We start from the raw sequence: 288,358 nt of genomic DNA on the forward strand, positions 1-288,358 counted from the left end.
GGGATCTTCTCGGACTAGGGCTCGAACCTGTATCCACTGCACTGGCAGGCAGATTCTTAAATACTGCACCACCAGGAAAGTCCTGCCATGCACTTTAATAGGGGAGAGAGCTGAAGCCCAGAGGGGCTAAGTAACCTGCCCAAGGTCACACAACAGTGGGATTTGAACTCACAGCCCATACTCTTCAACACCATGTTAGACTGCCTCTCGTCCACAGAGCTGAAAGCAAGGACATTGGAGTCAGGCAAAGCTGGCTTTAATAAGGGCTTCTTCACTTTCCAGCTGTGTGATCTTGGCCCCGTTACCTAACTTTTCAGGGCCATTTGCATTGTAATAAGCCCCAAAGCCTTAAACTTGGGGAACAACTCTCAGTTGGAGGAATTTTGTATCTCAACCTGCCAGTTGGCTGCCCTCCCCATGTCCCCAGCCCTCACCCCCAGCTGAGACTCTGATTTCATCTCCTGCTGCTCAGCCCCAGCCTTCCAGTTCTGAAAGAGGATGTCCTGAAACAGGCTGAGCTGTGCCAAATGGAGGCCAGGTCTTGGAATGCTTGGCCTCTTGGTCTAATCCATGCCCCAGAGCTCTAATGTGGGCCTCTGAGCTCCCATGTGGCTGTACCCACATTTCCCCTCGGGTGGTTCCTCTGTCCCGTTAATGGGGCCTCAGGCCGCGCCTCTTTACACAGATTCCCCCATGCCCTCTGGTTTATATGCTGGGCTGTGCTCTGACACCTCCTTCCAAGTCCCAGTTCTAGAAACCCATCTTGCACCCAGTCCTGGAGTATGGGTTGGTTCTTGCCTTGCACTTACCAGTCCCTCTCCCAGTTTGAGAAGAGCATGGCCGCTTAGGTGACCCTCAGAGCTGGGCTTCCGCCGCCACAGACAGGCCTCTCGGTTGACTGACACCTGACCACTCACTACACCTGCATTCCCCAAACTGCTCTATCCATAGGCAGACGAGCCAAGTAATTCTTTTTTTTTTTTTTGAGATATAATCTATATAACATAAAAGTCACCATGTTAATCATTTAAAGTTCACATGCTTGTACAATCACCACCACTATCTAATTCCAGAATATTTCAATCTTCCCATAAAGAAACTCCATACTTGTTACCAGTCATTCTCCATTTCCTCTCCCTCCAACCCCTGGCAATCACCAAACTATTGTGATACTTCCTGTCACCATGGATCTGCCTATTCTGGACATTTCATGTGAATGTAATCAGATCTATTTGTCCTTTTTTTGTCTCGCTTCTTTAACTTCTTTAATGGTCTAAAAGTTCATCCATGTTATAACATGAATCAACACCTCTTTTCTTGGGCTTCCTAGGTGGCGCAGTGGTTAAGAATCTGCCTGCCAATGCAGGGGACATGGGTTCAAACCCTGCTCCCGGAAAAAGATCCCACATACCACGGAACAACTAAGCCTGTGTGCCGCAACTATTGAGCCTGGGCTTTAGAGCCCATGAGCCACAACTGTTTTGCCCATGTGCTGCAACTACTTGAAGCCCATGCACCTAGAGCCCATGCTCTGCAACAAGAGAAGCCACGGCAATGAGGAGCCCACGCACCACAATGAAGAGTAGCCCCCACTCACCCCAACTAAAAGAAAGCCCGCACACAGCAAAAAAACCCAACACAGCCAATAAAATACATAAATAAATAAATAAATAAATAAATATATTTATTTATTTAAAAAAATACCTTTTTTCTCTTCGTGGCTAATATTCCATTGTGTGGATAAGACATGTTTGGTTTATCCATTCATCAGCTGATGAACATTTGGGTGGTTTCCGCTTTTTGGCAATCACGAATAATACTCCTATGAAAAAATGTGTACGAGTTTTTCTGTGAATATGTTTTCAGTTATTTTGGGTTCGTACCGAAGAGTAAAATTGCTAGATCATAGGATAACCCTATGTTCAACTTTTTGAGGAATTTCCAAACTGCTTGCTAAAGTGACTGCCCTATCTTATATTCAGCGATGTATGAGAGTTCTAATTTCTCCACATCCTTGTCAACACTTGTTAATGCCTTGCCTGGCAGTGGGTGTTCCTTGAACTGGGTGATTCTTAAACAAAATAGTTAAAAGTGTTTGACTTTGATGACAGATTCCTAAGTGTGGGTACGCTCTGCCAGGCAGGGCCCTGAGGCGGGTATATTTCTTGGGCAAGTTTTTTTTTTAATCTTCCTAACCTTCAGCTTTCTCATCTGTTAAATGGGAGTAACAATAGGATTGCTGAGTTAATTAAGTGAGACAGTGCACATCAAACCCTTAGCACGATGCCTGTACAGACAATACCTTGGCAAGTGATGGCTCTCGGTATGACCATCTTTCTTTACTTACACACCTAGACCTCCGGTCATTCGGTCATTGCATCAGTCACTTGGCCAGTTAACAAATACAGAGAGCCCACCACGTGCCAGGCACGATTTTAGGAACTAGGACTATGGTGTCAAAGAAGAAGAGACCTCATATGGAGCTAATAGTCTACAACAGCAAGAGCACTCATAAACATGCACATTTAAAAATAAGGATCATTCTAGGATCTAGAAGAGCCTTGATAAAATAAAATAGGGTGATGCATAGTGAGGAGGGTACGTCTGTTCAGCCAAGGCAAGGCTCTTAGAGGAGGAACATTGGAGAAAAGACCTGCCTGGAGGGATTTCCCCGGCGGTTCAGTGGTTAAGACTCCATGCTTCCACTGCAGGGGGCACCGTTCGATCCCTGGTCGGGGACATAAAATCCCACAAGCCACACAGTGTGGCCATGCAGAGGTCTGGGGAGGAGAGTGCACACAGAGGGAACCTCAGACAGAGAGTCCCTGCGACAGGAGTAGCTTGAGGGGCCTTGGGGCCAAAAGAAAAAGTGAGGGGGAGAGAGAAGGGAAGGGCAGTAGCTCCAGCAAGTCTGGGGTCACGGAGAAGAAGAGCCAGCAGGGGCCAAAGTGCCGCCGAGGCTCCGCGCTGGGACAGCAGCAAGGAAACGCCGCCAAGAAGGGAGTTGGTGAAACTGGGCCAGACCCCGGGTGTGATACTTGGCAGGAGTTCTGGGTACCAAATGTTCTCTGTAGTGGGCAGGAGTCAAAGAAATCTCACTGGAGAGCCCTGGCATGGCACGCCCCCTCCCCGAACACCACTGTCACTGGCTCTGGGGAAGTCCTGTCCTTGCTCCTATCCTTTATTCTGAGACAGAGCACCGATCACAGCCCTAGGAGAACGCTGTGTATTGTTACAGGTGCTCGCACGTTGAAAAACTGGGAGCAGGAAGCCTGGACCCTCTCTGCCTCTCAGGGAATATTCTCGGTGGCGCCGGTGGGATTGGACACCCGTCCTGTGACGCCGCAATGTCCCAACACAAGGACCCAGAAGGCATCGTAGAAAAGCCAATCACAGACCGTGAGCTGGCCTGAGGGCTGCAGTGACCTCCCTGTGTCAATGCAAATGGCCGGGGAGAACTCCAGGAGTGTTTGAAGAATGTGTGGTTAAGGACAGGATTTTAGACCGGGCACACATGGGTTTTGCTGGTGCTCTGGCCTCCACCACTTTCTAGCTGGCTATCAGCACGTTTCCTCAACAGTCTAAGCTTCCATTTCCCCATTCGTGAAATGAAGGTAAAACCTTTGTCAGAGGGGGTCATAGAGGCAGCAAGTACACTGCAAAAAAGAGCTGAGCGTGGAGCTTGCCACTTAGAAAGCCCTCAATAAATATTACTTATTTTTATTCCTCCTCCTGCTACTACTATTTTAAGAGTCTCCAGCTATGAAGGGTCACCATGCTTTGAAAAGGAAGTGCAGGGACTTCCCTGGCGGTCCAGTGGTTAAAACTCCATGTTCCCAATGCAGGGGGCACGGATTCAATCCCTGGTTGGGGAACTAAGATCCTGCATGCTGCAGGGCACAGCCATAAATAAATAAATAAATAAATAAATAAATAAATTTGTTTTTAAAAAAATAAAGTTACTTAGAACTTAAAAAGAAAAAGGAAAGGAAGCGCAGAGGTTGAAGGGTATCCCAAGAAGGGCAGTGATCAAAACAATACTAAGAATCTGAAGATCAGAAGAAAAGGTTGGCACAGGAGGGATGAGGGTAGAACCCGAATGAAACAGTGTTATTAAATAGCTTTTCAAGTATGAAAATCAAAGAGCTACAAGATGGAAAGGGGGACAAAACTAACACTTTCTTGGGATAACCTGCCATGTGCCAAATACTGGACTGAGGTCTTTACATTTATTATTGTATTTAAACCCATTACAGTCCTCTGAGATGATGATGATGGTGATGGTGATGAAGATGGTGATTCCCATTTTACAGGTAAGGAAACTGAGGCTGAGAGACCAAAGTCCAACATAAGTGATATGCTGCTGTTTCTCTGACTCCAATACTAATGATCTTTCCTCTATAACCTAAACCAGTAAAATTCCAGCAAAACATATGTCATTAATTACAGAGATCATGAACTCCACAGATCTAAGCATATTTCCCCAAATGTTACAGTTGCACAATGGTAGTTCTCATGGAGCAACTAATCCAGCCTAGGGAGACAGACATGTGAGCATCTAAGTAGAATATTGGAGTGATAAAGTCTCTTTATGTAACAAAAACAAACTTCCAGCAGAGCGCAGAGGAGGAAGGATTCTTTCTGCAAGGGCTGAGAAAGAGTCATCAAGGAAGAGGAGGAAAAAAGTCTGGAGCCTTTTACAGAAGCAAGAGTTTCAGATGAGGCTCTCTGGGGTTGTCAGGTGGAAAGGCATGGGGAGGTCATTCTTTGTAGCTGGGGCAAATGAAGCTCTGGTATGGAGGTGGGAAGACATGTGGCTTGTTCTGGAAAAGACTTAGACCATCTGGACAGGAGCATGGAACAGGGTTACCAGGGGCAGAGGAGCTGGAAAAGTAGGGTGACACCTGAAGGCAAGATGCCTTGCACGACAAGCTGTGGATTTTAGACTCTGTCCCATAGGCTTGTGACAAGGACTGCCATCTTTGCAGTTGTCCTGGTCTCCCCCTCCCTCACCCCTGCATCCAACTGGTGCCCAAGGAAGGCCTGTTGATTTCAGTCTGTAAGTAGCTCATGGGTCTCTCCTGGCCCTTCCTCCTCCATGCCCATGCCCTAAACAAGGTTCTCACGGTTCCCTACATGGACCATTGCCATGGCTTTTATTTATTTATTTATTTATTTATTTATTTATTTATTTATTTATTTATTCACTAGAGGAATCACTTTATTTCTAATAGATTAATTTAATCTTTCTAGAAGATCCTTTTGAGTTAAGGAATGATTGCTAAATAGAGTAGAAAAAGGAATGTTCTAGGTATGGGATATGGCTTGTGAGAAATCTTGAAGTTGGCAGAGGACAGGGTAAAACACCATCATTCCGTGCCTGGAATTGTGCTAAGTGCCCTGTGTTGGTTATTTAATTTTGCCGCGGCCTCCCTTTTGTCCTCTCTGCCTCCTGTTTAGTTACCCTTCCCCACCGCCTCCCACCCCCACCCCATCCATCCTCCACGAAGCTGACAAGATGTTCTTTTTTATCCATAAAGCTGATCCTGTCATCCCACCACTCAGCATTCCTCCGTAGCCTCTCAATCATTAACAAGACAATCTGTCCCACTTGCTTGGCTCCCAGAGTCGTTCATAATTGGGCTCCTGCTGATCTGTCCCACGTCACCTTCCAGAGCTGCCCCTCCAGAGCTGTGTGCTCTGGTAACACTCAGTTATTTATAGCTCTCGGAACATGTCACTATATTCTCCCGTGCTTTCAGATTTTGCACATTCCGTTCCATCGGCCTACATATGCCCCCCACTTGCCACACCTTGCCCCTGGCGGAGCCCACTCCGGAGCCACTAAGTGCTTCTTCCTCTGTGAGATCATCCCTCACTCCTCTGCACAGCCCGGGTGATCCTTTCCTTAACGTCTTTCTATACTTTGCACGACATACCACGAAAGTAATTATGCAATTATACTGAACTAAATGTCTGTGACTATTTACCCCTCCACTTGGCAATAAGCTCTCTCTAGAGGAAACCACTGTCTATTTTTTAAGACTACTTTTTTAGAGCAGTTTTAGGTTCACAGCAAAATTGAGGAGAAGGTATAACAATTTTCCATTTACCCCCTGCCCCACCCCCTACACGCAGAGCTGCCGCCCTTGTTAGCATCCTCCAGCAGAGCGGGACATTGGTTACAATCAATGCATCTACATTGTCACATCATTATCACTCAAAGCCCCTAGTTTACATTAGGGATCACTCTTGGTGTTTGTTGTACAACCTATGGGTTTGAACAAATGTATAATGACATACATCTACCAACACAGCATCATACAAAGTATTTTCACTGCCCTAACAATCCTCTGAGCTCTGCCTATTCATCCCTCCCCTGCCACTAATCCCTGGCAACCACTGATCTTTTTTATTCTCTCCATAGTTTGCCTTTTCCAGAATGTTATACAGTTCGAATCATACAGTATATGGTCTTTTCAGAAACATTGTTTTTTGATGATTATATCCAGTGCCTGTCACGTTATCTAGCACATAGTAGGTACAGACTATTTACAGAATTAATATTTGATTTAGTTGATGTGTTTAGGGAAGGGATATCTAGTGATCTGAGGCATGGTGTAAATAATTAGGCTCTAAGCTCCAAAAGAAGCTCTGCTCTGAGCTGTTTTGAAGCTAGTAGACTACAAAGTTTGTCTGCAGACCACGTGCCCAGGGCTAGCATGGTATTGTTTATATGATGAGGGCTCAATAAATATGAAATGAGGACATAGTCTCCTCCCTCAGGAAGTTAGCAGACCAAGGAATGTTTCTGCAACCACGCTATTCCTGTCCTGCTTCTTCAGTTGCCACCAGGAGGTCTTGACTCTGATCACTTATTCTTTCATTCATTTATTCAACAAAGCTATAGGTCAAGCTCTGCGTTATGCTTTTTAACTGGAAACTTCTGAAAGGGCAAGGCTGTGGTTGGATGTTTGGTGCTGTATTGCCGAGGCTGAGCATCCCACAGGAATAGACCTTCTCCCTCAAAGCATTCCATGTCCAGGACCTTGGGGCCCCAGAGAGTTTTTCCTGCCCCAGTCTGGCTGACGATTCTAGCTCATCAGGCTTTCTCCACATTCTGGAGTCCCGTTGTACTCCAGCCGGAACCAGACAGTTTGGCATTAATTGCTCTCTAATTGTTTCAAGTGTGCTATTTTTATTTACCCAGTACCCTGCACTCTCCTTGCAAATGAGCCTGGTGTTTTAGTTTCACATTGCCACTGTGCCCCTGATTGGTTCTTTTTGTGAGCTATAATATGAATTTGTCCTGAAACTCCTTTGCTACTTCTACCCCTGGCAATCCCAGTCCCCTCTCCCAGCACCTCCCACTGTTTCTTCTATTGGTGTCACCAACCTCTTTGTTCTTCTCTCCAAAAGCGCAAACCTTATTTCACTGACCGTGGAAGCCACCGAGGCTCTCTTTTTTTGCTAGCCTCCTTTTGCATAAGAGCTCTCTTAGCAAGAAATGTTCTCATCCATGGCCTCATGATCTATTTTTAACTCTCTATGCAACTTATTAAATACCTTTGGGATCTGTTCAGGTGAATGAAGCCTTCACTTTTGATTGAATTTCTATGTTTTCAGTTTTATTATCTCAAGATAAGTCAAAGGAAGGGAATCTTGGGGGAAAGAGAGAGCTGAGGCAAGGTCAAGTGGGAAGAGAGGCTTCCTTCAGGAAGGGTGAGCTGAGTGATTGCTGAGGGGAGGGGTTGGGAGGGGGAATCACCTTGGATCCCAGCTCCTTGTTATTTGGTTTCAGAAAAAAAAGACAATAAGGTGATAGTGACGGCTTGGAACTTTGCTTTGGAAGTGCTTCTTCGAGTTCAGAGAACTACAGAAGATTTTCTGAGAATTGCCAATATGGCTCAGCAGACCGTCTGAGCCTGCCTTGCTTGCCTCCAAAAGTAGACTGAATAATAGGATCTGATAGATCTGATGGGGCTGTAGGGCTGGCTTTGACCGACCTCTCTCCAGGTGAGATCTCTTGGACAGAATCTGGCTGAGTATAACCCACAGATGTGCAAGTCCACTCATTCTGTTGGGGAGAGGGGGTTGTGGTGATAATTATTTTTCAAATCAATTCAACAACTTTGTTTGTTGCCTGGACTGGTGGTAGCAGAATGTCAGGGTGAAGAGGCTGGGATGGGCTTCAAATTAACCTGAGTTTGAATCACAGCTGCATGTCCGGTAAGAATTTAGGCAGGTTACTTCAACTCTCTGAAGCTCAGTTTTTTCATAGGTAAGTGGGCATCATAAGACTCCCTTCACTGGGTTATACGAGGATTATTGAGACATACAAAGAATTTAATGCCCTGCTTGGTGCATGGAAAGGGCTCAGAGATTGGTAGCTTGTAATATTATTATCCCAAGGGCAACTATTTTCTTCTTCCTAACCACGAGCTCATCCTAGTGCTCACCCAAATCCTTGGGGAACCCTGGACAATGTCATCTAAATAGTAACCAATCTTGTGGAATTGGACTTTCCCTGTGTGTTCACTTGATTAGGGGAATTTTTCTTCCTTCTTTCCTTCCTTCTTTCCTTCCTTCCTTCCTTCCTTCCTTCCTTCCTTCCTTCCTTTCTTTTTTCTTTTTCTTTCTTTCTTTCTTTCTTTCTTTCTTTCTTTCTTTCTTTCTTTCTTTCTTTCTTTCTTTCTTTCTTTCTTTCTTTCTTTCTTTTTCCCTTCCTTCCTTCCTTCCGTCTGTCCGTCCTTCCTTCCTTCCTTCCTTTCCTTCTTTCTTTCTTTCTTTCTTTCTCTTTCTTTCTTTCTTTCTTTCTTTCTTTCTTTCTTTCTTTCTTTCTTTCTTTTTCTTCCTTTCTTTCCTTTCTTTCTTTCTTTCTTTCTTTCTTCTTTCTTTCTTTCTTTCTTTCTTTCTTTCTTTCTTTCTTTCTTCTTTCTTTCTTTCTTCCTTTCTCTCTTTCTTTCTTTCTTTCTTTCTTTCTTTCTTTCTTTCTTTCTTTCTTTCTTTCTTTCTTTCTTTCCTTGTCTCAGTGCCCAGCATGCAGGATCCTAGTTCCCCAACAAGGAATCAAACTAGCACCCCCTGCATGGAAAGCTCAGAGTCTTAACCATTGGACCGCCAGGGAAGTCCCTGATTAGGGGAATTTAGAAAGGACTCAGTGTGACCTGAGCCCTTTGCAGTGCTGCCTTGAATGGTGGGAATTCATCTGGCCTTTTCTGTGAATACAGTCCACCCCTATCCGACAACATATCCACGCCATAAACTATTTCCCCCTCCTTGCCAATCAGTATGGTGATCCAGGTCACTCATTGCCTGTCTGATGACAAACAAATGTATTATCTGTTTGGTGACAGCTAACGTAGTACAGATGTAAAGAGTAAGTGATCCGAAGATGGAAATCCCTGCATTCAAATGATGTCTCCATGTTTACCATTATATGGCCTTAGGCTAGTTAGTCAACATTGCTAAGAGAGCTTTGGTTTCCTCATCTGCAAATGGGGTAAAAACAAACAAACAAACAAACATGATTAAGAGACCAGGCATGAAGAACACTCAACACGGTTCCTGGCACGTAGTAATCTTTCAGTAGATGGTGGTGTTTGTTGTAAAGGGTGGAGGTAACTGATGACGTGGCTCCCTCATGGGGACACCTGCTGCTTTTGGCCCCTTCCTTGCAGGTGTCTGGTGCTTTTTTTCACACCCAGCACTTGAATCTCAGCTCATGCCAACCTAGACTTGAGCCCAAATGAGTCTGCAAACAACCTCATTGGAGCACTTCAGGTTACTGTGTCTTCATCAGCAAAGCTGGGCTCAGAAGTGCTCAAGAAGCTGGCAGAACTCCATCTGGCTGACTTGGCACCACAGGAGAACAACAGTGCCAAACGCTTCTTCCCTGCAAAGGCTGCAGACACTGCCTTTCAGGATGCAGAGCAGATACCACATACCCAGACAAGTTCCTAATTAACGATGCATAATCAGTGTCTTTCAGATGTGCATATGCTATTCCCTGCCCAGCTAATTAATTGCACTAAACCTTCCGTGGTAGGAGATGGAGCACGGCTTACCAGAAAAGCCTGTTAGAACCAGCCCAGGTTCAGAGCTCAGAAGATGCAGAGTTCTGATCCAAGTTACCCCGGAGCTGATGGAGTCCTAACACAGTCGCTCTCCCTCTCTGAACCTCTCTGTGAGTAGGGCCACAGAGACCTTCTTCCTCTTAAGGTTATTACAACAGAGGCTGTCATGACCATCTCTGGGAAAGTGCTCTGGCAGTTGTAGGGACCCACACAGATGCACGCGACAATTACTCCTGGCCTCGGCTGTGACGTTGTTTTCTAGGCAGGAAGGGTGGTTGGCCTTAGGCAGAATGGTGTGTGACTGTGCCTTCTAAGGTGTGGGCTTTACACACATCACCCGAACCCATGAGAAAAAGAAAGCTCCTCCAAGGAGTTCCCAAGGGGCTCACCGAGTTGTGGATGCCTGTGAATCCGGGTTGATCTGATTCAGAAACCCCAGGATTCACTCTCCTTCCTTTCCCAAGCAAAACAGAGTCCTCCGTGTAGAGCTTACCTCAGACAGCTCCACCCTTTCTTTTCTGTTTCCCTCTCCTGCCTCCCCTGCCCCTCTATCTCACCCCCTTCGCCCCTGTTAAACTACACTCTCCTCTGTCACTTCTTCTGAGGCCCCTCAGCTTCCCTTCTTCAGGGAGGTCCAGTTAACCTGGCAGAATATTCCTTGCCAGTTTGCCAACTTAATAGCTCCATTCTGCCCCCCCCCCCCCAGGTAATCTAGTAATTTTAATAGGAGCCTTCTGAAAAGAATATGATACTCTCAAACCACACCAGAGATTACCTGCTTGCCCCACCTCCACTGGGAGTTGCCCTGAGCAACTGTACTGATGGGAGCAAAGCCAGAAGGTACTTGATTCATCACAGAGATTAACACAGAACAGGGGTGCAAGGTGGGTGACAGTCAGCAGAGACTGGGAGATGACATGGGCAAAGACAAGGTCGCATAAGTTCTCATGTGTGGGAGCTAGAGAGATGGCTTGACTTGGACAGAACAGAGGGATCCGGGGAAAACAGAAGTCCCTTCACTTGGAAAGGATGCATTCTCTCCTTCCCCCTTGTGCTCTGTCCAAAGCCTTTCCGGCCACAGAGGTGGCCCTGTGGCAACAAGTCGCAGGTGGCTGCTAAGTGGTAACTTTTTATTTCCCACCAAGTTCCAGGCAGGGAAGGGGCAGCTGACAGAGTCTTATCTGAAAGTTTGGCCATGGAATCAATTGCACGAGGATGTTTATTCCGCATCATAACACTTAGGAGTCATCTTCCAAGACAATGTAATAGACAGTGCCTGGGAGGGACTTATTTCAGCCCATGAAGGATGCCCATCATCTAAGTGCCACTTCACTTTGCATTCCTCTCTCTCTCTCTCTCTCACACACACACACATACTCACTTGACGACAGAAGTTGGAAGCAGGTGGATAGTTAGACACCACAGAGAAAGATAAAGATCCAGAAAAAGAGACTTTCTGCTTTATAAATTTAGCAGGATGCCCTGTCTCCCATCTGTATGCTGTAGCTGTGGCTCAGCCCCTCTCCACCCTGTTCTCACTCACACCTGAGGTCTGCTGTGGGCCCGTCCAGAGATGGCTGCTCTGGGATGCTGAGTCAGGAAAATGTTCTGAATCATTGCCTGGATGCTCAAGCCCTTGCCCTTCCTGGGGTTGCCATTACCTTCAAAATTTCATTAAAACAGGGTCCCAAATCTCCATTCCCTCTGCAGCCAGAAAGCAAGCGTCCGTGTGGTATCACTGGAGATTCCCTGGGTCCCTGCATCCTGCCTGTGCGGCATTTGTCATCATTCCTGTCTCCCTTCTGAGCACTCTGTCACCTTTCCTTAGGGATTCACCCCAACTGGATACCCCAGGTCTCACCATCTCTTCACTCTCCAAAGGCTTCAACATCCAGGCGCTGTGTTGAGCAGACGTTTCTGAAGAGTTGGGGCAACAGAGAGAAGTAACACTAGAGGAAGCACAGTATATGCCGTAAGACTGAATATTAGCTATTCCACTTTTCATAGTTCCCTCAAACCATTTCTGCCACCAGAAGAGTTTTACTCGTGCCTTTTTTAAAGCCGTGCCACGCGGCATGGGGAATCTTAGTTCCCCAGCCAGGGATGGAACCCGTGCCCCCTGCAGTGGACGTGCAGAGTCCTAACCACTGGACCGCCAGGGAAGTCCCACCTGGTGCCTTTCGCCTTTGCTTGTCATCAACCTCTTGCAGTGCAGCTTGACCTTTCCCCCTTCAACCTCTCCCCCTTTCCTTCCTAGTTAGATTGCCCCACCCCCCACATTTTTATGCATTTCTGGGCAGAACAATTTAGCTGCCCCTTACCTCCTCTCAGCCATATCCTAAGGCCCAAGGGACACCTTTCCACAGCCCAAAGTGATGTAGCAAGGTGTTCTCCTAAACCTGCGCTGTCCAATATTTGAATTTAAATTCATTAAAATGAAATAAAATGTAAAATTCGGTTCTTCAGTTGCTCCAGACACATTTCAAGGGCTTAAGAGCCACATTTGGCTAGTGGCTACTGTGTCCGACAGTAGAGACAGCAGAAAGTTCTATTGGACGGCCCCCTAGCTAAACTGAGAGCAATTTCTCCTCTAAGAGATTGTGTCACTGGCTGTTCGACTATCCGTTTTTCCTGCCTACTTCATTGTTTACTGAGTCCTTTTTGCTGTGTAAGGCACTTTTCATGTGTTGTTTCATTTAATCCGCATGAGGGTTCTTTAAAGTGGGTAGTGTTTCTCTCGTTGCACACAGGAGCCCGAAGTTCACACAGCCAGTGCATGTGGTCCATATTCTTACCCCAAGCCACATGCTTAGGGCTAGAGATGGAAAGATGATATTGAGAAGGTAAATAGGGACCAGTCCGGGAGAGAAGAGAAGGAAAGGACTTTGTCAAGAGAAGGAAAGGGCTTTGTATGATATTTTTATTAAACCATAGGAAGAATTTTCTTACACTTAAGGGTTCAGTCCCAAGACAGATTTACTGAAAAGGAAACAAAGACTATTTTTGGAGGGAATGATTTTTACTTTGCTGTGGATTGCTTCTAGAGGCTGGGCAGGCAGAAACACATATGGAGGGAGAGATCAGAGCCCTCTTTTGAGAGAAACCAGCAGTGAAAAGAGATAGGTGGTGCAGTGAAAGGAGACCAAGGTGGTTAAACAGCTACTGATTCTCCCCCACACCAGCTGCTCCCAATCCCACCAGGCCAGAACCGCCCCCTTCTGCTTGGGACAACCCGTATTTCAGTAGGTTGAGCCTGGAACTGACCCAGTTCCATCGGCTCCCAAGGGAGGCCTGGGTTCAATTGTTGCGCCATCTGCTGGCTGTTTCTCATGCTGCAGCCTGCTATTGGGTTCCTTCTCAAACCTAACGCAAAGTTTGGTCCCTAGATCATCAACATCACCTGGCAATTGTTAGAAATACAAATTCAGACTCCACTCCAGACTTGAATCAAAAAGCAGGGTTGGAGCTTCCTAGGTGGTGCAGTGGTTAAGAATCCACCTGCCAATGCAGGGGACACGGGTTCGATCCCTGCTCCAGGAAGATCCCACATGCCATGGAGCAACTAAGCCCGTGTGCCACAACTATTGAGCCCATGTGCCGCAACTACTGAAGCTCACGCGCCTAGAGCCCGCGCTCTGCAACAACAGAAGCCACAGCAATGAGGAGCCCATGCACCACAACAAAGAGTATCCCCCACTCGCCGCAACTAGACAAAGCCTGCGTGCAGCAATGAAGACCCAACACAGCCAATAAATAAATAAACTAATTAAAAAAAAAGCAGGGTGGGTCCTAGCTGTTTGTGTATTAACAAGCCCCTCAGGTGATCCTGATTCATACTTAAGCTTGGGAGTCACTGATCTAGGAGGTCTAACTCCCCATTTATTCCTTCATCAACAGTCATTTTTTTTATTGAAGTATGGTTGATTTATAATGTTGTGTTAGTTTCTGGTGTACAGCAAAGTGTCAGTTTATATATATGGTTTTTCATATTCTTTTCCATTATGGATTTTTTAAAATAAATTTATTTATTTATTTATTATTTACTTATTTATTTTTATTGGCTGTGTTGGGTCTTCATTGCTCTGCACAGGCTTTCTGTAGTTGCGGAGAGCGGGGGCTACTCCGTTGTGATGCTCAGGCTTCTCATTGCAGTGGCATCTCTCGTTGTGGAGCACGGGCTCTGGGCACACGGGCTTCAGTAGTTGTGGCGGGGGGCTCAGCAGTTGTGGCTCTTGGGGTCTAGAGCACAGGCTCAGTAATTGTGGCATGTGGGCTTAGTTGCTCCACGGCATGTGGGATCTTCCCAGCCCAGGAATCAAACCCATGTGCCCTGCATTGGAGGCGGATTCTTAACCACTGCACCACCAGAGAAGCCCTCTATTACAGTTTATTAGGATGTTGAATATACTTCCCTGTGCGATACAGTAGGACCTTGTAGTTTATTTAATATATAGTAGCTTGTGTCTGCTCATCTCAAACTCCTAATTTATCCCTCCCCCACTCCCTTTCCCCCTTGGTAACCACGTTTGTTTTCTATATCTGTGGGTCAGTTTCTGTTTTGTAAATAATTTCATTTGTGTCCTATTTTAGGTTCCACGTATAAGTGATATCACATGGAATTTGTCTTTCTGTCAAGTCAATGATCATTAGTGAGCGTCTTCGAGATAAACATCACTCCCACGCACAGAAGGTAGAATTTCTTTCTGTAGCCTAACATCTCCATTCATTTGAGAAAAGTAGCATTAAGATTATCCTTATTTTACAGACAAGGACAGAGAGAGAGCAGGAGGCCCAGGACCACACACCTAGTAACTAGCAAGCTTGGGCCGCCTGCTCTTGTCTTTGCATGTCAAAGCTTGGGATTATTCACCAAACCATAGTTCAACAACTTTTCTAGGTTGGCTTGTGGTTTGTTTCGGGCTGGATGAGATGGGAGGGGAGAAACCTCCCCAAATCACACTCAACTGAAACTTGCAACACTCAGTAGAGGACCTTCATGTTAGAAGGTGACAAACTTTGCCTAATTATCACTCTGCTATAACCTCACACCTAGTGTTCCCTCTCCTCTTCTGTTGATGACGTGGGGCTTTATTGGGTGCGTTGTGTTGGGGAAGGAAGGGAAGATTTCGATGTGTGGCGTGGGTGCTGCCTAAGGGCACAGCTTAGGGACTCTCTGGGAGGCAGGAATTTAACTCCAACTCTCTGACTGGGGGTTGAGAGGGAAAGACAGGGACTAAACAGAAGCAGAAAAGTGTTGAAGGGAAGGCGGAAGAACAGAAGACCGACTTGGTCTCCTCTTTCACAATCTGGCAGCCTCTGAAGCAGCCCTTCCAGCACAAAGGCAGACGGCTCCTCAACGGCACATGGTGGAGAGGACCTGTTACGTGCAGGACACTGCACGTCAGCTCCCTGCCTTCAAGGGCTGTTTTGCAGGGAAGTAGAGACGCAGGGCTTAAAAAAGCGTAGACATTCTATGGTTGAAATTCCCTTGGCCATAAACATATTGTAACAAATACATTGCAATAATTTTGTCATGATAATTATAACTCTATGGAGCATTTAACTAACTGCTAGGCAGTGTTCCAGGCTGGAAATAGGACCAGGGAGGCCAAGCAAGTTACCACCACAGGGGCCCGCGGCAGTGGAAGCTCGGAGTCCTAACCACTGGACAACCAGGGAATTCTCCCACCACCTTGAAAAGTCCCAATTCTGGTCTTCAGCTTTTCAGACCTGGAAATTGGCTTTTATGAGTCCCCTCTCAGCTTATTTGGCTCATACCTCTAGACTCATAAGAAAATGTATTAACCAGAGTGGGCAGATGTTCATTTACAGTCCAGTCTATTACTGCTCAGTGATTGCTGGTGATACTCGTGAGTCACCCAGCACATCCTCTGTCCTAGTGAAAATCTGTAGGTGAAACCACCTTCAGTCACTTGGTAGGTGTGGAAGCAGAGTGAGGGGCATCGGACGAAGGTGTTGGGGCAGGTCAGAGGAATGTGTGGCCTGACACTTTCTTATCTTCGGCACTGAACACACACCTGAGATGGCTGACGACGTGGCCTGATGGCTCCCATAAAGGATTCAGGGCATCTTCAGTCCGCGTGCGGGGCTAGAGACAGACATCTGGCTGGCCGCCCTCCCTCTGCCTCCCTGCATGCTTTCAGCCAGGCTGCAATGCAGGTCATCTGGTTTCAGCTTTGATTGGCCTTGCCTTGCCCAGTCCCAGGATCATATGCACTACCATCTCTCAAGGCAGTTTCATCAGCAAATAGGTCAGTCTCAGCACTGCTGTGCGGATTTTTATTGTTTTAATTTATTTTTTAAATAAATAAATTTATTTATTTATTTATTTATTATTGGCCACGTCGGGTCTTTGTTGCTCTGTGGACTTTTCTCTAGTTGTGGCGAGCAGGGGCTACTCTTCCCTGAGGTGCGCTGGCTTCTTACTACAGTGGCTTGTCTTGCTGTGAGGCATGGGCTCTAGGTGCTTGGGCTTTATTAGTTGCGGCACGTGAGCTCAGTAGTTGTGGCTCATGGGCTCTAGAGCGCAGGCTCAGTGGTTGTGGTGCAAGGACTTAGTTGCTCTGTGGCGTGTCGGATCTTCCCAGACCAGGGATCAAACCCGTGTCCCCTGCATTGGCAGGCGGATTCTTAACCACTGTTGCCACCAGGGAAGTCCCTGTGTGGATTTTTAAGTTGCCCTGTCAGGGAGATGGCTTTCTCCTGACCACATCCCCCAGGGCCAAGGCTGCCCTCGGTGACGACCGGGCCATAAGACAGAGCAGGCATCTGCTCTCAAGCCCTCTTCTCAATCTCTCGTGTTCTCCCCCATTCTTACCTTCGCCTCACCCAGAGCCCAGGAGATAAGCAACTCAGCTCTCACAGGGAGAAGCTTTGAACCATTTCTTTACTTCTGTGTCTCCCAAGAGCTTCTCTCTTATTCATCTTTGTTCTAAGATGCTAGAAGAGTTTCTAATACTTGTTACAAATTAATAAATCAGTAACCGTCTCTTGGAGGAGTGGAATGACTTCTGGTCTGCGGATTAATACATTTGGAGTCTGAAATGGTTTCCACACGGTCACTAACTTAGTTTGGGAGATTTGACTGATCACTTGTTGGGTTTGTTCTCCATTTCCCCAGCTGTAAAGTAGGAGAATCATCCCTCTTCCCTTTCCACCTCAAGAGGACTTTAGGCAGGTGTCCATGGCCACTGCTGGGGGTTGGAATTCTGTCAAGCAAGTTGTAGATCACTGCCTCCCATCTTTTCTCCATTCTAAGAAAGATAATAAAGCATAGAAGCTCCTAGGCATTGAAAGATCTGTTTATCAGTTGTGGGAAAACATTCAGAAGTCTTTCTGAAGCCTTGAAAGTGTTACAGAAAATATGGCTAAAAGTAATTAAAGTGTGTGGGCCGAGCAACTGCGTGCAGGATGTCCTGCTTGAGCAGCGGAGGAGCTAAGCGTGTGGGCTTAGGAAAACCGGGTCAGCGAAAGTCAGAAAACTGCACGCCCACGCGGGGCACAGCCGTCAGGGGCCGGTGCTGGGCGTGGAGGCCATGGGGGCATAGGCTACCGAGGAGACAGAGGACTGACCCTCTCTGGGGGCGCTGCCCCTCCCTCACTTGCACACCTCACATCACCCTGCTCGGCCCCGGAGGATGGCTGGCTAGTCAGAGACGGGTAGGATTCCTCAGGGAAGGAACAACCTAAGACAGGCACAGTTGCAGAGGGGACAACAGAGGTGGGGCACAGAGCCTCACCCCTTCTGAGGGAGGTCTCCTGCCCCCATGGCTGCTTTGCTTCCCACGCCCAGCTCAGATCGGGACCCTGGAGGCAAACAGAGACCTGGCCAATAGCAGCTGCCCTCTCACCGCAGCAAGGATCTGTGCAAGCACACGCACTGATGTTTCTTCTGCTGTTCTTGCAAAAGACCACTGCCCCCAATCATGTGAGGCCCTTTGTGCAAAAAAGATATACAAAAAGAAATTTGGTTACTTCAAAGAAAACCTTGATTGTGGGACGGAGCTAGGAGTGTGAGAACCTCATGCTATCTTGCTTCCTGAATGAGGAGAGCTCAATAAAAGCAACGTGGGGTGAATCAGCGGGGCTCTTGATCCTAGAGGTCTTGAGTCCCCTGGTCCCATCTTTCTCTTAAATCTGTGTCTGTGTTTCTTTAAGCTTGCAGCACCCATCATTCACCGAGCTGGTCTCGGCAGTCAGTTCCACCGTGTCAGTGTTTCAAAACACAGGAAGAAGTATTTCGTCTCACCAAGCTCTCAGGAATAATAAGATAATGTCTGCAAAGTATTGTGATGGCGCCTAAAGCTTCTGTTGATCAATCTGCACCATTATTTTGGTTAGCAATTCATTGCGTGTGTATGGTTTTAATACTCAGAGAAGACTTTTCAAAATATAGGAATTAGAACTGGAAAACAGATATGAAATGAGATGGTTGTTTCTCTGCTAGAGTTTAGGGACTCCTGGCTCTGGGTCAGGGAAGCCGTGGTGCTCATGAGATTGTGGGCCCCTCCTTGACAGCCAAGTCAAACCTCGTGATGCCAGGCCCCCTGGACAAAGGGTCTGAGGACTCAGCCACAGCCCTTCTTCCTCAGTGGATGAGCCAGGCCCAGGGCGCTGTCTTCTAGGGGACACTGATTGGCCAACCCTGCATATGGCAGAAGAGATGGTGGCTCTGTCTGTGCTCTGCCTTCTGGCCAGCCATCCTTCATGCCAGGCATCTGGGCTCCTAAGAACTCTCAAAGTATAATGAGTTGTTCAGATTTTCTTTCAAAGAATAGGTATAACAGGCAAAAATCCATTTTGAAGCCTGGGGCTCTAGGGAGTAGCAGTAATAATGTAAGGACAATTTCTAATCACTAATCCTCCCCTCAAAATATTTCTTGATAATCTCTCTTGATAATCTCCGTTTCCACCTCTCTCTCCTACCTTTATTTTTCCTGCCTCCTCCATCTTCCTTGACTAAAATACCTAGTTGAAGTGTTTTTTACTTGTTAATAAATTTTTTGAAGAAAATTGTATACTCTCCTTAATTTTTTTTTACTTATTTTTAACTTTTCTATTGACGTATAATTGACTTACAATATTACATTAGTTTCAGGTGCACAACACAGTTTTGATATTTTTATACATTACAGAATGATCACCATGATAAGCCCACCTGGCACAATGCAGAGTTATTACAAGTTTATTGACTAAATTCTCTATGTGCACATTTCATTCCTGTGACTTATTTATTTTATAACTGGAAGTGTACCACTTAATCCCCTTCACCTATTTTTCCCATCCTTGCCCCCTCATCTCCTCTGGTGACTACGCGTTTGTTCTCTGTATCTATGAGTCTGCTTCTGTTTTGTTAATTTTAAAAGCAGGACAGTTGAGCGTTTTGCATCACCTAAAGGAAAAATGAGAGTGTAGATAGAAAAACGATCGCCAGCACTTGACTTGAATCTAAACTTTTCTTTTTGACTTTCAAACTTTTTCCTAATTTGGTGCCGCCCTGTGTAAGCAACTATATTTCCAGTCCTCCCAGCGTGGAGGCTGGGCTCTGGCCAGGAGAGTCTCCCTAAGGACCTTGACTTTCTGTCTGGGTGGCCTCCTGAAGGACAGTCATGGGTTCTAATACCAGCTGGGCCACTTGCCAGCTCTAGCAAATCTTTCAGTCTCTCTGGACTTCAGTTCTGTCATCAGGAGCTTAATGCCTGGCCAATCTAACTCCTAGTCAGAGGGAGGATACTATTATAAAATTAAGCAGTGGTTATGAGGAATGTTCAGGGTTATAGAAATTCTGTGTGAATGTCAGTGCTCGTTTCCTGACCTCCAGAATGAGTTTCCCCTTTTCCTTGGTCAACCAGGTCCAATTCATCTTTCAATGATCACTATCAGTCCCCACTCATATTTTTCTTTTCTTTTTATTAAGAAAATAATTAAACATATACAAAAGCAGAGAATAGCATAACCAATTCCCAGCTTCAATGATTGCAACATATAGACAATCTTGTTTCATTTACTCTACGGGTCCCCTGGATTATGTTGGGGAAAAAAAGTCAGACAGATAAAAGATAAGGATACTTTTTTTTTTTTCTGGCCACACCCGGAAGCATTCAGAACTTTCCCAACCAGGGATCAAACCCATGCCCCCTACAGTGAAAGCCCAGAGTTTTAACCCCTGGACCACCAGGAAAGTCCAAGGACTCTTTTTAAAAAAGATAAACAAATAGCTGCATAGCACAGGGAGATAATCTTAGTGCTTCCTGAGGACCTATAGGGGTGGGATAGGGAGGGTGGGAGGGAGGCGATATGGGGATATACATATACCTATAGCTGAGTCACTTTGTTGAACAGCAGAAACTAACGCAACATTGTAAAACAATTATACTCCAATAAAGATGTATTAAAAAATGAACAAATGTACACAATATCATAGCATGCATTTAAAAATGAAAAGTAGTTCCTTAACGTCATCAAATATCTGATCAGAAGTAAAAATTAGCACACACATTTATATTTACATATTGCAATAACAAGTCACGAATTTGTTGGTTTTCCAATGCATGTAAAAGTTATGCTCACTCTATATTGTAGTCTATTGTGTATGCAATGGCATTATGTCTAAAAACACAATGTACATGCCTTAATTTTAAAATTCTTTATTGCTAAAAAAATGTTAACCATCATTTGAAGCTTCAGCGAGCTGTATGCAATCTTTTAGCTGGTGGAGGGCCTTGCCTCGATGTTGATGTCTGTTGGCATGACTTCCTCACTAAACTTAACCACTTCCAGCTTCTGATTTAAAGTGAGAGACATGCAACTCTTCCTTTCACTTGAACACTTTGAGGCCATTAATTGGCTTATTTCAATATTGTTGTCTCAGGGAATAGGGAGGCCTGAGAAGGAGGCCAATGGGTGGAGCAGTCAGAATACACATGACATTTATCAATTAAGTTTTCTGTGTTAGGAACCTCCCTGGTGGTGCAGTGGTTAAGAATTCCCCTGCCAATTCAGGGGACACGGGTTCGATCCCCAGTCCTGGAAGATCCCACATGCTGTGGAGCAACTAAGCCCCTGGGCCACAACTACTGAGCTGGCTCACAACAACTACTGAAGCCCGTGTGCCTAGAGCCCATTCTCCGCAACAAGAGAAGCCACCGCACTGAGAAGCCCATGCACTGTGAAGAGTGGCCCCCGCTCTCCACAACTAGAGAAAGCCCGCGTGCAGCAATGAAGACCTAACACAGCCAAAAAAATAAATAAAATAAAATAAAAACTTGTTTTCTGTGTTACATGGGCATGGTTTGTGGCACCCCAAAACAATTATTATCAAAGATCACTCATCACAGACCACCATAACAAATGTAATAATAATGAAAAGTTTTGAAATATCATGAGAATTACCAAAATGAAACAGGCAGCGAGCAAATGCTGCTGGAAAAATGGTGCCAATAAACTTGCTCGACTCAGGGTTGCCACAAACCCTCCATTTCTAAAAAAGGCTATATCTGTAAAGTGCCATTGAGCAAAGCACAATAAAAAGGGTAGGACTGTACATTTGTATATTTAAACTTGGTTTGTTTCAATCAAGATTCAAGCAAGTTTCACTCATTGTTTTTGGCTGATATATCACTCTAGTCTCTTTTATCTATGACTCATCTATATGCTTATTGTTTGCCTTATAATTTATTTGTTGAAAAAGTGAGTATAAGAGTTCTTCAGGTGGTTAAGAATCTGCCTGCCAGTGCAGGCACACGGGTTCTATCCCTGGTCCAGGAAGATCCCACATATCACGGAGCAGCTAAGCCCACGAGCCACAACTACTGAAGCCCAGGTGCCTAGAGCCTATGCTCCGCAACAAGAGAAGCCACCACAATGAGAAGCCGGTGTACCTCAACGAAGAGTAGCCCTGCTCTCCACAACTAGAGAAAGCCTGCACGCAGCAATGAAGACCAAATGCAGCCAATAAACTAATTAATTAATTTAAAAAAAAGAGAGTTCTGCAGAATCTGCCACATTTTGGACTTGGTGGACTGCCTCCCTGTGCTGCTGTTTAATATCTTCCTCCTTCCTCTGTATTTTCTGTAAACAGGTCATTGCGTTCCTGACCATCCTGAGTTGGGTCCCAGCAAGAGTCCTCTTGCCTGGAGTCGTTCAAGTGAGACTGAGTTTGGCTCAGAAGCAAAGAAAAGCTTGATTCTTCGATCAGAGAATGAAGAGGTTGGCGCTCCTGCTCTAGGGCACACGCTGCCCCAGTAGGAGTTGGGCGGGGCTGCTTTATAAGGTCGACGGGGTGGGGCGGAGTTCTTGGGGGCGTGGTGGCAGCTGCGGGTTCTGGCTCCACATCGCAGTGCTGGGTGCAGCGTCTCTGCGCACAGCCCACTGCCACCATCTTGAGTGGAGTGCCACGCGCAGAGTCGCTGCTCGCGGCCCCCCCAGCTGAGGTGTGGATGCGGCCATTTCCCATGAGGAGCTCTGGTTTGAGGTGCCCGGTGTGAGCCAGGTGCACAGCACCCTGTGAGCAAGTGGAGCTAGACTAAGCGCAAAGAAAAGGGAAAGGTTAGACTTTATGTTATTACCCAGATTCTACTTTTACTTCTCGGGAATTGTGAATGGGCTTAGCCGGTGACAGTTGGATCCTGAGGCTAGGTCAGTTTGGAGTTTGATTTTTCGGTAAGAATATTTTGTGGTCCGGTTGAGTACTTCCTGTTGCATCACAACAGGAGGCATGGGACCTGCGGTGCTTCTGTTTTTATGATGTTAACTTTTGTCAGTGGATTCAGGGTGTGCCCGCTGCACCCGTGACATGGTGAAGCTCCCACCTGCTTCTCACCTACTGGTTTTAGCAGCCACTGGTGATTGTGGTGGTTTGTAATGTGTCAGCATGGCCCGGTGGGACTAGATTTCCAAGAATTCCCTTTTTCTGTGTGTTTCTGGTTAGGAGGGGCCACAGGGAGATAATTGGGAGAGGTGCAGCGTGGACGTTCACAGCAGCAGCCGTGTTGCAGCGCACACATGTGGCTTGGCTACAGGCGCCCCTCATCACCAGGAGACAGCAGCCAAGCTTGAACCTGCTCCACCAGCCCACCCAGCACTCTTTCAGCTTCTCCACCGCTTGGGCTAGTGTGTGTGTTGGCCCCACGACAAAGGCCTTGGCTTCTGCAGGACACCATGCCAGCAACGTCCGAGACAAGAACTGTCCTGGATCTCTGTCCATCTTCCTGGACTCCAGCTTGGTCCAGCTGTCCTGTAATTTACATCCATCTTCTCTTCCCAACTGCCCACCCTGTGGACTTTAATCTATAGCCCCAGATTGGATCCATTTTTCATCACGGATTGCAAAGGGGTGATATTCTAGCTGTAGCATTTCTTTTGCTGAAATTTTTAGCTGAAATTCCTGAGCTGCCATCTAAACAGGCAAAGCACAGTAAGTACTTGTTTCTTTCCCTTCAGTTTTCTTCTTTACCAGTTTTCACAGTAACTAGTTCTGGTTCCTCAGCATCTTCCAAAGGTGATAACTTAGTTTTATTTATTTACTTTTTTTTAGTATCATTTTGAGCTCATGGGTTTTAATACACTTGATGTGGCATTGTAGTTATTATTACTATAATTACTATAACTATAATTATTATTGCTCTTATATTCACATTATCCCGTCTTTGGCCAGTGGGAGATTATTGAAGTGGGCTCCCGGATTTTTCCCACACAGCCCCTGTGGTCTACCACAGCTTTGCCTTCCAGTTCAACAGTGTTCCAAGGCCCCCTTTGATATTTCCTGTCTCAGCCTTGAAATCAGCATTTATCCAAGGAGGCATGATTCCTCTTAGTTGGAAATTCTATCTGGAGAACACAGTCTGGGTGTAGAGATGTTCATTATTTTGGGATTACTCATGGCTTTTATACCTTTTCAGTAAACAGAGCAAAGATATTTTTTTTTTAAACATGTATCATAACTCATTGATTTTTCAAATCAAATTTAAGATTACAGGATTTTCTACTGAACTCATTTCAATTTTATATTTTTATCTCTCCTCTTCTGCTGAAAGGTTTGGATTCTAAATATATTAACAGGGAATTCCCTGGTGGTCCAGTGGTTAGGATTCTGGGCGTTCACTACTCGGGGCCCAGGTTTGATCCCTGGTTGGGGGACCAAGTTCCCACAAGCTGTGCAGCACAGCCAAAAAATAATAATAAAAAAAATAAAATCCTGAAAAGATACATATTAAATATATTAACATAATTACTTGCTATATCCTAGTATACACACACAAACAATAGTTTCAGAATGACACTAACAGTATATATACTAGTGAAGTATATATAGATAATATATACTCTGAAATATATATATATACTTGATAGTTTCAGAATAATAATACTAATATTGCAATTACTAAAAACAGCTAAAATTTTCTTTATAATCCTTTTCATCTTTTCGCTATATTCTTCTAGGATTGTGTGGTCAAATTGTTCTGTTTTAAAATAATTGAATTAATTCCTGTCTCTGTGTTTGAATCATCAACTTGATATATGTTTAGGTTCTTTTATTTTGCTCTCCATATTTAGGGATTGTATTTTCCTTTTTAAATTTTATTCAATTTACTTTTATAATTACAAAAGACGTTAATATGATGCCAAACTCAAATGTATAAAATTAGATACTGTGGTGATTTTAAATATGTACACAAACTCTTTAACACACACTTGCAAAGGTGGAGTCTAATTCCCCTCTCTTTGAGTGTAGGTTGGACTCAGTAGCTTGCTTCTGACAAATGAAATAAGATGCAAATAGCCGTATGTGACTTTTAAGACTAGGTCACAAAAGGTATTGTAGTTTCCTCTGCTCCTTTATTTTTTTTAAGCTCTTTATTGGAATATAATTGCTTTACACTGTTGTGCCAGTTTTTGCTGTACAACAAAGTGAATCAGCTGTATTAATACATATATCCCCATATCGCCTCCCTCCTGCAACTCCCTTCCACCCTCCCTATCCCAGACCTCTAAGTCATCACCCATCATTGAGTTGATCTCCCTGTGTTATGTAGCAGCTTCCCACTAGCTATCTATTTTATATTTGGTAGTGTATATATGTCAATGCTACTCTCTCACTTCGTCCCGGCTTCTCCTCCACCACCTCCCCCGCCATGTCCTCAAGTCTGTTCTCTACATCTGCATCATTATTCTTGCCCTGTCACTGGGTTCATCAGTACCATTTTTTTAGATTGCATATATGTGAGTTAGCATACAGTGTTTGTTTTTCTCTTTCTGGCTTACTTCACTCTATATGACAGACTCTAGGTCTATCTACCTCACTACAAATAACTCAATTTCATTTCTTTTTTATGGCTGAGTAATACTCCACGGTGTATATGTGCCACATCTTCTTTATCCATTCATCTGTTGATGGGCATTTAGGTTGCTTCCATGTCCTGGCTATTGTAAATAGTGCTGCAGTGAACATTGTGGTACATGTTTGTTTTTGGATTTGATTTTCTCTGGGTATATGCCCAGTAGTGGGATTGCTGGGTCATATGATAGTTCTATTTTTAGTTTTTTAAGGACCCTCCATACAGTTTTCCACAGTGGCTGTACCAACTTACATTCCCACCAACAGTGCAGAAGGGTTCCCTTTCTCTGCACCCTCTCCAGCATTTATTGTTTCCAGATTTTTTAAAAAGTTTTTTTAATGTTAATTTTTATAATTAATTAATTGGCTGCCTTGGTTCTTTGTTGCTGCAAACAGGCTTTCTCTAGTTGCGGTGAGCGGGGGCTACTCTTCATTGTGATGCTTGTGCTTCTCGTGGTGGCTTCTCTTGTTGCAGAGCATGGGCTCTAGGCTTGAGGGCTCCAGTACTTGTGGCACACGGGCTCAATAGTTGTGGCTCACAGGCTCTAGAGCACAGGCTCAATAATTGAGGAACACGGGCTTAGTTGCTCCGTGGCACATGGGATCTTCCTGAAGCAGGCCTCGAACCTGTGTTCCCTGCATTGCCAGGTGGATTCTTAATCACTGCACCACCTAGAAAGTCCTGTTTCTAGATTTTTTGATGATGGCCATTCTGACCGGTGTGAGGTGATACCTCATTGTGGCTTTGACTTGCATTTCTCTGATGATTAGTGATGTTGAGCATCTTTTCATGTGTTTGTTAGCCATCTGCATGTCTTCTTTGGAGAAATGTCTATTTAGGTCTTCCACCCATTTTTGGATTGGGTTGTTTGCTTATTTGGTATGAAGCTGCATGAGCTGTTTGTATATTTTGGAGATTAATCCTTTGTCAGTTGCTTCGTTGGCAAATATTTGCTCCCATTCTGAGGGTTGTCTTCTTGTCTTGTTTATGGTTTCTTTTGCTGTGCAAAAGCTTTTAAGTTTCATGAGGTCCCATTTGTTTATTCTGGATTTTAGTTCCATTATTCTAGGAGGTGGGTCAAAAAGGATCTTGCTTTGATGTATGTCGTAGAGTGTTCTGCCTATGTTTTCCTCTAAGAGCTTTACGGTGTCTGGCCTTACATTTAGGTCTTTAATCCATTTTGAGTTTATTTTTGTGTGTGGTGTTAGGAAGTGTTCTAATTTCATTCTTTTACATGTTGCTGTCCAATTTTCCCAGCACCACTTATTGAAGAGGCTGTCTTTTTTGTATATTCTTGCCTCCTTTGTCAAAGATAAGTTGACCATATGTACTTGGGTTTATCTCTGGGCGCTCTATTCTGTTCCATTGATCTATATTTCTGTTTGTGCCAATACCATACTGTCTTGATCACTGTAGCCTTGTAATATAGTTTGAAGTCAGGGAGCCTGATTCCACCAGCTCTGTCTTTCCTTCTCAAGTTTGCTTTCGCTATACAGGGTCTTTTGTGTTTCCATACAAATCATAAAATTTCTTGTTCTAGTTTTGTGAAAAATGCCATTGGTAATTTGATAGGGATTGTGTTGAACCTGTAAATTGCTTTGGGTAGTACAGTCATTTTCACAATGTTGATTCTTCCAATCCAAGAACATGGTATGTCCCTCCATCTGTTTGTATCATTCCTCTGCTCTTTTTGGATAATTTGTGCTGAAGGAAGCCAGCTGCTATATCATGAGGATGCTCAAGGAGCCCTGTGGAGAGAGGAGGTCCATGTGGTGAGAAACAGAGGCCTCCTGCCAGCAACCACATGAGGAAACCATTGTGCAGGTGGATTCTCTCACCTAGGCAAGCCTTCAGAGGACTGAAACTCAGGCCAGCTCATGAGATACCCTGAGCCAGAGACACCCAGCTAAGTCGCTCCTGGATTCCTGACTCTTCGAACTCATGTGAGATAATAAAAATTTATTGCTGTTTTAAGCTACTGCATTTGGGGGATAATCTGTTATGTAGCAATCAATCACTAATACAGGTACTTTAAGAGAAATCTAGTTTCCATTGCTGTCTCCTCCATCACCCTAAAGTTTAGCATTTTTTTTGCTTGCTAGTTTGTCCTTCTATTGCTTTTTATTTTAAATATAAGCAAATATGTATGTATTTGCATTATTCCCCCTTTCTTAGATAAAAGTTAGTATGTTACACACACTCCTCTGAATCTTGCAGTTTTCAGTGAACAATATCCACTGAAAGTCATTTCAAAGCTGAACATAGAAATAGTTTTCCTTCTTTCTTAGCAGTTGCTTGGTGTTCCATTCCATAGTTGATGCACAGGCTATTCAACCAGACCCCTACTGATGTTGTCTCTGTCTAGTCTTTAGCAGTGCAAATAGTGCATCTTTTATAGGACACATATATTTTTTTCATAGTTTTGCCAGTGTATCTTTGGAGTAAGTCCCTAAGACCACTCTTTCTGAAAAATTTTCCTATTACTTCAGCTCTTGTGGCTCTCTCTTGTTTTCCTGCCCCTACAGCAGAGTCTTTTCCATATAATTTAGTACTTAGTTGCCTTTATTTTGTATTATTCTGTCTCCCATGTTAGTTCTGTACTATGAGATGGTGCTTTTGGAGCCCACATAAGGCAGTTAGAGCTCTGACCTATGGCTGTCAGGAGATTGTGTTTAATGCTATGCTAAATTTGTGGGGATTACAGAAGATCTGACCTAGAAAGGTGGGAGAGGGGAGCCACAGGGATCAGAATGCACCAAAATGGGAAGTATTTTTTGGTAGGTGTGCTATACATGAAGCATCTCTGCTTGCCAAAGAGAGAAAAATATTCTCTCCCACCTCTATCATGATGATGAGGAAGATAATGAAAATTATCTTGAGGATTAGTCTTGAAGATTATTAAGATCTAAGGTATGAAATAATAAGGGCTCAGGTTACAGAGAGAATCCTTTTCTGGGCTAACCCACAATGCAGCAGCAGATAACTTACCAACCACAGTGGCGGGAAGTAAAGCCTTTGCAGAGGTAGATCATATTTGAAACGAATATAGAGAATTTAGGGAGCCAAGCTTAAGAACCTATAACTGGGACTTCCCTGATGGTCCACTTGGGACTCCTCACTTCCACTGTCAGGGGAGGGCAGGTGCGGTTTCCATCCCTGGTTGGGAAGTTTCGAATGCTGCATGGTGTGGCCAAAAACAAAACAAAACAAGAAAGAAAGAAAGAAAGAAAGAAAGAAAGAAAGAAAGAAAGAAAGGAAGAAAGAAAGAAAGGAAGAAAGAAACTATAACTAAACAGCCATTTTCTAAACCACAGTCATCCTGAATAGTGTCACAGTTTCAGGAAAGAGGTGCATACAGTGGCCAAGGACGATGGGATACCTGCCTATCAGCTAAATTAGACCAATCCTGGTGACCAATCACAGGTTCAGTGGCCTGGTCAGATCCCCTGCACATCCAGGATTAAGAATATACTAGTTACATCTTGAAAGAAAGAAACTACAGCTCCAACAAAATATTGGAATGGCACAAAACCACAGAGTAATATTGAGAGAACCTGGAAAAACAAGGCAACAAAGAGAACAAATCCAGCCAAATGTGGCTCCCTGGACCACACCGAGTCTCACCATTTCCTCAGAATAGAGGAACCAGAATTTGATTTCAGAGCCTCCTTGTCCAGTCTAGTATCTACAGTTGCATCTATTTATGCCCAAATTAGCTGTAAAGAAAACTGCATAGAATTCTCATCTCAAGGTGTTTTCATCCAGTCCTTAAATATATATATGTAGTCCTTATATATGTGTATATATAGTTATAGTTATATAGTATATAGTTATATATCTCTGTGAAAGTGGGATCTGTTTTAGACAAGGTTCTATTACTCACTGTGGGCAAAACCAAGTAGGCAGTACCCTTTACAGTGTTGCTGAGAGGTCGCCACATTGTTACAGAACGTCAGAAGAATACTGACAAACATATGGTAACAGCAGATTTTCAACAAACCTTGGATACACTGATCAAATCCTTAGATCCAAATGCGCCTCACAATTACGTTCTATCCTTGCCTTTCTCCCGTCTTCCTGTGAGTTAAATGTCGGTAAATGTCGGTGCACGTGAACCTTTATGCAATAGATGAGATTCTTAAAAGGTTGCATATGAATCTAATTTTTATTGTCACAAAATATTTTTATACACACAATATACAAGTCACTGAAGATGCAAATGCATATCTAGAATAGACAGAATTTCTGCACTCTTAGAAATTTATTATTTAGTCGGGGAGACTGAGTGCAAACACAGAGGAAAAGACCATCATCACTAAATGATTTTAGTAGCAAAGGAGTTTTAGGGTGCCGCCTGCTGGAAACACCATTCAGGGGCTGGACAGCCGCTGAGCGAGGAAGTGTTTGATGACAGATAAATGAAGAAGAGGGAGGAGGGTTTTTGGCAGGAGGGATTGTGCGGGCTAAATTGGGAAACTGGTAAGGTGCCATGTTATAACATTAGCTATGGTGGGAGCTCAGATGTGTATCCCGTCGGAACTGAGGATCTTTCGGCAGGTGGGGAAGAGGGTGAAGCATGGAGGAAGATCAATAGGCAGTGATGTGTAGGATGGAATGGATTCGGGGGGGGTGTTGGCGGCAGGCAAGCTGATTCAATGTCTGTAAATAGAATTGTATTTTTCACACTAAGATTAGGAACCCAAGGACAACTGATCATTTCAGAGAAGTCTCATCTTCATTTCTAATTAAACTTTAGCACTACTTCCGCCTCAGGTGTCCATCTGATGAAAGAAATGTTCACATGCTGAGGTACGGGGAAGTCATTCTGGCTTATACATAAGTTAACTTGAATTTTATGCTAACTAAATCAGCCCACTTATGGCCTCCCAAACACACATTGCACATCGGCTTTAATTATTAAAGAAAAGGGCACATTGACCAGAAGTAAAAAATGTCCATGTTAAAAATAAACATTAAATGCCTCCCTTTGGGGACGCCAATGCTGGTATTACTTTGTTGATAAGACTCCCTTCCCAGGTACCAAGGATACTGACTCACTGTGTACAAGCTGAGTTGGTTTTTTTGAAACCTTTAAGGAATGTATCCCTGACTTGTTCGATGTTCTTTATTCTGATGAGATACAAAGCTGTGCTGAAAACCATGCTTCTCTGGAGCAGCTCCTCAGAATTATCTGAGACTCAAACAAAACTCTTTTCTATTCCTGTTATAAATTGTTTAGTGATTATTTTCATCAATACATCTATATTTGACCTCAGTGTCTACATACAAATACTTCCACAGAGTTGGGCTTTCTATTCTAATTTACCCGTTAGAGAAGCAAGTAAATGTTTAAAAGATAACCAATGGCTGGCTAATTGGTCTTGAGGCCAAGTTCAGTCTTGCATACCGGGAGTGCTTTGAGTGGAGGCCTGTCTGTGTGCCCCTCCCATGTGCAGAGGATAGCCCATCCTTCATCCTAGGTTGTTTTTGTTTGTTTCAGGAATGTGGGAGGCATGGACACGCACATATATGAATTGGCACCATCTCATTTCATGACAGCAGCAATCCTGTGAGTTGTATTAGTCCCAATTTTCACGTAAGGAAAATGAGACCTGCTCAAAATTACAAACTAATATACACGGCGAAGCCAGCATACAAAGCCAGCAAACAAAACCAGCTTGGGCTGATTCTAAAGCTGAGGTTCTCTCCTTCACTCCATGCTATAACTCTTGGAGGGGGAGTTGTGGGGGAGTTGTGGAGGTAGGATGGGGGTGGTGGTGCAGTGTTTGAAGTGAAACGGAGTAATAAATACTTGTGACTTACTGTTAAGGGGAGAAATATAAAATAGTGCAGCCACGGCTCAGCTCGTCCCTGCCCTTAACCTGTAAAGATTGCCTGTTACTGGGTGATGAGGTTTTTCCTGCATAGGGCTATTTGTTGTAGAGAAACTTTTAAAGCTGTATCACTAAATTGCAGTTACTGCTCCTGCTATTAAGATTTTCTGGACTTCCTAGGTGGCGCAGTGGTTAAGAATCCGCCTGCCAATGTAGGCGACACAGGTTCAATTCCTGCCCCAGGAAGATCCCACATGCTGCTGAGCAACTAAGCCTGTGAGCCACAACTACTGAGCCCATGTGCCACAATTACTGAAGCCCACACACCTAGAGCCCATGCTCAACAAGAGAAGCCACGGCAATGAGGAGCCTGTGCACCACAACAAAGAGTAGCCCCCGTTCGCTGCAACTAGAGAAAGCCCGTGTGCAGCAATGAAGACCCAACACAGCCAATAAAATAAATAAGTAAATGAATAATAAATAAAAAAGATTTGCTGCCCTGGGACTTCTCAGGCAGTCCAGTGGTTAAGGCTCTACGCTTTCAATGCTGGGGGTGTGGGTTCAATCCCTGGTTGGGGAACAAAGATCCCACATGCTGCGTGGTGGCCAAAAATTAAAAAAATTAAAAAATTAAAAATAAAAAAAAGATTTTCTGCCCTGAATGCCCCCATACCACTGTACTCTTAATTCATCCTTCAAAATGAGTTAAGCTCATCATCACCTCTCCTCTGAATCCTCTCTTAGTGCTTTTCACGTGGTATCCCTTCTCATTCTTTCTGCAGCACCTGGGAAGGGATTCAGGATCATCAGTTCTAAAGAAAGAACGATCCCACTGCTAGCTGACCACACACCTACATGGAGTCCAGAGCCTCCTGCCAAAGATTTCCCAACTTTTCTCATCGGTTTACTTCTGGACCGACTGAGTCAGTGAGTTGTGGGTGAGCATCTGAATGTGCCTTCTTCTTGTCTCTGTTCTCTCTTCCTCCCCTGTCCCCCCCATTCTCCTCTACCTTGATGTCCCCGCTGGCCTCTCCTCCAGGGCCCTGACTTTATCCTGGAAACCAAAAGGGAGGAGGAGGATGCTGACTGCTCTGGGTCCTGCGTGAGATTCCTGTGCCTACTCGCAATGCGGCACCCTCTAGGATGGTCCTGCCCGGTTTCAGGCCCACAGTACATGTGTGTTGAATAATAGGCATAAAAAATTGCCAAGGCTGTCTGGATTCTCCAAGTGGAAAATACACTGCATTTGTACCTTTTTTTTGGTGTGGGGGAGGGGGAGGGGAGGTGGTTGCTGTTTGTAATACTTCTGCCCTCTTAGTGTTGTTGAACCCAAGTCCATGTGCCCAACGCACAGTGGGGGAGCCAGACAAATGAAAACATTGGAGTTTGGAGCAGAGAAAGGTTTATTGCAAGGAGAATGGGCCGCTCAGGGTCAAAAAGTCTAGACGCCCCGATGTTTTTCCGAGAAGAGTTTTTATAGGCAAAATTTAGGGAGAGGGCTGCAGGCTGTGTAACTTCCCTGTGATTGGTCGGTGGTGAGGTGAGGGTGGTGCTCCAGGAATCTCAGTCATCAGCCTTCTGGTTCCAACAAGTCTGGGGTCCGCGGCTTGCGCTCAGCCTGAAGTCACCATCCTCCACCTGGGTGGGGGGTTAGTTCCTGCACAAGGACTCAGAGACATGAATCAGATTGTTAGGCACATTCCCGGAGGAGAAACCAGGACCGTGCCGCATCCTGCACTGTTGCTTCTTTCTGCATTCCCTCACTCCCCTCACTAGCAACTGTTTGAATGTGCCTTTTGGAACTCAGGGAAGGTCTAGGAGGATGAAAGCCTTTTTCCTACAGACAAGAAACAGGGGACACAGAAATGCTCTTGTGCGGGGTTCGGGGGTGCCCACAGGGTCCTGCTCAGTTCCGTTAGCACGGCTTTGAGATGCTGGCGCAGCGAACATGTGTGGTTCTCCTTATACAACGGCATCCACTCCACCTTCATCCTTCAATAAGACATAGGTTTTTCTTCAGGGTACCAATCCTACTCCTCCTCTCTCAGCCCATTTGGTTTGGGTGGGCTTGTTTTTGAGCTTGTTTGTGCCCTAAGCAGCAGCAATGAGAATATTTTTTTAACATTTTATTTATTTAGTTAGTTACTTAGTTAGTTAGTTAGTTTTGGCTGCATCGGGTCTTCGTTGCTGTGTGCAGGCTTTCTCTAGTTGCTGCAAGCCGGGGCTTCGTTGCGGTGCACAGGCTTCTCATTAGGAGCAGTGAGAATATTGCATTCCCCTGACCACCTTGACCCCCTCCAGGTCAGTGAGTGTGACACGTGTGTCTGTGTGTGAACCGAAAAGCAGCAGTGCTCTCTACACTGTTGGATATAAACTAAGCTGGTTGGATATAAACCCAGGTTGGATATAAACTCAGAGTGGCCTGTGGCTGTCCTGCCACCCTATAGGAAGGACCTAATTGAGAATAAAGTTCAAAAAAAGGAAAACACAGCAAGCGATGGAGAGACTGGCGTCAACCGTGCCTGAAGCTAGGTACCCCCTTCATCTTTTGATTTTTTTGAGACAGTAAATTTCCTTTGTTACTTAAGGCAATTGACGTTGGGTTCTTATTGCCTGCAACAAAAAGTCCTTTTAATGCAGTTATTATTGCTAATGAAGCCCTTGTCTCTTCACTCAAACCCCCCTGCCCATGAGAGATGAAAAGGGGAGAAAATAAGGAGCTGATGGGAGAAGGAAACCCTGCCTCAATGTAATCATACTGTAACCACTTGTGTGCACGTCTGCACAAGCACCTGACAAGCGCCTGTCCCAAGAATCTAGCACAGTGTGTAAACCACAGTTAAAGCTCAAATCGCATTGGGTGGGTGGGATGAATTGAGAGATTGGGATTGACATGTATACACTAATACGTATGAAATAGATAACAAATAAGAACCTGCTGTATAGCACAGGGAACTCCACTGTACAGTTCACTGTACAGTAAAAACTAACACAATATTGTAAAACAAATATACCCCAATTTAAAAAAAAAAAGCTCAGAAAGTATTTATTGGTTAGATAAACTTGACCTATTCATAGTTTTTAAGCTTTGGAGTCAATTGGACCTGATTGCCTCATTTACTAACCATGTACTTTTGGCCCAGTTACCTCACGTTTCCCATCCTGATTTCCTAGTCTGTCAAATGAGCACATGCATAGCCCCACTTCACATGTTGTTGGATGGATGACATAAGGTCGTGTGTGCCGCATATCCCATGGCAAATATCCAGTGACATGCAACACCTTTATTATTATGAAACAAACAAAATAGAATGATGAGGGCCTAGACTTCCTCATATGTGTATTTCTATAAAAAGCTATTTTTTATAATGGCATTTTAATGTATTTTGGTTCATCATATGATTATTTATGTATAGCCATGTGATCTTAGTTAAGTTACTTAACTTGTCTGAGCCTAGTTTACTTCAATTGAGCATGTGTCTGCTACCAGGCATACTTGTTCTCGGGTTAAATAATGAAGGGCATATTACAATGCCTAGCTGAGATGTAATAGGTGGAGTAGCAGCCTCTAAACTGGCCCTTCATAATCTCCACCCTCTGGTATTCGTGCCTTGTTTGAATTCTCTCCCTTCACAAACCCTGCATAGAGTTCAGCAGATTCGTTCTCTGCTTCTGTTCCCTGATCTGCTCACTCTCATCTTCTAACTTTTGTTCTCTGTTCCCCCGGCTGGAGCCTGCCCCAACGCCTGCTTGGCCACGTTTTAGATAGCCCAGAGGCCCTTTTAATGCATGGCTTTCGTGAAGCCTTTTCTGGTCTCTCTACCTCTATGCTTGCTGTTGAAAGTCATCTTTTCTTCCCCTTGTACTTCATAGCAGATATTCCTATCTTTCTTATGCCATCTGTATTTTTACATTGTATCATATCAATTTTTATCATGTCTGATCTCCTACAATACTCAAATTGTAGATTTGAAAAGTTAATGTCCCATCCATCTTTGCAACCCTGTATGGTATGCTAGGGCATGATGGCTTGTAATAATGGTGCTCAGTAAACATTGGTTGAGATATTACTGTGAAAAAGTGTATGAATTAATAAATAGATGATCACAAAAATAATGAAATTTATGTTCCTATTTCCTTCTTCTTGAATAATGACATTTTCCACATTTTCAATATATCCCTGTTAAGTCATCTTTCCAGGATTCTAACATTCATTAGCAAATTCATGAGTAAGCTACCTTAAAGAAAATTCCAAATCAGCAAAAAGGAGCATGTCTATCCTATTAGCAGGATAGCATTATTATTACTATAATGTTAAGGCAGTTCACAATTTGTATTAATGATTTATCCATTCAGTCAGTCAGTTATTCAACAAGAAATGTGTTTATCACCTGAGAAGAGCACTATGGAGGAGGAAAAAAGAAGGATAATGTGTGATTCCTGCCCTTACAGCCCAGCTAGGAAAACCACAAACTAGTGAGAAGTTTACTAAGGCAAGGCGTTAGAGGACAGATCTCTGCAGAGACAGGAGTCAAGGAAGATTTTGAGAGGTAATGACCGAAACATTTCAACTGAATGTACAAAGGAATTAAACTCTGTTATGATTTGAAGGTTTAAAATTATTTCAGGCACTGCTCTGAACTCAGTGCTCAATTGAAGTTTTCTGGATTTGACGAAAGCCTTCTCTATCCTAGGAGGAGACCAAGAATAATTAAAATGTCAGTGGAACTGCTTTTCTTTTGGATTTCCATCAAATTAATATCTGTGGGTCTGTATTTTCCTTGCCAGCCTGTCCAGGTAAATCTGAGAAACCATTTGAAAACTATTCACCCTCTAATGCAAGCATTATTCAGGTGCCAAGCACACAGGTACTGTGGTGAGGAGGTTTATCCCTGGAAGAAAGCAAACCCTTACAATCCATCTCGGACACTGGGTTCGGCTGTGGAGTGCACCAGTTCCATCTCCTCCACTTCTCAGTCATCTGGAGGTTTCAGGGTACCAACCCCAAGCTGGAAAGAGACTTGAAAATCATGGTATGTGATATGCTACAACCTGGATGAACCTTAGGACATTGTGCTACATGAAATAAGCTGGTCACAAAAAGAAAAATACTGTATGATTCCAGTTATATGAAGTACCTAGAATAGTCAAATCCATAGAGACAAAAAGTAGAATGGTCGTTTCCAGGGTTGGGAGGAGGGAAGATTGGGGAATTCTTACTTAGTGGAGATAGAGCTTCTGTTTCACAAGATGAAAAAGTTCTGGAGATTGGTTGCCCAACACAGTGAATGTACTTACTATTGTACAGTTAAAAATAGATAAAATGGTAAATTTTATGTTATGTGTTTTTTACCACAATTTAAAAAATCATTTTAACACCTCCTCTGCCTTCAAACTGGACAAAACTTTAATGTGCCCCGAACAGATGGGAATTTTTTGTGTACATAAAGATTTTGAGAAAATATTCCACTGTCTACCTCCTGCAATCTTGCATGCAGTGCTCTGAGTCCTCACTATGAGGAGTTTCTTATTTAAATACACAAGAATAGCTTTTGGGCAGTGCAAGCCTTTTTCCAAACTTCGCAAAAAAAGAAAAAACAACACGAAAAACTAAATTTGCCAACTTTTGGCACATTAGAAGGCATATTTGCAAACTATTGAATGAAACCAGTATTTCTTTTCCCTCTTCCTTTTGCCAAGCAAAAACTGAAATGGGGCATTGACTACTGTGATCATACCAGGTCAAACAATCATTAAGAAACGGAGCTGAGAACTTACAATTCTTTGTTGTCAGGCATTTTTAAGTGCCTTTACATATATTAACTCATTTAGTCCTTATAACAACCCTGTGAGGTAAATACTCTTACCTGTTTCATAGATGGGGAAACTTTGTCACAGAAATGTCAATTACCCAATATGATACTCCACAAAGTGAGGAAGCCAGGACGTGATCTCAGGCAGCCCAGCTCTTATGACATTGCTCTAAAACACCAGCCAGCACAGCCCTTAGACCTAGTCAAGAAGGACCCCCGTTCTATGCCCTGTGCTGTAGAGCAGGGGGCTCCAAGCCCTGGGCCGTGGACTGGTATGGGTGGGTCCATGGCCTGTTAGGAACTGGGCCACACAGCAGGAGGTGAGCAGCGGGTGACCCAGTGAAGCTTGATCTGCTGCTCCCCATCACTCCCCATCGCTCGCATTACCGCCTGAAACATTGTCTTCCACAAAACTGGTCCATGGTGCCAAAATGTTGGGGACCACTGCTCTAGAGGACCCCCCCACCTCTGGGTGTACCTCTTCCCAAGAAGCCATGTCCACCTGAATCCTGTGCCAGGTAACCTCGTCCCAGGCTTCCCTTCCTAAGTAATCCCAAGCCTGCCTCCAGGGCCTGCACAGGCTTCTTTCTTGGGTCCATCCCTCTAAGGCACGGCTGCACCCCTGGTGTGTGCACTTTGAGAACCAAGAGGGCCCCAAAGGGTGACCATCTACAGGGAATATGGATGGAGCCCAGATGTGTGGGCTAAGGTATCCTCACAGAACCAGAAGTGGAAGAGGAGGGAGAAGACCCCACACGACGATGTTCTGCCCAGAACACCAAGGAGTCTGAGAATTCTGAATGTTGAACTGGGCCTTCCAGGTCATTATGAAAGTCTATTTGCTAAGGTAGAAGAAGAGAACCTATTTTATTCAACAGTTTGTTGGCTTGTTCAAAACTTCAGACATTCAGAGGCAAGCGAGCCTCCCTTTGTGGTCTTGCCTGGGGTCCACAGATGTTGGGGGTGAGCCTGCTCCCTGTTCATCTGCTTCTCAGTAGTAACAACCTGAAGAAGCAGGCCCTACGTGTCAGGCACTGCTGGGAGCACGTTACATATATTCTCCTTTCGTCCACATTACAACACTGTGAGACAGAAATCTCTGTTTCCACATGGCTGTTATGATGTGCAACGGTGAGATTTTCTTCACGTCCCTTATCCCACAATAATACTGTTTAATAATAATAATAATAATAGCAACGTTCCTTCTGTGATTCTAAAATCCTGTAAAAACACCAAATAAGGAGATTTGTAGTCATGTTTAGATGATTTTCAGATCTTCCCATTGCATTATTTTCCTATCTTGACAAAATGAACAACAACCAGAGCCAGTTTTAAGCCACCCTGATGGAAGATACAGAACCAAGCTGGACGGCTCCTTGAGATGATGGCAAAAAGTCACATCCCCTCCAGAGGGTCTAATTCTGGAACACCCAAGTGACACACAGTGTGCCTACAGGAGAGTTATTTCCAGAATGATCTCCTCTTAGTCTCAGATTGTCCTCGTGATTAAGAACACTCAGGGACACTTTGCTCATGTGACAGAAAAGGAAATGAACTCCAAGAGCCCTCAAGTGGCCTGCCTGGGAAACTTGAATCTGTCACCCACAAAACCCTGGCCTGGCTTTCAGGCAAGCTCTTATTCCCAAGTTACCGTGCTCATTTTATAAGAAAACCCTGGGCCATTACCAGCCTGAAGGTGGTAGATACTGATTTCGCCTATCGGGATGCCTTAACTCTTCCAAATATACTGAATTGAAATGCTGCTGTCCTTTTTCCACAGGCGTATATCAAAAAGGTAGTTGCCAGTATCCAAACCTATCACCATATTAATGTGGAGGAGAGCATCGCTAGGGAACTGGGAATCCAAAAGTGACTGCACATCTAGGATTTCCTTCCCACCAATGCGAACATGCTGTCTAGAGGCAACGAACCCAGCGGTGCTATGACACAGGGGACAAGATCTACCACACAGTGATTAGCACCATTGTTTTCTTCTGCCTGTAACTGTCACGAGGCATAATAACCTTACGTAACGAGAGGGATGTCTTCCCATACAAGTGACTCTCCAATTTCTCTCCAGTGCCCCAGGGGCGGTCATTATGGAGATGGAGCTGCCAGAATTCAGCACTCTTCCTCCTAATTGGCTTTTTTTAGATGCAACATAAACGGAGTGGGGATAGGTGGGTGGTACTTTTGCAGACCCATTATCGATAACCACTTGCCAAGGCTAGTCTGCTTTGTCCTCCCATTTAAAAATAGTAAGAGGAGGCGGAGGGGTTGGGGGAGGGTGGGCAAGGAATACTTGCTTTTTTTTTGAATGTTCCTGAAGGTTGAATCTGAGTTTTTGCCTCTCGTTTTCTCTTTCCAACCAAGCAAAAAGCTTAAAAGTGAAAAGACAGCCCACTGACTTTAGTCAAATATCTCTAATTTGAAAACGATGCAGGGGCTGGGAAGGGACATAAGATTAGAATAGATTATAACTGGAGCAAAATGATTTTTTGTTTTGTTTTTGGGCACATGGTTTCTCGTCACCAGACTGTGCTGAGGCTTTACCCGAAATATCAAGACTGCGTCTACCTGGTCCTTACTTGGTCCTTACCTGGTCCTATCGCATCCCATATTGTATTCTCATGCTTACGTTTTGCATAGTAATTTGGTTAGCATCTTGGGTCAGGTTCCCCAGGAAATACACTCTGAGAGGGTAATTTGAGTGCAAGAGGTTAATGCAGGTGTGATCTCAGAAACAACACCTGTAAGGGAATGAGAGAAGCAGTTGCACTAGGGGCCACAGGCAGCTCCAGAGCTGGGATGGCCCTTCCGAGTTCTCCTTAACTGGGTTGCAGGCTTGGGCTTCTGTACCTCCATATAGACTGGTCTGTGGATGTGGACTGCCTCCAGTTGGGGAAATAGTACCTCGGACTAGGCAGTTCCCTGCAGCCAAGAGCAATTCCCAGAGAAGGTTGGAGGTGCAAGCCAGAAACTGGCGCGGAATGAGTGTCTTGGCCCTGAAGGGGGTGTTACCGAGTCTAAGCTCACCCTGCTCACCACATGACATGCCAATGAATTGGGAGATGAGGTGTTGAGGCAAGGAATACAACTTTATCCAGAAAGCCAGCAGACTGAGAAGATGGCACCCTAGTGTCTCCAAAAAACCATCTTATCAGAGTTTGGATGACAGTTTCTTGTATAAAACAGAGAAGGGGAGGAGATGAGGAAGTAAAGTTAAAAGGCAGATTTGCAACTATCCCCTGGAATGGCCAGCCTCGGGGAGGGGATGTGTTAATTTCTTCTTTCTTGCAGCCATCTACAGGTGGACAGGGTCAGGATGTTTCCCTGAACAAAGGCACTTTGGTTTAACATTCAGGCAGAGGGTCAGGGCTCTCCCAGGCAGGCCATTATGTATAGACAGTATCCTTTTAGTGAACAAAAGCAAAGGGAAGCAAAGGTTAAGGTAAAAGAAACAGATCCAACATATACTCAGATTTGACTCTTCCCTGTTACAGGGAAATCTGGATAGCTTACCACATTACTCACCATGGTTGCTTTTTTTCTCCTCTTCATAATACAAGTTGCTGAAGGCAGGCATCTGGTATGTTTTTGCTCTATTTGTATCCCCAGTGCCTACAACCGTAGTTGGCACATAATAGGTGCTCAATGTATGGCTGTTGAAGTGACATTGAATGAGTTAACATTTTTGCTCTACATAATTCTTTATTGTTTTAAACATACAGGTGAGGGTAGTCGTGTAACACTTTTCTCCCCTCTGGAAATATTTAAACATTTTTCTAAGACCTAAGGACATTCTCCTATGCAACCATATTAAAATTATCATTTTTAAGAAATTTACATTGGGACCGAAGAGGAAAATTAGAAACTTGCACTCAGCTAAAAATAACTACATGCTCGTTCAGCTTTTGCAAAATATACCTGCTGCGATGAAAAGGGAAAAATAAAACAGGATGACCTAGCAATCAAATGTAACCATAGGATGTTTTGCTAAATATGGAATGTTCTGCACCTGCTCTTGTAAGCTTCTGTTTGGAAACTTCCGTACTCTGTAAACCAAGTGACCAGTCTACCAATGCTAACTGTAAACATGTGCACAGACCCCTATAAAAGTAAAGCTCACCCTGAGCTTGGGGCCCAGAACTTTGGAGCGTTAGCTCATCTGGGGCCACCAGCTTAATAAACCTCGGTTCTCCAACCCTCTGAGTGTGGTGCTTGGCTTCTCGACGGACCGATTTCTGCAACAGGACTTCCCTGGTAGTCCAGTGGATAAGACTGTGCTCCCAATGCAGGGGGTCCGGGTTTGATCCCTGGTCAAGGAACTAAGATCCCCCATGCATGCTGCAAATAAAGATTCCACGTGCTGCAACTAAGACCTGGTGCAGCCAAATAATAATAATAATAATAATAAAAATAAATAAATAAAATTTTTTAAAAAGAAATTTACATTGATGGAATGATATGATCCAAAATACAGTCTATAATCAAAGTTTTTCAATTGTCCTAATAAAATACTTTCAGCATTTTCTTCCTCCTTTTTAAGTCCAAAATCCAGTCTAGAATCACACATTTAGTGGTCATGTTTCTGGTATTTTTTAATCTAGAAATTTCCTCAGCTTCTTTCTGTCTTTCATGACATTGATGTTTTGAAGCACTTGGTCTAGTTGTTTTGTACAATGTCCCTCAGATTGGGTTTGTCTGATTATTTCCTCATTTACATTCAGGAGAAACATTTTTAACAGGAACATGTTATATGGGATGCTGTGTTCTCGTGCATGGCAGCGGGAGGCAGATGATGCTCTGTCTCATTATTGGCGATGTGAAGTTGAATCATTTGGTTAAGGCAGCATCTGCCAGACTTACCCAAATCAAAAATGCCCTTTTCTCTTTGTGCTTATAACCTGTGATGCGATTCTCCGAGACTACATGAGTATCCTGTTTCCCTCAAATTGTTCTCTCAATAATTTCAGCATCCGTTGATGATTCCTGCCTAAATCAAGTATTATTGTGATGGTTACAAAGTAGTGTAACACTTTTGTAAGTAAAATATCTCATGCTGGCAAACATTAATTGTGGGATCTCTGTAACTAGAAATTCTACATATTATAAAACCATCATAGTGATATATATCATAGGCTGCATCATTAGCAGTCCAACTCTGAACCGGAAATGCTTCACCAAACTGCAGAGTTTCCTTCCAAAGTTTTTACTGAATGAACTGGAGTTGAGAAATAGAAACCCATGTTATTCCCGAGGTCAAACCAGCATTAGGCTCTAATAAAAATGAGATCAAAGAATTCCACGTGTTAAGCCGTAGATGTGAGTGTGGAGAGGCTGGGAAGACATCCAAGATTTCTTGGACCATCCATTACCTAAGATAGATGAAAAAGCGCATTAGTAGAAATGTAGATGAGGAGACAAGTTTTCTCACCTCAATGTTTTCCTAATTTAAATTAATTTTTTCTGATTACAACAGTAATTGTGGTATAAAATTTCAAACAACAAAGAAATGAATGCTGTAGAAAGTAAAAAAAACCCTACTGAGCTGTCAACTAGTAACAGCATGGAGGTATATTCAGCCTGATTTTTTCCTTACGCTTTTCCTAATTATCTATCAATCCATGTATTTATCTATCTGTATACATGTATATATAAATATTCATGTTTACACATTTTTAAAGGGCTTGTATTACATATACTTGTATACTGGCTATGTAAAACCAATACACAATGTGGTATGTAAGTAAACATATAAAGATAAGTTGCCTTCTTAATTCAATATTTTTAATTTAATTATATTTTAATTAATTTTTTTGGATTTTAACTTAAAATTTTAACATTTTCATCAATCATTTGAAGCTTAAAATGTCACATTGAGACTTCCCTGGTGGCACAGTGGGTGGGACTCTGTGCTCCCAATGGAGGGGGCCCAGGTTCTGTCCCTGGTCGGGGAACTAGATCCCACATGCATGCCACAACTAAGCAGCCCGCCTGCTGCAACTAAGGAGCCCACCGTGCTGCAACTAAGGAGCTGGCGAGCCACAACTAAGACCCAGCACAAACAAATAAATAAATATTTTTTTAAAAAGTCACATTGTTCTACAAGGCTTGTAATGGAAACCAGCAGTGTCCTGCCTGACTTCCCTCCACTCCCCAGTTCCCACTTCCCAAAGCTAATCACTTTATCTTCTTTTAGCTCTTTGTGTCCATGTTTCTCGGTAACTTACTTGCACTATTGCTTTTTGATTTTCAGTTTTAGATATTTTCTATTGGCTTTCCACAGTGGAAATGAGCATTTGGTTATCTTACACTCTTCCCCTCCCTGCCACAAATACTTCCTTTCTCTTTTTTCTATAACTAAACAAAATATACTTACAATCTTGGTTAGATTACAGTATGATGTTCGTGTTGAAATGACCATGGAATTATTGCTCACATAGCTGTGCAGGGCACTATGCTTTCATTTATTGTATATTTTTTGTTTTACTCAGACTCAATAATGTTGTTTCTTCCTCTGCATAGTTTCTAACTACCTTGTACTAATTCATCCCCAATCTCTTAGCCGGCAGTATAAATCTCTTCTCATTCTATTCACTTCTGTCATGTAATGCATCAATTGCCTGGACCTCTTGGTGATGTACCTTCATGTCCCTCCATCCTGGTTGCTCTCTGGATCTGCTGCAGGGCCAGCATAATGGAATCTGAAATCTCCTTTCACCACAATCCTGCAAGCGCCCTTCTCCTCTCTTTGTTGTATCCCCTGTTTACTAGATTCCATGTCTGTCTCTTTCTTGGTTTATTCCCTTATTTTGATGGAGAACATCCTCTAGTAGCTTTCCAAGAGCGGCGCACGTGATAAAAAATTTTGGAGAACTAGAACTTGCACAACTTTTTCCAACCTCCATCTCCATAATATGACTAATAGTTTTCCTAAATATAGAATTATAATTGGAAATAAGTTTCCTTTTTTATTTTTAAAGCATTACCCTAGTGTCTTCTTACTCCTGATGTTACTATTGAGAATCCCAGTGCCAGTCTGATTTCTTATCCTTTGCATGTGACCTGTTTTTTCCATCAAGGAAATTTTGCAAAGTGTTTTAGAATTTCACTCTGTTGTACCTTGGTGTGTTCTTCTTTCACTGATTACACCAGACACTGTGGGCCCTCTCAGTATAGAAATTCATGGCCTGCATTTCTGGAGAATTTTCTTACTTATTCCTTTCTCTCAGTTTTTTTCTTTCTATAATGCCTGTTATTTGGATATGGTACTTCTAGAATGAATTTTATATTGTTTTCCCCATCTTTTCACTGCTGTTTCCTACCTTTTGATTTGTTTTTATTGTTATTCTACTTTTTTTTTTCTTTGTTAGTTTCTGATGCTCAGAAAAGTGGTTCAGTTACTGCTATTCTACTTGCTGAAGCTGTTCTTCAAGTTTATCTTTTAATCCTTCTGTTCAATTCTGCTATCATATTCCTAATTTCCAATAGCTTTTTTTTCTTTGGACACATTTCTCTTTAAGTCTCTGAGGTACATCTTTACTTGTTCCTTGAAAGATATAACTAGTTTTTTTCTTCTGTTCCTGTATTGTTTCTGTTTCCTCCAAGTTCTTTCTCTTCTTGTTTGTATCAATTAGCTATCAGCATCAAGGTGCCACATAACGGGTCAGCCCCAGACTCATTAGTTTATAGTAATAAGCATTTATTTCTCACTCATAAGTCCTCCTATGGCAGGCCTGTGGGTTGGCTGCTGTGTCTCTGCCATATACGCTTCTCACTCTTCTGGGACCAACCAGCTCTCTGGGAGTATGTCCTCCTATTGGCAGCAAAGCTCAAGAGCTCCCACTCCCACAGCATAAAATCTCATTTCACTCCTTTGCTTATGTCACATCCACAAACAGCTCATTGGTCCAAGCAAATCACATGACCAAATCCCCCACATTGGAACTGGGTTGTATGTTTGTCCACATTGGAAGGGAGAAATGGTAGATCTTCACTGAACAATGAACCAACCAACCTTTTACATCATTCTCCCACAGTTTGGATTGGTTTCTGCCTTTCGTGTTAGAAGCTTTCCTAAAATGTTTGGTGAGCCTTGCCAGGGCTGCTCATACTTAAAAGTGAAGCACAGAAAAGCCAATTGGGAAGATTTATGGAAATGGGCTGGACTTGTTGACTGCGTAGGGTACCCTGGGCTGGGCTGTTTCACCGGAGGACCACCACCAGTAATTATCAGTGGGTCTTGGGCCTTGAGCAGCTCAATTTCTGAGATGGGACTCTTCTAGTATCCCACCTTGAGGTATATAACACTGGCTTTCAGCAATCTGGGGATCAAGTGAAAGAAGGGGGCCAGGGAATCTCCCTGTGTTGGTAAATCCCTGTCCTCAGGATGATTCCCCTGCCTCTGCTATGCCTGACACCCCTGATTCCTGCTTCCTATATAGACTTTCAACAAATGCTCTGCTTTCTAGATCACCCTGGACACCCACCCTCAGAGGTACCACGTGCCACCCATCTCTGAACCATTCTAGAGCTCCATGGCATGAACGGACTTCTGGGCTTCTCCCACTGCAAATTTAACATTTAGCTTGACCTGGTGTATGAAATCGGCCATCACCTTTCCAGTTTCCAAAGTTTTGTTCTGTCATTTCCTTTCCTATTCTCTTTCATATTGTCATCGTGTGCATTTTCATACCCTCACTGTTACTTTAGTTCAGGACAGAGTAGTACTAGCATAAGTGTTTCATCTGCCATATTTTACCTGAAGTCTCCCAACCTATTATTTTTTAACTAACCTATGTATTTAGAATATCCTTCCACAGCACTGTGGAGATAATTTTTTTGCTTATTTTTACTATTGTTGTACATAATTCATTTAATCAATCACCTATTTATGGACATTTGTATGATTTCCAACCCTTTGCTATTATAATAATGCATGGTGAACATCTCTGTGAACATTGGTGATATTTTTGAACAATGAGTCTGAGTAGTGTAATTGCCATGTGTGGATTTCCAAGCTCGCTGCTTTCAGAAGTGTGCAGGGAGCAGCAGGTGCCTGGGCTCCTGCAGGTTCTGCCTGGACAGATCTGGTGTCCTGGGGGTTTGTCCAGCTGGTTCTCACTGTAACCTGATGTTGGGAAACAGCAGCCTTTATTCATGATGTAGGTGGAGCCCTTGGGTCATTTTTAGAGCAGAGTATTGATCCCAAGGTTGTGCTCAAAGCAGTCAGGGATGTACAGCTGAAGATGAGGCAGCGTCTGCACGGCAGGAGTTTAAAATCTTTTGTGCAGATAAGAAAAACAGTGGCACTGAAGAGGAACCAGCTGTACTTTCCTTTTCTCTGTAGTTGGGCACGAAGAGGGTGATCACAGGACAACGAATGACTGTCCTGACTGTCTCTGTAGGCACCTCTGAACATATGGAGTAAATAGAAGAGAGATAGTACCAACTACTGAAGCTCCGATGAAGCCACAACGACACGTGTCTCAAGTTGGTGACCACCCCCGGTTGTTGGAAGTGACTGCCAGTCCCTCCTTGCTGCACAGTGATACACACCTCACACAGCAGTAAATCTAGTTCACAAGCAGTCCTTTCCTGGCCTGTGCCCTCCCCCTGTCCACTTTGCAGCTGTCTGGCTGATCCCTGAACGCCTACCATTTGGGAAGCAAAGTAGGTAAGAGTAAACTCTTTAAATCTGTACTTCAAACAGTGGGGACAGGAAAGCAGCTAAACGTCCCAGCTAAGGCATTGAATAAGAATATCTTTCCTTTTTTTTTTTTTTTTTTTTTTTTGGTATTGTATTTACAGGAAAACCTTGGTTTGCAAGCATAATTTGTTCCGGAAACATGCTTGTAATCCAAAGCACTTGTATATCAAAGTGAATTTCTCCATAAGAAATAATGGAAACTGAGATGATTCATTCCACAACCCAAAAATATTCATATAAAAATGATTACAATACTGTAATATAATACAAAATAATAAAGAAAATATAAAATATAAAGAAAGATAAACAAATTAACCTGCACTTACCTTTTAAAACCTTCGTGGCTGGTGTGAGGGAGACAAGAGAGGAGGGTTATTGTGAAGGACAACTTTCAGTATCACTAACGGAATCACTGCTGTGTATTGGCTTAATGGAACCTTTTTCTTTTCATGCAACTTTAACAAGGAACCTATCCGATGACACTTACTTTTGCCTCCTTTTGAGGATTTCATGGAAATGTGACATTGCATTGTCGTTAAACACATTCATCGCTTGCACTGCTACAGCCTTATTTGAGGGGTGCTTTCCTACAAAATTTTGCACTGTTTCCCACGTTTTACACATGTCCCTAATCTCATTTGAAGTGAGGGATTCCTCTGTTTTTCTCCTCCTCCTCTGCAGACGAGATCGCCTCCATAACCTCTTGCTGTTGCTCGCGATGCAGATCCGTCAGTTCGTCGGTGGTCAGCTCCTGGCCGTGTTCCTCCACCAGCTCTTGACTGTCACCCTCATCACTTCCAGTCCCATGGTCTTCCCCAAGGACACAGTTTCATTGACAACTGGCAGCTCCTATTCATGAGCAAGCCCCTCTAACTAGTCCAAGAACGCGATCAGGCCACAGTTTCCTCCAAGCAGAAATGGAGAAATCCTGCAGCGAGAGAGAGAAGAACCATGGGCTCAGTTGTGATCATGTGACATTTGGTGTCACATACAACTTGTATTGCAAGACGTTGCTCGTTTATCAAGTTCAAATTTATTAGAAATGTTTGCTCGTCTTGCAGAACACTCGCAGAACAAGTTACTCGCAATCCAATGTTTTGCTGTATTTCACTCCCAGACTTGGTCACATGTCAAGTAGGGTTAAAATGCAAGGACAAAACAGAAAGAAAACCACAGAGACAACATAGAGAACCCAGCACCTAACATTGTCTTCACAATGTTTTGTTTGATTCCACTTGGGTCTGTTTAACTCCATCACAGAGAATGATGATATATCACTTGTGCATTTTTTTAAATATTGAGGTAATCTACTTATATTTAAAATAGAAATCACCCATAGAATAGGCATCATTTATTGAACATTTATGTGCATTATCTCATTTGGATGCTCTCGACACCTCGTGGTGGGTTTTTTTTTGTTTTTGTTTTCTTTTTTTGGGGGGGTGTTTTTATTACACCCATTTGTTACCCCCATGTTGTAGATAAGGAGCTGAAGCTAAGAGAAGTTAAAGACATTACCCAAGGTATCACAGGCTTGTAAGTCATGGGATCTGAGCCCAGCATCCTGACCCCTGGGCCCATGCTTTTTACTACAATACCTACTTTCACGTCTTCCAATTACCTTCGAGTCTTTATCCACATGCACGCACATATTCAGTTATACTAAAGCAGGCAAAGTGTTCTGTACTCTGCTCTTTCTACTCTCACTTACCACATCAAACATGTTTACATGTTTCTCTCATCAGTATAATTGCAATTTGCATTTTAACAGGCTCATGACATTTCACTGAATCGTCACAGTATCATTTACCAAACCACATTTCCTTCTGTAGGAGTTTTATGTTTTCCCTATTTCTGATTAACAGAGACAACACTGTAATGAACTTCTCTGGGCTCTCAGCTTTTGCTTTAAAAATATGTATTTCCTTAGGATAAATTCCCAGCAGTGGAATTTGCCACACATTATCATATTGCTTTCCAAAGTGTTGTACTAACTAACGGTACTACCAGGAGCGAATTAGTAGACCAGTTTCACTGTATCCTCCATAAAATTAGCCTAACGGAGCACTTTCAAACAGGAATATAAAATAAATGGAGTACTCTTATGATTATGGTTGCAACAAAAATGATTACCGGAAATCAAAATGTCCTCGGAGGCTTTACCCCTCACGTCTCTGTTTCCCTTCCCTGTGGCTGTAATATCCTCACCTGAAGTCACTAGTGAGGAGTTTGGCTCCATTACAGGACACCAGCGGTGCGGACACAAACTGGAAAAGGCAGTCCGTTATTCAGATACCAACAGCTGGCACTGAAAATGGTTCTTCTCCTGCCTTCCCAATTTCTATCTCCCTCTCATTTATGGGAACAAAGAAATTGGGGCTATTTTGGTCCCTACCTCCCCATTTCCACATCGGTTTCCATGGCAGTCCCCCTTCCAGTGTTGGCCCACCCTCTCCATCCCTGAAGCCACCAGGCTGATCCTGATCTTTGTTCTCACTGGTGTGGACACGGTGTTATAACAGGACTCCTTTCTTACCCGAATCCACCCTACATACAGCCCACCTCTAATCCTCCCGGGGCAAGCCTCTGATCAAGTCATTTCTCTGCCTCAAAGTCTGCACCAGCTTTCAGTTGCCTCAGGAGGGGTGCCAGCCTGGGGATCTAGTGCATCCAGAATGTGCAGCTTCCTCCTGCCCAGCCTGGCTTCCCTCCACCTCCTCCACTCAGTCCCCTGAATGCCTCGTCAGTCCTTGGAATGTAGTCTTGCAGGTCTAACTAGGTGCCTCAGCTGGGCAGCAGCTACCCACAAAGCTTGGGCACAGTCTTCCCACCTGCATTTATTTATGTTGACTGCTTTGAATTACTCTTAGGCTGGGGGCGGGGGGTGGGGGTGGGGGGGCGATCTAGCAAGGCCTCTTGTACATCTTGAAAGCCACCGATGAGTATTATGACACAGCTTTTAAGCAGCTTTTCTGCCTGAAACCTCGCCCTCCCTTTCTTGATCTCTACCCTCTACACAGCTGCTAGAGTGATCTATCTAATGGGGCTGGGTCACATCCCTCCCCCAGCTTCCCCCATCCCTGCAGGTGTCATCTCAGGCCCTTTGGGAGCTGGCCCCTCTCCATCCTTGAAGGCTCATCACTCCAGAGCTCCATCCTCCTTGCCCTGTCTCCGGTCCTCTGCCCCAGCCTTACACAACCCCTCAGAGATCTCCAAACAGAGGTGCTCTTGTGTACCTACCTCCAGGCCATCCACAGGCACTGGCCTCTGCCTGGAGTACCCTCTCATTCCTTCACCCTCCTGGCAGACTTCTATTCCATGGCTCAAGTCAAATGCCACCTCCTCTGGAAAGTCTTCTGAGACCATCACAGACAGAGTTAAGTATTAATGATTCCATGACACCATTGACTTATATTTATGTTCACATTATTGTTATACTGATTGGTTGGAACTCCTCTAGGGAAGGGATCATATTGGATTCACTTTGATGCTCCTAATGCCTGGTATTGTTTCTGGCATTGGTAGTTGCTTCTGGACAAAAGTATAGCCAGAACCCTGCCTCCTCTAAATGGAACTGGCCAAATCTCCATCCCAGTAATTTCATGGAAGAGCCCAACTTTGCAAACTGGAAATATCTAGCTTGGAACAGAAGTAGACTCTAACTCTTGTACGACCCTCTCCCCTGACCCCGTTAAGGAAAGGAATGGAAATCTTCTCCAGGAGCTTCTCGGTTCTGGATTGAAAAAAAAGAGGAGAGGAGGCAGAGGCTGCCCCAATCCCCTTGTTGTTCACCCACCAATATCACTGCAGCCATGCTTCTTCACCCTGCAGCCACATTTGGTTGCAGAAACAGCTAGTTCCAGTTTCCAGGGCTCTTCCACTCTCCCTGAACCAGCCTCATGGTGACCCCTCAGGCGTGCCTGCACCAGTCTGCTGCTTGGCCACCTGGGTCCCTCCTCGGGGCTCCTGAGGTGCCAGCAGCAGGTGAGCAGGAGCACAGCCCTCATGGGACAAGTTCACCCGCTGGGCTTCTGAGTTCCAATAGCCTCAGTCTCTTCTTGTTCCTCCAGCCTGAAGGGCGGCAGTTGCTTCCTGCAGTAGCTATGTCTGTATTACCTCATTATCCCCCTTTAACTTTCCCTGTCTGCCAATTCCTGTAACCAATTTCCCATATTAAATTATCTCTGTTAAAATAGCTGGTACAGTTTCTGTTTTCCCGTCTGACCTTGACTGGTACAGAGAAAACAGCTGCTGGGAAGCCGTCACTGAAGTCCAGCTCAATTACAACTTTAGAGTCACTTCTGACCAAGGTGAATTGTAATAATAATGATCACCATTTACTGGATATCTGTGCATGTCACACACCACGTGACAAGCTTTAAATGTGTTATGAGAGACTGAATATACAGGACAGTGGCCAGACCACATGTGACAGCAGAACTCTGACCCACAAGCTCTGCAGCAACCAGCACAGGAAGCCAAATCACAGCCTCTGCAGTGATGGACCCAGAATGACTAGGACTCGGTCATTGACTGCCAGCTTCCCTAACTTTTGCCTCTGCTTCCAACTCAGGACCAATCCAAAAAGGCCAAATATGCTCCCCAAACTAATCACACGAGATGCCCCCTGCCTCGATTTAGCCTGTCTCCAGCATCTCCATGGCAACAACCTCCAACCAGAGAACACAGGAAGCCTTCCCCTTTCTTCATTGTGAAGCTTGCCCACTCCCTGTCTGTTATGAGTCTCTGCAAACTCAGTGAAGGTGTCTGGCTCCCCTGCTGTAGCAAGCCCTGTTTTTTCTCCTTTAAGTGATCTTCATTTATTTCTGCGATTAGTTTTATTTCTTACTATCATCCAGCAAAACAAACATAATTATGTGCATTTTACAGATGGGAAAACTGACACTCACAGAGGCCAAATAATTTCCCCAAGTATATAACAATCAAGCGACAGATTCAGGATTCAAACCCAGGTAAATCTGATGCCCAATCCTGAACCGGCCCAATCTATCATGGTGTTGCCTCCTCCTGTGATTTTTGTCTTAACAAGCCTATCTCCCTGACCAGCCTGTGCCTTCCTCAAAGTTAGGAAGTATACCCTACAAACTTCGTATTCTCAGTGCTTACTCAAAGCATGACACGTGGTGATGTTCCTAAACGTTATTCAGGAATAGTGCAGAGAAAACGTCTCTAATTTTCTTCCCCAGGCATGTGGCTGAGAAACGCCTTAAGAGCAAAATGAGATCAGTTGGGTAAATGGTCTGGAATACACGGAACTCTCATTTCCTTCCTGGGCTGTGGTATAAACTGTGAACACCAATATGAAGAAGGTGCCACCACCTGTGCGTTGATGGGGCTTACAGCCAGGTATCAGTGGGACCAGGGATCTGAAAGAATGAAAGAAGCAGGGGCCAACGCATTCTTGTGCTTTACCTGCATGAGGTCAAAATGAACACAGCTGTCCACGTCCAAAGATCAGTCATCACAGTAACTTAGAATTTTGCAGTTCTGTAAGTAGGTGGCTGCCCCATTCACCCCTCTCCACACACAAGTATCTCTTGTACTGTTGTGAAAACACCTGTTTGAGGACCTGGAGAAGGCAGAACCCAAAAGCCCTACCCCACCACCCTGTATCCTGAAATGCCAGGAGGATCCACAGACACCTGGGACGGCCACCAGGTGGCACTAGTGCTGAGCTGATGCGGGCTCTGGGCTTCTCCCCACCCTGCCAGAGAGGCCACCACATTTAACAACAGAGGCCAGTAACAGGAGGTAAAATAAAAACTGGAGCTGGAATAGGGTTGTTCTTATAATCCCACAGCGAGCCTTTTATGTGATTGCGACTTTTATCATTAATAGGGCATTTGCTCTGCATCAGAGGCCTGAATTAGCAGTGGGTTAGGAACTGAAACCAGCCTAATGTTTAGACTACGAGAAGCAAGGTCGTGAGGGCTTTCAGAGAAGTGACCTGGGCACTCTCCCAGCAGGATTAATGTAAATGAAGCTTTTCTTTGGTTAGCTTCATTCTGTTGCCCTGGGCTTTCAAAATTACAGGTTTTCTGAAAATCACAATTTAATTACCTACTTGTACAAAAATAATCCTTAATAAGGTAGCAAGCAAACAAAAATAATGGCAACTTTTTCCCAGCTATTACCAGCTACTGAAGGCAGCCTGGTATAGACAAAAGAATGGGTCTTGGAATTGAATTGTGGTTCGAATCATAGCTTTGCCTCTTCCTAACTGCATATCTTTGGGTGAGTTCTTTAATCTCTTAGAGCTTGTTTCTCTATTTTTTTTAATTTATTTATTATTATTTATTTATTTACTTCTCTCTCTCTCTCTTTTTTTTTTTTTTTTTTTGGCTGCATTGAGTCTTTGTTGCTGCACGCGGGCTTTCTTTAGTTGTGGTCAGTGAGGGCTACTCTTCCTTGCGGTGCACAGGCTCCTCGTTGCGGTGGCTTCTCTTGTTGCAGAGCATGGGCTCTAGGTGCACTGGCTTTAGCAGTTGCAGCACATGGGCTGAATAGTTGTGGCTCACAGCCTCTAGAGTGCGGGCCCAATGGTTGTGGCACATGGGCTTAGTTGTTCCGCAGCATGTGGGATCTTCCTGCGGCAGGATCGAACCAGTGTCCCCTGCATTGGCAGGTGGGTTCTTAACCACTGTGCCACCTAGGAAGTCCCTTCCATGAAGTCTTGCCTGGGCCTCCACTTTGTACCAGCGTTATTCAGAGTGGTATCACATCTGCTTTATATCCAATTATCTCTAAATTCCCTTCAAAGAATGTCACTGCTCCTAGACTTTTGGCCGGAAGCCATGAAAGAATAGATCAGGGCTCACAGGGCAAGAGATGTATGTGTCTTGAAGAGGAAGTTGGAGAGAGGATACTGGAATCTAAGACCCCCCGTCATCACCATGACAACAGCAGGAACTCAGGCTCCACCCATTAGAAATCTACTGACTCTTGGAATGAAAGACAGTTCATTTAAGAGCTTAACATTTGTGCAATAACAGAGATTATCTGAGCCACTTGCTAGAAAGTGAAAATGAGGTCTCAGAGGAGCTTGGGTCTGAGGCACATTCTCAAAATATGCATTGCCCCATGAATATGAGTGAGAGGATAGAAGTAGACTGGGGAGAGGAGACCTGAAAGTACCAGAGGACAAAAGGACACAATGAGTAGAGGAAAGGAGGAGAGTGGGAGGTGGCCCATGGGACCAAGATTCCACCTGAGCCCAGCCATGAGGATGGTCATTTGTGCTCTCAAGGGTTCCACAAACCTGTCTTAAGCATCTAATAGTTGCCTCACCATAAGCTAGGCACTGGTGACACAAAAAATGAATAAAACCATCTTTGTCCTTAAAGTATTGTTTGGAGGAGAAGACAGATATGAGAATGTAGATGGAAGAGACGAGAAGCATCAATAGGGGATTTCCCACATTTGGGACCAGTACCACTACGTGCCGCTTTTCCTCCTTATTTAATCCTCATGACATCTTAGTGAAATAATTATTATATCCTTATTTTACAGAGAAGTAACTGACAGTGAGGGGTTATATTTGTTGCCCAAGTCACAGAGCTATTAAGTGGCGAGCTAGCATTGAAACGGAGCTCTTCATTTCCAAAGCCTTATGTACCCTGCACTGTATAATCCTCCGTCAATATATTCAAAATCCCCACTCAGCTTACTGACACCTGCCCGGAAGTCTCTGCCCACGCCTTGCTCTTCGTCTCCACCCTTGTGTTCCCAGGCGCAACCTCATGTATTGTCACCCGCATCCCTTTCCAGCCACAGGCGATGCAGATTTGTTGGTTGGAAAGAGAGCAAAGACATTCTCAAAGTTAAAAAAAAAAGTTTAGAATGAGGAAAAGATACTGAAGATAAACAATTTAATGTAAAGAATGAAGGTGGCTGAAGAGTAAACAGCCTTCTTCTCATGGGTGAGCCCTCTATTCTGAAAGAAAGTGGATCTGCCACCTGCCCAGTGTCTGAAACCTGAGCCACAGGCTGTCATGTGAACAGGAGCTCTCTGGAAGCCCTGCAGCTCTTCCTGCCTGCAAGAAACAAAGTCGAGAAAGAGACTGCAGCTGAGAGGGGGAGAATTGAATTCTGGGAGGATGAGAGAGACCGTGTGAGGACAACTTAGGATGTGGAAGATGGCAGAGTAAGGGAGAGAGGAGGTCTGAGCCAGGGAAGGGAGGGAGAAGGAAAGAGAAAAACAGAGGAAGGGAGGGAGGAAAGAGGAAGGGAAGGAGAAAGGCAAGGACAGAGGGAAAGAAGAGTATCATCTTAAAACCCAAAGCAAGAGATTGAGCGGTTACCTCCTACTTTTCTGTATGATCCAACTTTTTCTGAACGTTTATAAGGAGAAGGTGATGACACAGTGTCAGATTAATCTGCAAGTGAATTGTTTGGGGACAGTAGGACCCAATGCCCTTCCCAAAGAATCTACTCCCAATACCACAGGACAAATTATTTCTGCTTTGAGTTGTTTTTTTTTTAACTTTTAAGAAATCACGTGCTCTACTGTGCCATTCTGATCGTCAGTCTCTTAAAATACTTCCTAAAAATCTGTTTTCCAAATAACCAAGCTTGTGCAACATTCCCAGATAGACTTATTCCCAGACAAATTGGAGATCCCTCCCATGGGAGCTAAAGCAGGAGAGGGGCAATCTGTCCACTCAGGCGAGTGTCTGCTGTGAGCGGAACCTGCCTGGGTGGCAGAGGGGAATGTAAGGGAAGGGCAGGCCTGGCTTCCAGGAGCTTCCAGGACAGCTATGACACACAGCCATGACGTAGCAATCAAGTGGGCAGGGTGCCCTTCCCTGAAACTGGATGCACAGGGCAGATGAGCAGGTCTGGAGGAGATGCAGTAGATGACTAGTCCCATTTCCACTGAGTTGAGCTCAGGGGGCCACTGAATAAAATGGAGATGTCCACGGGGTGGGTGGAGAAATAGATCTGGAGCTCAGGAGAGAAATCGGGCTGGAGATGAAAACTGAAGCCACAGGACTGAATTGCCCATGGGATGAGAAAAGAAGGCAGCTTGGGAAACGGCTTATCTCTATTGGAATGAATGACTGAAGACATGAATATATATTGAACATATAAAGAGAAGTGGTGTGAGTTAAAGCTACGATAATAAGGGAAGTTGGCACCAGATTGCAACAGCCCAGGCATCAACGGAGCAGGGTTCCAGGCTCGCCTCTTCACTCTGGGTACTTTCTGAACAATTTCTAGCTTGTCAGTTTTCTGCCAAATACACAGCCCAGAAGTGAACGCCTCCCTCATTCTAGATGCTGACACTCCCATTAATGCAGCCCAGACTTATAATAAGCTTCCTGACTCTCACATCACAGTGCTGACTCATTTTGGATTTACTATCCGTATTAGTTTCCTAGGGCTGCTGTAACAAAATACCTCAACCTGGGCGGCTTAAAACAACAGGAATTTATTCCCTCTCTGTTCTGCAGTCTGGAAGTCCAAAATCAAGGTGTGGGCAAGAACCAGTAGTGGAGAGTCCTGCCCCTCCCCTTCAGCTCAGTGTGGTGGCCGTCAACCCTTGGCGTTCCTTGGCTTGCAGCTGCCTCACCCCAGCCTCTGCCTCTGTCATCATGACATTCTCCTTGTGCACCTGTGTCCAAAGTTCCCTTCTTGTAGGGACACCAGTCCTGTTGGATTAGGCCCCCCACCCCACCCCACCCCCGATGACCTCACCTTAACCTGACTACCTCTGCAAAGACTCTATTTCCAAATAGGGTCACACTCACAGGTATTGGGGGTTAGAACCTGAACATATCTTTTCGGGGGGACACAATTCAACCCCTAACACCACCAGATAAAAATGTCAAGTCTTATATCACACTTGCTGCTGCCTCCTTCCTGAGCCTCATCTAATTATTCAACTACCAGCCTCAACTTCCCTTGAGGGCAGAGAAAGTAGGACCCACGTAAAAAGGACACGGCTGAATGCCCTTCTGCAGCAGGTTTTACAACCTCAGAGTGAGGAACTGGAGGAAATGTGACTCATTCACACCCATTTCTAGGATTTCTACTTTCTTCCCTGCCTTTGCCCTGCCTCTCTCAGTCTCTGTCTCCATCTGTCTGTCTGTCCCTCTCTGCCTGCCTCTCCTCTCTTTCCCGTCACACGTGCTCACACACCCTCACCCACATCACCCTGCCTGAGTGATTACAAATACAAATGAGCACAAGGAAGTCAAACAGAGGAAACCCTGAGAAGCAGACAGACAACCATCAGCGTTTGAATTTCCAGTTCAAGGAAATCCCTGGAAACTGGTGATGAGAAAGTGCTTCTGCCTGATGCCTCCTGTCGTCGTGACCACACTGATCTTTCTCAGCCTTAGGAGAGTCGTAGAGCTAATAGGAGAAACAGGCCCCTAAAAGCTGAAAAAATCCTCTATTGGTTCCACCATATCAGAGTGATTATTTTCCAAAAGCCAGGCTTGTGCCTGGGCACAAGTAGTTGCTTAAGTCAAAATATTGCTCTATTCCTTGTCCTCCGTTTTGAAGAAATGAGGATGTCAGCAGGGTGAGTTGTTTGGTTGATGAGATATTTACAGTCATTTGGTCTATTAAATAAATCCACCTTGAACACTTCCCCCCCCCCCAATTATTCAGAGCACATGTTCTTTCTGTGACAAGTAGTAATATTTGCTATAAATACATTTTTAAAGTTAGTACTTAGTAAGATTCCTCCCCAAACAAAAAACCATAAACAACATCGAAAGGCAAATATCTCTGATTCCTCATTTCCTTCCTAAATCCAGTTCAGCCGCAAGTCCCATGAGCTGTTTGTCGGCAGTGTCTCCAGAGCTCATCCACGGGTCCCACCCTGACTGCTGGCCCTCGTGGCCCAGCCGACCCCACGTCTTCTGTGGACTGTTGCCAAGTCAACACCCATCTTCCCGCCCTGCCCCCTCTTGCTCCCTTGCAGATCACTTACCAAGGAGCAGCCGGAAGGACTTTTTAATGATGTAAATGAGATCAGTAAAGTCCTTCAGCCATTTCCACTCACATCTAGAAGGAGAATCAAGTTTACCTTGGCCTCCATACCTCTTCATTTCTCTTGTTTTCTCTGCTATGACCCCAATAACCTTCATTTCCATCCTCACGGGCAGCGACTACTCAGACGACTGGGTATGTGCACTTGCTGTTCCTTCTGCCCAGATTTTCCCAGGTCCTTCTCATTATTAGTTCCTAGATTAAATGTCACCTACTCAGAGCAGCCTTTCCCTACACCCCCCACTGAAGTAACAACCTCCCGCATCCCCTTGCTTTGTTTTCATCAAAGCACTCAACAGAATCTAAAACCGTGTATTTGCTTTCATGTTTCTCTTCCCGCCATGAAAGCAGAAACCCCAACTATCCTTTTGAAATTACTGAATCCCCCAAATCTAGAACAACATCTGACACTGTAAGTGCTGAATTTTGTTGGGTGAGTGAGTGAGTGAATGAATGAAAAAATATTTTAACTTTTATGGCAGACCTGGGGTTAGTAACTCTAATATGTAAGAGTCCTTATTAACCAGCAAGAAAAATATGAACAAGCCCACGGAAGGCTGCGGAAGCTCCCAGTCAGGACCTAAGAAAACATTCTCAGCTTAGCCGATAAAACTTAGATATTGCCTTTTCCTTTCTGTGCCCTTGAAAATGAAGAAGGATGTTAAGAAGCCTAAGGGAAAGGGGACTCGAGCCTCCAGACGAGGTTGACAATAAAGAAGAGGTCAAAAAAGGAGGACGAGGGGCTGTGTGACTTAGGTGGTGGTAAATGACCAGGCTGAACAAGGAGGTGGGTTTCTCCCTTTGTGATAACTACAGCTCACTCCCGTGAGGAAAGTCCAGGGCACAAATCAGCACTGCTTGCTCTCCGTCCTTGTCTAACCTCCCCTCCCCTCGTCTCTCTCTGTTTTCTTGTTCATGGAAGAAATGAGTAGAATTAAAGAGGAGCCAGGGAAGATAAAAGTGAGGAGGTAGGGGTATTGGGGAGGAGAGGTCTATGGAATGGTATACAGCACAATATGTATTTGGTAAGTGATAGAAATGTGGGTGTCATTTTTTGTTTTTCTAAAACAAATGTATAGCCAATATAATTTTTTAAATTTTAAGAATATTTCTAATTTAAAATATCAATTTTTAAATGTATATAAAAAGAAACTTCATCATGAGATGCAGCATATGTATTTGCAGAAACCCACCAGTTGTGTCAAATGTCACACATTCCTGGCAATGAGCACGTGATCCACACAGAATGACGTTGGTGCCATTCTGGTGATAACGTTTGTATCTCCCCAAATCAGCCTGAGGTCTATGAGAAGTCAAATGGCCACAGAAGCTCAGGACAGGTGAAAGGAGAAAGAATAGAAAGGCAAACCTTAGACCATTCACCAAAGACCCTAAGGAAGCAAGTTACAGTCTCCCGGCATCCTCCAGTGAGACCGACTGTCCACAAGGGGGCAGAGTCCAACCAATTGCAAGCTTGGCAGACAGTACCCCAACGGGAGACCGTCAGACTGAGATCTCTAGCCATCTCTAGTGTATGTGACTGTTTTGCTATCATTTTGACCCCAAAATACTGAAACATGGGAACTGATGCCTGTTTTCAGAAGTTGTTGCTCATTTAGTGTCAACTCTGATGACCTTCCCGCCCATCACACACAAAACTCAAATGAGGCCTTGTTTCAGAGCCGCAGGAAGGTGGCAAAATGACCTACACTAGAAAAAAAGTTCATCTGAATAGAGGGTGGTCTGCCTGTCCTGGCGACATCTCAACCTCAAATCCCTGTTCCCAAGGGAAGAGAGGTCCCCCACCTACCCCCACAAGACAAAGGAGCCCATCTGGAGGCACCAGAGCTGTAACTTTGAGGCCAGGATTCAAGACCACCTCAAGATCTCAATAGGACTCAAACTCTACTTACTCCTAAATCCTTGGTCCGCAAGACCTAGCTTGACAAAGAAAGAAAACAAATAATGTGACCAAACACTGAAGACCACATCTAAGTAATGTAGTTACTCTCCAATTCCACATGGCCTATTTCCTTTAGCTGTCTTTGTGAATAATGAAGACTAACACCCCAGCACCCCACCAGCCCCACACACTCACTCACATGCACACGTACCCACCTTTTCCCTGGTTTGAACCCACAAACACACCATGGTGGTTTTTATCTAGAATCAATGGTTCTCAAACGTCAGTGTGCATCAGAATTCCCTGGGAGGTTTTTACAACACAGATTGCTGATCCCCATCCTGGAGTTTCTGATTTAGTAGGACTGAGGTGGATGTTGCTGCTGTTGGGGGACCACACTTTGAGGACCACTGTTATCATTAACAGAGCACAGAGAGGTTTCTCCCCCCACCCCACCCCCGCCATCCTTCTCTCTCTTCTCTACATCATCCGGAAGAACTAGAACGCTCAGGAACAAATGCCTGCCAAATAAGGAAAAGAAACAAATGTTTACTGAGGTTACTATATGCTGGATACTTTATCTTCAGTATCTCATTTTATTTAATCTGCACAAATTCTTGGAAAGTAGGGATTATTATCCCCACGTTCAAATGAGAAAATAAAGACTCTAGAGGTATTTGATCCGTGTCAAGCCCCTACCAAGTATTAGAGCCCGGATGTAATCTGGCTCCAAAGATCGTGCCGAAGATGCTATTTCCCATATGAAAAGTGGATGATCCAGAGTGAACAAAAGTGTAAAAATATGCAGCTTGTGAACAAAAGAGAAAAAGCAGACAGTGTAAGAAAGCTTTGCAGTCACAATTAGTATCACCGGTGGATCTGAAGTTGCCCCAGTGCCCCTTGATATACTCAGCTCTTGGAAGAAAGGGCCAGACTAAGCAAAAGGCTTGCTGATATTTAGATGAAGTAGGTACCCCGGCCGCAACTGCCTCATAGAACAGAACACTATACTTTATTCAGAATAGAGACTAGTTTCTATTTTTGCATCCTGAGGAGAAGCGGTATTCATATAAAAGCGTGTGGTGGATGTTTGTTAAAAAGCTTTTTACAGATCAGAAATCCCCAAGCTGGAGGCTTGATGAATTTAAAAAGTGGAAAAACAAAATGTGATGAAATGCTTAACTGCCCAAGAAACTAACACCCCTCAGAGCTTTTAGGTTTCTGCCCCAAATGGAAGTGTTTGCTTCCTTAAGCATTCCCTTTCTGTTTTATTAAGTGTAAATATTTTGATTCTGAGACTTTTGATTGTGCATGTTTTCGGGGCCGGGGGTGGGGGGGTTGTTTCTATTCAAAGTAATACATTGTCAGGAAATATACTGTTTGCATAAAATAATCTTGATACCCAAAACAGACTTATAGTTGGTATGTCTTAGAGAGCAGCTAAACAGATTTGCATTAATAGCAATAATCAGTGTGAAAAAATCTGATGTCAACATTAATTTGATTTCAACCTAATTGTGTATTAGGTTACACACAGTTTAATTCAACGAACAGAACCCCTCTGCATACAAGGCATTATTTTCAAGAAACTTGCAATTAAATCAGTAGTATTATAAATATATTAATAATTCTGGTAACTGTTACATAGACTGAATGTTAATATCCCCTCAAAATTCACATGTTGAAATCCTGACTCCTCATTATGATGGTATTTGGAGGTGGGACATTTGGGAAGGAATTAGGTCATGAGGGTGGAGTCCTTATGAATGGGAGCAGTATCCTTACAAGAAGAAACACAAGGGGATTTCCCTGGTGGCGCAGTGGTTAAGAATCTGCCTGCCGATGCAGGGGACACGGGTTTGATCCCTCATCCAGGAAAATCCACATGCCGCAGAACAACTAAGCCCGTGCTCCACAACTACTAAGCCTGTACTCTAGAGCCTGCAAGCCACAACTACTGAAGCCTGCACACCTAGAGCCTGTGCTCCTGCAACAAAAAAAGCCACTGCAATGAGAGCAGCCTGCACACTGCAACGAAGAGTAGCCCCTGCTCACTGCATTTAGAGAAATCCTGCACACAGCAATGAAGACCCAATGCAGCAAAAAAGAAGAAATACAAGAGAAATGATTTTTCTCTCAGCCATGCGAGGATACAGTGAGAAGACAGCCATCTGCAAATCAGGAAGCGCGTCCCCACCAGACACAAGATCTGCTGGCACCTTGATCTTGGACTTCTCAGCCTTCAGAATTGTGAGAAATAAATGTTTGTTGTTTAAGGGCCCCAGTCCATGGTATCACATTATAACAGCTTGAACTAAGTAACCGTGATACAACCTGGAAGGAAGCAAGCACAAGAACTGCTTCTTTCTTCACAATTCTGCTCACATGTGTTTTTCCAGTCCCATCCCAGCTTAGTCTCTGCCAGCTGCCATGTAAGCCATTCCAGCTCTCCTATGGACTTGTTGCCCTGACTTTGGCTCACCCGACGCACTGCTACCAGTTTTACCTTCCTAAATTAAAGGCAATTTGATGCTCCAGGTCAAAGTCTTTCCATGGCTCTTAATTGCTTGTGAAGCCGAAGTGCTCCTGGCTGTCAAAGTTCCCCACGATTCAGCTGCAAACCCCATTCACTCCTGCAAAGCGCTTTCACTCCTCTCTGAGCCTGCAGCTCCATTCAAATTGATACATAAGCTCCGTTCCTACACACAGTGCCAAGCTTCCCACTCAAAACCCAATGACACTGATTGTACCACTCAGCTAGTATTTGCATAGGCTGCCTTGAGATAATGTTTGCTTCAGCGTGTGTGCCTCGTGACCTGTCACAACTCCTAAGAGTAGGAATTGTGGACCCTTTTTCTTCGTATCTTCAGTTTTCAGCACAGGCTGGCAGTACGCAGTAGGCCCTCACAAATCCACCCAACTTTGACTGGGGCTTTCATTAAAGATATCAAGCCTTGTTTACGTGATCCACATTTAAGTGCATCCAAGATAAACCTGCCTCTACCGAGTCATCTCAGAATCTCTTGGAGCGACATAAAATAGTAGTCGAGAGTTAAGACCCCTATAGACTTTTCAAGCAGATCCACCTGTTGTTTTTCGATAGGATAATGCCCTGCTCCTTTCAACGTCGGTGTTAACTGTCACACAACAGTATTGCAGCTGGGTAGGCACCCTTTCCATCTACTTGTATTTATTTCTTAGGTTAGGAAGGCGTGACCTTCTACAAGGGGGACCAAGCTAAGAATCACAGCAGCTTCTTGGCAGTAGAATGATCTGAAACGGCTCTGCCCAACTGGGTGAGAAAAGCTTTCTGATGACTCTGCTAGACTCTTCAGACTAATTAGCAGTTTTTCAATCCAGACTCAACCCACATGCACCTTCTGATTATAAGGCTTATTTCTCCCCCTTTGCCACTTGGTCTGTCATGCTGTTTGGGCCAAATGGTTACTTTTTTAAAACTTGAACAAAGGTAAAGGTTATTAATTTCCTCTGACCTATAAACATAGTTTGGGGTTATTGTTTAAAATTGACAACAATAAATTAAAATAGCAGAGTGCCTATAAATTGTAAAATTCTTCCCTATTCCTCTTCCTTACCACCTCCCCATTCAGCAAAATGGCTTATTAGCCATTCAGTTCTGTTCAGGAAAATGATTACATTTAATCGTTACTCTGAGAACAACAGCCCCACAGCACTGGCAAAGCCTATGGGCAGGTCTGACCAGCTCACGAACAATCGCTGTACATATAAATACGATATAGAAAATATAGTACTCATTTAAGAGCTGATGAGCCAGAGAAAACTTCAGCTGCTAATCAGTACTTTTGCCTCGAATTGATTCCAACTTGGCAAAATTAGAGAATCACTGTCGTGCCGGGGTTCTGGAATACAAAACAGTTGAATGATTCAGAGAGGAATTGCTCAGAATGCTGGCTCTGGAGAGTGGTGGAGGGGTCCTCATGGATTTTCAGTATTTTAAATTTAGTATTTCAGACATAGATTATTTTCGAATACAGGATTTTGGTATTTCAGGCTTTTCTTATTTTAGAAGTCTTGCTTTGACACAAGTATTTCTCAAATTGTTGGAGACAAAACCTCACTCGCATGAGCGTAATGAGTGGAGTCAGAGGCTCAGCCCTCTCCTGCCACCCACTGCTTCCGGTGCCTCTGCATGTGCGCTTTCCAAACTAGGACCTTGCAACATCTGCTAAAAAATCCTCAGTGCTGCCCTGTGCATCACTTAAAGCCCAAACCCTTATCCAGACATCTCAGCCTTCCAATAGGTGACCTACAGGGAACCTCACTCTCCCCCATCATGTCCCATCACTCCCTTGTGTTTCAATTAGACAGTCCAATCCCCTGCCCCACAGACTTGCTCTGACCACTTTTGACAGTCGCTGTAAAGCTAACAAGCAATTTCTGGTCACCTGTTGTGACCAGTAATGAAATGGTCACTATGTCGCTACACAGACATTTTCATACTTTGTCCGTTGAATCCCCATGACAGGGCCACGGGGTCTTTTTCAAATAAGGAATGAGATTCAGAAACTTGTGGTTTGATTGTAAGTATTGGATTATCTGTGACTCTAACACTTCTTCTCACTACAAATTGTCCTTCTCTTGGTGTAGCTTCTGACCTCAATTTCACCTCTACAAATTCTACGCATGCTCAAGGCCCAGAACTGATCTGCCTCCTCCTGAAAGCTTCTCCTTCCTCTTTAGAGACATCACCCTCCTTGGAATTCACAGCGCTTACTGATACTTTAGTCCTGAACACAGGGTCTTGAGTTTTGTGTGTATTTCATGCACATGTATTATTTCTCTAGCTAGGCTGAAAGCTCCTTAAAGAGTCACAAATTGCCAGTCATGTTTACTCAATGCAGTGCACAGAGTAGGTGCTGAATAATTATCTGCTAAGGAACATGACACTCCTGGATGTGTCTAATACCATTCTTGCTGCCGTCTGTCTCCTGTACTTGAACTAATTCAGGAAATCATCTAGCTAGCTTCAGGAAAAGCAGACAGATGCATAACAAACAAACGGAGTCTTTTGGAGAGGAGAAAGGGAGAGTGTCGAGGTTTGGATGTGTCTTAGAGGCTTAACCTATCTTTGACAATTATTATGAAGGACAAAAAGTAAAAAGAGATCCATGATTGTAATCAAACACTAAACAGAGATTTGGGCATGAGCAATGTGGCCATAAGATTGGTCAAGTCCTCCCAGAAAAGTGCCCATAAAAAATAACTGAGAACATCCATTTCATTTGCCTACAGAAACATATTTAGCACCTACCCTGTATACGACAGCACTGGGGCTACAAAGTGGTATTAGAATCTGCTTGGAAAGGATCTAGTATGTAATTGGCAAGACATACCTACAGAGAGAGCAAAAACATCAGGGTATAGGTACAAGCTATCAAATTAAGTACATTGAGGGCAGGTACTGGTGGAGCTCAGAGACAGGAGAGACTGTTGTGGATGTCACATCAGGAAGATCTCATGGAGAAGGTGGAACTAGAGTTATGAAGTAAGAGCAGGGCTTAGATGGGGGATGGGGAATGGAGGAAAAGCACATGAGCTTCAAGCAGTGGTGGAGACTCAAATCACCAGTGAAGGCACAGAAACGTATGAAGCGGCCAGGTCATATAACATCCATGCCAGGCTGCTTAAGTATGACCCCCATGTGACATCTATCTAATTATGTTGCCTTTTACACTGTTGCACTAAGGCAACACAAAACCCAAAAACAATCAAATGAATCAAATGTGTTGGTTACTAGTCTGTGAGAGCTGATCAAGTAGGAATCAAGTGGTGTGTGTCCACCTTGATGCTGGGGAGCATAGAGAAAAAAAGCCAGAACAAATTTAAAACATGGCCCTTGACCTCAAAAAGCTAAACACCTGCTTTGAAAGCAAGACAAACTCATATGGAAATGTTTAAATATACTTTATTTTTTTTTAATTTAGGTTTTTTTGGCCACACCACGTGGCTTGTGGAATCTTAGCTCAATGACCAGGGATCGAACCTGTGCCCCTGGCAGTGGAAGCTCGGAGTCCTAGCCAGCAGACCGCCAGGGAATCCCCTAAATGTACTTTAAAAGTCAGGATAATAAGTGCTAAATTAAAAATCTTCTGACTATATAACACAAAAGTATTTTAGAGACTAAAAATATTAGTATGGACATAGGTGGTTAGCAGAGGTAATGTTTCAGTAAATTCCCAGGGATGGCCCATCAAGATGCAAACTTTATTTTCCACTGGGTTTGCCCCAATTTCTCCTTTCACAACCAGCCTTCTTCCAGCCACTGAGAATCTCTTGCGAGTGTTTCAGAAGTGTTCAGTTTTAACCCGAAGCCTTTACAAAGGAGAACAATTTCAAGGCCAGGCAAGAGCCACCTGACTCAGCAGCTTGGGAGGTGGGAGAAGGCTGGTGACGCCATTCTCCTATCCGATTCCTTTTCTGCAGAGACCCACCAAGTGAGAGACATCGGGGCCAATTTGTGGGATATTAAAAGCCTAGACACAGTCACCCAGTGAGGGGCGTTGCAACTCCCAGACTGAGTCAGTGAATTATTCATGAGGCAGCTTCTAATTTTTTATGGCTACAAAATCCACAAACCCAGCCCATGACAGAAGCAGCTGTTTTAAGCTGCCATTTAAAAGTCTGTCTGAAATTGTACATGTCTTATTTTAACAGTTCCCAAAATGTTACAGCAACACCGAATTCAGCCCTTGAGCTTGCTGAAAACTCTGCCCACGCGGCTCTCTTCATTAGCCCTGTGATCTATAGGAATCCACCAGCCGCCAACATCCCCAGGATGAGTCAGGCGATGCAGGAACAGGATGCGCTGGGCTCCTTCCCCTGGGAGCACAGAGTATCCCTGGCGGCTAGTTGACTTTCTCAGCTTCAGTGACCTCTGGAGGAGGAAATAATCTCTTCCAGCGACTGAAGGGAATGCAGCACCAGCCAGAGAAGCAACATGAATTCAACTGTTGCAGAAAAAAACTGATCCCACTAGAAACCAAGCACAACACTCGGAGAGTTGGAGAACTCAGGTTTATTGAGACGGCGGACGAGCTAACGCTCCAAAATTCTGGGGCTCCGTTTCAGGGGAGTCTTCTCCTTATATAGGTTAAAACATACAGCTATAATTGGTACAAACTGATTGGCTACAAATTACTATAGGTCACAGGCAGTTACAGAGCACGGGAGTTGCCATGGGTTACACACATAGTAGGGGGTCCTAACAGGAACGTGTAGGAGCCGGACATTCCATTCCTATCAGGACTAAGGTCCCAATTTGCATTCTCATATTGGTTGCAGGTTGAAGTTAATGGTCACTTAACAAGTCTATGTGCAAAGGGTCTCAAACAAAGGCTTGGGGTGGGTGCCTGAGAGCGAGACAGTCTTCCCTTATCTGATCACTCTTAGTAATTCATTTTACTGCTTAACTGAGAGTGGCGAGCAGGCCTTTGCAAGATAGAGGAGAGTAAGCAATTACAAGTATGCAAGTTTCAATTTCCTCATCACAACCACCAGGAGCCGGTTGGCCCGTGACATATGTTGTTCACTTCGTGTGTGAGGAAGAGCATGGGAGTGCGGCATCTACATGTAAGTGAGGAATTAATTAATAAATGAAGTCACAGTTCTCTACAAACTATGTACCGGGTTGAAACGATGGAAGAGGCATCCGTAATAACAAAAGCTACCGTTACTGAGGACTGCTATGCCACTCTTCCAAGCACTAGTCCTGTATTATCTTATTTTGCCCTCCCAAGCCCCTGGAAGATGTGCTCTTTTGCCTCCACTGTACAGAGAAATAGATTAATTAGTTTGCTTGGCTTAATGTGATAAGAGGCAAAGGTAGGATTGGAACAGAGGTATTCTCACTCCATAATTCAACTCACACTCTACAGCAGGTTTACCAAACATTTAGGACACATACAGAGAAAGCAAACGGCTCGCTCATTCATGGTCCCTTGAGGGCAGGGCGCACAACATGGCTTGGATGGAGTAGGGGCCGGCCAGTGGCCGTGCCATGAAGGTGTCACAGTATGAAGAGAGCTATGAAAGATGTCAGCTGGGATTCCATGGGAGGACAGAAGAGGGGTTAGATAGTGCCCCCTGGAGAAGGCACTGCTTGACAAAATTTTGAAGCATACGTGTAAATTATAATTGGAGAAGAAACGTGCGGTAGATTGGTGGCAAAAATGTCCACAATTTTTCACACCTCCCTACATCCCTGCCCTTTGCAATTGACTTTGCAGCTCTTCTCATGAGAAAGTAGATCCTGTTTCCCATGCCTTGAATCTTGGAACTTGCTGTGGCCGATAGAGTACATCAGAAGTGATGTGCCGGTTCTGAGCCTTGACCTCAAGAGGCCTCATGTGTTTTCTCTCTCTCTCTCGAACTGCCACAGACACGTGAAAAGCCTGGGCTAGCCCCCTGGATGATGACGTACCACGTGGTCCAGTCACCCCTGTCAACAGTTCACCAACTATCAGACATAAGAGTGAACCCATCCTAAACCAGCCAGCTCCCAGCCAAACCAGTAGCTGACTGCAGAGACCCGGGCTCATTAAGGTCAGCCAGGCAAGGCCCAGATTGGCAGAACTGCCCTACTGACCTGCAGCCTCATGAACAAAAGTCAGACTTTATTGTGTTATGTCACTGAGGTTCTCTGGTTGGTTTTATGGGTTTTTAAAAATATTTATTTATTTATTCATTTATTTGGTTGGTGGCACCGGGTCTTAGTTGTGGCTCAAGGGCTCCTTAGCTGTGGCATGCGAACTCTTAGTTGCACCATGCATGTGGGATCTAGTTCCCTAACCAGTGATTGAACCCAGCCCCCCTGCATTGGGAGCATAAAGTCTTAACCACTGTGCCACCAGGGAAGTCCCTCTCTGGTTGTTTTTTACATAGCAGGGTTATCATGGTAGAGATAGGCTGGTCTTCTTTTATGAGACTAAAACCAGCGTGGTACAGACTGTGCTGTAACCCTACTACACTTTGCTTGTTTTAGAAAATAATGTAAGATTCAATTGGTCTAGGACAGGGTTTCTCAAACTTGGTGCTACTGAGATTGGGGCCCAACCATTCCTGTGGGGGACTGTTCTGTGCATCGAAATGTGTTTCACAGCATCCCTGGTCTCTACCCACTAGATGCCAGCAGCATCTCCAACTGTGACAACTAAAATGTCTCCAGACATTGCCAAATGTCCTCTAGGGGGAAAAATCACCAGTGCAGAGAAGTTACCAAATACCCAGGCAATCTTCCTTACAAGATGGTTCCAATGGTATATCAAGCTCAGACCCCATGTGAACACAAGCACCTTCTGTGGGATTAGAGCTATGATTGGAATGGCTAGAGGCAGGGGGAGCTTAATAGGGAGGCTTCTGTGAGCTGCTCCAGCTCAGGTGAAAGCTTGTTTTGGGCAGGGCAGGCACTGACTCAGCAGTGTGTGGCCCGTACAATAAAGTTCAAGACAAAAGCAGAATTAAAGTGTAGGACAAAAGGCAGGACTTATAAGCCACCACATAGATCAGACCACTTGTGTCCAAGGATTTCTTCCAGGTCCCCTCTGACTTAAAATCTTGTTCCTAGTGCATTGCTTCTCATTCTTAGACCATTGTGAAAAAGAGAAATTCATCACTGCATTCCCATTCGCACTCAGGTATTCTACATGAGGGTTCCTATGTCATCAGAGAGTTTCTTAATTTGGAGTTAAGGAAAATGGTTTGCATTTCTCTTATCCCAAAGCTAACGTTTAAATCAACATCTCTACTCATAATTGCACTTCCCAGGAGCTAATTCCACCTCCTGAGAGAATGCCAGATCCAGGCTTTTCTTAACATCTCAGCTTCATCAGCCCATTTACTGGTCCCAGAAGATGGAAGGCAGTGAAAGAAGAAGGCTAAGCATTTGCTGACTTCTACCTCACTGTTGGCCTGCACATTTCATGGATAAACATATTTCATTGATTAAACAGATGTGTTTGCAGGAGCCAGGGTGGGGGGGGGGTGTGTGGCTCAAGCAAATTGCTTACCTCTCTGGGCTTCTATTTTCCTATAATAAAAAATAATAGTAAACCTTTCTTGTTTTACAGGAAAAACTGGTAGAGTTAGCCACAAATGATATGTATTTCACAAATCCATGGAAACTAAAGAGAACGTCCGTTAAGAAAAAGAAGGGCAAATCAAAGTTGGAGCTATCTTGAATTCTAAATTCTTAGCATCTCACAAGCAACGCTGTCTTCCTGATTTATTTAGTTTCCCAGTGGAACTCTGCCCAGCCATACATTTTAGGAGTGCGTCGGAAAAAAAAAGGTGAAGTCATAGACTTCTTGGCATCTCAGTGCTGGCCGCAGCCAGACTTTATGAAAACGAACTGTTAATCTCTTTCTCTGTAACTCGATTGTTATTTTTCCTGTGGGGGTTTGTGGTGATGGCTCAGCTTTGTGAACACATGAGCAAGCTGTTGTGGAGAAGACAGTAGAGGGTTTGAGAGTTCAGGTAAGATTCCCTTAAGGTTGTTTCTAGGAACTTGCATAGAATCTAGGTGTTAGATATGACCCATTAACCATAGGTTTCAACCAGTATGAATGTTTTGAAGAACAAGAAATGCACAGATTGCCTCCACAGGCCAGTGGCAAAGGATGCTCCCACCTTCACCACCAGAGGCAGCTAAGCATTACCTGCAAGGCAGGGTGACCACCCCAAGGTGTGGCCTCACCCCACGGGTCCATGGAGGCCCAGCAGGCGCTGCCCTATGGGGGACACCCACATGACACCCAGCCAGGCCCACGTCCTTACAGGAGATCTGACATGAAGGTGAAGAGAAGAGGTAAAGCTCAGGCCCCTGCCCCCACGACACTCACAGCCCCAAAGCCTGCTTTCTTGCTCTGCAAACCTAACAAATCCACTGAGAGGAGAAATGGCAATTTCCACGAGTATTGTGCCTTGCAGCATTCACAGCACGTTTCCTTGAATTACCTTGTTTGAACCTCAAAGCCATGTAAGACACATAGGAGAGAGATCATAACCCAGATATTTTTTTTTTTTTTTTTTTTTTTTTTTATTTTATTTTTTTTTTATTATTTTATTTTATTTTTTTGGGGGGTACACCAGGTTCAATCAACTGTTTTTATACACATATCCCCATATTCCCTCCCTTCCTTGACGCCCCCCCCTCGATTCCCCCCCACCCTCCCTGCCCCAGTCCTCTAAGGCATCTTCCATCCTCGAGTTGGACTCCCTTTGTTATACAACAACTTCCCACTGACTATTTTACAGTTGGTAGTATATATATGTCTGTACTACTCTCCCGCTTCTTCTCAGTTTCCCCTTCACCCCCCACCCCCTCCCATACCTCGAGTTCTCCAGTCCATTCTCTGTATCTGCTTCCCTGTTCTTGTCACTGAGTTCATCAGTACCATTTTTAGATTCCGTATATGTGAGTTAGCATACAATATTTGTCTTTCTCTTTCTGACTTACTTCACTCTGTATGACAGATTGTAGTTCTATCCACCTCATTACATATAGCTCCATCTCATCCCTTTTTATAGCTGAGTAATATTCCATTGTATATATATGCCACATCTTCTGTATCCATTCATTTGTTGATGGGCATTTAGGTTGCTTCCATGTCCTGGCTATTGTAAAGAGTGCTGCAATAAACATTATGGTACAAGTTTCTTTTGGGATTATGGTTTTCTTTGGGTATATGCCCAGGAGTGGGATTACTGGATCATATGGTAGTTCTATTTGTAGTTTCTTAAGGAACCTCCAAATTGTTTTCCATAGTGGCTGTACCAACTTACAGTCCCACCAACAGTGCAGAAGAGTTCCCTTTTCTCCACACCCTCTCCAACATTTGTTGTTTCCAGACTTTGTGATGATGGCCATTCTGATTGGTGTGAGGTGATACCTCATTGTGGCTTTGACTTGCATTTCTCTGATGATGAGTGATGTTGAGCATCTTTTCATGTGTTTGTTGGCCATCTGTATGTCTTCTTTGGAGAAATGTCTATTTAGGTCTTCTGCCCATTTGTGGATTGGGTTATTTGCTTTTTTGGTATGAAGCTGCATGAGCTGCTTGTATATTTTGGAGGTTAATCCTTTGTCCGTTGTTTCATAGGCAATTATTTTTTCCCATTCTGAGGGTTGCCTTTTAGTCTTGTTTATGGTTTCTTTTGCTGTGCAAAAGCTTTTCAGTTTCATGAGGTCCCATTCGTTTATTCTTGATTTTATTTCCATGATTCTAGGAGGTGGGTCAAAAAGGATGTTGCTTTGATGTATGTCAAAGAGTGTTCTGCCTATGTTTTCCTCTAGGAGTTTGATAGTGTCTGGCCTTACATGTAGGTCTTTAATCCATTTGGAGTTTATTTTTGTGTATGGTGTTAGGAAGTGTTCGAATTTCATTCTTTTACATGTTGCTGTCCAATTTTCCCAGCACCACTTATTGAAGAGGCTGTCTTTTTTCCATTGTATACTCTTGCCTCCTTTGTCAAAGATAAGGTGCCCATATGTGTTTGGGCTTACTTCTGAGTTCTCTATTCTGTTCCATTGATCTTCCTTTCTATTTTTGTGCCAGTACCATACTGTCTTGATCACTATGGCCTTGTAGTATAGTTTGAAGTCAGGAAGCCTGATTCCACCCACTCCATTTTTCCTTCTCAAGATTGCTTTGGCTATTCGGGGTCTTTTGCGTTTCCATACAAATCGTAAGATTTCTTGCTCTAGTTCTGTGAAAAATGCCATTGGTAATCTGATCGGGATTGCATTAAATCTGTAAATTGCTTTGGGTAGTACAGTCATTTTCACAATGTTGATTCTTCCAATCCAGGAACATGGTATATCCCTCCATCTGTTTATGTCATCTTTGATTTCTTTCATCAATGTCTTAAAGTTTTCTGCATACAGATCTTTTGCCTCCTTAGGCAGGTTTATTCCTAGGTATTTTATTCTTTTGGTTGCAATGGTGAATGGGAGAGTTTCCTTAATTTCTCTTTCTGCTCTTCCGTTGTTAGTGTATAGGAATGCAAGAGATTTCTGTGCATTAATTTTGTATCCTGCTACTTTACTAAACTCATCAATTAGTGCTAGCAGTTTTCTGGTAGAGTCTTTAGGGTTTTCTATATATAGTATCATGTCATCTGCAAAGAGTGATAATTTTACTTCTTCTTTTCCTATTTGGATTCCTTTAATTTCTTTTTCTTCTCTGATTGCTGTGGCTAACACTTCCAAAACTATGTTGAATAACAGTGGTGAGAGTGGACACCCTTGTCTTGTTCCTGTTCTTAGAGGGAATTCTTCCAGTTTTTCTCCATTGAGAACAATGTTGGCTTTTGGTTTGTCATATATGGCTTTTATTATGTTGAGGTAATTTCCTTCTATGCCCATTTTCTGGAGAGCTTTTATCATAAATGGATGTTGAACTTTGTCAAAAGCTTTTTCTGCATCTATTGAAATGATCATATGGTTTTTATCCTTCAATTTGTTGATATGATGTATCACGTTGATTGATTTGCGTATATTGAAGAATCCTTGCATCCCAGGGATAAACCCCACTTGATCGTGGTGTATGATTTTTTTAATGTGCTGTTGCAGTCTGTTAGCTAGTATTTTGTTGAGGATTTTTGCATCTATATTCATCAGTGATATTGGTCTGTAGTTTTCTTTTTTTGTGACATCTTTGCCTGGTTTTGGTATCAGGGTGATGGTAGCCTCATAGAATGAGTTTGGGAGTGCTCCGCCTTCTGCAATATTTTGGAAGAGTTTGAGAAGGATAGGTGTTAACTCTTCTCGAAATGTTTGATAGAATTCGCCTGTGAATCCATCTGGTCCTGGGCTTTTGTGTGTTGGGAGATTTTTAATCACTGCCTCAATTTCTGTACTTGTGATTGGTCTGTTCATGGTTTCTATTTCTTCCTGGTTCAGTCTTGGAAGATTGTATTTTTCTAAGAATGTATCCATTTCTTCCAGGTTATCCAATTGATTGGCATATAGTTGCTTGTAGTAGTCTCTCATGATGTTTTGTATTTCTGAGGTGTCCGTTGTGACTTCTCCTTTTTCATTTCTAATTCTGTTGATTTGCATCTTCTCTCTTTTTTTCTTGATGAGTCTGGCTAATGGTTTATCAATTTTGTTAATCTTCTCAAAGAACCAGCTTTTAGTTTTATTTATTTTTCTTATGGTTTCTTTCCTTTCTTTTTCATTTATTTCTGCTCTGATCTTTACGATTTCTTTCCTTCTGCTCATTTTGGGGTTTCTTTGTTCTTCTTTCTCTAGTTGTTTGAGGTGTAAGGTTAGGTTGTTTATTCGATCATTTTCTTGTTTCTTAAGGTAGGACTGTATTGCTATAAACTTCCCTCTTAGAACTGCTTTTGCTGCGTCCCATAGGTTTTGGGTTGTTGTGTTTTCGTTGTCATTTGTTTCTAGATACTTTTTGATTTCCTCTTTGATTTCTGTAGTGATTCCTTGGTTGTTTAAGAGTGAATTGTTTAGCCTCCATGTGTTTCTATTTTTTGCAGTTTTTTTCCTGTAATTGATATCTAGTCTCATGGCGTTGTGGTCTGAGAAGATGCTTGATATGATTTCAATTTTCTTGAATTTGCTGAGGTTTGATTTGTGACCCAAGATGTGATCTATCCTGGAAAATGTTCCGTGTGCACTTGAGAAGAAAGTGTAGTCTGTCGTTTTTGGATGGAATGTCCTATAAATATCAATTAAGTCGAGATGGTCTAATGTGTCATTTAAAGCTTGTGTGTCTTTATTTATTTTCTGTTTGGATGATCTGTCCATTGATGTAAGTGGGGTGTTCAAGTCTCCCACTATAATTGTGTTACTGTCGATGTCCCCTTTTATAGCTGTTAGCATTTGCCTTATGTATTGAGGTGCTCCTATATTGGGGGCATAGATATTTACTATTGTGATATGTTCTTCTTGGATGGATCCCTTGATCATTATGTAGTGCCCTTCCTTGTCTCTTTTAATAGTCTTTACTTTCAAGTCTAATTTGTCTGATATGAGTATTGCTACTCCACCTTTCTTTTGACTTCCATTTGCATGGAATATCTTTTTCCATCCCTTCACTTTCAGTCTATATGTATCCCTTGGTCTGAAGTGGGTTTCTTGTAGGCAGCATATAGAAGGGTCTTGTTTTTGTATCCATTCAGCCAGTCTGTGTCTTTTGGTTGGAGCATTTAATCCATTTACATTTAAAGTGATTATTGACATGTGTGTTCCAATTACCATTTTCTTAATTGTTTTGGGTTTGTATTTGTAGGTGTTTTCCTTTTCTTGTGTTTCCTACTTAGAGAAGTTCCTTTAGCACTTGTTGTAAGGCTGGTTTGGTGGTGCTGAATTCTCTTAACTTTTGCTTGTCTGGAAAGCTTTTGATTTCTCCCTCAAATCTGAATGAGATTCTTGCTGGGTAAAGTATTCTTGGCTGTAGGTTTCTCTCTTTCAGGACTTTCAGTATATCCTGCCATTCCCTTCTGGCCTGCAGAGTTTCTGTAGAAAGGTCAGCTGTTATCCTGATGGGTTTTCCCTTATATGTTGTTTGTTGCTTTTCTCTTGCTGCTTTTAATATTTTTTCTTTGTGTTGAATTGTCGTTAGTTTGATTAATATGTGTCTTGGTGTATTTCTCCTTGGGTTTATTCTGTATGGGACTCTCTGTGCTTCTTGGACTTGGTTCATTATTTCCTTTCCCATGTTGGGGAAGTTTTCCACTAGAACCTCTTCAAATATTTTCACAGACCCTTTCTTGTTTTCTTCTTCTTCTGGGATGCCTATAATTCGAATGTTGGTACGTTTAAGGTTATCACTGAGGTCTCTGAGGCTGTCTTCTAGTCTTTTTATTTTTTTATCTTTTTCCTGCTCTGTGGCGTTTATTTCTTCCATTCTATCTTCCAACTCACTTATTCGTTCTTCTGCCTCAGTCATTCTGCTGGTTATAGCATCTAGAGTATTTTTAATTTCAGTTATTTTGTTATCCATTGCTGTTTGTTTTTCTGAGTTCTTATGAACTGTTTCTTGTACTTTCTCTAATTTGTTATCGAGATTTTGTATCATTTTTACTATCATTACTCTAAATTCCTTTTCAGGCATTTTTCCTATTTCCTCCTCATTTATTTGGTCTTGTGGGTTTTTTTCCTGCTCCTTTGCCTGCATGGTGTTTCTTTGTTTCCTCATGGTTGTCCAAGCTTTTGGGGTTGCTTGTCCTGGTGATAGAGGTGTTTATAGAAGACTGTCCAAGCCTCAGAGTAATGTCCAAGTATTGGATTAGACGAATATTCAGTCGGCTATGTCAGGTTCTCCGCAGCCCTTTCTGGTGTCCGAGGCCGTCTGCTGGTGTTCAGCTGGTTCTCTGTGGGAATGACTGCGTCCTTCCGTGCATTCCCAATGCATCTGTGGAGAGGGATGCACTCCACGTCTCTCTACTTCGCCGCCATCTTTTTCTCTCCCAACCCAGATATTTTTAAATGAAGAAACTGAGGACATTGAAGAGCCGGCCCATGATCACGACGGAATGAGGGTTGGACCTGATTTTTCTGACTCCAGACCCTGAGCTCTGCCACCCATCTGCTTCTCCAGGCAGATCTGGAACATTCAAAACCTTGGCCTCTGGGTGATGTTTTGCTGACCCCAACCGCTTGTACATCAGCTCCCCCCCCCCCCGCGCCCCCCCCCACCCACTTTTATTCTCAAACCAACCCTAAGGAATTTAGCATCCGGGGCTGCGATCTTCTCAAAAACCGGATGCAAACAGGTGAGGCGACGTGTTCCTTTTGTGAGTAACGACTTTGTTACTGACCCTCCCAAGCTGGGCCCCCAAAAGGCTCCTCCAGCCCCGTGTGGTCCGAGTCAATAGAGTGAGACCCAGTTCGGCTCAGAAGCAAAGGAAAGCTCTACTCTCTGATCAGAGAATGGCGAGGTGCCAGCTTGGGCTCTAGAGCACAGGCTTCCAGGACAGGTGATGCTTTATAGGGTGCCGGCGGGCAGCAGGGAGGGGGCGGGGTTCTTGCGGGCTTGGGCAGCTCTGCGGCTCACGTTCAGGATGGGGGTGCAGGGCGCAGCGTCTGTGCGCGCAGCCTGCCGCCGCCGCCGCCGCCGTCTAGAGTGCGGTGTTTGGCGAGGCGCTTCTGCACACGGCCTGCCGAGCTGAGGTGCCACCTTCTCCCTTTCCCACGAGGAACTCTGGTCTGAAGTGCCGGGCGCGGGGCCTGTGCCCGCAGCCCCCTGTGAGCAAGTGAACTAGACTGAGCACAAAAGAAAAGAAAAAGGTCAGACTCTACTTTATTACCCAGCTTCTATTTTTACTTCCCAGGAATTGTGAATGGACTTTGCCAGGGACAACATGAAACCTTAGGTGCTTTCAGTCTCATCTCTTTGCCTGGGTATTGATGAACATATGGAAAATAATACTGGTAACAGTTAAGACGTACTGACTGACCAAAGGTGGTAAAAGATACTAAGAACAGTCCACAAACCCTAACTGGTTAGAACCGGTGGCTACATGGGTCAGAGGTGCCGGTGGGGGCTGGGCTCTGCCAAGGGCGCCAGTGGGAGTGGACGTCGGCCTGCGTCCCCTCCCCCAGCCGCAGCCCCGTCCCTCCCCCAACACACACAGAGACACACACACACACACACACACACACAGGGCATGTTCACGCAAGAAGGGGCACCTGTTATAATCCTGCACATCCATTCCCCACCCCTGCCCCCGGGGCCCCTGAAAGGTAGCTCTGGCAGAGCAGCCTCCTCCCCTTTCACACCAGGTGCCCTATGGCCAGCATCTGCTGGTGCTATACCTGTGCAGGAATCAGGAATCAGGACCCCGGGAGTAGAGGACATCGTCGTGGTCATCTTACAGTGAGGTCGGCAAAGCGTAAAGAGGTTAAGTGATTTGACCAAAGCCTCACGGCTGGAGCCACTCGCCCAGTCCCATGAGGATGACCACGTGCCGTCCCCAGGATGCTCGTCCACCTCTCTCGCACCTACAGCGTGTCAGGACCAGGCCCATACAGGCAAGGAGCCACTGCAAGTGAGCTTCAGGAACTTAATTCAGGGTGACAACCTCAAGATACTCCTCAGAAAAAACTATTTAAATGCATTATGCTTGCAGATCTGAGCCAAGATCCTCAGGCAAAAATTTTTCATAGATGATTGGAGTTCACACTTTAATATTCCTGTTCCCCCAAGAAAACTAGAGAAACCAAACCCGTACGATTTGACAATGCAATAAGGAGGTTCGGTTTATGAAGATTTTATTTAACAAAAACAAACAAACAAACAAAAAACCTGGACAGAATAAAGACTACTTCTTGATTCTGAAGCCTTGGTAAGGCCAGGAATGCCTGACTCTTCCGCCAGACCCTCTGGTCCCCTTCCTCCCCATCTCCATAATTAAATATTCCTCCTCCTCAGCTGTTGTCACAGTAACAGCTTGAGTCACGTGGCTGTCAATTTACAATCGGCTTATGGAGCTGCTTGTAATTCTCACTCCAAGGCATAGTGACAGCTCATTTAGAATCAATCAAACATTTATTAATAGAAAACCAAGGGGCACAATCTCTTGATAGAAATTCTCTGGTCTCTTGGCAAGGGCAAGAACAGGGGGTAAATAACTCACAGGTGGGGGTTGGGGAGGCCATATTGTGTCTGGGAAAGAGTCCACTCTTGGAAGTCAGACAGAGGGAGGGTCAAAGCCTGACTCTGTGGCTTTTTAGCTGTGTGTTGCAGGCAAGTAATAAAACCCAGCTGGGTCTCCGTTTCTTTCAAGAGGTTGTTGTAAAGCTTAAAGATAATGAAAATAAAGGGCCTGACTCCTAGGAAGGACTTAATAGCCAGCATAAATGAGAGAGTTATAAAAATGGAAAATGGAGTGAAACAGAAAATCATGATTTAAAGCTGACGACTAAAGAAGTGGGATGATTTAACCCAGCAGCTACTTTCAAGCAGAAGTACTCTTTTTTTTTTTTGGTAACTAATTTTTTTTCTTTAAGAACTTTTATTGAGATACAATTGGCCTACAATAAACTGCATATATTTGAAGTGTACAATTTGATATATTTTTCTTATTAGTAGTGTATATATGGCAATCCCAATCTCCCAGTTCATCCCACCTCTACCTCTCCCCACCCCCCCACACCTTTCACACTTGGTGCCCATATATTTGTTCTCTACATCTGTGTCTCTATTTCTGCCTTGCAAACTGATTGATTTGTACCATTTTTCTATATTCCACATATATGTGTTAATAAAAGCAGAAGTACTTTTAAGTACAAGAGGATGAGTGGTACCAGGAGAAAACAGAAAGGCAGAATTGTAGAGCTCTGTAAGGAGGAAGTCATGACTGTGAGCTTTGTTTTTTGTTTGTTTTGTTTGTGTTTTGTTTTGTTACCAGAAAACGTAACTAAGGGAATGTCTTGCAATATCATCTCTGTTCTTTGGTCCAGTGCATGATCTCATCTTTATGGAGTAGGTGATCCTGCTAGAAGCCCAATAAACAGTAACCTGTATGGTACCTAGTACATACCAAGTCCTTTTTGAATAAAAGAATGAATGAATGAGAAGTAAATTATTTAACAGAACTAATGACCCCATAAGAACACTTGGGCTTTATCAAAGAGGAAGAAACTGAGGCTAACACCCAGTTTCTTTCCTCTGTGTCCTACTTTCTTACATCTAAATGTGTTAAATATTCTTCCTGGCAAAGGCATTTGGAAAAAACAAAAACAAAAAATACAGGAAACAAAAAACCCCAGAAATGTCCAGATGGATCTGACATGGGTGACAATCCCCAGAAGTGAAAAAGCTCCAAGATTGATGAATAGACCTCCTCCCTCCAAACTGAGCCAGTGGAGTCTCATCCAACATTTTCCGTTTCAATCGTTTACAGCCAAAAAATGAAACTGACTATAGTCTTCTAGCCTCCTGTCTTCGCTCTGTCAGCTCAGGCGCCTTGGGCAGTGCTGGGTATGGCCACTGCGAGCAGAACTTTGTCCTGGATCTGCCCCACTTTTTTTTCTTTCTTATCTCTTCTCTCCAACACCTTCTTCCTTTTTCTCCCTTTTCCCCCCTCTTTCCTTGTGCCTTCATTTTCCTTTTCTTTCTCAGCTTTCTTTTTTTTTTATTTTATTTATTTCTTCATTTATTTATTTTATTGGCTGTGTTGGGTCTTTTTTGCTGTGCACGGGCTTTCTTTTAGTTGCGGTGAGTGGGGGCTACTCTTTGTTGTGGTGCGTGGGCTTCTCATCGCCATGGCCTCTCCTGTTGTGGAGCACAGGCTCTAGGCATGTGAGCTTCAGCAGTTGCAACACACGGACTCAATAGTTGTGGCTCACGGGCTCTAAAGTGCAGGCTCAGTAGTTGTGGCCCACGGGGCTCAGTCGCTCTGTGGCATGTGGGATCTTCCTGGAGCAGGGCTCGAACCCATGTCCCCTGCATTGGCAGGTGGATTCTCAACCACTGCACCACCTAGGAAGCCCCTCATCTTTCTTTACCTGTGCTCAGGAATTGCAATTCAACATCAGTGTTACTCAGGGCTAAAGAACATGTTGGTTTTTTCGCTGAAATTAAGTTGTCTTGTCGCCCTGGGTCCCTGAAGACTCTGAGTGTAGGTCCAGGTTAAAGATCTTGACATGACTAATCCATTTAAACCACACAGCAGTGAGAGCCAGAAATCCTTCCATGAATTTCCCTTCTCCCGAAAATGTATCCTAAGTCATCTTGTCATACCCCATCTAACGCAAGATGACTTCAATCTCTCTCTTCCAAGACTTTTATTAGATATTAGTGTTACCGAGTGTATCAGCCATCGCAGCTGCATAGAATGATTTCAGTGACGCCTGCTTCTAAGTCCACCTTTGAAATTTGTACCCATCTTTTCTCTGAGTTGTGCAATAGCTACTCTTAACTTCTTCTGCTAGCCCCATAGAAAGGTAGCTTCTTGAATCAATCACGCCTCTGCTTCAAACCTCCAAAGGCTCCCCATTTTCCACAGGATAAAGTCCAAATGCTCTGTCACTTGGAACCATAAAAGACCTACCCCAATTTCCCTTTTCAGTAGCATCTTTGTCCATCAAACCATATTCCTTTCTACTGCCTCAACGCTTCCCTTTTCCCTTTCTCTATCTTGACCTATCAAACTGGGGACCCTCTTTCTAGGTCTTACTTAAATACTCCTCCCTAGGAATCCTGGCCTGATTGCTCCAACATGAAATAACTGCATCTTCTCTGCTATCCAAAACTCTGATGTGCTTACCTTATGCTGCCTGTGTTACAAACAGCAGCTACCACGTGCTGGACACCCGCCTCGGGCTCAGGACTGCTCCAGAGAGCTCACACAAATGATCTTCACTCCGCATGACAATCATATTTGACAGAAGAAGTAACAGAGACCGTGCCCAAAGTCACACAATTGGGAATTGAAACCAGGTATATTGGACTCCAGGCCTTTTTCTATTATATCAAGCTATCCCCACAAGAGATAAGGCCTGGGCACTCTTATTCACACTCATTCATTCAGAAGCACTTTTGTGTGTAGATCAGGCCCAGACATGATGCTGAGAGCCTAGGTTGGGACCAGACAAGTGATCCAGGGCTTAGGTAAGGACCAAAGCAGCAAGTATGAATTACTGTTTTTAGCAACACCTACATATCTCATCTGTGAGATTTTAAGCTTTTTGAATATATGTGTGTAAGCCACAATTCATTTTTTCCTGTATGAGTAAATGTTTTTCTCTTTAAAGAAATGGACTTAAGTTTATGTAGATACTCCTTGTGCTTTCAGACGCTATCTTCTTTGAGACCATCTAATTCTTATCTTCTTAATACAGAAGCCTGGAACTTCCCTGGTGTCTGGTAGCAAAGACTCTACACTCCCAATGCAGGGGGCCTGGGTTCAATCCCTGGTCAGGGAACTAGGTCCCACAAGCTTCAACTAAGAGTTTGTTTGCATGCCGCAACTAAAAGATCCCACATGCCGCAACAAAGATCTTGCATGTGGCAACAAAGATCCTGCATGCTGCAACTAAGACCCAGCACAGCCAAATAAATTTTTTTTTTTTTTTTTTAATACAGAAGTCTAGTTCTGGAGAGGGTAAGCTATCTGCCTAGAGTTGCATAACGAAATAGTGGCAGGGCCAGGATGAGAAGGCAGGTCTTGGCCACTGGCTGGGCTATTTTCCACTTGCTCACTGTAGAGGTAAAGACCTGAGTCCCTTTGCTACCGCTCAAGCAGTTTATGTACTTTTTCTCCCTGAGTTAGTTGTCAGCATTTGATTCTGGATTGTTTCCAGGCTGGAGCCTTCAAGTCCAGGTCAGCAAAAGCCTGTGAATTGCAGTGAGAAATTTCAACTCTGACACTTGCCAGTTCCTATCGAGCTCCGGGTGAGAAATGTCCCTGGTCTCGTCCATTTTTAACATCACAGTCAGCCTAGCGGAAGAGATCACCTCCAGGTAAAGTCATTCAAAATAAAAGGTTTGTCATTTTAGTGCCATTCAACTGAGGCAGGTCACAGGGCCACTTTTGCTCACCTCACCCGACTTCCCAGGGGGTGGGGCTTGGGACAAAGACCAGTTTTCCCTGCACCTCTTCCCTTCCCTCCCTGGGGTGGTCAGACAGAGGCCCATGACGACAAAGCTGTTGACAGAGTTTATGAGTGCTCAACCTGTAAGCACACTAGACTTGCAATTCTAGTCTGACTTTGAACCACTCAACCTCTCATGGCCCCCCTTTCCTCATCTTTTCTTTTTTTTTTTTGCTTATAAGATGGCCTTTTTATACCACATAAATTTTTTATGTATTCTCATTTTTAATAAGAAAGGAGGGCAAAGAGAATCAATACATTCTTCAATTTACCATTATTCATATAAATAGTAAATTGCAAATTTCCACTGTTTAAAATTCCTTTTTCTTTTCCCCAAAGATGTGTCATAGCTTTTATTGCTTCTCAGGCAAATATTCATGTGAGTCTGACTAAACACATCTAAGTATTCTTCTTTTTTATTTTTTATTTATTTTTTTATAGTAGGTTCTTGTTGATTATTTTAAATATAGCAGTATGTACATGTCAACCCCAGACTCCCAATCCATCCCTCCCTGCTTAAATTCTTTTGTAAAAAATGTTATTGGAGTATAGCTGATTTACAATGTTGTGTTAGTTTCAGGTGTAGAGCAAAGTGGTTCAGTTATACATATGCATGTATTCGTTCTTTTTCAGATTCTCTTACCATATAGGTTGTTACAGAGTATTGAGTAGAGTTCCCTGTGCTACACAGTGGGTGCTTGTTGGTTATCTGTTTTATATACAGTAGTGTATGTGTTAATCCCAAGTTCCTAATTTATCACTCCCATGTTTCCCCTTTGGGAACCATAAGTTTGTTTTCAAAATCTGCAAGTCTGTTTCTGTTATTCTGAACAAATATGTTCATTTGTATTATTTTTTTAAAAATTAGATTCCACATACAGGTGACATCATATGATATTTGTCTTTCTCTGATTTACTTCACTTAGTATGATACTCTCCAGGTCCATCCATGTTGCTGCAAATGGCATTATTTCATTCTTTTTCATGGCTGAGTAATATTCCATTGTGACTGTATACCACATCTTCTTTATCTATTCCTCTGTCGCTGAACATTTAGGTTGCTTCCATGTCTTGGCTATTGTAAATAGTGCTGCAATGGACATTGGGGTGCATGTATCTTTTTGAATCATGGTTTTCTCTGGATATGTGCCCAGGAGTGGGATTGCTGTATCATATGGTAATTCTATTTTTAGTTTTTTAAGGAACCTCTATAGTATTCTCCATAGTGGTTGCACCAATTTACATTCCCACCAACAGTGTAAGAGGGTTAATAGTACTACATCATAATTTGACTTTTGAGGACTAACTGAAATAATCATGAAAGCACTTTGTAAACGATAAATCACAAAGTGCCAAATCTTCAGGTTATGTTAGGCAAATGCCTGAATTCCTTCAGGATACCAAATGCTGGTGATGTGGCGTGTTTAATATCCAGAAATGGAGAAAATAGACTTCTTTGCAAATATCTGTATAAATATATCTCATAGCACCCAGGAAACATGTCATTCTTAGAGGGATCTGCTTTTCTTCACCCTCCCAAAGAACAGAGTGAGAGGAAATTGTTGTCAGTCAATAAACATCACATGCTCATTTGTTTATTCCGTCAAAGGACATTTACTAAGCACTGAGACAGAGCAGGCAATACACTGAGCTAAGTGCTAGGAATACAGAGATTAATATCAACGTGCATGTATAAACATTTAGAAAAAAGTCTGGAAGGATGTCCGCCAAAGCTTCCTTCCTGCTGTCCTTCCTTAAGTAAAATTAACTTCACGAAACTCTCAGTCCTGAGTCAAGGCAACTCAGGGCTAGTTCTGGCTCCGTGGTGTCTGTGCTGCTGTCCTCAGGCACCTCCCCTTGCAAAGCCAAGACAAACACAAAAATGTGACATTGACCAGCAGAAGCAGCATGGCTCTGTCTTCCTGGAGGACCCTTTTTATCTCTGAGGAAACTTTTCCAAAGTGATTGAAGATTTCCCTTCATTTCTCCTTTGTCTGAATCGGGTCACATGTCCATCCTAAATCACTGGTAAAGGGAACAGTATCACTTGTTTAGACCAGTGGTTCTCAAAGTATGCTCCAGGGTCCCTTAAGGGACCCTGATCCTTATCAGAGGGGTCTATGAGGTCAAAACTATGTTCATAATAAGGCTAAGATTTTTTTTTCTCTTTTTCATTCTCATTCTCTCACAAGTGTACAGAAAGTACAAAAGGTTTATAGATATGAAACTACCACTTTTTTTAAAATTTTTTTAATTTTTTTTTATTTTGTATTTTTTATTATTTTTTGGGGGGTACACCAAGTTCAATCATCTGTTTTTATACACATATCCCCGTATTCCCTCCCTCCCTTGACTCCCCCCCTCGAGTCCCCCCCACCCTCCCCGCCCCAGTCCTCTAAGGCATCTTCCATCCTCGAGTTGGACTCCCTTTGTTATACAACAACTTCCCACTGACTATCTGTTTTACAGTTGGTAGTATATATATGTCTGTGCTACTCTCTCGCTTCGTCTCAGTTTCCCCCTCACCCCCCCGCCCCCTCCCATACCTCGAGTTCTCCAGTCCATTCTCTGTATCTGCGTCCTTGTTCTTGTCACTGAGTTCATCAGTACCATTTTTAGATTTCGTATATGTGAGTTAGCATACAATATTTGTCCTTCTCTTTCTGACTTACTTCACTATGTATGACAGATTGTAGTTCTATCCACCTCATTACATATAGCTCCATCTCATCCCTTTTTATAGCTGAGTAATATTCCATTGTGTATATATGCCACATCTTCTTTATCCATTCATTTGTTGATGGGCATTTAGGTTGCTTCCATGTCCTGGCTATTGTAAATAGTGCTGCAATAAACATTATGGTACAAGTTTCTTTTGGGATTATGGTTTTCTTTGGGTATATGCCCAGTAGTGGGATTACTGGATCATATGGTGAAACTACCACTTTTTGAGGGTTTTTTTCTATTCTTTTTTTTTTAATTGAGGTATAGTTGATGTACAGTATATTTCATGTGTACAACATAGTGATTCACAATTCTGAAAGGTTATACTCCATTTATAGTTATTACAAAATGTTGGCTATATTCCCTGTGCTGTACAGTATATCCTTATAGCTTATTTTATACATGGTAGTTTGTACCTCTTAATCCCCTACCCCTATCTTGCTCTTAATCCCCTACCCCTATCTTGCTCCTCCCTCCTTCCCCCTCCCCATTGGTAACCACTATTTTGTTTTCTATATCCCACTTTTTGAGTTTTGATGTATGACCAAATCAGAATATCAACAATTATGTAAAAGGAGGATTAGGGGCTTCCCTGGCAGTCCAGTGGTTAAGACTTTGCCTTCTAATGTGGAGGGTGCGGGTTCAATCCCTTGTTGGGGAGCTAAGATCCCGCATGCCTTGTGGGCACAAAAACAAAAACATAAAACGGAAGCAATATTGTAACAAATTCAATAAAGACTTTAAAAATGGTCCACATCAAAAAAAAAAATCTTTAAAAAGAGGATTAAAATACTTGTCCCTTTTCTAACCACCTATCTGTGAGACCACATTTTCTTCATATATTTCTTAACCAAAACAACATATCACAACAGATTGAATGCAGAAGCAGATATGAAAGTTCAGGTGTCTATTAAACCAGACATTGAAAAGATTTTCAAAAATGTAAAACAATGCCACATTTCTCATCAAATTTTTTTGTTTTGAAAGTATATTATTTTTCATTAAAAAATGTTATATGCAACAATTTTATTATTTTTTAAATGAATTAGTAAATATTTAAAAATTTGTTTTAACATCTAATACAGCAAAATTAACAGATATAACCTTCACAAACCAAAGCTCTTTGGATTTTCAATAATCTTTAAGGACTTCCTTGATGGCACAGTGGCTAAGAATCCATCTGCCAATGCAGGAGACACAGGTTCGATCCCTGGTATGGGAAGATCCCACATGCTGCAGAGCAACTAAACCCATGCACCACAACTACTGAAGCCCGCACACCCTAGAGTCCACACACCACAACTACTGAGCCTGTGTGCTGCAACTACTGAAGCCCATGCACCTAGAGCCCATGCTCTGGAACAAGATAGAAGCCACTGCACTGAGAACCCTGAGCACCACAACAAAGAGTAGTCCCTGCTAGCCGCAACGAGAGAAAGCCTGTGTGCAGAAACAAAGACCCAACACAGCCAAAATAATAATAATAATAATAATAATAATAATAATAAATAATAATAAATAATAATAATCTTTAAGAGTGTAAAGGGGTCCTGAGACCAAAAAGTTTAAACAATACTAGATATGTCATTGGTCAGGTGTGGGGTGAGGTAGATACCAAACTTTGCCAGAAAAAAGCTGTTGTTGAAGAACCCAGAAATGCATACTGCCACTGTTTCTAAATTCTGTAGTTATTGGTTATTATTTTTTAGTTTCTTTATATATTGTATGAACTTTTAAATGAAAACATACTGCTTTTATGAGCAGAAGAAAAATCAAGACAATTTTTACTTTGAAGTAAATACACAAAAACAAGGATGAATAAGATCCCTAGTTACAGAAGCAGAGAAGTAAACCACCAAGGATGAGCCAACTTCTTCCAAAACGCTTGGATGTGAAGAGAAGGGGAGGGAGTGGTAAGCTTGGGTGTGGAGGATGGGAGGAATTCTTTTAAATAAGAGAAACAAAGGCAGAATAAACCCATGCTGAGGGAAGGATCCAGTGGAGGAGGGACTGTAGAAGGTAGAAGAGGTGGAGACAACGCATGAAACAATGTCCCTGAGGAAGGGGCTGCCCAGGAGCAGAGGTGGAGGAGGAGGAAAGGATCCCACCTCCTGAGATGGGGGAAGAGAACCAGACAGTGGAGGGAGGGAGTTCTGATCCTGTGTCTTTGTGAAGATACCCATGGCAGAAGTGGAGAGGTTAAGAAGCACGGAAGGTATAACCTGGAAGGGGAGCGAGCAGCCAGATAAGCAAGTGCCAACTCAAAGTTCAGTAGGCTCCAGGCACCACTTACTCTTCATTCTGCTTGTAATGCCTGACTGCTTGCTATGCCATGCTGCTGATGTAGACAGAATCAGTTCAATCTTTTCCACACTTGACTTTCAAGGTACATGGAGTTTTGAGCTATTTAGACAATATTAACTCAAAAAAGGAAAAAGAGTAATAATCAATGCTGAGTTCTTCCAGTCTCTCTGAAGCAATATAAAATTTAATCATTTCTTTGAAGGAAACATAAATATGATTGATAATTTAATCCAGGGTTCAGCAAACTAAGGCAGCAGGACAAATCCTGCTCATCACCTATTTTTGTTGAGCCTGAGAGTTAAGAATGATTTTTTGTATGTTCAAATAGTTGGGAAAAATCAAATGAATATTTTGTGACATGGGAAAGTCACATGAAATTCAAATTTTAGTGTCCATAAATCAAGTCTCATTGGAATACAGACAATTCAATAGGAACATGCAGATATAATTAAAAGTAAGCTAATTACAGTTTATAGAATTTTTATTAATATAGACACCCGGGAGGGCTTCTAAGAGAAAGTGCTTTTCATGTGTGGAAGAAGATACGGGCCACAGCTTGGCAGGAAATAGGAAGGTCAAGCCAGGCAAATGTGTTTGCTGAATGTTCCCTCTGTGCCAGGGCTGCTGGGCACCGTGGGCAGAGAGCTTCCCTAGGAGTGGTGTGGCTGGCGTGGCTGGTGGGGCACAGGGGGCGGCATCTTCAGCTGAGGCTGTGCCTCCTCTGTTTACCCCATTATCTGAGTTATGAAGCACTGCAGAGGGAATACAAGCGAAACGTAGGGTCCTGGACCTTGCCTGCAGGATACCGCGATCTGCCTGGAAAATGAGATTTACTCGATGCAAAAAGTTAGTGAAAACTCACAGACTACAGTGTTTGGTACTGATTGTGTGTGCAATGGAATAGACTGGGTTACGTATTGAGAATGCCTGAACTAAATAAAAGGTCTCTCAAATGCTCTTCCCGAAAGGTCTCCCAAAATGACTGAGGGAAACTTTTGAAGGGACATCTTATTTTTTGTCCCTGCTTATCATTGTTCAGACATCACAGCTACTTTGAGACCCAACCCTTCTTTCCAAATGTTTTTTCTCTATCTTTGCCTCCTTTCTCTCTCCACTCCTACCTTCCAATCTACCCTTCCTGTCTCTTTCCCACTTCCTTCTTTTCTTGCTCTTTTCTGGTCATTTCTCTCTCCTCTTATCTTGATGAAAGAAGAAAAACATAACAATGAAATACAAAATGTTCATTTGCAACAAGAGATTATTACTAAATGAAAAGACAATTCCCACCCCCTTTAAGAAACAAATTTAATAATCTCTAATCTCTGTTTTCAATCCTACTGTTTATACAGGTGTAATTTTACAGAGTTGCTATCACAAAGTCTATATCAAAGCAATTTTTGCTGAAGGCAGAAATTAGAGACATACGTGCATGCTTCCTAGTTTTAATGGTCCACTGATCACTTAACCCAGAGTTATGCTGCAATAAATTCAGACACTTTTATTGCAGTAGGATGCCAGTGACCTCTATAAAGAAAAAAAATACAAGGAAAAAAATCATCCACTCTCCAATAAACAATGCCAGAGGGTAGGAATGCTCTCAGGAGTCCTTTATCTTCCCCACACAAAACCAACATGCCAAACTGACAGAGTCCCCATAGCTGGATAAAGACCCTCACTCTCCCTTCCCCTTCATCCAACAGTATGCTAGAAAATAACCCTGTTCATTTCAAGGCATGGACTGCTTAATATATCTATAAGCTTTCATTTTATATAAGTGCCAATTTGGGAATCTGTGATTAGCCGCCTGCAAAATCACAATCCAATTTTGATATTCTTTAGAGAAAAGTTATGTGCTTAGCCAGCCAAGCTTTTCATTGGATGCCGACTGCTGGAGCTACAAGTTTAAGAAACAACCAAACAAAAATCAACTCCTGAATGAACGAGTAGGCCCTTTCACTTGAATCTTGAATGAAGAGTCAGTCTGGGCCTGAGGATTTCCTTATTTATAATAATTTTCATCATAACTCTGTGGTACAGGTAACATAATTATACCATTTTACAGAGGGGGAAACTGAGGCTTAGTTGCATGTCAGAATTATGCAAGTGGTTCGTGGTAAGATCAGATTCCAGCTGAAGCAGTCTGATTCCTGCCTGGGCAGGCTAACTCTTGAGTTTGTATCCTGAACCCTCACATCATGTTGCTTACTTAGATCTTGTTGGAGAGCCATCTCCTCTGTGAAACCCCCTTGCCCACCTGCCTCCCTGCCCTTCCTGTCTCCTCCCAGAGCATCCGCAAACTTTTGCAGAACCCTCATCACAGCTCTTATTTGTACTGTGGCTCCTCAAGATCAGGAGATATGCCATTTTGATATTTGTAATCCCAACATGTAGCTCAAGGTATTTTCTCAGTAGATGTTTGTAGGCTGCAGTGGATGGTTTACCAAACACATCCTGTTACCATGAATGGTCTTAGAGAGCAAGTTATATGTTCTTTAGGATGCCAATTTGTATTCTCAAAACTCACCTTTTTTTTTTTTAATCTTTATTGGAGTATAATTGCTTTACAGTATTGTTTCAGTTTCTGCTGTACAACAAAGTGAAAGAGCCACATGTATACATATATCCCTATATCCCCTCCCTCTTGAGCCTTGCTCCCAACCTCCCTAGCTCACCCCTTTAAGTCTTCACAAAGCATCAAGCTGGTCTCCTGTGCTCTGTAGTAGCTTCTCACTAGCCATCTATTTTACATTATGTCCATGCTACTCTCTTACTATGTTCCAGCTTCCCCTCTCCCCCATGTCCTCAAGAGATGCAGACGTAGAGAATGGACCTGAGGTCACCTTTCTTTTAGTCATTCCTTCTTCCCTGCTTTTTGTTAGACCTTGGAACTCTTTTCCCTGATTGCAACACTATCACAATTATCCCTTCCTCCTTCATCCAACACATGACGTGTGTTTTTTTTTTTAAAGAGTTTTTCGATGTGGATCATATTTAGTCTTTATTGAACTTATTACAATATTGCTTCTGTTTTATATTTTGGTTTTTTGGCCAGGAGGCATGTGGAATATTAGCTCCCCGCCAGGTATCGAACCCACATCCCCTGCGTAGGAAGGCAAAGTCTTAACCACTGGACAGCCAGGGAAGTCCCAACATGTATTTATTTTTGACTTTCGTTTAATGTGTTTCTCTTGGGAGATGGTGAGCTCTTTTCTTTATTATTCATATTTATTTGTTAGAGGCTACAAATTGTAAGACAGAATAAATTTTTAGTAAATCTTGGAAGAGGATCTTAAATCTGGTAGGTGCTTAATAAATTAACAAATATAATTGTCCTGGCACAACTTTCAATGTAGCACCACATGCAGTTCAACATTCTCTTAAGATTTGTTCATTCATTCATTATTCATGGAGTAAATGAATAAATGACTGTTACATACAAAGTCACATGTTCTAGACTGAGAATACAAAGATGAAACTGATAGGAATTTAGTTTTCAGGAAGCGTATGTCTACGAAAAGAAAGAAGGAATGTTCCACCAAAAAGAGACAGAATGTGCTATGACCATTCCCAGCCAAACAGTTTAGAGAAGTCTTCACAGAGAAAAAGGACTTTGCACGAGGACTTAAGGATCCGTAATATTTAGAAATTTGGCAAAGAAAGAGACAGATGGGCATTCCAGATGGAGTAAAGAATTTGAGCAAAAGCAAAAAAGTGGGAAAGCCTGGGGCATGTACTTGGAACAGAGAGAAGTTCACTTGCTGGGGCACGGAGTGGGGAGAGAGGAAGGGTAAGATACAGAGATGGAAATGTTTGTGAACGCCAGGTGATGAAGCAATCCAAAAGAGGCTCAGGACATCAAGCCCCTATAAGACTTCCCCTAATTGGCATAGCTCAAGGGTGCCATCTCTGTACCAACCAATGAAGGCCTCACAGGACCCCTGGCAACACAGGATTGGCTGGTATGTATTTTCTAACACCAGTCACCTCCTGGCAGGTACTTCTATCTTGTAGCAGATTTTCACTTCTGGAAATATCATCCACATCATAATTATATTTACAAGTGGCTTTTGCACTTATGTAACCTGGAGCACACAAGGATTCCATTCACACACTATTAAGAGCTTCCAAAACACCTTGGGAGGAGACTGTCCCCAGATTCTCCTTCCCACCACCAAATCCTTCCTGTCACTCACCTCCGTTACAAGATAGGAATGCAGCCCAAGGCAGGTTGAACAGCACACAGCAGATTCAAGGTATCCGTGGACTCGACCTCCTGCGCTGCAGTTGGAGACAATATTCCCGATACAGGAAGGTGATGCCACGGGAAGGATGTGTGCAGGTAGGAAAGCATCGTTGTGGCCGTTGAAATTCTCATCGCCCAGAGCCTGTTGTGCGCGGCACAGCGCTGGCTGCTATGCACAAGAAATATTCTCTGTGAGCGTGAGCAAATTTCTTTGCCTCCCTTGGCTTCAGGGTCTTGATCTGTAATATGGTAGTGATGCAGGGGAGAGGTTGCCATCACCCACCTTGCAAGAATATTGTGAAGATCTGCAAGGCAATATATAGAAAAGACTTAAGATTTGCTAATATATAAAGGGTGCTCAATAAATAGTAACTAAGGATGTACTGCTTAAACTTTTAGAGGTGTTTATGGTGCATTTATGTGCACAATAAATATACGTGTGCATTTTTATGTACATATGTCTACACACATACATACAGATGCACAGTGATCTTTCATACTATCCTAATGAGATAGGGAGGGAAATTTCCCAAAGAAATGAATCCCATAGACAGGAGAGGCATTTGTCTGAGGTTACACAATGAGTGGATGGCTTGGGTCAGAACCCAAGCCTCCCTTTCCCTAGGACCAGGCTCTTTCCAGCACGGCATGGTGCCCAAATGTACTTCAAGACCACCTGTGTATAATTGTACTAGTAAATGAGACTCAGGAAAGGAGCTGAAATTATTCTGTGACCAGAGAAAGCAGGGGAAGGAAACTGAAGACTCTTCCTCAAGTTGACAAAGTTTTTCCGCACCTTCTACATAGAGGCCATTTCATAAGCTATCAGTCATCTTCCTCTTCTCTCTTCTGGGCTTTCTTTAAATTCTTGATAAGGTTCCTCCAGAGACAGGAGCCCCATATTAATTTCACTCTTTCAGTAGAGACCTGAGCTGAGGGCAGAGGCTCTGTGTGTTCATCACGGCTGCGGTGCATGTAATTTTATCTTTGTCTCCCCAGAGCCCTGCACCTCATGGGCTCTGTATTCTCAGGACACCTTGAAGACCTGTTGTGAGTCTAGTTTTAAGTATCAAGGTCCACAGATCGGTCATACTGGGATTGGCTGGGGCACAGAGCTGGGCAACAAGGTCAGAGGATGGGGCAGCAGGCAGGCAAGGAGGAAATGGGTCAAACCGGTCTGACCCAGCGGAGCGGCCAGGAAAGCAAAGAGGCCCGGGCTGAGGGCGTGGCTGAGAAGCAGTAAGAGCAGGGGCGCCCATGCTCCAGGCCAGAGACACTGCTGAACTCTGGCTGCTCCAGCTGGCTTTCTTCCTTCTTCCTTCATATTCTAACGTTTTGGTCCAGAAGAATATATACTGAAAGGCGTGGCTTGGATGTCTCAGAGCACTGAGGCAAATAAACCCAGAAAAAAGGGAGAGCCAGAAATCTTTGGTTAGATCATTTGATCGGGATTGTGCTGCCATAAGAAGCGGGAGGGTGCCAGGTGGACTAGTTGGCATGGGTTTCTTTGCGGCAGTCAGTTGATGAAAACAGGGTCCCGCCTCAGTGTGACGTAGCACCATGGTTCAAGAAACCGTAAAGAACCAGAACTCCATAACCAGGAGCTAACAAGATTCAAGCTGAAGAAAATGAGGTCACAGGCTTAAGGGAGTTTTGCTCGAACTTTTAAACTCAGATTTGTTTTCTCTTAGCTAGACTTACAACAAAGAGTAGGAGGTAAGAGAAAGTGATGGACTGAGGCCTTGAGACCTTGTATCTAACTTTGCTCCCTGATGCTGCAGTGTGAACCCCAGATTCTAAAAGCATCATTGAGAAAAGAATAGGAAGGGAAAGCACTTTTATGTTTCCTCATTTTCATACCCAGCAAAGAAGCAGGCAGAATGCAGGCCCCAGAGCCCCAACAAGTAACCCCACCTCCACCTCCAGGGCGAGAAAAAGTCAGGGGCTCAAATGAAAGTGTTATCTTGCTGGCAAAAGAAGTGTGAAAAACTGCTGTGCCCTTTTCTAGCAACCCCAATAAGCGCACGTATTTTCATTTTGAGGTATTAAACATTGCCAGAGAGAGGGCTTCCTGTGGGTATTCAGGTCAAATGCTAGGATTTCTTTAAACTCTTTAGAATTCCAGCCAAATTCCAAAGACTCTAATTGAGATCCTAAAAGTGGAACCTTAATAGAGTAATCACTAATGTTGTGGGTTTTTTAAAAGCCATCTGATCTTAGAGCTGCAGTACCTCTTCCTGTCCCCCCCTAAAATGACCCCTGTGGGAAATGTCCATTCGTTGTGCAGCCGCCCACCCCTCCCCACTCCTTCCACCCCCATTTGTGGTTAAATCCAGGCTGGCTACCTGATGGGGAGGATTCCCTTCCTTGCTTGGTCACTCCCCCGAGAATTATTTCTGGTTTTAAGACAAAGGAAAAGTCATCTCTTCCGAGCCTTTTTTACCGAGGCAGTTCTCCGCAGGCCATTGGGAAGCCCTATACTTGGCACTAAAGGACAACTTTCAAAGAAGCCAGACTAAACAGAGAGTAGAATGGTGGTTGCCAGGAGCGGAAGGGTAGCAGGCTTGGGGAGATGTTGGTCAAAGGGAACAAATGAGATATTTGTAAGATGAGGTTGATAAGATAAGCTATGAGATACGGTCTGGGGATCTAATGCACAGCACGGTGATTGTAATCAACATCATTGTGTTATATATTTAAAAGCTGTTCAGAGAGTAGCTCTTAAATGTTATCACCACACATACCTACTCAGATCTTAATTACCTGAGGGGATAGAGGTGTTAACTAACCTTATTGTGGTCATCATTTTGCAATATACCTAATCATCACATTGTACATCTTAAATGTACATTGTTATAAGTCAATAATACCTCAGTAAAGCTGGACACAAACACAAACAAACAAAATGAAGACAAGAATTGAAACAAAGTTAAGTGAATGATGATAATTCCTGGGGTTTCTTCCTCAGGGTGGTCAGTGTAGAGAAATCACTTACATTGTAATTAAAATACGCGAAGCAAAATGGTCCAAGGGGAACCCCTGGATTCTAGGAAAATATGTTATTAATCACAGGGGCATTTTACCGGGGAAGTGGCTGAGCCTGAAGCGTGACAGGAGGTGTGCACGTGTATGTGCCCAACAGCCTAGTGGGGGCGTGGGAGGGTGGCAGGGCACAGGCAGGATGTTCAATCTTTTAACTATCATTTTTTAAAAAGTCTCTGAGAATGAACCAGTCTGTCAAGAAAGAGAAATGAGATCAACTGTCTCTGCTTCTCCCCTAGCACCAACTGTCACTAAACCCTAAGAAGCCCCAGCTCCCAAGAAGGCACAGGAGCTTTCACTCAGATACCAGCTAGCTACCTTAGGAGCTTGGGGTGAGGAGTTAGAGTTAAGGGAATTCAGTAGGTAGGCTCATACACAGTTATACACAGAAATCAGTAACTTCAGTCTATACAAATAGCAACCACAAGCTATGATAAAAGAAAAGAACTATTTTATAACAATTAAAAAAAAAATAAGATATCAATACCTGGGAATAAACTTAACAATATGCAAGATGCATAAAATATCAAAGTGCTGAAACTAAACTGACTGGGAAACTTGACTAAGTGAAAAGGCTTAGCATACTTTTTGGCAGTCAGAGCATTATTAAAAGGTCAGTTCTCTCTTATGTATCTATAAATTTTACGCACTCTCAATGAAATACCAAGTCAAACTGTTTCTAACTTGATATGGAAAAGTAAATATTCAAGAATGTCCTCAAAATGTTTTAAATGAAATGTAATGGGAGTGCAAGCCTTAACAGAAACTAAATATATTCTAAAGTTACATTAGTGTAAGTTGTGCAATACTCATGCAATGAATGACAGATCATGAAATAGAAGAGAAAATTTTTTTAAAAACCACAAATAGACCAGTTTGCAAGGCAGACATAGAGACACAGATGTAGAGAACAGACGTATGGACACCAAGTGGGGAAAGTGGCGGGAGGTGGGGGTGGGGTGTTGGGGGGAAATAAATTGGGAGATTGGGATTGCCATATATACATTACTAATAAGAAAAAAAATATCAAATTGTACACTTTAAATATATGCAGTTTATTGTATGTCAATTGTATCTCAATAAAAGTTCTTAAAGAAAAAAAACCACAAATACATACAGCAAATTAGTATATAATCAAGCTGGGATTCCAATGCCCACTGATGTTTATGTAGTAGAGAAAGAGACTATTGAATAGCTGACTTAGGGGTGATATGATAACCATTTGGGGAAGATATTAAGCTGAGACCATACTTCATACCTAACACCAGAATAAACTCCAAATGAATCAGAGATTTATAGGTGAAACGTGGAACTGTAAACTTACCAAAAGAAACATGGGAGAGATTATTCTTTTATAATCCCAATTGGGGAAGACCTTTCTGACTATGGTACAACACTAGAAGCCATAGAAGAAAATATTGACAAATTCAATAACATCAAATAAAAAGTCCATGCATTAAAAATCACCATAAACAAAATTAAAAAAAAAAAAAAGATAACCTAGGGAAAACATTTGTAGCTTACATCTTTAACTAACAAACCAATAAAAAATTGACAGAAGATAGGAACACATAGTTCCCCCAAAAGGTATACACATTATTCTGAAATATATGAAAAAATGCTTCACCTCATTATTAATAAAAGAAATACAAGTAAAAACTACGAGATACTGTCTCCTCTATCAAGTTTCAAAATATTCACAGCCCTGCTTTCATGTTGGCAAGCACTCTCATATAACACTGGCAGGAGTGTAAATTGACACAAATCTCCATAAGGAGAGTAATTCCTCAAAAACTTCAAAAATTATAAAGGCACATGTCCTTTGACCAACCAGTTTCACTTCTGGGAATTTATCCTACATAGTCATACAAAATATATATATGTACATAGTTATTCAATATATCATTGCCCATTATATCAAATGATTGGAAACAATCTAAATATCTATTAATAAGAGAATGTGCAAATAATTATGGTAGATTTATCCAGTTGAATAGTATGTAACCATAAACAACAGTGGCATGCCCTTAAAGCAAGTTGCAGGACAGTGCAGAATATTCTACCATTTATTAAAAAATAAAAGGATAAATAAACATGCTTGATAGTATATGTAGAGAATTACACTGGAAGTTATACAAGTTGACTTTGGGGAGGAAAACTGGGTGTCTGGGATAGTGGTGGGAGGGAAAATCTTCAAGATATACCCTTTTAACTTTTTGAATTTTAACCAAGGAGATGAATTGTGTATTTTTAAAAATCAGCAAATACAATTTTAGGAGAATGTACTGGATACAAAGAAGGACAAGACAAACAAAAATTAACAGACGTGCCTATAATGCAAAGACATCAGTGCACAAACAGATCTAGTGTGTGTTCTCAGCCAGCAAGCTGGAAAGCAGAGTGACTTTGGTGGCATATGATGGAAAGAACTTAGAATATGGACTTGTCAAAGTATAACTTCTAAAAACATGATTCTCCTACAAAATAGGGTTATGATGATGACTAAATATCATGTGCATGTGTCAGTTGTATACACTAAGTCCTGTACAAAACCATACAAGTATTTAGTATCAGGATAGGATTGTGGCAACCCAACCTGGTACTTCCTTTAAGTTCTGTTTTGAGAGTCAGCTCTCTTAATTTAGTCAGGGAAAGCTTTCTGGAAAAAATGACCTTGAACAGCGTTACAAGGGGAGGAAGAGATGTGATGTGGCTGTCAGGAGGTGGGAGGTTGTCCCAGACATAAGTGACAGTTTGGACAAAGGCTTGGAGAAAGGAAAGGGTGAGCCCATCCCAGGAGACCACAGAACTGTCAGCCTCACAGGCTGACGGGATATGAGAGCCGACAGTCTGATGGGCAGACACCGCAACATCATAATAGCTCACCTATCCCAAGAAACATCAGGGTGGTGCCTGTCAAAATTTCCCCCAAACACCTCTAAAAACAGAAGAAAGAAAATAACTCTCCAAACAGGCCACTACAATTGAGACACTTCTTTAAAATTCTTGTGTTTTCTTCATAAATTCATGAAAATTTTACACTCCATTCCATTCCCAAGATTACGTTAATATTAAGAATAATAGTCCCCCTCCCCCCGCCAAGAAAAAAAAAACTTTGCTAAAACTGAATTCCACCAAGATGTTCCATATTTATCCTGTGGTTCACACAACCCAAGAAGTTTAATTATCCTGGTCTGAAAAGCACTATGCTATTAGTGCCTTACTATGATACTGGTTATGACATCTCAGTGATAAAACGCTACCACACAGAAGAGTCCACACTTGGCTGAGGTCCCCTTGGTACTTAGGAACCAGAACTTGGAAAGGGGCCAAAAAGAGGGCATGCCCTAGGCAGAAATTCCACTCTGCAGCCATGCTTCCTTCCAGCCTTCTCTGCAGCCCCCTCCTCTTTGCAAAGACTCCCACCACTCATGAGCCCCCAGCCTGACCCCTTCTTGACTCTCAGAGGACTAACTCGTTTAGGGAGATTTATGACTACTTGGATTGGTCCAAAGTTCCTCATTCGTTTGCCCCCTTGAGTTTTTCTGCTCCATCACTGGGTGTGGAAGTGGAGCCCTAGAGGGGGCAAGGCAGGGAAGAGCAGTGCTGTAGACTCAGAACAGAGATTTATTTCCATCCGAGGGAAGAGCAGTCTGAAATCTGTGACTTGGAAACCACCCAGACACAACAGCTCCTACCTACTGCATGGAGCCCTTTGAACCACACACATAGTTCTGCTCCCTGGAGCCTCACCCCCTGGGGCAGAATTATTATTTGTTGATGATTAGGACCAGACTGCTGAATGCAGAAAGGACTCTACTAAACTCAGACTGCAGCCCTTCTAACTGGCTCGTGGATTGTGTGTTTCCCTTTGTTAGAGGCTGCATATTTTGCTCAGAGACTTGGTGACAAAATTAATGAGTGCTTCTTTGTGTCTCAAAGAGGAATTAGGGGTTAGGTGATGATTCTTCCTTGATCCCTTCTTCCCTCAGAGCTTGTTTTTATTACCGGCAAAGGGGCTGGTGAATTGCAAAATAGGAGATCAGAAGAGCACGTAAAATATCTTTCCCCATTCATTTCAAAACAGTGGCGGCTGGGGAGGGAATGCCGGATGTAGATGAAATAGGTGAAAGATTAGCTGCTGTGGTTGATTGTGAAGTGGGTGTGTCAGGAACGTGGGGGTTCTTTACACTGTCCCCTCTACTTTTTTTTAGGTCAGAAATTTTCCATGATAGATTTTTAAGAAATCCCTGCCCTTGTGGAGCTTATATTGTCCTTTTCACTCCTGGTTCCATCCTTTGGTGGCTGGTCCACGAGCACAGATGTCACTATCACTTCTCTGCAGAGGGCTCTCTGGCAGGGCTCTGCCTTCACCTCTCTGCAGAACTCTTACCAATCTGAGGAGCAGCCTCTCCAAGTAGCTTTTTTCTCCCCAACTGGGGGAAGGGAGGAGGAGGGGAGGGGCAGGGAAAGGGAAGACCAGGACCCCTAGTTTCTCACCTACAGGATTAGCCCTCCAGTGAGCAACTAAGACCAATTCTAGCAGAGATGAGAGCTACTATTCCTCATCAAACTAATGCCTGAGAACCAGACTCCAAAGTAAAACTTAAAAATATAGACTTCCAGGCCCTACGCCCATCACCTTATGGTTGTGGAGGTAGGAATATGTCATTTTAAAAGCTCCCCTGTGACTCAGCTGCATCGCCTATTGTGGGAACCACTGCACCAGGCCAGCACTTAGCATCAGGTTGGTGGGGTTGCCAGTGTGACCTAGAAGATGTTAGCCCTAAAAGTTTGATTCAATCTGCCGTTCCACTGTGGACCCCTCTATTGCCTTACCGTTTGCCCTGATGGTGCCTAGAGATCTCAGTACCCCCTTAACCACCCTGTTTGCTCATTTGTCTTTTAGCAGTCTTGTCCCAGCGGGCAGCTCTGGTTCTGCTTGGCAGCCCTTTCCTGATGTAGGTAACTAATAATCCAAATTCAAGCTAGAACACTAGTGACCATCTCACCAGGTATCCTGCAAATTCCTCAAACTCAATGTAAATGAATTCACTGGGTTCTCCTTTCTCAACCAGCTCCCTCTCCTGGCTTCTGTGTTTCTTTCTAGCCTTAGAATCTTAATTCTTCTTGTCTCCCTGGCTTAAAATGCACATTATGACTGACTTCTCTCCATCTCTCCCCATCCTCCATGCTCTTTCTAATCAGCTACAAATTTCATTAGTCTACTCAAAAATTTACATTCATTACCCTTCCTTGAAGGCACATGGCCTCTGTCCCAGCTCAGCCCTCTTTACCTCTCACCTGGAACACTGAATGCCTTACAGGTGAACTTCACCTCTAGTTGGTCCCAATGCCTTCCCTCGCCTCCACCACTTGCTTTCCCACTTCCTTCCTTTAAGGTATTCACAAGAAAATCTGACCACTCTTCATAAAGACTGTGCTGCTCTCCAGATCAAAAACCTTCAACAGCTTCCTTTGCCTACTGAATAAAGCCTAGACATTTTTTCAGTGATTTGGCACAACTCCACCCTTATCCACCCACATGTTTCTTATGCTCTCGTGAAATGTTACCACTCCTGGAGCCTTCAAAATTGCTCCCATTCCTACCCTCTGAGCCTCTGCCCTTACCATTTCCTCCATCTGGACTCCCCACCCACTTCTTACTCATGTATTGAAATGTTACCCATCCTTCAAGGCCTGAACTCAAAAGTCACCTTCTCCATGAAGACTTCCATGATTGCCAGCAAGATGGGACGTTGTGCTGCTGATTCCCAAGGCGAGTACAATTTCCCAGGACATTTTTCATGCACTTTTCTTACTGAGTTTATTTGATTATTGCCATAGCTTGCTTACAAGACCATGCATTTCTTTAGGGTATGTTTCTTCACTCTTTTTGTATCCTCCCCTGCATCTAACCTAATGCTTTGCATGAAAAAGCTGCTCAAAAACTCTAAGTATTGACAGGTAATACATGAAGTAATTAATAATAGATTACATTGGAGCAAAGGAGGCTGATATTCAGGTAGTACACTCATTATTACACATGCAGTATTAAATGTTGGAATATTTCCATTCTGGCTGATGAGTTTAAGCTCTGGGTCCCTACTCGTTCCCCCTCCGCCCCCCCGCCCTCCCCGCAACTGCCCTGGGTATCTTCCTCGAAGATTCTCTGAATCCCCTGTATGACTCAGCAACTAAAGAGGGGACACAGCACAGCAGAAAGTCTCCAGAGTTAGTTGGTGCCTCCACAGTGATTTTGAATATCACCCAGGGGGTGGAACAGCAGCAAACCAAACAGGGTTAATGAAATGGACTTTTACGGATACTGTTCTCATGTGGGTACAGAAAGAACTAGAAATACAGAATGGTTTCTGCACACCTTAGACTAGTAATGTTCTATAGTGGACAGAGAGCATATTAATGTTTGTGTGATGACTAGTGAAGCGTGGGTGGGTATTACTATTAGTAATAACAACAACCAGATTTAACAAAACACTTTTACTAACCTTATTTAATTTCACCGGAACTTTTAGAAGCAACTGGTAGTACCTCATTTTACAAGTGGACAGATAGTCCCAGAGGACCAGATAGATAGCAGCGTACCCAGGTTCCTGCAGTGAGAATACATGCTGTCTGAGGGCATGGAGCGTCTCCATTATTTTATGCTGCTTCAGCATCAGGCAGCAATGATGCTGTGCCCTTGATAGAGACAGAGGAAGGAAGGAAGGAAGGAAGGAAGGAAGGAAGGAAGGAAGGAAGGAAGGAAGGAAGGAAGGAAGGAAGGGAAAGAAAGAGAGAGAAAGAAAAAGAAAGAGAAAGAGAGAAAGGAAGGAAGGAAGGAAGAAAAGGGAAGGAGGGAGGGGAGGAAGGAAGAGGGGGAGAAAGGGAGAAAGAAGGAGAGAGAAAGGAAGGAAGAGAGGAAGGGGAGAGAGATGAAGGAGGGAGGGAGAGAAGAAGGAAAGAAGAAAGAAAGTGAGAGAAACAAACTGAGAAGCAGGAACATTTTGGGGCCTTGCCAGGTCTTTTGACCCCACACCACACCATATTAAGCATATTAAAATATACTCAAGCTCTAACTCTTTTAACTATAAAAATTTTGCAATATTTTTTATAATTTTGAAATTTGGCCTAGCAATGATTTCTTGGCAATCACTGCACGTAATTAGGAATTCTGCCAGCGATGAAGAACTAGCCAGCAAGTTGTTTTCAAATAGGTAAAACTCTTTTGATAATGACTGTAACAGTGAAAGAAAATGGCATCATAACATCTTTGTAGGTATAGTGAGGTACCTAACAATTTCATTTTCATGCTTTTCTTTCTGTGTTGTGAAGCTGACTACACTTTTCAGATCTTCAGCATTTTTAGGTCTCCAGCACTAGCCTTGGACTAAACAGCCCTGACTGAATAGGTCAGCAGAGCTCCACTGTGAACTTAATGGGGACACTTGAAGTGCCACCACTGAGGTGCCACCCGCCACCCCCCAAGGCATATTTATACATCTTCACAGGCTGCAGACCTTTACTTCCATGGTGGAGTTCAATCCATCTCTCAGGGGCCTCTTCCGGAAACTCCCTCCCCACTTTGGAGCTGCCAGCGCCAAGGTGGGAAGCCGTGCAGCCAAAGGCCTCCCCGCCTCGCCCATCCCTGAGCCCAGAGAGAGAGGAGAGGCACAAGTGGTTAGCAGTGAACACTGTTTACTCGAGCCAACCTGAGCACATTCCCAGCCCAGGCTGCAGTCAAAGATGACGCTAAACAGTCCTCCTTTACTTTGAGGGTTGCTATGACGGCCAGGAATTTGCACACCAAACCAGACCTAAGGAAGAATTCTGTCCTTGGCCCAAAAAGTTAGTGGTTCCACGTGGTTCTGTTTTTGGTTCCTGCTGTCCCCTTTGACACCTAGCAGATGGAAGGATCTCTAAATTGGGGATTTGGAAATGTCCTAACGGAAAGGCTATTTCCAAGCTGGCGGAAGCTGTGTTAGAAGGAATTTAGGTGTAATTGAAGAAATTTCTTGGCAAGAAAAGTTGGAAAATATTACAGTAGGTCCCAGAGAAAACCTCGTTATTCTCTCGAAAAATCTTTTGTATTTGTTTAGTGTTCTGTGGTTTGCTAAGCACATTCACATAAATTATCTCATTGGATATTCACATCTGCCCAGTAAAGAGGTCAAAGTCGATATTATTATATTCAACCAAATACAAGAATATTGAGGCTCAGTAAGAACAAGGGTCAAACAGCTAACAAGAAGCAGAATTGAGATTTGAATCTAAACTTTCCGATTGGAGATTTAGCTCTTTGAATTACACCACAATGATCTCCAAGAGATAAACTAGGTAACATTCGATCTGGACACCTTAGGAAGAGATTTTTTTTTTTAAGTAAGTGATGTTGTAGATGAATGATTTTTTTTTTAATTCTGGTAAAATACAAACAACATGAAATTTATCAACTTAGCCATTTTGAAGTGTGCGGTCCAGTGACATTAAGCACATTCACATTGTTGTGTAACCACCACCACCATCCATCTCCAGAACTCTCTTACTCTTGTAAAACTGAAACTCTATATCCATCAAACACCAATTTCTCATTCCTGCCCCTCCAGAAATCACATTCTACTTTTTGTCTCTGTGACTTTGACTATTATACATACTTCATATAAGTGTAGTCATACAGTATTTACTCTTCTGTGACTGGTTTATGTCACTTAGCATAATGTCCTCAAGGTTTATCTATGTTGTATAGCCTGTGTCAGAATTTCCTTCCATTTTAAGGCCAAATAATATTCCATGGATGTATATGTCTCATTTTGTTTATTTATCCAGTTGCTGATGGACGTTAGGGTTATTTCTACCTTGTGGCTGTTGTAAATGATGCTGCTATAAACATGGGTATACAGATAGCTCTTTGAGTCCCTGCCTTCAATTCCTTCAAGTATATACCCAGGAATGGAATTGCTGGGTTGTATGGCAATTCTATGTTTAATTTTTTGAGGAGTCATCATACTGTTTTCCACAGCAGCTGTACCATTTTACATTCCCACCAACAGTGCACAAGGGTCTTCACCTCTCCACATCCTACCAACACTTGCAAAATTGTCTGGTTTTTTTTATATTTGCATCCTAATGAGTAGATGGATAATTTTTTAAGGACTTTTATTGGCCTACAATAAACTGCATATATTTAAAGTGTACAATTTGATATTTTTTTCTTATTAGTAATGTATATATGGCAACCCCAATCTCCAAATTCATCCCACCCCAACCCCTCCCCTACATTCCCCTCTCCGAGTCCATATGTTTGTTTTCTACATCTGTGTCTCTATTTCTGTCTTGCAAACTGGTTAATCTGTACCATTTTTCTAGATTCCGCATATATGCATTAATATACGATATTTGTTTTTCTCTTTCTGACTTACTTCACTCTGTATGACAGTCTCTAGGTCCATCCATGTCTCTACGAATGTCCCAATTTCATTCCTTTTTACAGCTGAGTAATATTCCATTGTATATAAGTACCACTTCTTTATCCATTCATCTGTTGATGGATAGATGGATGATTTTTAAACATGTGGTTGTCCAGGACAGCTTATTCAGAGGAGTTAAAGAATGGTCCTAGTGAAACTAGCCTTGCTTCCACTTGACGGGCCAGCCCCAAGCCCATCTGGGAACCTCACAGAAGCATTCATTCCACTGGATACCAGGGAAAGCACTTGAATAACTTGAGCAAATCCATGATTTTCTCTTTCCGGTGATGAACTGAAATACTAATCCTCCTCATAGGGATTTCATAGTGAAGACCTATGAGTGAGAATTTGTTATATGATGTGCATTGGACAATAACTAGAGGCTGTGTGTGTGCTCACATAGGCAAGTGTGTGCACCTACATGGATGAAGCTCAAGGTGCAGAGTTCCAAGAAGAATTAGATGGCCAATGGGCAAGTTCTCTTCCCAAACAACTATAGAATCTTAGGACGGCAGTTCATGTCTGTGAGCTTCTATCTTTTTTCTTTATCCAACTCTTGCCCATGTCAGAGGGTTGAGTTAGATTGTATCTTTAAAGGACTTTGGAGGAAATGCTCTATATGTACAATACGTGATTATATCTGATCATGTCCAGAGTTACAATTCCCTCACCTGGCAAGAACTGTTGGATTTCCTATAATTTGGTTCAGGATAGCAGGGAAGCTCAGGGCTGGTGAGATTGGGACTGGGAACTATTTCTCAATCTCCCATCCTTGGGTGTTCAAGCCCTACCCACCTCAAATGCCACCTCCTCCCTGAAGCAGCCCCTGATCACTGTGTTAGGAAGAAATATTTTAAATTCAATAGCCTTTCACCTATGCCTTTCTTAGGCCAATGGCTGTGCTTTATCTTAGGTTTATGGTTACTTAAGAGTATATTACATATCCCCCTTTAAACTGGATGCCCCTTAGGGGGAAAATGCCATTCTGATTTGCACATCATATAAAGCCAATGTTTACCAAAAGCTCCCCAGCAAACTTCTCTTATGCCTGACTCATTGGCTAGACCTCTGTCACCTGGCCTTCTCTGAGGCAAGGGAGGCTAGGTGCTTTTATTTTTCCGCCTCTGTGGTGGAGTTGTGCAGGGAATGGGCTGGGCAGCCAGTGGACAGGGTCTGCCAGTGCTTGACACATCCTTGGGAAGTTGGAGGGGAGGGCCCCACCCTGAGTCCTGTGCCGGGCCTGTTTCTTCTGTGTGCGGTGCTATGTCTACTATGGGTACACACTAAACACTCCTGGATTCATCAATTCTCTACTGCAGCTGAGAAACAGGGGAAACAGAGAAGAATGACCAGCTCAAATCAGGTCATGCCAATTCCTACAAATTACACTCCCAATAATACTTCCCTCATGTTCATAAAGAACTTAAAATTTTACAACATTCTAGCATCCCTATTTTCTTCAGGTGAAAAACTGAGACTCAGGGAGGTTAAATAATTTGTTCACGATAACCAGTAACTGACAGTGCCAGCAAGGGCTCAGTCCTGATCTCCTGATCACACCTCGTGCTCTGTCCACCATTCTCCACTGCCTCTTAGACAGCAGTTTCAGGCCATAACTATCCTATACCTCACCCCGCCTCCTGGGAACAGTATAGTCGGGGAGATGCAAGACATCACAAGACAGTGGTCTGAGTTTGTGTCACTCAATCGTGCATGTGTTGTTGTCAGGAAGGTGGGGGATGGTTCTCGTCCCCTGCCGGCTCCACAGCCTGGCCACTGCAGACACCAGTCTTCTCACTGAGCAGCTGCAAACAGCTGCTGACAGCTCCTAGCATCTCAGCCTACAAAAATATGAGTTCCCCATAGGACACCCTTGGCATGTTCAGGCTTTGGATAAAATTGTCCTCAGTTTTATTGGATGGATTTGACAGCCTCATCCATTACTAGAAAAAAAAAAATCCCAGCTCTTTCTGGGGCCCTGTCATACCTGTTTCTGCCAGCAGACACTATGGAGTTTTCTGTGCTCGTTCCTGACCTTTTAGGAAGAGGCAGAGCCACTCTCTGTGATAATGGTCCACACTGCTGGAAAGAGAACGGGCTGGTCTCTAGGCACCTGGTCTCAAGCTTGGCTCTGCCTCTAGCTTGAGTGCGACCCCGAGATAGACCTTCACTGGCTGGATCTCAGTTGACAAAGTGAGGAAGTTCGACCAAAAGGAACTCTTAAGACCCATCCAGCTTGACCGCGGAGACAGCAGCTGCACAGAGGTGGAACTAATGGGGGCTCATGGCTGGAACACTTCTGTTAGGGCTGAATGAATGGAAAGCCCAGGAGAGCTCATGCAGCTGGGGACAGCAATTGGCCGATCCGCAGCTGGGGACAGCAATTGGCCGATCCCCAGCTGGGAAGATAGGAACGATTTCTATCTTCCGGTTTGGTCGTTTGTGTTCTCTGCCATGTGCTGATGTGTTACAGAGGAAAACATGCTGCTGGATTCTCAGGAAAATCACTTAGGTCTGTCAGGCTGCAGAATGAAGCTAGGCATGGTTGGTGATCAGAGTAGGCCCACAGGAGACGTGGCAAGAGCACTGAACTAGGCATCAGACCAGGGCTCTGATCACTTCTGTGCCACCAGCTGGCTCGGTGGCTTTAGGCAAGTCGTTGCTCCTCTCTGAGCTTGAGTTCTTTCCATTGAAATAAGCATGTTAGATCAGATGCCTCTGATAGTCTTTTCAATCAAATGATCTGAAATTTAGAGCTTCATCTTATTCCTCTCTCACAGGCTTCCTTAGGACAGCTTGTCTTGTGGGTAATTCTGAGTATTACTAACCAAAGAAAAACCTTCTGATTTTCATCTTAACTTAAAAGTGGGGACTGAGAAAGAGAGACAGCACAGAAATACTTTCTCTACTCCTTTTGCTGTGTGTTTCTAAGGAAGTTACTAGATGTCAATAAACCCTTAGAGGAAGGAGATGCTATCTCTCCCCTTCTTTGAGAGGTAAAAGCAGCCCCTGCAGACCTGGTTACAAGGTATCCTGGAAGTGTGCATTGTTGCACTAAATAAGGGGGAACAGAGAGAGCTGTGGTGTGCCCTGTAGTAGGTGCTTTCTCTATATAGTTTCACGTAATCGTCTCAAAAACCATATGAGAACTTTTATAGATCACCCGAAGTAATGGAGGCTGAGGGAGGTTAAGAAACTTGTCCAAGTTAGACACAGTAAGGAGAGCCTTGGGAATTCAAAATCAGCCTGTCTTCCTCCAAAGCCTGAACTGCGTCTCTGAGGACATCACTTTAGCAGAAATTGAAAGTAGGATGTGGGGAAGATCTGGGAAACCCCGGATCTAGCTGACCTCAGGGAAGAAGGTGGCATGTAAAGCGAAGACTCTGACTGTAACTTCTTAGGCTCAGCAGCTACATAAACCTTCTCTGTTTTTCATCTTGCCTCTTGACTCTCCCACTGCTACCCCAAAACCCCACTGGGGTCACAGGACAGGCCTATGCATCCTGGGCCCCGGCAGGCATTTGGAAATGACAAATATCCTACAGGAAACCCGAGCCCCACCAAATCCCTGCCTCCTCAGCTGACCACACAGATCAAAGCTGGGGACTGTCATCTCGCAGTGTGGGATAGAGCAGGGCCTGCGGTTCTCACCTCTCCCCCAACCCTACCACGCCGTCGGTGGGCAGAACAGCTGCTTCCTCTACCTCGGTGAGAACCTCTCATTCCTTAGCCTCCATTAGCACACAGGGCTCCTTAGACACAGCCTCAGTAAGGATTGTCCAGTCAAGACCCCAACAGCCAGCCAGGGCCTCTTGCAGAGAACAAGTACAGTGAATAGCCAAGGCAAGAAGTGATGTCCTTGTGGGATAGGAAAAAATATGTGAAGTTAACCTTGTTTTAATAGAAAAAGGAAATGAGACAGAAGCTGGCTCTTTTTATACTGCAGGGAATGTACAAAGGTGAGTCAAAAATTATCTGCACTCCAGTTATATTAAAACTTGTGTTGACCGCACTGTCTTATCAGCACTTTCCATTCAAGGCTACTGTCTCCCCAGTCACTGCTGTGCAGGTGTGAACGTGTTACATCAGTTCATTTGTGACTGCAGTGTGAGCACAAATGGATGCCCCACTTGTGATTTGCACGAAAGAAGAGCAGCATGCTGTGATTCGTTTTATGTGGTCTGAGGGTGTACCTGATGCTGTTATTTATCAAAGACTTTGTGTGCAGTGTGGAGACAGTGTTTTGTTGTGAAGAAGTGTGTATGAATGGATACAGATGCTTATTGAAGAGCTGAAGCCTAAACTTCAGATTAAACGCAGGGGACTGCTATGCAAGGGCATTGTGATCTTGCATGGCAATGCATGTCCCCACACTTCTGCCCACACTGTCAACACTCTGCCAAAACTTCATTTTGAGATGTTAAAGCATCCTCCCTATAGTCCTGATCTTGCTCCATCAGACTTTCACCTGTTTGGTCCCCTGAAAGCAGCCCTACAAGGACGAAGGTTCACTTCTGATGAAGAAGTGAAGACAGCAATGCATTCATGGCTCACAGCTCAGCCTAAAACATTTTTTAGTGAGGGAATATGGAAGCTTGTTGACAGATGGACAAAGTGTATTGAAAGCAAGGAGATTGTGTCAAAAAATGATGTATTTGTCTTTTCTAAAAGTTATTTAGAATAAATTCTACAGCCAGAGTGCGGATAATTTTTGACTCACTCTCGTAATTCTATGAACTCGACTTAAGTTTTAGTTGCAGTGAATATTTACTGAGTCTCCTATATGTTACACACTGTGGTAGGCACCTTCAGAATCTCATTTCTTCCTCATAACAGCATGAGGAAAAGAGGAAAAGGCTCCATGACATCAAATGACCCATTCAAAGCCACTCAGAACCTAAACTGTCTGCCTCACAGCCCACAACTCCTTCCATTATCCCACAGCTCCCTTGTCCTAAATGCCCTCAGGAATGTGTCTTCCTCTGAGAGAACAGGACACAGGCGGATGCTGAATGCAAAGGGATGAGATGACGGGGGCCATGGTTCCCAGGTGTCCTGTGGGATGAGACAACAGCACAGATCACCTTCCCTTCCTGTTCAGGGCAGCTTCCTTTCCTACGCTGGGTACAGGATCCTGGCGTCAGCTCCATAGCACGCTGCACTGTCCCTTTCAGAGTATTTCTCACTCTGCTTTGTAATTGCTTGTTTTTTGTCCATTTTCCTTAACCCACCATACGCGTCTGGATGGCGAGGACAGCTTTTCTTTGTTCACCATTGACTTCCCAGTGCTTGGTACTTAGTGGGTACTTAACCAAGATTTACTGAATTCTTGATTCAAATTAAAAATAAAAAAGTGGATGGATGGATGGATGTGGTTTATCATCCTCTCTGAGTTACGTGTTTCAAATTAAATTGCTCTTTCCGTCCCTGACAAGTTAACTTACTTGACTTCCTGGTAAGTATCACTGTCAAGAGACAGTGAGGGCTTTCAATTTTCTAACTTTAAATCCTGGCTCAATTATTTACTAACCATGGAATGATATGCAATTTATTTACTCTCTCTGAACCTTAGTGTCCTCATTGTAATATGGTATAGTAAGGCTTATTGATGACACAAAATCTCTGGAATATACTAGAAGGTCTATAAATTGTAGCTTTAATCTTAGTATATATAACAATATATTAGATCACTTATCTTTGGTGCCTCTTTTCTTACACTCCCTCTCCCACCCGCAGTGACTACTGGATATTTAACCTGGCTTATTTTTCTCCCAACTATCTTCTATGTTTGTTTCATCACCCTCACCTCATCTCGCCATTTTAACGCAGTAGGTTCTAACCAGTTTCTCTGCTTCAGGTTCTTCTTCAAACACTTCACGCATACCCTGTTGTGGCCCTAGAATTCCTATAGAGAAGAGGTTTAAGGTGGCTCTCTGGCTCTGCACAGAGTGAGGAGGATCAGGGACTTGTCTCAAAGCTGCATGTGCATATCACTTTACAAAATGAGAAAATGTAATTGTTTATATTAAAGCAGGGTGGGTAGGGAGCTTGATGGTTAAGAAAGGGTACTAAAGCTCTCCATCCTTGGCCAGCCCTTGGGGTCACCTCTGGGCACTGCCAATTTATATCTCTTAAAATATGGTTCTCATCAAGATCCTTTTTGCTAAAATATTTTCAGCGAGTCTGGAGAAGGTGCAGAACAAGTTCCAGAATCCTTTGCCCCACATTCAGGACTCTTCACGATTTTGCTGCAGGCTAACTGTTCCAAGGCATGTTGCACCAACACACCAACACCAGTTTTTCATTTAATGGATCTCATTCCATTCAGGGCCCCCTGCATACACCACAGCTACTCCTAACTCCATGTCTTTGTCCAGGAGTGCCCCCACCCCAGTGGCCCTCCCCAGGTCCTTTCGCCTGGTGAAACTCTCTCCATCCCCCAAAGCCTGGCTCAAGAAGTGTTCTCCCGAAGAACATTCACAGCCACCCCAGCCTGCTGTGCTCCCTCCCTTCCTGGAATTCCCAGTGTTTCTTATTGTCAGGATAATTTATTCTAGCACTTAACTACATAACTTTCGTGTTTGTTGTGGAAACATTTCGCATGTTGATGTTTTCTCTCTCACTGGACTGAGAGGTCCATTTAGGGTAAGGACTGCCACGTACCTCTTTGGATCCCCACGGCACCCAGCCCAATCAGTGTAGGACACGGTGTAGGTAGGCAATGCGTTTCTGAGTTAGGGAACCATCCCCAGGGGCACTCTGCTCTTCTGGTTCACAGATGCCCGGCAACAGAAAAGAGGCTTCAGATTCAGGGGCAGTCCTCCCTAGAGACCTGAGGACTCTCCCCAGGGAGTCTATGCCCAATATATACTGGCTATAAGACTTTAGACCTGGGGAAACCGAGTGTTTCCCAAACCGAGTGCTGACCCGATCTCAGCCAAAATCATCAGAAACTGGCATTTCCTATGCTGGTGACTAACGACTTGGAGGTGAAGGCATCTTGTTATCTTCAGCCTGAGCCATGTGGATTTAAACACGCCTGACGACACCCCATACATCTGTCTTCATGTGCACACTAGCCCTCACGAAATACGTGGTGTCACCAGGTTCAAGGAAAAGGCCACCAGTGAGGGAGGAGTAGAGATGGGACTTTAAAACTTTTACAAAAATATCTATTTTAGAAAGAAATAAAAAGTAGAAGCCTGGGTGAAGTGTATCCAAGAATTCTTTGTACTATTTTTGCAGCCTTTCTGTAAGTCTGAAAATATATCAAAATATTAGATAAAATTTTAAGACAGCAGTGACAAAAAGTCTCCTTTATACACTTTCCCTCCTACCTTCCTCAGCCTTTAAGAGAATTAACGTTTTCAACACATTCATATGTGAATTATAGTTATGAATGTTTCTATTTCTTCTATTAGACAAGAAGTATAAAATGGAAAAAAGTAGTCAGAAACTTTTTAAATACTTTATTTTCAATATAAATAATAATACATTAGAATATTAATATTGGAATGGAAGAGTTTTATATTTTGTGATCTGGGGCAAGATATTTAACCTCTCTAGTTTATGGTTTGCTCGCCTTTAAAATGGGATAAAAATGCCTATCCCTAAGCATTATTATAAGAATTAATAAAAAGATAAATATTAAATAATTAATACTCACCCTGCTCCATAGTTGGTGCCCAGATATACTTGTTCCAAATGTTTAAGAAATGTCAATAACGAAGTTCTACTCACGTTGTGTCCTCAACACCTAAAAAGCATCTGGCTCAGAGTAAATGCATAATAAATAGTTATTGAAGAATGGGGCAGGGGAGGAGAGGGGGAAAAACGCCGGAATTCTACTCAAGCAACTCTCTCAGCTGATCCCAAAGCCCCAAGAGCAGCCCTTGCTTTGCCATCCCTTCTGAAAGACCTGATGAGAGTGCCATAACCTCTCCAGGCCTGTGCTTTCCTCACTTATGAAATGGGGTTGGTTTCATTACAACCGGAAAAGACTAGCTAATTAGAGAGGACTATACAGCTCCTGGCATCTAAGGCCCCTGGAGAGAGGACTGGAAAAAGGGGGGTGAAAGTGTGATGGAGCAGCCGGCCCCGCCGCTGGAGGCTGGCCCCAGCTCCCCTCGCGGGTGTGGGTGAGGTCGTGCCTCCTTATGGCTGAAGGAGCAGCCCCGGCTCCAGCGACCAGAGAGGCCAGGGACCAGAGAGTGAAGGTCCAGGCTTTCTCAGAGCCTCAGGACCACTGAGACCTGAGCGTGGCCCTCACTGCCCTCTCCTTTTCTAGTCCTGTCCTGCCGCCGCCGAGCAGCTGGGTCCTGGAGGGCAGAGCCCCAAGGCACCGATCCCAGAGCGCGCGGGTGGCCCCCCGCGAGCCTCCTTGGCGGGGTCCCTCGCACGGAGGAGGGAATCTGTGCCCTCTGCCTTCTTTTCTGAAAGGAGGTGATGCCTATTTTGCCCAGGGCCACGTGCAGGGCGGTCAGCTCCAGGGCTTCCTAATGGACCCCTTTCCACCGATTTCCGAACCCCATACCCCCCCACCCCGGGCGGCGGGGGAGGGGGGGCCGCGTGTCTCGCTTAGCTCAGCCGGATCCGAGGGTGGGCTGCTGTGATTACCGCCGAGAGAGAAAGAACGAGGGCGAAAGGCCGAGGGCAAGCCTGTGGAGCCCAAACAGGCAGTGAAGTCAGGAGCGCCCACCAGACCCGCTGCCTGACAGACCCGACTGTCACTTTCAGGCTGAGCTGTCTGCACGGTGGGTCTGGAGTTGCATCCCGACTAAACGTGGCAGGGAGGGCGGAGGAGAGGAGAATAGAGGAGTGTGGAAGGAAGGGAGAGGAGGGAGGAGGTGAGAGAGGAGAGGCAAGGAGAATGCAAACGCGAGACAAACGGAGAAAGGAGCTGTTAGAGGAGAAAGCGCAGATTTGTGCGGAAGCAGAGTGTGTGTGAACGAGAAAAGGATGCGAGAGAGAAGTGGAGAGAAGGACGAAGTGAGGACGGAGACCGAGCAGCCTGACAAGGCCTCATCCTCGCTCTTGGCCCAAGTGTCCCCGGTTTTCTCCTACAGAGCCGATCCCATACCGAGCGCCGGGAGCGACCCCCGGCCTCCGCGCGGCCGCATCCCCTCTCCTCCCTTCGGCCTCCGGCGGAGCCCCGTGGGCCCGACCCCCGCGGCTGCACTGCCGGCGCCCCGCGCGCCCGGAGCGCTGGGAGGGAGGGAGCAGCGAGCGAGCGAGGGAGGGAGGGGCTGCCGGTGGGAGGCAACCATGTGGTTCCAGCTCACACTATTTTTTTTCCCCTCTCTCTTTCTTCACTCCTTTTTCTTTCCAAACAGGGAAAAGTGTTCCACGAAGCGATAGCGTCTTTCCGCCTCGCCTTTTCCTCGCTGACCAGGGTCCCCGCTCCCGTTCCGGTGCAAGCTGGTGGGACGAGCGCTGGAAGCCCTTCTGCGCGGGGCGCGGGGACCCCGGAGCCGGGCACGGGGCGCGGAGCGTAGGGACGCTCCCGCCCCGGCACATGGCTGCAGCCGCCCGGTGCGCACCCCGAGGCGCCGCGCCCAGCTCGTCCGAGGTCCGTCGGCTGCGCCCGGCAGCCCCGGAGCCAGGCAGCGGCTGAGCGGGGAGGAGCCCGCGCCCGGGGATCGGGATGACCCTCCTTGTCCTGCTCGGGCTAGGTGAGTGCCTAGAGGTCGGGAGGGCGGGTGGCCCCGGGCACACAGTGTCCCGCACCTGGGCCGCGACGTGGGCTCCGAACGGTTGTCCTCGCGGCGCCCGCAGTGAGCCGGACGCCTCTGTGCCTGCCTCCTGGCCACGGAGGAGCACATCTGGCAGCGGCGGGCCGCCCAGTCGGCCATCGAAAACGTCTGGCACATCTGGGCCCTGGAGCAAACTTGGGGGTGGGGGTGTTTCCTGGTGGAGTTTGGCCGAGAACGGCTCGGTGTGGAGGGTCCTTTTTTGGGGGTGGTGTTTGGTTTCAGGAGTATCTGGGGAAACTGGAGAATTGGGGGAGGGAAGGTTTATTCAGGAATTTTTGTGCCAGGTTCCTGAGGGTGGGGGGAGCTTTTTCGTTCCAAACAGGCGCCTGGAGGGCGCAGATTGGAAACAGATGTGTTGGAGGGTAAGCAAAAGGGGGTGGGGGAAGAGAGCGGGGGAGGAAAGCAGGAGAGGGGACAGGGCAGAGCACCAGGAGGACCAGGAGGGTGCGGAGAGCCTGGGAGGGAAGAAGAGGGGAAAGGAGAGGGCTGGGAGGGAGAGAGAAAAGAGGAGGAGGGGTGTGAGGCAGAACAGCAAGGCTGGAGACTGAACCCGACCCAGAGAAAAATGGAGCGGACAGAGAACAGAGGGAAACAGGCTCTGGGGCCAAGAGAAATGCTGTCCTGAGTGTCCCTTCTGGGTGTCACCCAGGCAGGACTCCTGAGGCCTCAGAGGCCCTAAGGCACAGGCTCACCAGGCTGGAAGCCGGCAGGTTTACAGGACAGGGCAGGACAGTACCCATCAAGGATGTGTGGGCAAGAGCTGACAGGAGGGAGATGCTCCAGGAGAGGGAAAGGCCATCTGAGGAGCTGAAGAAAAGTCATGATAGGCACCAGGGAAGCGTGGGCTACAGCCAGAGCCAGGACCAAAAGTGAGCCAGAGTCCAGAAAACCGAAGAGCCAGCGGGCATGGTGGCGTGAGCGCTGCCCTGGAGACCAGGCCAGGGGAGAACTGGTCCTGGTTTTGAACTGACTAGCTGGGTGACCTTGGACCACTCACCCACTGCCCTGGCCTTCAGTTCCCTTAGCTCCAAAACAAGCAAGCTAGATGGTTCTTAAGTTCCTCTGGCTCTGACAGTGTTAAAAACCAGGAGTTTGTCAAGGGCCTAATGTTTAGAAAACCCCCCAAACAAAAGTGAAGAGGTGCTAAAAAGTCCCTTTGAATTAGATGTCTAGAGCTCTCTGTCTCTCTTTCTGAAACTTTACAAACCAACTAGGCCCCATGCATGCCTGCCTAGGACAGCTTCAGGCCAGCAATAACCCATCTCCCAGGTTAAAAGAATCCCAGAATAAAAGAGGTGGATTAACCTAAACTATTGCTCAAGTAGGACAGGTGAGGAGCCACGATTCTCTAAGCTCTTTTAAATACCAGCCAAGTATTGCAGTACCGCTCCTGAGCACAGCTGGCATATCTGGATGGCACCTTTACTGGCCTCTACCCCTGAGCCACCAGTCACCCGATGTCAGTAGGCTCAGACATCAGAGCAGCCTTATTGAAAGCGGCTGGAACTCACTGAGTACTTATTATGCTGAACGAGTTACAGCGGCTATCTTGTTAACTCATTTATTCTTCACACCAACCTATTGGCCACCCACTATTATTACCCCGATTTTACAGATGAAGAAAACAAGATGTAAAGAGGTCACGTAACTTGTTCAAAACTGTAAGCTCCTGGTTAGCAGAGATGGGATTTGAATGCAGGTTGTTTCCTTACTAAACTGCCGTGTATAGAGCCTCCTGCACCACAGAAGGACTCTTAAAGATGTTCTCTGCAGTGGGATCCAGTTCCGTCCTATTCATGGAGCAGATGTCAGCGTGATCCTGCCCCATAGGAAGAGCCTGGGGAAGGGAAACAAAACTACGAGTGTTTGAGCACCTGCTCTACACCAGCGCTATTTGGGCACAGTTTCTGGTGGAAAGTGACTTTGGCCCACGTGGTCAGTTGTAATCAGCTGGCTTTGATGATGGTCAATCTCAGTTCGTGAGAAAGAGGAACTGACTGAAACATGGATCAAAAGATGTCATTGATTCCCTGGCCATTTTTTATCGCGTGCCTACTATGTGTAATCATTCCTCTGGTGAGAATATCATCTGTTGGGTTGATGTCTTTCTGATAGAAGTTGTCTCTCGTGATATCTGTTTTTTTGGGGGGAGGGGGCCGTTCTGTCTTTATAAAATTGTTACAAACGAAAGGCCATGCTGAAGAGAAAAAGTGGACCACGGACTTAGAATTCTAAGTAACTGGTGCTCATCTGCTGTTCACCTAATAGTAGAATGTTCCCCTACTATTAAGCTTTGCCACATCGATGCCTTTGTCAGATGTACTCAGACTCATGACATTCCAGCTCTCTATTGGATAAACTGTTCAAGTAAGAAGTCACAGAGGAGATGAGTTGAAGGGTCAGCACAAGGGACAGGGCAGGAGACCTGAGATGAGGTCGAAGAGCCAGAGACCGGCATCTTAGGGGCGCAACACTGAAGGAGCTGACATCCCTGCATGAGTCAGCAGCCCCTGGGGACCACTCCTGTGGGCTGGATTAGCCTTATTTGCAAAGTCGTTTTGAGCCCGGGATGCCTGGGTGGGCACTCTTTAGCAAAGCCAGAAAGAAAGCCCTCAGAGTTGCCCGAATCCTAAAATCATCTCTGGTCCCTGAAAGGAACAGTTCCAGGGTGGCTTCTGGCCACTGCTAGCATGATATCTGGCTTCTTTTCTTCTAGAGAAAGCAGAGTACTGAAGGGGAGTTGGGAGGGCTATGAGTTCATAATCTGAACAAGGATGGACCAGTTGACTCTTGCTTTCTGGACCCACCAGTGAGTGAAATCAAATGTCCCGCCTCTCTGATGTGAATGAACAAGGAATGCTCTGAGCCCCACAGAGGAGAAAGAAGGGGGACTTCATGGGCTCCCCAGCCCCTCCTCTGACTACCACCTCTCCCCTTCCCCTGATGCTCAGGTCTCATTATCCCACCTGAACTTCTTCCTGGACTTCTGTAATAGCTACCATGTGGTCTCCTGCCTGAGCTCTCTCTTCTCTGTCCTACACACAGCTACCCAAGTAACCTCGTGAAATAGCTGGTATAAGGCAAAGAAGTTGGATAAGGAGTCTGGCAAGCTCTCTAGGTTCTTGTTTTGACTCCCTTGACTGTAGAATGAGGGTGGAGGGATTTTGAATCTACATTTTCTCTGATTCCATGATCTTGCTCTGCTCTTCCATAAACTTTTAGTAGTCTCCATTGCCTATAATGTCAAGTACAAACACTTCATTCTCATATTAAAGATTTTACACAATATCATTCACAACTCGCCCCTCTCATTCCCCAACAACTCTCCAAGAAACCTGGATTACTTCCTGTATTCAAATTATGCCCCATGCTTCTTTCTGGTTCTAAGCTTTTGTTTATGATAATCCCTCCACCAAAAATGGCCTCTTACTCTCCACCTCTACAGACTGTTGACCCTCCAGATCAAAAACCTGATCACCCTTCAAGTCTCACCTCAAATGCCACTTTCTCTGTACACTTGTCCATGATTTCACCAACAGAGTATACTTTCTTTCCTTCCTTTGGATCCCAATCGCCTTTCTATTATGCTACTTTATATTATAGTTATCTGAATGCTTATCTAACTCTGCAGTTAGGGGTAAGGTCCATGCCTCACTCATCTGGGTACCACTTTCAGTACCTTGCAGAAACTAAAAGCTTGTGAACTGTTAAAATAATTGGATTTTTGAAACATTGCGAGCATTTAAGGTCAAGAGAGGTGAAAGATTTGGAGTATTATTACTCTTTGACTGTGGAATAATATAATTGGGAGGAGCCCAGTTTTAACTGTTTGCTTTTGTGCTTCCTTGTCAATGAATGAAAATACGAGTGCTGTTTTTTAAAAATTAGAAAATTACGTAGAACATTATATGGACAAAGGCCAGATAATACATTTGTTATACAAAGTTATCTTGGTCTATGTAGTATGTTAGTACCAGATTAACAATAGACTTCATGGAAACTTTTGCCAGGACGAGGAAGGAGCTTTGTTTCCGAGAAAAAGAGTTTGAGGAGTGCTTGAATGGCTTGGTCCACTGCCTGTGGTTTAATGATGGGTCTCAGTAGCATTCCATGTCCTTCCCTCGTCTTCCCACATTAGTGGTGATGGTCATAATAAAGATACATTCCCGGTAGGCTCATATCTTGTCTCATCCAATTTTTGCCTTGTGCTCAAATGGGCAAAGTACACATGAGTGTATTTCATAAATGTACCTAATGATGATGAACTAGACAGACATTTTTAAAAGACACAATCAAAGATTATCAGACATGGGGAAAAGCTAAGACTTATCTAAATCAGTGGTTCTTAAAATTTTGAATCCCAGACCCCTCTGAGAATCCAATGAAAACCCTGAATCCACCACTTAGAAAAAGACATGCACACATCAAATTTTCCTAAAACTTCTAGGGGTTCATTGACCTCCTGATACTGTTTCTTGGAACTCAACTAAATCCTTGATCTAAAGCTACCCCTTCTTTTATGCTGAAGAAAGAACCAAAGTTCAGAGAGATTTGGCTAAAGTTAAACAGGTAGCTTAGTAGAAGGGCCAAGACAAGACCCCCTAACTCCATAATCTGTCCTATCACACATCCTCAAAGTAGAAAATCTCTCTCCCTCCTTTTCAGCTCATGTAGTTAAGCTCCAGGATCACAGTTGCTCTTCAGATGCTTTAGTTAAATGAGCTAAGTGCTGAATAATTGCCATTGATTTTTTTTTTAAAGATTTATTAATTTATTTATTTATGGCTGCATTGGATCTTTCTTGCTGTGCGTGGGCTTTCTCTAGTTGTGGCCAGCAGGGGCTACTCTTTGTTGCGGTGTGTGGGCTTCTCATTGCAGTGGATTTTCTTGTTGCAGAGCACGAGCTCTAGGTACACGGTAGTTGTGGGGCATGAGTTTGGTGTGGTAGGTGCATGGGTTCTAGGCGCTCAGTAGTTGTGGTACATGAGCTCAGTAGTTGTGGCTCACAGGCTTTAGAGTGCAGGCTCAGTAGTTGTGGCACATGGGCTTAGCTGCTCTGCGGCATGTGGAATCTTCCTGGACCAGGGATCAAACCCATGTCCCCTGCATTGGCAGGCACATTCTTAACCACTGCACCACCAGGGAAGTCCTGCCATTGGTTTTTATGTTGAGAAATTGCCTGAAAAATAGGCCCGATGTCATAACATTTCAATTTAGACATTACAACTGGAAATCCTGGAAACTTCTGCAGTGCCTTGTGTAATGTCTGGTGTATTCAGGAAAAAGGGATCATACCCCAAATCCTAAAGATGTAGGTGTGCCTACACAGAACAGAACGGGAAATCAATAGCTCCAGCTCCTTTATAATTTTGTTGGGTTATTCTGGGCAAGTCATTACCACTCTGAGCCTCAATTTCTTTCTCTGTGAAATGAGATTACTAGACTCAGGTTATCTTTAAGTTTCCTTATACCACTATCATTCTCTGTTTTTTTTATAATTCTGAGAATTTTCCAGCTGGTCCAGATGTGGCTGTGATCAGACCCCATGGGTGTTACCATGCTTGTCTGATTTTTTTCAGGCACTGTCCACTCATGGCAGTTGGTCGCATATGATTATGAATCCAGAAGGGCTAGCTGCCTAATGTGAAGTGAGCCATAAGGACTCTATCCTGGGTCTGAACTGTGGCGCTGTTAGCCAGGCAGCGTCATTCAGGGTCAGGGTAGATGGCCAGAGACCTCTGCCCTGGAAGTTTAGAAACTGAAATACTCACCAAGAGGACCTCATCCTGAGCAGAATTACATACAAAACAACCCCAAGCATGGACACCCAGGGTAAACGTCTGAGTAAGGGGTATAGTGTATGAAACTATTTGCAGGCATTATTTCCTTCAGTTTTGAAAATAAAGGCATAATTTGCATGTAATGAAGTGCACCCACTAAGTGTGTAGCTTAATGGTGTCCCTGCATGGATTTGAACTGGAGATTGGGTTTTGAAGTATGAATTGTATATTATTAGCTCACTCGTGGTACCTAAGAGAGGTATTAGAATATTTTGCTAACATTTGTACAAAGTTTCACAGTTTACAAAGTATTATCATACCTTTACAGATAAATAAATGGAGGCCTAGAGCAATAAAGTGAGTTTCTTGAGATTACCCTCTTAGTAACTAGCTGAGCTGAGACACCGACCGGCATTTTGGATTCCAAAAACGATCTGCTGTCCAATGATCGGTGGGCACATAGTTACTCTGAAATCAAGGCGTCTGTGTTACCAAGAAGAGAGAGTCAGGCTGAAGCAAGGCCTCGTTTACAGGATTCCAAACGATAAATCCCACAGTGGAAAGTTCAGTTAGGGCGTTTATCACCCCCCCACCTCCCACTCCATTCAAATGGTTAAGAAATGGTTTGTTTGGGTTAATGTCTATTGTTTATAACCCAGAATTACCACATATGTCGTACATGGGTTACTAGTGCCTTCTAATGAATCAGAAGACTCTCGTTGTTCTCAAGGTTATTGTGGAGACCTCGCCTTGCTCTGGGGTCGGGTCCACGGAGCTCCTTATTAGTCCTGAGGCTACAGGTGGTAAGTGTATTGGCTATGGCTCGCCCTGTGTGTTGCCTTTTGTAGTTAAAGTCCTCTTTTCAGCAGTTTTGACTTCTTCCCAAAGAAGAATGCAGACTGTACAAAAAAATATTCTGGTTATCTGAGCTTCTTAACCGTCTAGATTCTGGGAAAATAAGTTTATTTCCTTTGGCACCATATAGACCAGAATGGGGAAGAATGCTGAAATCAAACAACCTTTATTTTGTTAGTGACAGTGGCTGGATCACGGCGTGTGGAGCCTCAGGCAGAGTCTGCTGGTGATAAGACTGAAGGCTGCTTTGTCTCTGCCAGAGGCAGGGGAGAAAGCCGCTTCCTTTGTGCCCACACTAGGAAGGAAACATGGGCAGCGGTATTCCTAGGTCAGTGTGGAATATGGGAGGTTTTTCTGAAGCAAGGCAGCAAGGGAGTCTGGAGAGTTCAGGTCACAAAAGGCAACAGGGGAGAAGAAAGAGGAGCAGGAGGAAGAGGAACGCATAGAAATAGCAAGAGCAGAGGATGCAGAAGCTAAAAGTGCAGGCCTCTGGCATTTACAGAGCAGCTCCCCTGAGTTCTTTCTATTTCACAGAGGGTGGCGGCAGCTTTCGGGAGCTTCCGGGGGCTCTCACATGTGCTGCATAACATCTTTGACTTCATTCATGCACCCTCACTCACAAAACAATTGGAGAAGGGGGGCCCCTTCTGTAGCTCAGGTCCTGTGCTAGGCTCTCAGACGCCACTGATATGAAACGCAGTTTCCACTGTCTAAGAACTCAGCCCGATGGGGCGACACAATCATAAACGAGGAATTGCAGATATGTGGAAGTGCTGTCATTGAGGAAAGTACCAGGGTTTCTAGGAGTCCCAGGGAGGAAGCAACTCAGTCCTGTGCCCTCTTACGGAGATGGGCTGCGTCTTGCCACGTGGGACCTCAGGATGGCGGCTGATGTTCCCCTGTCACTCACAGCGCTTGCACATTAGTGGGGCTGGTGAGTTGGTGGGCCACCTCCATCGTCATCAGAAGGGACGGATTCAGTGGTGTATGTCCTTGGCATTCAGCCAAGTGCTTCCTGGAGGGATTGGACCTCCCAACGTCCTCGCCTATTGAAAGTTATGGGTCATTCTCCATCACAACCTGCCAGTTACATAGCTACCTCTGGTTCCTCATCCCTCGTGGGATGTTAAAAAAAAGAAAAAAGAAAAGAAAAGAAAAAGGGGAAGAAATACATCAGTGAATTTGGATCTCCTAATTAAGAATGGTGGTCTGTTCACCTGAGGTTTTAATAGCATTTGTCCACATGAGAAGCAAATAGGATCAAGCCGAGAAGGAATTTTTTGTGCCAGAAGAAATCCATTGTATCGGACGGACTCATCGCCTGACGTAGCCTTACTTCTTTTCTTGTTGGGAGGGCTGGGGATGAGGGGGTGTCAAATCCCTGAGAGGAGAAGTGCTTTGCGACTTCGTTGTTTAAATTTAGGCTTGGGTTTGTGGGGGTCATTCCGACTCGGAGCAATAAGCCTTCCAACCCAGCCTCTGTCACTTCTCATTACTTCCAGTGACAGTTCCAATTATTTCCAATCACTCTTCAAGGGGAGAGTGGGGGAAGGCACATGGGCGGCCTTGTAGACCAGCAGGGTAGCCACTTCTGCAAGAGCCCAGCCCCGGGGTCCTGGCTGGGCCACTTTATAACTGTGTGACCTTGGGCCCTTCACCTTCCTGACCTTGGTTTACTCACCAGTCATCACAGCTAATAACAAGGCATAGGTTTGCTGTGAGAATTAAGTGAGGCAATGCATACAAAGAATTTTAGCATCCTGCTGGGTACATAATAAGCTGAAAAATGGCTGTCGTGATTCCCATGACTGTCCTTGCTGGGAGAGGCTCAGTCCAGGGGTATTTGGACGGTCTGCCTGAAGTTAGCCAATACTAGGCTGTACCCGCTGATACCCGTAGGGCCAGCCTTCAGGGCACCGGCCACCACTGCCCCTCCTTCCTGCAGATGAGTTCCCAGATGTCCTTCGGGGAATGTCACCCTGCTCCAGGATCCTAAGAGGTGCATAGACCCTGTCTGTGCCCCAGCTGTCTGCAGCTTCTCTGGGAGAGTAAGTTTTTGTGTCATTCAGCCCCAGGCAAGAGGCGCCCTTCCGTAAGCTGCCCTGCATGTTGTCTGCAGGCTGCTGAAGCTGAATCACAGGGGGCCCGGCCTTCTGCTCCCCACTGTGCCCTCCCAACCACATTCTTCCCAAGACCTGTGCCCAAGGCTTGGGCTGTCCCGCCTGGGCCAACATGGGCTGGTTCACTTCTGCTTTCACTGTCACATACTGTTTTATTGAGCACCTACCATGTAGCAGGCTTTGTGCTAGGGACTTTCATACCAGAAATTTCTGGTATCTTTACAACAGTGAAGCTGGTATTATTGTCATGCCTGTTTTGGGTCAGAAAAGTAAGACTGAAGAGGTCAGGTATTCTGTCATAGGTTGTACAGCTGTATAGACTGGAGTTGAATTTGCCTTCTGTTTTGGCAATGATCTGGGGAAGACAGGAGTAGGGAGACAGACAGATGACATACCTATGGGGACACACAGACGGGAGGCCACTTGGGGACCAAGACCCACCTGGTCTTCGAGGATCTGGCCTAAGAAGGATCTGCAAGGCCCTGCATCCTCCGCTTTTGCCCAGACCAAAATTAGATCCAGTGAGCCCAACACCCACATTCAAGACATGTTGAATTGTATTTCCTGTTTAAATGTGGGAGGAAAGGAAAACCTCAAGGTGGGAAGAAAAATGCCTGTTTTTTTCCACTGACCTGAACAGCGAAGAGTGTGATTTCCCTCCCCGTTCAAGAGGGCTAAACGGGGTGTCCCAGATTTCCACAGACCTAGAATTCCCACTTAGACTGGATTCCTGCGCCAGGCGGGTAGAGGCTGGGTTTCCAGCAGAGGCCTGGTCTCCATCTGCTTTCCTCAGCTAGAGGTCCATCCCCTACTCCCTCCAGCCAATAGCAAAGTACAGGCTCCTGCCTTGTGGCCTGTCCACCCTCAAAGGAGGAGAGCTGGAAACGGGGCCACCTCTCCGCAGCCACCGTCTCTGCTCCACTGCCTCTCCCTCCCTGTTCCCGGCGTCCTGCAGCTTACCAAGCCCTGAGGAATCCAGGTGACCGTCCTCATATGCCTGCCACCTGAGCCTGACCTTCCCCTCGCTCTTCCCCCGTCTCTCTCTGGACCCAGTATGGCTGCTCTCGTATCTGGCACTTAACAAGACAGAGACAGAGACAGAGTCAGAGAGAGAGAAACAAGAGAGTGAGATAGAGAGAAAGAGATAGAAAAAACAGAAGCAGAAAGACAGAGAGACAAAGACAGAGAAAGAAACAGACACAGAGACAGAGAGAGAGAAATTAAGAAAAAGACAGAGAGGAACAGAGACTGAGACAGACAGACAGACAGACACACACATATGCAGAGCAGGCAAGTGTGAACTCTGTAAAGTGCATCTTTCCTGCGTCACCTGGCGTCCAAGGTCCTCTTCCTCTTCCTCCCCTTTTCTCCTCTGTCTTGGATTACCCTGCACATCACTAACTCCACCAGGGTATCTGAGTCAGGGCAAAGAGAGGAAACGCAAGTCAAAGATGACAGAAAGTGTTGATAGGATCTAAGAATATTATTTCCAGGCTTAGTGCTTATGTGTATGTTAGCCCATTTAATCTTCATGACAGCTCGGTGAGACAGGTATTGTCAGCCTGCATTTAATCGAAAAGGATCAGAGAGGTTAAGACATTTTCCTGGTGTTACACAGCTAATTAGTAGCAGAATCAAAAGGAGAAGCCAGGTCTTCTGGTACCCAAACCAAGGTATATCCCCCTTCTCCACTGGACCATGAGCCCACCTATGCATGGCAGCAACACCCCACGGCGCTCAGCAGGGCCCCTCACTGGCTCCCACCCTCTGGTGTCTCATTGCCAACTCATGGAGGGGCAATGAATGAGCTTTGTTGCCAGATACAGTTGCTCTCTACTCTGGGAAGGCTTGAGATTTGTCTAATAGATACAATGACCAACCATCCTGATTTGCCCAGGACTGGGGGTTTTCTCAGGACATGGAACACAGGATTTTCAGTGCTAAAACCAGGGCAGTCCGAGAAAACCATTTGGTTGGTCACCCAAGTAGTAGACTATGTCACCACTCCAAGGGTGACCCTCAGATGAGCAGCAGGGGTAGCACAGGGAGCTTGCTAGAAATGCAGCATGTCAGGTCCCACCCAGACCCACTGAGCCAGAATCTGCAAGATCCCTGCAGAACGTAAGAAACATCTGAGAAGCTCCAGAGCAGGACCTCGGGCACGTTGGGCAGGAATTGGGGAAATGGAAGACATGCACCTGGGTTCCCTGACCTGGGACCGTCACCTGCTGTAACCTCAGGTGCTGTCAATTGACACTCAAGACTTAGGCTTATAGGCTGAGGGGAAAGGAGTTAAAGGCTCCTGATTTGACCCGATGGGGGCGAGAGGCTGAAGGGTGTCTTGGTGCTATGTTGGCGTGATTCGTGGTTGAGCTTTTCTGTCTGTCCTTGAATGATGATGTTATGCAGGCTTGGAAGTTTCCTGGATTCTTCTTCCCTTTTCCTGAGAGGAGGCTGGAGCAGGCTGTGGCCAACAGCAAATTACCCAGGGTGTGCATGGGGCCAGCAGTGGCCTGTGCTCCTGGGGCCTGGGCACACGGGAGTGAGAACACAGAAGGCAAAGTGTCTAATAGAGCCATGCTTGCCGAAGAGCAGACTCCGAGTTAGTTATTGAAGGTATACGAGGCTGTTCAAGCCGTGCTCCACACCTACAGGCTTTCCTGTGTGATGCTGGCTCCTTGTCACGGGAACCTAACCGAGCTTTGCGAGCAAGCTGGCAGTGGTTACCCGGTCCTTCCTTCCCCATGGCGAACACTTCGCTGGGATATTAGTAGAAGTCAGCATTGAACCCGTACTCTAGTGAGGAGGTACTCCTCTAGGCCTTGACTTATCTCAGAGTAAACCCGGATCAAAGCAGGTGTTCTGTCCTTTGAGTGATGGTGGTGGTGTGTCATCTTCTGTTAGTCTCTTTGCTCTCAAACCTGACTGTGAAATATCACAGGTACCAGACATTTGTAAGTCTCGGTGGCAGAGCAGCCTGAAACTAAAAGAAGCATAACCCACATTTGTCAACTCACTCTCTGTTCCAAGTCACATGCCCAGTAGGGACTCTGAAATAAGGGCAGCCCAGGGCAGGGGATGACAGGCAGGCCTGGAGATGGGTGTGTTCATCGGTTCAGTTAGAGCTGTTTCAGACAAAGCTGAGGTCTGCTGTGATTTCCATGCCACCCTGACACCGAGACATCAAACCATCACTTTTCTCATAATAGGGAGAGATGTCTCTGACCTAGGTTGGTTTTGTAACAATTTTGTCTGTGCGTGTTGTTTTTCCTGGGGTCTCCAAGGGCTTGGCTGTGGGTGGATTATCAGAAGATTCAGATTTCCATTATGAAGCAACTCCTGTGTGCTGGGTACTTGCTCATCCAAGTCTGGTCGGGGACCAGTCTGACAGAAGAAGAAGGAAATGGTGAACGATGTGGGACAGAACGTCATTAAAGGCCAAAATGTTTGGTACAGACAGGAAGTGAAATGTGGGTTTTGGAAAAGGAGAGTCATTGAGGTATAAGATCTTACTTCTTACTTCAGCTAACAGTGGAGCAAGCATATGTGTCATGTGAGGTGAAGACATTGCATCAGGGGAGGGGAGACAGGAGCCTGGAGACACAGCTGGGGCCATAGAGGGGGCCGGAGGACACGTGGGGACGGTTGTGAAATAGTTATTGAGCCTCGCTCTGGAAATAATACACATTCACAGTTTTCATGCTAGTTTGGGGACCTACGGTGTTGAGAAGGGCCTTGGGCAACTCTGTCTCTGGGTCTCAGTTGTCACCCTGTACCAAGAGAGATCAGAGGGGAGAAGTTCTAGGTCCTTCCCGCTCTGCAGCAGGAGGGCTCTGCAGGACTCCTTAGTGGGAGGCTTCAGACCACAGTGATCCATTGCCGTCTTTCCCATGGAGGCAGTGTGAGCTGATGCTTCACCTGTGCCCCCACGGGTCTCCCTGCTGCCCCCCACTCCTTGGTTCTGCCCCCACCGCTTTCCCTGGTGCTAGAACAGACCCACACACAATCTGACCTGCCCAAGCCTCTGCCCCTGAAGATGTGCTCCAGTCCCAGGGCCTTTGCGCGTCTGTCCCTCGCCTGGAGCACTCTTTCCCTAGTCTTTGCAAGGCTGGCTCTTGCCTTACAGGTTTCAGTGCAAATATTGCCTCTGTGAGAACCCTTCCCCAGCTCCACCCAGCCTCCCCTCTAACCGGAGCCTCAGCCTGGTCACCTCACATTACCCTGCTTTATTTTCTCCCTCACATTTTTCACAATATGAAGTCGTCTTTTTTCACCTCTGCTCATGCACTTGTCTCTTGTCTGTTTCTGCAAGAGTCTGGACTCCGTATCACTGACTTCTGTATCCCTGCAGAGCTTGACGCAGAGATAGATGCTGAGTAAAGAGATGATGGATAAACCTGTCTGTCTGCTTTTTTCTCTATGGTGTGCATAGCAACCGAGACATTTTATAAATGAAAAATGTCATTTACTGAACCCTTACTATTACAAAGCTCTTTGTATACATTATTTCATTTAACCCTCATAACAACTCTACCATGTAGATACTATTAGGATCCCCTTTTGCAGAGGAGGGTGTGGATCATTACAGAGGTGAAGTCCTTGCCGAAGGTTACATAGCTAGTGATCCATGATGTCTGACTTTGAACCCAGGCAGTCTGAGGGCAGAGCTGGTGCCATAAGTTCCTGTGCTATTCAGGTCACCTAAGCCGGTGCTTATGAATCAGCGGGGGATCTTGTTAAAATGCAAGATCTGATTTAGTAGATCTGCGGTGGGGCCTGAGATTCCTTGTTCCCAACAAGGTTCCAGCCAGGGCTACTGGTCCATGGAAAATACCTCTCAGGAAGGAAGGGAGTGACGGAGAGAGAGAAACTGAGGCTTGCAAAGGTCCGTGGCTTTCCTTAGGCCATGTGGCTAGTTCCTGGCCAGCCTGATGTCCTGGCTTCTAGCCCAAAGCTCTTTCAAACAGCTCAGCAACCCCAAGAATTTTAAAGCATGCACACATCTTCAAAGACTATTTGCAAGAACATAGCCACCTGAATGAGAGATTACACAGGAGGCCCATGATGGTGGCCTGTGCCCCCTGCTGATCACGACCAGGGTACCTGGTTGCTGCTGGCCTTATTCTTGTCCCTGAGGCAGAGGGCGTGGGAGGGGATAAGCGGAGATCACACACCTTGGTGGCTGCATGTGTGTACTCGGAGGAGGTCTGGAAATTCTGGGGAACCACTCTTGTCTCTCAAAACAAGAACGGTCATGCCCAAGATGGAAAGTGCCATTATCTCGGGGTTACCAAGCTCCCTCTGGCTGCTCTAAGCTTTGCCGTGTATCAGTAGCATGTATTACAGGGGGCATCAGCTCATTCGAGCCGCCCCCACCCTTCCCCAGCCTTCCCTGTCCCTGTCTTCCTGACACAGAAGACTCAGCTGCTGGACACTTTTTCACGTCCATCTGTTTCCCCTCCCACCCGGCAGGAGTCCCTTCAGGAAGGTGCTCATCCATCCTCCAGTGGAACACACCGCAGGGTACTCAGGACCTGCAGAGCCCGGTCCGCTCCTGGACAGCTCTTGCCCGGGAGGGACTTTCCGCTCTGAGCTTTTCCCGGAAACTGCCACCTACCAAGGCTACAGATTAGGAACTGCCATAATTGCCTTACAAGTAAAGGGCCCTCCAATTTGTAAAGTGATGTTTTGAAAACATTTATCTGTGATGGGTCCTGTGCTAGATGTTTTCATATACACGTCACCTCAGGTAATACTACAGGCACACCCTGAGTGTGTAGTGATCCATTGTCATTTTACACGTGGACACTGAGTCTCAGAGGGAGGGGTTAAGCGGCTTGCCTCAAGACAGACGGACGATGTCGTTTCCACTGCATCATAGCTGCCCATCCTCCTTATAAATAGTCAAAGAACATTCTTTCATGTTTGTCTTCTCTCCTGCTCTTCCCTTGTACAAGCTAAACACTCCTGTTTCCTTTCACCTTTTTCCCCAGTTATCACAACCATCATTAACTGAAGCCATGCTGTGAGCCAGGCACCCAGTATGTAGCCTGAATTCATCTCCTGAAGAACCCGAACACCTCTCCATTCTATAGATAAGCAAAATGCTGAAACTCAGAGAAGTAATTTGTCCAATGCCACTTAATTAGTAAGTGACAGAGGCAGGGATTGGAGCCTGGGCCTTGTAGACTGTGAAAATGAGAAAACTGCTGGGCGAAGGGGTGGAATGAGGACAGTGGAAAGTGGGTGAGAGATGATGCAAACTTGGACATTCTTCCATCGTAACTATCTTCATTGTGTTGGCAGGCGTGGCCTCCCTTACAGAAGAACCTTGTACTAAATAGGCCCTTCCGGGGAGCCAAATCTGTGCAGGGTGGAGGACCTTGAGTTAATGAGGACTTTGTTATTGAGAAGGTTATTTCACACCAATTCTAAGTACTTAAAACAGTTTTATTGAGATGTAATTGACATACAATAAACTGCATGTGTTTCAGGTATATAATTTGTTAGGTTTGGCATATATATACAGCCATGAAACCATCAACACAATCAAGACATTTCAAATATATGTCAAAAATCCAGAAGGATGGCATCGCTAGTGAAAAATTTGGGGAGTTCTGATCTTCATGGGGAGTCAAGTATAATGACCCAGGAAGGATGCAAGCCGTCTCCAATCCCTGGAAAGACTTGGGGAAGGTTTAGACCCAAGATCAGCTGTAGTTCAGATCTGTAGGATCCTCCAGCCTCCCTTTGCTTCTAGATGTTCGTACTACTTTGCAGTTTTCTGACTTATTTTGACCTTGAGGGCAGAGCCTACATCTCCAGTCCTGTTTGGCTTCTCCAGATTCCCATGAACCTTTCAAGAATAAGTTAACTATCAAGTTCTCGGGGTTGAAAACTTAAGTAAATGGAACCCAATGGAGCTGGTCCTCCAGCTCAGGGGCCTGTCTTTTCAGGGTTCTGGATTCAGTTAAGGGTGAGGTGACCCATCCAAGTCTCCAAGAGGATACCCAGGAAATAGGAGGCACCGGGTCTTTGTCTATTTCCTATCTCCCCGCTGCCCTTCTTACCTTACCCTTGCCTCCAGAAACCCTGTCCCCAAATGCACACTGCATTAAAGGGAGCAAAGACACCCTAAACCATGAGGATTTCCAGGGAATGACTCTGAATGCAAAGACAGAGGCTTGCTCCAGGATAGCTCAATGGCCTAAACACCTCTTCACTCTAAGAGCTTCCTCATTCCCCTCAGTTGAAGTAATCTCTGTCTGCTCTAAACTCCCAAAACTATCCATTATGTCACCAGTCACCTTCTGTCCTTTGAAACATAATTTTTCACTTTCTGGACTATATGTTTTCTCAGGCATGATCCTGGTTTGATCTGCTTTGCATCCCCTGCAGTGCCTAACACGTAGTACACCTGGCACTTGTTGAACAAATGAATGAACGACCCACCTTGTCCTAAACCGCAGGGAAGAGCTGTGTCATTCTGCTTATGCAGGACTCAGAGCTGAGCCTAGCATTACCCCGGTGTCTCACACCAGATGTCACACAGGGAGTATCAGTATATTACACCCAAAATGTGATTCTCACTCCGGTGATGTAAATAGAGCCAGAAAGATACATACACCATCTTTGCACACACTATTAATTCTCAGCAAAGGTGAGGCTTAGCTTGACAGGCTTGGCTTACAGAAAGAAATGGGCTGCTGTTACTGGTGAGGCTGCCATCGCTGGTGAGGCTGGCTCCCGGGGAGACATGGCTCCCACCTCCAGTGCTCCCAGCTGGTGCTGATGAGCCAGAGCAAAACAGGTAGTTGAAGTGGGAGAGAGTAGTTCTGAGCAGGGGCGGCGGCGGGGGGTATCAGCAACTAGGGTCCCGTTTGGAAAGAAGTTCGCATAGGCCTGGTACCTGTGGGACCCAGTCCAACTCCCTGTCCAGAGATAGCTGTTCCTTGTGGACAAATGGGGAGAGGCCCAAGGGATTAGGTGCCTTAGGTCTCTAGGAAAAGAATCCACTCACGGATTAGACAAAATTTGACTTGAAGTATAGGCACGCCTGTATTACTCTTTCTCAGACTTTTACATTTCAGGGACCAGTGAAAGTTCAAAAATAAATTTGGATGTGAAATCAAGGGCCCACTTTTTAAATATTGCTGACTACTGACGCTAAACAAAAATGTAAACTACCATCCTATTACAATTATTCTAAAACGAAATGGCATTTCAACAACAACAATAGAAACAAAAAGACAGTTGACAGCCATACACAGACAGCTCTCTATCTCAGCTAACATTTACTGAGTGTTAACAGTATGCTATGCACCAATCTAAATATTTTACTTTTATCTCATCTTACGCCATACATATTATATCATCTACAGTTTTCCTTCCCTATGAAGCCATGAAAATTTCATCATGGACCAAAGGCTCCAGTTTATACCCCAGAGTTAGGGAATCACCACCTGAAAGAACTTTTAGAGGTAACTCACAACCCTAGGAGTCAAACTCCTGTGAACCTTAAAGTTTCTTCCTAATGCAGAGGCCAGGACATAATCCTTCAGGGTAAGCTCTTTATGCAGGATCCAGATGACAAAGATCTTCCTCTGAAGCTTTCTTTGAGATGTAGGACCCAGCAAGTTCTGTTCCCATTTGCAACGGAAACTTGCAAGCGTGCAGCTTTTATCGACAAATGCAATGACCCAAGTAAATTACAATCCAGCCAAAGATAAAATGCTTCCAACTACATTTTTGGGTCATGAGAGATGAAGGAAAAGCTACCACTTTTGCAAGATAGAGCCTTTTTCCCCTTTCCCTGCCTGTACTTTGAAAAGCTTAATATCCTGCTATCATGTTTCACAATGAATACAAACCAGATGGCTTAAGCCAAGGGAAAAAATGCTGGGTTGAGTAACAGGGTACGAATTAAATAACCCTTAAACAAACCATGTTGGAAAAAATTCCTAAGTGTTTCCTAATTTCTGGATTAAAGGAAATTCATGGAGTCCTGAAATAGAAAGAGAATATAAAGGACCTTAGGATGCTACCTCTAGACAGAGAGCCTTCTTCAGAAGATGGGCAGGCCAGCAAGGTCATCCATTGCTAAGTCTCCCCGGAGACCAGACACATCTTCAAAAGGAGGAAGCAAGTGGGAGGCACTGTTATTTATTTTTCCAGCGCTTAACAAATCAGCTCAAGGAGACCCAATGTCAGGCCTAGATGTGAAATACGACATTTCAGGAAATAGTGCTTTAATATCCAGATGGAAAGGAAGGCAGATTCAGGATAGAATATGGTTTAAGTCCAGACGATCTTTGCTTGTGTCATCCCTTCTCATTAACCATCTTGCTTCCTGAATAGGAAAGAAGGACACAGTTGGAACTTCCTGTTATAGATAGAATAAAACAAAAAATTTTCAAACTACTTCTTATTCCCAAAGAACTAGATTTGGAGGGAAACCATAATGTAGTAGAAAGAGCATTTAAGTAAGTGTAAGAAGAACTTAATCTGAAGGGCGAGTCCTAGCTTCTATGTCATGGAAGTTTAGACTCATAGGGATGGAATTTTTTAAATCGGGTGGGGAGTGGGGAGCCTAGTGATGGCTCCATCTTCTATCAGCTCTGTGACCTTAGGTAAGCCACTTACCCCTGAGCCTCAGTTTCTTTATCTGCAAAATGAGGACACTCATTTCCATTTTGCAAAGGAGGAAGGTAAGGATCTTAGAGATTCAGAAACTTGGCCAAAATCATAACCCAGTAGATATCTTATTGCAAAGCCTGTGCTTTTTTTCCTAACCACACCAAGATGAGATCATAGGCACTGAAATGTGTGAAATGAGCCAGGCACTGTGCAATCATCCCTGGTGGCTATTAGGCACAGTCTTCTATCTGGCATGTACAAACAGACATGTCAGCCCACTTCTGCATGTGTCTATGAAGACATTCATGTTAGACTGTGCTTTACAAATAGAAGCAAGTTTGTGCTCTGACCAGCATGAGAATACTTTAAGAATAAATGGAGGACTTCCTAGGTGGCACAGTGGTTAAGAATCCACTTGACAATGCAGAGAACACGGGTTCAAGCTGTGGTTCAGGAAGATCCCACATACGAAGGAGCAACTAAGCCTGTGTGCTGCAACTATTGAGGCTGTGCGCCACAACTACTGAAGCCCTCATTCCTAGAGCCCATTCTCCACAACAAGAGAAGCCACCGCAATGAGGAGCTTGCGTACCACAATGAAGAGTAGCTCCCACTCGCCACAGCTAGAGAAAGCCCATGCAGCAATGAAGACCCAATGCAGCCAATAAATCAATAAATTTATTTTTAAAAGAAAGAATAAATGGACAAACTCAAAATGGGTTAAAGACCTAAATGTAAGTCCAGACACTATAAAACGCCTAGGGGAAAACATAGGAAGAACACTCTTGGACATAAATCACAGCAAGATCTTTTTTGACCCACCTTCTAAAGTAATGGAAATAAAAACAAAAATAAATAAGTGGGACGTAATGAAACTTGAAAGCTTTTGTACAGCAAAGGAAACTATAAGCAAGACAAAAAGACAACCCTCAGAATGGGAGAAAATATTTGCAAACAAATCAACAAAGGATTAATCTCCAAAATATATAAACAGTCCATGTAGCTCAATATCAAAAAAACACACAACCCAGTCAAAAAATGGGCAGAAGACCTAAATAGGCATTTCTCCAAAGAAGACATACAGGTGGCCAAGAGGCACATAAAAAGCTGCTCAACATCACTAATTATTAGAGAAATGGAAATCAAAACTACAACCAGGTATCACCTCACACCGGTTAGAATGGGCATCATCAGAAAATCTACAAACAATAAATACTGGAGAGGGTGTGGAGAAAAGGGAACGCTCTTGCATTGTTGGTGGGAATGTAAATGGATACAACCACTATGGAGATTCTTGAAAAAACTAAAAATAGAATTACCATATGACCCAGCAATCCCACTACTGGGCATATACCCAGAAAAAAACATAATTAAAAAAAGCACATTCACCCCAATATTCATTGCAGCACTATTTACAATAGCCAGGTCATGGAAGCAACCTAAATGTCCATCAACAGATGAATGGATAAAGAAGATGTGGTACATATATACAATGGAATATTACTCAGCTGTAAAAAGGAACGAAATTGGGACATTTGTAGAGACATGGATGGATTTAGAGACTGTCGTACAGAGTGAAGTGAGTCAGAAAGAGAAAAACAAATATTGTATATTAACACATATATGTGGAGTATAGAAAAATGGTACAAATCAACTGGTTTGCAAGGCAGAAATAGAGACACAGATGTAGAGAACAAACATGGACACCAAGTGGGGAAAGCGGGGAGGGTTTGGGGGGAATGAATTGGGAGATTGGGACACCAAATAGTACACTCTAAATATATGCAGTTTATTGTATGTCAACTGTATCTCAATAAAAGTTCTTAAAAAAATAAAATAAAATAGAATCAATGCATAAAAACTTTAAAATATGAATAATAAATGATAAAATAAGAAGTTTTTAAAATGCGTTATCAAAAAAAAAAAAAAAGAATAAATGGACAAACCCAGGGACTTTCCCAGAAATCCAGGCTTTGTGGTGGCTCCAACCATAGGAAAAGCAGTCCTGGGTCACGTACAGTTGCTTGTGCTCTAATGCCAGTTCTGATCTTCCCAGTATGAGTGACACTTTCCTCACTCTGGGATGAGCCTGGTCCAACCATCTTGCCCCAGAAATGAGTTCTTTCTAAGAGGTTAAAGCAAACCATACCTGTTTCAAACGATCATTCTTCTGGGGACATCTGGGAAAAGAGTGTTAACTTTGGGGAAATGATAAAGAGGGAGTGAATGCCTGGTCTGCACCCAGGGGTGCAATGCTCATGTATAACAGTGGGGTGCTGATAGCACAAACCATTTTAAAGAGCAGCTTAAAGGAATTTTAAAGCCATTCATAGCCGGGGACCAATACTTCCATTGAACCTATGCTAAAGAGAGAAACAGATGTACAAAAATTTACGTAGTAAAATGTTTTTATGTATTAAAATGTTTACTGCAGTTGAAACACCAGCACAAACTAAATGTCCCAGAATAGGAAAGTAACTAAGTAAATTACCATTCATGAATCCTTATAATTGAATATAATGCTGTTAGAATAGGTCACAAAGAACTTTCAAGACTTGAATAAATACTCATGATATACATATAAAAAAAAGACTACAGAACTATGTACATAGTAAAACCTCTACTATGTGTGTATGTGTATATATATATATACACACACATATACATATATATGCATAGAAAAAAAGACTGGAAGGAAATTTTACAGGTGATTGTTATTTTCTGTGTTATTTTTGTTCCTGTTTTCCAATTTTAGTGTAAGTCATGTATAACTTCTACTTTTTTAAAATTGCTGAAATGTCTAAGTGCCCCTTGTCCTTAAATAGCTTTCTCTTTTGCTTGAATAAGTACAGCAATCTCCCAACTGATCCCCCACCTCCTGTCCCACTCACTTCACAGCCCAGCCTATACTGTTTCCAGGGTTGTCTTCTCTGACTCCAAGCTGATCAGTTTAAAACCCTTGGTCTAACACAGGCTCTGGCTACCGGTTGTCTTTAGACTAGAAGATAAGGTTCAAACTCAATTTGTATGATTTGCTGTTCAACCACACAGGCCAGACTCTCAGATCTTCGGGCCTCATGCATGCTCTTCCCTCTGCTTAGAACACCTTTTTCCCTCCTTCTCCACCTGGGGAAGTCTTACTTGCCTTGAAGGCCAAATCAGTCCCAAGCAGAGCTGGTTGCTGTTGGCTCTGCTCCCAAAGACTTTGCCTATAGCTCAGTTTTAGTGAATATAATTTATCATAATAAATGTATTTTAATATCTATTGCTGCCCCTTTAACTTCCTCCCCATGTAAGACCATATGATTGTGAGGATGAAGTTTGAGATTCATCCCTCTTGGTACGCCCAGTGCCTGGCACAGAGTACTTGTCCAGTGATGGATAGGTAAGGAAAATGGTGACTGAGCTGGACCAGAGGAGGCAGCAGGGAGTTCTAGAGCCAAGGAGATCATCTGTGTAACATGGTGGTGAACTGACCTTCAGTCCATTGCAGGCAAGCAGATTTAAGTCAGCCAAGAAAGTTACAGTTTGCCATTGCTGGAGTGGATGAATGTTTGGGGTAGGGGGATGCCTTCAGAAGAGCGTAGAAACCTCCCTGTGTAAGAGGGGTTGGGTGCTGTCCTTCTTGGAGACTGCAAGGTGGACAAGGAGACCTCAGCCTGACCCAGGCTTCAGCAAATTGTCTGAGAAAGCAGGGTGGGAGTCTTCTCCCTCTACCCCAGGCCGCTAGGATTCCGCTCTATGCCCCGGGCAGGTTTCCGTGTCAGCTGCGCTTCCAAACCCAGATCTGCAATTTGAACCTAAAGGCCCACAGACAAAGACTGTGCTGAGAGTGACGCCAGCTGCTCACAAAGCCCAGCAGGGCTCTTGGCTCCACAACACTCATTAGCATTTTAAGTTCACATAAATATATATGAGGCCTGTGGATTCCCCTGGGAGTCCCGGAGGCCCTCTCAGCCAAAGTAAAATCTCTCCCTCTTTGCACCTCCTCCTGGGCCTTCTGAGCCCAGCTGCCTCCATGGAGCCCAGTGTCATATGGCTATTCCCTGGCAGGGGCCCAACAGCTCATTTTCGGGGTGCAAAAATAGATATTTGGTCCTTTGGGAGACCAGCTCTGTTCTGCCCCACCCCTCAAGTGGTGGTCCAAGGTCTCTGAAGACCAGGGGTTTCCCTACCCTGCCTCTCACAGCCCTGGTCCTGGACACTAGAAGGCAAAGCGAGCCCACAGCATGGATGCAGCATAGCCACATGGGAAGCCCGGACTGGACGCTGCAAAACGCAGGGCTGGAGGAATAAGGACACTCAGGGCTTGTTGTCCTTACATGGCCCCCAGTCTAATGGAATATGCAAGACAGAGAAAGAAAATGAAAAAGTAGAAACCTGAGACATAATACCAACCACAGAGAGATGTAAATGAGAAGATAATCAGCAGTGTGTGAAGCCTGTAAATTCCCTGGAGGGGGCGGGGCAGGAAGGAAGTCTGGCTTCATCCAGCCTCAGAGCTTCTTGGAGGAGGTGAGTTTTGACAGGAAAAGGATGGAGTTGGGAAGGGTCCTGACTACTGGGCAGGGACAGCTGATCGACTGCCTTTCCCCTTCCCAGGGGTGCTGTGGGGCAATCAGAATGGCAGGGAGACAGCAGCTCCAGAAGTTCACAGACTTCCAAGAACAGCCCTGTCTCATTCCAAAGTAACAGCCCAACTACCTCAATTGTTTCCAAGTCTGGAAGGAAAGAAGGGCTTGCAGAGAAAAGCTATGACACAAAGCCAGTGGCATCCTGATGTATATGGGGATAGCCTGGTGTGAGTGGCTGTCGCTTGGTGCTTTCTGGCCCAGCTTCAGGGTATGGTGCCACAGCTCTGCCCTGGCCAGACATACAACTCTCCCTCTGCAGCTTGCTCTGCAGAAAAAGCACATGTATCCCTTAGAGGACCAGAGGAGGGCAGTGGATGAAGTGGAAGGAGGGAATTTTGGTGGCAGGCTTCCAACTTCTGACAGCATCTTCAGCTCAGATTCTTTGGACGAGGTTTCTCCAGTCCCACTTCCTTTGCTGACCTGACATCTGCCTCAGTGAGGCTAAGAACAGGTATCCTGCTTTCTGAAGGATCCTTCATCCTAGGTGTCTGTCCGTCTTTCTTCCTTGTGCCCAAGAGAACCCAGGCTCTGCATCTGCCTCTCATGAACTGCGATCAGCCTCCCCATCCGAAGCAGCCTTTCTTGGACAGGAAAGGAGGTAGATTTCTCAACTAGAGAGGAGCTCCCCTGGCCCTGAGATCTTCCACCTGAAGTCACAGCAGGTTATACTGGAAGTATCCTTAGAGGTCATTAATTTCAATTCGTAACTCAAGCCCAGAGGGAGGAGGTGACTTCTTCAGAGCTGGGCTGTAATCCGTGGTCATCTCCTTGTCACCACGGTGAGAGGTGGCACAGAACAGAGGCTATCGCACCCTGTCTGGCTTTACACCCCATCTTTCTGACTTGAATGCGATGAAACCTGGAATAAGTTTTTGAATGTCTCTGAGGGTCTGTTTGCTCAGCTGTCAAAAAGCAAAAGAGAAAAAAAGAAAAAAGATGGTAATGAATAACAATCCGTCTTTGTCGATTATTGATAATGAGTTCTCACTTACTCAGTCCTTACTATGGACCACATGCTGTGCTAGCACCGGATGGGCATCACCTCAGCAAGTCCGGTGCCGCGCCTGGGAGACAGTCACATTCCCTGTAATTGTTACCACATGCAGACCCCAGCCATCGGCGCTGGTCATGGATGTGCCTCACCTTTGATTCTGAGATGATGGAATTCCTGTGGTTCCCAGTTTCTACAGTTTAGAGGACCTAAAAGCAGGAGAGCAGTTCACGTTCAGTCTGAGCCCTGACTTGTTGACCTGCCCTCCAGCACTGGGGAAAGGTCCCCAGCATTCTAGTCCAGACACAGCTTGCTCTCATCTTGTTTAAACAAGGCCAAGGAGGCAGGCAGGAGGCCCGTGGTTGGGGAGGAAGAAACAAGGGCTGTTTGGGATTCCATGTAGACTCTGGGCTATTGAAGCTGTCAGGCTGATGCACAAGCTCTGTCAGGCTTGTAGCTCTTGGCATTCTGGCTGCTCCCCCCTGATGACCATTTATAGTCAATCCCTCTGAAGCCAGTGTAGCCCTGGGGTTGGGCAAAAGTGATGAAGCTAGAGGAGAGGCACCTGGCCATGGGGAGGCCAGGGGTCGCTACATACACCTCCCTGCCTTCACACACTACACATTTCCCAGAACCTGGCCTCAACCACTCACCCTTCAGGCCTGAGATGTAAGAGGAAGCCAGTGCCCAAGGGAGGTCGGAGGGTGGAAGGGATCGAAGGATGGAAGGATCGTAGCCACACCAGTTTTAATGTAGGACAAGCCCATAAGGTTTTGTGGTAGGGAATTCAGCCCCTATGCCCCTTGAATGTTTCTTTGATTTTCCCCTGAAATATAATTCAAGACCCTTTTATGCATGTTGGAAGTAGCACACCTTTAACAGAGCTCAGGAAAGGGAAAGATGGCTTGACAGCGTCCACAGTCCCGTCTAGTTGGTGACCTGTGATTTCTATTACCGTGATTTCCATAGCATCTGTTATTGGAGAGGGCACTAGATTACGTGGGTCCTAGGTAGACCCTGTGCTCTCTTGGTGCCTATGATGATGAAAGATTAAGAGGTGGGTTTAGAAACAGTCCTGCAGAGTCAGGGTTGCGTAAAAAGGACACGGTCCTCAAAGCCAGCTGGGTGAATTGTTAGCAAGATGGGAAACCCCAAGTAATGGTGATAAAAGGAGAAGGCTTGCTGGCTGCTAAAGCCACAGGAAAACAGTACTTCAAGATGGTCACCATGGGGCTGCGTGCATGTGTAGGAATGCAGAATGGTAATAATGTCCTTGTTAACCGTGACAGGGATGTTGGGGGCGGGGGTGGGTGGTGGCTGTGAAGGATGGGCAGAGGCAGGGGATGGACAGGAGCTTTGATATTATTGTCCTAAGTACCAGAGACTGGATTAGGAGCTTTATATACATGAATTTACTTTTTAATGTTCATAACCTTGAGAGATCAGTTTCAATATTATTTTACAAATGAAGAAAATAAGGCTCACAGAGGCCAGGTAAATTGCTCAAGGTTTCAGACTCAGTCTATGGCGGAGCTGGGAGTGAAAGTTTTTTCTACTCTGTCAGGCCTTTTTAGCAGCTGAAGGATAGTTCCTTGTTCAGGACACCCCCATAGGGTTGTAGTGCTCAAGAGTCAGATGCTCAGGAGGCCAGATGACAGACCAGAAGTTGCTGAAGTGGATATGAGGATCCTTCCACCAGGCTGAAGGATCTGAGACACTGTCTGCAGTCTGAAGAGGTGTCTGTTTTTATCAGAACAGTCTGTCCCCTGCACAATGTGGAATGACACGGTCACAGTCTCATTTTTCCGGTTCGTTTTCTAGAACTTTGAAAAGATCATTGACCTTTCTGTGATGATATCCTTTCTTCCTTGGCTAAATGAAAACATTCTTGGTTATATTACAACAGTCTTTGGTTAGTTTCAAATCCGAGGATACTGAGGTCCTGTTTTTATTGACTTTAGGAGTTTGTTATCACGTTTTAAAAACTTTTTAGTGCAGACTACAAATTCATTCATTCATCAAAATTTATTGAGTACTTTCTGTATGCCTGACACTGGTTCAGTACTGAGAACAGGAGAATGACTAAGTTTGTCTCTTCCTATACAAGGCAGATGCATTACCAAGTGCAATGTAATATGTGCCAAAACACCACGATGTTTATAGCATCGTAGGAATAGCTACTCCCACTCAAGTGATTTTTCATTCATTAAAAAAAAAAAACACAAAAAAAACAGGGACTTCCCTGGCTGTCCAGTGGCTAAGACTCTGTGCTTCTACTGCAAGGGACACAGGTCCGATCCCCAGTCAGGGAACTAAGATCCTGCATGCGGCAAGGTGCGGCCAAAAAAATAATGAAATTTAAAAAAAAATTTTTAATTAAAGAAAACCCCCCCAAAACCCCAATAAGTTCACTGTAAGGCACTATGTTAAGCACCGAGAAAAATAAGAAGAGTCGAATGGGGGAACAGATGAATAAACAGATAAATTATAAGGTATGAAGGGGGTAAAAACTCTACGACAGTTGAGGGCAACGTTGGCAGGCATATTCCTGTTGATTTGTGTAGCGGTCAATGACTAGGTACCTTCCCTGGACCAGGACAAGCTGTCACTCCGCGGCGATGTTTGTTGCTGTCACTGTCATCACTATCGTAGTTGCTGTTGTAAGCAAACATTTGGTAACTTAAAGTGGATCTTTTCCTACAAAATTTATAAAGTCTGAGCAATACTATTATTTCTCCATTTTATGAAGAAAATTTTACAAAATATGACTTAAGTGGCTCCACCGTACAATGCTTTGGAGTAAAGATACACAAATTAAGCAGGTACTCTGGCTCCCGACGTATCCCTCCAGCTATGGGCCCTGGAACCCACAGGCTGGTCAGAGGTCTGGTCCTCTCAGCCTCAAACGCAAACTTATTCTGACTCTACCGCAACCCCTTATGGTCCAGTCCTCAAAACATCTGGCAATATCTTCGAATCTTCTCCTCTCCCCACTCCCTTGCATTTAGGAAGTTGCCGGGTCCTCATAACCCATTCTTCTCTCTCTCTTCTTTTTTAAACAACTAATACCATCTTCTGCTAATACAGCCTCCATTCTAATGGACAGCACATAGCCAGACCTTTTGCCAATTACTTCTCAACCTGGTAGTCACAGGAAGGTGTTTTGTTTTTTTTTAATTTTTATTGGAGTATAGTTGATTTACAATGTTGTGTTGGTTTCAGGTGTACAGCAAAGTGAATCATTTATACATATACATATATCCACTCTTTTTTAGATTCTTTTCCCATATGGGTCAATACAGGGTATTGAGTAGAGTTTCCTGTGCTATACAGTAGGTCCTTATTAGTTATCTATTTTAGGTATAGTAGTGTGTATAGGTTAATCCCAATCTCCCAATTTATCCTTCCCTCCCTTACCCCCTGGTAACCGTAAGTTTGTTTTCTACATCTGTAACTCTATTTCTGTTTTGTAGATAAGTTCATTTGTACCCTTTTTTTAGATTCCATATATAAGCGATATATGATATTTGTATTTCTCTGTCTGACTTACTTTACTCAGTATGACAATTTCTAGGTCCATCCATGTTGCTGCAAATGGCATTGTTTCTTTCTTTTTTATATCTGAGCAGTATTCCATTGTATATATGTACCACATCTTCTTTATCCATTCCTCTGTTGATGGACATTTAGGTTGCTTCCATGTCCTGGCTATTGTAAATAGTGCTGCTATGAACATTGAGGTGTATGTATCTTTTTGAATTAGAGTTTTCATCTTTTCCAGATAAATGCCCAAGAGTGGGATTTCTGGGTAGCTCTACACTAACAACAACAAATTAGAAAGAGAAATCAAGGAAACAATCCCATTTACCATCACATCAAAAAGAATAAAATACTTAGGAATAAACCTACCTAAGGAGACAAAACACCCATTCTTCGCTAACGTTGCTGTGCATACAGATTACCTGGGGCTCTTGTTAAAGTGCAGACTCTTATTTTAAAAATGCAGATTCTGACTCAGAAGGGGTCATGTGGGGGGGGGGCCCTAAAGTCCTGCCTTTCTAGCAAGCTCCTCCCATGATGTTGGTGCTTCAGGTCCCTGGACCACACTTTGAGTAGCGAGCTGTCCTTTATAACTCCAAAGCCTGTCTTTCAACGACCTTCCCTTCTCTTGCTCCAGCCACCCCCAGCTCAGGTCGTCCTCCCTCCTCTAGATTAGACCCAGCCTCCTCAGTGTTTTCCCCACTTACACACTCTACTTCCACCCCATTCTACGTGTTTCTGCAAAACTCATCTTCCCAAGATACTACTGCAACCCCAGGTTGCTCCTCTACAAAAACGGCTCCTGTGACTCCCCACTAACTAGCAAACGAAACACAGATTTCTCCAGCTGCAGTTAAGACCCTCTTGTATTTCTCTTCAGTGTGAGAAATCTCACAATTCCCACTGATTTATCCTACTCTTTCTCTTCCTCCTTCTGATGCCCCTTCCTGCTTCTAACTGTGGCCTTAATCTCAGCACCCAAACCCTCTCCCTCCTTCAAGGCATGGGCACCCACTTCCCCAGCTGGAAATGATCTCAAAAGTGCCATAGCTCTTGGCTCAAATATGGTTATTTATGTGCACTTTCATCTTCCCTGGTGGGGCCCTTCCTCTCTCTCAACAAACCCCAGAGCACCTCTCACAGGGCCTTGCTCCCAGCCAGCACTCACTTCATTCATCCCAGGTGCCTGAAAGATCTGTTTCCCAGTTCTTTTAATGGGACTCTGCTCCATCTGCATTATTTATGCTCCTGTGTTAGATGTGTTTTAACGTTGTAAACCACCTTAAATCCTTTTTGGAAATTGGTGAGCTAGAAATCATAAATAATCAGCTTCAAGAGTAGACAGTCAGGAAATGTTTGTTAAATGAATAAATCAGTACTTTCTTCAGAGCTGAGTAAAGAGTAGGTTGCTGTTCCCTTTCCCCACTCCTTCCTGCCTCTGGCCCTTTTGCTCATCTGTCCCTTTAAAAGATCCTCCTGCATCTTTTTGGAATCCCGTTCAACTTTAAGGTACAGGGTGAGCTCCAGCTCCTCCAGGAACTACCCCCTTCCCCAAGATGGAGCTGTTCTGTAGCCTTCAGCAGCATTCAGCCTAATACTGTGCACTGAACTGAGAGCTCCTTCATGTCAGGGGCCATGCTCTCAGCATCCCTTCATCTCTTATATTACCAGCCCAGTGGTTCCCTACCCTGGCCGCGCATCAGTATCTCTGTGCAGCTTTAAAAATATTCAGGAGCCCAGACCCTCACATCCCACACCAGGCCTATTGAATCAGATGTTTCTCAGATTTGAGTATGTGTGTCAAAGCACTGGGAGGGCTTGTTAAAACACAGATTGCTGGGCTCCACCTCAGAGACTGTGGAAATGGACCAAGAATCTGCATTTGTAACAGATGCAGATGACGTTGATGGTGCTCTGAAAATGACTCTTGGACCACTGCTCTGGGGGTGAGGCCCAGCCATTCTGTATCTGAAGAAAAGAAACCACAGAACTTGTTATGGGCTGAGGGCTGAGCGTCACTGGTTTAGCTCGTGGCAGGGACTTTGTAAATATTTAGCGGATTAAATTCTTTGCTCCATCTAACTTAGTCCTACCTCCCTGAATAGATTATAAGTAATTTGCAGTCAGAGAACAAGTCTTCAACTACTTCTCTTGCAAATTCAATCAGGCAGAGCCCAGGGCTGGGCACTGAGTTTGTACTTCGAATATACCTTTGAGTGAATAGCAGCCTTTCCTGTTTCTTTTCCTGTGAAGTCACAGGAAAGCCAAGAAAACCTCACGTTACCTATTTCAGCTAATCAATAGGAGGAGGGCAAGTTCCTTGTCAACTTCTTTGACGCATTCATGCCTGAGGGGTTTACAGGGGAGGAGGTGTCTAAACAAGAGAATTACAGCAGGCCCAGGAATTCTATGCATCCGAGGAAATCAGTACATCAAAAACCTGTCTCTAACCCAAACCATCCCAAATAATCCAGCACAATTCAGCCCCCGTTCCCAAGGTTCTGGTATTGTATGTCTGCTGTGCTCTGATTTTCCCTTAAAATAAAGTGTTCACATGAGCCAGCATTCAGGAAATCATTAAAACACGTAGAGAAGCCACTCAGGAAAACATGCTTCCTTTTTTTAAAATTAATTAATTTATTTATTTTTGGCTGTGTTGGATCTTCATTGCTGTGCCTGGGCTTCTCAGTGGGGTGGCTTCTCTTGTTGAGGAGCACAGGCTCTATGCGCATGGGCTTCAGTAGTTGTGGCACACAGCCTCAGTAGTTGTGGCATATGGGCTTAGATGCTCCGCGGCATGTGGGATCTTCCCTGGCAGGGCTCTAACCCATGTTCTCTGCATGGGCAGGTGGATTCTTAACCACTGCGCCATCCCTATGAAAACTTGCTTCTAAGGACTGTCCTTCCCAAAATGTCAGTATTTATTTACCTTCTCAGGAAAAGAATTAAGTTCATGAGGGTATAGCTGGATTATTGAAGTAAAGTTGTATCACCAGGGTCTGTTTTGTGGTTCTCAGAACACTTAATACCTTGTTATAAAATCATCATATCACCATTGTTACTGGTCTTAATAACAAACAAACGTGTGTAAATTTAAGGAAAAAATGGATGAATTTCCCATTTTTTCCCTTTGGGGCTAGAATTTGAAAATAACTTTTTAGAACAACAATTATTAATCAATTGAGAGTATTTTCAGAGAATTATGGAAACACCTGCTCCTCCTTGCAGACTCAGGGCATCTCAGCCCTCCTCTGGGGTCCCCACACCACACCTTCCCCCCACATGCCCCTAGAACAGCCCGGCCTCTCACCACCATGATGCGCTTACCTCACTGCCTTGTCACATCCGCTGACCAGCTGATAAGCGTGAGACACATCTCAAGATTGAAGCAGTAGAGAAGCTAATGTAAACTAAAACCGATGCAGCCCACAAAGTTTCAGCATCTGTTTCAGCATCCAGCACACTCCATGTTATCATTCAGATGTGACACAGTTGCCTGCAGCGTGGGGTCCAGATGAGACACCAGGGTCACCAATTACCCGTCTCACCACTGGGTCTCTGTTTCTTCCTTCTCCTCCCTCTCCTGCCCAGGCTCACCCGATGGGGGGCCATACAGCTCTGTCTGCACAATGGCCCATGGGGAATCTGGTAGGGGCACTTTCTGGAAGGTTCATAGCCCGAAATTTATCTTCTCATTGAAAGTAGTGGTTAAATAGTTCCCAGGAGAGACTGGGTTTCTGCTGGGCTTTCCAGACAGTTTTAATCATTTTTTTAAATATTTATTTATGTATTTATTTAGGCTGCACCGGGTCCTAGTCACGGTACGTGGGATCTTTAGTTGCAGCATGTGGACATCTCAGTTGAGGCATGTGAACTCTTAGTTGTGGCATGCGGGATCTAGTTCCCTGACCAGGGATCGAACCCGGGCCCCCTGCACTAGGAGCATGGAGTCCTATCCACTGGACCACTGGGGAAGTCCTTAATCATTTTTTAAAATAACACACACCCATCCATATTTAAGCACATTCATTTTTTTAATGCTTTGTCAGATCTGTGATCCTTCCACATTTTCCAAATGTGCTAGAACCAGGCCTACTTCATGAACTTCTTGAGGGAACGACTGTCTTTTATATTTGAATCCCCAGTGACTAGTATAATTCCTGGCACATAAAGGAGCTCAGAGAATTAGACACAGAATAGCAACAGTCATAGCTAACATTCACTGAGCATTTTCTCAGTGATGTACACTGTGAAGTCCTTTTCATGTGATGACCTTATTGTGATCCTCACAACCACCTGGTGGGCTGTGGGTTACTAGCCCCACACATGGTAGATGGAAACAGCATGGAGTTCAGAGAGGGGGAGTAACTTGCCCGAGTTCAACAGCCAGGAAGTGGTAAGGCCAATTTTGAATCCTGGTCTGCCTAGTTCCAAAGCCCCTGTGTTTGACATTGCGCAACATGAGGACTAGAGTTGAACTAACCCTGATTGTAGGGACTGAAAGATTCGAGTACTCTACTGGCTTTGTGATTTATTGCAAAACTAAAATCATGTACCCAACAGCATAACGTGTATGAGAAAATAACGAGCAGTGCCTTTTAAAAGGGGAGACGGTGAGGCCCAGCTAGGTGACCGGGTCCATCCAAAGCAGGCAGGCTGAGGCGGCACTGTCCCTGGAGTCCTCGAGGCTGATTTCCAGCAGAGGAGACCGGCACTCCCAGCTCCTACAATGTCTGAATTCTCCACCATTGTTCTGGCTCTTAAATAGTCTTCTCCAGGAGAGAGGCATTCATCGAGACTGCAGCGTTCCATTATGTAGGCAGGCTGAGCGTTAGCTAGCTAGCTCATTAAAAGGGACGGCTCTCTCTGATTGATGGGGCGGCAGGCTATAATTGGAAGGGCACTTTGAGGCTGAGAAGCAGTACGTGACTTGCCTAAGATTCCAGGGCAGATCTTTGGTGGCCGATCGATATTAGAGCCCTGGTCGCCTCACCCTGCCATCCAGGGCACTTTCCCTTGCTCCATCTTCCTACCTGACAAAGGCTTGCTGGGTATCAGAGTTCTAGCAAAGCAGCAGAGGGTACTTTCAGGTGGGCTGAGTGACCTATGTGTGGAAACCTGCCAGAGCAGACCTGGGGGGTTTGTGTAGAAAGGACCACGTACAAAGGACCAGGAAAAAAAATCATCTAACAAGGACATGGTTTCAGGGAGGGAAGTGGTGCCAAGCTGAGTCAGGCCAAGATCCCCCTCAGAAGAAGCAGTGGCTTGGCTCTCTTCTCCCAACACGGATAGAACAGCCCGCACTAAAATCCAAAGGCCAGAGCTCCAGGCTCTGCTCCGTCATTTACACGCACATCACGTACACTTGGGCAAGTGACTCAGCTGCCGGGCCTTCATTTCTTCTCTATGGGGAAGCAGCTTTCCCTGGGTGATTTCTAAGATATTCTAGCTCTGACATTCTAGGATTCTCCTGAACTGGGATTATTTACGGTGAGGCCTGATGTCCTAAACCTTCTCAGAATATTCCACCACTGGGACCACCTCTCCCAGTTGCTCTGAATTTTATTTTGGAATAAGGAGCCAGCTGATTAATTTTTTCAGAGCTCCCAGGTATTTAATATCCGTGATTCCATCATTCTTCTGGAATTAACTATCCCTTGTGTTTCTGCTCCTAAAACCGTTAAACAATTTCATCATACGCTTCATCATTCAATAGAAGTATTAACCGAAATAATTTATTAGTAAAATAAAAGACAGAGGCCAGGAAAGAAAGCGTCCAAGCAGTGATATTTGGGGAGATTTTCCCTGGAGCCGTAAGCACAGCTGCTGGGATGCTTAGCAGATATTTCTGGGAGGAAGGAAGCATTTGGGAGATGTTGTCTGTGGGATGGTGCACAACTGGGCATCTCTCCCCCACATCTCTCCACTGTTTTGCATAGCTACAGAAGGAAGTATTGTCTCAGACTTTACCTGTGGGATGAAGCATAGCTGGGCTCTGTCCCACAGGTGAAGTCTCACGAATGATGCTTCCTTCCTTCAGCTATGCAAAATAGCTGCCTTGCCACAAACAACCCTCTCCCTCACTTCTTGCATCAGTTATCTATTGCTACGTACAAAAGTATCCCCCCTCCAATTAAGTGGCTTAAGACAACAAATGTTTATTATTTCATAGTTTCTGTGGGTTCGGAATGCAGAAGAGGCTTAGCCAGGTGGTTCTGGCTTGGGATCTGGAGTTTGCAGTCAAGCTGGGGCTACAAGTCATCTGAAGGTTTGGTTGAGACCGAAGGATCTGCTTCTCCGGTATTAGTCTGCTCAGGCTCATGTGATAACAAAGTGCCACAGATGGTTGATTAAGAAACAGATATTTATTTTTTCACAGTTCTGGAGGCTGGAAGTTCATGGTCAAGGTGCCAGCAAATTGGTTTCTTCTGAGGGCTCTCTTCCTGACCTGCAGATGGCACCTCCTGACTCTGACCTCAGGGCCTTTCTTTGGTACATGGGTAGAGGGGGGGAGGGGAGAGAGAGGGAGGGAGGGAGGAGGGGAGAGAGAGAGAGATGGAGGGAGAGGCGGAGAGATAGATACGGTGAGAGTACTCTCTGCTGCCTCTTCTTATAAGGACACTAATCGTATCAGATCAAGGCCCCACCTGTATGACCTCACAACCTTAACTACTTCCTTAGAGGTTTCATCTCCAAATACAGCCACACTGCGGGGTTAGGGCTTCAGTATATGAATTTGGAGGACACAAACATTCAGTCCACAATAGCTTCCAGGATGGCATAGTTACATGATGCTGGTTGTAGGCAGGAGGCCTCAGTTCCTCCCCATGTGGCTTTTCCATGAGCTGCTTTATCATCCTCATGCCGTGCCTGGTGTCACTGGGAGAACGTGATCCAAGAAAGCAAGGCAGACGCCCCAGTGTGTTTATGACCTAGTCTTGGAAGTTACACACCATCATTTCCGCAAAATCCCTAAGGTTACAAAGATTGGTTCTATTCAGTATAAGAATGGACTATATAGAGACCTGAATGCCAGGAGGCAAAAGTCACGGGGGGCCATCTTGGCGGCCGGCTGCCTCGTCTCTGGATGAAAAGACGTGATGGTATTGAAAAAAGGATATATGTTTTTAAAACCAGCAGACCTGGAGCCAACGTCAAACCCCAGTTCTATCCTTGGGAGCTATGCAAACGCTAAACTTCTCGGAGCCATCATAGGCTAATGATACCCTTCTCATAGGATGTTGTGTTACACGAGAGAATAGATTTGCTGAGTCACACATAGTGGTCATCCAGTAAGTACGCTTTCCCTCCCCAACCCTCTGTATTCTCTCACCACCTTGCTATGCCCACTTCCAGTGCTTGCCCGGACTTCACATACTTTTCCTGTACGATGACAATACAGTCAAGAATTCTAGATTGCCACAGTTAGAAGGACTTCTGTATCATCTAGTCTAATAATCCCCAACCTTTTTAACTACCAAGGTTCTATTGTTTTTTCCCCAATAAGACCCATCGTTTGAAATACTTTTGATCCCCAAATTACTTTAACTGCATATTTCATTTCCCATTAAATTCATCAAAGGCATATATAACTGCCCATCAGAACGTCCGATCAGGGAGAGACCATCCGTATTTCCACACTGAGTTGTGATAATGTCAGAAAAGCAAAGCAATTATTATCTTGGAGGCCCAGAGAGATGAAAGGTCATTTACTTTAGTCAACGATAGAACTAGCACTCACACGTGGACCTCCTAATTCCAAACCAATGATCATCCCCTAATTCTAAATTGTCACCTTATTTATTTGATGTGTTATGATATAGTTCATGAAATCTGACATGAAAGAGATTTATGGTGTCTTTCAGTCTAACATTATAAAAATCCAGGATAAAAAAACCTTCTCGAGGCTCGGGTTGCATGAATAGCACAAATGGGCAAGACCTCCAAACCCACGAATGTGGGCCCACCAATACCCCAGAACAGGCCATTGCCTGTGTGGCTTCCATGGAGGGTGGTCCTACTAGCCAAGATGCCCGTAAATTCTCAGGCTGTTTAATCAGAGCTTTCAAATAGGGAGCTAGTGTTGTGTCTTCAAGTTTGCTGTTGTCCTCCAATCACAAAGAGAAACTAGCTTCTCACTGACAAATAGAAGTCAAGTCAGGATGGGGCAATGATGTCATCCCTGACACTTCCTGCGTGGAAGCGGTGGGGGAGGGCACGGTTCCACATGCCCTCTGCTTGCTGTGGAGAATGAGAGCTGAGAAGTGGGAGGGCTCCGTATTTATCTAGGGTGGGCTTGCGACCCACTACCACGCCACGTGGCTTTCGGGATCTTAATTCCCCCACCAGGGATTGAACCCGGGTCCTCAGCAGTAGAAGCGCAGAGTTCTAACCCTTGGACCACCAGGGAATTCCTGAGACCCACTTTTTGACCAGAAGGTCAGTATATGACAACTGTTTAATTCCAGTACCTTCACTGAAAGGGAGAAGAAAAGAACCAAAGGAAGAAAAGCCAAAGAATTACAGAGGAATTTTCTCAGCCTAGAGGTGGAAAGAATAATGCCTGTGAGCAAGTTAAGTGGGCCAGTTGTTTAAAAACAAATACTTCATAAATGTCATTATGCTCATATGCACACATATATTATTTTGTATATGTATTACATATAAACACATATGTGCACTCCCCTTTTAGTTCATAGTAAAGTTCCTTTTGAATGTTCCTGCCTGCCTCTGCTTTACTAGCAGGCATAAGAAGAGAGGATGTTCTATTGGGCCAACATTTTAAGTGGAAGAAGTAAATCTCTGGGGAGAGATGTGGTCGTGGCAATAGGACTCAAAGGAGAAAAGCTGGCAGGAGAAAAAAAGGAACTTCAGAGAAAAAGATCAGATAAAAGTTTTTAGTTGTGCCTTCCTCCATAAAGAGAAAACAGCTGAAGCTCTTATTTGCTCAAACCCTGGAGGCTGCTCTGTGCCTGGGGAGTGGAGAAGAGTTCAGTGTTCCAGACTATGGGCAAGCTTGAATGTCAGCGCTTCCTGCAACACAAGCCCTGAAACCTTGGGAGCCCCATCAACAGCGGTCCAGGGAGATGCTTTAATGTCAATTACAGTCAATGTCATTGCTCTGTACTCTCTCAGCCAGATGCGTTTCAAGGCAAGAGATTTCGTTTCCTAGAGAAAACCTTTAGAAAAAAGAATAAATGTCCTCAATCAACTTCCTTTGAGGGCAGTCTCTATCAACCCAGTGTCTGAAATACTTTTTGCAACATGCTTCCCCTTCTGGCATTTCTTACACAACCTCTGTGCTCCAAGTCCTTTACTGGGCCCTACTGAGTACGTACAATAGAAGAGGTGGCCCCGAGCTTTCAGAATGTACAATCTGATTGGGGGCATATATGATATACAACATGGAAAGATACAGAGGGAAAGATGGAGGCAAAGGAAAAAATGACAAGGTATTTGGCAAATACTTCCCTAATTTGAGCTTTGGAGAAGATCAAAAGTGGCTGCCCTTCAGGGGCTCCTTCATGGGAGTATTAGTGTACTAGCGCTGTCATAACAAAATACCACATACTGGGTGATGGAAACAGCAAGAGCTGATTTTCTCACAGTTCTGGAAAGCAGGAAGTCCAAGATTAAGATGTCAGCATGGTTGGTGTCTTCGGAAGCTTCTCTCCTTAGCTTATAGATGGCTGTCTTCTCCCTGTGTCCTCACATGGTCTCCCTCTGTACCTGTTTAGGTCCTCACGTCCTCTTCTTGTAAAGACTCCAGTCCTATTGAATTAAGGCCCATCCTAATGACCTCATATTTACTCAGTTACCTCTGTAAAGACCCTCTCTCCAAATACCTTCGCATTGTGAGGTGCTGAGGGTTAGGACCTCAACAAATGAATTGGGTGGGACAGAATTCAGTCCATAACAAGGGATGTTTAGGTTAGAGGAGGAAACAATTCGCACCATGTGAAAAGTTATGTAAATCTATCAATTAGGCGGTTGTGCTGCCTGCCAGGTGTGTGCTACTACAGGAACTCAGGAGATGGAGAAATTGCCATGAGCCTGAGTGGTTTGCAGAAGGCTTTATTTTTATTTTTTTAACTTTTTATTTTATATTGGAGTATAGGTGATTAACAATGTTGTGTTAGTTTCAGATGTACAGTAAAGTGATTCAGGTATACATATACATGTATCTATTCTCTTCCAAATTATTTTCCCATTTAGGTTGTTACATAATATTGAGCAGAGTTCCCTGTGCTATACAGTAAGTCCTTGTTGGTTATTTTATTTTTTTTAATAAATTTATTTATTTATTTTTTATTAGCTGCATTGGGTCTTAGTTGCTGCACACAGGCTTTTTCTAGTTGAGGCAAGCAGGGGCTACTCTTTGTTGTGGTGTGTGGGCTTTTCATTGTGGTGGCTTCTCCTGTTGCAGAGCATGGGCTCTAGGCACACGGGCTTCAGTAGTTGTGGCACTCAGGCTCAGTAGTTGTGGCTCATGAGCTCTAGAGCACAGGTTCACTAATTGTGGTGCACGGGCTTAGTTGCTCCATAGCATGTGGGATCTTCCCAGACCAGGGATCAAACCCATGTCCCCTGCACTGGCAGGCAGATTCTTAACCACTGAACCACCAGGGAAGTCCTGGTTATCTATTTTAAGCATAGCAGTGTGTACATGTCAAATCCAAACTTCCTAACTATCCCTCCCCCCAACTCATCCCCCCAGTAACCATAAGTCTGTTCTCTAAGTCTGTGAGTCTGCTTCTGTTTTGTAAATAAGTTCATTTGTATCATTTTTTTTTAGATTCCTCATATAAGTGATATCATACAATATTTAACTTCACTCAGTATGACAATCTCTAGGTCCATCCATGTTGATGCAAATGGCATGATTTCATTCTTTTTAATGGATGAGTAATAATCCACTGTGTATATGCATATATATACGTGTGTGTGTGTATATATATATGTGTGTGTGTGTGTATATATATATATGTGTGTGTGTGTATATATATATCTCACATCTTTTTATCTGTTTTTATCCATTCACCTGTTGTTGGGACTGAGCTAGCTAGAGAGGAAAATAAGGCTTGGATGAGAGTAGAGGAAGGGAATCGGGTGGAGGAGAGGGCATTCCAGGTGGGAGGAATAGCATGGGAAATGGTCCAGGTGGGTCTTTAAGAAGATGTGCTCAGAGATGTTGACTACACCAATCTTGCAAGATTGGAGCATCCATTTTGTAGGAAAGGAGAGGAGAGGAGAAGCGCTTGAGGACGTAAATGTAAGCTGAGGGCTTACGTTTACATGAGTAAACGTGTAGAGGGCTGGGCTGCAGAGAGACTGTTTCCCACTGAGGGCTTTTAAACTGGTAGTAAAATGAGAACAATAATGACATATGTGAGCAGCCTCTTACAATTATTAAGATTTTTCGTAAACATCCCATTTCCCTGCCGCATATATTTAACGAAATCAGCAGGGCATCATTATAACCATCCTATAAATGAGGAGATTGAGGTGGTGAGAGTTTAAATTGCTTGACCAGCAGATGTAAGGGCTGTGATCAAAACTGTGCCATAGGCAAATTAACCTGACAGACTGTGAAGAAGGCTTCGGAGAGCGAAGAGGCAGGGGGCAGAGAGCTGTTAGAAATCAGGACAGGAGTGAAGTGATGAAAGCCTGAATTAGGGGAGTGGTACCAGAAGTGGGATAATTTAAACAGACACACTATGTTGGTTCTGATTAATAAACACGCTAAGAACGAAGATGCTACGAGATTAGCAAAAATGCCCTTGGGAAGGGTAACACATTTGGTTCTCATCAGGCTTCTGTACCTCAGCATGAATTAATTGATCAGATTCCTCCCTGACTTTGGTAAGTAGGAGCAGGGAGAACCTAAGTGCAGCTATATTCCTGTGTGTCTCTTATAAGCACTTAGTATATTGCACTGTAATTATATTCATATATCAGCTCCCTCACCAGACCATGAGTTCCTCTAGGAAAGTAACAGTGTTTTATTCATCTTTGCATGCATACTCAATACCTAGTAAAACGCTTCTGTAGTTAGAAGCTCAATAAACACTTTTGAATGAATGAATGAGAGTGAGCAGGTGGGGATACCAACACAGAGGAGGGAAGAGCATGAAAAGCAGAAGCAACGGACCTTGAGGACCAGTGTTAGTGACATCACAGGTGTCCCCAGGACAGCCTCCTCTGCAGTCAGGTAATAGATCTAACAAACATCTCTGTAAGGCCGAGAAACTTCAAGAAAGTGGCTTTGGGGACTTCCCTGGTGGTCCAGTGGTTAAGACTCTGAGTTTACACTGCAGGGGGCATGGGTTCGATCCCTGGTTGGGGAACTAAGATCTGGCATGCCACATTTCGTAGCCAAAAAAAAAAAAAGTGGCTTTGCCCACCAGATCACTGCAGGCAGCAGCCTTTTTTACATATGGACTTTTATTGTACAGAGTTGCTGGAAACATGGCCCCAATGATGTGAAATAACTTATTTCAAAGAACAGATTTATAGGCAGAAACCAGTGGTGTCCTCTCTGTGGCCTCAGCCTGTCAGTGCTCCAGGGTCCTTCCTCACAAGCTCCTGGGTGACCTGCTGTCCTCCTCTCTGCTGCCACCCCCTCTGCATGTCAGTGGGGCCCCCCAAAACACTGCTGAATGAACAAGTCCACGTGTGAAAGAAAGATGGTGAGAGGTATAAACCTTCAGTTAAATAATAAATAAGCCACAGTGTAAGGAATAGGGTCAATAATGTTGTAATAGCTTTGTGTTGGGACAGACAGTTACTAGACATATTGTGGTGATCATTTCATAAGGTATGCAAATATCAAATCACTATGTAGCACACCTGACGCTGATAATATTGTATGTCAACTATATTTCAGTTAAAAAAAAAAGGGAGGGAAGAAAAGTGGTGCAATAAGAGGGAAGGACTCAAATACATCAGCGTGACTTTTCTCCTCGGTATCTGTGGAGAGGTCCAGGTGTGCTGGAATCACGTGACCTTCCTTCTTATATTCCTCTGGGGTATAACTATAATCTAAATCAGTTTGTTTTAATACACAGGTCTTGTGAAAACAAAAAGACGGGTACCAGGCAGTTCCTGCCTTCCAGGAATTTATTCTCTCCATGGGAAGAGAATGGAATGGAATATAACCCTTGCCTTGCAAAGCAGTGAGCCAACACTCTGAGGGTACAGCCATGATGGGGTGCAAGCAGCCCTCAATGTGCTCTCCTAACAAGGGACCGAAGCTTCAAGAAGAAGCCAAGAAATGAGGCTGACACTCTGGACCTCAGATTTTAAGTTATTCTAGGGAATACAACAGGCATAATAAGACGGCATAGGAGAAGTCTTGCTATTTAAAAAAAAATTTTTTAGTAAGGGCCAGAACCTGGGTTATGCACCCAGCTGGCTCTCTTCCCACTATAAATATCAGGAGATCTGGATGGAACTTTTAGGCGATAAGAGCAGAAGCTTAGAGGATTTGCCATTCAGACTTGGCATTCTTCAATGCAGCATGGTTTCATCTCTTAGAAGGTCTGAAGTCTGGAAGTAAAGGGCTTCACTGTCCAAGGAAATGATCGTAGGCATCGATACCCTTCCCGTCTGCTAAGTTAAATCAAGAGATAATCTATGGCTGTCGTGTGATTGATGGAAACTAGAAGAGAAACAAACTCATTTTCTGAACATGTAAACTTAGGATGTTCCTTTTATGGGTCAAATTTTCTCCCTGTTCTCTTGCTACAAGTAGGCACATCCTTGCATGCTAAGCTTTAAGTTGCCAGAACTTCAGATCACTGATGCTCTTTTGCTTTCTATTCAGATCCATCCAAACACTCTTGGACAGAGTTCTCGCAAATCTGCAACAGCATGACATAGTGAAAACAACATAAGCTTTGAGGTCAGATAGACCTGGGTCAGATGCCAGCTTTTAAAGCTACTTAGAAGCTCTATAACCCTAGACATAACAGCTATACTTATGTAGCTCTTAAAACGTGTCAGATACTATTCTATGTATCCTTTGGATATTAACTTAAAATCTCACCACTAACTCGTGAAGTTGTATACTATTATTATCTCAGTTTTATAGATGGGGATACTGAGGTATGGAAGGATGAAGTACCTTGCCTCTTGGCACAGAACCAAAATTTGAATTTACACAGTCTGGTTCCAGACATAGTGTCCCTAGCCATTGTTTCCCTACAAGGCAAGTTACATTATCTTTTTAATTTTTTTTATTGAAGTATAGTTAATATACAATGATTCAGGTGTACAACAAAGTGATTCAGTTTTATATGTATAAACTGATTCAGATTCTTTTTCATTATAGGTTATCACACGATATTGAATATAGTCCCCTGTGCTCTACAGTAGGTCTTGTTTATTTTATACATAGTGGTATGTATCTGTTAATCCCAGATTCTCTATTTATCCCTCCCCCTTCCCCTTTGGTAACAGTAAGTTTGTTTTCTATGTCTGTGTGTCTGTTTCTGTTTCATAGATAAGTTCATTTGTGTCATGTTTTAGATTCCACATATAAGTGATATCATAAGATATTTGCCTTTCTCTGTCTGATTTACTTCACTTAGTATGATAATCTCTAAGCCCATCCATGTTGCTGTAAATGGCATTATTTCATTCTTTTTCATGGCTGAGTAATATTCCATTGTATCTATGTATCACATCTTCTTTATCCATTCATCTGTCAATGGACACTTAGGTTGCTTCCATGTCTTGGCTATTGTAAATAGTGCTGCAATGAACATTGAGGTGCATGTATCTTTTTGAATTAGAGTTTTTGTCTTTTCCAGATATATGCCCAGGTACATTATCTTCATTTATTTCTTCAGCAGCTGTTTCCTGAGCACCATCTCTGTCCAGCTCTGCAGAAGGTGCTAAAGATGCAGTGAGGAAGGATACAGCCCTGACCTTCTAGGCACTGACAGTCTAGAGGGGGAGATGTCATAACTCAGAGGCCTGGGTCAGTAATGTTTAGATAGTCCTAGAGGAACACAGAGGAGGGGCGTTCAAGAGAGCAGAATGTGATCCCTAAGTCTCAAGGAGCCAGTGGAAGGTAGACCATGAGGACACAGGCAGGATAGAAGGGTAGGGAAGGGAGCTCTAGGTGGAGGAAGCAGTGACAAAGGTGTAACAAAGACTGAGGTATAACAGTTCTCATGCGGAATAGGAAACAGTTCAGTGTGGCTGGATCATCACATGGGGGTGGGCCAGTCACAAGGGAAGAGGTTGGAGAGCAAAGTCAGACCTCCAAGGGTCAACATACTGAATTTGAAGTTGAACCTGAAAAAAAAAAGTGGCATTTTAGAAAACAATAATGAATGAATTGGAAAGTATAAAACTGCAAGCAAGGAGTTTATTTTGGAGGTAACTCAGTGAAGATCCTGGGCAGCTGCAGTACAGCAGGACAGTAAGGAAGCAGAGAGGTCAGAGTCAAAAGCATCAGTAGGCAGAATCCACAGGTTGAGGGTGGGATGAATGTCAAGCAAAGGAGGAGAGAGGGGTCAGCGTGACTCCCAGTTCTGGCTCAGGAAGTAGGGGCTCATTCAGTCAGATAAGGAAAACAGGAGGCACAGTGCTGAGTTTGGGGCCCTCCCTCTGAGTTTGGGACCCTCCCTCTGAGTTCAAGGAGCCTGTGAGACATGCAAGGAGAGCTCATTTCATTACATCTGCAGACCCTGAGGAAGAAGTCTGGATGGTAGGGCTGGATAGGAAGTTAAGTCATCAGCATTGAAGTGCGTGGAAGCCCCAGGTGACAGAAGACCAGGGGAGTGCACAGGGAGAGACAAAAGAGAGCTGAAGGAGGGGCCTGGGACAGTGCCAGCATTCACGGGATGTCCCCATGAGGAAGACCCGATGACAGGACCAGGAAGGAGGAAACCCAGAGAAGGGGTGTCACACAAGCTAAGGGCAGAGTTCTAGAAATGAGGACATGTCACCCACAAGGGGTGGGACTACTTGTTCTTGTCTACACATCACCTACCCACCAATACTGTGACCTGAGAACAGGGTCGGGCCTGATTCATCTGTTTTCCCAAAATAGCAAGCACTTAATACAAGAGGAGTAAGGAAGTGAGAAGAGCCAGCCCTTACTGTGTACACACGTGCCAGGCATTAAACACTTTGTGTCGGTAGTCTGATGGAATCCTCACGTCCATGCTGTTAGGTACGTGCTCTTCTCTCTCCCTCTCTCTCTCTCTCCCCACTCTCTCTCTCTCTTTATGGGATATTATTCAGCCTTAAAAAGGAAGGAAATTCTGCAATATGAGCCTACATGGACAAACCTTGAGGACATTATACTAAGGGAAATAAGCCAGTCACAGAAGGACAAACACTGCATGATTCCACTTACATGAGTTATCTCACATGGTCGAATTCATAGACTCCAAGAGTGGGATGGTGGTTGCCAGGGACGGAGGGTGGGCGGATGGCATTGCTAATCAACAGGCATCATTTCAGTCGTACAAGATGAGTCAGTCCTAGAGACCTGCTGCACAACATCGCACCCACTATTGAGGACTTCATTGTGTGCTTTATTTTATTTATTTGAAGTATAGTTGATGTACAACATTGTGTTCATTTCTGGTGTACAGCAAAATGATTCAGTTATATGTCTACATACACATATATATAACTGAATATATATGTAACTGAACATATATACATATATGTATTCTTTTTCATATTCTTTTCCATTATGGTTTGTTACAAGATATCAAATATAGTTCCCTGCGCTATACAGTAAGACCTTGTTTTTTAACATTTTAAAATTTAGGAGGGTAGATCTCATGTTGTGTTCTTACCACAATAAAAAGAAGTGCATTACCTTCCTATCTGCGTTTATAGGTGAGGAAAGTGAAGCACAGAGAAGTTAAGAAACATGTTCAAAGTCACACAGCTATTAAGCAGTGGGGCTTGATTTCAAGTCCAGGCAGTGTAACTCCAGCATCCCTGCTTTTAACCACTATGTGATGCTGCCTATCGACAAAAGCTGAACCCATTACCCCTCCCAGGAAAAAAAAAAAAAAACTTTAAACTTTTAAGAATGACTAGAATGATAAGCCTCACTATTAGAACTGAGAGGAAATAACGCTGGGGAGTTTGCCTGAGAGACTCCCCTAGGCGTGGTGAGTGTGCATTTAACGGGTGGGAGAAACCAAGGCAACTGGGAGCTCCCTGGGCTTGGCCCAGAACGAGGCTTGCTGGGGCCGTGAATCGTCTCCCCCTGGGAGGGCTGTAGGTGTGAGCTGACAGGCAGGAGGGGATATGAAACGTGACAGGGGTGATGCAGTAGGTGCTCCTTCTCAGTGCCTTCATCAGGCTCACTAGGGCTGAAAGTGAAAGCGCTGTATCGTCCTGCGTTGTCCAGTCAGGAGCACAGCTCACTCGGCACGTTCACACCACTAGTGGAGCCCAAGCCACTCCCAGAGCAGCGTGTGGGGTGCAAGGGAAAGGGCGTCCTCTAACTTGGGATTCCGGTGGCCCAGACCTAAGAGAGCCCTTACCTTGGGCAGCAGCTCTCCACCAGCCAGTTTAGATCAGAGCGCAAAGTTAACCTTTAACGTTACTCCAGAGCAATGCTGTCCAGTAGAAAATACAGAAATAAAACACAAGCCTGGGACTTCCCTGGTGGTGCAGTGGTTAAGACTACATGCTCCCAATGCAGGGGGCCCGGGTTCAATCTCTGGTCAAGGAACTAGATCCCACATGCATGCCACAACTAAGGAACCAGTGAGGCACAACTAAGGAGCACCTGCTGCAACTAAGACCTGGTGCAACCAAATAAAATAAATAAACAAAAAAACCCCGCAAGCCGCTTGTAATTTAACATTTTCTAGTAGTCACGTCAAAAAAAGCAATGAGAAACAGCTGTAATTAATTTTAATAATATATTTTCTTTAGCCCTAAATATATAGAATATGATTATTTCTGCTTGTAAGCAATATAAAAAATTACTAGCAAGATATATTTTACACCCTTTTTACTGCACTGTCTTCAAAATCCAGTGTGTATTTTATACAAAGGTACATCTCAATTCCAATTAGCCACATTTCAAGTGCCTGGTGTGGTTTGGTGAATTGGCACAGCTCTAGAGCCTTGTAAGTGTGAGGGGCTGGGACAGTGGGGATGGTCAGGGTCCCTCCAGGTTCCAGTTGGGCAGTGGAATGGGGACAGACCCCACACAGCTAGAGAGATGGGGTAGAGGGGAAACCACCAGCTGGTAACCTGAGGGCTATGTGCAATCAGCCCATAAATCTGCAAGGTGGAGGACTGCCTTCACTGAAAAGAAATTATTCTGTTGCTCTGCACAACTTTTTTTCTGTCACAGTGCTCACCTTGGTTTCCATTTTAATGTCATCATGTGCAAATAGTTACTGCGAGTACAGTGTGCCTGAAACTGTGCTAGATATTGGATCCAATAAAGCCTCATGCACATACGATGCCCAGTAGATTACAGAGCCCTTCACACAGAAACCAAAGGGAGAGGTATATTGATTATCTATTGCTATGTAACAAATTATTGGATTGGCCAAAAAGTTTGTTTGGGTTTTTCCATAACATCTTGCAGAAAAACCCATACAAACTTTTTGGCCAACCCAATAGCACAAACTCAGGTGCTTACAACAACACACATTTATTATCTTATAATTTCTACAGGTCAGGAGTCCAGACACAGCTTAGCTGGGGCCTCTGCTTAGTCTCTCAAGGCTGCAGTCAAGGTGTCAGCGAGGGCCAGGTTCTCATTTGAAGGCTCAACTGGGGTAGGATGTATGTACCCGTTCACATAGTTGTTGGCAGCATTCAGTTTCTTGGTGGTTGCAGGACTGAGTTTCCATTTTTTACTGGCTATGGATCAGAGACCACTCCCAGGTCCCTGTCATGGGGCCCTCTCCATAGGCAGCTTACAGCATGGCAGCTTGTTCTTCAAGGCCAGCAGGAGTGCTTCTAACTCCAGTCTGCTAGGAGGGAGTTCTTTGTAATTTAACATAATCATGAGTGACAGCCCATCATCACCTTGGCCATGTTTATTGGTTAGAAGCAAGTCACAGGTCTCACACTCAAGGGCCGGTGATTACACAAAAACATGAACATCAGGAGGTGGGGGCATGCGGGCAACCTTCAGGTCTGTCTACTACAGTGGTATTATCCCCATTTCACAGAGGTGGGCAGTGAGGGTTGAGGAGAATGACTGGGTTGTAGGGAACTAAGGTCCATGTGTTCTGGTTCCATGGCCACTATTCCGTCTAGCACATAGGGGCAGTGAGACATGGGTCCTGCCCTTATGTTACCAGAAGGGGAACCTCTTCCAGGGCCCATGAGTGGGCTCTTGTCTAACACTCAGAAATGAATTGTCCGAGGAGATACACATACTGACAAAGCAAAAGACTTTATTGGTAAGGGGGGCCTGGGTGGAGAACAGCAGGGTAAGGGAAACTAGGAGAACTGCTCTGCCATGTGGCTCTCAGTCTCAGGTTTTCTGGTAATGGGGTTAGCTTTCTGGGTTGTGTCTGGCCAGTCATCTTGCTTGTGTCCATATTTGGTCTGATTCCTGGTGGCATGCACATCTCTCAGTCAAGATTGTTTCCAGCATGAGCATTTCTGGGAGGTTGGCTGGGCATATTATGGGCTACCATCTCCTTCCTCCTTTTGGCCCCTTCTGAATTCTTCTGGCTGGCAGAAGCTTGTCAGTCCTGTGTTCTTTATCAGGACCTCCTGTTATAACTCGTACAAGCAGTTATTATCCTCCTTGGCCAGGGTGGGCAGTTTCAGTTAGTGTTTCCCTAACAATTCCCCCCAAGAGACTTCATGCTCAAGATAATTCCTGGGAATTGGGGCAGAGGTCTCTTTCTTCTGCAACTACTTCCTGCTGAGAATGGGCACTGTCCTGCCTAGTAGTGTAGAAGTCTCTCTCTACCTGACCTAAGTCAAGGTATTTCATAACCAAAACCAACTTCCATCCTTGTAGTAACAATTTAGTCTGAATCTGTTGGGGCCTGTTGGAGATAAACTTTGTGAGCAGTTAAAACAGATGGGGCTAAACAGGAAGCCTAATAGGATGGTCACCACTGGGCCCAGAAAAGGAAGGCAAAATTTGGGATAAAGGCTGCAGGGTGTGTGATTTCTTCTGATTGGTTGATGGTGAGGTAACAGGGCAGTGCTCCAGGAATCCTGTGCTCACCCTGAAGTTACCATCCTCCATCTGGGTGGGGGCCCCAGTTCTGCAAAAGAACTCAAAGATACTGTTACGCATAGTCCTTGAGGAAGAACTAGGACCCTGCCCCAAGGCTGCACCACCACTTCTTCACTACTCATTCCTGTTTCTGCATTCCCTCCCTTCCCCAATTAGCAACTATTTGAATCTGCCTTTTGGAATTCAGGGAAGGTCAAGGAGGCTGAATGAAGCCTATTTCCTACAAACAAGAAACAGAAGACACAGCAAGGAACCCCACAGGGTCCTGCTCATTTTCAATCCCCCCCCTTTTCTTTGAGACTCCTTTAATCTTTCAGGGAACGGGGCCACGGCTGCTCTGGCCACTTCCTGCTGTAATGGAACATAGTCCTGCCTCAATTTGGGGAACAGATACAGAACTGGAAATATTCTTGAGTTCCAAGTCTCAGATCCGAGTCTTGTATAATTAAGATCTTAATCCCTCAGTCTGCCATTTTGGTGCAACAGACCCAATTAGAAGTAGTTGGAGGAGTGACAACTGGAATTTTAATAGAAAACATAGATCTCATTCCCTGAGGAATTCAGGAGGATAAGCCTGAAACCCAGCTTGGACTTCACACCTTGGGGAGACTTGTAGCCAAGTGGCCAGTTATCTAATTTTATCTAAGTAGGTTTTAACTTCTGGTGTGGTATTAACATAAACATAAAAGGAGCTATTGGCCACTACACGTCTCCTTTTTCCTGCTAATATCTGAACTAAAGCAATTTCATTGACTAAAAATTTGATAGTTACAGGAGGATACCTTGAAACCATAAGGTTGCAGCTACAAGCTGCCATATGATACTGCCTTGAGAAGGACTGGTGGCATCAAGTCTGATGCAGCTCAGAGAATTCAAGTTCTCAGCAATACAAGGGCTTGTCTGAAATCATGTCCATAATGCCTTCTAGTATTACCTTGGATGTCTGAACCACAGCTACCCCATTTTGACTTTCAATTGTATTTCTCTCCTTAATGGTCAAAGCAAATGTTACCATTAATGATTTTAGTGCTTTTCTAGGTATGAGAAGATGCAAGAATTTGGGCTGATAAAAATGTTCTCCTGAAAGTATCTAACTATCTGAAGGCCTGTTCTGTCAGTTTTTCCCAGAGCACAGAGTGCCTCATTCCTGATCTCTATCTACGCTGAACTCCTTTCAGGGAGTGTCAAAGGTCAGCGACTGCAGTGCTTGTGACTTAATCCTTGCAGAGGCAGATGGCAAGTGCCAATTTTTAGTTGGCAGGGCCCCCTCATGGTCATAAATTTGACTATGGTTTGGGAGGCATTTCACAACCATTTCGTCCCATGGTGCTAGGGATGCTCATCCCTAGGTCAGGGGAAAATTTTGTTGATAGGCCACTCAATGTGCTATTACTGGAACAGGCCCTATTAGCAGTAGCCATAAGTGTCTGGACTACCTGTCTTACTAGTCTATTATGGTCCAGGAAAAAATCCCTCTTGTTGCTTCTTCCCATATCTAGAGTTACACTACTACAATCATTGATTTTGTAGAAAACTATATATCTGGTCAACTGTTTCAATTCACCTAGTCATCATATCATCAAAGGCTCAGTCACGTATTTGGTAATGCAAGAAACAACAGTTTGGTAAAAACAGGCAATATACAAATAATATATCTAGCAGTATTTGTAAGGTCATAAATAAGAATTGAAGTCAAGAACTTCTATTAGGTGCAGCCCAGTATATCCGCAAGTCATCTGACAGTCTTGTTTTGTATCAATCCTTCTCTTTAAGGAAAAATATATATTGGCATTGTCCATAAGGCACCCAGCCCAATTTCCTAGTATTATTGGACTGGTTATCCTTAGTATGGTTTAATTGTTCCCAACATAAGGGAGCCTTTAAACTTAAGTGACCATAGCCTGGTGTTAACCACATAAATCCATCCCATAATTGTGGGAGGTTATATTCTTTGGCTGAAATTTTGCTTGTTGAGTTTCTCCTCTGCTTGAGCATTGTTTTAAGGTGATTTTGAGGTAAGCAGTCCTCTCTATTGGCCAGTCCAGTGCAGGGGCCCTTTCTAAATGGAAATATTAATCCAAGAGTCAATTCCCTTCAGTTTCCCCATGCATGGGCTAGTTAAGAGTACCTTATAAGGGTCCTTCCATCTACATTGGAGATAGTCCTTTAAATTGTGTCTTTTCTAGTATACATAATCTGCTGTTTGCAGATCATGGGACATCTGATCTTCATCCAAAGACAGATTACCGAGATAAGCTTCAGAAACAAGCTTAGAGTGTCCTTTTAATAATTCAATTAAATTTTACAATAATATAACATCCAGGGGCTATCTGGAAAGTGAGTCTTAGGCAGTAAATACAGACCTCAATTACAAAACTAAAATTTAATATTTACTGAAACATAACTTTTTTTTTCTCTAAAATTACCATCATTTCTGTCTAATATAGCAAAATTAAGACTGATTTATTTACAAAGTAAGTTTGGTTTCAACAAAATTGACCTGATGATTTATATAATTGATCATATAGGGTTTTTTTTTTCCTAATTGGCTTTGCTGCAACTTTTTATAAAAGTTCAGTCTGAGAATGAACTTTTTAAAAGGCCTCCAAAGGCCAGGATAGCCACTTCAAGGGCCTGTCACTGATTTTGCCTTACAAATTTAGGTGAATTCCTCTCTTTTTGAGGTCCCCCAAATACCTTGAGATTCCTGCACTAGTTGGGAGGTGGCCTTCCTAATTTATCTAATAAAGCTGCTGGGAACCTAAGAGTTGCCAGTCTCTGGAGGGATCAGGTAGTGAGAAAAGAGAAATGTTTCAATTCTGCTTACAAAGGCGTAATTTACCACATTGCTGTAAGTCATAATTAGCTTGAAGAGAAGGGTTTCTTTATATCTGGAAAACACAGATTAAAAGCTAGTAATGTTTCAAGTTGCCTTTTCACTGTACTGTTGTTTCCTTTGCCATGTAGAAGTTTTTAGTTTGATATATTCCCACTTCTCTATTTTTGCTTGCTCTTTTGGTGTCATAGCCGTGAAAGCATGAAATAATGTGTTTTTATTTTGTGATGTAAATTATCATGTATCTAAAAAAAAGAGCTAGTAATGTTTCAGACAGAAACCATGAAAATTATTACCACATTTATCAGTTTACTCAATCTTATATAACTAATCCTTTTTGTTAACAGTTTCATGAAATCAGAGTTTCCATTAGACTGTTAAAATTTCTTACCTAGTTTGGTAGTATGATCTAAAAGTTATCAGAAACCTGTCCTTGTCAAAAAGTCCTTTCTATGAATCTTCTTAAAGATGAAGTAATTTTGCCAAGCATCTGTTTCACTATGTATGAATGGCAAAAAGACTGAAAAAGGTAAGGTTAAATATCTGATTACAATGTTTTTGACAAAGAAACTTAACCAAGTTGCTGTGATATATATCATTTTAAGATAACAACTAAATTATAACATTATACCAAGACATATCCAATTTCAAAAACTTTATGTAATTTCTAGAATGTCTATGTTAATAACATTTATCCATGCAATATATTCTAAGAAGGCTTATCACTCATGTGATAATGCTCTCCATGTAATTTAACATACCAGTTAAATATTTCTCTGAGATGCCTCAGGGGCCTTCTAAAGCATCTCAAAGTTAGCTGGAGGTCAAAAGAACTTTAATTAAAATTTGATATTTGGGATGTTTGTCAAAAGGTTTCAAAACACTTGGTCAAATAAAATCGTACATCACTGTGAGATAATACTTATTCCTTAACCAAAGTTACAAGAGATCTCAAAAGCAAATACAGATCACTTAAAGGCACAGAAACTCACACAAGATGTTATCAAAAGCAACATTCTCAGGAAACTTTGTTCTCTTAACTGAGAGAGAGGAATCAAATCCAGTCTTGCACCAGCTTACTTTTAAAATTCATCTAAGTAATTATGAACTGTCTTTTACATTAGCATTCTATAGATTGGTGAACATAAATACCAGTGAGAATTTCTAAGAAGATTTGCTTTCTTATAGTGAACATCTCAGGGTGGCACCAAATATATTTATTGATAGTCCTAGTAATTGATATATCAGTATCTTATTTTATTTGGGAATGACCTAGCTATTCAATAAATTTCCATTACTTAACTTAGATTTAGATCTCTAAATTTCAAGTTGACAAATATCTGGAGAAATTATTTATTTATTTATTTATTTACTTATTTATTTATTTATTGGCTGCATTGGGTCTTCGTTGCTGCCCCCGGGCTCTCTCTAGTTGTGATGAGTTGGGGCTACTCTTCATTGCAGTGCACGGGCTTCTCATTGTGGTGGCTTCTCTTGTGGAGCACAGGCTCTAGGCGTGTGGGCTTCAGTAGTTGTGGCACATGGGCTCTAGAGCGCAGGCTCAGTAGTTGTGGCACACGGGCTCAGTTGCTCTGTGGCATGTGGGATCTTCCCGGACCAGGGATTGAACCCAAGTCCCCTGCATTGCAGGTGGCTTCTTAACCACTCTACCACCAGAGAAGTCCTGGAGAGATTATTCTTAAGTAGACATTCCTAAAATATAATTATTCCTAAAAAGTTCATCCAAAAGCTCTTATTTGCATTTAATTTACTTATAAAAATTTTATCATACCAAGTTACATTTCTTGCTGACAAATTTGCAACAGATGTAACAAAATTTTATTTTACTTCTCTTAAGCCTAGGTACAATAAAGGTATTATACTTAATGTTGATGACTCTAAAAACATGTTTGTATTAATCAAATCAACAAAGTATTGAATAACTTTAGTACCAGATATTAATTTAACATAGAATATTTCCCACTTCACATGAACTTGAAATTCATTCTGGTCAGCCACCTTTTGTATTTTGGGGAATTTATATAATCACTTAATTTCCTTTAAGTCAATTAAGTAGAGCTCATTTACAAATTAATTTTGATAATAGCATCCAAAGGTAAGGATATATATATATATGTGATGCACACATAGACATATAGACAGACACAACCAGAGATCTCATAGCTTCATTTTCTAAACTCAGTCATGAATTAGGTATTAAAATATAAAACTCACTAGTTTATAAGTAACAGATGGAATAAGTTAAATTTAAAAAGGGTTCTTTCCCCATTTTTTTCCCCTCAGTCTCAAAAACTAGAGGTGATCTAGATAAGACAAGTGGTCCTAAGAGCCCAGGTCTCAAGGCGTAGGGCAAGAAAAGCAAGTTCTCCTAGCAGGACTTGTTCCCTCAGGATCAGAATTCTGAAAAGACGTTTTATCAAGCTTTTTTTCTTTTTTCTCTGACTGTATATGCAAAAAAGAACCAGTTTTGAAATTTTCAAGAGTTTCATCTAAACCAATTTTCTCTGGAGTCCTAAAGAATATTCTGGCCACACAGTGTTATAATCAGATACCATCTTGTGCTTAGTCATAGGCTCATAGCTGAAATCTGTTTTATAGTTAGAACTCACATAAAAGGGGTCCACACTATAACAGAACCCAAATTTCCCATTTCGCAAGGCAGAACGGCAATCACAAATCACAACACAGAGCACAAAGTACAAAACACAAAGGCATGGCTGTCCTAATCAGACACTCCCTTAAATACAAGATTGCAGTCTCTCAGCAAACCTCCCACAGAGACACAGAACTTCATATCCAAGTACTGACAAACAGTAAATGGAAATATCCCGGGTCTTCAAAGGGAGGAAAGGGGGCCAGGCTGAAGGAAGAGGGAGAAGGAAGAGGGACAAAAGGGGAGGCCTTACAGATATCTCCTGTCACCTGCAGACGCCCAGGCATTAAGGGACTTTTCCCTGAGCTTCCAGAAAGGGAGGACGGGAACTCAGCCCTACTACAAACCAGAAACCAGATACCAGAAATCAGATACCAGATCTGCCCACCGGAGGTGATCAGGCCCCAGCCCTCAGATAACTGAGGCCCTTCAGCCAGACTCCTGTGTCCAGGACCAGGACAGAAGGAAGGATGGTGGGATGGGGAGGGGAGTCAAAAAGAGGAAAAGGAGAGAGGGAGGGAGGGGAGAAGAGGTCAACAAAGTCTCTTGTTTCTTACCCCATTCGGGTATTCTGGCCAGTCATTCACATCAGGAGGAGACCAGGGACAAAAGCCTCCTGGTAGTGGCCACTGGGCCTGGTCGGTTGGTGGCTGAGCTGGTCCCCAAGTACCCTGAGAAGTCGGGAGGTCAGTCATAGACAAGGGATTCCACCAGAGTTACCAGTTGTTACCAGAAGGGGGACCCCTTCCAGGGCCCAAGAGTGGGCTCTTGCCTAACATTTGGAAATGAATTGTCCAAGGAGACACATGCATAGACAAACTTTATTGGGAAGGAGCGCCTGGGCAGGGAGCAGCAGAGTAAGGGAACCCAGGAGAAATGCTCTGCCACGTGGCTCTCAGTCTCAGGGTTTATGGTGATGGGGTTAGCTTTCCAGATTGTCTCTGGCCAATCATCTTGCTTGTGCCCATATTTGGTCCAATTCCTGGCCACGTGCGCATCTCTCAGTCAAGATGGCTTCCAGCATGAGGGTTTCTGGGAGGCTGGCAGGACATATTATGGGCTGGCATCTCCTCCCTCCCTTTGGTCCCTCCCGAATTCTTCCGGCTGGCAGTAGCTTGTCAGTTTTGTGTTCTTTATCGGGACCACCTGCCATGAGATAACTCATGCAAGTGGTTGCTGTATTATCCTGCTTGGCCATGGCAGGCAGTTTCAGTCAACGGTTCCCTAACACTTAGGCAGCCTGCAAAATAAATGGGAATAGGAGCTAGAAATAAGACCACCTAGAACTCAGCCATGTGCCCACACAGGGAATAGTTTGTCAGAAGCCTCTGTTGGGTTCTCGACATGCCCCTCCCTGGATCTATGGAGAGCCCAAAGATGAAATATGAGACTTCAACCTGGAAAGAAGAAATTTAGAATATTCATGAAATTAATAACTTTTTTTTTTTTATTGGCCGCACCACGGGGCATACAGGATCTTAGTTCCCCAACCAGGAATCGAACCTGTGCCCCCTGCAGTGGAAGCACGGAACCCTAACCACTGGACCGCCAGGGAATTCCCAAATTAATAACTTTTATGAGTTACTTGAGGGAAAGGAGGAGGATTAAAGAGAATGGGTCGAGGGAGGCCTTGAAGTTCTCTCTCTTTTTTTTTTAATAATGAAACTATAGTTATGTATTAGAACGTTTGAAGTTTTAAAATTTAAAAAGGTTATTGTGTATCTTATACGATTTTGATAAATATGCCTCACTACCCCCTCCAACACCATCAAAAAAAAAAAAAAATCCACCCCTCCTTGCTTTTTATGCGAGGGACTCAGAGATCTCCCATAGGTAGAGAAATCTAGAAGAGGGCTCTAGGCAGAGGCCCCCACCCTGGGGGTTTCTAGACGGGGGATGGGGGTGGAATTACATTACATTCATGACATTTTTTTGTTTTTAAAAAGGAAAAAGCAACTTACTGCTCTTTCTGCCAGGATATTGGGGATCTAGGGCCCTTAGAGCATCTGACTGTGGAAACAGAGGGAAGAAGGCCGCAGGCTCCCTGGGGTCTGGGCCGGGTGTGCAAAAACCTGCAGCCCATGCTGCTCCAATTACCGAGCAGAAGGCCGGCCGCTCCAGCTCCGAGCCCCCATCCGACTTCCTTGTTTCCGAGGAGCTGGGGCCTGCGAGGGTGACCGCCCTTGCCCTCAGAGACTGCTTGGGGCTCGGCCTTCCCCCTCATGTGAAATTGCGGAAATCACAGGGCAGCTCCAGGCGACAGGCTGCAGGCTCGGGCAGCTGCCTGGGGAGCCGGGCTGCTGGGCTGGGGCCGCTCGAGCTCTCTGGGGACCACTAACCCTGAGACCTCTTGGCCGGCACCGTCCAAAGCAAACAGCCAGCAGATGTGCCCCGTGCAGCCTCTGGCGAAACTGTTTATTCTTAGGAGACAGCCATCTCCCCTCTGGGACCCTGCTCCGCCAGCCTTCCTCCTCTCTCACTCCCTGCCCCCTTCCTCCCTCTGAGACACTGTACTCTGAATTTGATTCCAGTTGTTGAACTTTAAAGCAAAGGTCTGCAAGGAAAATTCAGCATTCCTCCCACGTGGGAAGTTAAGGAGGTTCTCTAGTAAAGAAGAATTGCTGGAAATTTCTCTGGGGCTCAGGGAACTGAGCACCTGAGGTTTACTTACCCAATTTGGAATGAGGACAAACCCCGTCAGCCTGTGTTGGCAGCCCGTCACACCTAAAACCAGAGGCCGTTAGCCATCCCATAAGTAAGATTCCACTATGGTACGTTATTCATTGACATTACACTTCGGGCCTACGTTTCAGATGTATTGCTTAAAGGTAATAAGCTGGGTTCCAGCCACGAACTGTGACACTGGAAATGAAAACCCATGGGCAACCATCTTGCTTCAAACAATTCAATACCCAGCCCGCATTCCTGAAAAATATCTGACAGACACCTCATTCCGGTTGGTTGGTTTGTTTGTTTCACTGTTCTTCCCTCTTGGGACATTAACTTTCAGTCCTTAGCCTTGACCTTACATGCATATCGTTTACAGATATTATAAGTCAGGATTGCCATTTTCATAGACGTACTTTACTCTTGAGGATGTCAGTACAAACATTACAAGGATGTTTGACAAGTTTCTCAGGTATTCAGTTGTCCTCAAGGCGAATAAGGAGAAAGGAAAAGTTTCACAAGGTCCAAAGCTGTTTGTTTCCTGCTGCTCCTGGATTTCCTGCACCAGCCTCCGCGAACCAGGCCCTCCCCTCGCAGTGCGTTTGTCCCACAGGTAAACAGAGTTCTTATGCTGAAGTATAAATTTGAGCACGAAACACCCGTGCTCAAAAACTCTTGTGACTTCCCATTACCCACGCATCAAGGATAAACTCTTATCTTCTTAGTATGTCAGGCGAACCTCCTGGTCTGGCCCTATGCTACTTTTCCAGCTCATTTCCAGCCATTAGGTCCTGTCATCTCGACACCAAAGTTCCTGGAAATTTCTCGTCTTACCCTGAACGTATTTCCAGGTCATCCTAACAACTCTGGAATTCTTTAGTCCACAGTTATAACCAGAGCGCACAGAGAAATAGGAAACGTTGGAGAAGCTGTTATTTAGGAAATAGGCTTCTCCACAGAGACCCTCCAAATAGCTTTCCCTATTCCACAAATAAGTGGGATCGTGAAGCATATGTCTTTGACAGTTCCCCAGAGGAACCCTGCCTTTGCTGAGTCCCTTAGTAAGAGCTGCTGCCCACTCACCAGCCATGTGCCCTGGAGTCAGACTGAATCAGACCAGGGGAAGATATAAATCATATTTTTCTGCAATTTGCTCAAAAAAAGGTGCTGTTCGTGCTAACAGAGACCCTGCCTCAGTACCTTGGGTCAATTTTGCTCCTTCCTTAGAGGTTTCTTACATGTGTGTCCTCCCTCTCCATAGAATGACTACTTTCTTTCCACTTTTGTACTCCTTATAACAGCTAAGACATATAAAACAAGTGTTCCTTTTTTTAATCCTTACAAAAGCCCTGTGGAAAAGATTTACAGATAATTTACAGATAATAAAACCAGGTCTAAGTTTAAGGATCTTAAGGCCACATAGTATTGGCCAATAAAAGGCAGAATCAGGATTCAATCTGACCCAAAGCCCATTCAGGTGACCGCTTTCCACACTGTTTTTCAAATTACTATTTTAGGGATTTCCTAGGTGGCGAAGTGGTTAAGAATCCGCCTGCCAATGCAGTGGACACGGGTTCAATCCCTGCCCCAGGAAGATCCCACATGCCACGGAGCAACTAAACCCATGTGCCACAACTATTGAGCCCATGTGCCGCAACTACTGAAGCCCATGCGCCTAGAGCCTGTGCTCTGCAACAAGAGAAGCCACCACAAGGAGGAGCCCACGCACCACAACGAAGAGTTGCTCCCATTCGCCGCAACTAGAGAAAGCCCATGTGCAGCAACGAAGACCCAACACAGCCAATAAAAAAATAAATAAATATTTAAAAAAATTTAAAATATAAAATAAAATTACTATTTTAAGACTTTGGAGGAACATGTTTTTGGAAACATACTGTATAGCACAGGGAACTCTACCTAATGCACTGTGGTGACCTAAATGGGAGGGAAGTCCACAAGGGAGGGGCTATCTGTATGTGTGTGGCTGATTCACACTTTGTTGTGCAGTGGAGGCTAACACAACATTGTAAAGCAAACATACTCCAATAAAAATTAATTAAAAAATAAAATTAAATAAAGTAAAATGACTACTTTAAGACTTTGGAGGAAGTAAGTTGGGGGCTTGTTTTGTTGTTACTGTCCTTTGTTTTGTTTTGCCCCTAATCTTAAACACATACAATTAAACTAAGAGGGGTTAAAAATTCCCTCCAAGACTCAAAATATTCTTTTTTTTTAATAAATAGATTCCTTTTATTTTTTTATATATATTTATTTTTATTTATTTATTGGCTGTGTTAGGTCTTTGTTGCTGCATGCAAACTTTCTCTAGTTGCGGAGAACAAGGGCTACTCTTCGTTGTGGTACATGGGCTTCTCCTTGTGGTGGCTTCTCTTGCTGTGGAGCTCTAGGCGAGTGGGCTTCAGTAGTCGTGGTTCACAGGCTCTAGAGCACAGGCTCAGCAGTTGTGGCGCACGGGCTTAGTTGCTCTGTGGCATGTGGGATCCTCCCAGACCAGGGATCAAACCCGTGTCCCCTGCACTGGCAGGCAGATTTTTAACCACTGCACCAACAGGGAAGTCCCTCAAAATATTCTTTTCCGTATTTACTTTCTAACCTCTGTGGCTACCAGGAAATATTTCTTAATGCAACTGATGGGGCAGGTGAAATTCCTATTCCTTTATATTTGAGGAGGAGAACAAAGAACACAAACTAAATGATCAAACTATTTGGAGGGAAGGAGAAACAATCTTGTACATCCATCCTACTTTGGAATGATGTATTAATACATTAGTTTTGAAATCCACCTGAGGAAGAATAACCAAGATTTTTTTTTTATTTTTTTTATTTTTTATTATTTTATTATTTTTTTTTTGGGGGGGGGTACACCAGGTGAATAACCAAGATTTTGCAGATCCTTAGGCACACTTTTTCTGCTCTGTGCAAAGATCGTATGCACGTGTACCATGATGTGTTTAGAAGAAACTTTCAACCAAGTTTTAGATTTGTGTATACTTTCTGCCTCCTGAAAGACTTTTTTTTTTCTGCAACCATTTTCAACAGCTCAACGCTCATCATTCAAAATGATTGCTTACATGGTGCAGGACATATGAATAATGCCAGTCCCCGTGGGTGCTGGCTAGGGAAGGTGGGCTCCTTTCTGTCCAGGTGAGACCACTTAGGGGACTTCAGCCTGTATAAAAAGGATGGTGATGACATTGTTCTCCCTCCTGACGTGCTTCGACACCATCCAGCCCATCCATTTCCTTTCTTAATTCACATTGTTCGAATTGCGAAGAATTTTTTTCTTTCTTTTTATCTTTGCCAAACCTTTCCAGAGGGCAGGGCAAAGTTCCAGAGCCTTGATGCCCTTGGGACCACTTCCCAGCACCTCTCAGGTGGTGCTAAGAAGCCCTGGGGGCTGTGAGTAGGAAGATGTGAACTGTTCTTTGTCACAAGAGGGTCAGTTTGAGGTCTCCTGAGGCACTTACAACACCTTCATTCCTCTGTCCAGGTGCCAGAGCTTTAAATCTCTGAGAGATGAACATCAGCATTCTCTACCCTCACCCCTAATTTTCTTTACTTCCTCTTCTCTTTACTACATTTCCTTTCTCACCATCTGCATTCCTATGAAGGGAGGAGTCTACTCAATCCTGCTTTAAGATGCTCTTTTCTGAGCGTGGGCTGTGTCTTCTATGTGGCTTAGTGGTTTTGAATGCTAAACAAAGCAGGAGACGAAATGCAATCCTTGGCTCTCTAAATTATATTTATTCCTCTAGTATTTTGGGCCTGGAGCTTCCAAGAAGGAATAATGTGTGTTTTGTTGAAAAAGCAGGGGTGGGAGGATTTGATGTGAAAGTAACACACAGTGCCCCAGGAGTCAGAAGGCCTGGGTTCTAGTCCTAAATTTGCCATTAACCTGTATCCGTGTGACCTGACACTCAGTTGCCTAATTGGTAAAGTGGCTAAATGAGAAGTAGTACTGTACAGCCACTATGAAAAACAGTATGGAGGTTCCTTAAAAAACTAAAAATAGCACTACCATATGACCCAGGATTCCACTACTAGGCATATACCCTGAGAAAACCATAATCCCAAAAGAAACATGTACCACAATGTTCATTGCAGCACTATTTACAACAGCCAGGGCATGGAAGCAACCTAAATGCCCATCAGCAGATGAATGGATAAAGAAGATGTGGCACATATATACAATGGAATATTACTCAGCCATAAGAAGGAATGAAATTGAGTTATTTGTAGTGAGGTGGATGGACCTAGGGTCTGTCATACAGAGTGAAGTAAATCAGAAAGAGAAAAACAAATACCATATGCTAACACATATATATGGAATCTAAAAAAAATGGTACTGATGAACCCAGTGGTAGGTCAGGAATAGAGATGCAGACATAGAGAATGGACTTGAGGACACAGGGTGGTGGGGGCAAAGGGAAAACTGGGACAAAGTGAGAGAGTAGCACTGACATATATACACTACCAAATGTAAAATGGATAGCTAGTGGGAAGCTGCTGCATAACACAGGGAGATCAACTCAAAGATGGGTGATGACAGAGGGGTGGGATAGGGAGGATGGGAGGGACTTGCTGGAGTGAGGGGATACAGTGATATATGTATAAATACAGCTGATTCACTTTGGTGTACAGCAAAAACTGGCACAACAGTGTAAAGCAATTATATTCCAATAAAGAGCTTAAAAAAAGAAGAAAAAAACGAAAAAACAAAACAAAAAGTAGTACCGACCACAAACTCCAAACGACAGACCTATAGTTCAGATGCTGGCTGTGTCATTTACTAGTTGTAATTAGGCAATTATTATTTCTCCAAGCCTCAGTTTCATCATCTGTAAAATGGGAATAAAAACTGAAACTATTTTATAGAGTGGTTTTAAGGATTAAATAAGATAATGTTCATAGGGTTCTTAGCAAGTGCTCAATAAAATCAGCTACTAGCATAGAATTTTCACAAGGTTCCTCTCATCCCTACATTTTAGGGCTCAATTTGCAAAAATGTCATTGATGATTAAATTCTTAAGTAATGTTCACTTTTTAACTTGTACTATTTTGGTTTTGCTTTTTATTTTTTAAGAAGTTCCCTTTTTCCTGGTCAGCCAAGAATTTTTTTTAATCATAAGTGGGTGTTGAACTTATTAAATTCTTTTTCTTCATCTACTGAAGTGATATTTCTTTTCTCCTTTTCTATAAATATGGGTGATTGCTATAATTGATTTTTTTAATGTTAAATCAATCTTACATTCTGAGGATAAAACCCACTTGGTCTGATGCATTATTTTTGTATTTATTGCATGATCTGATTTTGTTAAGAGCTGAATGCATCTATGTTCATGAGGGATATTGGCCTGATTTTCTTTTGCGTCTGTATAACATCTTTATCTGGTTTGCAGGACCATAGTAATACTGATAACGTGATAACATGTGTTGGGAAGTGTTCCCTCCTTCTCTGTTTTCTGAAAGAAATTTATGTAGAATTACTATCACTCCTCCTCTCCAGGAAGGTTTAACTCTGATTTTTATTTTTTATTTACTTTTAAATTTATTTTTATTTATTGGCTGCATTGGGTCTTCATTGTTGCATGCAGGCTTTCTGTAGTTGCGGAGAGCGGGGGCTACTCCTCATTTCAGCACGCAGGCTTCTTATTGCAGTGGCTTCTCTTGTTGCAGAGCACAGGTTTTAGGTGTGGGGGCTTCAGTGGTTGTGGCACATGGGCTCAGTAGTTGTAGCTCGTGGGCTCTAGAGCACAGGCTCAGTAGTTGTGGCGCAGGGGCTTAGTTGCTCCGCAACACGTGGGATCTTCCCAGACCAGGGCTCGAACTCGTGTCCCCTGCATTGGCAGGCGGATTCTTAACCACTACACCACCAGATAAGCCCCTAGCTCTCGTTTTCAAATGTGAGACTGTTCCTCTCAATTCTCCCCTTCCCTACCCAAGTCTTATTTACCAAAATGGAAGTGAAGTCATTATCTCAAGAGGTAGAACAGTCTAAAAGTACAGTTAAAAAGGGCTTAAACAAGTTAAGGAAAATTTTAAAAAGAAGATTACCACTGTAATCCAAACAATATAACTGTGTGGAATATTAAGAACTCAAAGTATATTTCAGGATGGAATTACATATGTTCATAGCTTCCTTTAAAACATGTTTTTACTTTTACAGATTTTATTTAATTATATTCAATTGATCACATTTAATATAACTTAATATTTATGATTAAGTATTTTTCTTTTATTCCTGTGAGTCTTTATCACACAATTATAAGCTTCATGAGGGAAGAGACTAATTCTGTTTTCCTTACTATTATCTTCATAAACCTGGCTCAATTGTAGAAAGCTGGCAAGTATTTAATTAATGAATGGATAGATGATGAAATAAGTTAATTAATGCTTTCCCAGAGAATTTGCATGTCCCTCTGAAAAATTAATGAGTTCAGCTCCCTTTCATTGAAGGTCTATTTGGTGACAAGCATTGTATAACTACAAAAATGAGTGCAAAACCGCCCCTGCCTGGGAAGCTTACTGTCTAGTGGCAGAAAAGGTGAGCAAATATACAGGCACACCAAAATGGAAAGACTCTAACAGATGGCTACTGAGCACTATAGGAAGGAGGGTAGAGAAAGCCACGTGGCTCAAGCAGAGCCACCTACCTGGGCTGTTTCCATGAGAGAGGGAGAGAGATTTTGCAGGCAGGGAAGGTGAGGCAATGGAGTGTGAGCACATTCTTGGGGGTGGTGGACAGGAGTGTGTCTCGTCATGTTCAGACCCCACCCCAGCCCCGAGCCTGGTGGGTGTTCAGTATGTGTTCATATGTAATCAGTGTGTTTAGGAACTAGTCACTCCTACCATAGGAGGAGGTGGAGGAAGTAAGGAGTGTAAGTGCCTGGCAAACGGACCCTGGGCCAGATCCTGGAGCACCTTGAACTTCACAAAGGAGTTTCCGCCTGATCCTGTAGACCAGGCCAAGGCCTTGGGAGGTTATCACGTGGGGACGTGCTGTGCAAACGTTTCCACCAAAGTGCTTCTGAGGGCAGAGGAGCGTGCGTGTGTACCTCTGGGGACTTGGGAACACAGCCCAGAACAATCTGCTGTAAGTAAAGACATTTCTTTAAAGTCTTACTTCAGCTTAAAAATGCATATGCATTTAATCTTCTATTCCAAGTATTTTTTTTTTAAATACAGGGCCTTATTTTCAATTACTTGCCATTTAGTAAAATGACACTCCAAGAAGATACGGATCCTGGGATTATGTATAATTCTATGTGACCCTGTCACACTGCCCATGAGCCCCAAGGAGAGGAGCATATCTTTTTGAGAAGCAAAAAATAATGGAAATATCCATTTTGTCCACTGCTGCAGCCCCAGAACCTCAAACAGTGTCTTAGCAGGTGCTCAGAAAGTGTTTATTGAATGAACGATTGATGGGCATGAAATGACATGATATGAGCAGATATTCTAAAAGGTGATATGGGCAGATGCCTGTTAGATTATTTCAGAGGCACAACCCAGAAAAGTGGGGACTGGACACCTCAGGCTTCCGTTGCCATATAAGCCTGTGTGCTGAGTGAAATAGTGAATATACCTAAATTCCTTTGTAATCTCACTTTGACACTACAGCCCACCAAAAGCCTGGCGATTTAATAGGGGTTGAGGCGGGTAGAGCAGGCAAAATTAAGTCTCCATCTGCTTCTGGATTAATCTCAAAGAATGATAAACCAAGTCATGTGGGAAAAGTGTAGATAAAAACCAAGACTATTGTTAAACTAAAAACACCCAAAAGAAAAATTAGAGCTGTTCTCTGAGGGCCACTTTAAATAGTATTTTTCTAGAAGCATCCATCTCCCGAATCTGACTTCAAATGACTCGTGCCCTTCTCTCTGCTCATGTCTTTCCCTTGCAACCCAAGCTTGAGTGATCAGGTCACTTCCCCCAAACATCCAGCACTACTCCCAACTCTCTGCCTGGCAAAGTTCCACCTCTACCTGTCACCCATCCTACCTACTGAAATGCTGTGACCCTTCAGACCTCGGGGATTACTTCCTTCACGGATTGTCATCATCCCTTGTCTTAGCATCTCCTCTGAGCTCCTGAGACTTTACAGGATTTGCCCACTTTCATTTTGGAGTGTTTGTCTGCTTGTTTGGCGGGGGGTGTGTGGCCCCGTTGCATGGCTTGTGATTGAACCTGGGCCTTCAGCCCTGAGAGTGTGGAGTCCTAACCACTGGCCTACCAGCAAATTCCCAGGGTTTACCCATTTTGTCTGTCTCATGGTATTCACACCACTTACAACCATAGTGGATGCTCTGTGGGGGCGGGAATCAGGAATCTTGGGTTAATCCTACTCTCGTATCTCTCACGGAATCCCTGTGCACACAGGAACATAAAATACATGCTCATACTGTTGGTTCCCTGGTTGATACAGGAGCTAGCAGTCAAGGAAATCTGCTTGCATGTCCCAGGCAGCTCCTCGCAGGGCTTGCCACCAATTTCTCCTGAACAAAAATCTTCAGATCTCTGCTAGAGTTCTGTAGAGTTCACGCCCCCAGAAAGGTCACAGCTGGAGGCCAGTGTGATATGCCCAGAAAAGCTGATTCCGCGACTAAGAACCACAGGGGCTTTTAAAGACCACAGAGAAAATGAAAGCTTTAAACAAATATTTTTCCTAGGAAGGCCTCAGTCTCTTGTAGGGTTCCTAAGCTGCAAACGCAGCAAAGGGGTGAGGGTGGAGGAAGGAGGGTGCTGGGCAGAACAGGGCTTCATTTATGTTGGGCAGGATGGCTTTGTCCCCAGGGTTTCTGTACTGCTTCAATGTGTTCTGAAAACCTTGATTCATTTTTCCCCAATCTGATCCAAAATAGCTGAAATACAATGTGCCTGGTGAACAGGAAGGAGGAAAGAAGGAAGGCAGGGAGGGAGGGATGGAGGAAGGAAGGAAGGAGGGAGGGAAGGAAAGAAGGAAGGAAGAAAACAAGGAGATATTAAAAAAAAATCTCACACACTTTTTCTCTGTGGGTTTCACAGGTCAAAATTAGCAAAATGATGACAATTTCCTCACTCCAGATAAGACTTGCTTTCACATTGTTCTGGTACCCTGCTCTCAGGCAAGGTCCTCTGGAGAAGACAGAAACGTCCTTTCTCCTTTTCTATCAGGCTGATCAAAGGAGATTGCAACAGAAATGCTTTCCAGCAGGGGTGTGACCACCCTGTTGCCAGCATGAGTGGCCTGAAGACAAGGACACGCAGCTCTGTTCCCGAAGGACTGTCCTATGGGGCAAAGGGTTAGACGGCAGTGCCACAGTTGAGGGACACACCCTGCGAAGATGACTATCTGTTGAACAGGAGAAGTGGGTGGATAAAAAGCCACAGGTGTTATCAAGTTATGAGTTCTCAAACATGGAGCAGAGAAAATGTGTAGGGCACCGAAGACAATGCCTGCATCCCACCCCCAGTCAATTACTGGGTTGAACACAGGCGTTTTTCTTTATTTCCTCCCCAAATCCCATTAAGATGAAAGTAAAGCAATAAAACAGCTGTAAATCCACCAAGGACGAGAGAATAGGGGAGGAAACTGAAGGGAAAGAGAAATGTCGACAAACATTTGGATGAAGGGAAGCAGATGAGGAGAGAACTGACTCACCAGGTCCCAGGGGCTGAAATCTGCTGCTTGTGGAGGGCAGCCGGCTCATGGAAAGGCTTAGGAGCTGAAGTTCCGCAGGTCCAGCAAAAAGATGAGCTTAGGCATGTTCTTAAAGCTGGGGGATCAGGTGACAATCTGTTTTAAAAGATCTAAGTTTCTCCTGCGCCCTCCGCAGAGAGGCCCCAACTCCTCCCGGACCCCACAGCACAAGGGAGTTTGGAGAACCAGACTCAGAGACATCAGACACGGCAAAGAGCAAAGGGCCAAACTGTAAACACAGGGATTCCCAGCCTCGGGGTCTGGAGGCCTTTTCTCTGAGGCTGTTGGATTTACATTCTGAACAGGACTCCCCTGAGCCCCTGGCCACCCAGCTCAGCGATCACTGGCAGACACTACCCATCTCCCACTGACAGATGAGTGACTGGAGAATTCTTCTCTGGAGAAAGAGAACAGCTTCAGAGAAAAAGCCTCCGGATGCTGACATTTGGGAATCCCACAATGAAAAAGCCTACAGAGAAATATGCGGTGCAGAAAGCCCTGTTCACTCACAGCACTCCTGAAAAGCTTTTTGGTAACTCTCTCTCCAACATGACACATTTGAGAAAAGTAAGAGGAAAACAAACAGAAACAGAGACTATGCAAGGAATCCTATGATCAATATCCTAAGGGACATAAGGGAAGAAACTGTAGAATGTTATGCAAAAGGAACAGGTTAATAATAATAACAGCAGTATTTATTGAACACTTACTATGTACCACACATGTATTTAAATTAACTTGATCCTCATTACATGCTTTAATCCTCACTTTTTAAAGGTTTTTCTATCATTTCCTTTTATTTTTTAGTATTTATTTATTTTTATTTTTGGCTGCATTGGGTCTTCGTTGCTGCACACAGGCTTTCTCTAGTTGCAGTGAGCAGGCGCTACTCTTCATTGTGGTGCAAGGGCTCTGGGCAAGCGGGCTTCCGTAGTTGCAGCACACGGGCTCAGTAGTTGTGGTGCACAGGCTTAGTTGCTCCATGGCACATGGGATCTTCCCAGACCAGAGATGGAACCCATGTACCATGCATTGGCAGGTGGATTCTTAACCACTGCGCCACCAGGGACGTCCCAATCCTCATTTTTTTATTAAAATTTTTTTTTATTTTTGTACAATTTTAAGGTTATTTTCCATTTACAGTTATTACAAAATAAGGGCTATATTCCCCATATTCCCCATGTTGTGCTATATATCCTTGAGTCTCTCTTATATCCAATAGTTTGTACCTCCCACTCCCCCACCTCTCGAGTGTCCTCCCCACCCCCCCACCCCCGCACTGGTAACCACTAGTTTGTTCTCTGTATCTGTGAGTCTGCTCCTTTTATGTTAGGTTCACTAGTTTGTTGTATTTTTTTAGATTCCACATATAAGCGATGTCATATAGTATTTATCTATCTGTCTGATTTATTTCACTTAGCATAATGCACTCCAAGTCTCTCCATGTTGCGGCAAGTGGCAAAATTTCATTCTTTTTTATGGTTTTTTTCTTATAGTTAGGGAATAGTATTCCATTGTGTATATATATATATAGTGTGTATATATAATATATATATAAATATATACACACCATATCTTCTTTTTAAAAAAATTTTATTGGAGTATAGTTGATTTACAATGTAGTATTAGTTTCAGATGCACGGCAAAGTGAATCAGTTATACATATATGTATATCCACTCTTTTTTAGATTCTTTTCCCATGTAGGCCATTACTGAGTATTGAGTAGAGCCTCCTGTGCTATACAGTAGGTTCTCATTAGTTATCTATTTTATATGTAGTAGTGTGTATATGTCAGTAATCCTAACTTAATGCCCATGAGTTGGGTACAATTATTTCCCCCATTTTATAGAGGAGAAAATTGAGGCACAGAGAGGCTAAGGAATTTGTCAAGTTCATATAACCGGAAATGAGTGTACTAATGTATCTGAATCACTGATCTTAACCTTGAAGAGATCCTTTGAGAAAAACTCTTGAACAACTCAAACAACATGAGGAAAAGATAAGAAAATGAGAGGGTCAACCCAGGAGGTCCAACATCTAACACATATGGAAAGTGTTAGAGGAAGAAGAGGAAGAAGCCAAAACGCAAGGAATTATTTTTCAATAGTATAATAACATTTCCTGACATTTAAATGAAATGAGCTTTCAGATTACCAAGAAAAAATGAATGGGGGGGAAAAGACCTACAGCCCAAAAACCATCTTACCAAAATTTTACAACTCCAGGGATGAAGATAAGATCCTAATAACTTCCAGAGGGGGGAAAAATAGGTCACTTATGAAAGATCGGAATTAAAACTGGCACCAGATTTCTTAATAGTAACTCTGAAAGCTAGAAGTCAATGGAGCAATGCCTTCTGGAATTTGAGTGAAAACTGTATCCAACCTAACTTTCCACAGCAGCCAAGCCAGGAGTCAAATGTGAGACAGTGAAGGCACAGGAACCGGTAACAAGTGTTACCTGGAGGAGGGAAACTGAGGGCCAGGTGTGGGGGAGAGACTTACCTTTCGCTGTGGACCATTCTGTCCTGTTTGAATGTTTTACCATATGCTTATATCACATTATTCCAAAATGTTTAGAATCAAAAAATCACTTTTTAAGTGATGCCAATAATTACTTAAATTTGGGAACCACCAAAAGCCCTGGGGTGATTTCTGGTTCTCCACTCCTCTCCCGTAAGCACGAAGTAGGCAGGGAGAAAGGGAGGTCAGCCGGAACCTGTTTGATGCACTGGTGAAAATCCAAAGATCCCCTGGAAGACAGTCCTCTGGTGCGCCAAAGCCAAGAGTCATCATTAGGTCATCTGAATAAATACATGAGTGAATGAAAGGATAAGTGAACATGAAGCAGCCACTTGAGTCATGTGGGTGTGGGTGAGTGACAGGAAGGAAGGAGAGTTGGGCGAGATTATGTGGCATTCTAAATCCTCCCTTGCTGAGACCTGACATTGTCTGCAGGCACGCATGCTGGGTGTAGGGAGCCAGACTGCAATGCTAGGTCTCCTCCTGCCACCTTGACATGAGAAGCTGAAGTCTGGTTTAGCCGATGTAGCCCTTTAGCCAACTCCTGACCCACAGAAGCTATGCAACATGTTTGTTATTTTGAGCTGCTAAGTTTTGGAATGATTTGTTATGCAGGAATAGGTAATTAGTAAAAAGTATAAGATACATACCTAAAATGCACAATCATATGTGTACGGTTTGAAGAATTTCACAAACCAAGACTCCCAAGTAACAAGCACCCGAATTGAGAAATAGAACCTAATCAGCCCCTTAGATGCCTCCCATGTCCCCATCAATTCATTCCTCCTTCCTCCAAGGGTAACCACCATCTGGGCTTCTAACAATATAGATGAATTTTTGCTGTTTCTGTACCTTATGTAACAGAAGCATATAGTATGTACTCTTTTGTGTCTACCTTCTTTTGGTCAGCAATACATTCCTCATGTCTAATTTTTAAAGGCCTGTTCTAGAATGCCATTGTTTAATCACAGTATTTAATCTATTCCAAATACTAGTAAAGAAGAGTGTGAGTGGATATATATGTAAAAGAGGGAGCGTAATAAAGATTGAGAAGCGTCTCTCTATATGACTAAGAGTAGAAAAGAAGACGATGAGAAGGTTTATAGGAATTCGCAAGAATCCCAGCATAACTCTAGATCAATAAAATGTTTCTTAAATATATATATGCTGAGAAGCAGTATAATATACTGTTCAGGGTATGGGTGTTAGCAATAAAATGCCTGGATTAGAATCATGGCTCTACTAGTTACTAACTGTGTGATTGGGCAAATTACCTTTGTCTATAGAATGAGAATAATACTAATGCTTACCTCACAGGATTGTTGAGAAGATTAAAAATGGAAACAAATATAAATCGAGCAGCATAATGTTTTGCACATAATAAGCACCTCAAAAATTGTTAGCTATTATTGATAAATGTTTCTATAGGGAGTTTTTTTTTAAATATATGGGGTGACAAATTTGTACTATCACTTTGTTTCTTGGCTCTTCTGTCTGTCCCTAGAGTGGGTGACGGAGGGGGAAACAGATGAAGCTCAAACTGGACATCTTCTCTTTGTCATTAGCTTTAATGGGAAGGTGAAGGAGGAAGGATAAAGTTCAAGGCTGAAATGAGACTTTAACTTATCGGTGGATTTTAATTATCAACATAATCTCAAGTTTCCATTGCTGTGAATCCCTAAAAATTGACTACTGCTCTCTCAATAGCCAGTCTGTGTCTATTTTTAATGTCCTGCCTCTGGTCGAATCTCTGCTGCAGGTAATAAAAGATTTAGATTTAGAAAGCGACTTAGCATTTGGAATGAGATAGAGGCTATAAATAGGCATGTCAATGAAATAGGTTGGTTCTTGGAGTCTCAGCATCCAAGGCATATATTCTTGTCTCCTCTGCATACTGACATGGGCAGGTTTGTAGGAGTCTCTAAATAGGTGTGTGTGTGTGTGTGTGTGTGTGTGTGTGTGTGTGTGTTCCTGCATACGTGAACATGAATACATACATGGAACATATATGATCATACTACTGAGAACATAATTCTGAGGGATAAGTGGTGTATTTTTGAGTAGCAGAGTGATCTTTGTAGACTAGATTAGTAGCCTTCCTCTGACAATTATTACTGGAAACATCAGAATAAACCATTACTCCCAGGTGGCCAACCCCCAGGCGAGTAGGACAGTGGTAGAGCTTACATGCTGATCATGTGATATTACAGACCAGTCTGTGAGACCGAGCATCCACAGTGATGTTCTAATCTGCCGAACACTGAGGTCAGCTTGGCAACTCATTTCCTAGGTGGTCAGGCCACCATTCCCAGTCTTTGGAATGTCATCACCTATGAATGAGAGCTGCTAAAAGTCCAACCTATTCTTCAGGCCCAGGTTAGATACTTCCTTTTCTATGAAGCCTTCCCTGATCGCCTTGGTGATCTTCCTCTTCGAAATTCCTAAAGCACGTTCTGACCCTCACATTCATATTGATCACACACTGCCCTGAACTGGATTTGTTAGGTGTCTGTTTTGTTTCTCTATTATTGGGATGTTTTCATAGACAAAAGACAATGTCATGCATCTTTGTAGCCTGGCACCACCTAGGGTGGTAACAGGAGTGCCGTTCATATTCATATTCGTTGAACAACTGTGTACTCCTGGTCAGCCCACTCTGGGTGCCAACAATTTTAACAATGTTCCTGTTAGTTTGTGGTACCCAGAATCTGAAGCATCGTGGATAAGGCGTTTAAGGAAATGCTATAGAAATCAGCATTCCCAAATATCTTGATATACAATAATATACAATTTGATACTAACAGACCTGTAAAGATCTGTAAGAGTTTTGCTGTGATTTCAGATTCTCGGTGATAGTAAGAGATTGTGAACAATTTGACATGTCTTAGCAGATTAATTTTAAATATGAAATTGACCTGAAGGCACGATAATGACCAAGATGACCTTGTGGGCCTTCCGAAGCTTGAGATTCTAGATTACAGAGAACCAGAGCATTCCAGAGTTTTGTTTTGTTTTGTTTTATAAATTTATTTATTTATTTATTTATTGGCTGCATTGGATCTTCATTCCTACTCACAGGCTTTCTTTAGTTGAGGTGAACAGGGGCTAGTCTTCCAGTTGTGGTGCTCTGGCTCCTCATTGTGGTGGCTTCTCTTGTTGTGGAGCACGGGCTGTAGGTGCGGGGGTTTCAGTATTTGTGGCACATGGGCTCAATAGTTGTGGCACATGGGCTTAGTTGCTCCGCAGCATGTGGGAGCTTCCCAGACCAGGGATCAAACCCCAGGGATCGAACCCATGTCCCCTGCATTGGCAGGCAGATTCTTAACCACTGTGTCACCAGGGAAGCGCCAGAGTTTTGTAATTCAGTAAATTACCAGCCTAAAACAAAGGTTAAACATCAAGATTTAAAGGACTCTGAAGGTTCTTCTGCTGCCCCCTCCCCTCTAAGCCACCTGGGACAGATTTTTGTTCCTTCCCTCTTTGCCTTTCCTTATTGACTCTCTGAAGATGATACTTCACAGTACCTGAGTACTTGATTTGTTTCATAAGACGTTCTGCAATGAAAATAAGTGTTTTTGGTCTTAGACAAAGTAAATACCTATTTCAGTTGGAAAAAGTTAAAAGTGACCTTAAGTTATTAAAAAAGTATATGTTTCTATTTCTTTAATGAGGTTTTTCTCAAATGCCTGGCCATATTTTCTAAGATTTCCATTTTTTCCATGGCCCTTGGAAACTAAATGTTTGAAATTTAGCATAAAACCACAAATGGCAACAAAGTGCTTATCAAGCTTAAATCCAAGTTTGTCTATAATTCTTTGTCAATTTTAATCTTTTTTACTATTATAATAATATAAGGTGAGGCACGGCTAATCCTCTCTAAGTAAATTCTGCCCCCTTGTGGATTAAAATATCCACAGCTAAAAAAGAAATGCTATAGTTGCATGGGGCCAGTTCCTCTTAGTTCTATCAAGGATCCCTTCAGTGATCTTTAAAAGTAATGTTGCAACGGAATAAAACTAGACTATTTGTATAAATCGTGTAAGAGCTGCTTGATGCTGACAAAATACACTGACAGATAATAGTATACATCTGTATCTTACACTTTGTATACTAGGACAGTGCCTTGACTATACCAAGTGCTGGAGAAATAGTTCACAGAATGTTAGGAAGGACATGAAACATTGAGCTTAACATCCACATACAAGGATCCCTTTCACAGCCCCTGACATACCCCTACTTCAGTGACTCCAGGAATGGAAAATTCACTAAATGATGCAACACCTTCTCTAATCAGGCGGGGACTAAACTGTTAGAAAGTCTATCAACATATTAAGCCCAAATGTGGATAAACACAGATCTTGCTGTACAGCACAGGGAACTATATTCAGTATCCTGTGATAAACCATAATGGAAAAGAACATGAAAAAGAATATATATATGTATAACTGAGTCACTTTGCTGTACAGCAGTAATTAACACAACATTGTAATTCAAGTATAATTCACTTAAAAAGAAAAAACCATAATGGACTTCCCTGGTGGCACAGTAGTTAAGAATCCGCCTGCCAGTACAGGGAACATGGGTTTGATCCCTGCTCCAGGAAGATCCCACAGGCCGCAGAGCAACAACTAAGCCCGTGTGCCACAACTACTGAGCCTGTGCTGTAGAGCCCACAAGCCACGACTACTGAGCCCGCATGCTGCAACTACTGAAGCCCACACGCCTAGAGCCCATGCTGTGCAACAAGAGAAGCCACCGCGCTGAGAAGCCCGCACAGCACAACAAAGAGTAGCTCCTGCGCACCACAACGAAGAGTAATCCCCATTCACCACAATTAGGGAAAGCCCACTCACAGCAGCGATGACCAAACACAGCCCAAAAAAATAACAAATAATAAATAAAGTTCTCTTTAAAAAAATATATTAAGCCCAAATGGAATAAATCCTTTGTAAGAGAATCATACCATTTCAGAACTGGAAAGAGGTGTTGGAGATCTCCCAGTTTATCCTTTTATGGTTGAATCTATTACACCATCTGGACCTAATTCTACTCTCTGGAACAACACCCAATAAGCCTATTACTTGTTTTGTAGTCTTTTAAATGTTGGAAGGGAACTACCATGTTGCCCCCTAAGTCTTCCATCCTGCTAACTTTTCACCAATAATTGTGTCAACTCTTCCTCATATGACATGTTTTTTAGATCTCATCGTCTCCCAGTTACAACCCTGGATGCCAACTTTTTTGTCAATGTCCCTCTCACGTGCAGCATCTAGAACTGAAAACAGATGTTCTGCATGTGCTCATTTGTCTAGGCTAGAGGACAATGAAGCAGTTATTCCTCACGTTTGGGACATTAAACCTCTTTTAATGCAGCCCAAACTCCATGGGCTTTTTCAGCAGTTACATCATACTACTGGTCGGTATAAATCTTGTAGCCCCCCCCCCGGGTCCTCTGGGTCTTTCCCACCCTGTACTTGTGCCTAGCTATAACTTCTAACAATTGTCTCTATTAAATTTCATCTTGCCTTTGGCTCAGAATCCCAGCTAGCAAGATAATTATATACCTTAAATGTGTCCTCTCAGATTAGCTCTGTGCCATCCATATTTAATAAACACGACCTCTGTGTTTCCAACCAATTTTAAGGCAAAGGCAATGACCTCTGGTGTAGGAAAGAGATTAGAATAAACACTGGAGGTGGGCCCATGTCCCCACAGTGCCACCCATCAGCCGTATGGCCTCAGCTGTGTGGTCCTCCCTTCTCTCTCTGCTGAAACAAAGGTGATAACATGAGCTCACCATGTGCTCAGAGGGCTCATGTGAGATAATGCATTTGAATAGGCTGAGTTCATTGTTAATTGCTAAATAAATGTAAAGTATTATTAATCATTAGCTTTCAAATGGCTTGAGAAGGGAGGAGAAACTGTTATCCACTTTTGTATTTCCTTTATACGTGATAGGTGAAGAACTCTGTACAATTTTTAATGTGAATAAATACACACAAAGTACATATTGAGACAGCTTTGCACAGAAGGGAAGGGAGGTGAGTTGATAATTTTTAATCACCCTGTTTAGTCTGGAAACTTCTTCAACTATCTTCTATCAGCATAAGACTCTCTATTTTCCCCTCTCCTCTCTTCCTACATGTAGCCCCACTCCCTCCCTTCCTCCTCCTCCTCCTCTTTATATTCTTTCTCCTTCACTGCATCTTCCTCCCTCCTGCCTTCCCCCTTCCTTCCCCTCCTCTAAAACTAACTCCCAGGCTGGGAAGTGGGAGGAAGCTCTATACAGCCTCCCCAACCACACCCCCACTGAAGCCCAAGGCTGCCCCCTTGGTCCTGGCACCCACACCATTAATTTTAGGATTACAAGAACAAATACTCATCTTCTGGGGGAAAAAGATACCAAGGCACGACAATGATGCCCAGATGTCTGAAATTCCACTGATAACCACAGCTGCATTCCTTCAGCTCCAGGCTTTCTCTAAATATCAAATATACATTTGTCTCTGAGAGGACATTGAAATGAATCAGTCGTTTAGCAGCTCAGAGTGAATGTGGTTTTCATTTTCCGAAGACCTCATAAAGGCACCTGGCTGGAGAGGTGCTGGGGTTGGGTTGTGTATGGGGCTGGAAAGGCAAAATAGGGAGAAGGGAAACTTCCCGGGTTCACGGCAAGGGCGGCTGAGGGGCTGAAAGAAGAGGACAGGGGCTGCCTCTGCTCAAGCTGCTCCCCCACCAGGACCGTTCTCTGCCCTCCCTCGGGTCTATGCAGGAAAAGCCTGTCTGTCTCCAGAACTAGCTTAATCCCACTTACTCCTCGGAGTCTGCCTTAACCACTCTTGTCAGAAATGACTGATCTTCCATACAGTACGATTAATTTTCCTAGGTGTGGTCATGATGTTGAAACATAGCAGCAAAAATATGAAGCAAAATATATATGTATATACACATACACATATATATACATATATATGGAGAGAAAGTGCAAATATGGCCAAAAATTAAGTTATCTAGCAAAATTACTTTCAAACTCTTCACAGTTCTGCTTCACCTTCTCAGCATGTTTTTCTGGTTTTCCTTGTCTTTCAAAGCATGGCGTGTACAATTACTAGTAATAATAATGACCATTTGTTGAGTATGTACTCTATACCATGTGCCAGTGTCAGACACTTTACATACATCATATATAATCCTTTCAATCACCTTTCATGGTTGATGTTTTCATACTCATTTTACAGAGAAGAAAAAAGAGCAGTCAGGGAATGAATTGGTCTTAAAGCCAGTTAAGTCCACACTACATCTATCTGACTCCAAACTCATGCTCTTTCTATTATACCTTGAACTGCATACAGTGTTACAGAAACAGCCTGGAAGTTACATGCCTGCACACACACACACACACATACACACACACCCCTGCAGAATTTTATATTCGTCTAGAAATCAGGAGGTCTTTGACTGAGTCTCTTCTCTCTAAGCCTTGATTTCTTTTTTTTTTTCTACTTTGGGTCTTCATTGCTGCACGCGAACTTTCTCTAGTTGTGGTGAGCAGGGGCTACCCTTTGTTGTGATGCGCAGGCCTCTCAATGTGGTGGCTTCTCTTGTTGCCGAGCACGGGCCCTAGAGTGTTCAGGCTTCAGTAGTTGTGGTAGTGGGCTCAGTAGTTGTGGCGCACGGGCTTAGTTGCTCCAAGGCATGTGGGATCTTCTCTGACCAGGGATCAAACCCGTGTCCCCTGCATTGGCACCAGGGAAGTCCCCGCCTTGATTTCTTGATCTATAAAATAGGAGAAGTTTAAGATTTCCAAAATCCTTTTTATTTTTCTCAATGACATTCGATGATTTTGATTTTCCTGAGGCTTTCTTGAATATTCCATGGAACACAAACACAAGAAAATTCTCCTCCCATTCAGGTAAGTGAACAGGTCCATTGAAAAGAGTGTAATCACCGAGTAGAAGGGGGTGCTTGCACCCCTCCATTGCCCATTAGCTGGTGCCTTGCTGTCCATTAAACAGTGGGAATGGCACAGCTGCTGCACGAGACATCAGACAGTAACTGCTACAGCTCTCTAACTGTGTGACTTGCAAACTGCATATCTACGCAGCTTGGCAAACAACAACTCAGTTCTGAAAAAGAACCCACAGGACTTCCCTGGTGGCACAGAGGTTAAGAATCTGCCTGCCAATGCAGGGGCACAAGTTTGAGCCCTGGTCTGGGAAGATCCCACATGCCGTGGAGCAACTAAGCCTGTGTGCCACAACTACTGAGCCTGTGCTCTAGAGCCTACCAGCCACAACTACTGAGCCCATGTGCCGCAACTACTGAAGCCTGCTCACCTAGAGCCTGTGCTCTGCAACAAGAGAAGCCACCACAATGAGAAGCCCGAGCACCACAGCGAAGAGTAGCCCCCACTCACCGCAACTAGAGAAAGCCCACACGCAGCAACAAAGACCCAACGCAGTCAATAAATAAATAAATTAATTAATTAAAAAAATTATCTTTAAAAAAATGAAATAAAAATAAAATAAATAAAAAAGAACCCACAAAGCACTGTGGCCTCTCCTAGGGGCCCTGGGGAACGTGGGGTGCTGTGTTGATGAGGGCAGCACTAGAGGATCCATTCTTTGCATGCAGACCCCGGGCAACTTGTCCCCTGCAGGCATTTGGTAAGTAGTTGAGAAGTAGAAATTTCTCTGTTCGGGAAGTAAGAGAGAAATTGATGTTTTATATGCAGCATCCTAGTTTCTATTAAAACTTGCCCCTGGCCATTTGCGTTTTTGCTTCCATGAAAGTAAGATGGGCCACCCGTGGCCCTAGAGGAGCCATCTGAGAAAATTCAGCCAGGGTTCTCACTCCTGCCCCATCTGCTCAAACCCATACAGTCTGATCTGGAAATAGGGCCTCAATATGTGAGGCAAACAGTGTTTCCATCAGGGCTCAAAGACTATAGGTTTCACCTACTTGGACTCAGTGAGCTTCCTTGAAAGGGTCATCCAAGGCATCTACCTGACCACCAAAACAATGCCAGTTCTTCATACATAACATTTTTAGAAAGACTTCAACTATGAGGGTTTTAATGTGAATGGAATCGTCAATTGGTTAGAGAAATCGCCTTTTAAAAACTGACTCATCTCAATGGATTCATCTTCAAAATATGTGGCTTATTTTCCCTCAGTTATATACATGTATTCGTGTTGGAAAAAAAAAAAGTTACCCCTGCCCCTTTCTCTTTGAAGGAGGTCTTGAAGGTTCAAGAGAATCTTTAATAACTGTAAATGCCCTTTAGAGAATAAAATCTTAAACTAATCTTAATGACTGTAGGCAGCAGTCACGTAAGAAAAAGCTCCTTTCTGTACGAGAGAACATTTTAGGGGGAGAACCCTAAGTGCCATCACCAGGTGCTTTACCTCGGTGTCTTGTCTAACTCCCATTTCGCAGATGAGAAACACTAAGGCTCAGAGAGGGTAATTCTCCCAAGCTCCAGGAGTCCTTTGTAAAGTGCCTGACTTACTCACAAAGGCTTCAGCTTAGGGAGCATCCTCAGTGTCCACTCTGCGCTTGCATACAGAGGCAGTCCTCACCACTGCCGCCTGCCAGCAGCTCTCCCCGCCATCAAACGCCACAAGTCCCAGACACCTAGTGGAGATGATTCCCTTACTTGCAGTTCTGCCACCAGTCAGCTTGGTGACTTGACACTTCAGTTCTCCAGGCTGCAGTTAAATTTTGATGATCCCTAAGGTCTTTCTCAATAAAGATGAACCTTTCAGTGCCCAGAGACCCCAAGGCTGGCCCTGCCCCGGGTGTTTGGATTGCCCCTTCCTGCTCACTGGCCAGGAGGCAGATACATGCTCAGCAGCCCCCACGAGCTTAGCTTGAGCCTGGGAGTTGTAAGCAGAGTCCAGGCCCCTGTCCGTGTAGACTACAGAACAGGAGTGTGGGTTAAAAAGCACGGAAGGGCCTGAGAAATCTGCGGAGGTCTTGGGGAACTGAGGTTTGGGGAAGACTAGAGGCGCATGCACCCTGATCTTGAGGCTCCCTGCCTTGGTAAAGCCATTGGTATTCACTGAGTGGCCTGTCCCTGCGCTGCTGTGTCTAATTCTGGGTGTGGTATAAATAGAACTTGGCGCTCTGGCAAAGCACACCGCCCACCACTATGTTCCTTTCCTTTTGAGACATCAACCAGACGTGAGCCTTTGATTCCCTCTAGTGGCTCAAATCAGCAACTTGCATAGCTGATTCTTTGAATTTATTCAATGTATAGAGTGCCTACTGTATGCACCAAATTGGTGCTGAGTTCCCCAGCTTTGCCGGGGTACTTAATTTGGACATTGTTGTGTCCAGTAGAAAGTGATCAGGGATGGAAGGCAGAGCTTAGTGCAGTGCAAACCGGCTCTGTTTTATGGGGACTGAGGGACAATGGGTTTTATACGGGTTATTTCTGCCACTAAATGAGTCATAGTGTTGCAGGAAAGGGGGACCCCTTCCAGGGCCCGAGAGTGGGCTCTTGTCTAACACTTGGAAAGGAATTATCTGAGGAGACACACGTGCTGACAAAGCAGGAGACTTTATTGGGAAGGGGTGTCTGGACGGAGACCAGCAGGGTAAGGGAACCCAGGAGAACTGCTCTGCCACGTGGCTCACAGTCTCAGCTTTTACAGTAATAGGGTTAGTTTCTGGGTTGTCTCTGGCCAATCATTCTGACTCAGAGTCCTTCCTGGTGGCGAGTGCATCCCTCAGCCAAGATGGATTCCAGCAAGAAGGATTCTGGGAGGTTGGGAGCACATGTGGACCGGCGTGTCCTCTCTCCTTCTGACCTTTCCTGAATTCTTCTGGTTGGTGGTAGCTTGTTAGTTGCACGTTTCTTACCAGGACCTGTTGTTTTAAGACAACCCATGCAAGTGGCTATTATTGTGCCTGGCCATGGTGGGCCAAGGTTTTGGTCAGTGGTTCCCCTAAGAGTAGGATCTTGGGCCGACTCCTTCATCCTCAGACCTCAGTTTGCTCGTGGGTAAAATCAGTGCTTGCGTTAGATTCACATCCATCCAACACATGTTCTTTGAGCACCTGCAATGTGTGAGACCCAGGCTGAGTGTTCTAGGCATGCAGGGTTGAACAGAACTTGATCTCAAGGAGCGTAGAGGCTGACGGGAAAAGCAGACCTTCAGAAACCACATGAAACAAGGGGCACGTGCAGCATACCATGGCTGTCAGCGTGAGCTCTGCAGTGAGACAGATCTGGGTGGAGCCCTGCGCTGCCACTTCCTCGCTGTGTGCTATTGGGCAAGTTGCTGACACCCTCTTTACCTTGCCTCAGTAGACTTGGTTAATGACCCTTTCTTCATGGTGTGGATGCCCAGTGTAGAGCCACACCATGGGAAGTGCTCACTACACGGTGGCTACGCCCACCGCAGTGTCAGTTCTAAACAGAAATAACAGAGACCTTGTTGAGAATGTCAAGAAGGACATTCTCATTGAGGGACTTGTCCTGTTGGTTCTCATGCTAGGCAGGTTTCTCTAGTCTCCTTTCTCGGCCATGGAGCTTCGGAATTGACCTGCTGCTTCTCTTGCAGTCTACCTCCGAGGGCCCCAACCCTGCATTTCAGCCCATCAGCCCCCCATGAATGAGAACCACAGTCTTCCCTGCTCCCTTCTTCCTTGTTTCATTTCCCTGAAGGCAAGAAGACAGGCCCTTCTCCTTCCCACAGACTTGCTGCTAATCAATTTTGGGAAATGAATGGAAATTAGAGAGGTAGTTTATATGCTTCTGTTGGTCACAACCCTTGGTCTTTAGTGCTTAAAACACTTCTAAAGTGGCAGAGTGAGTTCTCTGCCAGAGAGAGAGCTTCATACAAGCCCTGACACTTGGGACTGTTCCATTTTAGACGTTGTGTGATTCTTGTCTAGTGTTAATGGCTTGAAAGAGATCATTTTTCACACTGAGCTTCTTTATTACTATTTAAGGAGATAAAGGAGGATCAGAGCTAAAGCACACCTTAAATACCAGATACATCATACCTAGAATCAGGTGAGGTTTCATCATATCAATTTATCAGTCATCAATACTGTAAATTTAATAGTCAGGTACTAAAGAGATGAATAGGAAGGAGGGAAGGTGAACTTGAAATCTAAAGTTGCTGACATGATGGAATTCCCTGGTGGTCCAGGAGTTAGGACTCTGTCCTTCCACTGCTGGGGGCCCGAGTTCAGTCCCTGTTCAGGGAACTGAGATTCCGCAAGCTGTGCAGTCAAAAGAATAAAGTTGCTGACGTGATACCATTTCTGGAAAAAGATGAAAGTTAAAGAAAGCAGGGGCTTCCTAGGTGGCGCAGTGGTTGGGAATCCGCCTGCCAATGCAGGGTACACGGGTTCAATCCCTGCCCCAGGAAGATCCCACATGCCGCGGAGCCACTAAGCCCGTGAGCCACAACTATTGAGCCTGCGCTTTAGAGCCCATGAGCCACAACTATTGAGCCCATGTGCTGCAACCACTGAGACCCACTCGCCTAGAGCCCGTGCTCCGCAACGAGAAGCCACGGCAATGAGGAGCCCGCGCACCACAACGAAGAGTAGCCCTCACTCACCACAACTAAAAAGAAAGCCTGCGCACAGCAAAGAAGACCCAACACAACCAATAAAATAAATTAATTAATTAATAAAAATAAAAAAAAGCAAAAGTGGACCTGAATTCCTATTAGCCAAAGGAATATTGGAGGGATGAAGGGACAGGATCCAAATGTGGTAACTTGGAGTTTTTGCTTTGGATGGAAAGTGCTACTTCATATTTTGAAGCCATGTGATATGAAACTACAGAGAATGAGGATGGAAGTTGTGGGGGTAAAAGACTGTGTGTCCCTAAGGGAAGCAGGAACTACCCATAAGAGCCCATTTGTTCTTAGAGGTATTGCTGCACTTACTCAGAGTTCTGTGAGGGCAGCCTGACTTTAAGAAGGATCTAAGGAGTGAACCAGTATCGGGAGCCTATTCTGGGAGGAGGCCAACTCTGCCTTCCCTTTTAGTTTCCATCCCTTTGGAAACCTTTGCTAGTAGGGGAGAGAAAGATCAAAAGACAAAGCTGCTGTTGACCTGAGTGATTTCACTGTTCCTAAAAACCCAGTAAGGTAGGAAAGGTGGGCGTTAGTAGGAGTATAATTTGGGGGGTTAAGGAAGATATGATGAATTCAGTTGATGGAGGAGCCAGCATGAGTCCCGAGACTTCTAGTATAATACTTCTGGGCCAGGATTCTGCCAGCACCTTGACACGCCCCTCGCCCACAGAAACATCCGATAATTATTAGCTGTAATACTTGCTTCCTGAACATTGCCATCCAGTTTCTGTGTGCCTAATCAGAGGTTTTCCTCTTCCCAGTTTGCTACTATGTTGGAACCTTGGGGACTCACACTGAGATCAAGAGAGTGGCAGAGGAAAAGGTCACTTTGCCCTGTCACCATCAACTGGGGCTCCCAGAAAAAGACACCCTGGATATCGAATGGCTGCTCACGGATCATGAAGGGAACCAAAAAGTGGTGAGTGTGCGTGCAGCTAGAGCCCTGCCTTCTCTCCTCCCATCCTCCCTGGCCTTTCCTTAGTCCCCCGTCTTTCTTGCTGTGTCAGAAAGGGCTAGAACTGCTTTTTCAACTGGCTTAGAGTTGAAAGACTCTACATACAAAACTATACACAAGAAAAGGTACTGGGTTGTGAGGATGAGAGATTCTATGTTCCTTGGGCAAGCAAGAACTACAAGAAAGCCATCCATCATTTGCCCAAGGAGGGAAACCGCACTAGTAGCATCTTTCCTGTGAAGGGACTGGGATGCAGTAGCTTGACTGCCTTGTCTAGTGAGCCAGACTGTGCCTGTCCTAGGAAGGCTGCTCTTCTTCCTCCTCTGAAACCATCACTACCTGCTGATGCTTAAACTTTGCACAGTCATGACTTCTGAACTCTAAGGTTGTGTAATGGGATGAGCAACATATGATACAGAGGAACAAGTACAGGACATGAATGGAAATGTTTAACACATGTATAATATTTTTTAAGAACTTTTATTGAGATACAGTTAACATACAATAAACTGCATATATTTAGAGTGTACTATTTGGTGTCCCAATCTCCCAATTCATTCCCCTCCAACCCTCCCCGCTTTCCCCACTTGGTGTCCATATGTTTGTTCTCTACATCTGTGTCTCTATTTCTGCCTTGCAAACCGGTTGATTTGTACCATTTTTTTAGAGTCCACATATATGTGTTAATATACGATATTTGTTTTTCACTTTCTGACTCACTTCACTCTGTATGACAGTCTCTAGGTCCACCCATGTCTCTACAAATGTCCCAGTTTCATTGCTTTTTACAGCTGAGTAATATTCCATTGTATATATGTACCACATCTTTTCATCTATTCAACTGTTGATGGACATTTAGGTTGCTTCCTTGTCCTGGCTATTGTAAATAGTGCTGCAATGAACACTGGAGTGCATGTGTCTTTTTTTTTTTTTTTTTTTTTTTTTTTTTTTTTTTTTTTTTTCCCGCCCCCCCGCATGTGTCTTTTTGAATTATGCTGTTCTCTGGGTATATGCCCAGCAGTGGGATTGCTGGGTTATATGGTAGTTGTATTTTTAGTCTTGCAAGGAACCTCCATACTGTTCTCCATAGTAACACATGTATAATTGGTTAGCAAAAGAACTGATACTGATTCTAGAGCTGGAAAATAAAGGAGCTGGCCCTGGGTCTGCAGTGCTCAAGTTCAGTAGGGCCACCAATGTGTCCATTGGTTTCTGTAAGCTTCTGGCAGTGTGAACAGAAGTTATCGCACTCTGCTCCTGAAGACCCCCTGGGCTGGCCTTCATTAGAGAATGAGAACTAGGTAAACTATTGTCACCATCCTTTCTGTCTTGGCTATACTCAGCCACTGTACCTTGCCTCCTCCTAGGTTTTCTAGCATAACTATTCTCAGTGCCTTTACCCATTGACTCATTTTTTAAAATCTTTTTGTTGAAAGTCTTGTGATTAAAAAAACAAACAAACAAAATAACCCTCCAAACTATAACTTAGGGAAGCTGACTCTAGACTTTCCTTGTTTTTCAGAACTTTACTTCTTTTCCTATTAAAAAGTGAAAATTTTTCCTTTCCTCTTCTCTGTCTATACCACTAATTTCATAAGGATGTTTATTCAGGGAGAAGCTAAGGTTTTCGCTGAAAATAAACTTCAGGATCACAGTTGGAGTTTAACTTGCTCACAGAGCTGCCTACATCACCTTGTTATTTTGATACTGCTTGCCATTTTGTTCTCATAGTACAACATCCCAAGACTCACTCTGTTCTCTTAAGAGCAAGGTCACCTTAACCTGAGCATATTTATTCCAACAATTTCATAATCAATCCCAGATATGATACTACCAGTTCTGAAGGAAGTGAATAAGAGCCCATGTTCCTTTAATAAAAATGCAAGAATGATGCCACTCATCTAACTTTCACCCAAGTGGTTTCATTTAAACTAAGGAAAAAAAGTTGCTTGGATATGTAGCCAGGTGAATATAAGGGTTGATTAAAGAAGGCCACTGATATGGCTTCTGTTATCACTCTGATAAGCAAGCACAGTCCCCTACTTATCTTCAGTGAATGCGCTAAAGTAAGGATTGCCATTTATTCAGTCATTCAGATGGCAAGAATTTATTTTGCACTTACTGTATGCCACAGTAGGCGCTGGGGTACAATAGTGAAGAAGAAATCAGTGTCCCTGTCTTCTTGGAGCTTAAAGTGAAATGACATTCAATAATTTAAAAAAAAATTGGGGGTGGGGTGGGGCAGAACTTCCCTGGTGGTGCAGTGGTTAAGAATCCACATGCCAATGCAGGGGACACAGGTTCAATCCCTGGGCGGGGAAGATCCCATATGCCACAGAGCAACTAAGCCTATGTGCCACAACTACTGAGCCTGTGCTTTAGAGCCTGTGAGCCACAACTACTGAGCTCATGTGCCACAACTACAGAAGCCTGTGTGCTATAGGGCCCATGCTCCACAACAACGAGAAGCCACCCCAACGAGAAGCCTGTGCACTGCAACAAAGAGTAGCCCCTGCTCTCTGCAACTAGAGAAAAGCCCACGCTCACAGGAACAAAGACCCAATGCAGCCAAAAATAAATACATAAATAAATAAATTGACAGGTCAAAAAACAATAATACTAATTTAAAAAAAAATTTTAAGTACAGAGCAATAAATAGCTCCGTGCCAGGCACAAATCTGTTTAGCACATATTATCTCATTTAACTTAATCTTCATAACCAGGATTACTGGTGCCATTTTCCAGGTAAGGAACTGAGGCACACGCACATACAAAATGAGAAAACTGCTTCAGGTCACCCAGTTTTGAAATCGGGCACTCTGACGTTGGTACCTGGGCTAATAACCATTAGCTATGTTACCTTCAGAAGTAATTTGACATGAGAAAATGCGCTGCTATATAGGAAATAAGGAGAATATGGGGAGAAAATTATTCCAGACAGAATTAATTATGCGAAGACCCTGAGGCTGGAAAAAACTTAGCACTACTGGAAGTTCTGAAAGATCAAAAATCAATGTAGTTAACTGGGCATATACACAGAGAATACCATCATTCAAAGACACATGCACTCCAATGTTCACTGCAGCACAATTTACGATAGCCAGAACAAGGAAGCAACCTAAATGTCCATCAACAGATGAATGGATAAAAAAGATGTGGTACTTACATACAATGGAATATTACTCAGCTGTAAAAAGCAATGAAACTGGGACATTTGTAGAGACATGGGTGGACCTAGAGACTGTCATACAGAGTGAAGTGAGTCAGAAAGAGAAAAATAAATATCATGTATTAACACATTTATGCAGAATATAGAAAAATGGTACAGATCAACCAGTTTGCAAGGCAGAAACAGAGACACAGATGTAGAGAACAAACATATGGACACCAAGTGGGGAAAGCGGGGAGGGTTGGGGGGGGAATGAATTGGGAGATTGGGATTGCCATATATACATTACTATTAAGAAAAAAAATACCAAATAGTACACTCTAAATATATGCAGTTTATTGTATGTTAACTGTATCTCAATAAGTTCTTCAAAAAAAATCATTGTAGTTAAATTTAGTAAATATTGGATTCCCACTATACACACACTCTCTCTCTTGAAGGAGCTACTTGAAGAGATACATATCATGATAGAGACAAGCAGAGTGTTCTAGAGGAAAACAAAGGAGGAGCCTCTGGCTGAGAGCCCTTGGAGGAGGAGAGAGGTCAGGGGGTGCTCCTGGTGGCGTGTAAGTGTGAGCCTGTGGGGTTGCAGGACCAGAAATTGAAAGGCCTTGTCTGCCACACCAGGGAGCTGAGAATTTTTCCTATAATGTCTTGGCTTTCTTGAAGGATTTTAAGAGTAAAAAGGGCATATTTGCATTTTAGAGCAAGCACTCTGGCCCCAAGAGGCACACTGATTTTAGGGGGACTCGAGTAGAAGCAAGATCAGTTGAACAGTTTCTGGCTACAAGGGCTTAAACTACAGTCATGGGTAGTTGGGATACCAAGCTGTAGGTAGGGATACCAAGCTGTGGGTAAAGTTACCAAAACTGGTTAATTGCCAGGGGATTGGGAGTGAGAGTGAGGGGGACCAAGGAAGAAAATACAGGAAGTGTCAGACATGGTGCTTATTTTTCCTTTTTTTGGCCTCGTTTCACAGCATGTGACCCAACCAGGAATCAAACCCATGTCCCCTGCAGTAGAAGCTTGGGGTCCTAACCACTGGACCACCAGGGAATTCCTGGATGTGGTGCTTAAAGTAGGCTAACCAATGACCCAGATCTCAAGGTTACCTTTGCGTTTCATTCTGAGCAGAAACATTTTCATCCCTCTTGTCTAGGATGCTCAGATGTGCAGGCAACATACAGGGGTGGGTAGGCAGCCTCTGGAATATTTGAATTTTAGCCTAGACAGCATGGCCACTAGAATTCTGGAGCTTTCCTCCTGGTTCTAGGATGGAAACATGGTAGAATTTCCAAAGAGTGCTCACCTCCCCCAAGGTCTGTCAGGAACTCACAACAGAAACCTTTTCCTTCTATTTTTCAGATTGAGAAACAGGATTAGCAATACTCCAATACCCATGCCAACCCTCTTGGTCACTTTTTCACCCTTTCCCCTTTCTCTTTGGCTTTAAGCAAGAAAAATCCTGATCTAAAACAGAGAGAGGAGCCTACATCCATCTCCTTCAAGGCAGTTTCACAACTGCTATGTAGGGCCTAGCACAGCAGAACAACCACCAGAAAGTTGAGCTGCTCCATCTGTTCCATTGGAGTCCTAACAAACTGTCCTGCTTTCTTCCCCTAAAAATGCATCCAGAGCAGGTGCACCAGGAATAAGACAAACAGCCCCACAACAGCTGAGATTCATATATTTAATTTGTTTGTTTGCAGAAGGATTAAGTGTATATTCACTGTTCCCCCATCACACCCCTACTGATCCATGGCTTAGTCTCAGCACTACATTCCCTAGAATTAAAAACAAAATAAAACAGAGAGACACACAAGCACCTGAGTTTCAACGTATGCCTGGAAAAAAAAAAGAGCCAAATTGTAAAGCTGTAACTGAGCCCCAACCCATGTCAAAAGTGTTGTGACATTCTCATGTTCAATAAGGATTATTTCATTATATTAAGATGATTTGGGGGGGAATTCCCTAGCGGTCTAATGGTTAGGACTCTGTGCTTTTACCACTGATGGCTTGGTTGGGTTTGACCCCTGGTCGGGGAACTAAGATCCCACAAGCGGAGCAGCCCAAAAAAAAAAAAAAAAGATTCTTTTGGAGTTTTATAATCTCTCCTTTCCGAAGATATTAAATACTTACCTATAGTTATCTCTTTTTCTTCATTTAATATTACGACAGGGTTTGGGGTAAAGGGAGGGAAAAACAACACACCAGGAAAGCCTGTATATACAGAAGGTGACCCCCAAGCTTGATCTTGAGACCTGTGTAGGTGTTGTTTAGGTAAAAATAAAAGGAGAGGCATTTCAGAAGGAGAGGGCTATGTGATCCCAGACAAAGATACATCAGAGGTAAAGTCGATGATGGGTGATGACTTAGAGGGCCAGGATAGGGAGGGTGGGAAGGAGTCATGGAAGGGTGGGGATATGTGTATAAATACAGCTGATTCACTTTGATGTACCTCAAAAATTGGCACAGCAGTGTAAAGCAATTATATTCCAATAAAGAGCTTTAAAAAAAAAAAGACACATCAGAGGACATTGTTCAGAATCAAGGGACTTGAGTTTGGGGACTAGGCTATTCAGAGATGTGAGGGCAGGGACCAAAGCTGAGGTGTGGTCCAGGCTGCACTGGCCTTGCGGGCCATATTCAGAGGGTCAAAACTGTAGACCACAGCGTGCACAGGTGATGGGAAACAATGCACACTTTTAGGCAGGGGAGCTTCACTGTAAAAATGAATGGAATGAATGGGCTGAACAATTTGGCAATCTTAGGGGCTTCCTTGAACCCAGCATCTGCCTAATAAAAGTGATAATGAGCACTTACAATCTCATCCCACAAAAGTCCTGTGAAGTAGCTTGTCCCCATGTGACAGTTGAGGACCTTCAGGTTTAGAAAAGTTCATTAGCTGAGCCCAGGTACACAGCTGTAAATAGAGGAGCTCCCATTTGAATATAGCCAGCTCTCTCCATCACTGTCCCTGGCATAGCATTTTTCAATATTAGGACTCAGTAGTGGATCTTAAGCGACCAGACGTTTTGGTTTAACATGGACTAGAAAGGATTTCTCTGGTGATCCAGTGGTTAAGACTCCATGCTCCCAAAGCAGGGGGCACGGATTCGATCCCTGGTTGGGGAACTAAGATCCCACATGTGGCGCGGCCTAAAGAAAAAAAGAAAGAAATTATCAGAGTACACTGCACATATACTGTTTCATGAAACTTATGTTTCAGTTATATATGTGTATGCTCTATGCGTGCTGGGTCAGGAAGAAAAATGAATTTCTTAGTGTGAGCCTGTTCAAAAAGTTTGAAGGCATCTGTGGTAGTGAACTTCTAACAGTCCAAAGCAGTCAGATTCAACTCTGGACCACACCTCCTAAAGCTCTCCAAAGTCGAAAGTACCTTTTAAGACAAAGATATCTCCTGATATTAGTCCAAATACTAAAATGAACAAGGAAGAAATCCCCCAGACCACAAAGGGTCACCAACCTCCCACAGCCCACAAAACCCAAAAGTCCCTAAAAATCACCCAGTTCTGTACTGATTCCTAGGTTTAGAATCTCTTTGTTCTTCTTAAGAAGCACATAAGTGATATGCACCTACATAAATGTATGCAAATATGAAAAAGTCAGAAAGAAAATAACATTAATTGAGTGCCTATTAAGTGTTCCATGCTTACTTGTTCTAGCTCCAAACATCAGCGCCCCCACTCTCCCTCACAGAGAGGAGATGAGCTCTAAAGCTTCCAGGTTTTTCCTGTTGCTAATGTATTTCATCCTCTCCCCATTGTCCTACCGGTTTGGCATTCCTATGGCAGCTCCTCTGCCCCGAAAGAAAGCTATTCTTCTCCTGGAGTGCAACAGGATGTGGGGCCAAGAACGCCCTGCAAACGTTTGAAACAAACAAGTACCATATCAGGAGAAGCAGGATGCAGTCCTAGCTCTTCCTGGTCTGAGTCTAAGGCACAGGACTTTAAGTTAAACACTAGGAATTCTAAGGAATTATTTGCAAAATAAGATGCTTTGTACATTTTTCTGGGTCAGAGTTTATAGGTTTTATCTGATTGGGAGAAAAACAAAAAGCAGTACAGTGGAACTAAGAAATTATTCAGAGATGGTGCTGACCACATCCTGTCATATGAGGCTGGTTGCTTTTCAAGGGATAAGAATAGGATAGAAATCTCTCCCTGGCCCTAAGAACTCCTCCCTGAGATGCCCAGCCTTAGTGGGAAACGCAGTTATTAATTAGAGACTACAGGAGGGCCCAAAAGGATTACCACATTCTAGCAGATTCAACTGCAGGGCCCCAGTTTCAGATTAAGATATATGTACCTGGGGGACATCACTGGTGGCACAGTGGCTAAGAATCTGCCTGCCAATGCAGGGGACATGATTTCGATCCCTGGTCCAGGGAGATCCCACACATCTCGGAGCAACTAAGCCAGTGCGCCACAACTACTGAGTCTGCACTCTAGAGCCCAAGAGCCACAACTATTGAGCCCACGTGCCACAACTACTGAAGCCCGTGTGCCTAGAGTTCGTGCTCCGCAACAAGAGAAGCCACCGCAATGAGAAGCCTGCGCACCGCAATGAAGAGTATCTCCCGCTTGCCACAGCTAGAGAAAGCCTGCACACAGCAACAAAGACCCAACACACCCTAAATAAATAAATAAATAAATAAATAAATAAATAAATAAAAAGATATATGTATCCAGGAATTCCCTTGTGGTCCAGTGGTTAGGATTCCATGTTTCCATTGCAGGGTGCATGAGTTCAGTCTCTGGTCGGGGAACTAAGATCCCACAAACCGTGCAGTGCAACGTGACAGGGAGGGCAATTAAGAGTCGGTAGGGTGTGTAACACTGAAACTTTTTCAGGCAGGGTTGTCCTTTGTCCTTGAAGCAACACAAGAATGGCCTTAAATCTAAGCAGTTTATTGGAGAGCCTACTTCCTTAATCTCCTTCATCTTGTCTTAAACTTTCACTGTATCATGCTGCCTTTTTTTTCTTGAATACAAGGGGTTAATATTTGTTAAGTGTTTAGAACAGTGCCAAGTAGGAAGTAAATACCACATACATGTTTGTTAAATAAAAACAAAAATCCCTGACTCAGTGTATTGTATTGTGTTGGTGGATTTTCATGTCTACATCTGACTCACATGCTTGGGAATTCCCTTGTGGTCCAGTGGTTAGGACTCCACACTTTCATTCCCAAGGGCGCCGGTTTGATCCCTGATGGGGGAACTAAGATTCTGCAGGCTGCACGGTATGGCCAAAATAAAAAATACAAATAATTCACATGCTTGATCCTAGAGCCAAGCACTGTGCTGGCAGAGGAGCTGCTAAATGGTCATCAAGGGAAGGAACTGTGCCCTTTCTCAAACGTCGTCTCTTTAATTCTTACTATAAGCCTGGGAAGTTGGTAGGGTAAGGATTGTTATAGTAGTTTTCTTTTAATACATGAAGAAAATTAGACCTTACTTCATCTCCAGAAAATCTGTACTCTAAACCTTTTGGACTTTCAGGGACTACCCTGGTGCGCAGTGGTTAAGAATCTGCCTGCCAACACAGGGGAACATGGGTTCAATCCCTGGGCCGGGAAGATCCCACATGCCACAGAGCAACTAATGTGCCACAACTACTGAAGCCCACTCTGCTAGAGCCACAACTACTGAAGCCCACTCTCCTAGAGCCCATGCTCTGCAACAAGAGAAGCCACCACAACGAGAAGCCTGTGCACCGCAACAAAGCCAACTAGAGAAAGCCCGCACAGTAAGAAAGACCCAATGCAGCCAATAAATAAATAAAGTAATTAAAAAAATAAAATAGGGCTTCCTAGGCGGCGCAGTGGTTAAGAATCCACCTGCCAATGCAGGGGACACAGGTTCGATCCCTGCTCCAGGAAGATCCCACATGCCACGGAACAACTAAGCCCGTGTGCCAAAAAATAAATAAATAAAATAAAACAAAATGAAATAAACCTTTGGGACTTTCAAAGGTGAAGGCCTTGCCCAAGATGGATTTCAGAGTTCTGATCTGAACCCTAAGCCCGTGTGCCAAAAAATAAATAAATAAAATAAAATAAAATAAACCTTTGGGACTTTCAAAGGTGAAGGCCTTGCCCAAGATGGATTTCAGAGTTCTGATCTGAACCCTAGAGTTAAAGCCCTCTGCCCCTCCCCCATAGCTTGCAGTCTCTATTGAAAAAAAATGCAGACATTCAAGATAAACGTTTGCCTGGGAGAAAATACTGGAAATTTGATGGAAATCATGCCCTTCCTGTACTTTCCAGAATACTCCTTAGCTTGAAGACAGTGTTCAGGAGGCACTTCCCTGGGTGTAAGTTTGGGGGGATGGAATTTTTCTGGCTGGGGTAGGGAGAGAGCCTCTATTGGTATAACGAGGAGAATTAGCTCTCCTGTAGGCTGTTTCCCTGCCCTCTCCTGGTCTGTGGTCTCACTGAGAGTTCACCAGTGACTTAGCGAGTCTCTTGGAAGACAGGGTGGGAGGAAGAGGAGTTGTCATCAGAGGTGAGGCAGAACTTGAATATTAAGCTAGAGATCCAAGATGACACTCATTCATTTTACTCTGAGGTTGGTGGTATTTTACTGGCGTTCTCGGTCCTTGTGTTTCCATATGCACTATGTGAATAGCCTCATTCTCCCTCTGTGTTCCTGGTCTCTTGTTCATGCTTTCCGCGATCTTACCCAGTTTCCTGGCTTTAAATACCAATCACATGCTTACAATTCCCAAGTGCCTATTTCCAGTCCAGGCCTCACCCTGGAGCAGAAGACACGTATGCAGCTGCTTATGCCACATCTCCTTTGGGTGGCTAGCAGGTATTTCAAATGGAGTAAGTCCAAACCTAAACTCCTGACCCCACCCCACTCCACACACTCGGACCCAAACCTGCTCTGTGCCGTCTTCCCCATCTTGGTCGCAGGCAGTTCTCTCCTTGTGTGGGCTCATGCCAAGAACCTGGGAGTAGTCCTTGACTCCTCTCTCTTGTCGATGAAAAATTAATCAGTCAATCTAAGAAAGAACTGGAAAATTTTATTCGAGCCCAATTTGAGGATTATAACCCGGGAAGAACAACTCGGAAAGCTCTGCGTACTGGCCTGCCCATTAGAAATCAAGATGCAGTTTATGTAAGTTTTTTGAGACAGAGGGCTGTACACTAAAGGACATTATTGACAGTTTACATATTTCAGATTTAAGCACCATCATGGTGGGTCATGTGACCCTTTACAAGATCAAGACGGAATATTATCTCTAAGGCATTGTCTCGTTGATGCTGGGAGGATGCTGGGAGAAGGTTGCTCTTTACGGTTAAGCAGGTGTTCCTGCTGATGGGGAACGTTTGGTCAATGCATAACGCGGATACACAATGCACAGCCCGGGGAGAGGGGAGGCCAAAAGGCAAAGAAGAATTTTTATGTTTAAATTTTTTTTGTCTTGCCATAGAAATGAATTTCATTTCACACTCTCATGCCACAAACATTTCAATAAGGCAGTCAGTCAGTCTACTGGGAAATCTAGTAGGTTCTATGTCAAAATTCATTCAGAATCTGATGACTTCTTTCACTTCTATTGCTTCCCTTCCAGGCAGCGTATCTCTTGCCTGGATCTTCACTACAATAGCCTCCGGACTGGTTTTCCTATGTCCACTCTTGGCCTCCTACAACCTGTTCTCAAAACAATAATCAATCAGCCTTGACACTCTTGTGCTCAAAGCCCTCTAATGGCCCTTCATTTCCCTCAGAGTGAAAGCCATCATTACAGTGGCCCACGAGGCCTTATGTGATGTGGCCCCAGCTACCCGGCCTCCCTGCTGTTCCTCAAACATGCCAGGTGCCCTCCCACCTTAGGGCCTTTGCACTGGCTCTTTCCTCTACCTAGAACTCTCTTCTCCTAATAGCTCCCAGGCTAGGTCTGCGTCTCCTTCAAGTGTGTGCTCCAATTTCCCCTTCCAGTGAGGTCTACCTTGATGACCTTATTTAAACTGCAGTGTCTCCCTGGCCCACAATCCCCCTCCCCTGCTCTATTATTTTCATAGTATTTCACACTGTCAAATCTGCCATATAATGTTCTTCTATGTCTGTCTCCCATCACTAGAATACATGTGTCTTAAGGGCTGGATTTTCACACGTTGTGTTCCCTGATATCTTCCAAGTGCCTGAAACAGGTGCTGGCACATAGTGGAGGCTCAAAATTGTTGAATAAATGAGTGTCATCTTGGATCACTGAAGCTTAAGATTCAAGTCCAGCCTTTGGTCACATGTCCAGCTTCACCTATGGACGACTCTCCCTCCTACCCTTTCTTCTCTCTCCTAAATATTCTCTAACTGGCCGTGGTTGCCAATTTGCTCTATTTTATTTTTTTGGCTGCGCTGTGTGGCTTGCAGGATCTTAGTTCCCTGATCAGGGATCGAACCCGTCCCCACTGCAGGGGAAGCAAGGAGTCCTAACCCCTGGACCACCAGGGAATTTCCCCAATTTGCTTTAAAATGCCTTTGAAGAGTTGACCTCAGCCTTAGGGAGTCTGTCCCAGAGAAGCTGCTCCACTTTCCCCTCCACCCTCATCCCAGTAAGAAGGAAACACTCCCACAGTGCTGTTCCCAGTAGCCTTTCAGGTTCTCTAATGTAGTGACTCAGGGAGTTGAATCTGGAGACCACACCCTAAGGCAGGCGGCTGTAAGGGAGTGGGGAGCATGCGGGAAACAAGCCTTCACAGGATCGAATTCCCTTCATTGACATACCAAAGTGGCTTTCTCCCTGCCTGAGCCTGAAAACTTGCCCCTTCTCTGCAATACACCATAGGGAGGTGCCTCCTGAACAGCAGCTTTATGCTTAGAGTCCAAGTTTAATGGATATAAATTAGGGTCTAATTTTCCTCATGTATTAACTTCTGCAGAAATAGAAATTACTATGTGGAATGCTGCTGGTGATGCCAAGTTTCCCATCCATAGGATGCAAACGGTTCCTGTTCATAGAGATACAAATGAATTTTGTCCAAAGGAAGATGTAAATCTCTTTAATCCTCTGAACCTGCTGTAACAGCTTTCTGGTTCCATCATGAATTAATGACAAGTAAAATCTTTGATAGGTGCTTATTTTCTATGTATATGAGAGTCGTAATCTTACCTTTTTTTTTTTTTAAAGTTGTCCTTTAAAACTGTAGGGGAGGAAGAAAAATATCTTTTCCCCTCTACCCTTCTACGTGTTCAGGCTGGAGCACTGTCAGTTAGATTGACAAAAGACAGTTAACAAGAGAAGAGCAAACAGTTTATTAACCCATGCACTGTGTAAGTAACACCTGGGAGTATCCAGAGATGAGCAACTCAAAGAGTTGGTTAGAATTGGAGCTCTATGTACCTACTTTAGTAGAGGAAGAGAGGGGTACAAAGGGCACTTATGGAAAAGCAAATGACTTTTTGGAAAGATAAATGGGCCCTTAGAAGAATAGATGGGAGATATGCTAGCTTGTGACAATGCCTGTCTGGGTGTGATGCCTATCTCTGGTCTCCCAAAAGAGAAGATTAGAGTTGCCCTGGGAAAGGGGATTCATGGACACAAATAATTTTTTTTTTCAGATTTATGGTATTTATTTTTTTAATTAATTAATTAATTAATTTGGTTGCGCCGGGTCTTAGTTGCAATAGGTGGGCTCCTTGGTTGCAGCATGCAAACTCCTGGTTGTGGCATGCACATGGGATCTAGTTCCCTGACTAGAGAATGAACCCAGGCCCTCTTCACTGGGAATGCAGAGTCTTAATCACTGCGACACCAGGGAAGTCCCTGTATTTTTTTTATTATTAATTTTATTTTTTATTAATTTTTATTGGAGTATAGTTGCTTTACAATGTTGTGTTAGTTTCTGCTGTACAGCAACGTGAATCAGTTATATGTATACATATATCCTCTCTTTTTTTGATTTCCTTCCCATTTAGGTCACCACAGAGCAATGAGTAGAGTTCCCTGTGCTATACAGTAGGTTCTCATTAGTTACCTATTTTATACATAGTGGTGTATATGTGTGAATCCAATTCATCCCACTCCCCCCACCTTGGTATCCATACGTTATGGATACTTAAATTCTTTGGGGAGGCTCTGCTTTTAGGCAGATAAGGGATTTCAGAAGCAAAAGTGACTTCAGCTGAAATTAAACCTTGTGCATATGCACAGTGAGGTATTGGGAGGTGGCATGTTCTGGTTCCCAACAACACATAAAATTCATTTCTTTGTATTGCTCTCATCTCTAGAACAGTGCCAAGTGTAGAGTATATTTTCAATTAGTGTTTATTTTTAAATTTTTATTTATATTTATTTTTTTGGCCTCACGACATGTGGCATCTTAGTTCCCCGACCAGGGATTGAACCCGTGCCCCCTGCATTGGAAGTACAGAGTCTTAACCACTGGACCACCAGGGACGTCCCCAATTAGTGTTTCTTAAATAAACGACTGCGGGGTTGCAAAATTGCCTAGCCAAACACAGTCAACGGCAACAGACATACATAAAATCAGAGCGGCCAGAAGGACCTCCCGGACAATGCCCAGAATTATATAAAGGGGATCCAGCAACCTGTTTGCCAAACATCCTGTCTTTCACACGTTCTTCTCACATAAAAATGGTGTTGGGACTTCCCTGGTGGCGCACTGGTTAAGAATCTGCCTGCCGGGACTTCCTAGGTGGCGCAGTGGGTAAGAATCTGCCTGCCAATGCAGGGGACATGGGTTCAATCCCTGCCCCAGGAAGATACCACATGCCGCGGAGCAACTAAGCCCGTGCGCCACAACTATTGAGCCTGCGCTCTAGAGCCTGTGAGCCACAACTATTGACCCCATGTGCTGCAACTACTGAAGCCCACGCGCCTAGAGCCCGTGCTCTACAAGAGAAGCCACGGCAATGAGAAGCCTGCGCAGCACAATGAAGAGTAGCCCCCGCTTGCCACAACTAGAGAAAGCCCATGTGCAGCAACGAAGACCCAACACAGCCAATAAAATAAATAAATAAATACATACATAAATAAATTTATAAAAAAAAAAGAATCTGCCTGCCAATGCAGGCAACACAGTTTCAAGCCCTGGTCTGGGAAGATCCCACATGTCTCAGAGCAACTAAGCCCGTGCGCCACAACTACTGAGCCCATGAACCACAATGAAGAGTAGCCCCTGCTCGCCACAATTAGAGAATGCCCACGCGCAGCAATGAAGATTCAACACAGCCAAAAAATAATAATTTTTTTTAAAAAAATGGTATCAAGACATGCTATGGATGACAGTATTCTTAGTCTGAGTGTCATATCCGGGAGGGTTTCATAAGGAGTTAACGCTGATTTGGGGTTTAAAAGAAAATAGGGATTCTTTATGTGGAGAGATGGAGAAAAGGGAGTTTCTAAGTGGAAAAATGCAGTGGGCAAAGGCATGTGAGCACAAAGAATATGAAAGCAAGGGAAATAATGTACTGTGAGTGCACCCAGGAAAGTGAGGGGGACTAAATGGGAAGCGAGGTTGAGAAGGTAATGCAGAGGTCATTTTGATGACCCTGGACTCAATCTGGTCATCATTCAGAGGCAGCGGGGAGCCATGAGAGGTTTTTGATCTGGAAAAGAGCCAGTGTGAGTTTTACATTTTATTAACCTTAACTTACATTATTATGTAGGGTAGATTGTAGAGGACAGACATCCATAGTGGCCAGGCAACTGGAAATATAAAACTGGAGCTCAAAAATGTGTTGGTGATAAAGATAAGGATGTCAGAATTATCACAGTAGTGGTGTTGGTTGAAGTGAAGGGGCAAAATCGAATACTGAAAACATTTTAAGTGTATTATCGATTACAGTTTTGCCTTAATTTTCTCTTACTTGCTTCTCCCTCGTCTTTTCCCCCACAAAACTGTGAGGCCCTCAGGGTAGTAATTGTGTCATATTCCTGCTTGTTTTCCAGTGCTGACAAAGTACCCGGCAGCTGCACTCAATAAATATTTGTTAAAGAAAAAGAATATGCAGAGAAAGGATAAAACACTTTCTTCAGAGAGGTAGTAAGGGCAAAATGGATGATACTGAAAAGTTTTGACATAAGAGTGAGAGAACTTACAGCCATTTTATTGGATGGCTTCAAATCTTTTCAGGAAAGCATTTCCTGAGCTGCAGAGCGTCATGTGATTGACAGTAGGGTTAAGGGCTTAGAGGGAAACAATTCAGAACAGCTGCAGCCAGAAATGTGCTTGGGGGACTCCTATATGCTTGCTGCCTTTTTTTTTAGTGCTGTTCTGTGTGTCTGGAATGCTCCCTCCAGCAATCTTCTCCCTGCTTCTCTCATCTCTTTAGTCTACTCATCTTTCAAAGCCTAACTCAAATGCCACCAACTTTTCTGGGACATTCTCTCTTGATACAATTTCAAGTTAATCATTCCTTTTTCTATGTTTATACTTCTCTCCTTGTTAATCCCACTAGATTATAAATTACTTGAAGATAAGAAGAGGGTTTTACTTCATCTGAATAGCCTCCTCCTGACCTGATGGGGAGCAGTCATTCCATAAATGTTTGCTGATGTTTAAATCAAGTAAGTTTAGGAATATGATTGCTAAGTGGCAGGGAAGGCAAAATTGAAATTCTATGGCTTGAAGTCTTGGTAGATGAGATCAGCATGGTTTTTGTGATTAGCAGGAGATAATGGACTAAGAGAACCAGGAAAAGGTTAAAGAACTAGAGGTCGTGATGCAGGCAGATGAAAACTCAGTAAAAATCATGATTTTTTTTTTCCTGTTGGGGAAATCTAAACTTTGGTCTCCCTCTACTAGGGGAAACAAAGACATGAAGCTCATGTGTATTTTATGGAAGGAAAGGACACAATTTTTTCCCACCTAACTTACTAATCCACAGTGAAGCCAAAAAAAGAAGGAAAGCCAACAATGAATCCCTTAGTATCAGACCTGGATTTTAACCATTAACTTCTACCCCTTAACTTCAGCTGGACTCTAAGCTTTTGTAAAAACAAAACACATTTTTTCGTTTCACATTTTCTCCTTCATTTGCAAACTTTCTGGAAGAGCAGTTTCTGAGCAGCGAAATGAATGCAGGTGGGAAAAGGAGAGGTAACTGTGGCAACCAAAACAATGAACTGCGTGCCTTTAGATGGCCACATTCAAATCCTGGTTCTGCTACCTGCTTGTGAAACAGGGATAGATGACACCTATTTGGAAAAACTGTGTGAGAAATAAACTAGATGTAAAAGCACTTAGCACAAGGAGTGTATGTACTTTGACCAAATCATGCACAAGTGGTAGGAAATGCAAAAGTGAGAAGGTATGCAGGGGAAAGATAAGTCTCCTCCCCTCCTTAGCCCCATTCTCTCAGTTCCCCTCAGAGTCAACTTAGGACCATTCTGTGCATTTCCTTCTTTCCTGGACTCAGCTGTGAGAACTGAGTCTATAACTCAAATTTAAAATTCCTTGTAACACAGGGAACTATACTCAATATTTTGTAATAACCTACAAGGGAAGAGAATCTGAAGAAGATTATATAGATGTGTATATATGTATATAATATATGTGTGTATATATAAATCACTGAATTGCTATGCTGTACACCTGAAACTAACATGATATTATAAATCAACTAAATAAAAAATACACATATATAAATTTTTAAAATAAAAATAAAATTCCTTACCTATAAAATGGAAACGTTCTGAGCATTTAATGAAACAATTACTACTTCATAGTTAAAATGCTACACAAATATGAGGTGTTCTTATCCTTAGAAAAGGAAGGCCTAGACAAACACAGTGAATTTAACATTTAGAACAGAGATCTCTTGGACTCTTAGAATCAATCCCATGCTTGACTGCCTTGTTTCATTTCCTTTCCTCATCTTTTTTTTTTTTTTTTTGGCCTCACTGCACCGCCACATGCGGGATCTTAGTTCCCTGATGAACTCATGCCCCCTGCAGTGTAAGCACAGAGCCCCAACCACTGGACCACCAGGGAATTCCCATCCTTCCCCCATCTTGACCTCAGCAGGAGGGCAAGGCTGAAAGCCACACAGCTTGACTCTGCCTCCATCTGTCCCACAGGTGATCACTTACTCCAGCCGCCATGTTTACAATAACCTGACTGAAGAACAGAAGGGCCGAGTGGCCTTTGCTTCCAATTTCCTGGCAGGCGATGCTTCCCTGCAGATTGAGCCTCTGAAGCCCAGTGATGAGGGCCGGTACACCTGCAAGGTGAAGAATTCAGGGCGCTATGTGTGGAGCCATGTCATCTTAAAAGTCTTAGGTAAGACAGAGTGCCCTGGTAAATGCCTACATCTTATTAATAAGGTCTTGGTGAGGGATAGGCCTCCTGTTCCATACTTTGTATTATACAGATGTTACCTAGTCCAGTTCCCTGGGAAGAAGTGTGTATGTTTTGTATTTTAGCCATAATGAAGGAAAAAATATAATCACAATTTTTCATGGTAGCCCATTACAAAATTTAAATATCCTTTAATGTTTAACTAGTATTCTCATATTTAACAAATCTCTCAGATCTGATTTAATTCCATTTCTCTGTTTTGCAACAGCAAGAGCTACTAAGTTCTTAAATACTTCCAAGATAATGAACTTCTGTCCCTGTTTCATTATTCAGTTAAATCACACTCAACTTTCCTAAAATTTCCAATTATAAAATTTTTTCTTCTTTGAGAAGTGATGCAGGAGTTTCTGAGACAGTCTCTAAAAATTACAACAGCACCAATGGAAATAGCTGGAATTGGGTGTATATGTGTGCAGGAGATGGAAGTGGGTATATTTTGAGGGGATGATGTAAAGCTTGGAGATAATAAAGGCTATTGAATCCACACTCAAAAGTTGACCATATGGGTGGAAAAACCAGTCAACAGGATGTAGTTCTTCCACTGAATCAGGTATTCCGGGATCTTTGTATTTTTTTTTTTTTTTTTTTTTTTTTGCCAGTGAGACCATCCAAGCCCAGGTGTGAATTGGAAGGACAGCTAACAGAAGGAAGTGACCTGACTTTGCAGTGTGAGTCATCCTCTGGCACAAAGCCCATTGAGTATTACTGGCAGCGAGTCCGAGAGAAGGAGGGAGAGGATGAACATCTGCCTCCCAAGTCTAGGATTGGTGAGTTGTCTTTCTACTGGTCTACTGAGATAGCAGGAAGTACTCTCTCCAGGAATTCTAAATCTGGTTTTGTCAGCAACTCACAAGGTGACTTTGAATACACTGCTGGACCTCTATCAACTTCCATTTTTCATCCCTAACTGGGGACCAAAAAAAAATCTGTCTTTTCTTCCCTCAAATGGCAAAAATAAAAGTGGTAAGGAGATTAGAAATAAATGCATTCTATAAACCCATTATATCTAATTACTGTGTCTAGTATCCCTTAAATGTTTAGAATCTTTTGTAACTTTTGAGGATGCACTGCAGTTTAAAGAATGTTTGCCTTTCTTCCCACATTCCAAACAGGGACTGATTCTATCACTCATCCTTACCGAACGGTATTATATTGATAGAATCTTAGGTCAGTGACACAATAAAGTAAATGATAAAGATAGACCTTGCCACTAGGGGATTACAGTCATCTTTCTGCTTGTGCAGACTACAACCACCCTGGACGTGTCCTGCTGCAGAATCTCACCATGTCCTCCTCTGGGCTCTACCAGTGCACAGCAGGCAATGAGGCTGGGAAGGAGAGCTGTGTGGTGAGAGTGACCGTTCAGTGTAAGTACTCAAAGGGTTGGTTTGGTTTTGTCTTTGCACTGTGGTTCAGTGTAAAACATTTTTAATCAAAAGTAAGGCCAAATCTTTATCTCCAGAAGGACATGGCTATTACTGACATAAATTCAGTAGTTCCCAAGTAGTTCAGTAGTTCAAGGGTTGTATCTAACTCTATATTTACAAGTATGTGTGAATTTTCCAGCCCCCTAAAGAAATTTATTACATCCAGGAGGGGACCAAATGGAGGTTTCCTTTATAGATGTAAATTTCCCTTAAAAAGGGTAACTTCTACTGTTTTCAGAGCTTCTCCTGTGTCTGCTGTTTCTCAAAAATAATCCGCTAAAAATAATCCTAATGTCAACGAGGCATATTTTGGGGTGGCATATTCTGCTCCCCTTCAATATCAAGAGGGACAGTCATACACCAACAGAGGGTATATGGGGAACTCAGGAAGATAGATATAAAGATCTGGAAATACTCATCTTGTCCAGAGCTTATGTTTTTTAAGTCCATGTATTGCTTAGCTTATGTTTGGTTTTATTTTTGCTTTTGTTTCTGAGAAAACAGATGTACAGAGCATCGGCATGATTGCAGGAGCGGTGACAGGCATGGTGGCTGGAGCCCTGCTGATCTTACTCTTGGTGTGGCTGCTAATCCGACGGAAAGACAAACAGAGATACGAGGAAGAAGAGAGACCGAATGAAATTCGGTAAACCTCCCGCAAAATCCCCTTCCTCACCGAGGCTGCTTTTCTAGGGCCAGCTCCATAATGATCAGCCAACAAAAATGTCCCATTCCCTCTTTTTTTTTTTAAAGAAACCTAGCGTCTTTTTTTTTTTATTGGCTGTGTTGGGTCCTCGTAGCTGCACACAGGCTTTCCCTAGCTGCGGCGAGCGGGGGCCGCTCTTCCTTGTGGTGCTCAGGCTTCTCATTGCGGTGGCCTCTCTTGTTGCAGAGCATGCGCTCTAGGCACGTGAGCTTCAGTAGCTGCGGCACATGGGCTCAATAGTTGTGGCTCACAGGCTCTAGAGCGCAGGCTCAATAGTTTTGGCACACGGGCTTAGTTGCTCCACGGCACACGGTATCCCCCGGGGCAGGGATCGAACCCGTGTGCCCTGCATTGGCAGGACGACTCACCCACTGCGCCACCTAGGAAGTCCCCCATTTCCTCTTAACCTTAAATCTGTTAAAAGGATTATTCTGGTAGGTAAGGAGTTCCAGCCTAGGAGCAGGAGGACAGGTTTACCTTGACTTTCTTGTGAAACTATCCGCAACAGAGACTTAATAGATAAATTTTACATTACTTCTGATTGCCTCCCACTTATAAAGGACATATAATAAAGAATGGGCCTAGCTTACGGGCCATGAAAGGGTTTCCGCAGACAAACTCCAAGTCAAGGGAATTGCTGTCTAAACATGTGGTGAGTGTGCAATCCCCTAGAGTAACTGGGTTGACCTCCCGGCCAAGGTGCCGTACACTCACCCAAGCCTACCGCGAGGGCTCAGGACGCAGGGGAGTCTCTTTCTCTACGCGGTAACTCGAGGTTTCCAGCTTGAGTTGTTGGCCTGGCAACCTCAGAAAGCAGCAGCCACAGCGGAAGCTTTCACAATCCTATGGTCCTAAAATCTATTTTTGCTGTTTTTCCTCTTCAGAGAAGATGCTGAAGCCCCGAAAGCGCGCCTCGTGAAACCCAGCTCCTCTTCCTCAGGCTCTCGGAGCTCCCGCTCGGGTTCCTCCTCCACGCGCTCCACGGCCAACAGCGGCTCGCGCAGCCAGCGGACGCCGTCCACGGAAGCGGTGCCCCGGCCGGGGCTGGCCAACCACGCCTACGGCCCATTGGGGCCAGAGGCGAGACGTTCTGAACCAAAGAAAGTACACCACGCTACCCTGACCAAAGCAGAAAGCACTCCTAGCACGATCCCCAGCCAGAGCAGAGCCTTCCAAACTGTCTGAGTTCGAGTGGACTTGACTCTCAGGCTTTCCCAGGAGTCAGGACTCTTGTCGTCATTGATGCTCAGTCACCAGCCATACAACCCCCTCAAACCAAACAAGAGGTCATTTAAGTAGCAGCGACCACTGCACAGAAGAGATTGACACCAAAGAAGGAAAAGGATGTAAGCTGATCATCTCCAAAAAGGCACCTCACTGTGCCTTTAGACCCGAGTGGGGGGAAGGTGGGGCCCCAAATCTGCACATCTGGGGACCAGGACCTGTGCTGAGAAAGGCCGGGGATAGGGGAAGTGAACACACACAGAATTTCTCACTTGGGCTGTTTTGTATCAACACTTTGACTCACCACTGTCAAGGAATGAGGTGTTGTTCATAAATTTTCTATGCATTTCTGCAAACCTTCTGGATTATTATGATTATTCAGAGTCAAGCAGAACCCACAGCCTTATGTCACATCTATCTGCACCCTGAGAAACTCCAAGAAAGGAAACAAGTCTCTTCTATCTTGACCTGACTTCATTTACCAGAAAGTTTGTATATTAATTTCAAGAGGAGTTGAAATACTGGGAAATGGAGAATGATTTTTTCCCACTCTATTTACTAATCTTCCTACTTATATTGAACTAAAAATGGAGTCCAAAATTTATAACAAGGTACTGTGAAAAAACTTCCATTTTGATGTTCAGAGGACCACTGACAAATATCAGAAATATATGCTGGAATAATTGTGGATTTTCCCTCAAATCGGATGTCTCTAAGGACTTCCCTGCTGGATATCTCTGGAGCAAGAAAAAAATCACTAGGTGTCATTTAACAATCTCCTTGCAAAGAAGTCTTCTAGAGAAAGATCTTTTCAGGACAAACCATTACAATCTCTTCTTTCTGCAAACATACAAAATCAGAATTTCAAGACTGACTAGACTAGAAAGGGTTATTAGATCAGTTTTCTTCTAATATATCAAGGAGTGGCATGGGAAGTTCAGTACTGCATCAAAGTTGGAGCTTCCTCCATTTCTTTCATTTTGGGAGAAAGATGTGAACCTGGGACTTTTGTTGATTCTAGGCCTTAAATTATCAAAAAGATCAGGGATTGCCAGTGTTTCCTGATGGCACTGCATGGACATCATACCATTCCCTCCTGAGGGGTTGAGACAGAGAGGAAGTCAGTATTTTCCCAGTTTAGCCTCTAAGGAAGCCTAGCTCTGGCCTGGAAGAAGAGGAAATTAACATTTAGGGAAGAGATGGTGAGGATAACTAGTGGGTGGAAGGAGGGATCTGGGTTAGTACCTGTTCAATACTGTTGGCATCTTGGAAAGAATCAGCAGAAATGATTCACCAGGATAGCTGTCAGAAGAACTGACTCATGGGAAAAGAAAGGTGTCTGAGAAATAAAATGAAAGCAGCCTCCAATACAACTTGCCTTTTTAAGTTTTGACTGCTCTGCTAGTCAAATTCACCCTATGGCCAAGAATGCTAATCCTGAAATAGCCCCTGAAAGACTCTAAAGCAAGTGTCAATAGATCACCATTAGCAGAGCAAAATATTTCTTATTAGTAAAAGGGCAGGGAATTCCCTGGCAGGCCAGTGGTTAGGACTTCCCGCTTTCACTGATGAGGGAGTGGGTTCAAGCCCGGGGAACTAAGGTCCTGCAAATGTAAATACATGAATAAATAAAGTATCTAAAAAAAGGGGGGTGGGGGGAACAGCCAGCTACAGAAAAGAAAAAGTAGTGCTGAATGTGGTGATGAAAACCCTGTTTCTAAAATGGGAATCAGGTGCTTAAAGGGAAAAGGTCGATCTGGGATTTTGTCCCATTTCTCCATTTTTCATTTTTACATCTAATTCTCACACAGTATAAATGCATTTCCTTCCCAAGTCCTTTAAGAAACAGGGTTTTATCCTTGAGTGAAAGTTTTATCTTGAGTTTTATCTTCCTCTAAAAAAGCATTAGGGGGAATTCCCTGGCGGTCCAGTGATTAGGACTCTGTGCTTTCACTGCTGAAGGCATAGGTTCAATCCCTGGTCAAGGAACTAAAATCCCACAAAGCCACGCAGCAACCCCCCCCCCCAAAAAAAAAAGTCGGGAAATAGGAGACATTGAGGAAGTAACATAAAGAATGTTTGCCATTAGTTTAAGAGCGCTAGCACATTTCGAATGCTTCTTCTACTAACACTGCCTCATTGTAAGATATAAACTCCTCACTCCACCTTCTTATTCTTCTGGTAGTATAGTGTCCAGGCAACATATCACATCTGCTGTGTAATTCTGAGAATTCTTATTTCTAGAGTATCTGAGCCAAATAGGTACACTATGGCGGCTGCAGCTGTACCATCACTAGAAATTTTCTCTTATTATGTACTATTTTTGAACCTAAGGTTTCCTGCCTGTGCCTCTGCAACCAGGAATCGGTCCCCTTTGCACGAACAGGTTTAGATTATTTAAACAGGTTAGTTATTAGAAGACTAAAATACCAGTTGAATATCCATATTATTTTGGAAATCCATTCATAGTGACTATCTACAAAAATGTCACAAAACAAATTATTACCTGAAATCTGAGAAATTCTAGGAATTGAAGATTCTGAGAGAAAAGGTGCTGAAGTCTTAGTAGTGATAGTGTGCTTCTCTTTCAGTCAGGCTTTTGGATTCAGATATGACAGGCTCCGGGTTTAAAATAAAGTTTGAGCTACTATTGGTTTCAAACCATATTCCATTAACCTTGCAAATGAAATAAATTTCTTTAATATAAAACAAAAAAGGATAAAATAGATGACAGAAGAAAAAGTGTTTGTAGGAAGAAGATACAGACGGAATGATGTGGATGTCTAGAGAACAACCATTTCAATAAAATATACACACTAAACTTAAAAATTGTAAAATAATGAAGTGATGCCTTTGTTGTTACACTGTATAAAAACAATTTCAAAATTGCTGTTGCAAAGACATATAATTTTGCTTCATTTCTGGTGTTAAGCTGTTTATATTTCAATTTTAACTTCCAAGTTGCCTTGTAAATGGTACTGTCTGAACACAAAAACCAAGTATTTATTACAGATGCATCTGTGTCAGCAATTTAAAAATAAATAAGTAAAGGTGATACTGTAGGAAAGGCTGAAGCTCATATAACCTGCATTGGAAATTTATTTATTAGCTTGCTGCCAACTGAAGATCAGAACTCAGACTGAATGTGATCTATTATTTATTGATTTCAGTCACAAATATATCAAGCACTTTTTTCTCACAAGGCAAGATACTAAGTAATCCTGGACATACCAAGTGACAATAGTTTATGACAGAGTTTCTGACCTTAGGGACTTTATCAAAATAACCAATAATATTTACTAAGCAAGTATTTTTATATCAAGGTGAAGTCTCAATAAAAAAGTACACTAAGGGGTGCAAATAAATCTGAAAAATAAACACTATGAGATTCAAATAAATCTGAAAAAACCTCACGGAATTAAATGAGGTGATATATGTAAAGCACCTGGAACACTGCTTGGCCTGTGTGTGACAAGCACGCAAAAAATGTCAACCCTCTTCCCTAGTCAGAAACCCTAGGCCTCAGACGCGCACTGCAGCCCCAGGCACCCAAACTTTAACATTAGATACTGAGTGGATTTGAAACCCTGTGCATTTAAAGAGGTGGAGACAGGACATTTATCATAAACTGAACTTTGAACATATAAACTCTGACTCATTCTAGTCAATAGGAAGATAGTTCAAATCCTAGAGCACGTTTTGAAAGTGACGAGAAAGGAAGGTTACCTGTTCAGCTATTAGGTGGGATACCCCAAACCCATGGATTTGGGCCCCTGTTCTATTTTCCACTGGTTCAAATGTTGTAGGTAGTTCAGAGTTTAGTTTTAAAAGCTGCAAAGTGTAGAGTGTACTTCAGAGATTGTACTCGATAAGTTGGGTGGGGAGCGGAAGTCTGAAGATGCTGAAGAAAATTCAAAGCAGCCTCCCTCAGCAGGCATCTTTCTCTTTCTGCAGTTCGAGTTACATGTGTTTTCAGGAAGGAAATTAGTAATAAAAAAAAGACCAAAGAATCTGGAATCAGCAGTTAGGTTCTACTGTAGCTCAGCCAGATGTTTAACTTCCCACAAATAACATCTCTGAACCTTACTTCTCTCCAAACCCAGGAGTGAATGATCTCTCAGAGAACCGTTTTGGTGATTAAATGACATAACAAATGAAAGCACTTTGTAGCCTGTGAAAGCATCATATAAAACGAACTCCTTGGGAAGTCAGGATAAGTTAGGAATATACCTCCATGGACTCAAGCCCACATTTCCACCCAGAAGACAAATACAGAAAGAAAATCCTTTGATTCTAATATTCGTATGCGTCTCTAGCCTTTACCAACCTTGACAAGGACAAGGTATCCTTCTTCTGTCAGCCTTTCTCGAAGTCTGGAGACCTTTCTAATTCCAACCGCGCCACTAAAAGTTCTACTAGGTAGTCTTAAAAAAAACCCTTTCACCTATTTGTGCCCACTCATCTACTAAACAGCAATATTACCTGCCCAGCCTGTTTGAAAGAGCACACTAGAAGGCATCTAAGGTGCTAAGAAAGGCTGAAAACGACGAGGCCCCAAACACCACATCATGCACCACAATTTGAAATTCTAGGTACACTGTTTTCTTCCCTCTACTCGTTCAGTAATATTTTCAAGGCGTTTCTGCCTGGTCCCTCGCTTAGTTTTCGACAAAAGTCAAGGCAGGAAAGATATTACCTCATATATTACTGAAAATAAGAGGCTCAGGAAGTCTAAATCAAGGACACAGGGCTACCGGAACCCAGGTTCCTAACGCCTGGTTCACTTACAAGGAATAGAGCTCCCTAGCTTTTCTTTTTTTAAAACAAAAAACCGAGAAGTGCGGGGGCCCGGGCGGGTGGAAGAGGGACCGAGTCCAGAAGCCGAGTCTATTTTCGGTGGAAGCTGGGGGCGGGGGGAGGCATCTGGGCTCCAAGAAGCCAGCTTGGCCATCTATTTCGCTGAGGGTCCAGACACAGCATCGGATCCTGGGGATTGAGAAGTTGGGCTCCTCACACTCTGCGTCGGGGTCAGCCGGCCTCCAGCTGCCATAAGAGACTGAGGGTCCCCGGGGCCTGCCCGGCTAACCTGTCGCACTTCGTGCAGAAGGGAGACCCCGGGGTGGCCGGCCGGTCCCGTCCATCCCCATATCTGGGTGCCCCTGGGCCGGTTACACTCGAAGCGCCCTAGGGTCGGAACCTTCGGCCCCGTCCCTGAGGCCAGCCCTAGACCAGAGCCAGGGTGGCTCTGTGGGTGTGTGGGATCCCGGACGGCCTAGAAGACCATCTATCTCCAAGGCCAGAGTGGGAGTCGGAGAAGAGAATGGTGGGGGAGGGGCGCAACAACCTTCGCGGCCATTTTGTCCTCACCCCACTTCCGTCCCCTCTCCCGGGCTGCCGGCGCCGGACCCTCCCGGCACGCCCTGCGCTCTCGCTCCCGGGGTTTCGCGCGAGCCACATGACGGCTCGCGCTGCTGTCATTGGTTGATTCCAAGTGGGCCCGCCCCTCTTCCTCCCCCTCTTTCCGTCCCTCCCGCCCTCGCTTTCTGGGGGCGCATGCGCAGAGGCAGACGCGCCCATCCTCCCTGCGCCCGGGGTGACTGAGGACTCCCGCGCGCGGGCTCCGTCGGCCCCACCCTCCCTATCCCCCGGGTCTTTCGGAGAGCGGGGGCGATAATGAAAGTTCCAGAACGCTGCGGTGAGTGCGTCATCGCGAGGCGGGGCGGGTTGGGGCGGGAGAGGGCAGGCCCGAGCGGTAGAGCCGGGCTCGTCATTGGGGTTTGAGGAGGTGGCCCTGCGCCCATTGGCCGAGGAAGGCATGATGGGCACCGGCAGGGGCGGGCCCCTTCTGGAAGGTTCGGAGGCAGGGTATAAGAGACGGGGCGGCGGGCGGAAACCGGTCTCATTGAACGCGGCGGCACCTTACCGGGTTTCTGTTTTCTCCATTAGAGCTGGGCCTCCGCTCTAGGTAAGTAAGTTCTCCATCCTTCAAGCTTGCTGAGGCTCCCAGGGAGCGTGCAGCCCAGCGCAGGCTGCATGGCTTACGCAGCGGCCCGGGGTTTTATGACAGTGTCAGGCAGGGTGCGTGCGACTATTTTTTTTGCCGGGCTGGGGGAGCTTTGTTCCCGTGGGGAGGCAGCGGCTTTAGAGTGCAGTCAGGAAGGAGGAGCGGGACGCGGAGCGGTGGCCGCATCTGTGTGCGGGGAGCGGAGCCAGCGCCTAGGAGCCGGCCGCTCCCTCTTTCAAGAATCTTTTAAAAGAGGAAGTCGTAATTGGCACCCGCCCAAGGTGGGGGGAGGGGGCTTCAGAGCACGAGCTGGCCGTGCTGGTTAAGCCACGGGTTGTGGGGGGAGGGCTAAGGTTCAGCTTGGGGTATGGGACCACGTGCTCAACTATGGCGCAGACCCTCCTGGCAGGTGCTTCTTTCAGTCTGCGGCGGGCTCTGCGGTTGGCACAGCATTCTTACTGCAGTACTCCGTACCTGCTCTGACTCCTACCGCGTGGTTATTTCCGATAAGGGCAGAGATTCTGGGGCGAGGTGCTATGTATAATTTGCAGGTTAATCATACCTGATAGCGTTGCTTTGGTAAATGTTCTCTACGTGGTTAATCCGCTTTTCAAACCACGGGCTTTTTTTCCCTCCATCCAGCAACCATGTCTAAGGGACCTGCAGTTGGCATTGATCTTGGCACCACCTATTCTTGTGTGGGTGTCTTCCAGCACGGAAAGGTTGAAATAATTGCCAATGATCAGGGGAACCGGACCACGCCAAGCTATGTCGCCTTTACTGATACCGAACGACTGATCGGTGATGCTGCAAAGAACCAAGTTGCAATGAATCCCACCAACACGGTTTTTGGTAAGCCATTAAATTTTTACAGTATGAACTTAAAGTGACTTAAGCAGTGTGTAACTTAAGACGCTGTCTCAGAAGTTTGTTACACGTGAGGCGGCCATGAAAGTCCTAAGAATAGGAAAAAAGTTATCCGTGGGAAACTTAAGTGATTACCCTTTTAAGGCTAAAGATTTGAGGCACTTTGGCCGTTCAGAATTTGAATCCATTTAATACTGTGAATTTGGGCTCATGGGCATTTGGTCCTGGAATGGTGGGCTAAGTTCTTAGTGGTAAAGTGTAGTGTAAAATTCAAGGCAATGTTTGTATTTGGTACCTTTTACAGATGCCAAACGCCTCATTGGACGAAGATTTGATGATGCTGTTGTGCAGTCTGATATGAAGCATTGGCCCTTCATGGTGGTGAATGATGCAGGCAGGCCTAAAGTTCAAGTAGAATACAAGGGAGAGACAAAAAGTTTCTATCCAGAGGAAGTGTCATCCATGGTTTTGACAAAAATGAAGGAAATCGCAGAAGCCTACCTTGGGAAGGTGAGTAGTGCCCAGTATTGCAGGGAGAGGGTATAGGTGGAGATAACCAGATTTCCCGATAATGTGGGGTTCTGGTTGACCCAAGAGTGCACAGTAGATAAAAGCTATCAAAACGGGTGGTAAAACCAGAACGTTGAGGGTGTTTTTGCATGTCCAAGTGGATGGTATAATAGTTTTAATCTCTTTTTCTAGACTGTTACCAACGCTGTTGTTACAGTACCCGCTTACTTTAATGACTCTCAGCGTCAGGCTACCAAAGATGCTGGAACTATTGCTGGTCTCAATGTGCTTAGAATCATTAATGAGCCAACTGCTGCTGCTATTGCCTATGGCTTAGACAAAAAGGTACGTACAAAGTTTTATGTGTAAGTGAGTCTTAATTGATTTGAGTCGTCATAAATAAAGATAACAATAGCTGTTTGTGTTTTAATTGCAGGTTGGGGCAGAAAGAAATGTGCTGATCTTTGATTTAGGTGGTGGCACTTTTGATGTGTCAATCCTCACTATTGAGGATGGAATCTTTGAGGTCAAATCTACAGCTGGAGATACCCACTTAGGTGGAGAAGACTTTGACAACCGAATGGTCAACCATTTTATTGCAGAGTTCAAGCGCAAGCACAAGAAGGACATCAGTGAGAACAAGAGGGCTGTTCGTCGACTCCGTACTGCTTGTGAGCGTGCTAAGCGCACACTCTCTTCCAGCACCCAGGCCAGTATTGAGATTGATTCCCTCTATGAAGGAATTGACTTCTATACCTCCATTACCCGTGCCCGATTTGAAGAATTGAATGCTGACCTGTTCCGTGGCACCTTGGACCCTGTGGAGAAAGCCCTTCGGGATGCCAAGCTAGACAAGTCTCAGATCCATGATATTGTCCTGGTGGGTGGCTCAACCCGCATCCCCAAGATTCAGAAACTTCTACAGGACTTCTTCAATGGGAAAGAACTGAATAAGAGCATCAACCCTGATGAGGCTGTTGCTTATGGTGCAGGTAATCTATTTAAACAGTTTAATAGGTAACCTGTTAGGAGGCCTCAGCTAACTGATTTTCGCTGTGATGAATGATTTTTAAACATTCGTAGTTTCCACCAAAAGCTTTAGCTAATGATGGCACAACTTCCTTGGATGTCTGAGCGATTGAGAATTGTTAGTCATGTAATGAGTTGTACTGGGTTTTTTTTAACAATTTTTTTTTAATTTAGCTGTCCAGGCAGCCATTTTATCTGGAGACAAATCTGAAAATGTTCAAGACTTGCTGTTGTTGGATGTCACTCCTCTCTCCCTTGGAATTGAAACTGCTGGTGGTGTCATGACTGTCCTCATCAAGCGCAACACCACCATTCCTACCAAGCAGACGCAAACATTTACCACCTACTCTGACAACCAGCCCGGTGTGCTCATTCAGGTACATTTCTCTGTCTTTGGCCTGGCTTACATGAGGCCCTGTAAAACTGGGAAAGACTTGTTCCGCTGTGATGATGGATTCCAAAACCATTCGTAGTTTCCACCAGAAATCCTGTGTTGGCCAGTTCCTTCCTTGGATGTCTGAGCGATCAGTCTTGCCTAATCAAGCTTATACAAGTCTAAAGTAGCACGGAACCTTTGATCTTCCCTCCCCTCGTTTTTGTATGTCATTGTAATTTTGAATTTTTGTTGTTTATTTCCTACCAAGGTTTATGAAGGTGAGCGTGCCATGACCAAGGATAACAACCTCCTTGGCAAGTTTGAACTCACAGGCATTCCTCCTGCCCCCCGTGGTGTTCCTCAGATTGAAGTCACCTTTGATATTGATGCCAACGGCATCCTCAATGTCTCTGCTGTGGATAAGAGCACAGGGAAGGAGAACAAGATTACCATCACTAATGACAAGGGTAAGTTTGCTGTTATCTGATGTTTCTATTCCCCCAAGGGCATTTAGCCAAAGGATTGCTTAGTTGCTAAATGGAATGGTGGGATGATGGTATAGAACTGTAGGTGATTGTCTTGCCTAAAAGATTGTGTCTGAAAGATTGGTTAATTTTACAGGCCGTTTGAGCAAGGAAGACATTGAACGCATGGTGCAGGAAGCAGAGAAGTACAAAGCTGAGGATGAGAAGCAGCGGGATAAAGTGTCTTCTAAGAATTCGCTTGAATCCTATGCTTTCAACATGAAAGCAACTGTTGAGGATGAGAAACTTCAAGGCAAGATTTCTGATGAGGACAAACAGAAGATTCTTGATAAGTGTAATGAAATAATCAACTGGCTTGATAAGAACCAGGTTTGTAATTTCTTTTGCTGGAAATATTGGGGTGGGGTTGGGTGTGTAGGGCTTTACCAAAGGCTTAGGTGAGTTTTGGGGGGTTATATAGACTTGTTAGGGTCACAATGATGAATGGTCCAAAACATTCGCGGTTTCCACCAGAACTATAGATGTTGGCAGTTTCCTTCCTTGGATGTCTGAGTGACCCAACATATTACATGTAATTTAAATGTGCAGTTGTATGTTTAGTGTCAGATTGAATCAGGCTTGGAGAGTCTTCCATTTGTAGAACTTGCAATAAAATATTTTTTCTTCCTCAGACTGCAGAGAAGGAAGAATTTGAACATCAGCAGAAGGAGCTGGAAAAAGTCTGCAACCCCATCATTACTAAGCTGTACCAGAGTGCAGGAGGCATGCCAGGAGGAATGCCTGGAGGAATGCCTGGGGGCTTCCCTGGTGGTGGGGCTCCTCCATCTGGTGGTGCCTCCTCTGGACCCACCATTGAAGAGGTTGATTAAGCCAACCTAGCGTAGATTTAGCATTGTTCCACACAAAACATTGAAGGACCCAAATTTGTAGCAAATTCCATGGCAGTTGAGCTGCTATAGTAAACTGGGCATTCTTGATACTTGAACCTTGAATGTGTGCACAGGGGAAGGAAATAACATTGCACTTTACAAGCACTGTATTGTAAGTGGAAAATGCAATGTCTTAAATAAAACTGTATTTAAAATTGGCACCATGCAACTGTCTGTCTCTGTTTCCAAGGGCAGGAGGAAGGTTTTTGGTTTGGGAGTTGAATTTCTCTCTGGCCTAAGTATTACAGCAATATCTGGGTTGTTGGTTACAGATTGTTAAACCTAAGCAAATGCCTAAAGGTTTTTTTTTTTTTTTTTAATTGGCTTCTGCAGCAGGTTTTTTTTTATTTATTTTATTGGCTGTGTTGGGTCTTTTTTGATGTGCATGGGCTTTTTAGTTGTGAGTGGGGGCTACTCTTCATTGTGGTGCACGGGCTCCTCATTGCCTTGGCTTGTTGCAGAGCACGGGCTCTAGGAATGTGGGCTTCAGTAGTTGCAGCATATGGGCTCAATAGTTGTGGCTCACGGGCTCTAAAGCGCAGGTTCAGTAGTTGTGGCTCACGGGCTTAGGTGCTCTGCGGCATGTGGGATCTTCCTGAAGCAGGGATCAAACCCGTACATTAATTAGCAGGCAGATTCTCAACGACTGCCACCTAGGAAGTCCCTGCCTGAAGGTTTTAAGTGAAGATAAAGAGTGGGGAAATGCATAGATCTTTGCTAGCTAGGCATGCTCAGTAGTGCTTAAGTATGTTCGTATTAGTGTAGTTGAAAGTGCTTTCCAGTGTTTGATAAACTATTGATAAGAGTTACTGAAAACATCTGAGGGCTCAAAGGGGACAAATTTAGGACAAGGAAATATACCAAGTTGGAAGTAACCTGTGGAGTGCCCAGGTGACTCTTAAGTGTCCATCTGAAATCTTGTGGACAGAAGCTTTTGTTTTCTCAATTTGAGTATTACGGGCTGGGTGCTAAAACACGGATTTGGCTGTAAGATTGGCTTAGGGCATTTCTCTCTTTTGAAATCAACTTTGAGAAATTAAGAGTGAGCATCTAATTCTGATCTCATCTTAAATCATAGCCAAGCTTAACTCAGGAACATCAAGACAGAGGCAGAAGCTGATTCTGAACAGTTGTCCTTAACCAAGCCTAATTAAACTGGACTGTGTTTAGGTAAGCTTGCTTAGGAGCAAAGACCTCTGGTTTTTTGTCCATTGGGCTATTGGTATGTTAAAGAGCTTGAGTTGACAGGCCAAAGGTAATAATACACCTGAGAGTTGAATCTTGTAAAATGGGCCTTCTTAAACCTCAAGCGTTGCTCATAGGCCTGCTCAGTGCCAACCTGCCTCCTTGTGGTCATTTGGGGAAAATCTCAGTCTTGGTATGGTGGCATGTCCTAGGTCATAGTCATAGCTTAGTCTCAGTCCTCCTTCCTCCACCATTGTGTATCTGTTCATTCTTGGGTGACCCAACTAGCATAATAGAAATTACAGTTGGGTTTCATAAAAATATTTTTCCCAATAACTACACAGCATTACCCTCTTTCAGGTTAGTGGGTATAGTCAAAGGCTGGTATTTGTAAAACAGCTGAACTTCTAACTAAAAGTACTACATTGATAAATTTAGTGTCTTAAGTGTTGATGTTTGACATATTTCCAGGAATTTATAGTGCCACACCCAATTTGTTTTCTTCCAAGAGCCTTAAATGAAATTATAATTTATATACATTTTTTTCCAGTTGTTTTTAGTGACTGGGAATCTGACCTGAGTTTTAATTTTTATTACTAGATTGTGAACTGGAGCAAACCAAAATAGCACAAGACTTAGCCCAGTCAAAGGATATCAGTGATGGCCATTACTGCAAGCTGTTGAATTTAAGCAACTGTGTTAAAAGTTTCATCAGTGAGGCTGAAATAAAATGCAGTGTTTCCCTTATACAGGTTGGAGAAACAGTGCATCACTGGGCTTGTGTAATAGAAAATGGGGTTTGGGAGGAGCTAGGGATTAAGAGAAACCTAGCTAAATAGCTAGGTTTAGTCTGAAAGTGCAGATGAGGACAAGTTCAGAGGTTACATGGTAGGGCAGGGGAACCAGCCAGGCGTTCAGATTTGGGGTAAATTTTAGTCCAAAACCTGTATGTTTGCCCCTGCATACCAGTGTAGTGAATTATGAAGCACTGGCTCATCTTGACGCAGAGCTGGGGTTCAGGTTTGCTGGAAGGAATTTTTTTAAGCAAAGGGAGTTTATCTTGCTCCTGAAAGCGATTATGAACTTAATAACTTGCTTCCAATGTTCATCAGGTAATTCCCTGTTTGAGTTCACTGTCATGTTGGGGGTCCCCTGCCCCCATCCTTCATGTGTGCAAACTTGGAGATTGACCTTTTGCAAGAAGTCAAAGCAATCTGGGGATTTGAGGAACCCAATGACTCAGGTGAATTTTTGTGTTTGTCTTATTTTCACTTCATTCCTGTTGTGGGCTAAGTGTAGATACAGAAGCTGGCAGAGATGTGTTCCAGCCTTATTAATGTCTATCAGGTAGCAGGAGAGACTGACGTGCGCAAGATGAAACTGATGTGCGCCAGATGAAGACAATTAGACAATGGCATCCTTGTGGGGAAAACACTGCAATAAGTGTAAGTTAGGTTGTTTATTGCAGCTTAGAAGATGTGGAGAAGGTGGCTGTAAGAAAAGCATTTACAACTTTCCGTTCAGTTTAGAGTTAAGTGGTTTCCACTTTGTCTTACTTTGATTATCCTAACCATTGAAGGGTGGTTGGATTGCCTGTGCATGCGTAACACAGTGACTTAAAGGGTGACAAAAGCAGTTTTACTTCTGGATTATTGTAATGAGGTTCTGGTTATAAATCTAGGGCCATGGCCCTGGATGCCTGGCTTTTAACTTATGCACAGGGCACCATTGGATTGGGAAGAGAGAGCAAAAAGTTGTGTCCCTCAAACTCCAAGAGTTACATGCTGGTTTCAGCTGGACTAATTTAGCAATAACATGGTTGTGTTTAAAAATTCGTTTTTATTACCGCAGCTCATTGAGTAACAGTAAATTGTACTTTTAAAGTACTAAGGGGATAATTTTCGTCTTAAAAGCCACAGCAGTACATTTACTCCCAACAAGATTACAGCAGTATTCATGTACTTAAAATGTACTGTAAAGAAAATGATGATGCCTGCAAACAATCCTTTGCTCAAACACTATTGAGTACCTACAATGTACTTTCATAGGAAGAACAGCCTATCGGGTTCTGTCAAGGTGGAATGGAGTGATTGGTGGGACAAATAGGAAAGGCTGAGGATTTTCCTTTCTGTGATCTATGTATGGCTGTAAGGACATCTATATCCACTAGATGGCAGTAAGCTATTTAGAAAACTACTTGGGGTGGCTGGGGGTGGCTGCTGGAACACTTTCACTAAGGTTTGTGCTTTTTGTTTGTTTCACAAGTTGCCTAACTGGAAGCACAGCAAATGCTGAGGAAGGAAGTCAGCCTCAAATGTTTACATTTATGGTCCAAGCAAAGCATTCCCAGCCAAGTAAGTTGAGCAAGTGTCCTGATTGAGGGGTATGGGTTTGAGTAGAGATTTTAGAGTATTTGGGACAGATAGGTTAGATACAGATAGAGCTTTGAAATATGCAGGGGAAAAAGGTGAGTGTCTGCAGGAAAGTAGTCTTTCCTGATCCACTCTTCCTAGCTTAAACTGCTGTTATTTCCCTCATCACTCTAGACTCTCACTCCTGAGACTCTCATCACTTGCATAAAATGTCTGAATTCCTCACCAAACTCAAACTCATGAATGCAAGAATATCCACACACTCCTATAGTTCCAAGCAGTGTCTGGCACATTATAAACGTATAGTATTGTAAAGTGAATGAATAAAAGGGTCGAGGAGCTTCCCTGGTGGCGCAGTGGTTAAGAATCCACCTGTCAATGCAGGAGACATGGGTTTGATTCCTGGGCCGGGAAGATCCCACATGCTGCGGAGCAGCTAAGCCCTTGAGCCACAACTACTGAGCCCAAGCACTGCAACTATGGAAGGCCGCGCACCTAGAGCTAAAATTAAAAAGGGGGTTGAGCAGACAACCAAGAGGTTAGTGGTAGAATGTGTTCCCTTTGGACTTTATGATGGTTTGGTCATGGCTCTTGGAGTGGTGAGTGCCTGGCTGAGCTCAGGCTCCCTGCAGATCTTTGCTGCAGTTGCTCCTTGCAGTTGGGGCACCAACATTAGAGCTGAATGAGATGAGGAAACAATCGCTTGGTGCAGCTCTAGTTGAATGAAAGTTGGCAGTAACAGAACTGTCAAAATCTTTGGCTTAAAGGATCACCTGTGGTCTTTAGATTGCCCCTGAGATCTGGGCAGTATGTGGAGTGAGTGGGGTGAGCAGAATTGTAGATAGTCTTTGCAAATGAGAGAATAGTGAGGGCCTGCCAGGAGGACTGAGGCCTGCCCTAAGAAGCTGGGCCACAGTTCAGAACATTCAGAAGATGCAGCCAGTCCCAGAGCCCTAAGAAAAAGGCTGCAGATCTTTTTGACCTTGGATTAGACACCAGAAAGACAGGCAACAAAAGAAAACATAGATACATTGGACTTCATAAAAATTAAAAATGTGCTTCAGAGGACACCATCAAAGTGAAGAAAGACAGCCCCAGTTTTTGTTTTTGTTTTTTAAAAACCTCTTATAACTCAAAAAAAGAGAAATCAGTGTTCATAATGGACAAAAGATCTAAACACATATTTCTCCAAAGAAGATATACAAGGAGATAATAAGCATGTGGAAAGATGCCCAACATCAATAGCTTTCAGAAAAATGCAAATCAAATCCACAAAGAACTTCATACCCACGAGGATGTCTAGACAAGAGCAAGTTGGCAAGGATGTGTAGGAATTGGAACCCTCATACATTGCTGGTGTGAATGTGAAACAGTGCAGCCAGTTTGGAAAACAGTCTGGCAGTTCCTCAAAAGCTAAACTTAGAGTTAATTAACATATGACCCAGGTATTCTCCTAGTTATGTACCCAAGAGAAATTAAAACAAATCCACACACTTACACACAAATATAGCAGGATTATAATAGCCAAAAAGTGGCAGTGACCCAGATGTCCATCAGCTAATGAATGGATGAATAAAACATGGTATATATCCATACAATAGAATAGTATTCAGCTATAAAAAGGAATGAAGTACTGATAAATGCTACAACATGGGTGATCCTTGAAAATGGCGGTGACAAAAGCCCGCACATTATATAATTATATGAAATGTCCAGAATAGGCAAATCTTTTGAAATATAAAGTACATAGGTGGCTTCCTAGGGCTGGGGAAAAGGACGGTTGGGGAGAAATGCAGAGTTCTTGCAGACAGGTATGGGGTTTTGTTTTGGGATGGTGAAATCATTCTAAATTGGTCATGGCAATGGTTGCGTAATTCTGTGAATATACTAAAAATATTGAATTGCACTTTAAATAGATGAATTAATGAATTGTGTGGTATGTGAATAATATTTTAACAAAGCACTTAAAATTTTTTTTTGAGTTAGAAAAAGAGGCTGCAGAGCTGGCTTCCCCAAAGTAGGGGGAGAGGGAAAGGGAGAGAAGGAGAGAGAAAGAATGTATGTGAACATGAGATAAGATTCTTACTCTCAAGGAACTGTGCATTGGCTGTGCAGTGGTTTTCCTTTTTTATCCCCCAGCTTTATTGACCTGATTGTCATAAAACATTGTGTTGAGTTGATACACTTACATATTGTGAATGATTATAACGAGATTAGTTTTTCTCTTTCTGATTTACTTAACAAATATTGTATATTAATGCATATATGTGGAATCTACAAACACGGTGCAGAGGAACCTATTTCCAGGGCAGGAATAGCGATGCAGATGTCGAGAACAGACATGTGGACATAGGCAGGGAAGGGGAAGGGGAGGGTGGGACGAATTGGGAGATTAGGATTGACATATATACACTACCATACGTAAAATAGATAGCCAGTGGGAACCTGCTTTATAGCACAGGGAGCTCAGCTTGGTGTTCTGTGGTGACCTATGTGGGTGGCGGGGGAGAGAAGTCCAAGAGGGAGGGGATATATGTATACATATAGCTGATTCACTTCATTGTACAGTAGAAACTAACACAACATTGTAAAGCAATTATACTCCAATTAAAAAAAAAGGTTAGTACGTCCATCACCTCATATAACTACCGTTTCCTTTTTGTTTGTAATGAGAACATTTAAGATTTACTCTTTTAGCAACTTTCAAGTATGCAATACAGTATTGTTACATATAGTTACCAGACTGTACATTAGATCCCCCGAACTTACTCATCTTGTGACTGGAAGTTTGTACCCTTTCAGCAAATTCTTCCATTTCCCCACTGCCCTGTGCTGTTGTTTTCTAATGTCTACACGTCCCTTTGAAACGTTGTGGACTCTCAGACCAAGCAGACACAGCTTCCCAATCCAGAAGTTGAAAAAAGTTAGATTGGACTGGAAAGAAAGCAGGCTGCAGGCAAGTAACCACTTGAAAAGACATGGCAAATATTCATCAGAAACCTTCTTTTTCTATTTGTTGATTTAGTGTTTCTCATGTGTCTGTCTGGGACCTGCTCTGCCATTTACTAGGTGTGTGACCTTAAGCATATTATTCTTTCTGAAGCTGATTATCTTTGCCTGTGAAACAGGGATTATAATAGGTATTAGGTGTGTTACGAGACAGCGCGTATGTGGAGCATTTAGCTCTGTGCCTGATCATAGAGTAAGTGCTAGTAAGGGCTAGGATTATTAACTATTAACTAAATTAATTAAGTGATGATAAGAATATTAATATTTCCTCAGGCTGCCATAACAAAGTACCAACAACTTAAACAACAGAAATGTATCGTGTCACAGTTCTGGAGTCTGGCAGTCAGAAATCAAGATGTTGGCAGTGCCACGCGTTCTTCATGCTCAGGGAGGGAGCTGTCCTGTCCCTCCGTCTGGCCTCGGGTGGCCTCCTGCGTCCTTGGGCTTAAAGAGGCGTCACTGCAGTCACACGGCTGTCTTCTCCCTGTGTGTCTTCACATTGTCTTCTCTCTGTGCACGTCTATGTCCATATTTCCTTTTTTTTCATAAGGACACCAGCCATACTGGGTTAGGACCCACCCTAATGACCTCATTTTAACTAGATTACCTCTGTAAAGAATGTTTCTAAATAAGGTCACATTCTGAGGTTGTGGGGATTAAGACTTTACTGTAACTTTTTTTTTTTTGATGGGGGTGGGGGGGGTGCCACCATTCAACCCATAGCAATCACATTCCCTGTTATCAAAGAAGAGGAATCCCCTCCCCAGCTTTTGCACAAGAATAGAAAGTAAACTAGATGAAATCAAAATACCTGTTCTTGTGTGGGACTAACAAAAAGGCCTTTCCATTGCAGTCTCTTTCCCTGAAGCAGGTCCCATCACAGGCTGTGGGCAGTGTTCCCCTCTATCCCTTTACCAGCTCTTAGTCCCTCTGGATTTTCCAACAACGCCTAATTCTATTATTTCCAGTGATTTCCCCGTGGGCAGCAGTTTATTTCTGTCATCAAGTCTCTGATGAAATCTTTAGCCATGAAATATTTAGTCCAATCCCAACAAATCGTGTATAGTGTTAACATGTCACAAGCTGCCCGCGGCCTGCATTATGTGGTAATTTGGAAGTAAGAGAAATGATAATATAGGGCTGGGCTTCTTTTGTGAGCTCGCATTAATGCTGGAGCTGGTGATGTCAATTGACAGCCCATCGATTTGGGCTAACAGTGCGTGGAGGGGGCAGGATTGGGGCGAGGTAGGGAATAAAGGATATTGACAGCCAGTCGCCAGGATCCCGGCAGCTTTTAATCTATTATTGCCCTCTTTTAATGCAACTTCCGTGTCAACTGCATTTACTTCCACCAGCTCTGCCTGCTGTGCTGAACTGTGAAGCCAGTGGGATGCCACCCCCAGAGTGGCCCAGAGTTCCCCAGTATTGATTCTTTGATGCTCTGGGGTGTGAATTATAATTATTTCATTAAGCCCTTTAATGGGTATCAACTATGAACCTTCGCCAGCCCAGGCTGGGGTGGCCAGGGCGAGGTCCGCGTCATTAATCTGTGTTCATCTCGTTGCCACCAATTGTCCTACCCTCCACCCTATTTTTTTCCTCCTATTATCACGTCTGTGGTTTTAGTGGGAAGCGGGTCGATCTACTCTCAGAGAGGAGCTGGGAAAGGGAGTTGCTGGTTTGGGGAGGCTGGAGGGGAGGCCACGGTTGAGCGGATTGCAGTGTGGGCTGTTCACACTGAGGGAGCTAATCACTCTGTCAGATCTGCTCTGCCCAGTTCTAGTTTACTGTGTGGGGAGGTGATGCACAGTATCTCAGGACAAAGCAAGAGTTCGGGCAGCCACTTCCTCGTGTGGCTTTGCACCCTATTGTAGCTCAGGAATATTCCACATCCTCACTGAAGTCATTCAGCAACCTTCCCAGGGTACAAAGTACTGCCTCGTGTCCTCAACTTCAACTCTAGTAAGGGGCAGAGGGATCATTAAGTAAATAAGTAGCAACAAGACAGTAATGAACCTTGAGAAGGGGCAAAGTACAGGAAGTTATGGCACCCCATGGGGTCAGTGAGGGCTTCCTGGAGGGACAAATGCCTAAACTGAACCTGAAGAATGAGTAGGAAGGAGTCATAGGAAAGAGGACGGGCATGCTAGTCAGTGGAACAGCATGTTAGAAAGGCCTAGGAATGAAAGAGAAGGCCCAAGAATTTGGGGACCTCATCTAGTTGAGTAAGACCAGTGCTTTATATGAGATGCAGACAGGTCCCTCTCCCGCCCTGAGTTCTTGTCTTCTACCTGCGTGTCATTGCTGATAAAGCTCATCAGGAGATTTAGGAAACTCAGAAAGTCCCCAGTGGGGGGATTTCCCTGGTGGTCCAGTGGTTAAGAATCTGCCTTCCAATGCAGGGGACATGGGTTTGATCCCTGGTCGGGGAACTAGGATCCCACATGCTGCAGGGCAACTGAGCCAGCGTGGAGTAATTACAGAGCCCACTGTGCTCTGGAGCCCACGCGCCACAATTACAGAGCCTGTGTGCCGCAACTAAGACAGGATGCAGCCATAAATAAATAAATAAATATTTAAAGAAAAAAAGTCCCAGATAGTATTTCCCGTCATTTTGTCAGATGCTTTCTTTCTTTCTTTTTTTTAATAAATTTATTTATTTATTTATTTTATTTATTTATTGGCTGCGTTGGGTCTTCGTTGCTGCACACGGGCTTTCTCTAGTTGCTACGAGCAGGGACTACTCTTCATTGTGGTGCACAAGCTCCTCATTGTAGTGGCTTCTCTTGTTGTGGAGCATGGGCCCTAGGCACATGGGCTTCAGTAGTTGCAGCACATGGGCTCAGTAGTTGTGGCTTACGGGCTCTAGAGCACAGGCTCAATAGTTGTGGCGCACAGGCTTAGTTGCTCCATGGCATGTGGAATCTTCCCAGAGCAGGGCTGGAACCCGTGTCCCCTGCATTGGCAGGCAGATTCTTTACCACTGTGCCACCTGGGAAGCATCCTGTCAGATGCTTTCTTGTTTCTACCATACTTTCTTCTAGGCCAAGAGTGGTTTTTATTTTAGACCCCTTCACTTGTTTAGTTTGCATGATGTTTTTATTTTTTATTTTTTTATTTTTTTTGTTTTTTAAGAACTTTTATTGAGATACAGTTAACATACAATAAACTGCATATATTTAGAGTGTACTATTTGGTATCTCAATCTCCCAATTCATTCCCTCTCCAGCCCTCCCCGCTTTCCCCACTTGGTGTCCATATGTTTGTTCTCTACATCTGTGTCTCTATTTCTGCCTTGCAAACCGGTTGATTTGCACCATTTTTCTATATTCCACATATATGTGTTAATATACGATGTTTGTTTTTCTCTTTCTGACTCACTTCACTCTGTGTGACAGTCTCTAGGTCCATCCATGTCTCTACAAATGTCCCAGTTTCATTGCTTTTTACAGCTGAGTAATATTCCATTGTATATATGTACCACATCTTTTTTATCCATTCATCTGTTGATGGACATTTAGGTTGCTTCCATGTCCTAGCTATTGTAAATAGTGCTGCCATGAACATTGGAGTGCATGTGTCTTTTTGAATGATGGTGTTCTCTGGGTATATGCCCAGTAGTGGGATTGCTGGGTCATATGGTAACTCTAATTTTAGTTTTGTGAGAAACCTCCATACTGTTCTCCATAGTGGCTGTATCAATTTACATTCCTGCCAGCAGTGCAAGAGCATTCTCTTTTCTTCACACCCTCTCCAACATTTACTGTTTGTCGATTTTCTGATGATGCCCATTCTAACCGGTGTGAGGTGATACCTCATTGTAGTTTTGATTTGCATTTTTCTAATAGTTAGTGATGTTGAGCAGCTTTTCATGTGCCTCTTGGTCATCCGTATGTCTTCTTTGGAGAAATGCCTATATAGGTCTTCTGCCCATTTTTGGATTGGGTTGTTTGTTTTTCTGATATTGAGCTGGATGAACTGTTTATATATTTTGGAGATTATCCTTTGTCTGTTGATTCGTTTGCAAATATTTTCTCCCATTCTGATGGTTATCTTTCATCTTGCTTATAGTTTCCTTTGCTGTACAGAAGCTTTGAAGTTTCATTAGGTCCCACTTATTTATTTTTGTTTTTATTTCCATTATTCTAGGGAGTGGATCAAAAAAGATCTTGCTGTTATTTACGTCAAAGAGTGTTCTTCCCATGTTTTCCTCTAGGAGTTTTATAGTGTCTGGCCTTACATTTAGGTCTTTAATCCATTTGGAGTTTATTTTTGTATATGGTGTTAAAGAGTGTTCTAATTTCATTCTTTTACATGTAACTGACCAATTTTCCCAGCACCACTTATTGAAGAGGCTGCCTTTTCTCCATTGTATATCCTTGGCTCCTTTGTCGTAGGTTAGTTGACTGTAGTTTATCTCTGGGCTTTCTATCCTGTTCCATTGATCTATATTTCTCTTGTTGTGCCAGTTCCATACTGTCTTGATCACTGTAGCCTTGTAGTATAGCCTGAAGTCAGGAAGCCAGATTCCACCAACTCCATCTTTCCTTCTCACGATTGCTTTGGCTATTTGGGGTCTTTTGCGTTTCCATGCAAATCGTACAATTTCTTGTTCTAGTTCTATGAAAAATGCCATTGGTAATTTGATCAGGATTGCATTGAATCTGTAAATTACTTTGGGTAGGATAGTCATTTTCACAATGTTGATTCTTCCAATCCAAAAACATGGTATGTCCCTCCATTTGTTTGTGTTGTTTTTGATTTCCTTCATTAGTGTCTTATAGTTTTCTGAGTACAGGTCTTTGACCTCCTTGGTTAGGTTTATTCCTAGGTATTTTATTTTTTTGGTTGCAGTGGTGAATGGGATTGTTTCCTTAATTTCTCTTTCTGATCTGTCATTGTTAGTGTAAAGAAATGCAACAGATTTCTGTGTGTTAATTTTGTATCCTGCAACTTGACCAAATTCATTGATTAGCTCAAGTAGTTTTCTGGTGGCATCTTTAGGATTTTCTATGTATAGTATCATGTCATCTGAAAACAGTGACAGTTTTACTTCTTCTTTTCCAATTTGGATTCCTTTTATTTCTTTTTCTTCTCTGATTGCTGTGGCAAGGACTTCCAAGACTGTGTTGAATAGTAGTGGCAAGAGTGGACATCCTTGTTTTGTTCCTGATCTTAGAGGGAATGCTTGCAGTTTTTCACCATTGAGAATGATATTTGCTGTGGGTTTGTCGTATATGGCCTTTATTATGTTGAGGTAGGTTCCCTCTATGCCCACCTTCTGGAGAGTTTTCATCATAAATTGGTGTTGAATTTTTTCAAAAGCTTTTTCTGCACCTATTGAGATGATCATGTGGTTTTTATCCTTCAATTTGTAAATATGGTGTATCACATTGATTGATTTGCGTATATTGAAAAATCCTTGCATTCCAAGGTTAAACCCCACTTGATCATGGTGTATGATCCTTTTAATGTGTTGTTGGATTCTGCTGGCAAGTATTTTGTTGAGGATTTTTGCATCTAAATTTATCAGTGATATTGATCTGTAATTTTCTTTTTTTGTAGTATCTTTGTCTCGTTCTGGTATCAGGGTGATGGTGGCCTCATAAAATGAGTCTGGGAGTGTTCCTTCCTCTGCAATGTTTTGGAAGAGCTTGAGAAGGATTGGGTGTTAGCTCTTCTCTAAATGTTTGATAAAATTCACCTGTGAATCCATCTGGTCCTGGACTTCTGTTTGTTGGGAGATTTTTAATCACAGTTTCAATTTCATTACTTGTGATTGGTCAGTTCATATTTTCTATGTCTTCCTGATTTAGTCTTGGAAGGTTATACCTTTCTAAGAATCTGTCCATTTCATCCAGGTTGTCCATTTTATTGGCATATAGTTGCTTGTAGTAGTCTCTTATGGTGCTTTTTATTTCTGTGGTGTCCGTTGTAACTTCTCCTGTTTCATTTCTAATTTTATTGACTTGAGTCCTCTCCCTCTTTTTCTTGAGTAGTCTTGCTAGAGGTTTATCAATTTTATTTATCTTCTCAAGGAACCAGCTTTTAGTTTTATTGATTTTTGCTATTGTTTTCTTTGTTTCTATTTCATTTATTTCTGCTCGATCTTTATGATTTCTCTCCATCTACTAAATTTGGGTTTTGTTTGCTCTTCTTTCTCTAGTTTCTTTAGGTGTAAGGCTAGATTGTTTATTTGGGATTTTTCCTGTTTCTTGAGGTAGGATTGTATTGCTATAAACTTCCCTCTTAGAACTGCCTTTGCTGCATCCCATAGGTTTTGGATCATTGTGTTTTCATTGTCATTTGTCTCTGGGTATTTTTTGATTTCCTCTTTGATTTCTTCAGTGATGTCTTGGTTATTTAGTAGCATATTGTTTAGCCTCCATGTGTTTGTGTTTTTTACAGTTTTTTCCCTGTAATTGATTTCTAATTTCATAGCGTTGTGGTCAGAAAAGATGCTTGATACGATTTCAGTTTTCTTGAATTTACCAAGGCTTGATTTATGACCCAAAATGTGATCTATCCTGGAGAATGTTCCATGTGCACTTGAGAAGAATGTGTAATCTGCTGTTTTGGGATGTAATGTCCTATAGATCTCTATTAAATCAAGCTGATTTATTGTGTCATTTAAAGCTTGTGTTTCCTTATTAATTTTCTGTGTGGATGATCTGTCCATTGGTGTAAGTGGGGTGTTAAAGTCCCCCACTATTATTGTGTTACTGTTGATTTCCTCTTTTATAATTGTTCTCTCTTCTTCTTGGATTGATCCCTCGATCTTTATGTAGTGTCCTTTCTTGTCTCTTGTAACATTTTTTATTTTAAAGTCTTTTTTTTTTTTTTTTTTTTTTTTTTTTTTTGGCACACGGGCTTAGTTGCTCCGTGGCATGTGGGATCTTCCTGGAGCAGGGATCGAACCTGTGTCCCCTGCATTGGCAGGCAGATTCTTAACCACTGCGCCACCTAGGAAGCCCCCTAAAGTCTATTTTATCTTATATGAGTATCGCTACTCCAGCTTTCTTTTGATTTCCATTTGCATGGAATATCTTTTTCCATCCCCTCACTTTCAGTCTGTATGTGTCCATAGGTCTGAAGTGAGTCTCTTGGAGACAGCATATATATGGGTCTTGTTTTTGGATCCAGTCAGCCAATCTGTGTCTTTTGGTTGGTGCATTTAGTTCATTTACATTCAAGGTAATTATTGATATGTATGTTCCCATTACCATTTTCTTAATTGTTATGTTTATGTTTTTGCAGGTCCTTTTCTCCTCTTATGTTTCCCGCTTAGAGAAGTTCCTTTAGCATTTGTTTAGGGCTGGTTTTGTGGTGCTGAATTCTCTTAGCTGTTGCTTGTCTGTAAAGCTTTTGATTTCTCCATCGAATCTGAATGAGATCCTTGCTGGGTAGAGTATTTGTGGCTGTAGGTTTTTCTCTTTCAAGACTTTAAGTATATCCTGCCACTCCCTTCTGGCTTACAAAGTTTCTGCTGAAAAATCAGCTGTTAACCTTATGGGAGTTCCCTTGTATGTTTTTTGTCATTTTTCCCTTGTTGCTTTTAATAACTTTTCTCTGTCTTTAATTTTTGTCAGTTTGACTACTATATGTCTTGGCGTGTTTCTCCTTGGGTTTATCCTGCCTGGGACTCTCTGTGCTTCCTGGACTTGGGTAGCTATTTCCTTTCCCATGTTAGGGAAGTTTTCAACTGTAATCTCTTCAAATATTTTTTCAGGTCCTTTCTCTCTCTCTTCTCCTTCTGGGACCCCTATAATGTGAATGTTGGTGCATTTAACATTGTCCCAGAGGTCTCTTAGGCTGTCTTCAGTTCTTTTCATTCTTTTTTCTTTATTCTTTTCTGCATCAGTGATGATCACCATTCTGTCTTCCAGGTCTCTTATTCGCCCTTCTGCCTCAGTTAATCTGCTATTGGTTCCATCTAGTGTATTTTTCATTTCAGTTATTGTGTTGCATATCTCTGTTTGTTTGTTCTTTAATTCTTCTAGGTCTTTGGTAAACTTTTCTTGTAACTTTTTGATCTTTGCATCCAATCTTTTTTCAAAGTCCTGGATCATCTTAAGCATCATTATTCTGAATTCTTTTTCTGGAACGGTGCCTATCTCCTCTTCATTTAGTTGTTTTTCTGGTGTTTTATCTTGTCCCTTCATCTGGTACAAAGTCTTTTGCCTTTTCATTTTCTCTATCTTTCTGTGGCTATGGTTTTCAGTTCCACAAGATAAAATACTGCTGATACTGCTTGATTCTGCTGTCTGCCCTCTTGTGGAGAAAGCTATCTAGGATGCTCCTGGGTGCTTCCTGATGGGAGGGACTGATGGTGGGTTGGGCTGGGTGGGCAGAGCTCAGTAAAACTTCAATCTGCTTGTCTGCCAATGGGTGGGGCTGTGTTCCCACCTTGTTGGATGTTTGGCCTCAGGCTACCCAGCATTGGAGCTTACAGGCTCTCTGGTGGGGCTAATGGCCGTCTCTGGGACGGCTCACACCAATGAGCACTTCCCAGAACCCCTGCCACCAGTGTCCCTGTCTCCTTGGTGAGCCACAGCTGCCCCCCACCTCTGCAGGCAACCCTCCAACACCAGCCGGTAGGTCTGGTTCAGTCTCCTATGGGGTCACTGCTCCTTCCCCCTGGGTCCTGGTGAGCACATTTTTTTGTGTGCCCTCCAAGAGTGGAGTCTCCATTTCACTCAGTCCTGTGGAGGTCCTGCAATCAAATCCCACAGGCTTTCAAAGTCTGATTCTCTGGGGATTCCTGCTCCTGTTGCTGGACCCTCAGGTTAGAAGGCTGACATGGGGCTCAGAACCCTCACTTTAGTGGGTGGACTTCTGCAGTATAACTTTTCTCCAGCTTCTGAGTCTCCCACCCAGCATTTATGGGATTTGATTTTAACGTAATTGTGCCCCTCCTACCGTCTCACTGCAGCCTCTTCTTTGTCTCTGAATGTGGGGTGTTTGTTTTTTTTTTTTTTTTGGTGAGTTCCAGTGTGTTTCTGTCGATGATTGTTCAGCAGTTAGTTGTAATTCTGGTGGTCTTGCAAGAGGGAGTGAGTGCACGTCCTCCTACTCTGCCATCTTGATTCCTCCCTTGCATGTTTTTAAAATATGTCTGCAATTTTTTTGAGCTTTCTTGTCATCAAGGAATGAGGTCTAATTCTTCTCCCCATGAATATGGGCTGGCCTCAGGGACTGACTTCTAATGGATAGAAGGTAGAGCAAGTAATTCTGGGCAACTTCCAAGTGTAGATTATTAAATTCCTGCTACTTCCACCTGGTCCTCAGGACATTTTCAGTAGAGTCTTCTGCTGCCCTGTAGGAAGTCTGGTCCCCTGAGTCCCCCATATGGAAAGACCACATAGAAAGAGAGGTGCTTGAGGTGCCCCAGTTGCAGAGTGGTCTTAGTCTGGGAACCAGACGCGTGAGTGAAGCAGCCTTGGAGCTGACTCCAGCCCCAGCCATCAACTGACTGCATCTTCATTCAGGGAGCCCCTGAGTAAAAACTGGCCCAGTCAACCTCCAGATTCATGGGCAAAATAAATTATTGTTACTGTTTTAGGCCAGTGGTCCCCAGCCTTTTTGGCACCAGGGACCATTTTCATGGAAAACAATTTTTCCAAGGACCAGGTTGGGGGTGGGGGGGGGCGATTTGGGATGATTCAAGCACATTACATTTATTGTGCACTTTATTTCTATTATTATTACATCAGCTCCATCTCAGATCATCAGGCATTATTAGATCCCAGGGGTTGGGGACCCCTGTTTTAAGCTACTGTTTTATGGTGATTTGTTACAAGGTTACAGATAATTGGAACAGTTAAATTTGGTTAAGTTTGTGTTTCACTAAGTTTGATTACTATTGTTTTATAGTAAGTCTTCAAATCAGGCAGTCTGAGTTCCCCAACTTTGTTGTTTTTCAAGTTTGTTTTGACTCTTTTAGGTCTTTTTCTTTTCCATGTAAATTTTAAAAATCAACTCATTTCTTTAAAAAAGATTGCCTTCTTGAATTACAGTTGGGATTTTAATGACTATAGATTAAATTGGGTAAAGTTGATAGCTTAATATCAAATACCCATCCATGAACGTGGCATAGCTTGCCATTTATTTAGGTCTTCTTTAATTTCTGTCAGCAATGTTTTATAGTTTAGGATGAAATCTTCTGCTTTTTGTTAAATTGGTTTTTATTTACATTTTTTAATGAGTTTGTAGATACAACTGTTTCCAAAATTTCATTTTCCAATTAATTGTTCCTACCTTGTAAGAATACACTGGAACTTAAATGTTGACCATGTATTGTGAGATCTTGCTAAATTCACTTATTAATTCCAGTACTGGTTTTGCAGAGTTTCTTAAGATTTTTTTCTATAAGCAATCATGTTATCTGCAAGGAGAGTTGATTTATTTCTTCCTTTCCAGTATGTACATATTTTACTTCTTTTTCTTTCCATATTGCTTTGGCTGAGATCACCAGTAAAATGTTGAAAGAATGGTGAGGGTGGACATCCTTTGTCTTGTTTCTGATCTTAGGAGGAAAACATTTAATATTTCACCATTAAGTATGACATTAACTTTGGGTTTTTCATAGATATTCTTTAACAAATTGGCTCTTGGTATCATGCTTGTATTAAGGGTAAATTCAAGCATGGCAACCTATCCATGATAAAACTGCCAGCAGAGACCAGGATGGAGGAAGAAGACTAATGCAAGAAACATAGGTGCTCACAATTTAAAGGAAAAGACTGAAACTGAAAGCAGGAAGTGTTTCAAGTTGTGGTTTTCAGAGATAGCCTGGGAAGAATAGACTTAGGTAGGGCCAAGAGAAAATAAAATCCTCAAGATAGGACTTGTGGGCTTAGAATGGCTTCTTCTCCCTTGCCACCTGATGATCTATTCATTTCTCAAAAACTAAAATATTCCCTCTCAGGATTCTCCTGGGCAAAGTGGGTGACTCCCCCCAACTCAGTGCTCCCTATACATGCGGCACCTTTAGTAGAGCACTTTCCACATATTTGGGAGCAGTCTGTGTGTCTGGCTTCCTCCCCCCAGACAGTGAGATCCTTTAAGGTAGGGGGCTTCTTTGTTTTCATATTCCCCTCTGCCCCTCCTTCTAGTCCCTGCTTCCCTGGGAATCATGGAGCAGAGTCAGAGCTCTGGGGTCTGCATAGCATGTTCCCCCAGCTGTGCAAACCTCAACAAGTGTTCCCTCTGAAAATGCTTTTCTTTAAAATATAATTTCCTTCTAAGAAATTGTACCTAAGTTGTTTCTTACTTGTGGGAGATTCCATTTTCTCATTTATAAAGAAAGGAATAATAATACCTATCTTTGAGATAGTTGTTATCTGCTCTTTTTTGGGGGTAGGCACCTAGTGCATTTGTGTTGAATCAAGGGACACAGTTTCTTTCATTGGAACAAAGATGTGGCTTAGAGATGAACAAAAGGACAATCTTGCATGATCTCAGACACAGAGTGTGAATTTGAGTGGAAACTTGATTAGTTAAATGCTACCAGGCTTTAGAAAGTGTATATTGTAATGCAGTGGAGTTCCCAATTTAATTAGAGCTTAAACTTCTTTTTTATAACATCCTCTTTACTATTCTGGAATGGAATTCATAGATAATCAAAATATTCCATTGTGTTCTAATTATAAATCTAAAAAAGTGAAAGAATAAGTTTGCAATAAAATGATATGTGTTTCAATAGATATATACTCCAGTTCAGTTAAACTGGAAGAAGTAGCTAGTGGGGTGCTCACTCCTTCGGAATCCCTGTGAAAGCAGAATTCAGGCCACTGTTTTGGTGGCTCAGGCATCGGTAGCACAGCTGTCAGGATAGGCTCTTCTGAAATGCTGACCAAACCTTTGTATTGTCCCAAATGAAAGAAGGATAATCATTTCTTATTTTACATGGTATTTACCTTCTGGAAAAATTCAGTGTATTTTTCAATTGTGCAAAAAAGACTTCATGTTATTTTTGTACAACATTATGGAAAGTTTTTTCATCTACATGAATATCTGGAAGACATTCAGAAATCACCCTGAGTTCAAATACCCTGACACTGCCTCTTTTTGTCTATGTGGCCACTTCACTTTCAGTGTCTTCATCTGTCAAAGGCTGGTGATATACCCAGTCACAAGATATGTAAAGGTTTAAATGACAGGGTAGCAAGTGACACTCTGTACAGTGTCAAGTACCCAGTGCTCAGAAATAGCTAATGTATATTGAACGTTTATTGTGTGTCATGAATAGTAACAACCCTCTGAGTTCAGTGCCATTATTGACTCTAATTTTCAGTTGAGTAAGTGAGGCCCAAGTTACTTGTCCAAGGTCACATAGGAAGTGACATGACAGAAATGTGAACACAGGTAACTCCTAAGCCTGTTTGGTTCCCCTCCACGCTGTACTGAGTCTACCATGAGCAGTGCCAGGCAAGACTATCCCTGAAATTGGCCAAGATTGATCCCTCCCTAAAGCCCACCACTCTTACAAAGGATCTTTGCTGGCTAATGCTCTAGGATGCTTGCGTGATCTGAGGAGGAGAGGGCAGCTAGGCCAAGTGACGGGGGAAGATGCAAAGGGCACACAGAGTTCTCATCTGGGGACTCCTGAACTGTAATCATACCAGGGCCTCGATTGGGTGAGGTGGTGTCCTAAGTTGCATAGGCCACTTGCTTTGAGGATGGGCCGATTTGGGCTGGACATATAAAGACTAATTTCCCAACATTTAGAGCCATCTGACAATTCACATCAATGCTGAGAAAGCACCTGGTGTGTTCGTAGTGTTATGCTGTCTCCAGAGGGGCACAGAAATGAGTCCCAGAGACTCTCTGTCTTAGGATCCCACAGTGGAAAAATCAGCGTATGTCTCTGTTAGGCTGGTAAAGGAAAGCCTGGGGTGGCTGAGCTACCTACTCTTTATTTTTTAATTAAGAAATTTTAAATTTTTTATTTTATTATTTGTTAATTTGTTAATTTTTTGGCCATGCCACGCAGAAAGCAGAATCTTATTTCCCCAACCAGGAATGGAACCTGTGCCTTCTGCAGTGGAAGCGTGGAATCCTAACCACTGGACTTCCAGGGAATTCCCCAATTTCTTATTTTTAAAAAATTTTTATTTTATATTAGACTATAGTTGATTTACAGTGTTGTGTTAGTTTCAGGTGTACAGCAAAGTGGTTCAGTTATACGTATACATATATCTATTCTTTAACAGATTCTTTTCCCATTTAGGTTATTACAGAATATATATATTTTTTAAATTGACATACAATAAACTGCATATATTTAAAGTGTACAATTTGATTTTTTTTTTCTTATTAGTAATGTATATATGGCAATCCCAATCTCCCAATTCATCCCACCCAAACACCCCCCCACAACCCCACCCCCGTTTTCCCTCCCTGGTGTCCATATGTTTGTTCTTTATATCTGTGTCTGTATTTCTGCCTTGCAAACCAGTTGATCTGTACCATTTTTCTAGATTCCACATATATGCATAAATATACGATGTTTGTTTTTCTCTTTCCAACTTGCTTTACTCTGTATGACAGTCTCTAGGTCCATCCATGTCTCTACAAACAACCCAATTTCATTCCTTTTTATGGCTGAGTAATATTCCATTATATATACATATATGTACCACATCTTCTTTATCCATTCGTCTGTTGATGGACATTTAGGTTGCTTCCATGACTTAGGTATTGTAAATAGTGCTTCAGTGAACACTGGAGTGCATGGGTCTTTTTGAATTATGGTTTTCTCTGGGTATATGCCCAGTAGTGGAATTGCTGGGTCATTTGGTAGTTCTATTTTTAGTTTTTTCAAGGAACCTCCATATTGTTCTCCGTAGTGACTGTATCAGTTTACATTCCCACCAATAGTGCAAGAGGGTTCCCTTTTCTCCACACCCTCTCCAGCATTTACTGTTTGTCGATTTTCTGATGATGCCCATTCTAACTGGTGGGTTATTACAGAATATTGATCAGAGTTCCCTGTGCTATACAGTAGGTCCTTATTGTTTATCTGTTTTAAATATAGTGTATATGTCAATCCCAAACTCCCAATTTATCCCTCTCCACCTTTTCCCCCTTTGGTAACCATAAGTTTGTTTTCTAGGTCTGTGAGCCTATTTCTATTTTGTAAATAAGTTCATTTGTATCACATTTTTAGATTCCACATATAAGCAATATCATATTTGTCTTTCTCTGTCTGTCTTACTTTACTTAGTATGATAATCTCTAGGTCCATGCATGTTGCTGCAAATGGCATTATTTCATTCTTTTTAATGACTGAGTAATATTCCATTGTATATATGTACCATATCTTCTTTATCCATTCCCTGTCAGTGGACATTTAGGTTGCTTCCATGTCTTGGCTATTGTGAATAGTGTCGCAATGAACATTGGAGTGCATGTATCCTTTCGAACCATGGTATTCTCCAGATATATGCCCAGGAGTAGGATTGCTAGATCATATCGTAGCTCTATTTTTAGTTTTTTAAGGAACCTCCATAAGTTCTACATAGTGGCTGTACCAGTTTACATTCCCCCCAACAGTGTAGGAGGGTTCCCTTTTCTCCACACCCTCTTCAGCATTTATTGTTTGTAGACTTTCTGATGATGACCATTCTGACTGGTGTGAGGTGATACCTCATTGTAGTTTTTGTTTGCATTTCTCTAATAATTAGCAATGTTGAGCATCTTTTCATGTGCCTCTTGGCCATCTGTATGCCTTCTTTACGTCTTTTGTCCATTTTTTGATTGGGTTATTTGTTTTTTTGATATTGAACTGTATGAGCTGTTTGTAAATTTTGAAGGTTAATCACTTGTCTATCACATCATTTGCAAATATTTTCTCCCATTCTGTGGGTTGTCTTTTTGTTTTCTTTGTGGATTCCTTTGCTGTGCAAAAGCTTTTGAGTTTAATTAGGTACCATTTATTTATTTATTTTTTTATCTCCATTACTCTAGGAGATAGATTGTAAAAGATATTGCTGTGATTTATGTCAAAGAGTGTTCTGCCTATGTTTTCCTCTAAGAGTTTTATAATATCCGGTCTTACATTTAGGTCTTTAATCCATTTTGAGTTTATTTTTGTGTATGGTGTTAGGGAGTGTTCTAATTTCATCCTTTTACATGTAGCTGTCCAATTTTCCCAGCACCACTTACTGAAGAGACTGTCTTTTCTCCATCTTACAGTCTTGCCTCCTGTGTTGTAGGTTAATTGACCATAGTTGTGTGGGTTTATTTCTGGGCTTTCTATCCTGTTCCATTGATCTGTATTTCTGTTTTTGTGCCAGTACCATACTATTTTGATGACCATAGCTTTATAGTGTAGCCTGAAGTCAGGGAGCCTTATTTGTCCAGCTCCAGTTTTCTTTCTCAAGATTGCTTTGGCTATTCAGATTCTTTTGTGTCTTCATACAAAGTTTAAGGTTTTCGCTCTATTTCTATGAAAAATGTCATTGATAATTTGATAGGGATTACATTGGACCCTGACTTAATTACTGTCAAGGAATTTTCATTTAATACTTATATATAGCACTTACTATATAGAAGACACTGTTCTGAACACTTTGATAAATAGCTCATTTAAACCATAACCACATTCTCTGGTAGGTACTAAGTCCCCCTTTCCTAGTGTGGGAAACCAAAATACAGACTGTGTAAGTATATAACTTGCCCAAGATCACACAGATAGTAAATTGCAGAGCTGAGATTTGGTTGAAAGATTTCTGGCTTGAGTTCCTATTTTTACCCATTTTCTCTCTGTTGCTATTAACTATCAGCAGTGCCCAGACTAGAGTCTAGGACAACTGACTTCATTCTAGCATTCTCCTGCTGTCATGCTGATGGTAGGACAGATTGCCACTCTAGGCCAGAATTCCATTTGGTGAGCCTTCCAATACTCGGGTACTAATTTATATTACATTTTTATAAACTTCCTGTCACCTACCTCAAGAAGTTCTAGGTTATATTGATTCACCACCTATGTTAAAATTTCCCTAGGGGCTTGCATGGTGTCTGGCACTGCGCAGAGTGGATACTCAAAGATGTATTTAAAGAGAGACTGAGTATATAATTACTATTAGTATTCATAGCAGTGGCAACACCTAATATTTATATCAAACATTAAAAAAGGTTTTTTTTTAAGATTTAAAATATTTTTAATTGGGGTAAAATACATATAACAAATGTTACCATCTTAAGCATTTTTAAGTGGGCAGTGCAGTAGTGTTAACGTATGTTCACAGTATTGGACACCCAATCTACAGAACTTTTACATCTTATAAAACAAACTCTGCACCAAAGAGGCAACAGCTCCCTGTTTCCCACTTCCCCCAGCCCCTAGGAAAGTAGAAGTACCATTCTATTTTCTGTTTCTAAGAGTGACTATACTAGAAACTTCATATAATACATAAGACTTTTTAAAAAAACTAATTTATGTATTGATTGCATTGGGTCTTCATTACTGTGCACAGGCTTTCTATAGTTGCGGAGAGTAGGGGCTACTCTTCATTGAGGTGCTCAGGCTTCTCACTGAGGTGCCTTCTCTTGTTGCAGGGCACGGGCTCTAGGCGTGCAGCCTTCAGTAGTTGTGGCACTTGGGCTCAGTAGTTGTGGCTCTCAGGCCCTAGAGTGCAGGCTCAGTAGTTGTGGTGCACTGGCTTAGTTGCTCTGCAGCATGTGGGATCTTCCCAAACCAGGGCTCGAACCCATGTCCCCTGCATTGGCAGGTAGATTCTTAACCACTGTGGCACCAGGGAAGCCCTGTAAGACCTTTTCACAACCAACTAATTTTTACATTCTTAATCGTATTTGATTTCAACAATAATCTTATAAGCAGGTAGGACAGATCCTTTTAGAGAGAGGCCTGGACCATTTCCATTTTTTTTAGGCTCTGAAGATATTAAGAAATGAGAAACTGAGATTACAAAAATTGTGGCATATTAAAATTTTTATTACATGGAATAAATGAATGCTTTTAAAAATGCAATGCCATATGCTTGTCCCAGACAAAATCCATTCTTAAAAATCCTTTAGAATGTGCCACAGAAGGTGTGGTCCAAAAATCACACATCAGCTTCAAAATGGAGGGTGTGCATTTCACTCTCATCAGTATTTCTTTGCAGTTGAATGTGTATTCATTTTGACATAATGTCAAAATCTAAATTTGGGGAGCTTCATTAATGTGAGACTCAGATGAAATGACCCTTTCTTTCTCTCCACCAACCCTTCCCACTGGGAAAGTCCATAGATGTCATCCCCAGTTTACAAACCAGAAGAATCTCAGCAAGCTTTGTTCGTAGTTGAAGATACGACAGCAAATTTGGTGGTGGGATCAAGACCTGATCGTGGGTTTTGGGCTGGAAACCTAAACACTCTAAGCACCAAACCCAACTGACCAGGGCTTTGGGCTCACTGACAACACAAACAGAATGTTAATAAGGCTGCTGTAAAGGACACTGCCGGGTTCTGCTGAACATGCTGATTGAAATGGGCTGCCTTGGAGGTAGTGAGACCCTAGGCTTTGGGAGCAGTCAAGAAGAGGTTTGCTGAACATGATTTGGGTTTGCTGCAGAGGAGAAGCAAGAGTAGGGGGTGGGAATGAGGAGCAGGGAGTTGCATGAGATTATTTCTACTTTCCCTTCAGACCCCCCATCATGGGGCTGAGCCCAAACCATCAGCATCTCTGCTCTCTGGAGGGAGGCCGTATGGGCTGCAGGTTCATTCCCCTACCTTTTCATTTGCAGCAACCTGCCGCTGGTTGTTGGGCAGCCACAGCTTAATTTGTGCAATTGGGCTCTAGTTTCCCAAAGAAAACAGTCTGGGTGCCTCGGCCATCCATCAGTATTCTCTTCAGTCCCCCGACAGCTGCTCACTGCGGGCTGGCTCAACCCGCACTGACCTCATCTTCTCACACAGAGCAGAGGAGGGCTTGGAAAAAATTAGTTATATTAGTGACTCCCTGAAACACTCCGTTTACTTGTGATATGACAAATATTTCAGCCATTAGGATCTCTCTGTCTCTTATCACCTTAAATGCACTCACTTACATTCCAAATCACTACTTAATTTAAAAGCCTATTTGTCAAGATTGTCGCAGGCCCAGGGAGAAGGAGAGACAGACACTCAGCTCTGGCTGGAATAGAATCAGACTTGGAACCTTGATTGGATATTTCTCCTCAAGACTTATGCTCAGTCAGGTACAATCTAAACACGCAGGAAGCAAGAGACTTAAAGGGAAACCCACACTGGAGAGATTTATAAACTGCTTTGAAGTGGCAGTGTGGCCTGGTGACCTTGAGCAAATGACTTTATTGTTGGGTGTCCTTGTGTTCCCCAACCCCCGGATATAGTGACTCATTAAGTGAACATTTATTGAACCCCTAGAATATGCTGAGGGTATCTGAGGGTACAAAGACAAAGGGGCAAAGCCCCTGTGCTCAAAGTTGTTCTTAGTTTATTATTAACAGTAAGCATTTATTGAGCACCTTCTGTTTGCCAGCTATGCTAAATACTGTAAGAGTCAGCCCTCCCTCATGGGGAGTTCTGCATCTGCGGGTGTGGAGGGCTGGCTGTACTAGGCCATTTTGTATAAGACACTTGAGCATCTATGAATATTGGTATCCGCAGGGATCTTGGAGCCAATCCCTGCAGATACTGAGGGATGGCTGTACATGCTTTTTTCTTTGTCTGCCTCAAAATTTTATTCCCATTTTACAAATGAGAAGATTGGTCTGTCTAACTCTTCAATATCCATATTAAACACTGTGCGATACTGTCTTCCCCCAAAAACCTTCCCCTAGTGGAATTTGTAAATAGAAATCTTCCAAAACAGACCCATGTTCTACAGACATGTGTATTGCATGGTCAAAATGTTGATATGCTGTCCAGTCTGCAACAGAGACAGAACTGTTCTCAGCATGTGAGATGTAAGGATTGATAGAATTCATCACTGTCTACCCAACACACATCAGACACCTTGTTATTTAGAGTATTAGATTCTTCTTGTTTTCCTTTGTTTTGGTCTCTGGTTCCTCTTGAGGTGTTATGTCAGCATTTTTTCAGTCGTGTTAACGGGAAGCAAGGAAAGAGACTCATCCTACCTGGGCTTGAGTTTGAAGGTTAAAAGCAGAGATAGCAACCTCCTTGGGACACAGTGTGGAGGTGATGGGAGATTACCAGCTTGGGTGACTCCTGGGCCCCCCTTGTTCTAGGAGACTTAACCCCTCACCTCCCAGCTGGTTGGTTCAAAGGTAGACTCCTGACTCAAACTTGGAGCCAAGAGACTTGGACACCAGGCTTTGGAGCAATCATGTTAATGACAACTCACACAACTGCTTTGTAGAGCCCCTGTAGCAGTTATCTATTGCTGTGTAACAAATACTCCCGAGTATACTGGCTTAAAATAGCCGTTTATGATTTCCCATGACTCTGTGAGTTGGCTGGGCAGCTCTTCATCTGGGCCCACTCATGCAGCTGCATTCAGGTGGCAGATTGACTGGGAACTGAGCCTGGGATGGCTTTCTTTTCATGTGGTCTTGTATCCTCATGGAGTCTAGGCCAGGCTTCTTCATATCCTGAGACAGTGTTCCAAGAGGGGAAAGGCAAGACACTGCAGCCCAACTCATCCCTGACATTCTACCTTTCAAAACCTGCTGCAAGCCAGTCTGGAGTGAAGGGGTGGAGACATGGGACTCCATTTCTTTATGGGAGGAGCTGCAAATAATTGTGGCCCAAGGATGGACTTTGGCAGGTTAAAAAACGACACAAATTATTTGTGGTCTTTCCCATTAAGAGGTGGAATCTGTTTCCTCAAGCCTGAAATCTGGGCTATTCTGGTGAGGTTCTTTGACCAACAGAACGTAACACAAGTTATAGGCCTGACAGCTCCACTCTCACCCCCTTGGAGCATTTCCCATCACCATGTGAAGAGGCCAGGTTTAGCCTACTTGAAGATAAAAGACTACGTGGAAAGAAAGGCCCAGTCTTCCCAGCCTTCCCAGCCTTCCCAGCTGAGACCAGCTGCAGTCTGTCCACCAGCTGAATGTTCTCACATGAGTGAGTCCAGGAGAAACCAACCGAAGTATTTCTAGCCAACCCATAAGGGGAATGAGAAGTAATATGCTATTGTTCTAAATCACTAAGTTTTGTGCTCGTTTATTCTGCTGCAGTAGAAAAATAAAAGAGGCCCCAGCCTGCCCTGCTCAAAGGGCTGCCCTGAAAGTGTGACTGGTCAGTACTTCCTTTGATCCTGTGACTAGCCTGCTAATAGGTCATTTTCCCCTCAAGGCAGAGTATTTCTGTTGCTTCTAATGAATACTTAGTATAAGAGAACCCCAAGCAGAGGCAAGAAAGTGTATTCTGGACCCCTTGGTCCATACCCAACCAGGTGAAGGCTCTCTTTCCAAAAAAAAAAGAAAAGTTAGTATTTATTGCATAATCTCTATTTGCCAAGGTCTTTATTGGCTATTAAAAATTTACCCTTTACATCTTTCTTCTTACATTAAAAACCTTTGTTTCTGACCTTAGTGTAATTACTTATTAGCATTGTTCTACAATACATAAAACAGTTTTGAAATAATTGCATTAATATTATTTACTAGCAATTGAACTGCTAAATGAAGTTTAAAGTTTCTCTCCAGCTTTATTTGCCTTTAGAATACATTTCGCTATTACTGTGGTCTAAAGTCACTTGGAAATAAATCTTTTCTTTGAGTGTTTATTCACCAAATTGATTTATAGTTAATTTTGCTCATTTTTAACTTTTAGGGATTACTTTTTTTGTTTGTTTGTTTTTTTGTTTTTTTTTTAAATGGGATCTTCCTGGAGCAGGGATCGAACCCATGTACCCTACATTGGCAGGCGGATTCCTAACCACTGCGCCACCTCAGAAGCCCCTAGGGATTACTTTTTTATACACACACTGTCATTTTTTAATATGTAACTCATTTGTATGTTTCCAAAGTCAAACTGATATAAGGTGTATTTAAAGAAATCTTGCTTCCAACTATCATCCTGCCAATCCTCCCTCACTTTGATTAGCTTTTGTTTTATTTTTCCAGTGTTTTTTTTTTTGCAAATATAAGCAAATACACATGCATATTGCAGTTGGTTCCCTCCTTTTTACACAAAAGGTGGCATTCTATATACATATATGTTCCACATCTTGCTTTTTTCACTTAGTATATCCTGGAGATCACTTTACATCAGCATATACAGATCTATCTCATTATTTTTGTTTGTTTGTTTATTGGCTGTGTTGGGTCTTTGTTGCTGCACGTGGGCTTTCTCTAGTTGCAGTGAGTGGGGGGCTACTCTTCGTTGCGGCGCACAGGCTTCTCAGTGCGGTGGCTTCTCTTGTTGTGAGGCGTGCGCTCTGGGCACACGGGCTTCAGTAGTTGTAGCACACGGGCTCAATTGTTGTGGCTCTCAGGCTCTAGAGCACAGGCTCAGTAGTTGTGGTGCACGGGATTAGTTGCTCCATGGCATGTGGGATCTTCCCAGACCAGGGATCAAACCCATGTCCCCTGTACTGGCAGGCAGATTCTTAACCACTGCACCACCAGGGAAGCCCATATCTCATTACTTTTTACAGCTTCACTGTATTCCATTGCATGCATGTCCCATACTTACTCAACTAGACATTGATGGACATTTGAATTGTTTCTGATCATTTGCAATTGTATATAATGCTGCAAAGATTAACTTTGTGTCATTGTGAATGTTTGCTAGTGTATCTTTGGGGTAGATTCCTAGTAGTGAGATTTCTGGGTCAAAGGGTTAATGCACATGTTTGTCTAGATATTTACAAATTCCCTTCTAATAGCGTGATGCCTTTTTGCGTCCCCAACAACAACGAATGAGTGCCTATTTCCCCACCACTTCATCAATAGAATACACTCTTGAACTTTGGGATTTTTCCCAATCTGATAGATGTAAAGCAGTATCTCAGTATAGTTTTATTTTGCATTGCCCTTATTATGAGTGAGGTAGTGCATCTTCTCGTGTGTTGGATGACTATGTTCATTTTTCTGCCTGTTCAGATCTTTGCATGGACTTTTAAGTATATTGACATACAATAATAATGAGGTAGGGGGCTGATGTTGTTACTTTTCCTTATAAAGATGAGAAAACGGCAGGTTAGAGAGGTTAAGTAATTTACCCAAGGTTACACAGCTAATATGTGGCTGAAGTCACGCTCCTGACTGTTAGGCCCTATGGATTCTGTATGGATCTACTTCCAGGAGTGAAACTTGGAGCTTCAGTGTTTTGCTTTTAATAAAGGATCAGCATGTGGATGTCACATCCCTGACACAGGGCTGCTTTAGGAAGTTCTGCCATGACTGGGCCTGGTGGAGGGCAGGGGAGCCTGTGCTTATATACAGGAGGATGGTACCCGTTGTGTCACCTAGCAGTACCCAGCACACTGGGGTCTTTGAGTCTCATTGGAGGAGGACAATGGTGAGAGACCTGCAACCTATTTAATTCTTTTAGAGAATCACTGAGGTGCTTGATGAAGCCATTAACTGGGGTTCGTGTCTCCATTCTACTTATAAGACTCCAGGAGGGCAAATGCTGATGGAAATTTATTGATTTCTTTTTCTGCCTTTACCGAATGGGTCAAAACCATGGTATAACACTGCTGGTTCCAATTAAAATCACCTGTTAGCTTACAAAGGTTGGCCCTTTCCACCCTCCCCCTTCTTCCCCATTTAAAAAGGGTTTAAAAGATTTTCATTTAATTGATTTGCTGTAAAATGCCCTTTACAATTACCCAGATAAACTAGGCGTCACCTGTGGAGTAAGAGCCAATTTGAGCTGTTTATCAAGACTTTGCCTCTGGCCACTTCTCACCCTGGGATCTTGAGTCTCTGTATTGATAGCTTGCATCTGTCAACATTGGATATTTTTAGTGGGCTGCAGAAAGCTTTTAGGGAGATGGGGATGGTGGGGCTGCATCTTTGAGCAGGTGAAGAAAGCATGATGGGTTTTTTTTGTTGTTTGAAGTGAGAATGCCCTATTGTGCTAAAAACAAGTTCAGAAAATCAGCCCTGGCCCCATATGCCTAAAAATAATCGGAGTGGGTCTCATTTAAAAACCAGGCAGTGGGGCTCAAGGAAATGGAAACACGGGCAGTGGATAAAACCTGAGTAACGAAATTTGCCCAGTTTCTCTTAGTTTGGGTTTTATGTCAGGCTGTATTTAATGTTAGGAAGGAGAAGCTGGGGAGCTTTTGTAAGAGTTGTCTGTGAAGTGACATTTGTGTTCTTTGAGCTGATGGGACAGGTTGAAAGTTACAGAGGATGGGAAGCAAAGAAGGCAGGACATAGGGGTATTTATTCTAGGTCTTGTGTATTTCGGAAGCCTTATTCTTTAATCCACTTAATCATGGAAACAGTATCAGTCCTGGCTACAGAATTACGAAAAAAAATTGATGTCAGAAAGCAAAAGATAGGTAAATATGAAAGATATATTCTGCCACATATAGACCAACAATGAAATTGATCATGGCAAAGTTCTAGAATTAGTAATGAAAAAAATGTTTTGTGACATTTTTGAAAGAAGACATATCTTTGAAAGAAGATAGTGGGTCACTAAGAATGAGGTATAATTTCCATTCTGACTGTTATCTAAGAGGGGTGTGCTCTGGACACAAGAAGTCTTGATGTAATAGGGTGGTTGAATATTTATGAAAGTTCTTGGCACATAGTAGATGCATGATAAATACTAGTTTCTGTACTTTAGGCTTTCGATCCATCATTGTCAAACGACTTCAAAGACTTGTCTACTTTTGCCATCTCTCCTTGCTCCTCGCCTTTATTCTTGACTCTGGGGTGAACCCTCCCATCCACTAACACTGCTCTCTCCTTATTTCCAGTGGCCAGCTGGTCACTAAATTCAGTGGATATTCCTGGTTCTTATTTTGTTTGAACTCTTCGAGAATTTTGACATTGTTAATGTCTCTCTTCTCTAGGAATCTTTTTCTTCCCTTGGATTCTCTGATATCACACTCTCCTGGGTTTTCTCTATTCTATCTACCCATTTGCCAAACTCTTTGGCATGCCAGCATTTCTCTGCTGTTCCCTAAGCAATAGTGTTACTTGTTACTCAAGGTATGTTCCTAGATTCCATTCTCCGCTCTTCTTTTTTTTTTGGCTGCACCGAGTGGCCTGTGGGATCTTAGTTCCCTGACCAGGGATCAAATCTGGGCCCTCAGCAGTGAGATCCCAGAGTCCTAACCACTAGACTGCCAGGGAATTCCCTCCCCACTCTTCTTGGCAGTGATTTCAAAACAATTCTTATCAAAATTCCATTGAGGTGGACAACTGGATACCCATACAAAATAATGAATTTAGACCCCTACGTCACACCATATACAAAAATTAACTCAACATTGATCAAAGTCCTAAATGTAATTGCTAAAACTATAAAACTCTTAGAAGAAAACATACGTGAAAATCTTCGTGAACTTCAGTTTGGTTGATGGTTTCTTAGATATAACACCAAAAATAAAAGCAGCAGGAGAATTATAGACAAATAGGACATCATCAAAATTAAAAGCTTTTGCGTGTTAAAAGATATCAAAAAAGTGAAAGACAACAAAAAGAATGGGAGAGAGATTTTGCAAATCTTACATATGAGATTTGCATCAAGAATTTATAAAGAGCTCTTACAACTCAATGATAAAAAGAAAAATAGCCCAATTTAAATGTGGGGAATAGATCTGAATAGACATTTCTTCAGAGAAGATATACAGATGGCCAAGAAGCACATGGAAAGATGCTCAACACCATTAGCCATCACAAAAATGCAACTCCAATCCACAAGATGCCATTTCATATTGACTAGGATGTTGAAAAATTGGGACCCTTATGCATTGCTGGTGTGAATGTAAAATGGTGCAGCCATTTTTTTTATACAGTATTTTAAAAATTACTTATTTGCTGCGTTGGATCTTCGTTGCTGCGCGGGCTTTCTCTAGCTGCAGAGAGCAGGGGATACACTTCGTTGCACATTGCAGTGGCTTCTCTTATTGCGGAGTACAGGCTCTAGGCGTGCAGGCTTCAGTAGTTGTGGCACTTGGGCTCAGTAATTATGGCTTGTGGGCTCTGAAGCTCAGGCTCAGTAGTTTTGGCACACGGGCTTAGTTGCTCCACGGCATGTGGGATCTTCCTGGACCAGGGATCGAACCCGCATCCCCTGCATTGGCAGGCAGATTCTTAACCACTGCACCACCAGGGAAGCCCGGTGCAGCCATTTTTGTTTGTTTGTTTTGGGGTCGCACTGCGAAGCTTGTGGGATCTCAGTTCCCTGGCCAGGGATTGAACCCAGGCCACAGCAGTGAAAGCCCTGAATCCTAACCACTAGACCATCAGGGAACTCCCATAAAATGGTGCGGCCACTTTGGAAAACAGTCTAGCAGTTCCTCAAAAAGGTAAACATAGAGTTACCATATGACTCAGGAATTCCACTTCTATTTATATACCCAAGAGAAATGAAAACATATACTTACACAAAAATCTGTACACAGATGTTCATAGCAGTATTATCAATAATAGCCAGGAAATGTCAACAACTCAAACATCCATCAACTGATGAAAGGATAAATAAAAGGTGGTCTATCCATGGAATGGAATATTATTTAGCCATAAAAAGAAATGAAGTACTGATATGTGCTAAAACATAGATGAACCTTGAACACATTGTGCTAGGTGAAAGAAGCCAGTCACAAAAGGCCACGTATATAATTCTATTAACAGGAAATATCCAAAATAGGCAAATCTATAGAGACAGAAAGAAGACTGGTGGTTGCCTAGAGTTGGGGGAGGGCTTCTGGGGAAGAGGTCTGGGGAGAGATGTGGAGTGATTGCTAAAGGGTAGATGACAAAGATGTTCTGAAATTGATTGTGGTGATAGATGCACATCTCTAACAGTCAAGCATTGTGCACTTTAAAAGGGTGAATTGTGTGTATGTGAATTATAGCTCAATAAAGATGTTTAAAAAGTTCTTCTCTCACAGTGTTCATATCTTATTGAAAAGTAGATTGATTCATGGGAGGCCCACGCGCCTAGAGCCCATGCTCCACAACAAGAGAAGCCACGGCAATGAGGAACCTGCGCACCACAATGAAGATTAGCCCCTGCTCGTCACAACTGGAGAAAGCCCGTGAGCAGCAACAAAGACCCAATGCAGCCAATAAACAAATCAAATAAATAAATAAATAAATTTATTTAAAAAGATAAATCAATTCAGCCTACTAAGTATCTTTCAAATCTGTCCATTCCTCTCTGTCCAGCCTGCCATCCTTTTCTATTTGGATCACCACAAAAGCCTGCTGACTCTCCTGGCTCCAGCGTGATCCTCTGTAAATCTCTACTCTGCTGCCTTGGAAATCTTTCTAAAGGGCAATTGCTCACATTGCCTCTTGCCTCAATCGTGTCCTGGCTTCCCCTAGTCTTAAAGATGTCAAGTCCAAACTCCTTAGCCCAGCGTAAAAGGCTCAGCATGATCTGGCCCCAGCTTGTCTATCTCCCTGTCCTCATTTCTCACCCCTCACCACCAGACATTTACTCCAGACACCTACACCTTCTTTCAGGTTTGTGAATTTCTTTGCCCTATCTCATTTCTCTACCTTTGCAAAGGCTAGTAGTCATTTTGCTTTTGGGGTCTCAGCTTACATGTCACTTGCTCTAGAACATTTATTTCTTAGACACTCCCCTTCTTTGTGCATCTATGTTTAATGCCCCTACCTGTTTATTTTATAAAGCTTACTATGTGCCAGGCACGGTTCTTAGTGCTGTATAAAATTAACTCCTTTAATTTTCACAGCAACCATAGGATACAGATACTATTGTTATCACCTTCATTGTACAGATGAGAAAATAGAGGCACAGAGAGGCTCAGTAACTTTCTCAAAGTCACACAGCTAATGGTGGACAATATAGCCCTAGAGTTTGTGTGTGATGTTACACTACCACAATTACTTAATACCTCAGAGCCCCTATTATACTATTTGTAATTGACTGTTCATCTCCATGTGACTTTTAGTTCACTGAAAGTATGGATTTATGTCAGGCTTACTCATGGTTGTATTCCCAGCGTTAGGCTTAGTCCCTAGTCGTTTAAATTTTAAAAATCGATGAATGAACAAAGCAGTTCATTAATTTTGAAACTTACATGTGAGATGTAGGAGAAGAGAGTCATGGGGTTTCTAGCTAGTAGAACAATGATGCTCTGGCAGTTGTTTGATATTATGTTAAAAGATCTTTAATTTTCAGGTTACATGCTTCAAGAACTTATGTTCTGGTAACGTGCTTTATACATAGCAGATGATCAATAATCTTTGTGTAGCTAAAATTTTTTTCACGTCAAATTAATGTAAGACTTACAAAAATAGTAAAAAGAATTCCTACTGACTCTTTCTTTACCTAACATCCCCAAATGTTAACATATTACATAACCACAGTACAATGATAAAACCAGGAAATTAACATTGAAACTATATACTATTAACTAATTATACACCTTATTTGATTTTCATTAACTTTTCCACTACTGTCCTGTTTATGGTTTAGGATCCAATCCAGGATCACACATTGCATTTCTTTGCCACATCTCCTTAGGTTCTTGAAGGGAAGATGTCTCAGTTTTTCTTCATCTTTCATGACCTTGACACTTGAAGAACACTGGTCTGTTAAATTGTACACTGTCTCAATGTGGATTTGTCTGAATTTCCTCATGATTAAATTCAGGTTGTGCATTTTCGTAAGAATTCCACCAAAGTGATGATGTGTCCTTCTTATCACATCACATCAGGAGGTACAGAGTGCATGTTTCATTACCTTGACCACCTCCTTAAGGAGACATCTGCCTGGTTTCTTCACTGTGAAGATATTGGGTTGGCCAAAAAGTTCCTTCAGTTTTTAAGTAAAAATAAAAGACACATTTTTCATTTTCACCAAGAACTTTATTGAACAATGTATTCACCATTTTGTTCCACTGCCTTCTGCCATTTTTCAGGCAACTTCATAATTCCATCTTCCCAAAACTTTTTTTTGAGCAAGGAACTGTTCCAGTTGCCTTTTACGGTGTTCCAGGGAATTGAATTTTTTTCCCTTAAGAGAATTTTGTAAAGACTGAAATAAATGGCAATCCAAAGGTACAATGTCTGATAAATATGGCGATGAATCAGAACTTCCCAGCCAAGCTGTAACAGTTTTTGCGTGGTCATCAAAGAAACGTGCGGTCTTACATTATCCTGATGGAAGATTATATGTTTTCTGTTGACTAATTCTGGATGCTTTTTTGTTGAGTGATGCTTTCAGTTGCTCTAATTGGGAGCAATACTTGGAATTAATTGTTCGGTTTTCTGGAAGGAGCTCATGATAGAGGACTCCCTTCCAATCCCACTGTATACACAACGTTACCTTCTTTGAATGAAGACCAGCCTTTGGCATGCTGGTGATGGTTTCTTTCACTTACCCCATGATCTCTTCCATTCCACATTGTTGTACAGTATCCACTTTTCATCACCCATCACAGTTTCTTTTAAAATCAAAACGTTTTGTTACATTTAAGTAGAAAATCACATGCAAAAATATGGTTAAGAAGGTTTTTTTCGCTTAACTTATGTGGAAGCCAAACATCACCATGGTGTAATGTTGATTATTCTCAATTAATGTCTCAATTTGATTGATATCAACTTCAACTGGTCTACCTGACCATGGAGCATCATCCAGTGAGAAATCTTCAGCACGAAAGTTCGAAAACCACATTTATGACACGTTCAATCAGTCACAGCACCTTCTCCATACACTGCACACATCCTTTTTTTTTTTGCATTTCAGTTGCTTTTTTACCTTTCTTGAAATAATAAAGCATAATATGCCAAAAATGTTGCTTTTTTCTTCCATCTTCAATATTAAAATTGCTACACAAAAATTCACCAATTTTGATGTTTTTTTTAAATGCACGCCGATATGACAGCTGTCATTTACAATCTAACAAAAATTGTTTCAAATTAAGTTAAAGACAACTAAGCACTACTAGAGCCATCTTACAGAAAAAACCAAACAAACCTTTTGGCCAATGCAATATTACATTTCTCACTGTAATTAATAAGCATCTTGTGGAGAGATGCTTTGAGACTATGTAAATATGCTGTTTCCAGTCGTATTTTCACCCACAGATTTTAGCATCTATTCACGATGCTTCCTTGAAACAATTACTACTGTGGTGCTTGCAACTGATGATGTTCCATTTCCATCATCTGTTCTATGTTTATTAATTGGAGTGCTACAGTAAGAAAGAGCCTTCCCTTTTCTACCATTTATCTATTAATTTATTCAATCATCTTTATATCAATATGGTCTCTTGAATATTGCTTTATTCTTTAGATTATAATTCCTTATTATCATTTCTTACTTTGTTGCCCAAATTATCCCAGATTTTAAAGCCCCCTCAAGTTAGCTTGTGTCATTTCAATATGTCCCCATGATTTTTTTTTAGTCCTTCCTTACTTGCCGATCCCACAAGATGTTCCGTGTTCACTCTGTACTTTCCTTGCTCCAGTCATGTAATCAGTCATCTCTTTAAGTAGGCCTGATCCCTTTTTAGTGGAGAATAATATTTAGAAACAAAGTTCTGGACACTAGGTGCTTATTGCTACTGGGCTGTCATTGTTTCTTCACTCAGTGGGCAGAGCTAGGAAATATATGTATGTGTGACATATATACACCTCTACCTATTTTCATATCTGTCTACCTATTAAAAACATAACTTTATACTGATACCTCCCATTTCATTCCAACACTCAGGGTTCATTCTACCCTTTCCCTTTCTTATTTGTGATTACTTTCTCTGACAGTACAAAAACCTGGTGCTTTTTCTTAACAATATATTCACTTATTTGCTCAACCCTAGATTATACATAAAGCAGTTTCAGAATTGCTAACCTATAACCTACTTGAAAAACAAACTTACTAATTAGAGTACAGTACTGTGTACTCTTTAGCCTTAGGGTACATAGTATAAATTACTGTCTAAAGTTACTTAGGTTCATTCTTTTTTCTTCACACCCTTTATTGTGGTTATGTTATTAGCTTGTAATAAAGTCAATACATGTTTTTAAAAGTGAATAATATTTGCAAAAATAGTTTGAAAAACACAATGTGTATGGGCTGTTTCTCTTTCATAACCTGGAAGGCCTGGAGAAATATTCCAAGGCTAGGTACTCCTAGGGAGATCCCTGCAGGTTCTCCTGTAGGGAGATTCAAAACCTGATCACTTCCTGCCCTACGCCTTTCGCCAATGCCCTTCTCTCCCCCTGTATTGCCTTTGTTTTCTCTTTTAATTTACTTTTTGGCCGCCGCTGCGGCCACATGGCTTGTGGGGTCTTAGTTCCCTGATCAGGGATCGAACCTGGGCCCTCGGCCGTGAGAGTGCCGAGCACTAACCACTGGACCACTGGGAAGTTCCCTATCTCCTGTTTCTTTAATGTTCTGGGAAGTGTTTTCAAACTCCTGAATTTCAATCCAGCCTGCCTCCACTCAACTCCCCACTGCTTTGGCCTCACCCCACCACCTTCATCTGTGGGGAGTTTTCCATACCCAGTATCAGTCCTACCTGGATGAAACATCTTAATTCAACCCGTTTGCTTTCTCTTGAGTTGAAGGAGGCCACCAGGTGGCGCCTCAGAGTCCACTGCAGTCCCATTTTAAGTGTCAGCTTCCGGAGTGGTGAGTTTGACTTTAGGAAGCGATTGCATTCTTGAGACGGGGGAGAAACATTCTCGTTGTGTTTTTAATTTAGTTAAAAAATTTCTTTCCGTGTAGGTCTTCAGCTCAGCTCTTGGCAAAACAACACACGAACCACACTATTTAGTCTCTGTCGTGTTTTTGCCTAGAAACCGTGGGTTCCTTCCCTTCTCCTTTCATTAAAACTTCCTCCAAGGAAAAACAAACTCTCCTTGCTTGTTAACAGCTGTAATGGGTTTAGCTGCCAGGGCCCTTCCCATAAGTGTGACGGAGGGCCTCAATCTATCAGCCTCTCTGCAAAAAAAGTGTAGCCAGGACATCAAGAGGTTGGAATTCATGTAGGAACTCCATCACTATCAGCACCTCTTGAGGGGTCACTGAGCTGTCCTGGACGTCAGTTTTCTTATATGTAGAATTAAGGGATTACTGAACTCCGTGGTCTTAAACAGAAATCCCTCAGGAGCCGGGGATGGGTGTGGGGATAACATAAATCTACGTACATAGAGGCTGACTAAACTAAGAATTGGAAAGTGCATGCCCTACTAAAATGCATTCATATTTAAATTTTTAAAAAGCATTGAGTAGACCAAACAAAATTACATTTGGGCATTGAATGTGTCCAGAAAGCCACCAATTTGGAGCTTGTGAACTAGAGAATCTTTCACTAAGGTTTCTCTTAGGTCTGAGGTTCTGTGACTACACTGTAATTTATTCGTATGCTTCTATCTGCTTGATAGTCACAGCCATCCTTTTCCATCACCTCTGTGTGTCTAAACCCTAATTCCTTCTTAAAAAACCCACCCAAATACCACCTACTCCAGGAAGTTTTCCTTGGTTTGTCCTCTGTAAATTGGAAAACATTTTCTCTCTCCTCTGAATTCTTCTAGCTTTCTGACATACCCTGTTCATGGCTCTTACTCCTTTTTACTGTGTTGTGGTTATTTATTTGCCAGTCAGCAGTCTTTCCCTACATATATATTTTTAAGCTCCTTGAGGGCAGGATCCACATCTAATTGAATTTTGTATCTTCGCCATCTGGAAAATCAGATAACAAATATTTACTGAATGCCTACTCTGTGTTAGACATGCTTTTAGGCACTACACTCAGCATGTAGTAGTGGGGACTTGATAAATGTTTGCTGAATGACTGGCATTAAGCCAGAACCAGAGTAATGAAAATGAGAAAGACAGTCAATATCAAGTGTGTGGGAAGACAAAGAGCACCTCTCACGCTCTGCTGGCCCCATAACTTTGCCCTCTAGTGTTTCCCATCATTTTGCAGATGTAGCTAAGGTTACTAATCAGCTGACCTGAAGATAGAAAGATTATCTGAGTAGGTTCAAGGTAATCATGAGTCCTTTAAAAGCAGGGAGTTTCCTTCAGCTGGTAGCAGAAGATGTAAGATTCAGTGCATGAGGACTTGATGCATTGCCGCCAACTTAACTGGGCCTGGAATTGGCCTCTGGAAGCTGGGAGCAGCCGTTAGCCGACAGGTGAAAATGGGGAGCTCAGTCCTGTATACCTGCAAGGAACAATTGTGCCAACAACCTGAATGAGATCGGAAGCAGATTCTTGCCCAGAGCCTCCAGATAAGAGCCCAGACCAGCTGTCACCTTGACTTCGGCATTTTAAGAACTTAAGCAGAGAACCTAGCCGAGCTTACCTGGATTTTTGACTACGGAACTGTGAGATAATAAGTGGGTGCTGTTTTAATCCACTAAGTGTGTGGTAATTGCTATGCAGCAAAAAAAACCTAATATAGATGCTCAGCCAGCACTGTGGAGAAACCCACGTGGAGCGGAGCTAAGGCTTCCAGATAACAGTGTCAACTTGCCGTATGGGGGTGACCCTTCAGGTGCAGCGCCGGCCAACATCCTGCCTGCAGCCTCACAGGAGATCCTGAGCAGAACCACCGAACCAGCGGCTCCGAATTCCTGACTCACAGAAATCATGAGATGAGAAATTATTATCATTGTTTTAAGCCATACAGCTTGGGGGTAGTTTGTTACACAGCAAAATGTCACAATAGAGCCAGTGTGCAGCAAATGTTTAGGGGTTCTCTGGCCGCCCTAGAGCAGGATCACCACGCCGGGCATCTCTGGCATCCCAGAGCTCAGATGTGCCGGCAGCCTCACTCTCCCTGAGGCAGATCCTCTGGGTCTTTTGCCCAATTCCCTGCCCTCCCACAGCCCCTCCTTGGAATTCCTGCCTTGGATTCTCAGGATCTAGAGTTGCCTGAGTGGCTCTGGCGAGCGTGCTTGAGAGCACACTAAGCCCACTTTTTGATTGGGTTTTTTGTTTATATGATATTGAGCTTCTCCAAAGAAGACATACAGATGGCCAACAAACACATGAAAAGATGCTCAACATCACTAATTATTAGAGAAATGCAAATCAGAACGACAATGAGGTATCATCTCACACTCGTCAGAATGGCCATCATCCAAAAATCTACAAACAATAAATTCTGGAGAGGGTGTGGAGAGAAGGGAACCCTTCTGCACTGTTGGTGGCAATGCAAAATGATACACCCACTATGGAGGACAGTAAGGAGGTTCCTTAAAAAACTAAAAATAGAGCTATCGTATGACCCAGCAATCCCACTGCTGGGCATATACCCAGAGAACACCATCATTCAAAAAGACGCATGCTCCCCAATGTTTATTGCAGCACTGTTTACAATAGCCAGGACATGGAAGCAACCTAAATGTTCATCAAGAGATGAATGGATAAAAAAGATGTGGTACATATATACAATGGAATATTACTCAGCCATAAAAAGGAATGAAATTGGGTCATTTGTAGAGACATGGATGGACCTAGAGACTGTCATACAGAGTGAAGTGAGTCAGAAAGAGAAAAGCAAATAACATATATTAACACATATATGTGGAATCTAGAAAAATGGTACAGATGATCTTATTTGCAAAGCAGAAATAGAGACACAGACGTAGAGAACAAATGTATGAATATCAAGGGGGAAGGTTGGGGGGGATGAACTGGGAGATTGGGATTGATATATATATATATACACTATTGATACTATGTATAAAATAGATAACAAGTGAGAATCTGCTGTATAGCACAGGGAACTCTACTCCATGCTCTGTGGTGACCTAAATTGGAAGGAAATCCAAAAAAGATGGGATATATGTATATGTATAGCTGATTCACTTTGCTGTACAGTAGAAACTAACACAATATTGTAACACAACTATACTCCAATAAAAATTAATTTAAAAACAAAGCAAACTAAGCTTCCTTAGGAGGAAGACAAGAGAAAAATGTTTTTTTATTTTTAAGGGGGAAGAAACATTTACTTTGCAAGCGTATTGGGGTTTTTTTTTTTTTGGGTGGGGTTTGGTTGTTTTTTTGATATGGGCCATGCTTTTTGCCCAGTTTATTTTATTTTTATTTAAATATAGTTGACTTACAGTGTTGTGTTAGTTTCAGGTGTAAAGTAATTCAGTTATATATATATTCTTTTTTTACATTCTTTTCCATTATAGGTTATTACAAGATATTGAGCAGAGTTCCCTGTGCTATACAGTAGGCCCTTGTTGGTTATCTATTTTATACATACTAGTGTGTACCTGTTAAGCCCGAAATCCTAGTTTATTCCTCTCCCTCCTTCCCCTTTGGTAACCATAAGTTTGTTTTCTATGTCTGGGAGTCTGTTTCTGTTTTGCAAATAAGGTCATTTGTATCCTTACGCAAGCTTATTGTTAATTAAGTTATAATAGTATGAAAACTGTTAATTAATATTAGTATGAAAACAAAACACTGTATATAGTCGTTAAAATGATAGAAAAAAGCTCTCTCTATAGATGTGGAACCTGACCAAGATTGTTCGCAGTAACAGGCAGCAGATCTGTTTCTAAAGGAAAAGAGCAGGGTTCAGAACAAAGTGTCCACTTAGCTATGACTATTGTAAATGTATACTGTGCAGGCATGAATATCTCTGGTAATAAAGACTGCCTTTGGGAAAGAGAACTGGATGGTTGGGGGCAGGGGTGGGAGGGAGGTCTCATTTTACCGTGTATCTTTTATACTTTTTAAGTCCATGTACATGTATTATCTATTAAAAATAAATTTCTTTCTTGGGAAGAGATAGTAGGAGCTCGCCAACAATACACTATTCCCCTATTCCCTACCCCCCTCCCTTAACACACTCACAACTAGAACTCTCTGCACACACACCCCTTCCTTCCACATGTGCATTTGGACAGGTAACATAGAGCAAAGGCTCTGCCTTGTACCACAGGGCCCAACTATGTGCACGAGGGCAGCCGTGCGTCTGTGGTACTCACAGGCGTCCCCACACATGTACCCAAAAATAGTCCCATGTGTGAATGTGTGCTTTTAGGTACATTTCTGTATGTGCATATATGTATATATGTGTATGTGTGTGTATGCATATGTGTATATATGCATGTGTGCCTTTGACCCGGCCCCCTTATCGCTACCCTCACCTGTGCCCGCTTCCACGTGTGTACACCTGGATGGAGGCCTCCAATTACACGGCAAAATAGGTTAAAAGTATCCTATTCAAAAGCACTGAAGGGGCCTAATTATAGATGACTGTAAAACTCTAATTAGGCGAGGACTCATTAGCTGCCAAACAAGGGAGGATAACGCAGACCTGAAATTCAAGGACTTGAATGAGAAATGCAGCCTCCCTGACAGGAGGGGCTTAATTGCCCTTCAAGAAAACAGGAATGGAGTAGACAGGAAGGGGAGGGAGGCCAGTAATCAGGAGGGGAATGCTGCAGGCCAGGCCTCCCCTGCTTGTTCCTCCAGTATCTGCTGGGAAGCCATTCTTCTTGCCTTGCAGTGCTGGCAGATGAAGTTAGAGGAAGACGTGACTCACATGCGCTCTCTCCTTCCTGCTCTCTGAGCTGCCTCTGGGCTCCCTCAGGAATCCTGGGTCCTTGGTCTCCTCCCACCCATCTAAATCCACTCTGCAGGCTGCAAGCATGCCTCATGGAGACAGCTCACGTACTAATCCTGACTCAGCTGCTCCTTAGGTACATGACCTTTGTGAGCCACTTACACTAAATGAACCATTTCCTCCATTGCAAAATGGACTGATAACATCTGTCTTCCAGAGTTGTGAACAAGCACAGAAAGATAAATGAGAAAGTGCTTTGTAAACTGCAAGTTGCTACGTAATTAGCCATTGTGGACCAGATCCACTGGACCAGACGATGTTCCTGAAGGACAGGAATCATGTCTGAGTCATCTTTGCATTCAGACTCCAGCGATGGGTATCTGACAATGGAATTGAAGAGTCATTATCATTGTGGGTTCAGACCAGAAGGAATGCATCCTCTCTTTGCCCTGGTGTGAACAAATGGACAGAACCACTTGCGGTGGGATGGAGCTGTGGTAGCTGTACTTGAATTCCAATATTTATTGAGCATTTACCGTGTAGCAGGCATCATCTTTAGAAGTTTACATGTTTCATGTATTTGATCCTCACAATGTCCTTAAGAGGAAGCATATTATCAGCATCGTCCCCATTTTATTTTATTTTTAAATTAATTTATTATTATTTTGGGGGCTGTGTTGGGTCTTCGTTGCTGCGTGTGGGCTTTCTCTAGTTGTGGTGAGCAGAGGCTACTCTGTTGTGGGGCATGGGCTTCTCATTGCGGTGGCTTCTCTTGTTGCGGAGCACGGGCTCTAGGCACATGGGCTTCAGTAGTTGCAGCACACAGGCTCAGTAGTTGTGGCACACAGACTTAGTTGCTCCGCAGCATGTGGGATCTTCCTGGACCAGGGATCAAACCTGTGTCCTCTGCATTGGCAGGAGGATTCTTAACTACTACGCCACCAGGGAAGGCCGGCCCCCATTTTAAAGATGAGGAAATGGACTCTCAGATTTGGGAATTTACCCGAAACTACACAGCTGGTAATTTGGGAAGCAAGTCTTAAACCAAGGCAGTCTGGCTTCTCAGCCCATGTTCTTTAACCGTGTAGAGTTTAGGTAGCGTCTAGCAGACATGAATTACATTTGGGGTTTGTGGCCTTTTGGGTGCCCTCGAATTATACTTATAGGTAACATTTCTTGAGTGCTTATAATACACTGGGTGCTATGTTAAGACTTTACATCTTATTTCCTTTAATCCTTCCAACAACCCTACAAAATAAGTGCTGTTGTTTATCTTCTCGATTTCACAGGTGAAGAAACTGAGGCCCAGAGAGGTGAAATGAATTGCCCAAGATCACAGTAAGAGATGAAGGTACAGGTGTACTTTGTTTTATTGCATTTTGCAGATACTGGTTTGTTTGTTTTTTTTAACAAATTGAAGGTTTGTGGCAACCATGCATCAAGCAAGTCTATTGGTGCCATATTTCCAATAGCATTTGCTCACTTTGTGTCTCTGTGTCACATTTTGGTAATTCTTGCAATATTTCAAACTTTTTCATTATTATTATGCTTATTATGGTGATCTGTAATGAGTGATCTTTTTTTAAAATAAATTTATTTATTTATTTATTTATTTATTGGCTGTGTTGGGTCTTCTTTGCTGCATGTGGGCTTTCTCTAGTTGCAGCAAGCGGGGGCTACTCTTCGTTTTGTTGCGTGGGCTCCTCATTGCCGTGGCTTTTCTTGTTGTGAAGCGTGGGCTCTAGGCGCATGGGCTTCAGTAGTTGCAGCACACGTGCTCAATAGTTGTGGCACACAGGCTTCATTGCTCTGTGGCATGTGGGATCTCCCTGGAGCAGGGATCGAACCTGTGTCCCCTGCATTGGCAGGCGGATTCTTAACCAATGCGCCACCTAGGAAGCCCTGCAAAGAGTGATCTTTGATGTTACAATTGCAAAAAGATTACTACTCCCTGAAGCATCTAATAGTAATAAAGTATTTTTAAATTAAGGTATATACAGTGTGTTTTAGATATAATGTTATTGCACACTTAATAAGATACAGTATGGTGTAAACATAACTTTTTAAAAAATTGAAGTATAGTTGATTTACAATATTGTGTTAGTTTCAGGGGTACAGCATAGTGATTCAGTTATTTTTTTCTGATTATATTCCATTATAGGGTATTACAAGGTATTGAATATTATTTTCTGTGTTATACAGTAAATCCTTGTTACTTATCTATTTTATGTATGGTAGTTTATATCTTTTAATCCCGTACTAATTTGTCCCTTTCCCCATCCCCTTTGGTAACCATAAGTTTGTTTTCTATGTCTGTGAGTCTGTCTCTGTTGTGTACATAGATTCATTTGTATAATTTTTAAGATTCCATATGTAAGTGATATATGTCTGACTTACTTCACTAAATATAATATTCTCTAGGTCTATCCATGTTGCTGCAAATGGCATTATTTCATTCTTTTTTATGGCTGAGTAATATTCTATTGTATAAATATACCACATCTTTTTTTATCCATTCATCTCTTGATGGACGTTTAGTTTGCTTCCATGTCTTGGCTATTGTAAATAGTGCTGCTATGAACATTGGGGTATGTGTATCTTTTTGAATTAGAGTTTTTGTTTTTTATGGATATATACCCAGGAGTCGGATTGCTGGATCATATGGTAACTTTATTTTTAGTTTTTTAAGGAAACTCCATATTGTTTTTCATAATGTCTGCACCAGTTTACATTCCCACCAACAGTGTAGGAGGATTCTCTTTTCTCCACACCCTCTCCAGCATTTATTTTTATAGACTTCTTGATGATGGCCATTCTGACCAATGTGAGGTGATACCTTATTATAGTTTTGATTTGCATTTCTTTAATAATTAGTGATGTTGAGCATCTTTTCATGTGCCTGTTGGCCACATGTATGTCTTCTTTGGGGAAATGTCTGTTTAGGTCCTCTGCCAATTTTTTTATTGAGTTGTGTTTGTTTGTTTGGATATTGTTTTATGAACTGTTTGTATATTTTGGATATTAACCCCTTGTTGGTCACATCATTTGCAAATATTTTCTCCCATTCTATAAGTTGTCTTTTGTTTGTATGTTTGTTTTTGTTTTGCCACACTGTGCAGCATTTAGGATCTTAGTTCCCAGACCAGGAATCAAACCTATGCCCCCTAAAGTGGCAGCACAGAGTCTTAACCACTGGACTGCCAAGGAAGTCCCTGTCTTTTTGTTTCATTGATGGTTTCCTTTGCTGTGCAAAAGCTTTAGCTTAGGTCCCATTTGTTTATTTTTGCTTTTATTTCTTTTGCTTTGAGAGACTGATTAGGAAAATATTGCTATGATTTATGTCTGAGAATGTTTTGTTTATATTCTCTTCTAGGAATTTTATGGTGTTATGTCCTATATTTAGGTCTTTAGACCATTTTGAGTTTATTCTTGTATGTGGTGTGAGAGAACATTCTAATTTAATTGATTTACATATAGCTGTCTAGCTTTCCCAACACCACTTATTGAAGAGACTGTCTTTTCTCCATAGTATAGTCTTACCTCCTTTGTCATAGACTGATTGATGATAGGTATATGGGTTTATTTCCATGTACTCTGTTCTGTTCCATTGATCAATATGTCTGGTTTTGAGCCAATACCATGCTGTTTGGATTACTGTAGCTTTGTAGTATAGTCTGAAGTCTAGAAGGGTTTATACCTCCAGCTTTGTTCTTTTTCCTCAGGATTGCTTTGACAATTCTGGGTCTTTTGTGGTTCTATATAAACTTTAGGATTATTTGTTCTAGTTCTGTGAAAAAGGTCATGGGTATTTTGATAGGGATTACATTAAATCTGCAGATTGCTTTGGGTAGTGTGGCCATTTTAACAATATTAATTTTGTCAATCCAAGAGCATGGAACATCTTTCCATTTCTTTGAATCATTTTCAGTTTCCTTTATCAATGTTTTACAGTTTTCAGCATACAGGTCTTTCAACTCTTTGGTTAATAAACAATTTTTATATGCACTGGGAAACAAAAAATTCATATGGCTCACTTTATTGTGATATTCTCTTGACTGCAGTGGTCTGGAACCAGAGTCACAATATGTCTGAGGTGTGCCTGTAGAGCTAAAGTTGGAACTTTGTTAGTCTGACTCTGGGCCTACATCCTGAACCCCATGATATTTTGCAGTTACTTTGCACAAGGAGCCACCTCCTTTGTTGAAGCTGTAAGAGTGATTCTAGGTGGTCTTGTTCTAAGAGGAAAGAAATCTGGTGGGGGAGGACCACCATAGATGTAGAGGGAACTGAGCAGGTCATGGTGTGAGAGGGCAGGAGGAGGGAGAGGGAGGGAGAAAGGTGGTGACAGTGACAGTGTGTCTTCTAAAAGCAAGATATCTTGTTAGTCTCTTTGGGGTGAAAAGAAGATATAGGCCTTCAAAGTCTTTGAGGCCTAGAGGTCGCACAAAACTATCCCTGAAATGATTAGGCTATAAAGCTTACCTGTTGAAGAGAGGTGCCTTGGAGGTTCATCATAGAGAAATATGCATATGGTGGATGGAATCAGAAAGGATTAGCAGGAATTTGACCTGGGTCTTGACGGGAGGAGAGGATATCAGTGAATGAAGAGAGCTGAGAGGGGATTTCCAGGAGCTACAGTTGTGACGCCTAAACTTTCCTTTTTGCAATGGGCCCATATTTGAAAGATTTTGCTATCAACTTAGATTTATGAATACATTTCCTTATTTACAATAAAGCAATAAAGCTGCCAATTAAAGCTCCTGATCATCATTTATTAGCCAACAGTTACTCAACAAACAAGTATTGAGTACCTTCTATGTGTATAGTCCTCACCTGGTATTTGAAATACCTTGATAGATAAGATCCTGCCCTTCTTCAAGGAACACTCTGAGGTTTCTTAGTTGAAACCAAAGAAACTGGACATTTCCGTCCCACACTGTCTTGGGTACATCTGTTATTAGGCCTTTTGAAATATTTGAAAAGAAAAATGACTACCATTTACTGAGAGACAGCTGTCTGCCAGGCATGCATTGGGCACTTTTTGTATATGTGGTTTTATTTATTCATGTCTCCCCTCCACCTACACTCACATGCAAGCTCCATGCTTTGTTCATTGCTGTGTCGCCAGTGCTCACAGTGATGCCTGCCACATACTAGGTGCTCAACAAACACTAGTCGAATTGACCACATGAATTACCTCGAATCTCTCAACAACCCTGCAAAGTAGTTGTGATTCATTTTCTTTCACTGCTGAGGAATCTAAGACTCAGAGAGATTGAATACGCTGATCAAGTTCATGCAGGTCTCAGTGATGGGGCAGGGATTTAAATCTCAGATCTGTCTCACTTTAAAGATGCCCCTCTCATTCTATTCTTCTGCCAGAGAGGCCTAAAGACAGGGACACTAGGTTGGAAAGCCCTGAGATGAGACATGAATATGCAAAAGAGGGTTGGAGCAGGGAGGGTGGCCAGGGTGCAAGGTCAGAGGGGAAGTGGGGAATGAGGCTGCATCACGTGTTAGTGTGGGAGGCCGAAACTCTGGGCAGAAAAATTTGACTGGATTGGGAAGGCACTGGGTAACACAAATTTTGACACGATTGGAATTATGTTTTAGAAAGATTAGCAGCAATGCCTAGGGTAGTTTGGATTTTAGATAGATGGGAGATGACCAAGGTCATTAATTCATCAGTTGAGGGAAAGGTAACCAGTAATTGAATGGAGGCAGTGACACTAAAAATGGTAAGGAGGGATAATGTCAGAGTAGACTCAAATGCCTCAGTGAGGGATCCAAGATAAAGCTCAGAGGTAGATTTGCAGTAACAAGTCAGGGACGCAGCTGGTATGCCTCACTCTTCCTAGAGTTATTTCCAGGTGGGTAGCAGCCTCTGTTTTAGGGCCACAGCTTTAAACAGTCATCTCAGCAGAGCCTATGGCCAGCCATTTCCTTTGCAAATATTTATGGAGCACTTAGTATGATCTGTTCACAGTCTCAGCACCAGCACTGTTTTTGTACTTCGGGCTTAGGTCAGTAACATGCATTAAGGCTGTACCAGAGATGCAGTGAGAGCAGACATGTGGGACTCTATCAGGCTTCTTAGTTCAATCTATACTTAACCCCTTCTTTCAGTTTCTTCAACTATAAAATGGGGATAATAATTTCACCCATCTTACAGGAGTGCTGTGAGGATTCAATGAGCTAATACAGGTTAAGCAAATATAGGTGCCTGACATGTACAATAGTAAGTGGTTGGTGTTTGCTAATATGATGTGTAAGACAAAGCCCCTCCCCTCAAGGACACCATCATGTAACTGTATTCATTCAGCCCAGCAAGACACTGCAATAACAGATATATACACAAGGGACAGAAAGAGTTCTAAAGGAGAGTGATTTTTTTTTTTAATTTTTATTGAAGTATAGTTAATTTACAATGGAGTGTTAGTTTCAGGTGTACAGCAGTGATTCAGTTATACCTATGTATCTATTTTTTTCAAATTGTTTTCCCTTATAGGTTATTACAAAATATTGAGTACAGTTCCCTGTGCTATACAGTAGGTCCTTATTGGTTATCTATTTTATATATAGTAGTATATATATGTTAACCCCAAACTTCTAGTTTATCTCTCCACCCCCTTTCCCCTTTGGTAACCGTAAGTTTTTTTCTATGTCTGTGGGTCTATTTCTATTTCTATAAGTTCATTTGTATCTTCTTTTTTTAGATTCCACATATAAGTGATATCATATGATATTTGTCTCTATCTGACTTACTTCACTTAGTATGATAATCTCTAGGTCCGTCCATATTGCTACAAGTGGCATTATTTCATTCTTTTTTATGGTTGAGTAATATTCCATCGTACGCATATGTATATGTACCACATCTTTTTTTTTTTTTTAAGAAAGGAAGGAAACTACAGCTTTGTTAAGCTATAACTCATACCCTTTTTCTTTTTGGCTGCTCCACATGGCATGCAGGCTCTTGATTCCCTGACCAGGGATTGAACCTGTGCCCCCTGCAGTGGAAGTGAGGAGTCTTAACCACTGGATGGTCAAGGAAGTCCCCCACACCTTCTTTATCCATTCATCTGTTGATGGACGTTTAGGTTGCTTCCATGACCTGGCTATTGTAAATAGTGCTGCAGTGAACATTGGGGTTGGGGTGCATGTATCTTTTCAAATTATGGTTTTTCTCCAGATATATGCCCAGGAGTGGGATTGCAGGATCATATGGTATATCTATTTTTGGTTTTTTAAGGAACCTCCATACTGTTCTCCATAGTGGTTGTACCAATTAACATTCCCACCAACAGTGTAGCAGGGTTCCCTTTCTCCACACCCCCTCCAGCATTTATTATTTGTAGACTTTTTGATGACGGTCATTCTGATCCGTGTGAGGTAATGACTTCATTCCAGTTTTGGTTTGCGTTTCTCTAGTAATTAGCAATGTTGAGCGTCTTTTCAGGTGCCTTTTGACCATTTGTACGTCTTCTTTGTGGAAGTGTCTATCTTCTGCCTATTTTTGATTGAGTTTGTCGTTGTTTTATATTGAGCTGCAGGAGCTGTTTGTATATTTTGGAGATTAATTAAAGGAGAGTGATTCTTGTGGATACTTGTCTGTTATTCAGCCTGATCCCTCCCATTGACAGCCAAGCTCTCTTCATATCTCCCCAAGCTCGTCCGTGATAAAATGACTATCAACTCTTCCCAAACTTCCACGACCCTAGGACTTCGCGGGAGTGTGTAGGAGTCAGAGACCCCCATACAATTTTGGAAGTGTCCTTTATCCCCCTCCAACTCAGCAGATCTGCAGGAATTAGTCCTGGAACAAATGAGATTATGTTCCCTTCAGAGAGGAAAAAAAAGATAATCTTCGCCTCTCCCTGGACACAGATATTCATTTGCGCGATCACCTGCAAAGCAGATGAGCCTCTGAGATGCCCTTTTTCTTGTTCACTTAGGGGTGAAAAATTACCAGCAAAAAACCAATTAGTATCTTCTAAGAGCAGGTCCCAAGCCTTCTGGAGCCAATTCTTTTACTCCATCCTCTGCACATAAGCAGCATCTGCTTTGGTATCTGGTCCTAATTGAGTCCAACCTGTGCTGTTATCATGTGTTAATTGTAGCCCCAAGAGAGAAGAGGGAGGGAGGAAGGGAGGGAGAGAGGGAGGGAGGGGAGGGGCTCTGTCCTTCCTTTGTCTCCAGCCTAGAAGAAGGCAATGAGGGAGAGGGTGGTTGGCCAGAGGGATCAGAGGTCAGAGGAACTACCTAGAGACCTGAGTGGCTGATTTACATGCAATGAAAAAGAATAAAAATGAATCTTTTTCGAGCACTTATTATGCACCAGGCACTTTGTGTTTTGTTTTTTACCATGCCGCACAGCTTGCAGGATCTTAGTTCCCCAACCAGGGATTGAACCCAGGCCCTGGCAGTGAAAGCGCTGAATCCTAACCACTGGACAGTCAGGGAATTCCCACCAAGCACTATTCTAAATACTGTATATGGATTAACAGATTAACAGATTTAATCACCACAACAACTCTCCCAGTTAGGTGTTGTTGTTAGTTCTCGTTTAAAAAATGAGGAAAATGGGGGTACTAAAAAATTAGGTATTTGCCCAAGGCTGCACCACTGAATTGAAGGGAAGCCAAGATGTGGGCCTCGACGTTTCTGCTGCTGCCTCTGTGCCTGTACCCACGGTGCTGCTCTGCTTCTCCCCTCCGCGACCCCTTGGCTGCACTTAGAGAGCCGAGTCAGCAGCAACGTGGGAGTAGACTCCCGTGCAGGAGCTGCGGCTGAGACTCGCCAAGCCTGGGTCTCCATGACCTCCCAGGTATCTGCTGAGCGGGCCTGGATGAGCATCAGTCAGGGGGTGGCCCCTGAATGTAGAGCTCTGACCTGGCGGCAGGGGGAGGTGCAGAGGAAAGAGAGGCATTTTTGGGGGGACACCCTGTCTATTGGGGATACAGGATATGCAACAGATTGAGATAAGCTAAGGCAAGTTAATACCTGCCACTGGGGCCTGAAACCCAAAGCCCAAACTCCCTAGTAAAGTATGAGAGGCCCCCCGCCCTGTGGCCTCTGCCAATCTCCCAGCCTTGGGTGTTTGCCTTGGATGAAGACTGAGAAGAGGAAATCCCTCTCTCCTGTGGCAGCTTCTTCTCATTTCCATCCTACCAGCAAAGCCCAGCATCCCCCTGACTGCAGTAGAATTCTTTGGGTTCAAATCCAAATGCCAGGCTCCAATCCTGTTTCTTTTTTTTTTTTTTTTTTCCAATCCTGTTTCTTAGAGCACAGGGTTGCATATTCAAATGCCCTCAAAAATAAGGGAGGTATAAACCAACAGTGAGTGAGTGGTGCCGCCTGCCTTAACCTGAAGAGCACATATTTTGCCTAATGGCTTTCAGGATAAAAACGTTTTAAAAACAGTGCTGAGTAGTGCAAGGCTCTTAGCTCCCCATAAGGAGAGATGGGAGTGAACCTAGAATTTCTCCTTTCCTGTGAATTCCTTTTTTTTTTTTTTAATTTTTTAAAAATTTATTTTTGGCTGCATCGGGTCTTTGCTGTGCACGGGCTTTCTCTAGTTGTGGCAAGCAGAGATTCTTCTTTGTTGTGGTGCATGGGCTTCTCAGTGTGGTGGCTTCTCTTGTTGCAGAGCACAGGCTTCAGTAGTTGTGGCAAACAGGCTTAGTTGCTGTTCCTGGACCAGGGATCGAACCCATGTCCTCTGCATTGGCAGGCAGATTCTTAACCACTGTGCCACCAGGGAAGCCCCTCCTGTGAATTCCTAACAGTAAGGAAGCAGCACAGTGTGCTTCATCCACACTGTAAAGGCATGGATGGACTGCGAAGCCAGATTATGTGATTTTGACCCCAGCTCTACTATTTATTGCCTCTGTGACCTTGGATAAGTTATATGTCTCCCTCTGCCTCTGTCTTCATCTGTAAGATGGGGAGGATGGTAGGACCAACACATTTCATGAGAACCGTTGCAGGAATTAAATGAGTTACATGTAAAGTGCTTAGAACAGTGTCTCTCATGCATTTAGTGCCATAGAAGTTAGCAATTATTATTTCTGTAGTGCACATTTCACAAATTCTGGATGCTGTGGGCATATAATGACAACCTACAGTTCTGTATGCAGCCTGACAGCAAGAAGGTAATCAAGAATTATATTTGTCACAATATCTCTAACTTCCCAGGTTTCCCAGAGTTCACCATTATCTTGCTACTTATTATTTGATAATGATTAATAGTTACAGTATTATTTATTATATAATACAATGTTTTAATAATAAAAGTAATTAAAAGTAATAATAGTAACAGATTACATATAGAGAGAGCTTTCTGTAAGTTCTGTAGTAATGCACCATACTAAATGTTTTCTATATATGTCATCTGTCTTCACATTAATCCTCTGACAAGGACTATTATTTCCATTTTACAGATAAGGTCCCTGAGGTTTAGAGAAGGTAACTAATTTGCTCAATTTTTAAAAAGCACAAAAAATGTGCTGCCTAGATTTAATATAATCCTATGTCAATATCTGTGAATCTTATGGACAAGAAATTTTGGGGATAAGAATTATTCTTTTTTTTTTTTTTCCTGGCTGCACTGCATAGCCTTGCAGGATCTTAGTTCCCCAACCAGGGGTTAAACTCAGGCCTAACCAGTGGACTGCCAGGGAATTTCCAGAACTATTCTTTAAAAGGAAACTCTTCTATTTTTTTTTAATTTTTTTATTTATTTTTTATTTTTTTAACATTTTATTTTATTTTATTTATTATTTTTTTGGGGGTACACCAAATTCAATCATCTGTTTTTATACACATGTCCTCGTATTCCCTCCCTCCCTCGACTCCCCCCCCAACCCTCCCTCGAGTCCCCCCCACTCTCCCCGTCCCAGTCCTCTAAGGCATCTTCCATCCTCGAGTTGAACTCCCTTTGTTATACAACAAATTCCCACTGGCTATTTTACAGTTGGTAGTATACATATGTCTGTGCTACTCTCTCACTTCATCTCAGCTTCCCCTTCACCCCCCGCCCCCCCAAACCTCGAGTTCTCCAGTCCATTCTCTGCACCTGCGTCCTTGTTCTTGTCTTGTCACTGAGTTCATCAGTACCATTTTTAGATTCCATATATGTGAGTTAGCATACAATATTTGTCTTTCTCTTTCTGACTTACTTCACTCTGCATGACAGACTCTAGGTCTATCCACTTCATTACATATAGTTCTATTTCATTCCTTTTTGTGGTAAAAGGAAACTCTTCCAGTGCTTATTTCCAGGTAATGACCTGTTGGGCTGGGGGGAGACTGCTTGGAGTAAAAGGAAGCCGAGAAACTTACAAGGCTGAAGAAATGCACAAGCAGAGAAATGCACAAGACTGAAGATGTGCATTTTAAACTATGCAAATATGAAACTGGAAAAATGTGCACAGCATTTGGCATTTTATTAAGTGCTTTCTGGTTGCACCAGATCCGTTTTGAAAGAAGGCATTGTGTAAATAAATAGTGATGTCACATTCTTCTTCTTAAAGAGTCCTCTACAACAACTGTGAGATCCTCATTTTATAAATGGGGAAACTGAGACTAGGAGGGGTTAGGTGCCTGGCCCAAGTTCAGTGCAGAGCCAGGACTCAAATCTGTGTCTTACAAATTTCCATCTAGCAGCCTTTCCTTACACTATGCTGCCTAAGAGTTCACACCACTGCCAGCGCAGTCAGTCAAGCCACCATATTCACGAGACTTGCTAAGTGCCACGGAGGAATCAGAGAGTATCTGGACTAGCCATTTCTTATGCTTCAAGTGGAGGGGCAAGACACATGGAGAAATGAGTTAACGGTAGAAGAAATGTCACAGAGCAGTGCAATTGGAAATAAAGGGAAAGCAGTTCTCAAAAGTCAAGGAGGAGGTCAGATTCTGTGCATATAAAAGAGGTTTGTGCACAAAGCACGCGGAACATGCTGACGGAATAAAGGAAGCCAAGAGGGAGAGAGGCTGCTCCCTGCCCAGCCCTCAATGCCATCATCCAGCACCCAGCTGAACCCTCACGCACAGAGTCCTTTATGGCCACAAAATGGCTCTTCCTTTTCCTTTCCTCTAGTTGCGTGCATGTTTCATTATGATTTTGATTGAGGGCTGGAGAATTTATGCCCTGCAACCCCTCTCCTCAGTGTTCTCGTCACTTTAATTTGTTGAGCTGCCTAATTACCTAAATACTTCTGGCCAAGAAGCAGGAAGGGGGTGTTGGGGCTGTTGTATCTATCCCCTTCCTCCTCTTCCCCCAGCAGTGCCATCCCCATCTCAATTCCAAAAGCCCAGCAGTTTCCATCGAAGTGTAGGAGCTCCATTTCCTTCCAATATTAATAATTATGACATTAGAAGGGTGATCTGTTGCAATTCAGCCTTTCTATTTGCAGGCTGGTGGCTGCATATCAATGGCATGATTAGGCAAATGAAATCAGATTGGCACTGTTATGAAATATTTACATGGCCAGAATGCATATGCTTCAATCTCATTGTTCCCATTATTAAGCCATTTTATAATCTCATAACATTTAGACTCACACTTTGCATTTCTAATTAGCTTGAGGAGTGACTTCGCTGGGAATTAATTGCAACTTGTGCATTCTTATACACATAAACTCGCCGAGCAACAAACTCCGGTTGGCAGTCATGCAATTCACCCCCAGGATGGACTCTAGGCTGACTTCTCTTCTAAACCATCCTCTCTGTCAGTTGGGAAAAGTGGCTGGGGACATTGGTTTTCATTAAAATTTGGCTACAAATCGCATGCAGGAACAGTCTGAGTGCCAGAGTCCCGTTTCCCTTTGGAGGGATTTGTGTCCACCTGAATAGCCTTTCACAAAGAACAGGTTTGATGTGAGGCAGTGGTTTTCAGCCTTTTGGATTGCATAGATCAATAACATCTTTCATTTGTTTGGTTTTTGTTTGCCTTGTGTGTTTGTTGCTGCACGCAGGCTTTCTCTGGTTTGGCGAGCGGGGGCTACTCTTCGTTGCAGTGCGTGGGCTTCTCAGTGGTGGCTTCTCTTGTTGCAGAGCCTGGCTCTAGGTGCACGGGCTTCAGTAGTTGCAGCACGTGGGCTCAGAGTTGTGGCTCACAGGCTGTAGAGTGCAGGCTCAGTAGTTGTGGTGCACAGGCTTAATTGCTCCGCAGCATGTGGGATCTTCCTGGACCATGGGCTCGAACCCGTGTCCCCTGCATCAGCAGGTGGATTCTTATCCACTGCACCACCAGGAAAGTTCTCAATAACATCTTTAAAGTAATAATAATAATGAAAGATTTGGGATATCTAAATAGCTGTTATATTGCCTTTATTGAAAGTTACTTTGGGACGAAGAATGTGGTATATCTCTCACAATTTAGTTGGTTACTTGGCATTTGAAAATCTCTAATCAAAAGTCCATACCCTTGAAGTGGCTGCTACAAGCACTTTAATGATCTTTGCCTCCTATTAACGCCAGAGTTTTTTTAGTATGCACAATTAGTGTCAGAAATGGTTTTTTCACTGTTGAAATGAGTGATGTTCAAGACGTGGATTGGTTAGCAATATCGATGAGGCACTTTCATGAATAAACAGCGTAGCCCTGTAGCCCATGCCCTTCAGAACAGGCCCAGAATTTTGCCTGGTCATATTTTAAGAAACTTATACAGGATCTGGCCACCTGGCTTTGATTAGGAAATGATCGGAGTCTACTGTGAGTGAACCTTGCTTGCAAGATGCCTGATGGAGTGATTGATTCTCAGTTGGGGACAATTTTGCACCCCCTGTCCCCAACCAGGGGCATTTGCAATGTCTGGAGACATTTTTGTTTGTCACAATTGTGTGTGTGTTTTGGGGGGAGCTAATGGCATCTGGTGGGTAGAGGCCAGAGATGCTGCTAAACATCCTACAGTGCACAGGACAGCCTCCTCCCCCAAATAGTGCCCAGAAACCCTGGAAAAAGAGCTTCAACTTCACTGAACCCACAGAACTGACTGTAGGACTGTTTTTATAGCTAATTGCTAATGTTTGCACGTGTGGCAGAACTTAGCCTGTGCCTCTCTGTCACCGTAATTTAGGGCCTGCTGGTGAAGTTGGAGGGAAGTTATCGATGTCTGTCAAAAAGAACCTAATAACTGTGCATGACCAAGTTGTCTTAGGTCAGTTTGACACAACAGTGTAGAGTCTCAGTTTTTTTTTTTATTTTGGAAACTTTAAATTTTGTTAATTCCTGCCTTTAAAAAGAAACAACTACCATCCACTATCACCATCATGTAGTAACTGAGTAAAAATCTTTAATACCAAAGACATTTAATAAAGAATGATCCTTTAAGTAAAATATGTTCAGCTTTTTAAAAAACTCACTTTTTTCCCTCAACTCATTGCATTGGGATTTGCTCGTTTCTCCTTATACTGGCAAGAATGTGCCCAATTTAGAAGCAAATGTTGCTCATTTTCTCTTTAAAGGTTGTATAAGTTTCCCAGTATCTGAGCCCAGATCTCCCTGCTTCTAAGATCTCAGAAAGGAAACATCTCTGCCGGTATGTGGCCTAAGTACTGTGAGCGTGATTCCCACTCAGCATCTGATGGATTGAAAATTCTTTGGTGGATCATCTGGTCCAGAGATTCCCAATCTTAAACATGATAGATCCATGAACCTTTTAAAGATAATTATATACTTTGATTTTTTTCCAAGGAAAAACATTAAAAAACCAAACCAAACCAAACCCTGGCACTACTAATACCATTTCGGTGAACAAAGGATATTTTAAGGCTAGGCGAATAGAAAGGAAATAATTTATTCCTTCATTCATTCAACAAATATTTATCAAGTGCCCATTACATACAGGTATTCTGGATGTTGGTAGAAAAGTAGAGAATGAGAACATCAAATTCCTTGTCCTCTTGGAGCTGACGTTCCAATAACATAACCTCAGCTCTTCAAGTGAAATAAATTAAGCTCTATGAAAGATTCATTCCAGTGTTCTTACTGTTCTCTTTTCATCTTAGTTGGTAAAATCCTTGTGTGGCAGCACTGGTCCACAGACCAGCATGTGGGAACTCTGCATCTAATGCATTTGTCTGTTTCCAGGGACAGAGCCCTGAAGTTATCTCAGATGGAAGAAAATCAGAGCATGATTTAGATGCTGTCTGGATTCTCACTGGGCTCAACTGGGAAATGGAGCATGGCCTTGTACACCTCAGGGTGGCACAAGCTAGGTTTCTGTGACTGCAACTTCCAGAGCTTTGGTTCTATCAGTAAAGTGGCGATATCCACGTCACTTTACTTTGCCTGCTTTTTCTACATCCTTGCTGGTAAGTCTGGAAACCCTCCAAAGCATTCTAAGCACCTTTCCATCTCCCAGTTCATTGAAGCTCATTAACAGCCCTGGGAGGTTAAGTTCATTTCCCACACAAGGAATCTGAGCCCCAGGAAGAGGTCACCCGGCAAGAGTGATGGCTCTTCTGCTTTTCATCCATGGATCTACTCATGGCACAAGTCAGAGTTATCTCTGTTCAGAATAGTAAAGGCCAGAAGCATCTCCAGGCCTCTGTACCAGCAGCCTTGTTTGTTTCTTTCCTTTGATTGTTTGCTTTCTACCTCTTCCAAATCACCCTTCCCACTCTGCCCGAATCAGTGACCTAGGAGTTTGCATGGCTAGTATCTCTTACTTACTGAGCTATCCAGCAGGCTTGGAAATGGCAATAAAATGACTCAAACACTGAAAAAGTGTCCCCAAGAAGGGGCACAGTGAAGGGGTAGGACCAAGGGGGAAGAAGCAGGCCTGAAAGTCTGAGGCTGGAAGCCTGTTCAAGGAGTTCCCCAGGCCACCCAAATCCTCAAGGTGAAAATGAGAAGGCCAGGCTCATTGCCTGAGCTTGACAGTTGGAAAGTAAACAGTGAGCTTCCCCCATTCTGCGTGAGCGTGGTTAGTTTGGTTTTAGAGAAAGGAAATTCTGGCTGGGATTTTGAAGCAGCATCCTGTCTCTCCTCTGGCCTCCAGGCAGGGCTTCATTTGCACCAGTCCTGGTGGCTGCCATTAGACCGCACTCCCCTCCCTCCGGCCAGGGCTGTACAAGCCCTCAGCCCTCCATCCAAACGCCTGCTCTTTCCAATCACCTCTCACGGAAGCTTCCTTGGCTGATGAGAGTGTGGGCTTCATAGGTCTAACCTTGTTAATGCTCATTCCGCTCTCTTCTTCAACTATGGAATTCGCTCTCAGTCGCTGGTGCTATTGCCACAGAGAAGGGTGACTGGGTGACAGTACAAAACAGTGCCTGATACCAAGCTCTTTCTGTTTGGTGCTGAAAAGTGTGGAGGAATTTTTTGAGGGAGATGCATCTCTTTTTGTTTTCTTCTTTGGGCGAAGGCTGAAAATAAATTCGTGGCTCCTGAGCCCATAGCAACTGCAAACAAAGTAAAGAATCCCGGGAAGCATGGTTGGTATGGGAGTGATGTCCTCGGAATGAATGGTTGGCGGTGGGTGGTCAACATGCAAGAGGTGATTTTTTTTTTGTAGAATATTTTATCATATTTTCATTGAAATATAATTGACATATAAGCTTATATTAGTTTCTGGTGTACAATGTAATGATTCCATATTTGTATATATTGCAAAACAATCACCACAATAGGTCTAGTTAACATCCATTATCACACATAGTGACAAATTCTTTTTCTTATAAGAACTTTTAAGATCTACTCTCAACAATTTCAAACAAACAAAACAGTTAATAACTATAGACACCATGCTGAAGAAGTAACCTTTTGTATAGAGCATTTATTATGCTATCCAATATATATATACAAATATGTGACTAGCTTAATTTCTGCTAGTTGATAAGTGTTAGATTGAGTTTCTGTCGATGTGTTGGATTAGTTAGTTTATCAATAAATGAATACAAAGTGTATTTCTATCCAGCATTATTCAGAGCACATTTGGAATATTATGTTCAATTTGAGGCAGGGTCTGATTTAAAGTTCAGAGCTCCATAGTGGCGAGAAGCCTAAAAAATGATGTGTTACAAGGAGCAGAGCAGGTTCTGGGATATTTATTCTGGGGAATAAAATACTCAGAGAAAACAGTAGAGCTTTGGAATTTTTTTTTGTTTAGTTTTGGAAAAGCTTCTCTGTAGCAGTGAGTTTTTTTCTATGTGACTCTCGTGGTCAGAGCAAGGATCAGTAGGACAGATTACATGGAAGTAAATTGAGGCTTCATAAGAGAGAGTAATTGAACTGTCTCGGATCTTTTAGGTGGAGGCCTACTTTGGGTGGAGGTTGGACCAAATGTCTGCTAAGGCCCTTTCCTGCAATAAAATTATATTACATATATGTGTATATGTGTGTGTTGCATGTGGCTCTCCTCCTGTATCCAGACGTAGGTTTTTGTTTGTTTTAGTAATGGGTAAATGTGGGTAAGATCATTTGTTCTCTGAAAGTACACTATTTGAGGGGATGTAACACGGTCATAAGTAGATATGAAGGTAAAGACGCAGAAGCACATAACAGTATTGCCTAATTTTTATTAAACACCACGTGCTGGACCCACCAACCACTTTCCATGCACTGTCTCATTTAAAGCTCCCAACCATCCTGTGAGGAGGTGGGACCCTTTATTTATGTTCTCATTTTATAGATGAGATGGAGGCTCTGAGAGGTCCCAGATAACATACCCAAGGGCACATGGCCATGTAGACCTGCGTTGAACATCCAGGTGTGTCTATAATCAGCCTCATTAAAGAGGGTATGTGATTGGTATTTAAACACAGATGTTCTGAGACTGCATTTGTTACAGAGAGCGCATACATACCTGCTGCTGTGCAATTCAATTTCTGGCTCATGGACCATGGGACTGCAGAGGGGGTGGTAGTGTAGCTTTTCGTCTAGTGATGGGCTCTCCCCCCCTCCTTCAAGATCCATTTACTTCAACCTCAAGGAGCCCGAAGGCCCATGGCCAGGCTGGCCAGGCTGGCCAGGCTGGGTCATGAGCTTGGTCTCGGGTTTCCCTGCCATGGCCCATCATGGAATGGAAATAACCTCAGGTTTCTTTAGTTGAAGCAAATGAAGTTTTCTGTGCCGTATTTCATTTTGGTTTTTGTGTCTGTATGTACATACATGCATGGGTTTTTGTTTTTATTTTCCTAATGGATGAAGTTGGCATGGGAGTAGCTGAGCTCTCTGCAGCAGGCAGAAGCCTCCCGATGATTGAGGGTGGTTAAATGAGAGGAGATGCTTTTCATAATTTGTCTCAAACAATCACTTAATGGGCGCAGGAAATTTCTGCGAAATGGGTGAATAGCATGGGTCCATTTTATCAGCCCCTTAATGAAGTAAAGTCTGCTGGCTTTTAAGACCCAGGCAGCAAACAAAAAGTGGTCTTTATCCTCACACACCAAATCTGTGCGTCAGTAAAGTGCAGGCCCTGACAGGAATTTCAATTATTTAATCAAAAAGAAAATGAAAGAGGTCTTAAGTGTTGTGATTTGAAGACAGCCTTTTCATAGACCAATCTAGTGTGCGCTCACATTGAATATGAAGCAAAATGGGAAGGAAATTAAGGCAGCTTCGGCTTAAATCATGTGATTGCAAATAGTAAATTAGTTTCTCGATGTTTTCATTTAAGTGTTTAAGTGGAAGGTTTTATTCCTAATGTAGTGTAGTGACACAGAAGAGAACCCTCGCCGACTCCAGCTTCCCCGTCCTTATTCGGTGATGCATTTACGCTGGGGAGGGAAAGGGAGGAAGGAGGCTAAGATGGAGAGAGAAGGGGAAGCGGAGCCTCAGTCACTTTGAGGTGCTTTTGTTTCAAATTGCTACCAAAGTAGCTTTCACAGCAAACTCATTAATCGAGCAGATGAGTAACGTCTGTTGAAAATGTACTAAGCGAAATGCATTAATTTGGAAGGGAAATCAGGAACTGCATTAGTCAGAGCATTTAAATGGCAACATCATCCATTTGCTTGTTGTTTTGTTTGATGTGGACTCACTGAGCTTGTTCTTAAGGGATAAGGGCTGGTAAAACTGGTTGGCATCGAGCTTCAGAGAACACATGTCCCTCTGGCTTTCACAGGCTTCTGGGTGGTTTCTCTGGGGCTCCAACGAGAGCCTGCTGGCGGGATGGGCGAGGATGTCACGGGAATCTCTCAGGGAAAGCACTAATTGGGTTGGGCTGAGTTGACCTCTGGCTGGTGCAACAAGTAGCTGGGGTCATTTCTTTGCAAATGAGCATCGCTTTGTGTTTGTAATTAGCTTTGATTATTCGGCTGGGGGCTTAAGGTGGTGCACAGCGGGAGGTCAGGCTCTGGGTTCACTGGGTAGACCATCAGTAAGTGGACTTTTAATATCAAATTAGGCAATAGCGATTCGCCAGCACCCCTCCTGCAGCCCACAGTGGGAGGAGCGTGGTAGTGAGTGTGTCTTTAAACTGGCACTGTTTTGGCTCTGCTAGAATTCCTGACCCTTGTGTATGTTTCAGTTTCATTCAT

At 43.4% G+C, this 288,358-nt stretch overlaps 2 protein-coding genes, 1 long non-coding RNA gene and 2 other non-coding genes across 7 annotated transcripts; all 5 read left to right on the plus strand.

The window, feature by feature from the left end:
• Window positions 1-22,490: 22,490 nt before the first annotated feature.
• LOC130859861 (uncharacterized) lies at window positions 22,491-35,767 on the plus strand. 2 transcript variants are annotated; one of them, XR_009055338.1, is made up of 5 exons: window positions 22,491-22,643; window positions 23,026-23,511; window positions 27,143-27,375; window positions 30,933-31,731; window positions 32,049-35,767. It is a non-coding gene; the product is annotated as an uncharacterized LOC130859861 (long non-coding RNA). The 2 variants fall into 2 exon arrangements; XR_009055337.1 differs by having other exon boundaries at window positions 30,933-35,767.
• Window positions 35,768-112,765: 76,998 nt separating this feature from the next.
• Window positions 112,766-217,034, plus strand: CLMP (CXADR like membrane protein). Of its 2 annotated transcripts, none has more exons than XM_057747936.1 (8): window positions 112,766-112,846; window positions 113,426-113,764; window positions 195,380-195,537; window positions 212,816-213,017; window positions 213,695-213,862; window positions 214,340-214,462; window positions 215,027-215,168; window positions 216,113-217,034. In XM_057747936.1, the coding sequence occupies exons 2-8, from the start codon at window positions 113,737-113,739 to the stop codon at window positions 216,411-216,413; spliced, it is 1,122 nt and encodes a 373-aa protein (XP_057603919.1). In that variant the 5' UTR covers window positions 112,766-112,846; window positions 113,426-113,736; the 3' UTR covers window positions 216,414-217,034. The 2 variants fall into 2 exon arrangements, with proteins under 2 accessions (XP_057603919.1, XP_057603921.1); XM_057747938.1 differs by lacking the exon at window positions 112,766-112,846 and adding an exon at window positions 113,063-113,081.
• A 5,283-nt stretch (window positions 217,035-222,317) lies between these two features.
• Window positions 222,318-226,821, plus strand: HSPA8 (heat shock protein family A (Hsp70) member 8). The gene is made up of 9 exons (XM_057747939.1): window positions 222,318-222,417; window positions 223,099-223,308; window positions 223,628-223,833; window positions 224,026-224,178; window positions 224,270-224,825; window positions 225,037-225,239; window positions 225,507-225,705; window positions 225,860-226,092; window positions 226,395-226,821. Exons 2-9 carry the CDS (start codon window positions 223,104-223,106, stop codon window positions 226,590-226,592), a joined length of 1,953 nt encoding a protein of 650 aa, XP_057603922.1. The 5' UTR covers window positions 222,318-222,417; window positions 223,099-223,103; the 3' UTR covers window positions 226,593-226,821.
• LOC130829603 (small nucleolar RNA SNORD14) lies at window positions 224,884-224,971 on the plus strand. Its single transcript, XR_009047617.1, has one exon. It is a non-coding gene; the product is annotated as a small nucleolar RNA SNORD14 (small nucleolar RNA).
• On the plus strand, window positions 226,195-226,279 carry LOC130829606 (small nucleolar RNA SNORD14). The gene has a single exon (XR_009047619.1). It is a non-coding gene; the product is annotated as a small nucleolar RNA SNORD14 (small nucleolar RNA).
• Window positions 226,822-288,358: the final 61,537 nt, after the last annotated feature.

The sequence above is a fragment of the Hippopotamus amphibius genome, chromosome 9 (genome assembly GCF_030028045.1).
Source record: "Hippopotamus amphibius kiboko isolate mHipAmp2 chromosome 9, mHipAmp2.hap2, whole genome shotgun sequence".
Classification (NCBI taxonomy): Eukaryota; Metazoa; Chordata; class Mammalia; order Artiodactyla; family Hippopotamidae; genus Hippopotamus; species Hippopotamus amphibius.

Excerpts from the sequence above, each read along its gene's own strand:
- HSPA8 (XM_057747939.1), top strand. The coding sequence starts at position 223,104 with ATGTCTAAGGGACCTGCAGTTGGCATTGATCTTGGCACCACCTATTCT. Across the intron at positions 223,309-223,627 it reads TCCCACCAACACGGTTTTTG|ATGCCAAACGCCTCATTGGA; the intron begins GTAAGCCATTAA and ends TACCTTTTACAG. Across the intron at positions 226,093-226,394 it reads ACTGGCTTGATAAGAACCAG|ACTGCAGAGAAGGAAGAATT; the intron begins GTTTGTAATTTC and ends TTTCTTCCTCAG.
- CLMP (XM_057747936.1), top strand. The coding sequence starts at position 113,737 with ATGACCCTCCTTGTCCTGCTCGGGCTAG. Across the intron at positions 195,538-212,815 it reads ATGAAGGGAACCAAAAAGTG|GTGATCACTTACTCCAGCCG; the intron begins GTGAGTGTGCGT and ends TCTGTCCCACAG. Across the intron at positions 213,863-214,339 it reads GCCTCCCAAGTCTAGGATTG|ACTACAACCACCCTGGACGT; the intron begins GTGAGTTGTCTT and ends CTGCTTGTGCAG.